Genomic DNA, 256,243 nt, shown 5'->3' with positions numbered 1-256,243 from the left:
CATATGCCTGGAGGGCCTCTTGCCCCTCTGCGGATATAGGATGTCACTCATTCTGTCCACCTCTTGCACCAAGGTCTCCAGTGCATCATCAGAGAACCTTGGTGCACGCTCTCTCGCAGGCATGGTACAAACTCAGATCGGCAGATTGTTGAGGTCTGGCGTGCAGATTGGAGGGTGTGGGGTTTAGTCGTGTGCAGCCTTTATTTAATGATTTAACAGAACTCATCAGTTTGTAAACAAGGACGGGACCGGCCTCTGTGATGTCCGTGTGCGATTTCTGATCTCCGTTCAGACTCTGTGCCGTTAAGAGGTGCAGCCTGCCTTTAAGAGGTGGGAGCAAATCATGCTATTCGGGACATATTCAATTTAACCCCCATTCTCCTTACTTTACATGATTCCGGTGTTCGTTATCCGCACGTGCGCAAACACCTTTATCAAAATGACGTCCAGCGCACATTACACGAGAAACGTGCACGCTCATTCCAGACGCCATTTTGAAGTCTTAGGAGGCCGCATAGCGCCTGAAAAATGGGCGCTGTACGTCCCAATTCCTGGATATCGTATATCTATCGCATGGAATACAGCACGGCACACGTATTGGCAGTTCGGCCCAACTGGGTAACAAGGTTTCCCTGAAATCATAATTGACAACGACAATATCTTAACCAGAGAGGCAGAAATCCTCAACTCATTTAAAAAGTACCTGGATGTGCACCTGAGGTGCTGTAACCTACAGTTCAACGGACCAAGTGCTGGAAAGTGGGATTAAGCTGTACAACTCTCTTTCGGCCAGCACGGACACGATGGGCCTAATGGCCTCCTTCTGTGCGGTGACGTTCTATGATCAATATGTGATTCTTTAATATTATGTATATTTTGCATCGAATTCACAGTACAGCACAGAGGCCATTCGGACCAACTGCTATTTCTATTTTACAACTTCTTGTATGTATAATATACCTTTATATATTGTTACTGATTCCGACCATCGCATAACCTTCCTCATACAACCAACGATAGAGTTTGACTAATTCATACTTCAGACCACGTTTCTGTTAATTCACTCCAAACAAATTTCACACGACAGTCCCTTTGGTGACGCCGAGTACACTTTTCAATACTCCGTAACTTTGGTGACGCCGAGTAAACTTTCCCCAAGACACCGTCCCTTTGGTGACGCCGAGTACACGTTCCCAATGCACCGTCCCTTTGCAATGCCTTGCACACTTAAAAATACACCGTCCCTTTGAAGACGCCGAGTACACTTTGCCAAATACACCGTCAATTTGGCGATGCCGAGTACACTTTTCACCACTCCGTACCCCAGCTACTTGACAGCGTCCTCTCTGGGCTTTGACAGGTGGCTGTCTCTCGGCAACAGCAGCAGCCCTCTTTCTCTTGTTCCTCACTCTTTTAACTCTCACCTGTCTCGGGAAGGTCTCCACCCACTCCAGCCTTAATTACTTCTTCAAGGTGAGGTCCCTTAAAAGAGCCACACATTTCCTCTGAAAGGCGAGGTTCCCTTAAAGGGCTATATCCTTGCTCGGAGATCAGGGCCCTCAGTTACTCTGCTAAATGGGGCATAAACGACAGAGTGGGGAATGAGAGAGGACCTTATTAAGTGGGATAAGGGGCTGTTTGGGAATGCGAGGGGTCCTTATAGAGGGGTATGGGAGCTGTGTGGGGAATGAGAGTGGCCCTTATAGAGGGGTATAAGGGCTCAATGCGTATTGCGAGTGTTCCGTATAGAGGGGTATGAGGGACTGTGTGGGCAATGAGAGGGGTCCTTATAAAAGTGTTTAAGGGACTGAGTGGGAAATGGGACAGGTCCTTATGGAGGGGCATAAGGGACTGAGTGGAGAATGAGAGAGGTCCTTATGGAGGGTTATAAGGGATTGAGTGGAGAATGAGACAGGTCCTCATAAAAGGGTTTAAGTGACTGAGTGGGGAATGAGAGAGGTCCTTATAGAGGGGTATAAAGGATTGAGTGGAGAATGAGACACGTCCTCATAGAGGGTTATAAGGGATTGAGTGGAGAATGAGACAGGTCCTCATAAAAGGGTTTAAGTGACTGAGTGGGGAATGAGAGGGGTCCTTCTAGAGGGGTATAAGGGATTGAGTGGAGAATGAGACAGGTCCTCATAAAAGGGTTTAAGTGACTGATTGGGGAATGAGAGGGGTCCTTCTAGAGGGATATAAGGGATTGAGTGGAGAATGAGACGGGTCCTCATAAAGGGGTTTAAGGGACTGAGTGGGGAATGAGAGGCTTCCTTATTGAGGGGTATAAGAGATTGAGTGGTAATGAGAGGGGTCCTTATAGAGGGGTATAGCGGACTGAGTGGGGAATGAGAGGGGTCCTTATAGAGGGGTAAGAGGTAATGTGTCGGGAATGAGAGATGGCCTTACAAAGTGTTATAAGGGTCTAAACGGGAATGAGAGAGGTCCTTTTGGAGTGGCATAAGAGATTAAGTGGGGAAATTTGAGGGGTTCTCATACAGGCGTATGATGGACTGAGTGAGGAATGAGAGGGGCCCCTTACAAATGCCTGTTCCACCCCTTCCCTGATAGAGACTCACCCCCTCCACCCCTATTTCTCGTGCCCTCCATGAACCCTCCCCCTCTCCTTCCCTCCATGTCCTAGCTTGGGTATTAGTATTAAGTACTGGTGAGATCAGTCTGCTTTCTGTTTTAGTGCGTTTGTGACTGTGTGTGCCTGTCAGTGTGTCTGTCAGTGTGTGAATGTAGCTGTGAGTGTGTAGGTGTGTCTGTCAGTGTGTCTGTCCGTGTGTGAATGTGGCTGTGAGTGTGTAGGTGTGTCTGTGAGTGTGGCTGTGATTGTGTCTGTGAGTGTGGCTGTGTGAGTCCCTGTGTGTCTGAGACTGTGGCAGTGATTGTGTCTGTGAGTATGGCTCTGCGTGTGTCTGCGAGTGTGTCTGTGAGTGTGGCTGTGTGTGTTTGTGAATGTGTCTGTGAGTGTGTCTGTGATTGTGGCTGTGATTTTTCTGTGTGTGTGACTGTGATTCTGTCTGTGAGTGTCGGTGATTGTGTCTATGAGTGTGTTTGTGAGTTTGTCTGTGAGTGTGAATGAGTGTGACTGTGAGTGTGACTGTGAGTTTGTCTTTGAGTGTGTCTGTGAGTGTGTGTGTGTGTGTGTGTGTGTGTGTGTGGCTGTGAGTGTCCCTGTGTGTCTGTGAGTGTCCCTGTGTGTCTGTGAGTCTGGCTGCGTGTGTGGCTGTGAGTATTGCTGTGATTGTGGCTGTGAGTGTCCATGTCTGGGAGTGTGTCTTTGATTGTGTCTGTTTGTGGCTGAGTGTGAATGTGAGTTTATCTGTGAGTTAGTCTGTGAGTGTGTCTGTGAGCGTAGTTGTGTATGCGTGGCTGTGAGCGTGTCTGTGATTGTGTCTGTGAGTTTCCCTGTGCGTGTCTGTGAGTGTTGCAGTGATTGTGTCTGTGTGAGTGTCTGTGTGTGTGTGTCTGAGTGTGTCTGTGAGTGTGGCTGTGTGTGTGTGTGAGTTGCTCTGAATGTGTCTGTGAGTGTGTCTGTGAGTTTGTCTGTGTAAGTGTCTGTGAGTTTGTCTGTGTGAGTGTCTGTAATTGTGTCTGTGAGTGGCTGTGAGTGTGTCTAAGAGTGTGGTAGAGAGAGTGAGGGAGAGACTCGAGACTCATGGATCAACACCTTTATTGTGAGACTCGGTTACAGGTTAGACGTTAATCACGGGCCTGGTCCAAGGTGGAGAATCTGGTGGCGCTCTGCCCCTAGGCCTCTGTTGCCGGCGATCTCTCAGAGGGATAAAAGGCGGGAGGTTTAGAGGGGATTTGAGAAAGAACTTTTTCACCCAGAGGGTGGTTGGAGTCTGGAACTCACTGCCTGAAAGGGTTGTGGAGGCAGGAACCCTCACAACATTCAAGAAGCATTTGGATGAGCACTTGAAATGCCATAGCATACAAGGCTACGGACCAAATGCTGGAATATGGGATTAGAGTAGACAGGGCTTGATGGCCGGCGCGGACACGATGGGCCGAAGGGCCTCGATCCGTGCTGTATAACTCTATGACTCTATGACTCTACGATAGTTCACTGTGCAAAAAAAAAACAGACAATAAAACACGGAATCTGAGCTAAGGGGAACAGTTCGACTGGATGGGCTGAATGGCCTACTCCTGTTCCTATGAATAAACAGGGAATATTTTCGTCTTTAATTGTGGATGAAATGACCACCTTTCCAGATAATGAGACAATAGTTAGAAGGAACCTGTCCGGATTTCAAAAGTAACGATCGTGTGTGACAAACCTCTACGAGTTAATTTGAGGAGGAAACAGAGAGCGTAGGCTGACAATGCAGTGGATGTAGAATACATGGACTTTAGGACAAGGTAGCTCACAGCGTATTAATAGAGAGGATTAAGGGTTATTAAGGGAATCAGGGAGATACAGATGCCGAGAGACAGCGAGAGAGAGACAGAGAGCCAGAGTGACAGGGTGAGAGACGGAGACAGCGACAGACAGAGCGAGCGACAAAGGTAGAGAGGGTGTGAGAGAAACGGAGAGGGTCAGATAGAGAGAGATGGAGGGAGAGACAAAGAGAGAGAGGGACAGTCAGAGACAGGGAGAGAGACAGGTAGAGAGACACAGTAAGACAGACACACGGGAAGATGGAGAGAGAGCAAAAGAGAAAGAGAGAGAGGGAGAGAGACCGACAGACAGACAGATAGACAGACAGACAGAGAGACACAGATGGAGAGAGAGAGATAGGGAGAGGGGGAGAGAGATAGAGAGAGGGAGAGATAAGGAGGGAGGGGGAGAGAAAGAGAGAGAGGCGGAGAGAGAGGGCGAGTGAGAGAGACGGAGAGACTGAACGAGTGAGCGAGAGAGAGCGAGAGAAAGGGCGAGACAGAGAGAGGCAGACATGAGAGAGAGCGACAAAGGAAATAAAGAGGGGAGAGAGAGAAAGTGGGAGAGGCAGGGAGAGAGGGAGTGAGAGTGCATTCTGTGAACAGGGAGAGAGGGAGTGAGAGTGGATTCTGTGGACAGGGAGAGAGAGAATGAGAGTGGATTCTGTGGACAGGGAGAGAGAGAGTGAGAGTGGATTCTGTGGACAGGGAGAGAGAGAGTGAGAGTGGATTCTGTGGACAGGGAGAGAGAGAGTGAGAGTGGATTCTGTGGACAGGGAGAGAGAGAGTGAGAGTGGATTCTGTGGACAGGGAGAGAGAGAGTGAGAGTGGATTCTGTGGCCAGGGTGAGAGGGAGTGAGAGTGGATTCTGCGGACAGGGAGAGAGGGAGTGAGAATGGATTCTGCGGACAGGTCGAAAGGGAATGAACAGATTTTGTGGACAGGAAGAGAGGAAGTGAGAGTGGAACCTATGGACAGAGAGAGGGAGTGAAAGTGGATTCTGTGGACAGGGAGAGAGGGAGTGAGAGTGGATTCTGTGGACAGGGGAGAGAGAGAGTGTGAGTGGATTCTGTGGACAGGGAGAAATGGAGTGAGAGTGAATTCTGTGGACAGGGAGAAAGGGAGTAAGAGTGGATTCTGTGGACAGGGGAGAGAGGAAGTGAGAGTGGAACCTGTGGACAGAGAGAGGGAGTGAAAGTGGATTCTGTGAACAGGGAGAGAGGGAGTGAGAGTGGATTCTATGGACAGGGAGAGAGGGAGTGAGAGTCGATTCTGTGGACAGGGAGAGAGGGAGTGAGAGTGGATTCCGTGGACAGGGAGAGAGGGGGTGAGAGTGGATTCTGTGGACAGGGAGAGAGGGAATGAGAGTGGATTCTGTGGACAGGGAGAGAGGGAGTGAGAGTGGATTCTGTGGACAGGGAGAGAGGAAGTGAGAGTGGATTCCCTGGACAGGGAGAGAGGAAGTGAGAGTGGAACCCGTGGACAGGGAGAGAGGAAGTGAGAGTGGAACCTGTGGACAGGGAGAGAGGAAGTGAGAGTGGAACCTGTGGACAGAGAGAGTCATAGAGTTATACAGCACGGATCGAGGCCCTTCGGCCCATCGTGTCCGCGCCGGCCATCAAGCCCTGTCTACTCTAATCCCATATTCCAGCATTTGGTCCGTAGCCTTGTATGCTATGGCATTTCAAGTGCTCATCCAAATGCTTCTTGAATGTTGTGAGGGTTCCTGCCTCCACAACCCTTTCAGACAGTGAGTTCCAGACTCCTACCACCCTCTGGGTGAAAAAGTTCTTTCTCAAATCCCCTCTAAACCTCCCGTCTTTTACCTTGAATCTATGTCCCCTTGTTATAGAACCCTCAACGAAGGGAATAAGCTCCTTAGTATCCATCCCATCTGTGCCCCTCATAATTTTGTACACCTCAATCATGTCCCCCATCAGCCTCCTCTGCTCCAAGGAAAACAAACCCAGCTTCCCAGTCTCTCGTCATAGCTGAAGCGCTCCAGCCCTGGTAACATCCTGGTGAATCTCCTCTGCACCCTCTCCAAAGCGATCACATCCTTCCTGTAGTGTGGCGACCAGAACTGCACACAGTACTCCAGCTGTGGCCTAACCAGTGTTTTATACAGCTCCATCATAACCTCCTTGCTCTTATATTCTATGCCTCGGCTAATAAAGGCAAGTATCCCATATGCCTTCTTTACCACCTTATCTACCTGTTCCGCCGCCTTCAGGGATCTGTGAACTTGCACACCAAGATCGCTCTGACCCTCTGTCTTGCCTAGGGTCCTCCCATTCATTTGTGTGGATTCTGTGGTCAGGGAGAGAGAAAGTGAGAGTGGAACCTGTGGACAGAGAGAGGGAGTGAGAGTGGATTCTGTGGACAGGGAGAGAGGGGGTGAGAGTGGATTCTGTGGCAAGTGAAAATGCTACAAATTCACTTGAGGTTTTGTCATCTTGTGACAGTGATTCGAGACACACTTTCCGTTCTGTTTGGTCAGCGATGGCCGAGTCACCTGAAAGGGAGAGGAGGAAGGAAATAAAATCTTGTGATTGAACAACCGGGAATAAGCACCCGAGAATAAACACGCATGGAGAGACATCTGGGAATAAACAATTGGGAAATAAAGAAAGGGATAAAATTCTGGTAATGAACACCAGGAAGTAAAAGCGGTGGAATAAACACCCGAGAATTAACGCGATTGAATACACATGAGGGAATAAACTCCTGGGAATATACACCCAGGGATAAATCGGGAATGAAACAGGGAGCGATCACTGGAAATAAACACATGAATTGTACAGGGAGAGGTCAATGGGAATAAATGCCCGGGAATTTGATAGGGAGAGATGAAAGGAATTAAAACTCGTGAATTTGACAGGGAGTGATTGAAGGGAATAAACGACCGGGAAACAGACAGGGAGCGATAAATGGGAATAAACACCCAGAGATTGAACAGGGTAAGATGGAAAGGAATAAACACCCAGGAATTGGACAGGGTGGGATGGAAGGGAGTAAACACCCGGGAATTGGACACGGAGAGATAAAGTGGATTAAACACCCGAGAATTGGACAAGGAGAGATATATGTGATTAAACACTCGGGAATTGGACAAGTGGAGATCCAAGGGACTAACACCCGGGAATTGGAGAAGGAGAGATCTGAGGGATTAAACCCCTGTGGATTGGATGGAGAGAAATCGAAGGGAATAAACACCGATAACTGAAAAGGGAGAAATCGACGGGAATAAACACACGCATATTGTACAGAGAGAGATCGAATGCAACAAACACCCGGGAATTGGACAGGAAGAGATCTCAAGGAAGAAATATCCAGGAATTGGACAGGGAGAGATCGAAGGGAATAAACGCCTGAGAATTGGACAGGGAGTGATCGAAGGGATGAAACATCCAGGAATTGGACATGGAGAGTTTAAAGGGAATAAACAGCATGGGCTTGGATAAAGAGAGATGTGAGGGAATAAACACCGAGGAATTGGACAGTGAGAGATCAAAGGGAATAAACACACGGGAATTGGACAGGGCGAGATCAAAGGGAATAAACACAGGGGAATTGGACATTGAGAGATCAAAGGGAATAAACACAAGGGAATTGGACAGGGAGAGATCAAAGGGAATAAACATACCGGAATTGGACAGGGAGAGATCAAAGGGAATAAACACAGGGGAATTGGACAGTGAGAGATCAAAGGGAATAAACACACGGGAATTGGACAGGGAGAGATCAAAGGGAATAAACACACGGGAATTGGACAGGGAGAGATCAAAGGGAATAAACACAGGGGAATTGGACATTGAGAGATCAAAGGGAATAAACACACGGGAATTGGACAGGGAGAGATTAAAGGGAATAAACACAGGGGAATTGGACAGTGAGAGATCAAAGGGAATAAACACACGGGAATTGGACAGGGAGAGATGAAAGGGAATAAACACGGGGGAATTGGACAGGGGAGAGATCAAAGAGAATAAACACACTGGAATTGGACAGGGAGAGATCAAGTGGAATAAGCACATAGGAATTGGACTGGGAGAAATCAAAGGGAACACACACACTGGAATTGGAAAGGGAGAGATCAAAGAGAATAAACACACTGGAATTGGACAGGGGAGCGATCAAGGGGAATAAACACACGGGAATTGAACAGGGGAGAGATCAAAGGGAATAAACATACGGGAATTGGACAGGGAGAGGTCAATGGGAATAAACTCGCGGAAATTGGACAGTGAGAGGTGTAGTGCAATAAAGACTCAAGGATTGGAGTGGGAGAGCTTGATGGGAAAAATCACCCGGGAATGATCGAAGGGAGTAAATACCCTGGAATTTTGAAAGAGAGAGATGAAAGGGAATAAGGGCCAGCAAATGAAACATGAAGAGATCGAAGGGAATAAACAGCGAAGAATTGGATAGGGAGAGATGGAAGAGATTAAACACCCGGGGATTGGACAGGGAGAGTTCGAAGCGAATCAACACCGGAGGATTGGACAGGGAGAATTCGAAGGGAATAAACATCGGATATTGGACACAGGGAGACCAAAGGGAGAAAAGTGCCAGGAATTGGACAGGGAGACATCGAAGGGAATAAACACCCAGCAAGTTGATTGTGAGAGATAGAAGAGATTAAACACACGGGGATTGGACACAGGGATATCGAAGGAAGGACGCCCGAGAATTGTACAGGGAGCGGTAGAAACGAATATTTACCCAGTGATTGGACACGGAGAGATCAAAGTGAATTAACACCCGGAAATTGGACAGGTAGAGATGGAAGGGAGAAAATACCTGTGAATTGGTCAGACAGACATGGAAGGGATAAAATACCTGGGAATTGGACAGTGAAACATGGAAGGGAGAAAACACCAGGGAGTTGGACAGTGAAACGAAGGCAATATACACAGGAATTGGACAGAGAGAAACAGTAAGGAAAAAACACCCAGCAATTGGACAGGGAGAGGTCGAAGGGAATAAACACCCTGGAATTGTGCAAAGTGAGATCGAAAGGAATAAACACACGGGAAGTGGACAGAGAGAAGTGGCCGGGAATTAAAACCAGGAATTGGATAGCGATTAATGGAAGGGATTAAACACTCGGGAATGGACAGGGAGAGAATGAAGAGAAGAAACATCCCGGCATTGGCAAGGAGAGGTGGAGGGGAATAAACAACTGGGAATTGGACAGAGAGAGATCGAACGGAATAAACACCCAGGGATTGCAGAGAGAGAGATCGAACGGAATAAACACCCAGGGATTGCAGAGAGAGAGATCGAACGGAATAAACACCCAGGGATTGCACAGAGAGCGATCGAACGGAATAAACACCAGGGGATTGCGCAGAGAGAAATCGCCCGAATTGAACACCAAGGGATTGCACGGAGAGAGATCGAACTGAATAAACACACGAGGATTGGACAGGGAGAGATGGAAGGGAAAAAAAATACCCGAGGGTTTGACAGGGAGAGGTGGAAGTGTACTGTTTGAGGGACCCGACCTGTTTCGTAGTAATCATAGACTTTTACATAAGCCGGCTGCAACATCTCCACCACAAAATTATGGCTGTCGTGAAAGGATAATTGTAGGAGACGTTTCGATTCCATCTGAAGAAAGAACTGGGGTAAGTACCGGAGAAAAGATCTATCTGCCCATGAACCTTACCATCCCATGGCCCTGGCCTCAATACACATCTCAACCCCACATCAAAACCCACATCTCAACTGACATCTCAAACGCACATCACAACTTACATCACAAACTCACATCACCACATATCACAACACCACATCTCACTGACATCACGACCCCACATCCGAAACAGCACATCACAAACCCACATCACAAACCAACATCTCTTCTCCAGAAAGGTGCCGAGGCAGCAGGAGCAGTTGTGGAGGCCAAGCCCGTGCACGTCCGGTTAGGACGTGGCACAGGCCAAGGTGGAGCCGCCATATTGATATTTATTCGGAGCTAACCTCACCCCGATTCTCAGGCCTGGTTGTAAAATGGCTCTTGTATTCTGGAGTCTTCACAAGAGGCAACACCTCAACCCGAGTTGTCAGAGCTGCTTTCTCACTTCCCTAAACAAACAAAAAACGGTGCTCTCTCGACAGAGAGAGAGCGAGGGAAGGAAATGAGGGAAGGAGAGAGGGTATCTGACGAAGGAGGGAACAACAACTTGTACAATACAACGCCTTAAATGCGGAAAAAACATCCTGAAGGGCTTCAGGGTGCGGCGACGAAAAAGTTAAGCCAAGGAAGGAGATATTAGGAGGGATGACCAAAAGCTCAGTCAAAGAGATGGGTTTAAGGAGAGTGGGCTTTTTGCTCTCAAGATTGGAGGAGAGGGGAGAGGGAAGGGAAAGGATAAAGGCAAACTACATGACCTGGAAGGAGGGAGATTGACTGACTCATTCTGATTTATCCCAACCTCGATTGCGCGGGGTTGGTTGTATCTATCAACACATCACAGGAGGTGGAAGAAGAGGTCTGCGGTTGGGGCAATTTTCTGTATTTTCTTTTGGACATTTTGCTTCACCTGGAAAAGACAAGATCTAGGAAGAGGTTGAAGAGAGGCAGGAGAAGGAAATAAGACACATTGTCTAAAGGGGGTGGGGATGGTGAATCATATTTAATAAACACCCCCATTGCCTGGCCGTTGTAATAACTAGGTTTCAAGGGATATCTGCAACAGTCGGGTAAATAGAGTTGATGCACAGGTCACCCCTGATCTAATTAAATGGCGCTGCGGGTTCGAGGTGCTGAATAGTCGTCTCCTGTCCCCAATTTTCTACATTTATCAACGTGGAGCTCGAGGAAAAGTTTTTTTCATCAAGTGATCAATGCAGTAAGCGCTCAGAAAGCCCGTTAATTTCCTTCTTGCACAATTCAAAAGCACTGGACCCCGATGACAAAGAGCAAGAAAGCCGGATTTCAATCACGAGCCTCATGATTCAATAATGATGAGTGCACTGTATGGTAACATGGCCGAGCGGTCAAAGCCGCTAGATTTATGCTGCGGGGACGTGGGTTCGAATCCCACTGCTACCTGGATTTTCCGCAATGTATGTTTTGACAAATTCAGAGAAAATCATGGTGGAGTGTGGTCCAGCGGAGGATTTCAAAGAAGCTGCATGTGCAGCAGAGAGAACCATGGGCTTTGACTGCACAAAGGGAGACCATTCGGGCCATCGTGTCCGTTCCGCTTTCAAATTCTTGCAGCGGTGGGATTCCATACCATGTACCCGGAGAGATTGGAGCTTTAATCCAGGATGAGTCCCATCAAGGGGACAAGACACGTTTTCATAGGTAAGGGCCGCTCACGTTTGCATCCGTTTCAGCAGAGTGGGACAGGTGAATATGCGGTATTTATCGGTTAGTTGAGACTCAGGGAATACCATGATTGTAAGTTCGATTCCCACTTGGAACAAGCAATCGTTTTGCTTTTGAACAATTCGAACGGAGATGAAGGTACAGTTGGTGTTTTTCAAACTACATCTCCTTATTGGTGTTGCCATGAGGTTCCTCCGACCTATCGTGTTCCAATAGAAGATGAGAGATTTAAAGTAGCGTTTCAACATTACTTGTTCACAGGAGGGAGGCTGTGGTTTTGGTGCCACAGGCTTTGATTTTGATCCATCTGAAAAATGTGGGATTTAACTGGAGCTTTAAACCAGCGCCTTAGACCACTCAGACACGATACTTTCCATCCTCTACTTCAGGATGTACTGTTACATGAATAGAATTACTGCAAGCAAGAATAGTACCTCTGAAGCACCAATGCTCGCAAGGCGGAAGAGTGTTTTATCCAGTTGGAAACCTGTATGAAAGAACATTCAGTCTGGCAGAGCTGGACGTCCAGCCGATTGCATTTTGCGCGAAGCAGATGATGAAGCTCCATCTTGAGAGTTCTTTGGACTTTAGTGTAACAGCTCCGGGGGTCAGAATGGCCGAACGGGTGGAAGGTGCTGAGTTCAGGTCGCAAATTTCACTGGAGGTGCGGGTTTCAAACCTTTCAATACTTTCTCCCTCATGTGCTTATCTCGCTTCCTCTTCAATGCATCCATACGATTGGCCTCAGTTATTTCTTGTCGTAGCGAGTTCCACATTCAAACCAGTCCCTGAGTAAAGAGGTTTCTGTTCAATTCCCTATTGGAATTAGTGGCGACTATACTTTCTGTACATTTTCATTATCCTGCAGAATATTCGATACTGTTCTCAACATCTTCTACTACCGTTAATATTGGAGGGGTTTAGACGATTGTAATGGTCACTGCGATTATTTCCGATTTCATTAATTTGATGCAAATTGAACAATACTAAACTGGCGAAACATTCCCTGCCGATATTAAACACACCTTGAGTTTCAATCGTAACGTGTCTGACAACAACGTATAAAGCGAAGTATTTGAAACACGTTGGGGTCACAGTTTCTTTTTGCACAGAACAAAACCTAAATCATTTAAGATGGCATTTTTTTTACTGCATCAAAATAAACAATATCTTGTTGTCAGGTTTGGCTGCTTCGTTCTTCAGTGTCAAAGGGAGAATTGTCTGATCTCCTCATTTATTTCACGTAAGAAACAAACACAAACACAAACACATGCATTAGATCAGAATCAACTCACAGATGGACACACAATGAAAATTACAGCGAGAGACACAGACAGCATCGGGAAACACAGAGAAACAGACAAAAGAAATGGATGAGTGCAAAATGGCCCCACACTCCTCAAACTCACCGTCTCTGCTCAAAGGAAGCTGAAAGATATCAGTGAGAAGATGTAATACTGTATCAACGTGACTTGGCGCCGTGGCTTAGCTAGTCAAAGCGCTTGTCTCGTTAACAGGAGATCCTCGGTTCGATTCCCAGCGGTACCTTTTTGTTTCCTTAGTGATATTTACTACTTTGTGAATTTGAGCAACAAAATATCACAGGGCACATTTGATGTCCAGATCACCCATGATCAAATTGAAGAGCGCAGCAGGTTCGAGGAGCTGAATGGTCTTCTCCTGTCCCGATGTTCCCATACTGCTCAACGCGGGGCTGTACGACAAGAAAAAAAAACATCGGACTGACTCCAGATTGAAGATCGGGTGTTCAGAAGGAAGTCCCCTCGGATTGTTGGACAAATTGACGCAATGAAGCAAAACGAATTGCTCCTTTCCTGCCAGAGGAGGCAACAAATGTTGCCAGTGGGCCCGATTATCTCAGTCGTTCAAGCATGAGACTCTTGATTTCAGGGTCGTGGGTTCGAGCCCCACGTTGGGTGGTTCACATTTTATTGCTCACAAAGGGTTCCAAGTGCAACCTCTTATCTTCAATTAATGAAATCCAGTTTTATAAACGGATACAACAATGAGCTGTGTGAAAGAAAACCGTGAGCACTGGCAAACATCCAGTCCCGTCCCGATTCGACCTTTTCATTCCCTGCACGTGGGACACGGCAGATTATCTGTTCAATTCGGATTCATTTTTTGCTGTTATTAAATATTAAGTAATATAATGTTTAGAAGATGATAACTCTGGATCCATGAGCCTCTCTGATCCCTCCAGAACGCCCCTTACCCCCTTTAATTCTCCCTGAGCTCATTGTCTTCTCTGATACGTTCTGTAACTTACCTTCTCCGATCCCCTCAGACAGTCCCTGATCCCCTTTGATACCTTTTCAGCGTCCTTTACGTTCTCTGATACACTGAGTGCCCCTTATTGACTAATATGCACGGAGACCCCTTACATTATCTGATACCCTCTGACAATCCGATTCCCTATCTCAGATCCCCTTGCCCTACCGGATCACCACGAAGAAGCCATTAAACTCCCTGATACCTTCTCAGAAGATTTACAGGTTTATGGTTCAATCTCGGGTTTCGGCAGCTCTCTCTGTTTGGAGAATCCAGAATGAAGGGGCTGAATCTGAAAAATAGAGCAAAACCATTCAGCTGATCAATCAGGAAGCACGTTATCACAGAATGTGTGGCAGAAATCTGGAGGTTTTTTTTGAACAAAAGGCTGAAGATGTTGGGTCTATTCACATTTTGAAGACTGAGATCGATGGATTTTTCCCTGAAAGGGTTTCAAGGGATATCTGTCACAGTCGGGTAAATAGAGTTGATGCGCAGATCCCCCCGGATCTAATGAAATGTCGCAGCAGGTTCGAGGGGCTGAATAGTCTTCTTCTGTCCCCAATTTTCTACATTTATCAACGTGGGGCTCGAGGACAAGTTTTTTTCACCAAGCGATAAATGCAGTCAGCGCTCAGAAAGCCCTTTAATTTCCTTCTTGCACAATTCAAAAGCACTGGACCCCGATGACAAAGAGCAAGAAAGCCGGATTTCAATCACTAGCCTTATAATTCAGTAGTGAAGACCGTGGTGTGTGGTAGCATGGCCGAGTGGTCTAAGGCGCTGGATTTAGGCTCCAGTCTCTGCGGAGACGTGGGTTCGAATCCCACTGCTGCCAGGATTTTATGCAATTTAAGTTTTGACATATTCAGAGAAAATCATGGTGGAGTGTGGTCCAGCGTCGGATTTCAAAGAAACTGCATGTGCAGCACAGAGAATCATGGACTGTTACTGCACAAAGGGAGACCATTCGGGCCATCGTGTCCGTGCCGCTTTCAAATTCTTGCAGCGGTGGGATTCCATACCATGTACCCGAAGAGACTAGAGCTTTAATCCAGAATTAGTTTCATCAAGGGGACAAGACACGTTTTCATCGGTAAGGGCCGCTCACGTTTGCATCCTTTTCAGCAGAGTGGAACAGGTAAATATGCGGTATTTTTTGGTCAGGAAAGGCTCGGGGAATACCGAGATTGTAAGTTCGATTCCCACTTGGGAGAAGCAATCGTTTTGTTTTTGAACAATTCGAACGGAGTTGAAGGTACAATTTGTGTTTTTCAAACTACATCTCCTTACTGGTGATGACATGAGGTTCCTCCGACCTATTGTGTTCCAATCGTGTTCATAAACTTAATTTAATAGGACAAAGTCAGCATGGCTTCACGAAGGGGAAGTCATGTCTGACAAATTTGCTTGAGTTCTTTGAGGACATAACGTACAGGGTGGATAAAGGGGAACCAGTGGACGTAGTGTATTTAGACTTCCAGAAGACATTCGACAAGGTGCCACATAAAAGATTATTGCTCAAGATAAAGAGTCACTGGATTGGGGGTAATATTCTGGCATGGGTGGAGGATTGGTTATTTAACAGGAAGCAGAGAGTTGGGATAAATGGTTCATTCTCGGACTGGCAACCAGTAGTCAGTGGTGTTCCGCAGGGGTCGGTGCTGGATCCCCAACTCTTTACAATCTATATAAACGATTTGGAGGCGGGGACCGTGTAACATATCAAAGTTTGCAGATGATAAAACGATGGGAGGGAAAGTAGAGCGTGAGGAGGACATAACAACCTACAAGGGGATATAGATAGGCTGGGTGACTGGGCGGAGATTTGGCAGATGCAATACAATATTTGAAAATGTGAGGTTATGCACTTTGGCAGGAAAATTTCAGAGAGCAAGTTATGATCTTAATGGTGAGAAACTGGACAGTGCTGCAATACAAATGGATCTGGAGGTCCTAGTGCAAGAAAATCAAAAAGTTATTATGCAGGTGCAGCAGGTGATCAAGAAGGCCAACGGAATGTTAGCTTTTATTGCTCGGGGGATAGAATATAAAAACAGGGAGGAATTGCTGAAGTTATATAAGGTATTGGTGAGACCGCACATGGAATACTGCATACAGTTTTGGTCTCCATACTTAAGAAAATACATACTTGCTCTCGAGGCAGTACAAAGAAGGTTCACTCGGTTAATTCCGGGGATAAGGGGGCGGACGGATGAGGAGAGGTTGAGTAGATTGATACTCTACTCATTGGAGTTCAGAAGAATGAGAGGCGATCTAATTGAAACATATAAGATTGTGATGGGGCTTGATCGGGTGGATGCGGTAAGGATGTTCCCAAGGATGTGTGAAACTGGAACGAGGGGGCATAACCTTAGAATAAGGGGCTGCTTTTTCAAAACTGAGATGAGGAGAAACTTCTTCACTCAGAGGGTATTAGGTCTGTGGAATTTGCTGCCCCAGGAAGCTGTGGAAGCTACATCGTAAAATAAATTTAAAACAGAAATAGACAGTTTCCTAGAAGTAAAGGGAATTAGGGGTTACGGGAAGCGGGCAGGAAATTGGACATGAATTTAGATTTGAGGTTAGGATCAGAACAGCCATGATCTTATTGAATGGCGGAGCAGCCTCGAGGGGCCGATTGGCCTAATCCTCCTCCTATTTCTGATGTTCTTATGTTCCGAGTGGATGAGAGATTTAAAGTAGCGCTTCAGCATTACTTGTTTACAGGAGGGAGGCTGTGGTTTTGGGGCCACAGGCTATGATTTTGATCCACCTCCAAAATGTGGGATTTACTTGGAGCTTTGAAAGACCGCCCCAGACCACTCAGACACGATACATTCCATCCTGCACTTCAGGATCCACTGTTGCAGGAATAGAATTACTGCAAGCAAGAATAGTACCTCTGAAGCACCAAGGCTCGCACGGCAGAAGAGTATTTTGTCCAGTTGGAAACCTGTATGAAAGAACATGCAGTCTGGCAGAGCTGGACGACCAGCCGATTGAATTTTGCGCGAAGCAGATGATGAGGCTCCATCTTGAGAGTTCTTTGGACTTGAGTGTTACAGCTCCGGGGGTCAGAATGGCCGAACGGGTGTAAGGTGCTGAGTTCAGGTCGCAAACTTCCCTAGAGGTGCGGGTTTCAATCGCAATAATTCTCTGATTCTAACGAAGTTGTTTGCTTTCGCATTTAAAAGCGAAAAGTCCAGGGTCCATTTCCCGGTAAAAGCGGGAATTTTTAGTCAAAAATCACCAATTCGTACAAACGTTGAAGAAGACAGAAATATTTTGAATTAATCACTGCCACAAAATCGGATTTACGCTGAATTATTGCTCATGTTTCCAACTAACAGCAACAAGCTTTGTATCAAAATATAAATGAGAGTTTTTACGAAACGCAGTGGAATAAATTCTAGCCGTTTTTCACAGGGAGAGGATTCAAATTCACAGGAGACACTTAGATTGTTGAGAGAATGCGCTGCAAACAAGATAGGAACCTGAGCGGGGAAAACCGCAGTGAGTGTCGAGTCCAAAAGCTTAACCTCCCGCCCACGGTTTCAGCAGTCGGTGGGATGGAAGTCGAGGCTGAGGTTGATGTGCGTCACGTGGGAGCAAAACACCAAATAATATTCATCGAGTTACATCGAAACTACAGCACAGAAACAGGCCATTCGGGCATTTGATCTCTGCCGGCGTTTATGCTCCGCACGAGCCTCCACCCTCCCTACTTTATCGCACCCAATCACGATACCCTTCTATTACTTTCTCCCTCATGTGCTTATCTCGCTTCCTCTTCAATGCATCCATACTGTTGGCCTCAGCTATTCCTTGTGGTAGCGAGTTCCACATTCAAACCAGTCCCTGAGTAAAGAGGATTCTGTTGAATTCCCGATTGGAATTATTGGCGACTATTCTTTCTGTTTATATTTATTATCCTGCAAAATATTCGATACTGTTCTGAACATAATATTGGAGGGGTTTAGAATATTGTAATGGTCACTGCGATTATTTCCGATTTCATTAATTTCATGCGAATTGAACAATACTAAACGAATGAATCATTCCCTGCCGAGATTAAACACACCTTGAATTTCAATCGTAACGTGTCTGAAACAACTTATAAAGCAACGTGTTTGAAAGACGTTGGCGTCACAGTTTATTTTTGCGCATAACTGAACCTAAATCATTTAAGATGGCATTTTATTTGCTGTATCAAAATAAACAATATCTTGCTTTTAAGTTTGGCTGCTTAGTTCCTCAGTGTCAAAGGGAGAATTGTCTGATCTCCTCATTTATTTCACGGAAGAAACAAACACAAACACAAGGACATGCATTAGACCAGAATCAACTCACAGATGGACACACAATGAAAATCACAGCGAGAGACACAGACAGTATCGGGAAACACAGAGAAGCGGACAAAAGAAATGGATGAGTACAAAATGGTCCCACACTCCTCAAACTCACCGTCTCTGCTCAAAGGAAGCTGATAGACATCAGTGAGAAGATGTGATACTGTATTAATGTGATTCGACGCTGTGCTTTCGCTGGTCAAAGCGCCTGTTTAGTCAACAAAAGATCCTAGGTTCGATTTCCAGCGGTGCTTTTTTGTTTCCTTAGTGATATTGACAACTTTTGTGAATTTTAGCAACAAAATATCACAGGGCGCAGTTGAGGGACAGATCGCCCATGATCAAATTGAATCGCGCAGCGTGTCCGATGGGCTGAAACGTGTTCTCCTATCCCGATGTTCCCGTACTGCTCAACGCGGGGCTGTATGACAGGTAAATGAACATCAGACTGACTCCAAATTGAAAATCGGGTGTTCAGAAGGAACCCCCCTGGAATTGATGGAAAACTTGACGCAATAAAGCAAAACCAATTGCTCCCTTCCTGCTTGAAGAGCATGTTGCTCGTGGGCCTGGCGATCTCAGTCGATAAAGCATGAGACTCTGAATTTCAGTGTCGTGGGTTCGAGCCCCACGTTGGGTGGTTTACATTTTATTGTTCACAAAGGATTCCAGGTGCAACCTCTTATCTTCAATTAATTAAATCCAGTTATATAAACGGACACAACAATGAGCTGTGTGAAAGAAAACCGTGAGCACTGGCAAACATCCAGTCTCGTCCCGATTCAACCTTTTCGTTCCCTGCACTTGGGACACGGCAGATTATCTGTTCAATTCGGATTCATTTTTTGCTGTTATTAAATATTAAGAAATGTAATGTTTAGAAGATGGCAACTCTGGATCCATGAGCCTCTTTGATACCTCCTGAACGCCCCACTCCCTCTTTAATTCTCCCTGAGCTCATTGTCTTCTCTGATACGCTCTGTCTCTTACCTTCTCCGATCCCCACAGAGAGTCAATTATCCTCTTTGATACCTTGTCAGCGCCCTTTACGTTCTCTGATACACTGAGTGCCCCTTACACATTGATATACCCGGAGACCCCTAACATTCTCTGACACCCTCTCACAATCCGTTCCCCCGAAATCAGATCCCCTTGCCCGACCGGATCACCACGAAGAAGCCATTAAACTCCCTGATACCTTCTCAGAAGATTGACAGGTTTATAGTTCATAGAATCATAGAATCATAGAAGTTACAACATGGAAACAGGCCCTTCGGCCCATCATGTCCATGTCGCCCAGTTTATACCACTAAGCTAGTCCCAATTGCCTGCACTTGGCCCATATCCCTCGATACCCATCTTCCCCATGTAACTGTCCAAATGCTTTTTAAAAGACAAAATTGTACCCGCCTCGACTACTGCCTCTGGCAGCTCGTTCCAGACACTCACCACCCTTTGAGTGAAAAAATTGCCCCTCTGGATCCTTTTGATTCTCTCCCCTCTCACCTTAAATCTGTGCCCCCTCGTTATAGACTCCCCTACCTTTGGGAAAAGATTTTGACTATCGACCTTATCTATGCCCCTCATTATTTTATAGACTTCTATAAGATCACCCCTTAACCTCCTACTCTCCAGGGAAAAAAGTCCCAGTCTGTCTAACCTCTCCCTGTAAGTCAAACCATCAAGTCCCGGTAGCATCCTAGTAAATCTTTTCTGCACTCTTTCTAGTTTAATAATATCCTTTCTATAATAGGGTGACCAGAACTGTACACAGTACTCCAAGTGTGGCCTCACCAATGCCCTGTACAACTTCAACAAGACATCCCAACTCCTGCATTCAATGTTCTGACCAATGAAACCAAGCATGCTGAATGCCTTCTTCACCACCCTATCCACCTGTGACTCCACTTTCAAGGAGCTATGAATCTGTACTCCTAGATCTCTTTGTTCTATAACTCTCCCCAACGCCCTACCATTAACGGAGTAGGTCCTGGCCCGATTCGATCTACCAAAATGCATCACCTCACATTTATCTAAATTAAACTCCATCTGCCATTCATCGGCCCACTGGCCCAATTTATCAAGATCCCGTTGCAATCCTAGATAACCTTCTTCACTGTCCACAATGCCACCAATCTTGGTGTCATCTGCAAACTTACCAACCATGCCTCCTAAATTCTCATCCAAATCATTAATATAAATAACAAATCAATCTCGGGTTTCGGCAGCTCTCTCTGTTGGGAGAATCCAGAATGAGGGGGCTTAATCTGAAAAGTAGAGCAAAACCATTCAGCTGATAAATCAGGAAGCACTTTATCACAGAAAATATCGTAGAAATCTGGAACTCTTTTCAACAAAAGGCTGTAGATGTTGGATCAATTCACATTTTGAAGACTGAGATCGATGGATTTTTCCCCGAAAGTGTATCAAGGGATATGTGTCACAGTCGGGTAAATAGAGTTGATGCACAGATCACCCCTGATCGAATTAAATGTCGCAGCAGGTTCACGGGGCTGAATAGTCTTCTCCTGTCCTCAATTTTCGACGTTTATCAACGTCGGGCTCGATGACAATTTTTTTTGAACAAGTGTTAAATGCAGTAAGCGCTCAGAAAGCCCTTTAAATTCCTTCTTGCACAATTCAAAAGCACTGGACCCAGATGACAAAGTGCAAGAAAGCCGGATTTCAATCACTAGCCTAATGTTTAATTAAGGATGGGCTTATTTCGTGGTAGCATGGCCGAGCGGTCGAAGGAGCTGGATTTAAGCTGTAGTTTTCTGCGGGGACGTGGGTTCGAATCAGGATCAGCAGCAATATTTATTTCGACGTTATCGCAGAAAATCATGGTGCAGCGGAGAATGCGAAAGAAGCGAAAAGTACAGCAATGAGGATCATGGAGAGTTGTTGCACAAAGGTGGACCATTCGGCCCATCGTGTCGGTGCCGCTTTCAAATTTTTGCAGCGGTGCGATTCTACACCATGTACCCGGAGAAACTTTTGCTCTAATCCAGGATTCGTTTCAACAAGGGGATAAGACACTTTTTCATAGGTAAGTGCGGCTCGTGTGAGTATCCTTTCCAGCAGAATGGGACACGTAAATACGCGGTATTGATAAAGCTCGGGGAATGCCGAGATTGTGAGTTCGATTCCCACTTGGAACAAATAATCGTTTTGCTTGTGAACAATTCGAACGGAGTTGAAGGAACAATTGGTGTTCTTCAAACTGCATCTCCTTATTGGTGTTGCCACGTGGTTCCTCCGGCCTATCGTGTTCCAATACCAGATGAGAGGTTGAAAGCAGCGCTTCAGCATTACTTGTTTCCTGGAGGGAGGCTGCGGTGTTGGAGCCAGAGGCTTTGATTTTGATCCATCGACAAATTGTGGGATTTATCTGGAGCTTTAAACCAGCGCCTGAGACCACTCAGACACGATACTTTCCATCCTGCACTTCAGCATCTACTGTTACAGAAACAGAATTACTACAAGCAAGAATAGTACCTCTGAAGCACCAATGTTCGCACGGCAGAAGAGTGTTTTGTCCAATTGGAAACCTATATGAAAGAACATGCAGCCTGGCAGAACTGGACGTCCAGCAGATTGAATTTTGCGCGAAGCAGATGATGAGGCTCCTTCCTGAGAGTTCTCTGGACTTTAGTGCAACAGCTCCAGGGGTCAAAATGGCCTAACGGGTGTAAGGTGCTGGGTTCAGGTCGCAATCTTCCCTGGAGGCGTGGGCTCCAATCCCAATAATTTAATGATTCTAATAAAGTTGCATGAGTCGCTTGTTCAGGGACTTGCTCTGATTGAAATGCGATAAGTCAATGGTCCAAGTCCCGGATAAAGCGGGCATCTTCAGTCAAAAATCTCCAATTCATATAAACGTTGAAGAAAACAGAAATATTTGTAATTAATAACTGCCACAACATCTGATTTACGCTGAAATATTATTCATGATTCCAACAAACAGCAACAAGCGTTGCATCAAAATATAAATGAGAGATTTTTACGAAACGAAGTAAAATGAAATCAAGCCGTTTTTTGTCTCCTGTTCTTCACAGGGAGAGGATTCAAATTCACAGGAGACACTTAGATTGTTGAGAGAATGCGCTGCAAACAAGGCGGGAACCTGATCGCGGAAAACCGCAGTGAGTGTCGAGTCCAAAGGCTTAACCTCCCGCCCAAAGTTTCAGCAGTCGGTGGGAAGGAAGTGGAGGCTGAGGCTGATCAGCATCACGTGGGAGCAGACCACCAAATAATGTTCATCGAATTACATCGAAACTGCAGCACAGAAACAGGCCATTCGGCCCAACTGGTCTGTGCCGGCGTTTAAGCTCCACCCGAGCATCCACCCTCCCTACTTTATCTCACCCTATCAGGATACCCTTCTGTTACTTTCTCCCTCATGGGCTTATCTGGCTTCCTCTTCAATGTATCTCGACTATTTGCCTCAACTGTTCCTTGTGGTAGCGCATTCCACATTCTAACCAGTCTATTAGCGACTATTCCTTCTGTTTATATTCATTATCCTGCAGAATATTCGATACTGTTCTCAGCATCTTCTGTTACCGTTAATATTGGAGGGTTTATACTATTGTAATGGTCGCAGCGATTATTTCCGATTCATTAATTTCATGCAAATTGAATAATACTAAACTAGCGAAACATTTCCTGCCGAGACACACCTTGAGGTGCAATCGGAACGTGTCTGGCAACAACTTATAAAACGATGTGTTTGAAACACGTTGTGGTCACAGTTGCTTTTTGAACAGAACTGAACCAAAATCATTCAAGATGGCAGCTTTATAATGCTTAAAAATAAACAATATATTGCCATTAAGTTTGGCTGCTTAGTTCCCCAGTGTCAAAGGGAGAATTGTCTGATTTCCTCATTTATTTCACGTAAGAAACAAACACAAACACAAGGACGTGCATTAGATCAGAATCAAGTCACAGATGGACAAACAAAGAAAAACACAGCGAGAGACACAGACAGTATCGGGGAACACAGAGAAACAGACAAAAGAAATGGATGAGTACAAAATGGCCCCACACTCCTCAAACTCACCGTCCTTGCTCAAACGAAGCTGACCGATATCAGTGGGATGTGGTATTTTAGTATTGTGATTTGGCGCCGTGGTTTAGCTCTTCAAAGCACATTATCTACACTATCTAGTAAATAGGTAGATCTTGGGGTCGATTTCCAGCGGTGCCTTTTTGTTTCCTTCGTGATATTTGGCACTTTGTGAATTTAACCAACACAATATCACAGGGCGGAGTTGAGGTACAGATCACCCAAGATCAAATTGAATAGCGCAGCAGGTTCGAGGGGCTGAATGGTCTTCTCCTGTCCCGATGTTCCCATATTGCTCAACGATGGGCTGTATGACAAGTTCAAAAATACAGACAGACTCCAGATTGAAAAATCGGGTCTTCAGAAGGAACTCTCCTCGGATTGTTAGAAAATTTGACCTAATGAAGCAAAACCAATTGCTCCCTTCCTGCCAGAAGAGGCAACCAATGTTGCGAGTGGGCCCGGCGATTTCTTGCCGTTAGCGCATGAGACTCTTAATTTCAGGGTTGTGGGTTCGAGCCCCACGTTGGGTGGTTCACATTTTATTGCTCACAAAGGGTTCCAGGTGCAACCACTTATCTTCAATTAATGAAATCCAGTTATATTAACGGAACAACAATGAGCTGTGTGAAACAAAACCGTGAGCACTGGCAAACATCCAGTCCCGTCCCGATTCTACCTTTTCATTCCCTGCACGTGGGACACGGCAGATTATCTGTTCAATTCGGATTCATTTTTTGCTGTTATTAAATATTAAGAAATGTAATGTTTAGAAGATGACAACTCTGGATCCATGAGCCTCTCTGATACCTCCTGAACGCCCCTCTCCCTCTTTAATTCTCCCTGAGCTCATTGTCTTCTCTGATACGCTCTGTCTCTTACCTTCTCCGATCCCCACAGAGAGTCAATTATCCTCCTTGATACCTTGTCAGCGCCCTTTACGTTCTCTGATACACTGAGTGCCACTTACACACTGATATGCCCGGAGACCCCTTACATTCTCTGACACCCTATCACAATCCGTTCCCCCTATATCAGATCCCCTTGCCCGACCGGATCACCACGAAGAAGCCATTAAACTCCCTGATACCTTCGCAGAAGATTTACAGGTTTATACTTCAATCTCGGGTTTCGGCAGCTTTCTCTGTTGGGAGAATCCAGAATGAGGGGGCTTAATCTGAAAAGTAGAGCAAAACCATTCAGCTGATCAATCAGGAAGCACTTTATCACAGAAAATATCGTAGAAATCTGGAACTCATTTCAACAAAAGGCTGCAGATGTTGGGTCAATTCATATTTTGAAGACTGAGATCGATGGATTTTTCCCCGAAAGTGTGTCAAGGGATATGTGTCACAGTCGGGGAAATAGAGTTGATGCACAGATCACCCCTGATCGAATGAAATGGCGCAGCAGGTTCGAGGAGCTGAATAGTCTTCTCCTGTCCCCAATTTTCGACATTTATCAACGTCGGGCTCGATGACAAGTTTCTTGAACAAGTGTTAAATGCAGGAAGGGCTCAGAAAGCCCTTGAATTTCCTTCTTGCACAATTCAAAAGCACTGGACCCAGATGATAAAGAGCAAGAAAGCCGGATTTCAATCACTAGCCTCATGTTTCATTAATGATAGATTAATTTTGTGGCAGCATGGCGGTGCGGTCTAAGGCGCTGAACTTCGGCTCCAGCTTCTGCGGGGACGTGGGTTCGAATCCCACTGCTGTCAGGGTTAGTTGCAATGTTTATTTTGAAGAATTCACAGAAAATCATGGTGCAGTGTCATCCAGCAGAGAATGCAAAAGAAGCGAAAAGTGCAGCAATGAGGATCATGGAGAGTTGCTGCACAAAGGTGGACCATTCGGCCCATCGTGTCCGTGCCGCTTTCAAATTTTTGCAGCGGTGCGATTCGATACCATGTACCCGGAGAGACTTTAGCTCTAATCCAGGATTCGTTTCAACAAGGGGGCAAGACACGTTTTCATAGGTAAGTGCGGCTCATGTTTGCATCCTTTCCACCAGAGTGGGACAGGTAAATACACGGTATTGGTGTACGAGTTCAGGCTCGGGGAATGTCGAGATTGTGAGTTCGATTCCCACGTGGAACAAATAATCGTTTTGCTTGTGAACAATTCGAACGGAGTTGAAGGAACAATTGGTGTTCTTCAAACTGCATCTCCTTATTGGTGTTGCCATGTGGTTTCTCCGGCCTATCGTGTTCCAATAGCAGATGAGAGGTTGAAAGCAGCGCTTCAGCATTACTTGTTTACTTACTCCCTTAGTGCCTGTGATTTCCCCAAGGTCTGTAAATTCCCACATTAATGGGTTAATCCTTACACGTTGTTCTTCCTTACTCGAAACACCATTGTACAGGACCCTTCTGTTCCGTGCCGAGTAACTCTGAACCATGGAAGAGAGCGGCTGGGACACTTTTCTTACAAGCCTCAAGATTAACCCGCACGGCGACTTTGCTGTCACTGAAGAGAGACGAGAAAGACCAAAGTACCGTTTGTCCCTCTCAGTGTGGCTCTGAAGGGCTGTGTCCAGGCTGAAGTTCTGCTCTACCGGACGATCCTCCCCCGAAATTGTCCTTTCTGAACTCCAGTCAGGTGATGCTAAACATGCAGGTGGGAAAAACCAAAATCTACAACAAGGTGTTCAAAACAAAGTTGATTCATTTATCATGTCCAGAATATTAAACTCAAGCCCTGTTATAGGGGTTATTAACATCAGCAGAAACAAAACCCCAACTGTCAGAATGAACATGGTTCAGTCCTGGATGTGATTAACAGCAGAAATCAACCCTGCAGTCATATGGGGAAAACTCTCCAGTGGCTGGAGTCATATCCAGCACAAAGGAAGATGGTGGTGTATGTTGGAGGCCAATCATCTCAGCCCCAGGATATTGCTGCAGGAGTTCCTCAGGACAGTGTCCTGGGCCCAACCATCTTCAGCTGCTTCATCAATGACCTTCCCTCCATCATAAGGTCAGAAATGGGGATGTTCGCTGAAGATTGCACAATGTTCAGTTCCATTCGCAACCCCTCAAATAATGAAGCAGTCCAAGCCCGCATGCAGCAAGACCTGGACAACATCCAGGCTTGGGCTCATAAGTGGCAAGTAATATTCGCGCCAGACAAGTGCCAGGTAATGACCATCTCCAACAACAGAGAGGCTAACCACCTCCCCTTGACATTCAACTGCATTACCATCGCCGAAACCCTCACCATCAACATCCTGGGGGTCACCATTGACCAGAAACTTAACTGGACCAGCCATATATATATACTGTGGCTACAAGAGCAGGTCAGAGGCTGGGTCTTCTGCGGCAGGTGACTCACCTCCTGACTCCCCAAAGCCTTTCCACCACCTACAAGGCACAAGTCAGGAGTGTGATGGAATACTCTCCACTTGCCTGGATAAGTGCATCTCCAACAACATTCATGAAGCTCGACACCATCCAGTACAAAGCAGCCCGCTTGATTGGCACCCCATCCACCACCCTAAACATTCACTCCCTTCACCACCGGCGCACTGTGGCTGCAGTGTGTACCATCCACAGGATGCACTGCAGCAACTCGCCAAGGCTTCTTCGACAGCACCTCCCAAACCCGCGACCTCTACCACCTAGAAGGACAAGAGCAACAGCTACATGGGAACAACAACATCTGCACGTTCCCCTTCAAGTCACACACCATCCCGACTTGGAAATATATCGCCGTTCCATCATCGTCGCTGTGTCAAAATCCTGGAACTCCCTTTCTAACAGCACTGTGGGAGAACCTTCACCACACAGGCTGCAGCGATTCAAGAAGGCGTCTCACTACCATCTTCTCTGGGGCAATTAGGGATGGGCAATAAATGCCGGCCTCGCCAGCGACACCCACATCCCATGAACGAATTTTTTAAAATGTGAACTCAGTGGTGTCTCAGCACGTGTGATGACTGAGCGAACCCCTTCCCAAACACGGAGCAGGTGAACAGTCTCTCCCCAGTGTGAGTGTGTTGGTGTTTCAGGAGATCATTTGTGCTTTTAAAGCCCTTCTCACAGTCAGAACATTTAAAAAGTCTCTCCCCAGGGTGAGTACGTTGGTGTGTCAGCTGATTCCTGTTGCTTTTATATCTCTTCCCACAGTCAGAACATTTAAGAGGTCTCTCATCACAGTGAACTCGTTGGTGTGTCAGAAGACGTGATGACCGAGTGAATCTCTTCTTACACACGGAGCAGGTGAACGGCCTCTCCCCAGTGTGAGTGCGTTGATGTCTCCACAGTTCATATTTGCTGTTAGAGCTCTTCTCACAGTCAGAACATGTAAAACGTCTCTCCCCAGAGTGAACAAGTTGGTGCATCAGCAGTTCGGATGAAATAGTGAATCCCTTCCCTCACACGGAGCAGGAGAACGGCCTCTCCCCAGTGTGAGTACGTTGGTGTGTCAGCAGATTCCTTTTGCTTTTAAACCTCTTCCCACAGTCAGAACATTTAAAAGGTCTCTTATCAGTGTGAACTTGCTGGTGTCTCAGCAGATGGGATGGCCGAGTAAATCTCTTCTTACACACAGAGCAGGGAAATGGCCTTTCCCCAGTGTGAGTGCATTGGTGTGTCAGCAGATTAATTTTACTTTTAAACCTCTTCTCACAGAGAGAACATTTAAAAGGTCTCTTATCAGAGTGAACTCGCTGGTGTGTCAGCAGGTTGGATGACTGAGTGAATCTCTTCTTGCACACAGAGCAGCAGAACGGTCTCTCCTCTGTGTGAACTTGCTGGTGTATCAGCAGGTGGGATGACCGAGTAAATCTCTTCTTACACACAGAGCAGGTGAACGGCCTCTCCCGAGTGTGAGCGCTTTGATGCCTCAGCAGATTAATTTTGCTTTTAAACCTCTTCTCACAGTCAGAACATTTAAAAGGTCTCTCATTGGAGTGAACTCGTTGGTGTCTCAGCAGGGTGGATGACTGAGTGAATCTCTTCCCACACACAGAGCAGGAGAACTTACTCTTGCCAGTGTGAACTCGCTGGTGTATCAGCAGGGTGGGGGACTGAGTGAATCTCTTCCCACGCAGAGAGCAGGAGAAGGGCCTCTCCCCAGTGTGAACTCGCTGGTGTGCCATCAGGTGGGATGACTGAGTAAATCTCTTCTTACACAAGGAACAGGAGAACGGCCTCTCCCCAGTGTGAGTGCTTTGATGTCTCAGCAGATTAATTTTGCTTTTAAAGCTCCTCTCACATTCAGAACATTTAAAAGGTCTCTCATCAGTGTGAACTCGCTGGTGTCTCAGCAGGTTGGATGACTGAGTGAATCTTTTCTGACACACGAAGCAGGTGAACGGCCTCTCCCCAGTGTGACTGCGTCGATGAGTTTCCAGCTCTGATGGGTAATTGAATCCCTTCCCACAGTCCCCACATTTCCACGGTTTCTCCGTGGTCCGGGTGTCCTTGTGTCTCTCCAGGTTGGACGATCAGTTGAAGCCTCCTCCGCACACACAACACGTGTACCGTTTCTCCCCACTGTGAATGGTCTGATGTTTTTTCAGGCTGTGTAACTGGTTAAAGCTCTTTCCACAGTCAGTGCACTGCAACACTCTCACTCGGGTGTGTGTGTCTCGGTGCTTTTCCACTCACACTGATGTTTGAAATCTTCTCTCACAGACAGAACAGAGAAACATTTCTCCTTCCACATTCAAAGGCCGATGATATTCAGGTCCTGATGAATCGAGTGACTCTGTCAGATCTTGACGTGGTATTTTGGTTTGAGTTTCTCTCTGCAAATCCTCCCCTTCCAATACCCTGTAAAAGGAGTTTATAAAAGTTATCACTGTAAGTACAGGATAGAAATTCGGAACAGACAATTCTAGTTTCTATGGAACATTATTTCCTCTCTCATTCCTCAAAGCTGTAAATCCCCATCCCACACACTCTCCCTCCTCCCTGTGCTGAAATCCAAACCCATCGCATTATCTTTCAATATCCCTAAACCATGAGCAAAACGGTGAGAGAGCGTGAGAGAGTGAACGTGAGAGAGTGGTTGAGGTAGATTGTGAGAAACTGAACATGAGAGAGTGAATGTGATTACAGCAGTGGGCTCGGTGTGTAGAATGAAGTGGGGCAGGTGCAGCATGTTTCATTGGGGCAGCATTAGGTTTAGAATAGTAATGGAAATGGACAAGGGACAATCAAATGTGAATTCTTAACTGGAGGAGGGCTTATTCCGGTGAGTTAAAAAGGGATCTTGACCAGGTGGATTGGAATCAAAAATTGCCATAGCATACAAGGCTACGGACCAAATGCTGGAATATGGGATTAGAGTAGACAGGGCTGATGGCCGGCGCGGACACGATGGGCCGAAGGGCCTCTATCCGTGCTGTATAACTCTATGACTCTATGACTCTAGATCAGTAATTGAATGGGAGGCCTTCAGGGAGGTGTTGGTTTAGGTGCAGAGTAGACAGATTCCCACGAGGAGGAAAGGAACGGCCTCCAAAGCTGGATCTCCCTGGATGACTAAAGGTGTAGAGATCACTATTTCTCCTTCATTTACAAACCTTCCCTGCCCGATCATCATTTCTCCTTCATTTACAGACGCTCCCTGACCGATCACAATTCCTCCTTCATTTACAGGCGCTCCCTCACTTATCACCATTTTTAATCATTTAAAGATGGTCCCTAACCAATCACCATCTCGCCTTCATTTACAGACACTCCCTGTTCGATCACCATGTCTCCTTCATTTACAGACGCTCCCTCATCGATCACTATTTCTCCTTCATTTACAAACAATCCCTGAACAATCACCATTTCTCCTTCATTTACAGACGCTCGCTGACCGATCACCATTTCTCCATCATTTACAGATGGTCCCTGACCGATCACCATTTTATCTTCATTTACATACGCTTCCTGGCCGATCACCATTTCACCTTCATTTATAGACACTCCCTGACCGATCATCATTTCTCCTCCATTTACAGACCCTCCCTGAACGATCACCATTTCTCCTCCATTCACAGACACTCCCTGACCGATCACCATTTCTCCTTCATTTACAGACCCTCCCTGAACGATCATCATTTCTCCTTCATTTACAGACACTCCCTGACCGATCACCATTTCTCCTTCATTTACAGACGCTCCCTGACCGATCACCATTTCTCCTTCATTTACAGACGCTCCCTGAGAAGTCCCAGTTTACACCGCGCATGCGCGGGTCCGCGGCCTTTTGTTGAGAGTTGGTCCGGAGCGAAACGGGAGAAACCGGAAACCGGCGGGTAGTGAGGGGGGATAATGTTCACTGTTTTATATTCGGGTCTGGGGCCGCACTCGGGGTTTGTGAAGCCTGAGCCTGGGCCTGAGCCCGGACCCGGGCCCCGGGGTTTATTGATCCTCTTGCTCCGATCCTCTCACCTGCACCGAACGCGCTCCTCCCGCAGCCTCGACTGACCGCGCATGCTCAGGACTCACTGCCCGATAATGAGTCACTACTGCGCCTGCGCACTGTGCTCCACTGATTCAGATAGGGCACAATCTGTACCGCGCGGCATGCTGGGGGATACCACCGCCATTGATCGTCTTAAACTCAGTACCCACGGACCAGTTGAACCAGGAACACTTCTCACCACGATGGACGTCTCGGCACTATACACCAGTATCCCCCACGATGACGGCATCGCTGCGACAGCATCAATACTCAACACCAACAACAGCCAATCTCCGGAAGCCATCCTACAACTCATCCGCTTCATCCTGGATCACAATGTCTTCACCTTCGATAACCAGTTCTTTACCCAAACACACGGAACAGCCATGGGGACCAAATTCGCACCCCAATACGCCAACATTTTCATGCACAAGTTCGAGCAGGACTTCTTCACTGCACAAGACCTCCAACCAACACTATACACCAGATACATCGAGGACATTTTCTTTCTATGGACCCACGGCAAGGAATCACTGAAGAGACTACACGATAACATCAACAAGTTCCATCCCACCATCAAGCTCACCATGGACTACTCCTCAGAATCAGTTTCTTTCTTGGACACACGAATCTCCATCAAAGACGGGCACCTCAGCACCTCACTCTACCGCAAGCCCACAGACAACCTCACGATGCTCCACTTTTCCAGCTTCCACCCTAACCACGTCAAAGAGGCCATCCCCTATGGACAGGCCCTGCGAATACACAGGGTCTGCTCAGACGAGGAGGAACGTGATGGACACCTACAGACGCTGAAAGACGCTCTAGTAAGAACGGGATATGACGCTCGACTCATCGATCGACAGTTCCGACGGGCCACAGCAAAAAATCGCATAGACCTCCTCAGGAGACTAACACAGGATGCAACCAACAGAGTACCCTTTGTCGTCCAGTACTTCCCCGGAGCGGAGAAACTACGCCATGTTCTCCGCAGCCTTCAACATGTCATCAATGAGGACAAACACCTCGCTATGGCCATCCCCACACCTCCACTACTCGCCTTTAAACAGCCACCCAACCTCAAACAGACCATCGTTCGCAGCAAATTACCCAGCTTTCAAGAGAACAGCGTCCACGACTCCACACAACCCTGCCACGGTAACCTCTGCAAGACATGCCAGATCATCGACACAGATACCACCATCACACGAGAGGACACCACCCACCAGGTGCATGGTTCATACTCCTGTGACTCGGCCAACGTTGTCTACCTCATACGTTGCAGGAAAGGATGCCCCAGAGCATGGTACATTGGCGAGACCATGCAGACGCTGCGACAACGGATGAACGGACACCGCGCAACAATCGCCAAACAGGAGGGTTCCCTCCCAGTCGGGGAACACTTCAGCAATCATGGACATTCATCCACCGACCTTCGGGTAAGCGTACTCCAAGGCGGCCTTCGAGACACACGACAACGCAAAATCGTCGAGCAGAAATTGATAGCCAAGTTCCGCACCCATGAGGACGGCCTCAACCGGGATCTTGGGTTCATGTCACGCTACACGTTACCCCACCAGCGAACAAATGTTATCTGTTTTTAATATAATGGGTCATTTGCTGGCTTTCTCTGCCTTCCGGATGTTTCTGCCTCTCTCTGTTTTTTTTTCCTGTTTGTTTTTTTGTTGAATGTGTATTCGGGGGTTCTGCAGGTGACACCTCTCTGTCTGAACACGGTGATTGCCTTGGCAACGGGCAGTTGCAGGGGCATTCTGTAAACACCATGTATTGTTCTATATGTATAAATGCGTCGGCTTCATGGAGCTCCTGAACATTTACCTGAGGAAGGAGGAAGCCTCCGAAAGCTTGTGAATTTAAAATAAAATTGCTGGACTATAACTTGGTGTTGTAAAATTGTTTACAATTGTCTTAATATCTGGCCGAAAAGCAAAGACATTGGAAGCAGTGAGATCGCGTTTGGACCATGGATAATAAAATAAACTGAAACCCCAGCCCTTCGTGCCATTTAAACCGGAAAAACACATAGCGTAGACGCCCCCCCACCCCCACGTTGCAGAAATCCAGAAAATATTTTGTCGGTAACTTTTATTAATTTCGTTTTATTAAATGTTGCAACTGACGGGTTCAATTAATGTTTATTTTCCAACTGCACCGCAGGACCGCCAGTCTCACCATTAACTCCGTCCTGGTGATTAAGGAGAATTCCGGACCATTTGGAGTTGCGGAAATTTATAGGAATTTCCTGCAACTAGTGGGATGCCGCAGGGATCAATGCTGGGACCTCAACTATTTAAAATATATATCAATAACTTTGATGATGGAACAGAGTGTCTTGTGGCCAAATTAGCTGATGATACAAAGATAGTTGGAAAAGCAACTTGCGATGAGGACACAAAGTGTCTGCAAAGGGATATTGACAGGTTAAGCGAATGAGCAAAAATTTGGCAGATGGAATCTTATGTGGGAAAATGTGAAGTCATCCACATTGGGAGGAAAAATAAAAATGCAAAATATTGTTTGAACGGAGAAATACTAAAAAAATGCTGTGGAACAGAGGGATCTGGTGTCCTCGTACATGAAACACCAAAAGTGAACATACAGTTGCAGCAGGTAGTCCGGAAGGCAAACAGAATATTGGCCTTAATTTCCAGGGGTATGAAGTGTAAAAGCAGGGAAGTCATGCTACAACTGTACAGGATGCTGGTGAGACCACATCTGAGGTACTGCGTACAGTTCTGGTGCCCTTATTTAAGGAATGACAGACTTGCATCGGAGGCAGTTCGGAGAAAGTTCAGTAGGTTGATTCCGGGTATGGAAGGTTTGTGTTATGTGGAAAGATTGAACAGGTTGGGTCTATACTCATTGGAATTTAGAAGAATGAGAGGAGATCTTATTGAAACATGCAAGATTCTGATGGGACTTGATAGGGTAGATGCTGAGAGGATGTTACCCCTCATGGTGGTATCTAAAACGAGGTGGCATAGTATAAGAATAAGGGTTCGCCCGTTTTAGACGGAAATGAGGAGGAATTTCTTCTCCCAGAGAGCCGTGAATCTTTGGAATTCTTCACCCAAAAAGCTGCGGAGGCTGAGTCATTGAAGACATTCAAGGCTGAGTTAGACAATTTTTTGATCAGCAAGGGAGTTAAAGGATATGGGGAAAGGGCGGAAAAGTGGAGATTAAGGTAAAAATCGGATCAGCCATGATCTCATTAAATGGCTGAGCAGGCTCGAGGGGCCGAATGACCTATTCCTGCTCCGATCTCTTATGGTCTTATGGTAAATTGACTGGAGGGATGAGCGGACAGTTGGTCCTCCAACCAATCGGAGTGTGTGAGGGGCGGGAGTTGCGGCACTGAATGGGCGGGTCTCAGCCCAGATGTCCGTTTTTGTCTGAAGCATCATTTAAAAATTAATTTATCTGAAGCTCCAGGAGAAAACTCGACCTTTCTGTTGTGGTTTGAAATAAATGAAACCAGATGAGGTGGAGCAAACATTTCAACATTTGTTGGAAAAACACATTAATTAAGAACAACCAACATGGATTATTTGAGATATCTCAAGTCTACTGATAAAGGGAATGTAGCGGAGGTTGTGTAGATGGATTGTGAAAAGGTGTTTGATACGATGCCGGACAGGAGGCTTGTTGATAAAATTAATACCCACGGTATTAAAATGAATGGGGCAGGGTGGATAGGAAGTTGTGGAAAGGGCAGAAAACAGGGAGTAGTGGTTAATGGATGTTCTTGAAACAGAACAGATGTACACAGTGGTGTCCCCCAGGGTCAGTGTTGGGACCATTGCTCTTCTCAATACAGAGAATGATCTGAGCTTGGGTATGTGGGACACAAGGTGAAAATCTCTAGATGACGCCAAAATTTGCAGCGTGGGGAACTGTGAAGAGGAGTCAGTGACGTCATTGTGACGTCCACAGGTTCGGAATCAGGCGGGTGAAGTTTAATGGAGAGAAATGTGACGTCATACATTCTGAGAGGAAGAAAAATGAGATGAAATGTACACTAAATGGTCAAAGTTTTAAAGTAGAGGAGCAGAGAGACTTAGGGGTGGAAGGTTCTAACTAATACGTTGTCTTATTAATTAACAAGTCTGAGAGTCAGCAATTTTAATACCTTATCAAGAAATATATGAGTAAATTCTCTTTCCTCTACCGTACCAGAGTAAACATGCATGGCCCCCGTGTACACGAGATGATCCCTCTGGATGGAACCTCAGGCGCCCTGAGCTTGATCTCCGGTGTCTCCAGTCCCGACTGCCCTTTACATCAGTATCCCCTCACTTTTATACACTGTAGTGACCTATCCCTGTCACTGGAGCTGGAACTTCCATAGTCTGTGGTTTACAGGGACACATTGCTTGGTTCCCAGCAGTTATTTTTCTTCAGCAGCGTTCTCATGACCCCTGAACTACCCTGCTTACTGTTAATTAGAATCATGGAGTCAAAGGAATTTACGGCACAGAAAGAGACCGTTCGGCCCATCGTGTCTGTGCCAGCCGAAAAAGAGCTGTCCAGCTTAATCCCACTGTCCAGCTCTTGGTCTGTCGCCTTATAGTTGACAGCACTTCAAGTACATACCCACGTACTCTTTAAACGCGATGAGGGTGTCCGCCTCTACCATCCTTTCAGGCAGTGAGTTGCAGACCCCACAACCCTTGGGCGAAAGAATTTCTCCTCAGCTCCCCAATAATCCTCCTACCAATCACTTTAAATCTATGCCCCTGGTTACTATCCTCTCTGTGAAGGGATATGTGTCCTTCCAATCCACACTAGGCCCCTCATAATTTTGTACACCTCAATTAAATCTGCATTCAGCCTCTTCTGTTCCAAAGAAAACATCCCCAGCCTATCCAATCTTTACTCTTAGCTAAAATTCAGCAGTCCAGGCAACATCCTTGTAAATCTTTCATGCCTTGTATAAAATGTCTGCTATTTGAAAGTCGTGACATTGATCAAAGTCTGCGTTCCGTTTTCTTGCCATTTGTGTCAAGATTTGGAAAAGATCTGCTACCTGACACTTTAAATGTTGCCGACTTTAACTGTAGCTCACAGTGTCTGAACAGTTACTGTTAACATTGGCGTTTTATGTATCTTCTTGTGTTCCATCTCCTTAACAAAACAAGCTGATAACAGCAATGTTTTCATCAAATGGAATCCCAGTGTGAAAAAATGCACAATTTCAGAGCGAAGCAACATATGCAAGATTGGTGGGAGATGCGACTGGAGGGAATGGGTCTGGGCAGTGAGAACATCTCTTGAGCATTAAGATATTCAGTATCCGAAGAAGCAGGGAGATGAGGTCGTTGTGTCTATTTATCCAGGTATCTGCAAAATCCATCGTCTCTCAATGCGCAGCATCATTCTTCCCCTCTCCTGCTTTCCAGTGAAGGTTTTTTTCTCGTTAAGTCGCATTATTTGCTTTGAACATCTATTTCACCGGCATCTGGAGGAGCAGAGGAAGCTGGAGATAAATTAGTGGCAGAAACAGAAGGAGATGGCAGGTGATGGCAGAATCTTGTGTGTGTCAATTGCTTCAAGTGAGACATGACAGTCCTGCGTTGTCTTGCACCTTTCCAAGGAGCTGCACTGATTCGGTGCGTGTGTTTTGGAAATGGAAACAGTTCCACCAGCAGCTTGTGGTAATATTTCCCCTCACTGTCCATTTCATGTACCTGCCTACCCGCACTTGGTGCTGTCGTTGTCTGAACAAGTATTTCATGTTCTAACAGCAAATTCCATTTTGTGCGAGCAACTTGTCTGGGGCGAAAGTGACTTGAGTTTCAAAGGGACAAGTCGGAAAGGCAGCGTTGGTCTGCTTGCTTGAATAAAAATTGCAGCGGATTCGCTGGTGGTCTCGTGCTGAGGATTCGGCGCTCTCACCGCCGCGGCACCATGTTTGATGCTCGATCAGGGAACTTGACTTTCCTGGTGTTGTTCAAAGTAGCACCAACCAAATTCCCCCGACTGAGCACAAAGCTCGGTCCTGATCAACATGAGCAATTTCACCGCTCCTGCCTGAACAGTCAACAGCCCATCATCCTTCAATTTTACAACCCATAAGAGCGATACACAATGCACTTTCTTGCCTTCTGTAAAATGCCTCCTGTTCGAAAGTCGTGCCGCTGATCAAAGTCTGCATGATGTTTTCTTGCCATTTCTGTCATGATTTGGAAAAGATCTGCTGCCTGACACTTTAAATGTTGAAGAACCTTTAAAAGTAGATCACAGTGTCCGAACAGTCACTGTTATCATTAGCCTTTTATGTGACTTCTTTTACTCCATTTCCTGAACAACACCAGCTGATCACAGCTTCGTTTTCTTCAAGTTGAATCCCAGTGTGAAAAAATGAACAATTTCAAAGCTAAGCAACGTGTGGAAGATTGGACGGAGAGTGCGAGTGAAGATAATTGGCTTGGATCAGTGATCTCTTGAGCATTCAGACATTCATTATCTGAAAGAAGCACGGAGATGAGATTTTTGTCTCGATTTATCAGTGTAGAAAAGAAGCAGGGAGTTGAGATCCGTTTGTCCATTCATCCTGCAACAGACAAAATCCTTCGCCTCTCAATGCCCAGCATCTTTCTTTCCAACTCGTTGCTCTGCAGGGAAGTCTTGGTTTCATTAATTCTCCGTGTTTGCAGCAAACATTTAATTCACATGGCAGATCTGGCCTTGTCTTCCAGTCATAATACGTGCCATCGTGCTGACATCATGTTAGCAACTCAAGATAAGCTGTTTGATGTTGATGGAATGCATTCGAGCCAGTTTTCTAGATCAATATGTCGAGGAACCAACAAGGGAACAGGCTATTTTAGATCTAGTATTGTGTAATGAGACAGGATTAATTAGCAATCTTATAGTAAATGAACCTCTGGGGAAGAATGATCATAATATGATAGAATTTCAGATTGAGTTTGAGAGTGATGTCGTTAAGTCCGAAACTCGGGTCTCAAATTTAAACAAAACCAATAACGGAGTTATGAGGGATGAGTTGGCTAAGGTGGTTTGGGAAATTAGATTAAAAATATTATGGTAGATGATCAATGGCGAACATTTAAAGAAATAATTCATAATTTCTCAACAAAATTACATTCGCTTGAGGATTAAAAACACCACCGGAAAAGTGGCCCAACCTTGGCTAACTGGAGAAATTAATGATAGAATTAGATTAAAAGAGGCTTACAATGTTGCCAAAAAGAGTAGTAAGCCTGAGGATTAGGAGGGTTTTGGAAATCAGCAAAGGATGACCAAGAAATTGCTAAAATGGGAGAAAATAGAATGATGCTAAACCAGCAAGAAATATAAAAATGAATTTGGAGAGCTTCTACAAGTATGTATAAAGGAAGAGATTAGCGAAAGTAAACATGGGTCCCTTGGAGGCAGAGACAGGAGAATTTATATTGGAGAATAAGGAAATGGCAGAGACGTTAAACAAGTATTTTGTATCTGTCGTTATAGTAAAAGACACAAAAATCATACCAGAACTATTGGGGAACTAAGGTTCTAATGAGAGTGAGGAACCTAAAGCAATTAAGATGAGTAATGAAAAAGTATTGGAGGAATTAATGGGACTAAAAGCTGACAAATTCATTGGCCCTGGTGGCCGACATCCAGGGTTTTAAAAGAGGTGGCTGCAGAGACAGTGGATGCATTGGTTTTATCTTCCAGAGTTCCCATGATTCTAGAAAGGTCCCCATGGATTGGAAGGTACCAAAAGTAACCCCGCTATCCAAGAAAGGAGGCAGAGAGGAAACAGGGAACGACAAGCCATTTAGCCTGAGAATAGTAGGAGGGAAAATGTTAGAATCTATTACTGGGGACTTGATAACAGGACATTAGAAAATCATAACATGATTAGGCACATGCAACACGGTTTTGTGAAAGGGAAATCGTGTTTGACAACTCTGTTAGAGGTTATGAGGGTGTAGATAGCAGGGTAGATAAGGGAGATCCAGTGGATATAGAATATTTGGATTTTCAAAAGGCAATCGATAAGGTGCCACACAAAAGTTTGTTGGACAAGATTTGGGCTCATGGGATAGTGGGTAATATATTAACATGGATTGAGGATTTGTTGATGTATATAAAAGAGAAAGTCGGAATGAACAGGTCATTTTCGGGTTGGCAGGTTGTAACTAGTGGGGTGCCGTAAATATCAGTGCTTGGGACTCAGATATTTACAATCGATATTAATGACTTAGATGTAATGACCGAGTGTAATGTATCCAAGTTTGCTGACGAGATAAAACTAGGTGGGAAAGTAAGCTGTGAGGAGGACGCAAAGAGGATGCAAAGTGATACAGAAAGGTTAAGTGAGTGGGCGAGAATTTGGCAGATGAATTATAACGTGGGGAAATGTGAGGTTATTCACTTTGTTAGGAAGAATAGAAAAGCAGAATATCTTTTTAAAGGTGAGAGACAGAGAAATGTTGGTATTCAGGGGGATTTGTGTGTTCTTGCACACGGATCACAGAAATTTAACATGCAGGTGCAGCAAGCAATTAGGAAAGCAAATGGTATGTCGGCCTTTATTGCGAGGAGTACAAAGATAAGGAAGGCTTGCTGTAATTATATAGGGTTTGGTGAGACCGCATCTGGAGTACTGTGTACAGTTTTGATCCCTTACCTGCGGAACGATACACTTGCCTTAGAGTGCGTGCAACAAAACTTCACTGGATTGATTCCTGGGATGAGAGGGTTGTCTTGTGAGGAGAGATTGAGTAGAATGGGCTATATTATCTGCAGTTTTCAATAATAAGGTGATCTCATTGAAACATATAAAATTCTTCGAGGGCTTGACAGGTTAAATGCTGGGACGCTGTTTCCCCTAGCTGGAGAGTCTAAAACTAAGGGTCATAATCTCAAGATAAGGGGCCGGCCATTTAGTGCAGAGATGAGGAATAATTTCTTCACTGAGAAGGTTGTGAACCATTGGAATTCTCCACCCCAGAGGGCTGTGGATGCTGAGCCATTGAATAGATTCAAAACTGAGATGGATAGAATGTTGGACACGAAGGAACTCAAGGGATATGGGGACAGGTCGGGAAAGTGGAGTTGAGATCGAAGATCAGCGATGACCTTATCAAATTGGCGAAGCAGGCTCGAGGGACTGCATGGCCAACTCTTGCTCCTTTCGGTCCGCTGGAAAAGCAGAACTTGCCAGCTGTTTTAAAGCTTTTAGCCTGAACAGGGACTCGAACCCTGGACCCTCAGATCACTACCTGTTTTAAAAGTCTGATGCTCTGCCGACTGAGCTATCCAGGCTCGCTGCTTATTTAGTTTCCATCATACAGATTCATGGTAGGACTCAGAATTATCCCGGCAGATGTCCAATTCGGGTGAGGATCCCTTTTCTCCAATTTTCAGCAACGTGTTGAGGAGAATCCTTGTTTCTGTTGAACATGATGTCAGAAACATGGACAGTGAACTCGTGATTTTGCAATTCTTCTTGTTTGTACAAAATGTCTTGTCATTCGTTAGCAGCAATTTAAAAAAAAAACACCTTACCCAGTGGCTCAAAAGCCAAACTTTTTCCACATGGGAGCTGGAAAATGCCTCTCGACATTTCAGCCGATCAACAATTGAAAGCTGAATAATTTCACCCGTTGCACCGTGACACCGGGCAGCAGATTTACCTCCCGAATTTTCCCTACACGACACTTCAAACCGATGAATACCTGCTTCACCGAAAGAAGAATTGTGTTTTTGGTTCTTTAGATTTAAAGATGTCGTGCCGGCCGCTTTACCATTTCAGCTGTCGCCAATTGCCCCCTCTCCCTCCCATAAACAAATAAACTCTCACCTGCTGTTGCAAGACGGGAGGCCAGAGGTTCCTCAGTGCCCACATGGGGACATGAAGAAGTCGATGCGTTATGGAACCGGTTGTACCTTGAACTCTGGTCAAAATGTTTGAAAGGTTCAACTATTGACATGGCGCTGGAACTCACAATCTCGGCATTTCTCGAGGGTATAATTATTGTAGAAATATCGCGCGCTGACCGATTGCGCCACTGGAGCCGCGCACGGTCTGTGTCACCAGTGCTCCCATCAAACAGCTTCATCCTCGGTCTCTCAATTATCGCTTCGTGATCTTTCCCACACAGAAGCCTCCAACCAAGAGGCGATTCGTTAAACATCCGCAGCGACATTTAAAAGCCGTGGCATCTGAAACAAAACCCCAGACGATAAGAACTTTTAATTATATTATTATTATCTTAAGGACAATTATTTTCATGCTACTTTAAGGATTTGGGGAAATTGGGAGCTGAAACTAAGAAACTCTCTCTGGGCTGTCGTTGATTGAAGAGATGGGCGTTATTTCATTTAAAAACCGAGACTCTGAACTTTCTGATGGAGAAGTGTGACAGAAGATTGTGGTCAGTGGCAGTTGACGGGGAGATCCAGAGGAGAGGGAGAAATGTCAAAGTCACAGCTGTGACAGCTCAAGTGCTCCGCTTATCTGTAATATTTAGAAAGTCATGTACAGTACAGGACAAACCAGTTTGGTATCGGTTATCAAAAATAATAAAAGTCCGGGGTTCAAAGGTGGATTTGTGAAGAGGGAACGGATTTAACCGCCAGACCGAAATCATTCCCCATGAATCTGAAGCGTCTTGGGGAAAACGGCAGTGCGAACTGTTATGTTCGGGTCATGACTTGAAAGACCCTCCAATTACCGACAGTATCTTTGAACGAGTTGTGCAGCCAAACCGCGATTGAAGCCGCTTTGCATTCGTCAAACGTATACGTGACGATATTGAGAGTGATAAGGGACGTTTTCAATTATTTGAAATCTCACCATGTGACCCGAAGATTGACCGCAGAATCGAGTTTTTCCTGTAAGTCCTGAATTGAAGGGAAAGGCGCTACAAACAAGTCGGAGAAATGAAGAGCAGAAAATGTGGATGAAACTTGCACGAGTGAAAATCCCTGTCTGTTGGAAGACTCAGTCCCCAGTGGTGGAGAGGATTGGGATTTCAAGCTGTTTCACAGCTCACACACACACCATTGGTTCATTTAATCACCTTCAACAACTCGATGACATCATCACTTAATCTTCTATACACAAGGAAATACAAACCTTGTCTGTGCAACTTGTCCGCATAATTTAACTATTTTAGCCCCGGTATCATTCTGGTGAATCTGCGCTGCACCCCCTCCAAGGCCAATATATCCTCCCTGAAATGTGGTGCTCAGAACTGAATGCAGGACTCGAAATGTGGTCTCAGCAGAGTTTATATAACTGGAACATAACTTCCACCCCTTTGAATTCCAGCTCCCTTAAGGTAAAGGCCAACATTCCTTTAGCCTTTTGGGTTATTTTTTGTAAAAGTCCACTGACTTTTAGTGATTTCTGCACTTGGACCCTTAAACATCTTTCCTCCTCCACAGTTCCTCGCTTCTCACCAGTTAGAAAATATTCTAACCTATCTTGCTTAGGTCCAAAGTTCATACTTCCCCATATTGTAAGATTGAACAGACTGGGGCTCTTTTCCATAGGAAAGAGAAGGCTGAGGGCTAAGCTGATATCGGACTTCAAGATTATGCCAGGGTTTGATAGGTCAGATGTAGATAAGGTGTTTGAACTTTTGGTGGTGAGGATTCCAAAACTTGGGGCCATAAATAAAAGATAGTCACTAATTAATCCAATATGGCATTCAAGAGAACCATATTTACCCAGAGACTCGTTAGAATGTGTAACTCGCTACCTCAAGAAGTAGTTAAGACGAATCGCATGGATGCGTTTACGGGGAAGCTAGATAAACACATGGAAGAGAAAGGAATAAAGGAATAAAAGGGTTTGCTCATAAGGTTAGATGAAGAGGGGTTGGAGGAGGCTCGTCTGCAGCATAAACACCAGCATAGTCTAATTGGGCCGAATTGTCCGTTTCTGAGATGTACATTCTATGTAATTCTATGTAAGCTCCATCTGCCACAGTTTTACCAACTCACTCAACCTATCAATTTCTCGTATAAGTTTATGCTCCGACCTGCACTACTCACTGTGCCTCCTAACTTGGTGTCGTCGACAAACTTGGATATGCGGCTCTCATTCATTCATCTACGTCATTTATGAATATAGTAAAAAGCTGATGGCCCGGTACAGATCCCTGGGGGACACCACTAATCACATCCTGTCAATTTGAGCACAGACCCATTATCCCTACTCTCTGTCTCCTACCTCCCAACCAACTCCCTACCCATGTCAATGGGTTGCTTTAATTTCCATGTGCTCCCATTTGTGTTAACAGTCTCTTATGTGGCACCTTATCGAATGCCTCTGGAAGTCAATATACATATAACACCCAGAGACACTCCATTATCTACCACGTTATTATATCTTCAAAAAGTTCAACTAGTTTCGTTGGACTTGACTTCGTCTTTACAAATCCATGCTGGCTCTCTCTGATCAATTCATGTGTATCCAAGTGCTCAGTCATTCTTTCCCTAATAACAGATACTGGTAACTTCCCCACAACAGACGCCAGAATAATAGGTCTGTAATTTTCTACTTTATCTCTCCTCCTCTTCCTAAATAATGGAGTGACATTGCCAATTTTTCAATCCATGGAACAATTCCTGATTCAAGAGAGTTTTGAACGATCATGACGAAAGCATGTACAATTTCCTCACCGATTCCTTTTAATCCCCTGGGATGGTAACCATCAGGTCCTGGAGATTTGTTTATCTTTAGTCCAATTACTTTCACCATTACCATTATTTTACTTACACAGAATCCCCTTGATTTATTTTCAGTTTTCCTCGTGTTTCTGGGATATTACCCTCATCCTTTTCTTTGAGTGTTTAGCAAGTCTGCCATTTCCTGATTTTCAATTACAATATCGCCCCCATCCGTCTTTCAGGGGCCCACATTACTCTAAGTCACCCTTCTTTCTCTTTGTATACTGTAAATACCGTGAGAGTTGTCCGTATTTTCCTTCACAAGTTTTTCTCGTTTTCCCTTTTTGCACCACTTAAGATTTTTTTAAATTTCAGCACCACGATAAACAACACTTCGCTGTGAAATTTGCTTAATTAGTTCTTCAGTGTCAGAGTGAGAATTGTCTGACCTCTAATTTATTTAATGTAACAAACAAACACAAGCAAACATATCCATCCGTGTATCAACGCACTGATGGACACACAAAGATAAACACAGCCTGAAACGCAGTCAGTTTCGGGATTCACAGGGAAACGGGCAAGCGAAACAGACAAAGATGGAACAGTCTGAACCCCCAACAGAACGTGACGTGTGGTTGATAGATATTAATGAGAGGAGGTGAAAACCACAGCCAGAAATTGGCTCCGTGGCCACTCCGTGTGCAGGTTGAAGTTCTGTTCCCACCGGTCGATCCTGTCCCCAGATTGTCCTTTCTGAGCTCCAGTCAGGTGATGCTAAACACTCAGGTGGGAAAGACCAAAATCTACAACAAGATGTTTGAAACAAAGCTGATTCATTCAACAGATATCCAGAAAATGAAGCGTCTGTCTAGTAAACAGGAGATCCTGGGTTCAATTCCCAGCGACGCCTTTATGTCGTTTATAATGTTCAGTGAATCTGACAAGCGAAAATATGCAGTGCGGGGTTTGTCCTTGTTCAGAGAGCTGATCAGAATGTCGCTTCAAAAATGCCCCTTCATTTTTCCGATCGACCTCTCATGGAATGTGACCGCACACGTCAATGGAAGGACACGTTCTTGTCTCTGGGCTGGTTGAGGTCGGGGGATAATTCTCAATTCGAGAGTCATAGCACGGAGAAGCCTGAATTTAACGCCAGACTTTTGATCTTGACCTGCGGTTCAAACTTTTGCAAAGAGGGGAAAGAAGTCCCCAGATCACTCTACCTGAATCTCGAGCACCTTCGGAAGAAGTTCAGTTCAAACAATCAGGACTTTTAAGGCACCTCAATGACCTGCACTTTCATTGAACGAGCTTTGCTTACAATTGCATTCGACCTTGAAACCGCTCTGGGCTTTCATCTCACTGAAGCAGAGTGTGTCCGCTTTGTATCTGTGAGCATGTCGGTGACGAGGTTCGCTTTGATATTGGTCGCTTTCAAATTTTAAAATTTCACCAAGCATCGGGGAAAAGAAACCGAGAATCGAATTGTCCCTGTAAGTGATGAATTGAAGGGATTGGTGCTCCAAGCAGATCTTGAAAATGCGCAGTGCAGTCACTCAGGAGTTCCAAATCCACCCTCTCGCCACTGGGCGATCATATTAACTGAGCTTTACCCTGGCCCAGTGTCACCGCGCTGAAATCGAGTATTTATCCGGCACGTTTCTCTTAACTTCATAGTTACTGATTTAAGAGTGAAGACCGGCTCGTTGGATTTTCACTCCTGCAAGCTTCAATCATTCATTTTGGACTGACAGTAGACAAATGTTATATTGGTGACTGCAACCTCAAAGATGAGCTGAGTGAATTATTGGTTCAGTCGGTAAATTCTTCACCTGTCTCGTGGTGCTATCGGTTAACGCGAAGGTTTGATGGTTTGAGACCTAATTTTATTTTCCCTAAGGATTCATCACCTCAAAGTTCCAGGGTTTCAATGTGTGTTTTGTCTGCAAGAAAATGTACCGTGATCATTGCCGGCTGAGCAGGGCTGATATTCCACCATATCCCCTGCGGTCGGAGAGCAGGCACATGAATCATATAAAGGAATGGAACATTGGCTTCACGGAAATCACAATTCATAACCCCATTTATTTTAAGCGGGTTTATTTTAAATAAGTTAACGCCTGCCTTAAATGGTCGACTCAGGAATAATTACCACAGTCATTTTTAGACTGGATGCCGCACGGCCACTTTGCTATCAGTGAACAGAGCCAAGAAAGACCAAAGTGCCGTTTGCCCCTCTCAGTGTGGCCCTGAAGGACTGTGTCCAGGTTGAAGTTCTGTTCCCATCCGACGATCCTGCCCACAGATTGTCCTTTCTGAGCTCCAGTCAGGTGATGCTAAACACTCAGGTGGGAAAGACCAAAATCTACAACAAGATGTTTAAAACAAAGCTGATTTATTCAACAGATATCCAGAAAATTAAACTCCAGCCCAGTTCTAGGGGTTATTAACATCAGAAGAAACAAACCCGAAATGTCAGAATGAAAATGGTTCAGTTCTGGATGGGATTAACAGCAGAATCCAACTCCTGCAGTCACTTTTGAACTCCCTGGTGTCTCAGCACGTGTGATGACTGAGTGAATCCCTTCCCACACACGGAATCATGGAATCATAGAAAATTACAGAACAGAAGGAAGCCATTCGGCCTATCGTGTCTGTGCCGGCCGAAAAAGAGCTATCCAACTTAATCCTACTTTCCAACACTTGGTCCATAGCCCTGTAGATTACGGCACTTCAAATGCACATCCAAGTACTTTTTAAATGAGTTGAGGTTTTCTGCCTCTACCACCCTTTCAGACAGTGAGTTCCAGACCCCTAACAACCTGTCCGCTTTTGTGTGTCCTGTTACTTTTTCACCGCTATCCGGAAGTCTATAAACAACTCCCACCAAAGTCTTGTATTCTATTCTGTTACTCATTTCTACGCAAAGCCTTTCGACTGCGTGCTCACCTTTACTGATATCTCTTCTTTCCAATGCTACTCCACCGCCTTTTCCAATGTCCCTATCCTTTCCAAACGGCTTATAACTTGAAATATTTATCTCAGTCATGCCCAGTTTGTCGTCAGGTCTCAGTGATGAGCACTACGTCATGCACTATAAGCTTAATTTACGCTTCTAATTCACTTGTTTTATTTCTTATGCTACGTACATTAGTGTATAGAACATTCAATTGGGCATTGGAACTTGTCCGACCTTTATGCCCTGATGTTGTGTTTAACATACTTGGTAAATAAGGTTGGTGAGCTGCAGACACAAGTGGCAACATGGGATTATGTTATAGTGTCAATAATGGAGACCTGGCTCAAACAAGCGGAGGAGTGGCCACTTAGATATTCCAGGCTACAACGTATTCAGGAAAGGCAGGGGAAAAAAAGGAGGGGGGCGGGGCGAGAGGGGAGCAGGTACTATTGATCAAAAATACTGTGACAGCGGTTGAAAGGGTTGACATGCTTAAGGGTTCAAAGACAGAATCTATTTGTTTAGAATTAAGTAACAATTGAGGAGCTATTACGCTGCTGGATGCATTCTATAGGGGACCAAATAGTGGGAAGGAGATAGAGGAGCAAATTGGCAGGTAAATTGGAGAAAGATGCAATAATTTTAGAGTATTGATAAAAGGGAACTTCATTTATCAGAATATAGACTGCGAAATAGCAGTGTAAAAGTCAAAGAGGGCGAGCAATTCCTGAAATGTGTACAAGAGAAATTTCTTAATCCGTATGTTTTCAGCCCAACGAGGAAGGAAGCAGTGTTGGATTTATTTAGGGGAAAGAAGTGGGGCAAGTGGAGCATGATTCTCTGGGGGAGCATTTGCAGCAGGTTTAGTGTAGTTATGGAAAATGCAAGGAAAAATCAGGTACGAAAATACTCAACTGGGAAGAGCGAATTTCAGCGAGTTGAAAAGGGATCGGGTCCAGGTGGATTGGAATCAAAAATTGGCAGGTAAAACAGTAAATGAGCAATGGGAGGCTTTGAGTGAGGAGATAGTTCGGGTACAGACTGGATCCATTCTTACTCGGGGAAAGGTTGGGCATGGAAATCGAGAGCTCCCAGGATGACAACAGAGTATTTGAGACAGCATTTTGTACATTCTGAATACCAATGTCCGGACAGGTGTGCCCGCGGTTATCAACCACAACCTCGTCACCTCCACGCTGACAGATGAAAAGCGGCCACATTCTGCTTCAGTGAGATGAAATCCGAGAGCGGTTTCAAGGTCAATTGCAATTGCAAGCAGAATGCATTCAGAGGACGTGAGATCATTGAGATACCTCCAAACACCCTGCCAGTTTGAACAGCAGCTCAAGATAAAAAGTCTGGGGTAGGGGGGGAAATGAGGGCTCGTCCGGGATTTGAACCCGGGATCTCTCACATATTTTAAACAACAAACCCGAAGCGAGAATCATACCCCGAGACCAACGAGCCCGCTGGGAAAAAAAGCAACAAGTCGTAGTTTCTGAGTATCAGCGGCCATTTTCCCCAAATCTCCCTTAAACGACCGTAAACAAAAATGTGTCCGTCCATTAGTGAAGAATCATAAAGCCAATTTCTTCACTGTTGTGTTTTGTTTAGGGCTCCTGACGCTGATAAAGATGATTGGGGACAGTTGATGAGTTATGGGTGTGAGGGCGCAGAAACTCCGGTGTGAGGGCGCAGAAACTCCGGTGTGAGGGCGCAGAAACTCCGCTGTGAGGGCGCAGAAACTCCGGTGTGAGGGCGCAAATACTCCGGTGTGAGGGCGCAAATACTCCGGTGTGAGGGCGCAAATACTCCGGTGTGAGGGTGCAGATGCTCGGATTTAATGGTGCAGATACTCCGGTGTAATGGTGCAGATATTCCGGTGTAATGGTGCAAATACTCGGATTTAAGGGTGCAAATACTCCGATTTTTGGGTGCTGATACTCGGATGCAGGGATTTGTTGCCGCGACTGAAATGCGGCTTAGAACTGTTTTTGTTATCCAAGGCAGCGCTGCAGGATCCTTTCATGATCTCTCACAAATCAACTGAAACCCATCGGAATGTGAATACAATTTTGCGTTTCCAAAATTAAAGGGAGTGACATTCATTGTGGAAACAGTCTGGTGTCGCTCACTGCAGAAATATCCATGTCAGAGTGAAGCGGCTCTCCTGCAACCTTCGAACCTTGTCTGTCAAGAAGAATTCAGATTTCCGCGAAGCCAATCACAGGTCAAATGGTGGAAGATCGGCCGTGCTCAGCTGGGCATCGAAAGCGGGCATTTGTTTTGCAGCCAAAACAAATATCAGAAACCAGGAAATGCGAGACCATGAAGATAAAAGATACCCTATCGTCCCTGGGTGGGCTCGAGCCACCAACCTTTCGGTTAACAGCCGAACGCGCTAACCGATTGCGCCACAGAGACAGCACACGTTTGTTACTAAACCACTGATTGAACGAGCTAAAAATTCAGTTTGCAGCGATTAATATAACCTCTCTCGACTATCAGTTTACTTTTCCAAAATAAAGTGTGTGAAGTTTGCACGAGTGAAAATCTGTGCTCTATTATTCCTGAACATTAAACTCACCTTGCCATTAAACACCGGTATGTTGGAAGACTCAGTCCCCTCGTGGTCGAGAGGATTGATTTCTCGAGCTGTGATTCGCCATTCTCTATTCCAGTCATGTTCAGGTTTACTGAAAATGAGATGAGATGAAATGAGCAGGACAAACGAGCAGGTCTGTGACACGACTCGTTGTCGACAAAGTTGTCTCTTGCACTTACAGTGAAGCGGACGGCAGTTTTCAATCTTAAACCAGTAACCATGATGTTAAGAAAACGTGAGGTCGAGACATACTCGATTTCAGCGCAGTGACACTGGGTCAGAGTAAAGTTCAGTTCATGCGATTGCCGAGTGGCGAGAAGGTGGATTTGGAACTCCTGTGCGGCTGCACTGCCAGTTGTTCAGATCTGCTTGGAGCGATATTCACTTCAATTCATCACTGACAGGGACAATTTGATTCCAAGTTTCTTTTTCCCTGCTGCTTGGTGAGATATCAAAAGTTGTAAACGACCCACACCGACCCCAAACTCGTCACTTCCACTCTGACAGATGTAACGCGGTCACACTCTTCACTTCAGTGAGATGAAAGCCGGGAGCGATTTCACGGTCGAATGCAATGGCGAACAAAACTCATTCCAAGAAAGTGCAGGTCATTGAGGTGCCTTTAAATTCCTGATTGTTTGAACTGAACTTCTTCCCAAACCGTTTGAGATGCAGGTGGAGCGATTTGGGGACTTCCTTTCCCTCTTTGCAAACGTTTCAACCGCAGGTCAAGATCAAAAGTCGAGGGCAGAATGAGACGCCTTCCTGAAATTTGAGAGCCAGGGAAGCAGACTTTACAGCAAGGTTCTGTTTATTGAGAAAAAGCAGATAAAATATTCATCCCGGAACGATACAGAATCTGATCAGCTCGAAAAGTAACGGTTACCCCGTGATTTGAACACGTAGCCTTCTGGTGACGCAAAATGTCATGAAGATAGAAGCAGGAAGTTGAAAAGTGGGAATTGATGGATTCAGTGAGTGGGCAAAACTGCGGCAAATATAGTTCAATGTGGGGGAGAGCGAGGTCATCCACTTTAAATCTACCAAAGATAAATCAGAATGTTTTCTAAAAGGTGAGAAACTGGGAATTGTGGAGGAGCAGAGAGATTTAGGGGTCCACTCAGAGGGTAGTAGGTCTGTGGAATTTGCTGCCTCAGGAAGCTGTGGAAGCTACATCATTAAATAAATTTAAAACAGAAATAGACAGTTTCCTAGAAGTAAAGGGAATTAGGGGTTACGGGGAGCGGGCAGGAAATTGGACATGAATTTAGATTTGAGGTTAGGATCAGATCAGCCATGATCTTATTGAATGGCGGAGCAGGCTCGAGGGGCCGATTGGCCTGCTCCTGCTACTATTTCTTATGTTCTTATGTGCTTAAGTACAGAAAGCGCGACCAACTAGCGTACAGGTACAGAAATTAATTAAAATGTCTAATGGACCGTCAGCACGGCCGGTTAACTCAGTTGCTTACAGTGTGTTGTAAAGTCTTAATCACGGATTCGATTCTTATAATTTACTTTATTTATTTAGGCTTTTTATAACTTTTAAAATTGAAGCTTTACAAAAAAATAAATGAAGACAGATTCGAGGGCACAATTTTTTGAATAACATCCATTCTCACTTTGCCCCTGGTCCGGAGAAACACGTCTTTCTTTTTTATTCGCTTTTTTTGACAACTGACCCTGTGGTGCAATGGCTAGTGTGTTGGACTTCTACTTGTTTTGTTTGATAAGCCATTCAAAGGTTGTGGATTCGAGTTGCAACGGCGTTGGATTTTAGTTCGGGAGCTGGGAAGTGAAATTTTGCAGCAAAACCGCAGCAGGATCATTAATGTCCGTCAAGGATGTGAAACTGCCCCCGACACTTCATCTTACACAAATGGCTCCAGTCCCACCCGAATTCATGATTCTTAAACCACTCTGAGCTGGATTGGCGAAACTCTCTCAAGAAGGAGACTCAACATCTGCTCAGACCGAAAGTCAATCTGCTGGACTTCCGGCTCTCTCAGACTGCATGTTCCTTCAGACAGGTTTCTAACTGGACACATGCATCCTGCTGCCGTGCGACCATTGGTGCTTCAGGGGTCGAATTCTTGTTTGCAGTAATTCTATTCCTATAAAACTCGCTCCTGAAGTGTAGGATGGAAAGTATCCTGGCTGAGCGGTCGGAGGGGCTGGTTTGAAGCTCCCACGATTTGAAGATTGATCAAAATCATACTTTGTGTCTACAAAACTGCAGCCTCCCTCCTGTGAACAAGTAATACTAAACATCTCATCTGTTATTGCAACAGCGTAGACCGGAGGAATCACATGGCAATTCAGATAAGTAGATGCATTTTGGAAAACATCAATTCTACCTTCAACTCCGGTCGAAATGTTCACAAACAAAAGGATTGTTTGATCTCGGTGAGACTCGAATTAAAAACCCCGGCATTTCCCGAGCCTGTAACTCATATAAGGGTCGATTGCGCCGCTAGAGCCCGGTCACTCTGATCACCTGTCCCACTCTGCTGGAAACAATCTTAAGGTGAGATGTCCTTATCTGTGGAAACGTGTCCTGTCCCCGTGATGAAACTAAAATCTGCACTTTCACTTTCAGCTTCTTTCACGTCCTCTGCTCCATCGCACTGCAATCGGGTTTTCTGTGAACAGGTCGAAATGGACATTTGCAAGACATGCCAGATCATCGACACGGATACCACCATCACACGAGAGGACACCACCCACCAGGTACATGGTTCATACTCCTGTGACTCGGCCAACATTGTCTACCTCATACGTTGCAGGAAAGGATGCCCTGGAGCATGGTACATTGGCGAGACCATGCAGACACTGTGACAACGGATGAACGGACACGGCGCAACAATCGCCAGACAGGAGGGTTCACTCCCAATCGGGGAACACTTTCGCAGTCAAGGACATTCAGCCACCGATCTTCGGGTAAGCGTTCTCCAAGGCGGCCTTCGAGACACACGACAACGCAAAATCGTCGAGCAGAAGTTGATAGCCAAGTTCCGCACCCATGAGGACGGCCTCAGCCGGGATCTTGGGTTCATGTCACGCTACACGTAACCCCACCAGCAAAAAGGGGAAAAAAATATGTTTTTAATATTCCCTCCCTCTCTCTGCCATTTGGGTTTCTTTCCGTCTGTCTGTGTAATTGACACAATGTATATCCAGTGTACTGGGACGTGCTGTTCTCCGTGACTGGCCTGTTTGAATAACAACGACACCTTTTGATTGGTGTGATGCTGTCCCAGCCTAGTATAAGATATGCGATTTGAGAACCTTTTCACTCATTCACCTGACGAAGGGGATAATCTCCGAAAGCTTGTGATTTTAAAATAAATTTGTTGGACTATAACCTGGTGTTGTAAGATTCCTTACATTTGTCCACCCCAGTGCATCACCGGCATCTCCACATCATGGCAGAAATTATGTCAGTGATAAAATTCGAATCGAGAAACGCCCCAGACATTGAAACCAGCGATTCAAACCACCAGCTCACACTTCCACAAAACAAGGCCTGTCTTTAAATGTCTGTTCAATGATCAAATACATTAATTGAAGCTAATTGACCGTATTTGCCGGATGCTGGTTTGTTCCCCTGAGAGCAGAGAAGGTTCAGAGGAGATTTGATAGAAGTGTTCAAAGTCATGAAGGGTTTAGATAAAGTAAATCAAGGGAAGCTGTTTTAATTGGCGGAATGGTCGGAAACCAGAGGTCACTAATTTGAGGTGATTGCAAAAGAACCAAAGGCGATATGAGGAAAAACTTAATTAAGCAGCGAGTAGTTCTGATCTGGAATGCGCTGCTTGAAAGGATGGTGGAAGCAGATTCAATCGTTACTTCAAAAAGGAATTTGAAGGGGAAAAATGCAGAGTAACGGGAAAGGGCTGCGGAATGGGAATAATTGGATTGATCTCACAAAAAGCAGGCATGGGCTCGATGAGCCGAATTGCCTCCTTCTGTGCTGTAACCATTCTATGTTTCGATGGACAGAAGCGGTCTGAATGAATGGGCGATCGGTTGTGGGTAGCAGGGAAATTTTCGACAGGTTGTCCGGTTGTGTTACTGACGGCTCCTTGTTCTCGGATTATGATTGTCATTTTGGGCGTTTCACTGATTGATACGTGAAAGGTCCCCAGTTCAAATCCCAGAACCCTCCTGTTTCACTATTTCCAATGAAGATTCACTTATTTATTTCTCACATCTTTTCAGCGTTGCAGAAAGCAGGATTGATTTAATTCTCGAGCATATTTGAGGACAAGGGGCCGGAAGGCAGCCGGTTTATCGACGCAACACACATGGAGAAAGTAAAATGCCACACGGCGGTGTGCAGATTGAAACTGAAGGTGAATTTATCCCAATTCAGTCGATCTCAGAAGTGCAGAATAAAAATGCGCCTTAATTGGTCGGGAATACGAACCCTGTTCCCTCGCGTGGTAAGTGCAAATTCTACCAGTGAAACAGCAACGTTTTCATGGCATCGGGCTCTCTGTGTCAAGTTGGAAACCTGTTTGAAACAACATATAATGCCACAAATCTCCTCTGAGTACCTTGCGCATTCTGATTTACAGCCCTGCATTACCAGCACTCGCTGCTTGTGATGGCCGAGTGGTTCAGGCGTTAGATCTAAAACTGGACAGGGTCTTTCGGTGAAACATTTGAATCCTGCTCACGGCGCTATTGTTTACAGTTTTGTTCAATGCTCAAATCAGTATGAACTGGAGATAACGGGCCGCATTTCCTTCTCTCAGAGAGATCCTCCACCGCGGCAGAGCCTTTTAATTGGGAGCCCAATGGTCTCTTGCAAAATTTCAAGGTGCGTGAAGGAAACTTCACAATAATCCACACCTGGAGTATTGTGTCCAATTCTGGGTACCGCACTTCAGGAAGGATGTGAAGGCCAGAGAGAGGATGCAGAAAAGATTTACTGGAATGGTTTCAGGGTTGAAGGACTTCAGTTACGTGGATAGACTGGAGAAGCTGGGGTTGTTCTCCTTCGGGCAGGAAGGTTGAGAGGAGATTTGATAGAAGTGTTCATAATCATGACGGGTTTAGATAAAGTAAATAAACAGAAACTGCTCCCGTTGGCGGAAGGGTCGAGAACCAGAGGACACAGATTTACGGTTGTTGACAAAAGAACCAAAGGCGATATGAGGAAAAACGTTTTAAATCAGCGAGTAGTTATAATCCGGAATGCATCGCCTGAAAGGTTGGTGGAAGCAGATTTAATCATGACTTTCCAAAAGGAATTGGATAAGTATTTGAAGGAAAATATTTGCGGGTCTACAGGGAAAGAACGGGGGAATGGGACTAACTGGATTGCTCTTAAAGAGAGCCGGGGCAGGCTCAATGGGCCGGATGGCCTCCTTCTGTGCAGTAACGATTCTATGAGTGTATGATTCCATCTTTCTCAAGCTTCATTTCAAATTCTGCTAACTTGATAATCAAGCTTTTTTTCTACACTTAGATCTCTCTATCTCTCCCTGTCTCTGTCCCTCTCTGTTTTCCCCTGATGGACTTCTCAGGTTTCGTTGAACGGCCAAAGCGCATCGAACCTGCGACACCAGCAGTGAACGGTAAAGATCGAAAGACTGAGACGGTCGGAAAAGAAAAGGACCAACCCAGATGATGAATTCGTAGCCAATGTCCACATATTGATGTCTCTTCGTCCTCATAGTGAAACCATCAGTACTTTTAGCCCAGTATAAAAACAAAGTCTTGTGTTTACAAAGCGCTTTTCACGACCTCAAGACCTCCCAAAGCGCTTTACAACCAATGAAGTATTTTTGAAGTGTGGTCACTGTTATACTTGTGGGAGAGTGGATAATCTGCGGATGCCGAGACAGACAACAATGTAGCTTTAGAGCAATTAATTCTGCAAAGTCTCACTTGATATTACAACTCGCACATTCGAAACGAATGTGGTAAAGAGAGGCTAATATTGTTGATATGAAATAGTTAATGTACGTCTTCACATTGCCGTGCATCGGAATAGAAAAAGTGATAGGATGGACAGAATGGTGGCCGATCGGCTGTGGGTGGCACAGAATTCTGCATTGGTTGCACCCCTCTGTTATCAGTGGCTCGTTGGTCTTGGGGTATGATTCTCGCTTTGGGGATTTGCTGATTGTTATGTGAGAGATCCCGGACGAGCCCTGCGGTGTTACCATTTTTAGTTCAAAATCACTAATTGGCTTCTCACGTCTTGTCAGCGGTGTAGTCGGCAGGATTGTCTTCATTCCAGTGCATGGAGGACAGAATACAGAGGTTCTGTCGACGACAACACACATGGAGAAAGGAAAATGTCACAAGATGGTGTTCAAATTGAAGCTTAATGGAAACGTATCCCAATTCACATGACCACATGAATGGAGAATGAAAAATGCTCCTCGATTGAGCGGTGATCGAACTCGGGCCTCCCGCGCAGACAGCAAAAATTTGATCACTGAAATAACAAAGTCCGCACAGCAGCCGGCGGTCTGCGCTCAGTTCGAAACCTGTCGAAAAGAACATACAGTCTCAGAGTTCTCCTGTCATAACCTTCTTCATTCTCTTCTGCAGCCGTGTCGGATTTGTCGCTTGCAGCAGCGATGACCCAATGATTTAGGCGTTGGACTTGCAATGTGATTTTCCAACCCAGCTTCGACGCAACACACGTGGAGAATGGAAAATGTCTCGAAATGGTGCGCAGATTGAAGCTGAGGGCAAATGTCGCACAATTCACGCGATCTTATGAATGGGGAATGAAAATAATCCGAAACGAACCGGAAATCGAACCCCGGTTTCTCACGTGATAAATGAGAATTCTATCACCGAGACAGCAAAGTCAGCACATTAACAAGCTGGAAGTTTCCAGTTGGAAACCTGTCTGAGAGAACAAAGTGTTACAGATCTCGTGTGATAACCCTACGCATTCTGATTTATAGCTGTGCATCATCTATGTTTGCAGCTGCGATGGCCGAGTGGTTAAGGCGTTGGACTTGAAATCCAATGGGGTTTCCCTGCACAGGTTCGAATCCTGTTCGCAGCGCTACTTTTTAAAGTTTGTTCACTGTTCAAATTAATATGAACTTGAACGAACGGAACTTGTTCGCTCCCTCAGAGAGGTGCTCCATCGCCAACGACGCTTTTAACTCGGAGCCCAATGATCTCTTGCAAAATTGCAAGACACGTGAAGGAATCTCTCCCAAACTCCATTCTAAATTCTGCTCGTTCGCAGAACTTGACATTTATACAATTTATTTCTATGTTTTAATCTCTCCCTGTCTCTGTCTCTTGACTTTGCCTGTTTTCTCCTGATGGACTTCTCAGGCATCGTGAACAGCGAAGAATGATGGAACCTGCAACACCAGCAGAGAAGGGTAAAGATGGAAAGACTGAGACTGTAGGAAAAGAAAAGGTGCAACCCAGCTGATGAATTCGTAATTAATGTCCACACGTTTATGTTTCTTCCCCTCACAATGAAAAAACAGCAATTTGAGTACAGTACACTTATGATAGAGTGTATAATATGCGGATGTTGAGACCGACAATCGAACCTTTGCCGTGGTGATGAAAGCGCCGAATCCTAAACACTAAACCCCAAGGAAACGCTGAAAATTCTTTGCTGCGAACAAGCAGAGCAACGCGGCCTTTCCTACTTGGCCTCTTTGTAATTCAGGTCATTTTCCTGCCAGACAAACTGCTTGCACAAAATGGCATTTTCTGTTCGAAATAATATCGCGACAGAGGTGATTTTCAGGCAATGACATCACCGACTGCAAGTAGGCATGGACATGAAATAGAAAGTGAGGGAAAATACGACCACAAGCCGCTGATGGACATGTTTCCATTTCCAAAATTCACGCAATGAATGCAGCTCCTTGGAAAACTGCAAGGCCACGCAGGTCCATCATGAATCGTTTGAAGCAACTGGCAGTTTAAAGTGGCATCTCCTGCTGCTTCTGTGGGGAGTGAGAGAGAGGCACTGTCGGTATTTGCGTGCAGTTTGATTTTGCACAGAACTGCACAGAGAAACAGCAAATATACCGGGGCTGTGAGATGTTCTATGTTATTGATATTTCACCACAGGAATATCCGCAGTCAGAAGCTGAAAAGAAGGAGAGATAAGAGGCCTGAGAATAAACACAGAGCTGAATGAATCATGAAAGAGCGAAAGAAAAAATAATGTCATCAGTTCCACTTTGTCTCGTGCGCAATCTTGGGAGCTCCCCAATGGCCTGGTGGTGAGAATTCGGTACTCTCACCGCCGCGAGGTTCGATTCCCAGTCAGGGAATTAACTTTAAAAAGAGTTATGAACTTACTAAATTAATTACATGAAGCTAATTAAATCCTGTTCGCAGTTGAATCCCTGTTTTAATCACCATGAATCGATCGATAACTTTCTATTTCAGACTGAAGGCGATGTTGACGTGGTTCCCGAGAGACGGTCAAAACTTTAATTAGACTTTTATGCTTTGAATGTGATGATTTTTTTTCATTTTATAGACTGCATCTTAAGAGTGGGATTAAAAACGCAGTGGAGTCGTTGTTAAATTTAACATTAACTGGCAATTGTCGCTGTTTATCACAGGAACGCCCGAACTGATTCTCCGATCAAGATGAAAGTAACGCAACGAGGAACATCTGATACAACACGAAAGGCATCGGGCTATGACAAAAATCCCCACCGTTTTGCTTTTCCAAAATAAAGGGTGTGAAATTTATTCTCTGAACATAGGAACAGTCTGGTCTCACTCACTGCAGAAATCTCCATGTCACAGCGAACCAGCTCTCCTGCTGCGAGTGCGGCCTCCCTTCGGGCCTTTCGGGGGCTTGTCTGTCAAGGAGAATTGTAATTACCGTGAAGCCAATGTTCCATTCCTTTATATGATTCATGTGCCTGATTTCCGACCGTAGGGTAAATGGTAGAATGTCAGCCCTGCTCAGCTGGCAATGATTCCGGTACATTTTCTTGATTCCAAAACATGCGTTGAAACCCTGGAACTTTGAGACGATGAATCCTGAGGATAAAATAAAATAAGGGCTCGAACAATCAAACTTTCACGCTAACGGATAACACCACCGAGAACAGGTGAAGAGATCACCTGCTAAACCAATAATTCACTGGGCTAAACTTTGAGATTGCAGCGACCAATATAACAACTGTCTGCAGTCAGTGAAAAATGAATGATTAAAGCTTGTAGGAGTTAAAATCCAACCAGCCAGTCTTCACTCTTAAACCAGCAACTATGAAGAAAAACATGCCGGAGAAATACTCGATTTCAGTGCGGCGACACTGGGCCAGAGTAAAGTTCATTCAATATAATTGCCGAGTGGCTGGAGGGTGGATTTGGAATTCCTGACCGATTGCACCACGCATTTTCCAGATCTGCTTGGATCACCAATCCCATCAGTTCATCACTTAGAGGGACAATTCGATTCTCGATTTCTTTTCCCTGACGATTGAATAATTTTATAAATTGGAAGCGATCAATATCAAAGCTAACACGTCACAGACATGTTCACAGATAGAAAGCGGCCACACTCTGCTTCAGTGAGATGAAAGTCAAGAGCGATTTCACGGTAGAACGTAATGGCTAACAAAATTCATTCAACGGAAGTTCAGGTCGTTGAGGTGCCTTTAAAGTCCTGATTGTTTCTATTAAACTTCTTCCCAAAGCGTTTGAGATTCACGTGGGACGATTTGGGTACGTTATTTCTTTTTATGCAAAAGTTTCAACTGCAGTTCAAGATCAAAATTCGTGGGACCACAGCTGTTCACAAATTGTCGGCGCTGGGACCACTGTTGTTCACAATTTATCGGTTCTGGGACCACTGTTGTTTACAATTTATCGGTTCTGGGACCACTGTTGTTCACAATTTATCGGTTCTGGGACCACTGTTGTTCACAATTTATCGGTTCTGGGACCACTGTTGTTTACAATTGATCAGTGGTGGGACCAGTGTTGTTCACAATTTATCAGTGGTGGGACCACTGTTGTTCAAAATTTACATTCATGATTTGGACACGGGAATCGGAAGTACAATTCCAAAATTAGGGATGACACCTAATTGCGAGCTGTAGTGAATACAAAGGAAAAATGAGAAAAATAAGGACGACATTAACAACTTTGCAGAATGGGCGTGTAAATGGCAAATTAATGACAATATTTGTTGTGCACTCCTTTGCCTTTTTGCCCCCCCCCCCCACAACTCACTCACACTTCTTCAGATTGAATTGTATTTGCCACTTTTCTATCCACCGTTCCGCTCTATCTATATCTTCCTGCAGTCGACAGCTTTCCTCCTCACTATCAACCACAGGACCAATTTTTGTATCATCTGCACATTTCTTAATCATGCCCCCTGCATTTAAGTCTAAATCGATGATCTGTACCACGAAAAGCAGGGACCTATTACGAAGCCGCATGGAACCCCACTCGAAACAGCCTTCCAGTCACAAAAGCACCCGTCGATCAAAACTGCTTGCTTCCTGCCACTCAGCCAATTTTGGATTTAACTTGCCAATGTCCCTTGGATGCAATGGGCATTTACATTTTTGACCAATCTGCCCTGTAGAACTTTGTCAAAAGCCTCGCTGAAACCCATGTAGACTTCATCAATCGCGCTGCCCTCATCGATCCTCCTTGATATCTCCTCAAGTAATTCAATTCAAACGACCTTCCCTTAACAAATCCACACTGACTGTCCTTGATTAATCCGTGCCTTTCGAAATGACGATTAATACTTTCCCTCAACATTGTGCTAAATAATTTACCCACCATCGAGTTCAGGCTGACTGGCCTGTATTGACTCGATCTATCCCTTTCTCCCTTTTTAAACAATGGTACAACGTTAGCAATCCTCCAATCCTCCAGCACGACAACTTTTGCCAGGGTGCATTGGAAAATGATGGTTTGAGCCTCCGCTATTTCCTTCCTTGCTTCTGTTAACATCCTGGGATATATTTCATCTGGGCCTGGAGATTCAGGTGGAGCGATTTGAGGACTTATTTTTCCTATTTGCAAACGTTTGTACCGCAGGTCAAGATCACAAGTCGAGGTCCAAATTTGGACGAGTTCCGACTTTGAACCTCAAATCGTGAATTATGCCTAGACCCCAACGAGCCCAGAAACAAGAACGTTTCCTTAAATTAACGTGTGACAGACACATTCCATGAGAGGTCTGTCTGTGGAATGAAAGGGCGTTTTTGAACAGTCATCTTGCTATCCGTTTCCTCCTGAAACCTGAACAAAGACAAATACCACAGTGTTATTTTGTCGCTTAATTCCACAAATTCGGTAAAATAATAAGCTGCACAAGGCACTGCTGGGAGTTGAACCCAGAATCTCCTGTTTATTAAACAGATGCTTTAACCAATTAAGCCACAGCGCCAATTGATGATGCAACAGCCCCACCTCGTCTCACTAATATCTATCAGCGACACTTCACTATTGGGGGTTCAGGCCGTTTTCTCTCTGTCCATTTCGCTTGTCCGTTAACCTGTGCATTCCGACACTGACTGGATTTCTCGCTGTGTTTATCTTTGTGCATCCATCAGTGCGTTGATACATGGATGATTATGTGTGATTGTATTTGTTACGTTAAATAAATTCGGGCTTCAGACAATTCTCGCTCTGACATTGGAGAACTATTGAGCCGAACTTTGCAGCGGAGTGTTGTTTATTGTGGTGCTGAAACTAAAAAATCCCAAGAGAAGCAAAAAGGGAAAAGGAGAAAAACTTGTGAGGGAAAATGAGGACAACTCTCAAGGTTTTTACAAGTATATTAAGAGAAAGAAGGGAGGCTTAGTGTAATGTGGGCCGCTTGAAGACAGATGGAGGTGATATTGTAATTGAAAATCAGGAAATGGCAGAGTTGCTAAATTTTTAATTTGCATCGGTCGTCACAGAAATGGATGAGGCTAACATACCAGAGACACGAGGAAAACTGTTAATAAATCAAGGGGATTCGTATAAGTAAAATAATGGCAATGGAGAAAATAATTAGGCTGAAGATAGACAAATCTCCAGGACCTGATGGTCACCATTCCAGGTGATTAAAAGGAACAGGTGAGGAAATTTAGTCATGATCGATCAAAACTCTCTTGATTTAGGAATTGTTATTTGACGAAGCGCATCTTGATTGGAAGCTTCTGTTTGAGAAAGATCTCGAAGTGATAATTGAGAGACCGAAAATGAAGCTGTTTGGCAGGAGTGCTGATGCCGTCCGTTGTTCGCTGCTCTCGTATTGTACAATTGTTAAGCGTGCGTTACTTATTTATAGCAGTATGGGCTCCAGAAATGACCAGGTTGTGAGTTCGAGCGTCTTCTAAAACAACCAAACCTTTTACGCCGAACATTTTGATCGGAGTTCAAGGTAGAAATGGTATCTTCCATAACGCATCTTGTTAACAACCAGTCGTTTTTACAATACGCTCTTGTGGGACAAACGTATGGAGGTCAACAATCGACTTCTTAGTTTTCCCATGTGGGCATTTGCGTTCCTCTGGCCTACCGTCTTGCAATAGCAGGTGCCAGTTTAGTTGTTCATAGCGGGAGAGGGGGCTTTTAGCGGCAGCTCATATGGCAAAGGGGCCGGTACGAGATCTTTAAATCTAAAGAACCAAACAAACAATTCTTCTTTTCTTTAAGCCGATATTCATCGGTTGGAAGTTTCGTGTGGGGAAAATTTGGAAGAGGAATATGCTGCCTGGTTTCACTGTGTCACGGGTGAAATTATTCAGCTTATAGATGTTAATACGCTGAAAGGTCGAGATGCCTTTTCCAACTCCCGTGTGAGACAAGTTCAGCTTTTGAGCCTCTGGGTAAAGTGTTATTTTAATTGCTGCTAACGAATGACAAGACATTTGGCACAAACAAGAAGAATTGTAAACTCACGAGTTCACTGTCCATGTTTCTTACATCTTGTTCAACAGGAACAAGGATTCTCCTCAACACGTTGCTGAGAATTTTATCAAACGGACCTCACGCTCGTTCGACGGCTGCACGGATAATTCAGAGATCTCCCATGAATATGTACGATGGGAGCTTATGTAGTATCGAGCCTGGGTAGCTCAGTCGGTAGAGTATCAGACTTTTAAAGTGGGCAGTGAGCTGAAGGTCCAACGTTTAACTCCCTGGCCAGGCTCCAGATTTCGGAACAGCTGGCAAGCTGTGACTTTGTAGGGGGATCTGAGATGTGTTGTCAAAGTTTCGATCGTATCTTGTTTCCCAGGGATGGGCAGTAATGCGCTGTCTGAGGCGGTTCCCGATCAGGAATTCAACTTTACTGTATTAGTTCACTGTATTAATTTCGCAAAACTCATTAAACTCTGTAAAAAAGACGAATACTTGTTCAAATCGCCATTGATCAACCAGTAACTTTCTGTTTCCGGCTGAAAGAAATGTTAACTTTTTTATGCGTTAATTCACTAGGCAGAATTTAGGGAGTTCAGAGGGGAAGGAAAAAGGAAATGAGAGGCACAGAGAAATATGACTATTGACTGACAGCCAACATAAAATGGAATCCAAAAGACTTCGACAGGCATGCATACAGCAAACTGGTAGTCAGAGGAGGGGTGAGGCCGATTAGGCACGATAAAGGAGATCTACTCATGGAGGCAGAGGGGATGGCCTTGGTACCAAATGAGTACTTTGCATCTGTCTTTACCAAGAAGACAGAGTATCAGCAAAGGAAGTTATCGTTGAGATACTGGATGGTCTAAAAATTGATAAAGAAGAGGCACTTGAACGGCTGGCTGTACTTAAAGTAGATAAGCAACCACGTCCGGATGGAATGCATGCTCGGTTGCTGAGGGAAGTAAGGGTGGAAATTGCGGAGGGACTGACCATAATCTACCAACATCCTTAGATATGTGGGTGGTGCCAGAGGACTGGAGAATTGCAAAGGTTACACCCTTGTTCAAAAAAGGGTGTACGATTAAACCCAGCAACTATCGGTCAGTCAGTTTAACCTCAGTGGTGGGGAACGTTTAGAAACGATAATCCGGGACAGAATTAACAGTCAGTTGGACGAGGGTGGATTGATTCGGGAAAGGCAGCACGGATTTGTTAAAGGTAAATCGTGCTTAACTGACCTGTTAGAGTTTTTTGATGAGGTAACAGAGAGGATAGATGAGGGCAATTTAGTTGATGTGGTGTATAAGGACTTTCAAAAGGTGTTTGATGAAGTGCCGCATGCGAGGCTGATCATCAAAATTGCGGCCCATGGAATGAAGGGGGCAGGAACAACATGAATGCAGAATTGACGAACAGCAGGAAACAGATTACTGGTGAACTGTTGTTTTTCGAACAGGCGAGAGGTGTACAGTGGCGTTCCCCAGGGATCAGTGCTGGAACCACTGCTTTTCCTGATATATATTAATGACTTGGACTCGAGTGCACAGGGCTCAATTTCAAAATTTGCAGATGAAACAAACCTTGGAAGGGTAGGAAACTATGATAAGGATAGTGATGAACTTCAAAGGATATAGACAGGCTGGTGGCAAGGGCGGAGACGGGGCAGATGAAATTTAACGCAAAAAAATGCGAAGTGATACATTTCGTTCGGAAAATCGAGGAGAGGCAAAATAAACTCCAGGGCACAAATGTAAAAGCGGTAGAGGAACAAAGAAGGGTTTATGTGTACAAATCGTTGAATGTGGCAGGGCAGGTTGAGAAAGCGGTTAAAAAGCATACGGGATCTTGGGCTTTAGAAATAGATGTATAGAGTACAAAAGTACAAAAGTATAGAAGTCAGGATGAAACTTTACAACACACTGGTTCGAACACAACTGGAATTTTGTGTGGGGTTCGGGACACCGCACTTCAGGAAAGATGTGAAGGCCTTCGAGGGGGTTCCGGAAAAAAATACTATAATAATTCCAGGGATGAGGGACTTTACTCACGTGGATAGACCGGAGAATCTGAGGTTGTTCTCCTTGGAACAGAGACGGTTTTGTAGAGATTTGATAGAGGTATTCAAAATCATGAAGGATCGAGGCATGGAAGATGGAGAGAAACTGTTCCCATTGGCGGAAGGGTCAAGAACCAGAGGACATCGATTTAAAGTGATTGGCAAAATAACCAAAGGTGACATGAGGAAAAACTTTTTGCACAGCGAGAGGTTCGGATCTCGAATGCACTGCCCGAGGGTATAATGGAGGCAGATTCAATCATGGCCTTCAAAGGGAAGCTGGATAAGTACTTGAAAGGAAAAAAAATGCAGGGCTTCGGGGAAAGGCGGGGGAGTGGTTCTAGCTCGATTGCTCTTGCAGAGATCTCGCACGGACTCGAAGGCGCGAATGGCCTCTTTCCGTGCTATCAGCTTTCTATGATTCAATTCTATGTGTTTGTTGCAATGCAAAGGGAACAGAGCGTGCCATAAATCGACACGACTCTCAGTATCCTCACAAGCAATGTAGTTTAAGAGCAACTAATTCTGAAACGTCTTACTTGATAACTCAAGTCGTGCACTCGAAAGCAATTTGGTAAAGGGAGACTAATATTGGTGAATGGAAATAGTTAGTGTACAACTTGATATTGCTGTCCACCCGAACAGAAAACGAGATTGGATGGATCGAAGAGGTCTGAAAGGATGGTCGATCGGCTGTGAGAAGCAACCAACTTTTACACTGGCTGCACAACTAAAATAACAGCGGCTCGTTGGTCTAGGGGTATGATTCTCGCTTAGGGAGTTTCATTGAGTGATATGCGAGAGGTCCCGGGTTCAAGTTCCGGACGAGCCCTCATGTGTTTCTCCTTTTAGTGAAAAGTCACCAATTGTCTTCTCACATCTTTTCAGTTTTGCTGTTGGTGGAACTGAATTATATCCAGAGGATGTTTGAGCTCCAGTGGACTGAATGCCGAAGTTTCGTCGACCCAATACACATGAAGCAAATAAAATGTCTCAAGAAGATGAGGAGATTGAAACTGAATTTGGATTTTTCTCAATTCAGGCGGATATTAGATGACGGGATTGAAAGCCACATATCCAAGTTTGCCGATGACACCAAGATGGGCAGCATTGTAAGCAGTGCAGATGAAAGCATAAAATTACAGACAGGCATTAATATAATAAATGAATGTGCAAAATTGTGGCAAATCGATGTGAATTTCGTCAAGTGTGAGGTTATCCACTTTGGACCTAAAAGGATAAATCAGCGTACTTTCGAAATGGTGAAAAGCTCGAAACAGTGGAGGTCCAAAAAGACTTAGGGGTCCATGAAGATACATCATTAAAATGTCATGGACAGGTACAAAAAATAATCAAAAAGGTTAGGGGAATGTTGGTCTTTATATCCAGAGGACTAGAATACAAGGGGATAGGCATTATGATACAGTTATACAAAGCTCTGATTAGACCACACCTGGAGTATTGCCCTCGGTTCTGGGCAACGCACCTTAGGAAGGATATATTGGCTATGAAGGGAGTGCAGCGTCTATTTACTAGAATGTTGCCTGGAGTCCACAGTTTAAATTACGCGGAGAGATTACATAAACTCGGGTTTGCCTCGAATTCAGTAGATGAAGTGCTGATTTGATCGAACATTTCAAAATATTAAGGGGAACTGATGGGGTAAATCGAAAAAAAAAGATTTCCGCCCGTTCGCGTGTCTTGGACTCGGGGACGCAGCCTAAATATTAGGGTCAGGACTTTCAGGAGTGAAGTTGGGAAACACCTCTGCAAGCAAAGGGAGGGAGAAGTTTGGAATTCTCTCCCGCAAACGGCAGTTGATGCGAGCTCAATTGTTAATTTTAAAACTGAAATTGATCGATTTTTGTTAACCAAAGGCATTAAGGGACATGGGGCTAAGGCGATAATATGCAGTTAGGTTACATATCAACCAGGATCTCACTGAATTGCGCAACAGGCTCGAGGGGCGAAATAGTATACTTTTGTTCCTCAGCTCCTCATTGTTACAGAATGATCCTGCATTGTATTGGGAATCGAACCAAGGTCTCCAGCGTAACAAGTAAGAATTCGACCCCAAGCACCATCAATGCGCGCGTTTGTAACAGCAGCAAGTGTCCATTTGGAATCCGATCTGAATGAACATGCCGTTTACAGCTGCGGTGGCCGAGTGTTTAAAGCGTTGGACTCAAAATTCAATTGAGGTTTTCCTGCGCAGGTTTGAATTCTGCTCGCAGAGCTACTGTTCAAAAATCACTTCAGTGCTGAAATAGATTAATTGGCGTTAATTGACCGCATTTATCTCTCTCCCAGAATGAGCGATTCTGCAGCGCAGCCGGTGCTTTTTATTAGTGTCAGATCTTCTCTTGCAAGATTTCACGACCCGAGAAGGAATCTCTCCCAATCTGTAACTTAAATTCTAGTAGTTTGCAAAACTTGACATTTATACTCTTTATTTTCTTTGCATGCATCTCTCTTTCTCTCCCTGTCTCTGTCTCTTGTCTCTCTGTGTTGTCCCCGATGGACTTCTCAGGCTTCCTTGAACGGCGATGGCTGATCGAACCGGCAACAATAGCAGAGAAGGGTAAAGAAAAAAAAGACTGAGGAAGTAGGAAAAGGAAAGGTACAACCCAGCTGATAAATTCATAGCTAATGTATCCACATTCATGGCTGTTCGCTCTCATAGTGAATGAAAGCAGCAATTTGAGTAAAGTATACTTATCGTCGAGTGTAAACTATGACGGTGCCGAGACAGACGAAAATGTCGTTTCAGAGTAATTCATTCTGTAAAGTGTTACTTGATAATACAAGTCGTACATTCAAAACGAATTTGATAAAGAGAGACTAATATTGTTGATTTGAAATAATCAGTGTGGAACCTGAAATTGCTCCACACGGTATATCGTACAAGAAAGCGAGTTTGGATGGCCATGGTGTGCTGAAAGGATGGCGGATCGGCTGCGTGGCAGCGAAATTTTACACTGGCTGCACGGCTCTGTTGCCAGTTGATCTTTGGATCTGATTCTCGCTCAGGGAGTTTTACTGGCTCAAATCTAGGATGACCCCTGTTGTGTCCCCGTTTTTGCTCAAAAATCACCAATTGGCTTCTCAGCGATGCAAAAGGCAGGTTTGACTTGTCTCCAGCAGAGCATGTTTGAACACCAGAGGGCAGAATGCAGAGGGTTTGTTCACGAAAGACACGTGGACGAAATGAAGATAATCTTTCAAGAAGTTGGACAGATTGAAGCCGGCACATGAATTTATCCCAATTCAGGCGATCTCATGGGTACAGATGCAAAAGGTAAAGGAAGCTGCATTGGCCTGGAACCAAACCCCTGGATTCGCCGTCGGCAGGCGAGGGTTCGACCCTGAACCACCAATCCACACACGGCTGCAGGCTGCACGTGTCGCGTTGGATACAAGTCTGGAACATGCAGTCTGGCAGAGTTCCTGTGATAAGCCTGCGCAGTCTCCAACCGCGTGCTACCTGTGGGTGACCAAACGAGTGGGTCAAGCATGGTCTTGAAATTCACTGAGATTCGAAATCACTTCACACCGCCACTGTAAAATGGTCAAATAAATAAGAGCTGTAGTTACCAGGCAGTGTTTACTTCTCTCAGAAATTAAGTTATAATCCAGCCTCACATACACCTCTAAGATTTCACGACATGCGAAGAATTTCCTTTAAGCTGCAGCTTAAATTCTGTTCAATCACACAATTGGAGATTTCTACTATTTTTCTTTTCATGTATCTCTCTATCTCTGCGTTTCTTCACTTTCGGTGTTGCTCCCTAATGGACTTATCAAGCTTCCTTCAACGGCCAGGTCTGGAAACCCCGGATGGGAAAAGGCTGTCGGATCTTCGTCCAATTGTTGGATTTCGACGGAATGAGTTTTGCTATTTTCCGTCTCCGTTTGCGGAAAATATAAACCCAGATGGGATTTCCCCTTCTCGGGTCCCGTCACCTTCGGGTAATGGGAATGAACCCGATCGATCACTCGGTCTTAATATCTGTATTCTCATTGTTTCACAATAAAATTACTGGGTTACAGTTATTTTCAGGACACATTTTAGAAATTAATACATAACAGACATATTCGAAAACTAGAAGCACGTGGGATTAAAGGGTCGGTGGTAACGTGGGCAAGTAATAGGCTGAGGGATAGGAGGCAGAGTTTAGTAGTGAACGGATGTTTTTCTGACTGGGGAGAAATATGCAGTGGAATCCCCCAGGGGTCGGCATCAGGACTATTGCTTTTCATGTTATATTTAAATGACTTGGATGTGGGAATAGGGAGTACAATTTCAAAGTTTGCGGATGATACAAAACTTGGCAACGGAGTGAATAGTGACGACGATAATAGCAGACTTCAGGAGGACACAGACAGACTGGTGAAACGGTCAGTCACGTGACAGATTTAACGCCTATCAGTGTGAAGTGATGCACTTTTGGATGAAGAACATGGAGAGGCAGTACAATCTAAATGGAACAATTTATGGGGGTTCCAAGAGCAGAGGGACCTGGGAGTTCATATTCATAAAACAGGGCAAGTTGATAAGGCGGTTAAGAAAGCGTCTGAGATACTTGGCTTTGCAAATAGGGGCATTGAATATAAAAAAGGAAATCATACTAATCCTTACAAATCAGTGGTTAGGCCTCAGCTGAAGTATATTGTACAGGTCTGGGCACTGCACTTTAGGATAAAAAGGCATTGAAGAGGATTCAGAGCAGGTTGACCTGGATGATACCAGTGATGAGGGACTTCGGTTATATGGAGAGATTGGAGAAGCTGGGATTACTCTCCTTACAGCAGAGATGGTTAACGGGAGACCTAATAGAGATATTCAAAATAATGAGGGGTTTTGAAAGAGCAAGTAGGGAGAAACTGTTTCCGTCTGGCAAGTGGGTCGGTAACCAGAGATCACAGATTTAAAATAATTGGGAAAAGAACGAGAGGGGAATTGAGGAGAATTTTTTTCACACAGAAGGTTGATAAGATCTGGAACGCACTTCCTGAAAGGGTGGTGGAAGCAGATTCCATGGGATCATTCAAAAGGCAATTGGACATAATTGAAGAGGACTAATTTGCAGCATTATTGGGAACAATCTGGGGTGTGGGTGTAATTTGGACAGGTCTTCGAAAAAGCCGACACTGGCACGACGGCCGAATGGCCTCCTTCTGTGCTGTAAGATGCTATGATTCTATGATTACCTTCTGAATCATTGTAATTGATGCTATTCAGCGTTGAGCAACCAAGAAAATTATAACCGTGATATTCGGCTTCTCCATTCCCTTCTGAATATCGCAGCTTATAATGTCCAGGCGGGGGTGGGTCTGAATGGGGGATAGAGTGCGGAGATTGGAATGGAAGTCCAGCAGAATGAACTTGGCCTCATCAGTTCTTGTTACTTTTCCAACCAGTTGCCCGAAGCAGGCGGTGAACCTTCTTCTCGAGAGAGGATCGTCATTTCAGTTCAGAAGGAAAAAGGTATCAAGAAAATCGGGTAAAACGCACACAGAATGATCCGGGGCTTTTTGCACATCCCTTTTGAACAGACACAGACACGGAATAATCCGGAACTTACAGGACGTCCCTTTTTAACAGACACAGACACGGAATGATCCGGGACTTACAGCACATCCCTTTTTAACAGACACAGACACTGAATGATCCGGACATAAATCATCATGATGGTACATACGTTTCTCTTAGGTTGAACATAAGATTTACTCTTTTTACAATGACACCACTGTACAATCTGATACTTCGCGACCTTACAATCTCAACACCTTCCTGGAAGGAACTGTTGCTGATTTCAGCAAATAATGCAAAACCCTCTGTCTGCCGTTTCGAGAAGGATGGGACTTTGACCAGACCTTCTGTGTGGATTGAAGGAGAGAAACAAAACTTAAACACAATAACGACGAGGATGGGACTCAAACCCACGCGTGCATAGCACAACGGATTAACAGTCCATCGCCTTAACCTCTCGGTCACCTCGTCGCACGCAAAAATATGCGAAAGCCCCTTTATTCAAAATTAAAATACTGGCTATGTTGCCAACCTGAAATCCAAACTGTAAATGTGTATATCCTCAGCAGGACAGGCAGAATCTTTAAACATAGAAACAGCGTTAACGTTTCAGGTCGATGGCCATCACATGATTATTCCAACTCACTCAACTTGCGCCTTATAGATGGTTGAACGGCTTTTGGAAATTAGAAGGCGATTCACTCGCCGCATAATATCCAGCCTCTGAACTGCTTTTGTAACCATAGTATTCATGTGGCTGGTCCAGTTAAGTTTCTGGTTAATGGTAACCAATAGTATGTTAATGGTGGGGGATTCGGCGATGTTAATACCGAATCCCCACAGAAGAGATTTACTGTAAAGATTCCAGGGATGAGGGGCATAAGTTTCATGGATAGATTGGAGAAGCTGGGGTTGTTCTGCTTGGAACAGAGACGGTTACGAGGAGATTTAATAGAGGTATTCAAAATCATGAAGAATCTAGACAGAGTAGAAAGAGATAAACTGTTCCTATTGGTGGAAGGTTCAAGGACCAGATAACATCGATTTAAGGTGTTTGGCAAAAGAACCAAAGGTGGCATGAGGAAAAACTTTTCGACACAGCGAGTGTTTAGGGTCTGGAATACACCGCCCGAGGGGGTGGTGGGGGCAGATTCACTCATGGTCTTCAATAAGGAACTGGATAAGTATTTGAAACGAAAGAAAATACAGGGCTGCAGGGAAAGGGTGGGGGAGTGGGTCTATCTGGATTGCACTTGCAGAGAGCCGGCACGGACTCGATGTGCCGAATGGCCTCTTTTCGTGCTGTGACCTTTCTTTGATTCTATTCTATTTGTCGGAGGCGATGCAAAGCGACCGGAGCGTGACCTAAATCGACCTGATCATGTACATTCTCTGATAATAAATCTTAGCGTGATGCAAAGAAGAAATTCATAATTATGGTGCATACCTTTTATATTATACTGACTATAAGAGGTACTCGGTTCACCAGGCCGCCATTGTGCACATTGGTTGAAACTTCACCTCGATCACCCCTTGAAGTCCCAACACCTCCGTGTAAGATACAGTTGGGTGGCAATCCAGACTTTGCTGAATTGTTCAAACACGTGTAAACCAGCAATGCGGAAAAGCACTTCTTACCAATGAAGGGTTTTTGGTGAGGCGGCCAAAATGAAAAGCTCTACAAATTTTGGCAGCAGTGCGATTCGCACCTACATAATTCAGAAATGGAAGTCAGCATCTTAGACAACAAAGCTACTCACACACACGGCAAACCATTCAGTTCGGATGACAAAAGTCATCAAGCAGAAACATTACCTCTGGTTCTTTCGCCACAGGTGCTGCCTGACCTGCTCAGCGTTTTCAGCATTTTCTGTTTTCATTTTTGTGATTTCACAATGGCCGTTTTCCTGAAAACATCCAATTTGACCCAAGGACAAAGCTCCAACTTCACTTTCCCCAGGCGCTTAAAGTCTGCGGTTTCGGAACAAAATCACCTCCGCGACGAACATTCAAAGAACCTTTCGCTCACGGCCAACCTCCTGTAATCGACACTTTTTCACCATTGCCGCTCTTTTCATTTCTCCTCATTCCTTTACAATCGGACATTTCCACAGACCTATTACGATCAAGCGGAACATTTCCGACTTTCCTGCACCGCCCAGATTGCTAAAAGTGCAGCTTTCATCCGTCTTTCGCAGCTATGTCGCGCCGCCCGTCTCTACCGCCGATCAACTGCTCGGGGAAAAGCGCGAACGACCATGGAAACAAAACCCAGTTCTTCAGTTAACATCCCCCGTGTCACAAGATACCCCATGGAAATTTCACGGAAAAGTATGCGCTGTCCTACCGAATGCCAGCCCTGCTTTCTCAGAGCTTGTCTCTGGAGCAGATCGAAATGTATCGACTGGTTTCAAGGCACAAATGAACATTGATGCGAACGGGACATGTGCCCCCGAGAAACAGCGGTCGATGCAGTGCAAACTTAAAGGTGTAAGAATGTGAAAGTGAGTGTTAGAGTAGGCAAGGCCGCAGGAAAGTCTCAATGAAATGGACCATGTTTGTGGAAGGAAGAAAAAGCTGGAGGCAGCGGCGGGTCTGAATTTTGGATCATCCAGCAGAGACATATGAGAGAACAAAAACAGGATACAGACAAAGGTGCTGGGGCAGAAAGAAAAAGCACGAAATAAGAGGAATGAAATGAGAGTGAAAGAAAGAATGGGAGAGAGGGAGGTGAAAGGAAGAAAGAGAGAAAGAAAGATAGAAGGGAGAGACAAAATCAAGCGTGCAATACTCAGCCCGCAAATGGGCGCTGCTCCCAATCGGCTACACTTCGCCCCACAGACCCTCATCCCATTCATACCGTCCTACAATACACTGTCAATGGTGTGCAGTGAAACAGAGAGTTTAAAGGTATAAAGACACTCACACCGTCCGACAATACACTGTCAATGCTGTGCAGAGAGACAGAGAGTTTAAAGGTATAGAGATACTCACCTTTTTTTTTCAAAAGTAGCACATCCCAGGAATAAGAGAGAGCGTGAGTTTGCTCTCCTGGTGTAGCTGAGGCTTGTCAGTCAAGAGTCCCCTCCTCCCAGTATTGGCTGTGGAGGAAGTACAGTGTAGATTTAATGGAATACCTTCAGCCTGACCGAGGTTATTCTGACTGGCCAGTAATTACTCGATCGATCTCTTTCTCCCTTTTAAACAACGGTACATCTTGAGCACTCCTCCAATCCTCCGGCATCACACCTGTATCCAGGGAGGATTGGAAAACGATGGTCAGAGCCTCCGCTATTTCCTTCCTTGCTTCTATTAACAGCCTGGGATATATTTCGTCAGGGCCCGGGGATTCAGGTGGAGTGATTTGGGAACTTTCATTTTCCAGTTTGCAAAAGTTTGCACCGCTGGTCAAGATCACAAGTCTCGGTCAGAATTAGGACTACTTCCGGGTTTAAACTTCAAATCGTGAATTACACCCCGACCCCAACGAGACCAGAAACAAGAACGTGTTACAGACACATTCAATGAGAGGTCTGTCTGAATAATGAAAGTGCGTTTTTGAGCAGTCATCTTGATATCTGTTCCCGCCTGAAACCTGAAAAAATCCAAACACCACAGACTTATTTTGTCGCTTAATTCCACAAATTAGGTGAAAATAATAAGGTGCATAAGGCACTGCTGGGAGTTGAACCCAGGATCCCTTGTTTACTAGACAGATGCTTTAACCAGCTAAGCCACAGCGCCAATTGGTGACAACATGCTCACACCTCCTCTCAATAACATCTATCAGCGACACGTTATTGTCTGTTCGGGGTTCAGACCGTTTGATTTTGTCGATTTCGCTTGTCCGTTCACCTGTGCATCCCGATACTTCCTGCATTTTTTCGCTGTGTTTATCTTTGTGTTTCCATCAGTGCATTGATACACCGATGATTATGTGTGCTTGTGTTTGTTACATTAAATAAATTAGGGGATCAGACAATTCTCTCTCTGACAGTAAAGAACTATTGAGCCGAACTTTATTGCAAAGTATTATTTCTTGCGGTGCTGAAACTAAAAACCGGAAGAGGAACAATCAGGGAAAAGAAGAAAAACCTGTGAGGGAAAATGAGGACAACAATCAAGATTTTTACCAGTACATGAAGAGAAAGAAGGGTGACTAAGAGTAATGTGGGCCCTTTAAAGACAGATGGAGGTGATATTGTAATTGAATATCAGGAAATAGCAGAATTGCTAAATATTTACTTCACAGAAAAGGATGAGGATAACATACCAGAGACACGAGGACAACTGTAAATAAATCATGGGGATTCAGTACAAGTAAAATAATGGCAATGGAGAAAATAATTAGATTAAAGATAGACAAATCTCCAGGACCTGATCGTTACCACCCGAGGGGACTAAGAGGAATAGGCGAGGAAATTGTACATGATTTAGTCATGATCGTTCAAAATATCTTGATTCAGGAATTGGTCCTTTGATTGAAACATTGTCAATGTCACTCCATTATTTAGGATGGGTAGCAGAGATGAAGTTGGAAATTATAGACCCATTAGTCTGACGTCCGTGGTGGGGACGTTACCAGTATTCGTTATTAAGGAAGGAATGCCTGAGCACTTGGATAAATATGAAGTAATCAGAGAGAACCAGCATGGATTTATAAAGGGTAAGTCAAGTCCAACAAAGCTAGTTGAACTTTTTGAAGATATATCTAACGTGGTAGATAATGGAGTGTCTATGGATGTTATATAATATTGAATTCCAGAAGGATTCGATAAGGTACCACAGAAGATACTGTTAACATAAATGGGAGCGCGTAGAATTTAAAGCAACCTATCGAAACGGGTTGGGAGTTGGTTAGAAGGTGGGAGGAAGAGACCCGGTGTATAAATGACGTAGACGACGGAATAGACTGCCGCATATTCTGGCGATTTGGAGGAGGGGACCGAGTGTAACGTATCAAAGTTTGCAGATGATACAAAGATGGGAGGGAAAGTAGAGAGTGAGGAGGACATAAAAAACCTACAAGGGGATATCGACAGGCTGGGTGAGTGGGCGGAGATTTGGCAGATGCAATGCAATATTGGAAAATGTGAGGTCATGCACTTTGGCAGAAAAAATCAGAAAGCAAGTTATTATCTTAATGGCGAGAAACTGGAAAGTACTGCAGGACAAAGAGTTCTGGGAGTCCTCGTGCAAGAAAGTCAAAAAGTTAGTATGCAGGTGCAGCAGGTGATCAAGAAGGCCAACGGAATGTTGGCTTTTATTGCTAGGGGGATTGAATATAAAAACAGATAGGTATTGCTGCAGTTATATAAGGTATTGGTGAGACCGCACCTGGAATACTGCATCCAGTTTTGGTCTCCATACTTAAGAAAATACATACTTGCTCTCGAGGCAGTACAAAGAAGGTTCACTCGGTTAATCCCGGGGATGAGGGGTGGACATATGAGGAAAGGTTGAGTAGATTAGGACTCTACTCATTGGAGTTCAGAAGAATGAGAGGCGATCTTATTGAAACATATAAGATTGTGAAGGGGCTTGTTCTGGTGGATGCGGTAAGGATGTTCCCAAGGATGGGTGAAACTAGAACTAGGGGGCATAATCTTAGAATAAGGGGCTGCTCTTTCAAAACTGAGAGGAGGAGAAACTTCTTCACTCAGAGGGTAGTAGGTCTGTGGAATTTGCTGCCCCAGGAAGCTGTGGAAGCTGCATCATTAAATAAATTTAAAGCAGAAATAGACGGTTTCCTAGAAGTAAAGGGAATTAGGGGTTACGGTGAGCGGGCAGGAAATTGGACATGAATTTAGATTTGAGGTTAGGATCAGATCAGCCATGATCTTATTGAATGGCGGAGCAGGCTGGAGGGGCCGATTGGCCTACTCCTGCTCCTATTTCTTATGTTCTTATGTTCTTATATCCACGTTTGTCGCTGACACCAAGTTAGGTGTCACAGTGAATATTGTAAATGGAAGCATAAAGTTGCAAAGGGAAACTGAAAGATTAAGTGAGTTGGCAAAATTGTGGCAGATGGAGTTACATAGAATTACAAAGAATGTACATCACGGAAACAGGCAATTCGGCCCAACTAGATTATGCCGGTGTTTATGCTGCAGACAAGCCTCCGCCAACCCCTCTTCATCTAACCGTATGTGCAGACCCTTATATTCCTTTCTCCTCCATGTGTTTATCTAGCTTCAACGTCAACGAATCCATGCTATTCGCCTAAACTACTCCTTGTGGGAGCGAATTGCACATTCTAACCACTCTCTGGGTGAATGTGTTCCTCTTGAATGCCATATTGAATTAAATAGTGACTACCTTATAATCATGGCCCCAATGATTTGGAGTCCCCGCATTCACAAGTGCAAACACCTTATCTACGTCTAAACTATCAAACCCTTGCATAATCTTAAAGTCCGATATCAGGTCACCCCCCAGCATTCTCATTTCTATACAGAAGAGCCCCAGTCTGTTCAAACTTTCAAAATGGGCAAGTGTGAGCTCATCTACTTTAGACTGAAGTAAGATAGATCAGAGTATTTTCTAAATGGTGAGAATCTAGGAACTGTGGAGGAGCAGAGAGATTTAGGGGTCCAAGTACAGAAATCGCTAAAAGCCAGTGGAATGTTAGAAAAATGAATTTAAATGTCTCATGGCATGTTGGCCTTTATTTCAGGGAAACCGGTATTCAAAGGGGGGAAGTATGTTCAGATAGAAATCCCTGCTGAGACCCCATTTAAAGTATTGCATTCAGTTCTGGGCACCACCTCTCAGGAATGAAATATTGGCCTTGGAGGGGGTGCAACGCAGATTCACCAGAATGATACCGGGGCTAAAATGGTTAAATTATGAGGACAGGTTATGCGGAGGTCGGTCCTCATTTTTCTCTTATGGATCCGGCCCCATCCGTTTACTGTTGACTGGAGCGCGTCTGATACGAAGTCAGTCAGAATCGGATGCAAATCACATCACGGTCACAGCGGCTCTGGGACTGGCGACTGGTTTTACATTGAGTCTTTTTTAAGGGATAGGCTGTACATTGTTTGTATAATAATAATAATAAGTTTGATACAATTAAGGTTTTTTTCGGTTATTTCCCATTTCCACCCTCACCAGTTTTATATAGTAACACGTAACAATGTTTAAGGGATGTGATGTGCAGTGTTGGTGGCATCAGTGTAATTTAACTTGATACATTGAAGAATCTCTTATCTATCCCAGGCGCTTACCTTATGTTTAGACCCTCACCTAGTTTAAAATCGGTCACTCACTGATATAAATAAACCAATAACAACACCGAAACCTCAGCGGGTATATTTGTTCCGATAATTAGTGACGGTCGCAATTTCCATTGAAATTACAATCGGCAAATCCCAGAGGCTGTTTCGGGTTTGACAAACTGTGAAACAGATTGTTTTAAAAGCCGAAAAAAGGGAAAACCTGGTGGTAGATATAAATTTTTATACATTATCTCTTTCTGTTTCAGATTTACAATTTCTCTTTGTGTGTTGCTGACAGGAGCGGCTATAATGGAGCCCAGTGACTGGGTCATGAGCTGCACTGAGACATTGGCCTGTGTTACAGACTGGCTCGTTGGACCTGCTCATTTCGACTCATCTCATTGACAGCAACGGGAAATTATTGAAATTGAGGCTGGTGAATAACTGCTCGAAATACCAATCCTCTCCACCACTGGGGACTGAATCTTCCGACAAACAGGGATTTTCAATCGTGCAAGTTTCATTCACCAATTCTGCTCTTCGTTTCCCTGATCTGATTGGTGCGCCTTTCCCTTCAATTCAGGACTGACAGGAAAAACTCGATTTTACAGTCGATTTTCGGGTCATGACGTATAGTGATATTTCAAATAATTGAAATCGACCTTTATCAATCCCAATATCGTCACCTACACGTTTGACAAACGCAAAGCGGCTTCAATCACGGTTTTGCTGACACAACTCGTTCAAAGATACTGTCGGTAATTGGTGGGTCTTTCAAGTCATGACACGAACGTAACGGTTCGCACTGCCGTTTTCCCCAAGACACTTCAGATTCATGTGGAATGATTTCGCTTTGGGGGTTAAAACCATTCCCTCTTCACAAATCCGCGTTTGACCCCGTGTCTTTTAATATTTTTGATAAGCGATACCAATTCGGTTTGCCCCGTAGTGTACATTACTTTTTAAATATTACAGATAAGCAGGGCACTTGAGATGCCACAGCTGTGACTTTGACTTTTCTCCGTCTCCTCTCGATCTCACCGGCAACTGTCACGAACCACAATCTTCTGTCACACTTCTCCATCAGAAAGTTCCGAGCCTCGGTTTTCAAATGAAATAACGCCCATCTCTTCAATCAACGACAGCCCAGAGAGAGTTTCCCAGTTTCGTCTCACACTTTCCCCAAATCCTCCTTAAAGTACCATCAAAAATTGTCCCTAAGTTAATAATAATATAATTAAAAGTTCTTATCTTCTGGGGTTTTGTTTCAGATTCCATGGCTTTTAAAGGTCACTGCGGATATTTATCGAAGTGCATCTTGATTGGAGGCTTCTTGGAGAAATCGGAGAAAGATCTCGAAGCTCTTGTCGCGCAAGCGGTCAGCGTGCGGCACTTTTATCAGCTTCAGAAATGCCCAGGTTGTGAGTTTCAGCCTCACCGAGAACAGTCGAACATTTTACTCCGAACATTTTGACCGGAGATCAAGGTACAACTGGTATGTTCCGTCACGCATCTGCTTCTTAGTGTTCCCATGTGGGCACTTGGGTTCCTCTGGCCTACCGTCTTACAACAGTAGGTGCGAGTTTCCTTGTTTACAGGGGGAGAGGGGGCGATTAGCGTCAGCTGATATGGCAAAGGCGCCGGTACGAAATCTTTAAATCTGAAGAACCAAACACACAATTCTTTTTTTCGTTAAGCGGATATTCATCGGGTGGAAGTTTCGTGTGGGGAAAATTTGGAAGGGAAATCTGCTGCCTGGTGTCACTGTGTAACGGATGAAATTATTCAGCTTACAGATGTTAATACATGAAAGGTCGAGAGGCCTTTTCCAACTCCCGTGTGGGGAAAGTTTAGCTTTTGAGCCACTGGATAAAGTGTTATTTTAATTGGTGCTAACGAATGAGAAGACATTTGGCACAAACAAGAAGAATTGTAAACTCAAGAGTTCACTGTCCATGTTTCTTACATCATGTTCAACAGAAACAAGGATTCTCCTCAACACGTTACTGAGAATTTTATAAAAGGGATCTTCAACTCAGTTCGACGTTCACGAAGGATAATTCAGAGTCCTACCATAAATTTGTACAATGGATCTTTTTCGGAAATTGAGCCTGGGTCGCTCAGTCGGTGGACTCTGAGATTTCTATAAGCGGCTCGTGATTTGAGTGTGCAGAAATCAAATCCTTGTTCAGGCAATAAACTTTGAAACAGCTGGCAAGTATCTATGTTTGCGGGACAAATGATGCCTGCGATGTGTTGTCAAAGCTTCGGTGGTATATTGTTTCCCAGGGATCGGCAGTATTGCGCTGTCTGAGGCGGTATTTGCGGCCTTCCGCCAGCAACCTGTGATTGGAGGGAGCGGGGCCGGACAGGCGGCCTGAATGTCGTTGCTGTCGTGGCCGCACTCAATCCGGGAGCTGGGGAACATCGAACTTCGAAAAACGGATGTGTTTGTTGCCGCGGTTGCCATGCTGTTTAGAACTATAGTTATTAACCGAGGCAGCTCTTCAGGGTCCTTTAAAAATCTCTCACAAATCAACAAAAACCAGTCGCAATGAGTCGCTTTGAGAGGAGATTTCTGCACAGGCAGGGCAGGAAACTGAAGTGAGGGAGATATATTTTCGGTATCTGTGTAATGTTTGAGTGTGTGCAGAACTGGACAGAGAAAGGAAAATATACCGGTTCTGTATTTTATTCATATTTCACTGCAGAGTGAAATCTTGCGTGTTTTCATATTTATTGATTTTTAGTGGATGACGTTTTGAAAATGTTTCCGCCCGGTTTCGAACCGGGGACCTTTCGCGTGTGAGGCGAACGTGATAACCACTACACTACGGAAACTCTGCTGTGCAAACGGTTATACGAAATGCTCGGAAGATAGTTGCCGTCTTCAAATGTTCTCAGTGCTGGGAGACGGGGCCGGGTCCCATTCAGGGGATTAAGTTTTACAAAATAGTTTGTTGTATTAATTTCGCAAAACTCATTAAACTCAGTAAAAAGACGAATAGTTGTTCAAATCGCCATTAATCAACCAATAACTTTCGGTTTCAGACTGACGGAAATCCAGCATGTTTTTCATTCATTCATTCACCAGGCTGAATATGGAAAGTTCAGAGGGGAAGTGAAAAAGGAAATGACGGGCAAGGAGAGAGTGTGAGAATAAACTGGCGGCCAACATAAACTGGCATGTAAACATTAAACGGGCAGTAGGAGCCGTACTCTGATAAGGGACCATAAAGGAGAGCTATTCATGGAGGCAGAGAGGATGGCAGAGATATTATATGAATACATTGTATACGTCTTTACCAAGGAAGAAGATGCTGCCAGAGTCTCGGTAAAGGTAAATACAGTTGAGATCCTGAATGGGCTAAACATTGATAAAGAAGTGGTACTCGGAAGGCTAGCTGTACTTAAAGTAGATAAGTCACCCGGTCCGGATGGGATGCATCGTAGGCTGCTGAGGGAAGGAAGGATGGAAATAGCAGGAGGTACTGACCATAATCTTACAAACATCCACAGATACGGGGGTGGTGCTAGAGGACTGGAGAATTGCAAACGTTACATCCTTGTTCAAAAAAGGTTGTAAGGATAAAGCCAGCATTTATATGCCAGTCAGTTTAACCTCAATGGTGGGGGAACTTTTAGAAACGATAATCCGGGACAGAATTAACAGACGCTTGGACGACTGTGGATTGATTAGGGAAAGCCGGCATGGGTTTGTTGAAGGCAAATCGTGTTTAACTAACATGATAGAGTTTTTTCTTGAGTTAACAGAGAGGGTACATGAAGGCAACACAGTTGATGCGGTGCATATGGACTTTCAAAAGGTGTTTGATAAAGTGCCGCACGGTAGGCTTATCAGTAAGATTGAGGTCCATGGATTAAAGGGGGCAGTAGAAACATGGATGCAGAATTGGCAAAGGGACAGGAAGCAGAGAGTAGTGGTGATTGGTTGTTTTTTGGACTGGAGGGAGGTGTACAATGGTGATCCCCATGTGTCATTGCTGGGACCACTGCTTTTCTTGATTTATATTAATGACTTGGACTTGCTTGTACAGGGCACAATTTCAAAATTTGCAGATGACACAAAACTTGGAAGGGTAGTGAACAGTGTGAAGGATGGTGACAGACTTCAAGAGGTTATATATTGGCCTGTGTCATGGGCGGACAAGTGGCAGATGAAATTTAACACAAAAAATGCGACATGATACATTTCGGTAGGAAGAACCAGGAGAGGCAATATAAACTAAAGGGCGCAACTCCAAAATGGGTATAGGCCCAGAGAGATCTGGTGGTTTATGTGCACAAATCGTTGAAGGCTTCAGAGCAGGTTGAGAATGCGGTTGAAAAGGTATACGGGATCCTGGACTTCATAAATAGAGGCATCGAGTAAAAAAGTATGGAAGTCACGATGAACCTTTATAAAACACTGTTTCGGCCACAACTATGGTCTTGTGTCCGGTTCTGTGCACCGCAGTTCAGGAAAGATGTGAAGGCCTTACAGAGGGTGCAGGAGAGATTTACTAGAATGATTGCAGGGATGAGGGAATTTAGTTACTTGGACAGACTGGAGAAGCTGGGGTTGTTCTCGTTGGAACAGAGAAGGTTGCGGGGAGATTTGATAGAGGAATTCAAAATCATGATGGGTCTAGACAGAATAGATAGAGAGAAACTGTTCCCAATGGTAGAAGGGTCGAGAACCAGAGGACATGGATCTCAGGTGATTGGCAAAAGAACCAAAGATGACATGAGGAAAAACGTTTTTAAATAGCGAATGGTTAGGATCTGGAATGCACTGCCCGAGGGGGTAGTGAAGGCAGATTCAAAGGCAACTGGATAAGTGCTTGAAAGGAAAAAAATGCAGGGCTACAGGGAAAGGGCGGGAGAGTGAGACTAGCTGGATTACGATTGCGTGGAGCCGAATGGCCTCCTTCCGTGCTGTAAACATTCTACGATTCTATGAGATTTGAGCGTCGCTGGCAAGGCCAGCATTTATTGGCCATCCCTAATTGTGCTTGAGAAGGTGGTGGTGATCCAGCTCCTTGAACCGCTAAAGTCCGTGCGGTGAAGGTTCTCCCACAGTGCTGTTAGGAAGGGAGTTCCAGGATTTTGACCCAGCGACAATGAAGGTACGGCGATATATTTCCTAGGCAGGATGGTGTGTGACTTGGAGGGGAACATGCAGGTGGTGTTGTTCCTATGTGCCATATACCCTTGACTTTCTAGGTGATAGAGGTCGCGGGTTTGGGAGGTGCTGTCGATGAAGCCTTGGCGAATTGCTGCAGTGCATCCTGTAGATGGTACACACTGCAGCCACGGTGCGCTGGTGGTGAATGGGGTGAATGTTTCGGGTGGTGGATGGGGTGCCAATCAAGCGGGCTGCTTTGTCCTGGATGATGTCGAGCTTCTTGATTGAAGCTGGAGCTGCACACATCCAGGCAAGTGAAGGGTATTCCGTCACACTCCTGACTTGTACATTGTAGATAGTAGAAAGATTTTGGGGAGTCAGGAGGTGAGTCACTCGCCGCACAATACCCATCCTCTGACCTGCTCTTGTCGCCACAGTATTTATGCAGCTGGTCCAGTTAATTTTCTGGTCAATGGTGACCCCCAGGCTGTTGATGGCGGTGAATTCGGCGATGGTAATGCCGTTGAATGTCAAGGGGAGTTGGTTAGGTTTTCTCTTGTTAGAGTTGGTCATTGCCTGGCACTTGAATGTTACTTGCCACTCATCAGCCCAAGGCTGAATGTTGTCCAGGTTTTGCTGCACGCGGGCACGTACTGCTTCATTAGTAGAGGGATTGCGAATGGAACTGAACACTGTGCAATCATCAGCGAACATCCCCATTTCTGACCTTATGATGGAGGAAAGGCTATTGATAAAGCAGCTGACGATGGTTGGACGTCGGACACTGCACTGAGGAACTCCTGCAGTGATGTCCTGGGGCGGAGATGATTTGCCTCCAACAACCACGACCATCTTACTTGGCGCCAGGTAAGATTCCAGCCACTGGAGAGTTTTCCCCCTGATTCCCGTTGACTTCAAATTTCCTAGGGCTCCTTGAAGACACATCGGTCAAAGGCTGCCTTGATGTCAAGGGCAGTTACTCTCACCTCACCTCCGGAATTTAGCTCTTTTGTCCAGGTTTGGACCAAGGCTGTAATGAGGTCTGTCGCCGAGTGGTCCTGGAGAAACCCAAACTGAGCATCGGTGAGCAGGTTATTGGTGAGTAAGTGCCGCTTGATAGCACTGTCGACGACACCTTCCATCACTTTGCTGATGATTGAGTGCAGACTGATGGGGTAATAATTTGCCGGATTGGCTTTTTCCAGCCTATTATGAACAGGACATCCCTGAACAATGCTCCACTTTGTTGGCTTTCCAACTTGGTTAACAAGTGACAGTCTAAACTTAAATGAGTTTGCTGTGTTTTCCCTGTGTTGAATTGTCACCCGTTCTCATTTTACAGGCGGTATTTTAGGCCTTGGTTAAAAATGTTCCGTGCTTGTGATAAAAGTAGTCTGGATTCCCACCTTAGTAATACAGAAGGGCAACGGCTGCTCCACTCTATCATACAACCCCAACTCGTGCCGCCTCAGTTAAAGTACATTAACTAGTGCCCCCCACTCTTGTACAACCTCAAGTGAGTCGATACAAAGAGTGTGTGTTTGTTTGACTGTGATGTTTATGCAACAGCAGCCGCCATTCTTTCCGTTGCTATGGAAATTTTGTTAGAGACGAAAATCGAATCCCACCCTGACAGTCCTGAAGCATCAATGTCCGGACTCAGTGCACTCGGCCATGCTCTATGTCAGTGTTGTCCAAGAGAAATTGCTGACTAGCCGCAGGTGTGGCTATGGTGGCATTGTTTAAGTCACATGAACGAACTTTAGCAGAAAACATCTTGCACGCGCACAATATACAGTGAGATGTACTTCATATGTGTATGTTTCATAACAAACATCTCCCACCATTCAGTAACCGAGGAAGTAAAGGACTCACAACGATCAAAAACATTCGCACTCTGCTTTTCACCATTTTATCAACAACACACAAAAAGTTTAAAGTCCACATGCGAATATGAGTATTGAGACCATAGGCCTAAAGGCCGTGTCCATGACTCATTTTTATTTAATAATCGCAATTGCAATGAGCCACATCTGGATTTCCATTTCGCCAGATGAGTCTCGTGGCAAAGGAATTGGAACAACTGGTCAATGCCACAATGGATTGATTCCACGGGCCGTGTTCTGCTGACCCCAAACACTACACATTCTTACAACAAATAAAAACAAACCTGCCGGGGACGGATGTCGGGTTGGTTTTCTGGAAGTAGCAAATCAACTGTGCAGAAAAAAAAACACATCCAGCCTAAGGCACAAGAAAGAATTTCGTACAAGCAAAGGACTGATTGTGAAGATTGAGGATTCAAAACCACAACACCAGGGAAACTGCGATCTGAATACAGCGACCTCAACCGCTGGCTCATCCTGACTCCAGAATCTCTAATTTACTGACCCCGATTTTCTCAGTGAGGCCCAATGGCAGTTTCACTCTCTCTGATTCTCGCTAAATCCTGCTGGAAGGCCGAGTGATCAGTATATATACTCCCTGGAGTTTCCTCTGCCTGTGCTCGGTGTATGGGGACGTTTGGTCGGGCCGTGGTATCCAGTTTCCCAGGGAAGGGCAATAATGCTCGGTCTGAGACCGCATTCGCTGCTTTCCATCGGCAGCCGGTGATTGGAGAGGGCAGGGCCGGACAGGCGGCCTGAATGGTGCTGCTGTCACGGTCTCGCTCACTCCGGGAGCTGGGGAACAGCAAAAAACTGATGGGATTGTTGCTGCTTCTGAGATGCGGCTCAGAACTGCTGTTGTTAACGGAGGCAGCGCTGCAGGATCCTTTAATGATCCCTCACAAATCAACTGAAACCTGTCGGAATGTGAATACCATTTTACTTTTCCAAAGTAAGGGGAGTGACATTCATCACGGAAAAATGGGAAACAGTTTGCCTCTCGCTCACTGCAGAAATATCCACGTCACAGCGAGACAGCTTTCCGGCAAACCGTGAGCATTCTCTTCGGATCTGGTCTGTCACGAAGAATTCTGATTACCTTGAACCTATCTCGGTTGTTTATTTATTGTTCGTGTGCCTGCTCTCCGACCGCAGGCGAAATGTTGGAATATCAGCAGTGCTCAGCTGACAGCAGCACTTTAGAAACCCGGCAATGCGAGACAATGAATGTTAAGGTAACAGTCACCCTCTGTGAGTGGAATTGAACCACCAACCATTATTAATTAACAGGAACCAATTGCGCTATAGAAACACGACGTCTTGCGCACTGAACCATTAATTCACCGAGCGAAAGCTTCAGCTTGTAGTGATCAATGTAACAGCGGTCATACCATCAGTTTACTTTTCCAAAATAAAGGGTGTGCAGCTTGCACGGGTGAAAATCTGTGTTGTGTTATTTCTGAACTTCAAACTCCCCTTGCCCCGAAATGTCTGTATGTCTGTATGTTGGAAGACTCAGTCACCCAATGATAGACAACATTGATTTTTCGAGCTGTTATTCACCATCCTCTATTTCAGTAACGTTCTGGTTTGCTGAAAATGAGATGAGTTGAAATGAGAAGGTCCAACGAGCCGGTGTCTACAAAGTTGTCTCTTGCACTTCCAGTGAAACGGACGGCAGTTTTCTCTTTTAAACCAGTGGTTATGATGTTAATGTGCCCGAGAAAGACTGGATTACAGCGGGTGACTCTGGGCCAGAGTAAAGTTCAATTAAAATTTATGATTGCCGAGTGGCTGGACGGTGGATTTATCCCAGTTTGAACTCGGTGAAGTTACAAATCTAACGACAAGAGTTTGGGCTGGAGACGGAATAGACTAAATAAGCAAATTTAATTACGCTGATTCCATAAACATTGCACACCACAGCCCTTAAAAATTGAGACCTGTTTCTATATAAAACTGGAGAGGGTCTCAATAGAAAGTAACAGAAAAAGCCATTCATTGTATTACACTGAATTATGCTGATTACACAAACTTTGCACACCACACCCTCCAAACATTGATACCTGTTTCTATGTAAAACTGGAGAAGGTGTAAATAGAAAGTTACAGAAAAAACAACATTGAGTTATCAAATTTAATTACACTGATTCCACAAACATTGCTCAGCACATCCCTTAAATACTGATATCTGTTTCTATATAAAACTGGAAAGGGTCTAAACAGAAAGTAACAGAAAAAAAACATTGATGTATGAAATGTAATTTTGCTTTACTGCGCAAATGCTGAACAGCCAATCCCTCAAACACTGTCCCGACATAAAATCAGTCGCAGAGCCCTGAGCCGCAGTGAAAATGCTGCGACCCAACGTAATTCAAACACTTAGTCTTCGGATCTGAAGTCAGATGCTGCAGTTCTGCCACCAGCTCCACAGGAAACTTGTGGATCCGAAATCCATATGGATGGAGATCGGTACTGACCACTACCGCGCTTCTGGGAGTGCAGGGGACGAAAGCAGCAGCCAACCACACTTCCTCACCAAAAGCGCAGGAATCCTACTCCTGAGAGATTCACTTCTTTAAACGTTGTTCAGATTCAGTGAATTGCGATATAATTCAATCTTTAATTGCCCTCCGCTCTGTCAGTTCAGGATTTTATTTAAACCGATAATTGGAGTTCTGTTTTACAGAGTGCCGGTTGTTTAAGCATTTCTCAGTCCCACTATTACCATTAATAACACTTTTTGCTGCTAACTTCTGTTTGATACAAAGCACCGGTCCTGTGAAATTGATCAGCGGTTGCACCAGGTTACTGGTGTGATAAACACTGAGCATTTTTAAAAATACTTACCGTGTTGCGGTTTCTGTATTATCGCGATTATCACGTTTGCCTCACACGCAAAAAGCCCCCGATTCGATCCCGGGCAGAATTTTTTCATTATATTGGAACTTGCTCCAGATGTACCTCCAGGGGCGAGTTTCTTCTCCTGTGTTGATAGGTCGACAATTGGCTGTTCCTGTTCAATTTAACAACGGCTGCACCAAACTCCTGGTCTCATACACACTGAACATTTCCAAACAGTCTCCTAAAATGCAGTTGGAAAAGCGTTTCAAATACAAAACAAATCATTATTAAACTGGTGAGTGTCATTCGGTAACCATGTTAGGGTTTCTTTCAGTCTGCAACAAAATGTTATAGGTTGGTTAATGGTGTTTACAGAAATATTCCTCTGTTCGTAGAGTTTATTTGGTTTCATGTAATTAATTATATCAGTGTAAGCGCCGAATCATAACCACGAGCCCACCAGGCACCTGTACGGACAGTTCACCCAATCCGGTTACTTTGATCATCTGCCCTACTGTGCTTGAAAAACAATAGGATGAATATCCCTTGCCTGTGAAAAGGTGTCCTCTCCCCTTGATCAAACTAATATCTGCAATTGATGGACTGGAGCGAATTGCGCTCGAAGCAGTTCTGGAAAATGCGCAATGCAGCCGCACAGGAATTCCAAATGAACTCTCCGTGGAGGAAACGGAGTGACAGAAGCAGAAGGAGATGCCACGTGAAAGATTTGGGCCCAGAACTGCTGCATGAGACTTTAAATGTTGTCAGCCTTTAACTGTAGCTCACAGTGTGAGAACAGTCATTATTATCATTAGCCTTTTATGTAACTTCTTGCACTGCATCTCCTCAATAGCCCCGGGTTATCACAGCATCGCTTTCTGCAAATTAAATCCCAGTGTGAAAACATATACGATTTCAAACCTAAGCAAAGTGTTTGAGATTGGAAGGAGAGTGCGATTGGGGATCATGGGCCTGGGGGGCAGTGAGATCATCTCTGAATGCTAAGATATTCCGCAAAGCAAAGAAGCAGGGAGATGAGACCTTTGCGTCTATTTTTCCCGGTATGTGCAAAATCCATCCCTTCTCAATGGCCAGCACCATCCTTTCCCTATCCCTGCTGACCAGGTCAAGATGGGTTTCATGTATTCGCTGTGTTTGCATAAAGCATCTAATTCAACTGGCAGCTGGAGGTGCAGAGGAAGCAGGAAGGAAAGAAGATTCAGAAACAGGAGATTCCACGTGAAACGGGCCGAATCTTGTGTGTGCCAGTTGCTTCAAATGATCCACGGCAGCCCTGCGTCGCCTCACAGATTTCCCAGGAGCTGCATCGATTCGGCCCGTGCGTGCGTGTATTTTGGAAATGGAAACAGAGACACCCGCTGCTTGTGGGAGTATTTCACCTCAATTTTCCATTTCACGCGCAGGCCTATCCGCACTCGGTACTGTCATGGCCTGAACACGTCTTTCGTGTTCTCACAGAAAATGCCACTTTTGCGAGCAGCTTGTCTGGACTGGACTGCACTGAGCTGGGACACTGGGAGCATTCAATGAATGAAATCAGCACTTCAAACAGAAAACATTCTTCACTCACTCATCCTGATACATTCGGGTCTCCATACTTGAATTATTCTTTCATTTATTGGAACATAGGAACATGAGTAGGCCATTCAGCCCCTCGAACATCCAGGTTCATACATCCTTCCTGAGGTGGGGTGCCCAGAATTGAATGCTGTCCTCCAGATGGGGTCTTGCCAGAGCTCTGTGCAGCTTTAACATAACTTCCACCCCTTGGTATTCCAGCGCTCATGAGATAAACGGGGAGAGTGAGAGCTCAAGATGGAAAGCGAGAGTGAGCAAATGGGAGAGAGAGAGAGGACTATGCATTGCACAAACCGTCGCTGTGTCGCTTTCTCAGGAGCTGCTTTGAATCTCCACTGAGCTTTTGAACCACTTACTGCACCGCAGCAAAAGTTCCAAAGCAGCATATGGGTAACGTGAAATAACCTAATCGATAGCCGATTTGTGGCGCCATGGGTAGCACGTGGGACTTCTTCTAATCACTGCAAAAGTTGTGTGTCCAAATCTCACCATCGTTGAATTTTAGCTCAGGGTTCAGTGATTTCGGCGCTGGGTAGTGAAATTTTGCATCAAAACCTCAACAGGATCATTAATGCCCTTCAAGGAAGGGAAACAACCCCCTACACTTCCTCTTATCCAAGTGGCTCCAGTCCCACCCGAATTTATAATGCTTAATCCACTCTCAGTTGGATTGGCGAAACACTCTCAAGAAGGAGGCTCATCATCTGCTCACCGCAAAAGTCAATCTGCTGGACTTCCGGTTCTATCAGACTGCATGTTCCATCAGACAGGTTTCCAACTGGACAAATGCATCCGGCTGCCGTGCAAGCATTGGTGCTTCAGGGGTAGAATTCTTGCTTGCAGTAATTCTATGCTGTAGAAGTAGCTCCTGAAGATCGCAAGATGGAAATTATCGTGGCTGAGCGGTCTAACGCGCTGGTTTAAAGCTCAAGCTAAATCCCATAATTTACAGATGGATCAAAATCATAGTGCGTGGCTCCAATTCCGCAGTCCACCTCCTGTAAACTGATAACACTAAATATCACATCTGCTATTGCAACAAGAGGAACCACGTGACGATACAAATAATTGATGCATTTTGGAACACCTCAATTATTCCTTTTGCTCCGTTCGAAATGTTCAAAAGGAAAAAGATTCGTTTATCTCGGTGAGACTCAACTAACAACCTCGCCATTTCCCGACCCTGTACAGTAATATAAGGACGACGCACTGACTGATTGCGCCGCTGGAGCCCGGTCACTCTGATCAACTGTCCCACTCTGCTGGAAAGAATCTTAAGGTGAGAGACGCTTACCTGTGGAAACGTGTCCTGTCCCCTTGATGAAAATAATATCTGCATTTCACTTTCAGCTTCTTTCACATCCTCTGCTCCATCGCACGACAATTGGGTTTTCTGTGAACAGATCAAAATAAACATTGCCAGAAATTCTAGCATCAGTGGGATTCAAACCCACGCCTCCATAGAAATTTGATGGAACACTTTAGACCGCGAGGCCACGCTACCATAATGTCACAGTAACGTTTAAAGAGCTGTTTAATGCTCAAATTAATGAATTGAAGCTGATTGATCGCATTTACCCCGTGCTGGGCTTGTTCTCCTTCGAGCAGAGAACGTTAAGAGGAGATTTGATAGAAGTGTTCAAAGTCATGAAGGGTTCAGATAAAGTAAATAAAGAGAACCTGTTCCCATTGGCGGAAGGATCGAGAACCAGAGGACACAGATTTACGGTGATTGGCAAAAGAACCAAAGGCGACATGAGGAAACACTTTTTTACCCAGCGAGTAGTTATAATCTGGAATGCGCTGCCTGAAAGGATGGTGGAAGCAGATTGAATCGTGGGTTTTAAAAAGGAATTCGATAAATACTTGAAGGCATAAAAATATAGAGCGACCGGAAGGAGCGGGGGAATGGGACTAACTGGATTGCTCTTGAAATGACCCGGCACGGACTCGATGGGCCGAATAGCCTCCTTCTGTTCTGTAACCATTTTATGATTGTATGATTCTATTGAAAACCTTTATTTTCTTTGCATGCATTTCTCTTTCTCTCCCTATCTCTGTCTCTTGTGTTGTTGCCTGATGGGCTTTTTAGGCTTCTAATGAGACCCTAATGTATCAGGATGAGTGAGTGAAGATTTTTTTCTGTTTGAAGTACTGATTTCATTAATTGAATACTCCCAGTGACCCAGCTCAGTGCAGTCCAGTCCAGACAAGCTGCTCGCAAAAGTGGCATTTTCTGTGAGAACACGAAAGACGTGTTCAGGCCATGACAGTACCGAGTGCGGGTAGGCCTGAGCGTGAAATGGAACGGCGACGGCTGATCGAACCTGCAACACCAGCAGAGAAGATTAAAGAAAGACTGAGACGGTCGGAAAAGTAAAGGTGCAACCCAGCTGCTGCAGCCAATGTCCACACATTTATGTATCGTCGCTCTCACAGTGAATCAAATCACCAATTTTGATTAAAGTATTCTTATGGTAGAGTGTATGTTATCACCATGCAGAGACAGACGGCAATCATATCAGAGAATCAGACAATCTGAAAAATTTACGCCAGTGGAGGCCATTCCGCCGATCGTGTTTGTACCGGCCGGAAAAGAGGTATCCAGCATCGCCCGACTTACCAGCGTTTGGTCCGTAGTCTTGTCGGTTATGGCTCTTCAAGTGCATATTGAAGTGCTTTTTAAATCCGATGAGGGTTTTTGCTTCTCCCACCCTCTCAGGCAGTGAGTTCCAGACCCCCACCACCCGCTGGGTGGAACAAAATCCCCTCTGCTCCACTCTAATCCTCGACCAATTACCCTAAATCTATGCGCCCTTTTTATTGACCTCCCTGCTAAGTGAAACAGATCCTTCCTTTCCACTCTATCCAGGCCCGTCATAATTTTGTACACCTCAATTAAATCTCCCCTCAGCCTCCTCGGTTCCAGAGAAAACACCCTCAGCCTATCCAATCTATTCTCATAGCTAAAATTCTCCAGTCCTCTAAACATCGTCGTAAATCACATCTGTACCATTTCTCGTGCAGTCGCATCTTTCCTGTAATGTGGTGACCACAACTGTAGGCAATACTCCAGCTGTGGCCTAACTAGTGTTATATTCATTTCAAGAACAACCTCACTGCTCTTACATTCAATGCCTGGGCAACACATGTAAAGTAAATAAAATGTCTCAAGATGATGAAGAGATTGATGCTGAATGTGAATTTCCCCAAGGTCAGGCGGTCTAATTCATATTGGATAACGGGATAGAGAACGACATATCGAAGTTTGCCGATGGACCCAAAATGGGAAGCGATGTAAGCAGTGTAGATGAAAGCCTAACATTCCAGAGAGACATTAATATAATAAATGAATGGACAAAACCGTGGCAAATGGATTTCAATTTTGGCAAGTGTGAGGTCATCCACTTTGGACATCACAAAGATAGATCAGAATACTTTACAAAAGGTGAAAAATTGGAAACTGTGGCGTTCCATAGGAACTTAGGTTTTCCCTGCACACAGATCAATAATGTGTCATGGACAGGTACAGGAAATAATCAAAAAGGATAATGGAATGGTGGCCTATATATTTAGAGGACGAGAATACAAGGGAATAGACATTATTCGACAGCTACAAAAAGCTCTGGTTGGACCACACCTGGAGTACTGTGTTCAGTTCTGGGCACCGCACCTTCGGAAGGATATTCTGTCCTTGGAGGGAGTGCAGTGTCGATTTAGTAGAATGATGCCTGGGCCCGAAGCGTTAAATTACGAGGAGGGATGACACAAACTATGGTTGTATTCACTGCAATTTAGTAGATTAAAGGCTGATGTGATCGAAATTATCAAGATATTATTAGGAACTGATGGGGTATTTACAAAGAAACTATTTCCGCTCGTTGGGGTGTCGAGGACTTGGGGGCATAGCCGAAACATTAGAGTCAGGACTTTCAGGAGTGAAGTTAGGACACACTTCGACAAGCAAAGGGAGGGAGAAGTGTGGAAGTCTCTTCCACAAACGGCAGTTGATGCGAGCTCAATTGTTAATTTCAAACCCGTGATTGATAGATTTTTGTTAACCAAAGGTATTTAGAGATATGGGAGGAAAGCGGGGACAGGGAGTTCGGTCACAACTCATTGAGTTGCGGAACAGGCTGGAAGGATCAAAGACCAAACTCCTGTTCCGAAGTTCCTCCTTGGTGCAGAATGCAAAACGATCATGCATTGGCCGGGAATCGAACCCGGGTCTCCCGCGTGGCAGGCGAGAATTCTACTCCTGAACCACCAATGCTGGCTTATGAAGAATTTGCATGTTTCTAAATGGAATCCTGTCTGAACGAACATGCCGTTTCCAGCTGCGATGGACGAGTGGTTCAAGCTGTTGTCTCAAAACCCCAATGGAGTTTTCCTGCCTTGGTTTGAATTCGGCTCGCAGTGCTCCGGTTTAAAGATCTCTTCAATGCTCAAATACATAAATTGGAATTAACTGACCGCATTTACCTCTGTCCCAGCATGAGAGATACTTCAACGTGGCCGGTACTTTTATTTGGGCGTCCAATCTTCTCTTCCAAGATTTCAAGACCGAGAAGCAATATTTCCCAATCTGTAACTTAAATTCCGCTAGTTTTCAAAACCTGACATTTATACTCTTTATTTTCTTTGCATGCATCTCTCTATCTTTCCCTGTCTCTGTCTCTTGTCTCTCTGTGTGACCCCTGATGGACTTCTCAGGCTTCCTTGAACGGCAAAGGCTGACCGAACCTGCAACACCAGCAGAGGAGGGTAAAAAAATGGACTGAGACGGTAGGAAAATAAAGGTGCAACAACTCAGCCATGATCTCATTGAGTTGCGGAACAGGCTGGAAGGACCAAAAACCACAATCCTGTTCCGAAGTTCCTCCTTGGTGCAGAATGCAAAATAATCGTGCATTGGCCGGGAATCGAACCCGGGTCTCCCGCGTGGCAGGCGAGAATTCTACCCCTGAACCACCAATGCTAACTTGTGCAGAAATTGCATGTTTCTGAATGGAATCCTGTTTGAACGAACATGCCGTTTGCAGCTGGGATGGCCGAGAGGTTGAAGCGGTGGTCTCAAAACTCCGATGTGGTTTTCCTGCCGAGGTTTGAATTCTGCTCGAAGCGCTCCTCTTCAAAGATCTCTTCAATGCTCAAATACATTAAATGGAATTAATTGACCACATTTACCTCTCTCCCAGATGCTTCAACGTGGCCGGTGCTTTTAATCGGGCGTCCAATCTTCTCTTCTAAGATTTCAAGACCCGAGAAGGAATCTCTCCCAATTTGTAACTTAAATTCTTCTAGTTTGCAAAACCTGACATTTATACTCTTTATTTGATTTGCATGCATATCTCTATCTTTCCCTGTCTCTGTCTCATGTCTCTCTGTGTGTCCCTTGATGGACTTCTCAGGCTTCCTTGAACGGCGAAGGCTGATCTAACCTGCAACACCAGCAGAGAAGGCTGGAGAAGAGGACTGAGACGGTAGGAAAAGTAAAGGTGCAACCGAGTTGCAGCAGCCAATGTCTACACACTTATGTCTCTTCGCTCTCACAGTGAAACAAAGCACCAATTTGATTAAAGTATACTTATGGTAGAGTGTATATTATCGCGATGCCGAGACAGACGGCAATCATATCATCGAATCATAGAAAGTTCGGCCACTGAAGGAAGCCATTCTGCACATCTTGCCTGTGCTTACCGAAAAATCGGTACCGAGCCTCATCTCACTTTCCAGCGTTTGGTCACTAATCTTGTAGGTTACGGATCTTCACGTGCATGTTGAAGTTTTTATTTTTCAATGCGATGAGGGTTTTCTCCTCTCCCACCCATTCAGGCAGTGAATTCCCGACACCCACCGCCCTCTGGCTGGGAATTAAATCTTCCGCTCCCCTCTAATCTTTCGACCAATTATCTTAGATCTATGTACCCTGATTATTGACCTCCCTGCTAAGGGAAATAGGTTCTTGCTATCCACTCTATCTAGGCCCGTCATAATTTTATACACCTTAATTAAATCTCCCAAAAGCCTCATCAGTTCCAAAGCAAACAACCCCAGCCTATCCAATCTATCCTCATCGTTCAAATTCTCCAGTTCTGGCAACGTTGTCGTAAAGTTCCTCTGTACCCTCTCTAGTGCAATCACACCTATCCTGTAATGTGTGACCACAACTGTACGCAGTATTCTGGCTGTGGCCTAACTATTGTTTCATACATTTCTTCCATAACCCCCCTGCTCTTATATTCTATGCCTCGCAAATAAAGGAGAGTATCCTTTGTGACTTCACAACCACTTTATCTACCTGTTCTGCTACCTTCTGTGATCTGTGGACATACACTCCAACGTTCCGCCGTTCATCTGCATCTCTCAGTCTCCTCCCAAGCAATGTGGTTTCAGAGCACCTAATTCTGAAACTTCTTACTTCATAATTCTAATCGTACAGTCGAAACCAATTTGGTAAAGGGAGACTAATATTGGTCACTGGAAGTCGTTAATGTACAACTTGATATTGCTGTGCACCAGAATAGAAAACGAGATTGGATGGACAGAAGAGGTCTGAAAGGATGGCCGATCGGCAGTGGGAGGCAGCGCACATTTTAACTGGTGTACGATTTCAATGTCAGCGGTTCGTGGGTCTCGGGGTATGATTCTCGCTTAGAGCTTTTGCGTTAAATGATATACGTGACATCTCAGTTTCAAATTCCGCACGATCTTTCCCATCTCAGTGCTTTTCGTGAAAAGTCAGCAATTAGCTTCCGACATCATTTCGGTGTTGCTGTTGGGAGAATTGATTTTTTTCCAGAGAATATTTGAGCTCCAGAGGACAGGGTGTGGAAGTTTCCAAGGCGCAACACACGTGAAGGAGCGGGGGAGTGGGACGAACTGGATCGCTCTTACAATGAGCCGGCACGGGCTCAATGGACCGAATAGCCTCCTTCTGTGTTGTTTCCATTTTATGACTGTATGATTCTATGTATTCTCTTTATTTTCTTTGCATGCATTTCTTTATCTCTCCCTGTCTCTGTCTCTTGTATTGTCCCCTGATGGACTTCTCAGGCTTCCTGAAACGGCGATGCCTGATCGAATCTGCAACACCAGCAGAGAAGGTCAATAAGAAATAGGAGCAGGAGTCGGCCAATCGGCCCCTCGAGCCTGCTCCGCCATTCAATATGATCATGGCTGATCTGATCCTAACCTCAAATCTAAATTCGTGTCCAATTTCCTGCCCGCTCCCCGTAACCCCTAATTCCCTTTACTTCTAGTAAACTGTCGATTTCCGTTTTAAATTTATTTAATGATGTAGCTTCCACAGCTTCCTGGGGCAGCAAATTCCACAGACCTACTACCCTCTGAGTGAAGAAGTTTCTCCTCATATCAGTTTTGAAAAAGCAGCCCCTTATTCAAAGATTATGCCCCCCAGTTCTAGTTTCACCGATCCTTGGGAACATCCTTACCGCATCCACCCGATCAAGCCCCTTCACAATCTTATATGTTTCAATAAGATCGCCTCTCATTCTTCTGAACTCCAATGAGTAGAGTCCCAATCTACTCAACCTCTCCTCATATGTCCACCCCCTCATCCCCGCGATTAACCGAGTGAACCTTCGTTGTACCGCCTCGAGAGCAAGTATGTATTTTCTTAAGTATGGAGACCAAAACGGTATGCAGTATTCCAGGTGCGGTCTCATCAATACCTTATATAATTGCAGCAATACCTCCCTGTTTTTATATTCTATCCCCAGAGCAATAAAAGCCAACATTCCGTTGGCCTTCTTGATCACCTGCTGCACCTGCATACTAACTTTTTGATTTTCTTGCACGAGGACCCCCAGATCCCTTTGTACTGCAGTACTTTCCAGTTTCTCGCCTTTAAGATAATAACTTGCTCTCTGATTTTTCCTGCCAAAGTGCATAACCTCACATTTTCCAATATTGTATTGCATCTGCCAAATCTCCGCCTGCTCACCCAGCCTGTCTGTATCCCCCTGTCGGTTTTTTATGTCTTCCTCCCTCTCCACTTTCCCTCCCATCTTTGTATCATCTGCAAACTTTGATATGTTACACTTGGTCCCCTCCTCCAAATCGTTAATATAGATTGTAAAGAGTTGGGGACCCAGCACCGACCCCTGCGGAACACTACTGGCTACTGGTTGCCAGTCCGAGAATGAACTGTTTATCCCAACTCTCTGCTTCCTTTTGGATAACCAATCCTCCACCCATGCCAGAATATTACCCCCAATCCAGTGATTCTTTATCTTAAGCAATAATCTTTTATGTGGCACCTTGTCGAATGCCTTCTGGAAGTCTAAATACACTACGTCCACTGGTTCCCCTTTATCCACCCTGCACGTTATGTCCTCAAAGAACTCAAGCAAATTTGTCAGACATGACTTCCCCGTCGTAAAGCCATGCTGACTTTGTCCTATTAAATTATGTTTATCCAAATGTTCCGCTACTGTCTCCTTATTAATAGATTCCAAAATTTTACCCACCACAGATGTTAGGCTAACTGGTCTATAATTTCCAGCCTTCTGCCGACTACCCTTTTTAAATAAGGGTGTTGCATTTGCAGTTTTCCAATCTGCCGGGACCTTTGCCGAGTCCAGAGAATTTTGGAAAATTATTACCAAAGCATCCACAAATCCAACTGCCAGTTCCCTCAAGACCCTCGGATGTAAGCCATCAAGTCCAGGGGATTTATCCGCCTTCAGTCCCATTATTTTACTGAGTACCAATTCCTTAGTGATTTTAATCGTATTTAGCTCCTCCCCCCCTCGAGCCCCCTGTTTGTCCAGTGTTGGGATATTCTTAGTGTCCTCTACCGTAAAGATTGAAACAAAATATTTGTTCAGCATTTTTGCCGTTTCCATGTTTCCCACCATTAATTTCCCGTTCTCATCCTCGAAAGGGACCGACGTTTACCTTTGCCACCCTTTTTTCTTTTTAAATAACTATAGAAACTCTTGCTATCTGCTTTTATATATTTTGCTAATTTATTTTCATAATCTATCTTCCCTTTCATAATCAATCCTTTAGTTACTTTTTGCTGTCTTTTGAAGTCTTCCCAATCTTCTATCCTCCCACGAAGTTTGGCTACCTTATATGTCCTTGTTTTTAGTCGGATACTGTCCTTAATTTCTTTTACACCCTTTTTTCCTCAGTGGAATATTTTTTTTTGAAAGTTGTAAAATAACTCCTAGAATGAACACCATTGCTCATGTACCGTCTTACCCTTCAATCTATTTTCCCAGTCCACTTTAATCAATTCCGCTCTCATAGTCTCCTTTATTCAAGCTCAGTACGCTTGTTTGAGAACCAATCTTCTCACCCTCGAATTCGATATGGAATGTCACCATGTTGTGGTCACTCATTCCAAGGCGATCCTTAACTAGGACATTAATAATTAATCCTGGCTCATTACACAGGACCAGGTCCAAGGTTGCTTGGCCCCTTGTTGGATCAGTTACATACTGCTCAAGAAATCCATCCCTAATGCACTCAATAAACTCTTCCTCAAGGCTGCCCTGCCCAATTTGATTTGTCCAGTTAATAAAGAAAGATTGAGACAGTAGGAAAATAAAAAGTGCAACCCCGCTGCTGCAGCCAATGTCTTCACATTAATGTTTTCTTCGTTCACTGGATGTGGGCGTCGCTGGCGAGGCCGGCATTTATTGCCCATCCCCAATTGCCCCTTGAGAATGTGGTGGTGAGCCGACTTCTTGAACCGCTGCAGTCCGTGTGGTGAAGGTTCTCCCAAAGTGCTGTTAGGAATGGAAATCCAGGATTTTGACCAAGCGACGATAAACGAACGGCGATATATTTCCAAGTCGGGATGGTGTGTGACTTGGAGGGGAACGTGCAGGTGGTTTTGTTCCCACGTGCCTGCTGCTCTTGTCCTTCTCGATGGTAGAGGTCGTCGGTTTAGGAGGTGCTGTCGAAGAAGCCTTGGCGAGTTGCTGCAGTGTATCCCGTGGATGGTACACACTGCAGCCACTGTGCGCAGGTGGTGAAGGGAGTGAATGTTTAGGGTGGTGGCTAGGGTGCCATTCAAGGGGGCTGCTTTGTCCTGGATGGTGTCGAGCTTCTTGAGTGTTGTTGGAGCTGCACTCATCCAGGCAAGGGGAGAGTATTCCATTATACTCCAGACCTTAGCCTTGTAGACGGCGGAAAGGCTTTGGGGAGTCAGGAGGTGAGTCACTCTCCGCAGAATACCCAGCATCTCGTCGCCACAGCATTTACATGGCTGGTCCAGTAAATTTTCTGGTCAATAGTGACCGCCAGGATGTTAATGGTGGGGGATTCGGCGATGGTAATGCCGTTGAACGTCAATGGGAGGTGGCTGGACTCTCTCTTGTTGCAGATGGTCATTGCCAGGCACTTGTCTGGAGCGAATGTTACTTGCCACTTGTCATCCCAAGCCTGGATGTTGTCCAGGTCTTGCTGCATGCGGGCTCGGACTGCTTCGTTATTTGAGGGGTTGCGAATGGAACTGAACACTGTGCAATCATCAGCGAACATCCCCATTTCTGACCTTATGATGGCGGGAAGGTCATTGATGAAGCAGCTGAAGATGGTTGGGCCTGGGACACTGCCCTGAGGAACTCCTGCAGCAATGACCTGGGGCTGAGATGATTGGCCTCCAACAACCACTACCATCTTCCTTTGTGTTAGCCACTGGAGAGTTTTCCCCTGATTGCCATTGACTTCAATTTTACTAGGGCTTCTTCGTGTCACTCTCGGTCAAATGCTGCCTTGATGTCAAGGGCAGTCACTCTCACCTCACCTCTGGAATTCAGCTCTTTTGTCCATGTTTGGACCAAGACTGTAATGAGGTCTGGGGCCGAATGGTCCTAGCGGAATCAAACTGAGCATCGTTGAACAGGTTATTGGTGAGTAAGTGCCGATTGATAGCACTGTCAACGACACCTTCCATCACTTTGCTGATGATTGAGAGTCGACTGATGGGGCAGTAATTGGCCAGATTGGATTTGTCCTGCTTTTTGTTGACAGGACATACCTGGGCAATTTTCCACATTGTCGGGTCGGTGCCAGTGTTGTCGCTGTACTGAAACAGCTTGGCGAGAGGCGCAGCTAGTTCTGGAGCACAAGACCTCAGTACTACCGCCGGAATGTTGTCGGGGCCCATAGCCTTTGATGTATCCAGTGCATTTCGCCGTTTCTTGATATCACGTGGAGTGAATCGAATTTGTTGATGAATGGCTGCGATGAATATTGGGAGGAGGCCGTGATGGATTCATCGTCTTGGCACTTCTGGCTGCAAACGCTCACAGCCTTGTCTTTTGCACTCACGTGCTGGACTCGTCCATCACTTAAGGATGGGGATGTCTACAGAGTTCACAGAGCCTCCTCCTCCCGTTAGTTGTTTAATTTTCCACCACCATTCACGATTGGCTGTGGCAGGACTGCAGAGCTTTGATCTGATCCGTTGGTTGTGGATTCGCTTTGCTCTAATCTACAGCATGTTTAGCCCTGAGTTGTCGCTTCACCAGGTCGGCACCTCATTTTTAGGTACGCCTGGTGCTGCTTCTGGCATGCTCTTCCACATTCCTCATTGCACCCGGATTGATTCCCTGGCTTGTTGGCAGAGTGAGGAATATGCCGGGCGAAGAAGTTACAGATTGTGCTGGAATACAATTATGCTGCTGCAGGAAGGCCACACAGCACCTCATGGAATGCCCAGTTTTGAGCTGCTGGATCTGTTCTGAATCTATCCCATTAAGCACGGTGGTAGTGCCACACAACACGTTGGATGGTATCCTCAGTGCAAAGACAGGACTTCGTCTCCACGAGGACTGTGCAGTGGTCAATCCTACCAATACTGTCATGAACAGATGCATTTGCGACACGTCGATTGGTGAGGACGAGGTCAAGTTGGTTTTTCCCTCGTGTTGATTCATTCACCATCTACAGTCGGCCCAATCTTGCAGCAATGCCCTTCAGGCCTCGGCGAGTAGTGGTGCTACCGAGCCACCTTTGGTGATGAGCATTGAAGACTTCCAGCTACCCTCAGTGCTTCCTTCAAGTGGTGTTCAACATGGAGGAGGACTGATATCAGCTGCTGAGGGCTTGTCAGTAGGTGGTTTCACTTGCCCATGTTTGACCTGATGCCATGAGGTCCACAGTCAATGTTGAGCACTCCCATCCTGACTGCATATCACTGTACCGCCACTGTCTGGTCCGTCTGTCCTCCCAGTGGGACAGGACATACCCAGGGATGGTGATGGAAGAGTCTGCGGATTTTGGCTGAATGGTATGATTCTGTGAGTATGGCTATGTCAGGCTGTTGCTTGATAAGTCTGTGGGACAGCTCTCCCAATTTTGGCACAAGTCCCCAGATGTTCGTGAGGAGGACTTTGCAGACTCGACTGGGCTTGGTTTGAGCCTTTGTCGTGTGCGGTGCCTGGTGGCCCGTCCGGTTTTATTAAGACTTTTTTGTTAATCGAGATTTTACAACTGAGTTGTTTGCCAGGCCATTTTAGAGGGCAATTAGGAATGAACCACATTGGTCGCTGTGGGTCTGGAGTCACATAGAGGCCAGACTGGGTAAGGAAGGCAGGTTTCCTTCCCTGAAGGGCATGAGTAAACCAGATGGGTTTTTACAACAATCCGGTTGTTTCATGGCCACCATTACTGATACTGGTATTTTAATTCCAACTTTTATTTTTCATGAATTGAATTTCTCCAGCTGTCATGGCGGGATTATGAACTCGTGACCCCGGATTCTGAGTCCAGGTCTCTGGCTTATTAGCCACTTAACATAACTACTATACTACTTTATCTCTTCGCGCTCCACTAAGTTACTCTTTTCATTCCTCTTATTTCGTGCTTTTTCTTTCTGCCTCCAGCACCTTTGTCTGTATCCTGTTTTTGTTCTCTCATGTGTCTCTGCTGGATGATCCAAAATTCAGACCTGTCGCTTCTTCCAGCATTTTCTTCCTTCCACAATCATCGTCCATTTCATGGAGACTTTCCTGCGGCCTTGTCAACTGTAACATTCACTTTCACATTCTTACGCCTTTAAGTTTGCTCCACATCGACCGCTGTTTCTCGGGGGCACATGTCCCGCTCGCACCAATGTTCATTTGTGCCTTGAAACCAATCGATACATTTCGATCTGCGTGACTGTTCCAGAGACAAGCACTAAGAAAGCAGGGCAGGCATTCGGAAGGACAGCGGCATACTTTTCCGTGAAATTTCCATGGGGTATCTTGTGACACGGGGGATGTTAACTGAAGAACTGGGTTTTGTTTTCATGGTCGTTGGCGCTTTTGCCCGAGCAGTTGATGTGCGGGAGAGACGGGCGGCGCGACAGAGCTGCGAATTACGGCTGAAAGGTGCACTTTTGTCAGTCTGGGCGGTACAGTAAGACCGGAAATGTTCCGCTTGATCTTAATCGGTCTGTGGAAATGTCCGATTGAAAAGGAATGAGGAGAAATGAGAAGCGCGGGAATGGTGAAAAAGTGTCGATGACAGGAGGTTGGCCGTGAGCGAAAGGTCCTTTGAATGTCCGGCGCGGAGGGGATTTTGTTCAGAAACGACAGACTTTAAAGCGTGTGGGGAAAGTGAAGTGCGAGCTTTGTCCTTGGGTCAAACTGGGTGTTTTCAGGAAAACAGCCATTGTGAATTCACAAAAATGAAAACAGAAAATGCTGGAAACACTCAGCAGGTCAGGCAGCACCTGTGGAGAAAGAACCAGAGGTAAGCTTTCAGCCCTCTGAACTTTTATATCAGAAATGGACAGACTGGTATGGAGGAGAGCAATGCAGTTGTCCAAGATGGTGGAGTCAATCTTTCGATTATGTGGGTTCGGATCCCCCTCTGCTACAATTAGTCGAGCTGTTCATTTTGGCCGCGTCACCCAAAAATCTTCTTTCCGAAGAAGTGCGTTTCCGCATTGCTGGCTTACATCTGTTTGCACAAATCAGCAAAGTCTGAATTGCCACCCAAAATGTTTCTTGCACGGAGGTGTTGGGAGTGTAAGGGGTGATCCAGGTGAAGTTTCAATCAAAGTGCGCAATGGCCCACTGGTAAACGAAGTATCTCTCGTGGTGAGCATAAGATGAAAGATATGTACCATAATTATGTATTTCTTCTTTGCATCACACTCGGATTTATTATCAGGGAATGGACATGAGCAGGTCGATTTACGTCACGCTCCGGTCGCTTTGCATCGCCCCCGACACATAGAATAGAATCATGGAAAGGTTACAGCATGGAAAAAGGCCATTCGGCACATCGAGTCCGTACCGTCTCTCTGCAAGAGCAATCCAGCTAGACACCACCGCCCCACACCGCCCTTTCCCTCTCGCCCTGTATTTATTTTTCGTTTCAATTACTTATTCAGTTCCCTGTTGATGGCCATGATTGAATCTGCCTCCACCACCCCCTCGGGCGGTGCATTCCAGATCCTAAACACTCGCTGTGTAACCAGGTTTTTCCTCATGTCACCTTTGGCACTTTTGCCAAACTCCTTAAATTTATGTCCTCTGGTCATTGACCCTTCCGCCAATGGGAACAGTTTCTCTCTATCTACTCTGTCCAGGCCCTTCATTATTTTGAATACCTCGATTAAATCTCCTCGCAACCGTCTCTATTCCACGGAGAACAACCCCAGCTTCTCCAGTCTACCCATGAAACTAAAGCCCCTCATTCCTGGAATCTTTCTAGGAATCACCCACCATCAACATCCTGGTGGTCACCATGAACCAGAAAGTTAACTGAACCAGCCAGCTGAATGCTGTGGCAACAAGAGCAGGTCAGAGGCTGGATATTCTGCGCCGAGTAACTCACCTCCTGACACCCCAAAGCCGTCCCACCATCTGCAAGGCGCAAGTCAGGATTGTAATAGAACACTCATGTGATGGTCATCTACATGAAATGTTAACTCTGTATCTCAAGATTCTGCCTGACCTGCTGAGGATGTCCGGCATTTACTGTTTTATTTCAGTTTGGCAACATCGGCAGTATTTTCATTTTGAATAAAGGAGCTTTCGCAAATTTGTGCATGCGACGAGGTGGCCGAGTGGTTAAGGCGATGGACTGCTAATCCATTGTGCTCTGCACGCGTGGGTTCAAGTTTCACACTCGTCGACGTTGTGTTTAATCTTGTTTCTTTCATTCAGTCCATCCAGAAGGTCGGCAAACGGCAGAAGGAATTTTTTGCATTGTTTGCTGAAATCAGCAACAGTTCCAACCAAGAAGGTATTGAGATTGCAAGGTCGCGAATAATAAAAGTGGACAGTGATGTCGTTGTAAAACGAGTAAATCTTGTAGTCAACGTAAGAGAAATTTATGTACCATGATTATGATTTATGTCGGGATCATTCCGTGTCTCTGTCGGTGAAAAAGGGATGTGCTGTCAGTCACGGATCATTCCGTGTCTGTGTCAGTTTAAAAGGGATGTGCTGTCAGTCCCGGAATTTTTCCGTGTCTGTGTCAGTTTAAAAGGGATGTGCTGTAAGTCTTGGATCATTCCGTGTCTGTGTCTGTTTAAAAGGGATGTGCTGTCAGTCCCGGATCATTCCCTGTCTATTTCACCCGATTTTCTTGATACCTTTTTCCTTCTGAACTGAAATGACGATCCTCTCTGGAGAAGAAGGTTCACCGCCTGCTGTTGACATCAAGTTCATTCTGCTGGGCTTCCATCCCAATCTCCGCACTCTATCCACCATTCAGTCCCACCCCGCCTGGACATTATAATCTGCGATATTCATAAGGGAATGGAGAAGCCGAATATCATGGTTATAATTTTCTTGGCTCCACAACACTAAATATTATCAATTCCAACGATTCAGAAGGTAATCATAGAATCATAGAATCTTACAGCATAGAAGGAGGCCATTCGGCCATCGTACCTGTGCCGGCTATTTTTCGAAGACCTGTCCAAATTAGACCCACACCCCAGATTTTCCCCATAACCCTGCAAATTAGTCCTCCTCAAGTACATGTCCAATTGCCTTTTGAATGATCCTGTGATATCTGCTTCCACCACCCTTTCAGGAAGTGTGTTCCTGATCTTAACAAACCCTCTGTGTGAAAAAAAATCTCTTAAATTCCTCTCTGGTTATTTTGCCAATTATTTTAAATCTATGATCTTTGGTTACCGACCCAGTTGCCAGAGGAAACAATTTCTCCCTACTTGCTATTTCAAAACCCCTCATTATTTTGAATACCTCTCTTTGGTCTCCCGTTAACCATCTCTGCTGTCAGGAGAATAATCCCAGCTTCTCCTATCTCTCCAAATAACTGAAGTCCCTCATCCCTGGTATCATCCAGGTCAACCTGCTCTGAATCCCCTTCAATCCTTTTTCATCCTTCGTATAGTATGGTGCCCAGAAGTGTACAATATATTCCAGCTGAGGCCTAACCAGTGACTTGTAAAGGTTTTGTGTGACTTCCTTGTAATTAAATTCAATGCCCCCATTTACAAAGCCAAATATCCCATACGCTTTTTAACTACCTTATTAACTTGCCCTGTTTTGTGAATATGCTCCCCCAGGTCCCCCTGCTCTTGCAACCCCCCATAAATTGTTCCATTTAGATTATACTTCTTGTTCTGCTTCCAAAAGTGCATGACTTCACACTGATCGGCGTTAAATCTGTCACGTGACTGCCCATTTCACCAGTCTGTCCATGTTCTCCTGAAGTCTGCTACTATCTTCCTCACTATGCTCTAAGTTGCCAAGTTTTGTATCATCCGCAAATTTCCAAACTGTACTCCCTATTCCTACATCCAAGTCATGTATTTATAACAAGAAAAGCAATAGTCCTCATACCGACCCCTGGGTGATCCCACTGCATATTTCTCTCCAGTCAGAAAAACATCCGTTCACCACGACTCTATGCCTCCTATCCTTTAGCTAATTACGTGCTTCTAGTTTTCGAATAAGTCTGTTATGTGTTAATTTCCAAAATGTGTCCTCAAAATAACTGTAACCCCGTAATTTTATTCTTAAGCAATGAGAATACAGATATTAAGACCGAATGATAGATTGGGTTCATTCCCATTACCCGAAGGTGACGGGACCCGAGGAGATGAAATCCCATCTGGGCTTATATTTTCTGAATACGGAGACGGAAAAATAGCAAAGATCATCCTGTCGAAATACAATAAATGGACTGAAGATTCTACAGTCTGGAAACCTGGGCGTTCCAGAAACCCGTCTGGCCGTTCAAAGAAGCTGTATAAGTCCATCAGGGGGAAAGGCAGAGAGGGAAGAAACGCAGACAGAGATATCGAGATGCATGCAAAGAAAAATAGTATAAATCTCCAAATTCTGTGATTGAGCAGATTTTAAGGTGCAGCTTGAAGGCAATTCTTGAAATTTTTGAGGTGGACAAACCGGAACTCTGCCAGTCTGCATGTTCCAGACATGTATCCAACGTTACACGTGCAGTCTGCAGCCGTGGTGTGCATTGGTGGCTCAGTGTGAAACCCTTGCCTGCCGGCGGTAAACCATGAGTTTCTTTCCAGGACAATGCAGCATCCTTTACCTTTTGTATTCTGCACCCATGAGATCGCCTGAATTGGGATAAATTCATGTGACGGCTTCAATCTGTCCAACTTCTTGAAAGATTATCTTCATTTCGTCTCCGTGTGTTGCGTGGACAAACCCTTTGCATTCTGTCCTCTGGTGCTCAAACATGTTCTGCTGGAGATAAGTCAAACCTGCCTTCTGCACCGCTGAAAAGATGTGAGAAGCCAATTGGTGATTTTTGACTAAAAATGGGGACACAACGGGGCTTATCCTGGATTTGAACCAATGAAACTCCCTGAGCGAGAATCAGACCCAAAGACCAACTGGCAACAGAGCCGTGCAACCACTGTAAAATTTCGCTGCCACGCAGCCGATCCGCCATCCTTTCAGAAGGCTCTGTCGATAGAATCCCGCTTTCTTGTACAATGTCAAGTTCTGCACTAATTATATCACATCAAAAATATCAAATTTGTTTTGAATGTACGACTTGTATTATCAAGTAACACTTTACAGAATGAATTACTCTGAAACGACATTGTCGTCTGTCTCGGCATCGTCATAGTTTACACTCCACCATAAGTACACTTTAGTCAAATTGCTGCTTTCATTCACTATGAGAGTGAAGATCCATGAATGTGGATACATTAGCTACCAATTTATCAGCTGGGTTGCACCTTTCCTTTTCCTACTGTCTCAGTCTTTTTTTTCCTTTCACATTCTCTGCTATTGTTGCTGGTGAGATCAGCTGTCGCCGTTCAAGGAAGCCTGAGAAGTCCATCGGGACAAAACAGAGAGACAAGAGACAGAGACAGGGAGAGAGAGAGAGATGCAGACAAAGAAAATAAAGAGTAAAAATGTCAGGTTTTGCAAACTAGCAGAATTTAAGTTACAGATTGGGAGAGATTCCTTCTCGGGTCTTGAAATCTTGCAAGAGAAGATTTGACACTAATTAAAAGCACCGGCCACGCTGTAAAATCTCTCATTCTGGGAGAGAGATAAATGCGGTCAATAAACTCCAAGTTAATCTATTTCAGCACTGAAGTGATCTTGAAACAGAAGCTCTGCGAGCAGAATTCAAACCTGCGCAGGAAAACCTCAATTGAATTTTGAGTCCAACGCTTTAAACACTCGGCCACCGCAGCTGTAAACGGCATGTTCGTTCAGATAGGATTCCAAATGGACACTTGCCGCTATTAAGAACGCGCGCATTGGTTGTGCAGGGGTCGAATTCTCACCTCTTATGCGGGAGACTTTGGTTCGTTTTCCGGCCAATGCAGAATCATTCTCACCAATGAGGAGCTGAGGAATAGAAGTATGCCATTTCACCCCTCGAGCCTGTTCCGCAATTCAAACAGATCATGGCTGATATGTGACCGAACTCCATATAATCACTTTAGCCCCGTATCGCTTAATAACTTCAGTTAACAAAAATCGATCAATCTCAGGTATAAAATTAACAATTCAGCTCGCATCAACTGCCGTTTGTGGAAGAGAGTTCCAAACTTCTCCCTCCCTTTGCTTGCAGAGGTGTTTCCCAACTTCACTCCTGAAAGTCCTGACCCTAATGTTTAGGCTATGTCCCCAAGTCTTAGAGATCCCAGCCGGCGGAAATAGTTTTTCTCGATCTACTCCATCAGTTCCCCTTAATATTTTGAAAAGTTCGATCAAATCAGCCCTTAATCGACTAAATTCGAGGTAAACCCCAGTTTGTGTAAACTTTCCGCCTAATTTAACCCTTGGTGTCCAGGTAACATTCTAGTAAATCGACGCTGCACTCACTCCACAGCCAATATATCCTTCCGAAGGTGCGTTGCCCAGAACTGAATACAATACTTCTGGTGTGGTCCAACCAGAGCTTTGTATAACTGTATCATAATGCCTATCCCCTTGTATTCTAGTCGTCTAGATATAAAGACCAACATTGCATTAACCTTTTTGATTATTTTTTTTACCTGTCCATGACATTTTAATGATTTATGTAAATGGACCCCGAAGTCTTTTTGGACCTTCACTTTTTCGAGCTTTTCACCATTTCGAAAATACTTTGATTTATCCTTCCAGGTCCAAAGTGGATGACCTCACACTTGACTAAACAGATATCGATTTGACACAATTTTACCCAGTCATTCATTGTATTAATGCATCTCTGTAATTTTATGCTTTCATCTGCACTGCTAACAATGCTGCCCATCTTGGCGTCATCGGCAAACTTGGATACGTGGCATTCTATCCCGCCATCGAATATCCGCCTGAATTGGGAAAAATGCAAATTCAGTTTCAATCTCCTCATCATCTTGAGACATTTTATTTGCTTTCTGTGTGTTGCGCCGATGAATCTTCGGCATTCAGTCCACTGGAGCTCAAACATGGTCTGGAAAGAATTCAGTTCCACCAACAGCAACACTGAAAAGATGTCAGAAGCCAATTGGTGACTTTTCACTAAAAGGAGCAACACAGGAGGGCTCATCCGGGATGTGAACCCGGGACCTCTTGCATATTATTCAATGAAACGCCCTAAGCAAGAATCATACCCCGAGACCAACGAGCCGCTGTTCGCTCAATTGTGCAGCCAGTGTAACAGTTCATGGCGTCCCACTGCCGATCGGCCATCCTTTCAGACCACTTCTGTCCATCCAATCTCGTTTTCTATTCCAGTGTACAGCAATATCAAGTTGTACACTAACTATTTCCAGTCCCCAATATTAGTCTTCCTTTACCAAATTGGTTTCGAGTGTACGACTTGAGTTATCAAGTAAGACGTTTCAGGATTAATTGCTCTTAAACTACATTGCTTGCGAGGATACTGAGAGGTGTGTTGATTTACGGCACGCTCTGTTACCTTTGAATCGCCTCCAACACATAAAGTTGAATCATCGAAAGGTTACAGCACGGAAAGAGGCCATTTGGCCCATCGAGTCCGTGCTGGCTCTCTGCAAGAGCGATCCAGCTAGAAACACTCCCTTGCCTTTCCCCGAAGCCCTGCATTTTTTTTTCCTTTCAAGTACTTATCCAGCTCCCCTTTCAAGGCCATGATTGAATCTGCCTCCATCACATCCTCGGGCAGTGCATTCCAAATCCGAACCTCTCACTGCGTGAAAAAGTTTTTCCTCATGTCACCTTTGGTTATTTTGCCAATCACCTTAAATCTATGTCGTCTGGTTCTTAACCCTTCCGCCAATGTGAACAGTTTCTCTCCTTCTTCCATGTCGAGATCCTTCATGATTTGAATACCTCTATCAAAACTCGACAAAACCGTCTCTGTTCCAAGGAGAGCAACACCATATTCTCCAGTCGATCCATGTAACTAAAGTCCCTCATTCCTGGAATTATGCTAGTAATTTTTTTCTGCACCCCCTCTCAGGGCTTCACCTTTGTAAAACACTGGTTTGGCCTCAACTGGAGTATTGTGTCAAATTCTGGGCACCACGCTTTGGGAAGGATGTGAAGGCCTTAGAGAGGGTGCAGAAAATATTTACTGGAATGATTTCAGGGATGTGGGACTTCAGTTACGTGCATAGACTGGAGAAGCTGAGGTTGTTCTCCTCAGAGCAGAGAAGGTTGAGACGAAATTTGATGGAGGTCTTCAAAACCATGAGGTTTCTTGCAGAGCAGATAGAGAGAAACTGTTTTACGCATTGAGTTGTTAGAATCTGGAATGCATTGCCCGAGGAGGTCGTGGAGGCAGATTCAATAATGGCCTTCAAAAGGGAACTGGATAAGTACTTGAAGGGAAAAAATTGCAGGGCTACGGGGATAGGATGGGGGAGTGTCACTGGGTTGCACTTGCAGGGAGCCGGCCCGCGCCCGATTGGCCGAATGGTCTCCTTCTGTGCTGTAACCTTTCTATGATTCTATATGTTAAGTCAATACATCCAATTGCTGGTTACGGAACAGAAATGGGTCTTTACGAATGGAAAACTTTGTAAATTACAGAATTTACATCCTGGCCATGAAATAAGAGGCTGTGAGTGCCCAAAGTGTGTAATTTCCGGGAAACAAAAGTGGAAAATTCTCCATAAACTACTTTTGGCCGTCAAATGCAGTCAGAAAGTGCAGGCGACAGAACTGTGACCGTCTTTCGCAATGATATTTATAAACCTTATTATGTTGTGATCGCTCGTGCCTAGATGTTCCCCAACGTTAACTTCTCTTATCTGTTCCATTTCACTTCCCATTACGAGATCCAGCAGTGATTCCTCTCTTGTCTGCCTGTCTCCCTTTTGTCATTTCATCGCTCCTGTCTTCTCTCCCTGCTTCCCTCTCGCAATCACTCATTCATCCACTCACTCACTTATTCACTCACTCACTCACCCATTCACTCACTCAATCACTCACTCACTCACTTACTCACGCACTCATTCGCTCACTCACTCAATCACTCACTCACTCATTCACTCACTCACTCACTTACTCACGCACTCATTCGCTCACTCACTCAATCACTCAATCACTCACTCACTCACTCATTCACTCACTCATTCACTCATTCGTCCACTCTCCTTTGTATCCTCTCCAGTACAATTACATTGTTTCCTATAATATGGTGATCAGAACTGTATGCAGTACTTAAGCTGTGATATAACCAGTGTTTTATACCGCTCGAGCATAACGTCCCTGCTCTTATATTCTATGCCTCGGCGAAGAAAGCAAATGCACTCCAAGGTCCCTCACGTCCTCTACCTCTCAGTATCATTCCATTTATTTTGTATTCCATTGCCTTTTTTGCCCTCCCCAAATGCATCACCTCACACCTGTCCGGATTGAATTCAATTTGTCAATTTTCTGCCCACCTGATCAGTCCGTTGATATCTTCCTGCAGTCTACAGGTTTCCTCCTCACTATATATTCATGATTTTAACTTAAATTTAGGAGGCATGATAAAGAAGCTGGCAGAGAATACAAAAGTTGACCGTCAATTTTTGTATCCTCAGCAAACTTCTTTATCATGCCCGTACATTTAAGTTAAAATCATTAATATATACCAGGAAAAGCAAGGGACCTAATAGTGAGCCATGCGGAACCCGACTGGAAATAGCCTTCCAGTCATAAAAACTCCCGTCGACCATTGCTAGAATCCTTGTGGACGACATCAAATGCACTGCCGTCATTGACAATCCTTGTTACCTCCTCAAAAAATTCAATCAAGTCAGTCAGTCACGACCTTCCCTTATAAATCCATCTTGACTATCCTTCATTAACCCGTTACTTTCTACGTGATGGTTTAACGTGTCACTCAGAATTGATTCCAATAATTTGCCCACCACCGAGGTAAAACTGATTGGCCGATAATAACTCGGTCTATCCTTATCTCCCTTTTTAAATAACGGTAAGACACTAGCAGTCCTCCAATTCTCCAGCACCACGCCTTATCCAGGGAGGATTGGAAAACGATGTTCAGAGTCTCCGTTATTTCCTCCCTTGCTTCTTTTAACAGCCTGGGATACATTTCATCCGGCCCTGGGGATTTATCTACATTCAAAGATGCTAATCTCCTTAATACTTCTTCTCTCAACATGTTTATTCCATCCAATGTTTCACACTCCTCCTCCTTAACTGCAATTTCACTACAAAACATAAAAGATAATTGATAAACTAATCAAACTTAGAGAGGAAAGGACCCCCAGTCAGGATCGATTGCAGCCGCGCATGTTAATAGACATTAGGGAAGAGACAGCAGAGATATTCTTTCATATGTGTAAACATTCATTAGAAAAGGGAATATTGTTAGAGGTCTGATGGACAGCAATCCTATTCCTAAAATAAAACAAGGGAGATAGAACAAGCCCAGGGAGCAACAAAACAGTGAGTTTATAATCGGTGTTAGTGTAGATAATGGAATGATTACTCTATGATGCAACAGAAAAAATATCTAGAAAACTAAATTATAATAAATAATAGACAGCACGGATTTCAGAAAGGAAGGTCATGCTTGAGCAATCTTATTGAATTATTTGAAGAAGTAACAGAAAGAATAGACATGGCTGATGTAGCAGTCGTAATAAATTTGGATTTTCAAAAAGCCTTCGATAAGGTTCAGCATTTTCAACTCATATCTGAGGTCTGAGGATGTGGAGTCAGTGGACAAGTATCAGAATGGATAGCAAGCTGGCTACAAAACAGAAAACAGAGAGTAAGGGTAAGGGTAGTTCTTCAGACTGACAAAAGATGAGAAGTGGTATTCCACAGGGATCCGGGCTGAGACCACTAAGGGATACAATTGAAAACCAGATGATAAGCAGGAATAGAACCTTGGTTGGACCAAACTTGAAGTAATGTGAAAAGTTCTGGTCTCCAGATTATAAGAAGATTAGAGAGGAATTGGCAAAGCAGCAAAAAAGATTCACAAGGATGATAATAGAACTCGGACTTATCAGGAAATACTTATCAGGAAAGGCTCAACAGGTTGGAGCTCTTTTCTCTCGAAAAGAGAAGACTGGGGGATGACCTGATAGAGATCTTTAAGATAATTAAAGGGTTTGGTAGGGGAGACGTCGTCAGAATGTTTCCATTTGTGAGGGAGACCAAAACGAGAGGTCATAAATATGAGCTAGTCACGAATAAATCCAATCGGAATTGAAGAGAAACATCTTTACTGAAAGTTTGGTAAGAATGTGAAACTCCCAACAAAAGGAATAGTTCAGGCGAATGGCATAGATGCTTTAAAGGGGAAGCAAGATAAGCAGATGAAGTAAAGGGCAGGGTGATCGGGTGAGATGAAGTAGGGAGGGAGGAGGCTCATGTGGAGCGGAAATATCAGGATGGAACAATCGAGATGAGTGGACTTCTCAACTGCTGTCGGCATAACGTAACAGAACATAAGCAACAATCCTGCTTCTGCAGGGAGGGTACACTTACCCTACGCATCCCAAGATAAGCATTTACAATGCAAAGGGGTACCTGGATTTGAACCAAATACCTCATAATCTGAAGTCAAATGGTCTGCCACTGAACTACACCCCCACAACCAGCCCCGCTTCTTACACACACAAGGTAACGGAGCTCAGTACTTGGCAGTGATCAATGTTGAAAAACCAACATGAAAATAAGCTTTATCAGTTATTCAGGGAGATAAATCACTCGGGAAATCAGTAATGTTTCATGAATAGAGTGAGTGACACTATTGTGTACAGATGCGATGCACAACCCAATATGGAAAGCATTGTCACTAAGCTTCAGTGAACACATCCTTACCAGAGAACACGGAACATGAAGCTCCAGACAAACGACACCTGAATTTCAACCAGACTTTTCGCCAGCTGCAGTCAAATGCTCTCTCACTCTGCTCTGACCCCGCTCTTTACATCGTTACAGTCAACACAAGAAACACCAGGTTCAATGTGCAGTTTCACAAGATCATGCTATCAGTGCCATATATGTAAGTGTACAGAATATCGAATCAATGTAATAAATAAACATCCAGCAGGCATTTGGCACGAGCAGACAGCAGGAGATAGTGTGTGAAGTGACTGTAATATTTGTTAAGTCAATAGATTCATTTACAGGTTACGGAACAGAAGTGGGACTTAACGAAAGGGAAAGTGTGTAAATTGCATCCTGGCCATGAAATAAGAAGCTGTGAGTGTCGAAAGTGTGACGTCGCCAGGAAATAAAAGTGGAAAATGCTGAAAGCTTCTATTTGGCCCGCGGATGCTCGCAGAGTGCTGTCAATAGGCTTGTGGCAGTCTTTCTCAATTATTATTTTAAACCTTATCACTTGTGCCTCGATATTCGCCTACACTTACTTCTATCTCCTCCGTTTCATTTCCCATTACTAGATCCAGCAGTGATTCCTCTCTTGTCTGCCTGTCTCTCTTTTGTAATTTTATCACTCCTGCCTGCTCTCCATACCTCCCTCTCGCTCTCACTCATTCAGTCACTCGCACACTCACGAACACGCTAATTCACTCACTCGATCCATCCCTCATTCCATCCTTCCCTCACTCCCTCCATCCCTCCCTCACTCACTCACAAACTAACTCCCTACCTCAATCCCTCCACCGTAAAAGATTGAGAGAGACATAAGTAAGACAAAGACCAAATTAATAGATTGGAAACAAATTATTTTTGATGGGGTGAGATTGGAACCTCGGAAGGTGAACTTGGAAAAAATCTTGACACAGATGGAGAACAGGTTTTGGGAAATATTTGAAACGGTGATCAATAGAGTTCAAGAGAACTATATTCATCTGAAGAAAACAACAAATAGTCAATAATGAAACATTGTGGATGAATAAAGAGATAAGGGTAAAATTGAAATTAAACAAAGGCATCTTCGAATCACATGGACAATAAAGGAAAGGATGATAAAGGGGAAATGAAGATGTTAGGAAGGATGTCAAAAAGCAATCAGGAAAGCAGAAAGAAAATACAAGATTAAATTATCAAGAAATAGTCAATTATTCCACTGAAACGTCAATAACATCAGGATAGGGAAAGGGCCAACAAGCGATACACAAGATATACGAACAGGTAATTAAAGTGAAATGGCTGGAATATTGAATAGTTACTTTGCCTCAGTATTTATCAGGGAGACTATAGATGCTTAACATAACTTCTCCGCTTTTCAATTCTATCCCCCTGGAAATGAACCCCAGTGCTTGGCTTGTTTTTATTTATGTCGTCGCCACTTTTAGTGGTTTGTGTACCTGTAGTCCGAGATCCTTGGTTAAACCACACTTGGAGCACTGTGAACATTTCTGGTCTCCCTATTATAAAAAGGATATCGAGAAATTGGCGAAGGTGAAAATAATGATGATGCCAGAACTGAAAGATAATACCTTTCAGGATAAATTTAACAGGCTGATGGCTGACATGATGGAGGTCTTTGGATAATGAAAGGGTTTGATTGGGTCGACGGAGAGAAAATGTTTCCAATCGTAGGGGACTCTAAAACTATTGGTTATCAATATAAGATAGTCACTAATAAATCCAATAGAGAATTCATGGGAAACTTCTTTGCCAAAGAGTTGCAAGTTTGTGGAATTCGCTACCGTAAGGAGTCGTTGAGGCAAATAACATCGATACATGAAATGGCAAACGAGACAAACACACGGGGGCGAAAGGAATGGAAGAGTGTGCGGATGTGGGCAAGTGAAGGAGGAAGGGAGGAGTCTTGTGTGAAGCCGAAAGGCTGGCACAGACCCGTTGGGTCAAAAGGCCTGGATCTGTGCGGCAAACTCAATTTCAACAACGACAGCGACAGATTACTGATTTTCTGACTCCCCAAAAGAAGCACTGGGAATGTGCAAGGGGGCGCCTGGATTCGAACCACGGACCTCTTGATCTGCAGTCAAATGCTCTACCACTGAGCTACACCCCCACATCTGTTGAACATTCTTGCACGCACAATGTAATGGAGCTCAGTAGCTGGCAGTCACCATGTTGATATGACCAACATGAAAATAAGCTTCATCAGTTATTCTGGAAGACAGGTAAATTCAGCAATCAGAAATGAATCATGAACGGAGTGAGTCACACTATTGTATACAGATGCGATGCACAACCCAACATGGAAAGCCTTGTCACTAAACTTCAATGAACACATCCTCACCACAGAACGCGGAACTGGAAGCACCAGACAAACGACACCTGAATTTCAACCAGATGTTTCTCCAGCAGCTGTCAAGTGCTCTCTCACTGTGCTCTGCCCCTAGTTCTGTAGATCGTTACAGTCAACACAAGAAACAACAGGTTCAATGTGCAGTTTCACAAGATCATGCTCCCAGTGCCATATATGTAAGTGTACAGAATATCGAATCAATGTAATAAATAAACATCCAGCAGGCATTTGGCAAGAGTGGACAGGAGGAGATAGTGTGTGAAGTGACTGTAATATTTGTTAAGTCAACAGATTCATTTACAGGTTACGGAACAGAAGTGGGACTTAACGCAAGGGAAAGTGTGTAAATTGCATCCTGGCCATGAAATAAGAAGCTGTGAGTGTCGAAAGTGTGACGTCGCCAGGAAATAAAAGTGGAAAATGCTGAAAGCCTCTATTTGGCCCTCGGATGCTCGCAGAGAGTGCTGGCAATAGGCGTGTGGCCGTCTTTCTCAATTATTATTTTAAACCTTATCACTGGTGCCTCGATATTCGCCAACACTTACTTCTCCGATCTCCTCCGTTTCATTCCCCATTACTAGATCCAGCAGTGATTCCTCTCTTGTCTGCCTGTCTCGCATTTGTAATTTTATCGCTCATGACTGCTCTCCCTGCCTCCCTCTCGCTCTCACTCATTCAGTCACTCGCACACTCACGAACACGCTAATTCACTCACTCTATCCATCCCTCATTCCCTCCTTCCCTCACTCCCTCCCTCACTCATTCACACATCACTCCCTACCTCAATCCCTCCACCGTAAAGATTGAGAGAGACATCAGTAAGACAAAGACCAAATTAATAGATTGGAAAAAACTATTTTTGAGGGTGTGAGATTGGAACCTGGGAAGGTGAACTCGTAAAAATCTTGACAAAGATATAGAACAGGTTTTGGGAAATATTTGAAACGGTGATCAATAGATTTCAAGAGAAATTCATTCCTCTAAAAAAAAAGCAACAAATATTCAATAATGAAACATTGTGGATGAATAAAGAGATAGAGATAAGGTAAAATAGAAATTGAACAAATGCATATTCTAACTGCATGGACAATAAAGTAAAGGATGATAAAGGGGAACATGAAGACGTTAGGAAGGATGTCAACAAGCAATCAGGAAAGCAGAAAGGAAATACAAAATTAAATTATCAAGAAATAGGCAATTATTGCACTGAAACGTCAATAACATCAGGATAGGGATAGGGCCAACAAGGGATACACAAGATATACTCAGAGGTAATAACAGTGAAATGGCTGGTATATTGAACAGTTACTTTGCCTCAGTATTTATCAGGGAGACTCTTGATGCTGAACATAACTTCTCCGCTTTTGAATTCTATCCCCCTGGAAATGAACCCCAGTGCTTGGCTTGTTTTTATTTATGTCGTCGCCACTTTTAGTGATTTGTGTACCTGTCGTCCGAGATCCTTGGTTAAACCACACTTGGAGCACTGTGAACACTTCTGGTCTCCCTATTATCAAAAGGATATCGAGGAATTGGCGAAGGTGAAAATAATGATGATGCCAGAACTGAAAGATAATACCTGTCAGGATAGATTTAACAGGCTGATGGCTGACATGATAGAGGTCTTTGGATAATGAAAGGGTTTGATTGGGTAGACGTAGAGAAAATGTTTCCACTCGTCCGGGACTCTAAAACTATCGGTTATAAGATAGTCACTAATAAATCCAATAGAGAATTCATGGGAAACTTCTTTACCAAAGAGTTGCAAGAATGTGGAATTCGCTACCTTAAGGAGCAGTTGAGGCAAATAACATCGATACATGAAATGGCAAACAAGATCAACACACGGGGCCAAAGGAATGGAAGAGTGTGCGGATGGGGGCAAATGAAGTCGGGAGGGAGGTGTCTTGTGTGAAGCATGAAGGCTGGCACAGACCCGTTGGGTCAAAAGGCCTGGATCTGTGCGGCAAACTCAATGGAAACAACGACAGCGACAGATTGCTGATTTTCTGAGTCCCCAAATGAAGCACTCAGAATGTGCAAGGGGGCACCTGGATTCGAACCAGAGACCTCTTGATCTGCAGTCAAATGCTCTACCACTGAGCTACACCCCCACATCTGTTCACCATTCTTGCACGCACAATGTAATGGAGTTCAGTAGCTGGCAGTCACCAATGTTGATATTACCAGGATGAAAAGAAGCTTCATGAGTTATTCTGGGAGACAAATAATTACGGCAATCAGAAATGTTTCATGAATGGAGTGAGTCACATTTTTGTGCACAGATGCGATGCACAACCCAACTTGGAACGCCTTGTCTCTCGGCTTCAGTGAATACATCCTCACCACAGAACGCGGAACTCGAAGCACCAGCCAAACAACATCAGAATTTCAAGCAGAGGTCTTCAGCTTCTTTAAATCCTCTGTCAATGTGCTCTGCCCCCATCGCTTTGGATACTTGCAGCCAACAAATACAGTGCCAGGTTCAATGCGTGGTTTTCCAAGATCATGCTATCAGTGCCATATATGTAAGTGCACAGAATATAATAAAGATGCATCCAACAGGCATGTGGCAAGTGTGGCAGGAGGAGCTAGTGTGTGAAGCAACTGTAGTTAGGAGGCAATGATGGATCTGGTTCTAGGGAATGAGATAGTTAATGTGGAGCAAGTGTCCCTGGGGGAGCATTTAGGGAATAGCGAACAGAGTATCATGAGGTTTAGAATAGCAATGGAAAAGGAGAAGGAGTAATCTGGAGAAAAAACACTTAATTGTAAGAGGGTCAATTACAGAGGGTTGAGAACTGATCCGGCCCTGGTAAAATGGAATCAAAACTGTAATCGAGCAATGGGCGGCTTTTGAAGAGGAGGTTTTTCGGGTACAGTCTGTGTCCATTCCCACAAGAAGCAACGAAAGCCAGAGCTCTCTGGATGACGTAGGAGATAGAGAATAAAATGAAGCAGAGGAAGTGGACGTATGGCAGATGTCAGGTTGATAATACAAGTCAGAACCAGGCTGAGAATGGAAAGTTCAGAGGTGAAGTGAAAAAGGAAACCACACTTGGAGTAACGTGAAGAATTCTGGTCGACAGATTATAAGAAGAATAAAGAGGAATTGGCAAAGCTGAAAAAAAGATTCACAAGGATGATAATAGAACTCGGAGCATATACTTCTCAGGAGGATTAAACAGGTTGGAACTCTTTTCTCTAGAAAAGGGAAGACTGAGTGGTGACCTGATAGAGGTCTTTAAGATTTTGAAAGGATTCGATTGGGTGGCCAAGAAAAAAACGGTTCCGTTTGTGAGGGAATTCAAGAGAATCTTCTTTACCCAAAGGGCGGTAAGAATGTGGAACTCGCCACCAAAAGGAATAATTGAGGCAAATGGCATAGATGCTTTAAACGGGAAGCTCGATGAAGAGATGAAAGAGAAAGGAATGTATGGCTGATAGAACGAGATGAAATAGGGCAGGAGGAGACTCATGTGGTGCATAAATACCGGTAGTGACCAATCGAGATAGCAAACCTGTTTCTCTGCGGAAGCTTCAATGTAAACAACAATCCTGCTGCTACAGGGAATTCAGACTCACTGTATGAATCACAAAATCATTTAGAAAGAAGAGGGAGTATCGTGATTTAAACCAGTGATCGCTTGATTTATAATTAAACACTGCAATTAAGCAATGCACCCACTGACATCGTCCACAGACAAGGGAATGCAACAGAGTTCAGTACCTGGCAGTCATCACTGTTGAAAGAACCAATCTGAAAAGAAGCTTCATCAGTTATTCTGGGAGACAAATAATTACAGCAATCAGAAATGATTCATGAACGGATTGAGTCACACTATTGCACACAGATGCGATGCACAACCCAACATGGAAAGCCTTGTCACTAAACTTCAGTGAACACATCCTAACCACAGAACGTGCAACTGGAAGCACCAGACAAACGACACCTGAATTTCAACCAGATGTTTCTCCAGCAGCGATCAAGTGCTCTCTCATTGTGCTCTGCCCCGAGGTCTGTAGATCGTTACAGTTAACATAAGAAACAACAGGTTCAATGTGCAGATTCACAAGATCATGCTCTCAGTGCCATATATGTAAGTGTACAGAATATCGAATCAATGTAATAAATAAACATCCAGCAGGAATTTGGCAAGAGCGGACAGCAGGAGATAGTGTGTGAAGTGACTGTAATATTTGTTAAGTCAACAGATTCATTTACAGGTTACGGAACTGAAGAGGGACTTAACGAAAGGGAAAGTGTGTAAATTGCATCCTGGCCATGAAATAAGAAGCTGTGAGTGTCGAAATTGTGACGTCGCCAGGAAATAAAAGTGGAAAATGCTGAAAGCCTCTATTTGACCCGCGGATGCTCGCAGAGAGTGCTGGCAATAGGCGTGTGGCCGTCTTTCTCAATTATTATTTTAAACCTTATCACTGGTGCCTCGATATTCGCCTACACTTCGTTCTCCTATCTCCTCCGTTTCATTTCCCATTACTAGATCCAGCAGTGATTCCTCTCTTGTCTGCCTGTCTCTCATTTGTAATTTTATCGCTCCTGCCTGCTCTCCCTGCCTCCCTCTCGCTCTCACTCATTCAGTCACTCGCACACTCACGAACACGCTAATTCACTCACTCTATCCATCCCTCATTCCCTCCTTCCCTCACTCCCTCCCTCACTCACTCACACATCACTCCCTAACTCAATCCCTCCACCGTAAAGATTGAGAGGGACATCAGTAAGACAAAGAACAAATTAATAGATTGGAATCAAACTATTTTTGAGGGGGTGAGATTGGAACCTGGGAAGGTGAACTTGGAAAAAATCTTGACAAAGATATAGAACAGGTTTTGGGAAATATTTGAAACGGTGATCAATAGAGTTCAAGAGAAATACATTCCTCTAAAAAAAACAACAAATTGTCAATAATGAAACATTGTGGATGAATAAAGAGATAAGGGTAAAATTGAAATTGAACAAATGCATATTCTAACTGCATGGACAATAAAGGAAAGGATGAAAAAGGGGAAAATGAAGACGTTAGGAAGGATGTCAACAAGCAATCAGGAAAGCAGAAAGGAAATACAAAATTAAATTATCAAGAAATAGTCAATTATTGCACTGAAATGTCAATAACATCAGGATAGGGATAGGGCCAACAAGGGATACACAAGATATACTCAGAGGTAATAACAGTGAAATGGCTGGAATATTGAATAGTTACTTTGTCTCATTATTTATCAGGAGACGATACATGCTTAACATAACTTCTCCGCTTTTCAATTCTATCCCACTGGAAATGAACCCCATTGCTTGGCTTGTTTTTTTTAATGTCGTCACCACTTTTAGTGATTTGTGTCCCTGTTGTCCGAGATCCTTGGTTAAACCACACTTGGCGCACTGTGAACACTTCTGGTCTCCCTATTATCAAAAGGATATCGAGGAATTGGCGAAGGTGAAAATAATGATGATGCCAGAACTGAAAGATAATAGCTGTCAGGATAGATTTAACAGGCGGATGGCTGACATGATGGAGGTCTTTGGATAATGAAAGGGTTTGATTGGGTCGACGGAGAGAAAATGTTTCCACTCGTAGGGGACTCTAAAACTATTGGTTATCAATATAAGATAGTCACTAATAAATCCAATAGAGAATTCATGGGAAACTTCTTTGCCAAAGAGTTGCAAGATTGTGGAATTCGCTACCGTAAGGAGTCGTTGAGGCAAATAACATCGATACATGAAATGGGAAACTGGATGAACACACGGGGGCGAAAGGAATGGAAGAGTGTGCGGATGTGGGCAAGTGAAGGAGGAAGGGAGGAGTCTTGTGTGAAGCCGAAAGGCTGGCACAGACCCGTTGGGTCAAAAGGCCTGGATCTGTGCGGCAAACTCAATTTCAACAACGACAGCGACAGATTACTGATTTTCTGACTCCCCAAAAGAAGCACTGGGAATGTGCAAGGGGGCGCCTGGATTCGAACCAGGGACCTCTTGATCTGCAGTCAAATGCTCTACCACTGAGCTACACCCCCACATCTGTTGAACATTCTTGCACGCACAATGTAATGGAGCTCAGTAGCTGGCAGTCACCATGTTGATATGACCAACATGAAAATAAGCTTCATCAGTTATTCTGGAAGACAGGTAAATTCAGCAATCAGAAATGAATCATGAACGGAGTGAGTCACACTATTGTGTACAGATGCGATGCACAACCCAACATGGAAAGCCTTGTCACTAAACTTCAATGAACACATCCTCACCACAGAACGCGGAACTGGAAGCACCAGACAAACGTCACCTGAATTTCAACCAGATGTTTCTCCAGCAGCTGTCAAGTGCTCTCTCACTGTGCTCTGCCCCTAGTTCTGTAGATCGTTACAGTCAACACAAGAAACAACAGGTTCAATGTGCAGTTTCACAAGATCATGCTCCCAGTGCCATATATGTAAGTGTACAGAATATCGAATCAATGTAATAAATAAACATCCAGCAGGCATTTGGCAAGAGTGGACAGGAGGAGATAGTCTGTGAAGTGACTAATATTTGTTAAGTCAACAGATTCATTTACAGGTTACGGAACAGAAGTGGGACTTAACGCAAGGGAAAGTGTGTAAATTGCATCCTGGTCATGAAATAAGAAGCTGTGAGTGTCGAAATTGTGACGTCGCCAGGAAATAAAAGTGGAAAATGCTGAAAGCCTCTATTTGGCCCTCGGATGCTCGCAGAGAGTGCTGGCAATAGGCGTGTGGCCGTCTTTCTCAATTATTATTTTAAACCTTATCACTAGTGCCTCGATATTCGCCTGCACTGACTTCTCCTATCTCCTCCGTTTCATTCCCCATTACTAGATCCAGCAGTGATTCCTCTCTTGTCTGCCTGTCTCTCATTTGTAATTTTATCGCTCATGACTGCTCTCCCTGCCTCCCTCTCGCTCTCACTCATTCAGTCACTCGCAAACTCACGAACACGCTAATTCACTCAATCCATCCATCCCTCATTCCCTCCTTCCCTCACTCCCTCCCTCACTCACTCACACATCACTCCCTACCTCAATCCATCCACCGTAAAGATTGAGAGAGACATCAGTAAGACAAAGACCAAATTAATAGATTGGAAAAAAACTATTTTTGAGGGTGTGAGATTGGAACCTGGGAAGGTGAACTCGGAAAAATCTTGACAAAGATATAGAACAGGTTTTGGGAAATATTTGAAACGGTGATCAATAGATTTCAAGAGAAATTCATTCCTCTAAAAAAAAAAGCAACAAATATTCAATAATGAAACATTGTGGATGAATAAAGAGATAGAGATAAGGTAAAATAGAAATTGAACAAATGCATATTCTAACTGCATGGACAATAAAGGAAAGGATGATAAAGGGGAACATGAAGACGTTAGGAAGGATGTCAACAAGCAATCAGGAAAGCAGAAAGGAAATACAAAATTAAATTATCAAGAAATAGTCAATTATTGCACTGAAACGTCAATAACATCAGGATAGGGATAGGGCCAACAAGGGACACACAAGATATACTCAGAGGTAATAACAGTGAAATGGCTGGAATATTGAATAGTTACTTTGTCTCAGTATTTATCAGGGAGACTATAGATGCTTAACATAACTTCTCCGCTTTTCAATTCTATCCCCCTGGAAATGAACCCCAGTGCTTGGCTTGTTTTTATTTATGTCGTCGCCACTTTTAGTGATTTGTGTACCTGTAGTCCGAGATCCTTGGTTAAACCACACTTGGAGCACTGTGAACACTTCTGGTCTCCCTATTATCAAAAGGATATCGAGGAATTGGCGAAGGTGAAAATAATGATGATGCCAGAACTGAAAGATAATACCTGTCAGGATAGATTTAACAGGCTGATGGCTGACATGATGGAGGTCTTTGGATAATGAAAGGGTTTGATTGGGTAGACGTGGAGAAAATGTTTCCACTCGTAGGGGACTCTAAAACTATCGGTTATAAGATAGTCACTAATAAATCCAATAGAGAATTCATGGGAAACTTCTTTACCAAAGAGTTGCAAGAATGTGGAATTCGCTACCTTAAGGAGCAGTTGAGGCAAATAAGATCGATACATGAAATGGCAAACGAGATAAACACACGGGGCGAAAGGAATGGAAGAGTGTGCGGATGGGGGCAAATGAAGTCGGGAGGGAGGTGTCTTGTGTGAAGCATGAAGGCTGGCACAGACCCGTTGGGTCAAAAGGCCTGGATCTGTGCGGCAAACTCAATCGAAACAACGACAGCGACAGATTGCTGATTTTCTGAGTCCCCAAAAGAAGCACTTAGAATGTGCAAGGGGGCGCCTGGATTCGAACCAGAGACCTCTTGATCTGCAGTCAAATGCTCTACCACTGAGCTACACCCCCACATCTGTTAACCATCCTTGCACGCATAATGTAATGGAGCTCAGTAGCTGGCAGTCACCAATGTTGATATTACCAATATGAAAAGAAGCTTCATGAGTTATTCTGGGAGACAAATAATTACGGCAATCAGAAATGTTTCATGAATGGAGTGAGTCACATTTTTGTGTACAGATGCGATGCACAACCCAACTTGGAACGCCTTGTCTCTCGGCTTCAGTGAATACATCCTCACCACAGAACGAGGAACTCGAAGCACCAGCCAAACAACATCAGAATTTTAAGCAGAGGTCTTCAGCTTCTTTAAATCCTCTGTCAATGTGCTCTGCCCCCATCGCTTTGGATACTTGCAGCCAACAAATGCAGTGCCAGGTTCAATGCGTGGTTTTCCAAGATCATGCTATCAGTGCCATATATGTAAGTGCACAGAATATATTAAAGATGCATCCAGCAGGCATGTGGCAAGTGTGGCAGGAGGAGCTAGTGTGGGAAGCAACTGTAGTTAGGAGGCAATGATGGATCTGGTTCTAGGGAATGAGATAGTTAATGTGGAGCAAGTGTCCTTGGGGGAACATTTGGGGAATATCGAACAGAGTATCATGAGGTTTAGAATAGCAATGGAAAATGAGAAGGAGTAATCTGGAGTAAAAACACTGAATTGGAAGAGGGTCAATTACAGAGGGTTGAGAACTGATCCGGCCCTGGTAAAATGGAATCAAAACTGTAATCGAGCAATGGGCGGCTTTTGAAGAGGAGGTTGTTCGGGTACAGTCTGTGTCCATTCCCACAAGAAGCAACGAAAGCCAGAGCTCTCTGGATGACGTAGGAGATAGAGAATAAAATGAAGCAGAGGAAGTGGACGTATGGCAGATGTCAGGTTGATAATACAAGTCAGAACCAGGCTGAGAATGGAAAGTTCAGAGGTGAAGTGAAAAAGGAAACCACACTTGGAGTAACGTGAACAATTCTGGTCGACAGATTATAAGAAGAATAAAGAGGAATTGGCAAAGCTGAAAACAAGATTCACAAGGATGATTATAGAACTCGGAGCATATACTTCTCAGGAGGACTAAACAGGTTGAAGCTCTTTTCTCTAGAAAAGTGAAGACTGAGGGGTGACCTGATAGAGGTCTTTAAGATTTTGAAAGGATTCAATTGGGTGGCCAAGAAAAAAACGGTTCCATTTGTGAGGGAATTCAAGAGAATCTTCTTGACCCAAAGGGCGGTAAGAATGTGGAACTCGCCACCAAAAGGAATCGTTGAGGCAAATGGCATAGATGCTTTAAAGGGGAAGCTCGATGAAGAGATGAAAGAGAAAGGAATGTATGGCTGATAGAACCGAGATGAAATAGGGCAGGAGGTGACTCATGTGGTGCATAAATACCGGTAGTGACCAATCGAGATAGCTAACCTGTTTCTCTGCCGAAGCTTCAATGTAAACAACAATCCTGCTGCTACAGGGTATTCAGACTTACTGTATGAATCACAAAATCATTTAGAAAGAAGAGGGAGTATCGGGATTTAAACCAGTGATCGCTTGATTTATAATTAAACACTGCAATTAAGCAATGCACCCACTGACATCGTCCACAGACAAGGGAATGCAACAGAATTCAGTACCTGGCAGTCATCACTGTTGAAAGAACCAACCTGAAAAGAAGCTTCATCAGTTATTCTGGGAGACAAATAATTACAGCAATCAGAAATGATTCATGAACGGATTGAGTCACATTATTGTGTACAGATGCGTTGCACAAGCCAACATGGAAAGCCTTGTCACTAAACTTCAGTGAACACATCCTTACCACAGAACGTGGAACTGCAAGCACCAGACAAACGACACCTGAATTTCAACCAGATGTTTCTCCAGCAGCTATCAAGTGCTCTCTCACTGTGCTCTGCCCCTAGGTCTGTAGATCGTTACAGTTAACATAAGAAACAACAGGTTCAATGTGCAGTTTCACAAGATCATGCTCTCAGTGCCATATATGTAAGTGTACAGAATATCGAATCAATGTAATAAATAAACATCCAGCAGGCATTTGGCACGAGCGGACAGCAGGAGGTAGTGTGTGAAGTGACTAATATTTGTTAAGTCAACAGATTCATTTACAGGTTACGGAACAGAAGTGGGACTTAACGAAAGGGAATGTGTGTAAATTGCATCCTGGCCATGAAATAAGAAGCTGTGAGTGTCGAAAGTGTGACGTCGCCAGGAAATAAAAGTGGAAAATGCTGAAAGCCTCTATTTGGCCCGCGGATGCTCGCAGAGAGTGCTGGCAATAGGCGTGTGGCCGTCTTTCTCAATTATTATTTTAAACCTTATCATTAGTGCCTCGATATTCGCCTGCACTGACTTCTCCTATCTCCTCCGTTTCATTCCCCATTACTAGATCCAGCAGTGATTCCTCTCTTGTCTGCCTGTCTCTCATTTGTAATTTTATCACTGCTGCCTGCTCTCCATACCTCCCTCTCGCTCTCACTCATTCAGTCACTCGCACACTCACGAACACGCTAATTCACTCACTCTATCCATCCCTCATTCCCTCCTTCCCTTACTCCCACCATCACTCCCTCACTCACTCACACACAAACTCCCTACCTCAATCCCTCCACGGTAAAAGATTGAGAGAGACATAAGTAAGACAAAGGCCAAATTAATAGATTGGAAACAAACTATTTTTGAGGGGGTGAGATTGGAACCTGGGAAGGTGAACTTGGAAAAAATCTTGACAAAGATGGAGAACAGGTTTTGGGAAATATTCGAAACGGTGATCAATAGAGTTCAAGAGACCTATATTCCTCTTAAGAAAACAACAAATAGTCAATAATGAAACATTGTGGATGAATAAAGAGATAAGGGTAAAATAGAAATTGAACAAATGCATATTCTAACCACATGGACAATAAAGGAAAGGATGATGAAGGGGAAAATGAAGATGTCAACAAGCAATCAGGAAAGCAGAAAGGAAATACAAAATTAAATTATCAAGAAATAGTCAATTATTCCACTGAAACGTCAATAACATCAGGATAGGGAAAGGGCCAACAAGCGATACACAAGATATACTCACAGGTAATGACAGTGAAATGGCTGGAATATTGAATAGTTACTTTGCCTCAGTATTTATCAGGGAGACTATAGATGCTTAACATAACTTCTCCGCTTTTCAATTCTATCCCCCTGGAAATGAACCCCAGTGCTTGGCTTGTTTTTATTTATGTCGTCGCCACTTTTAGTGGTTTGTGTACCTGTTGTCCGAGATCCTTGGTTAAACCACACTTGGAGCACTGTGAACATTTCTGGCCTCCCTATTATCAAAAGGATATCGAGGAATTGGCGAAGGTGAAAATAATGATGATGCCAGAACTGAAAGATAATACCTGTCAGGATAGATTTAACAGGCTGATGGCTGACATGATGGAGGTCTTTGGATAATGAAAGGGTTTGATTGGGTCGACGTGGAGAAAATGTTTCCACTCGTAGGGGACTCTAAAACTATCGGTTATGAGATAGTCACTAATAAATCCAATAGAAAATTCATGGGAAACTTCTTTACCAAAGAGTTGCAAGAATGTGGAATTCGCTACCTTAAGGAGTAGTTGAGGCAAATAACATCGATACATGAAATGGCAAACTAGATAAACACACGGGGGCGAAAGGAATGGAAGAGTGTGCGGATGGGGGCAAATGAAGTAGAGAGAGGAGGTGTCTTGTGTGAAGCATAAAGTCTGGCACAGACCCGTTGTGTCAAAAGGCCTGGATCTGTGCGGCAAACTCAATAGAAACAACGACAGCGACAGATTACTGATTTTTTGAGTCCCCAAAAGAAGCACTTCGAATGTGCAAGGGGGCGCCTGGATTCGAACCAGAGACCTCTTGATCTGCAGTCAAATGCTCTACCACTGAGCTACACCCCCACATCTGTTGACCATTCTTGCACGGACAATGTAATGGAGCTCAGTAGCTGGCAGTCACCAATGTTGATCTTACCAACATGAAAAGAAGCTTATCAGTTATTGTGGGAGACAAATAAATACAGCAATCAGAAATGAATCATGAACGGAGTGAGTCGCACTATTGTGTACAGATGCGATGCACAACCCGACATGGAAAGCCTTGTCACTAAACTTCAGTGAGCACATCCTTACCACAGAACGCGGAACTGGAAGCACCAGACAAACGACACCTGAATTTCAACCAGATGTTTCTCCAGCAGCTGTCAAGTGCTCTCTCACTGTGCTCTGCCCCAATTCTGGAGATCGTTACAGTCAACACAAGAAACAACAGGTTCAATGTGCAGTTTCACAAGATCATGCTCTCAGTGCCATATATGTAAGTGTACAGAATATCGAATCAATGTAATAAATAAACATCCAGCGGGCATTTGGCAAGAGCGGACAGGAGGAGATAGTGTGTGAAGTGACTGTAATATTTGTTAAGTCAATAGATTCATTTACAGTTTACGGAACTGAAGTGGGACTTAACGAAAGGGAATGTGTGTAAATTGCATCCTGGCCATGAAATAAGAAGCTGTGAGTGTCGAAATTGTGACGTCGCCAGGAAATAAAAGTGGAAAATGCTGAAAGCCTCTATTTGGCCCGCGGATGCTCGCAGAGAGTGCTGGCAAAAGACGTGTGGCCGTCTTTCTCAATTATTATTTTAAACCTTATCACTCGTGCCTCGATATTCGCCGACACTTACTTCTGCGATCTCCTCCGTTTCATTCCCCATGACTAGATCCAGCAGTGATTCCTCTCTTGTCTGCCTGTCTCTCATTTGTAATTTTATCGCTCCTGCCTGCTCTCCCTGCTTCCCTCTCGCTCTCACTCATTCAGTCACTCGCACACTCACGAACACGCTAATTCACTCACTCTATCCATCCCTCATTCCCTCCTTCCCTCACTCCCTCCATCCCTCACTCACTCACTCACACACTAACTCCCTACCTCAATCCCACCACCGTAAAAGATGGAGAGAGACATAAGTAAGACAAGGACCAAATTAATAGATTGGAAACTAATTATTTTTGAGGGGGTGAGATTGGAACCTGGGAAGGTGAACTTGGAAAAAATCTTGACAAAGATATGAAACAGGTTTTGGGAAATATTTGAAACGGTGATGAATAGAGTTCAAGAGAAATATATTCCTCCAAAAAAAACAACAAATAGTCAATAATGAAACATTGTGGATGAATAAAGGGATAAGGGTAAAATTAAAATTGAACAAATGCATATTCTAACGACATGGACAATAAAGGAAAGGATGATAAAGGGGAAATGAAGACGTTAGGAAGGATGTCAATAAGCAATCAGGAAAGCCGAAAGGAAACATAAAATTAAATTATCAAGAAATAGTCAATTATTCCACTGAAATGTCAATAACATCAGGATAGGGATAGGTCCAACAAGGGATACACAAGATACACTCAGAGGTAATAATAGTGAAATGGCTGGAATATTGAATAGTTACTTTGTCTCAGTATTTATCAGGGAGACTATACATGCTTAACATAACTTCTCCGCTTTTCAATTCTATCCCCCTGGAAATGAACCCCAGTGCTTGGCTTGTTTTTTTTTTATGTCGTCACCACTTTTAGTGATTTGTGTACCTGTAGTCCGAGATCCTTGGTTAAACCACACTTGGAACACTGTGAACACTTCTGGTCTCCCTGTTATCAAAAGGATATCGAGGAATTGGCGAAGGTGAAAATAATGATGATGCCAGAACTGAAAGATAATACCTGTCAGGATAGATTTAACAGGCTGATGGCTGACATGATGGAGGTCTTTGGATAATGAAAGGGTTTGATTGGGTTGACGTAGAGAAAATGTTTCCACTCGTAGGGGACTCTAAAACTATCGGTTATCAATATAAGATAGTCACTAATGAATCCAATAGAGAATTCATGGGAAACTTCTTTACCAAAGAGTTGCAAGAATGTGGAATTCGCTACCTTAAGGAGTAGTTGAGGCAATTAACATCGATACATGAAATGGCAAACTAGATAAACACACGGGGGCGAAAGGAATGGAAGAGTGTGCGGATGGGGGCAAATGAAGTAGGGAGGGAGGTGTCTTGTGTGAAGCATAAAGTCTGGCACAGACCCGTTGGGTCAAAAGGCCTGGATCTGTGCGGTCAACTCAATTTTAACAACGACAGCGACAGATTACTGATTTTCTGAGTCCCCAAAAGAAGCACTTAGAATGTGCAAGGGGGCGCGTGGATTTGAACCAGAGACCTCTTGATCTGCAGTCAAATGCTCTACCACTGAGCTACACCCCCACATCTGTTGACCATTCTTGCACGCACTATGTAATGGAGCTCAGTAGCTTGCAGTCACCATTGTTGATATTACCAACATGAGAAGAAGCTTCATCAGTTATTCTGGGAGACAAATAAATACAGCAATCAGAAATGAATCATGAACGGAGTGAGTCACACTATTGTGTACAGATGCGATGCACAACCCGACATGGAAAGCCTTGTCACTAAACTTCAGTGAACACATCCTTACCACAGAACGCGGAACTGGAAGCACCAGACAAACGACACCTGAATTTCAACCAGATGTTTCTCCAGCAGCTGTCAAGTGCTCTCTCACTGTGCTCTGCCCCTAGCTCTGTAGATCGTTACAGTCAACACAAGAAACAACAGGTTCAATGTGCAGTTTCACAAGATGATGCTCTCAGTGCCATATATGTAAGTGTACAGAATATCGCATCAGTGTAATAAATAAGCTTCCAGCAGGTATTAGGCAAGTGTGGACAGGAGGAGATAGTGTGTGAAGCGACTGTAACATGTGTTAAGTCAAAATATTCAGTTACAGGTTACGGAAGAGAAGTTGGTTTATCAAATGGAAAAGTGTCTAAATTGCAGAATTCACATCCTAACCATGAAATAAGAGACCGTGAATGTCCAAAGTGGACAATGCTCAAAAGCCTCTGTTTGACCCTCCGGATTCGAATAGAAATTGCTGGCCACAGGCTTGTGGCCGTGTTTCTCAATCATTATTTTAAATCTTGCCGCGAGTGCCTGGCTATTCTCCTACACTTACTTCTCTTACCTGCACCGTTTCATTTTCCATTATTGGATCAAGCAGTGATTCCTCTCTTGCCCACCTGTCTCCCTTTTATCATTACATCTTTCCTGCCTGCTCTATCCGTCACCCTCTCGCTTTCACTCATTCATTCACTCAAACGCTCACGAACTCACTCACTCCCTCCCTCCCTCGCTCACTTCCTCCCTCCCTCACTCACTCACACACTCACTCCCTCCCTCAATCCCTCCTCAGTAAAATATTTAGAAATACTTAAGTAAGACAAATAACAAAGTAATTGATTTGAAACAAACTAATTTTGAACGGATTAGAATAGAACTGGGGAAGTTGAAAAAAATTGACAAAGAGATAGAACAGGAGTGGGAAATATTTAAGACGGTGATTAATCTCTCTCTGGCACTCCCTCAAAGTGGAGAGGGGACGGGAATGGAAGGGTTCGATGAACGAGGGAGGAAGAGGGCCTGTGTGGAGAATGGACGCTGGCATCGAACAAGTGGGCAAAATGGCCGACTGTGGACTCAATGTGAACAACAATCCTGCAGCTGCAGGAACAGACTGACTGCATGACTTCCGACAGGGAACAATTAAAAGATAGAGGGGGCGCTTGGATTTGAACCAAAGACCTCTTAATCTGCAGTCAAATGCTCTACCGCTGAGCTACACCCCCACATCTGCATGAAGGGTTAGCACACACAAGTCAATGGAGTCTAGCACCTGGCCATCATCAACATTGATCGCACCATTCTGAAAAGAACCTTCATGAGTTATTCTGATAGGCAAGAATATGACTCCACCTCCAGAGCCTGACCCGTCCCTCAGAATCTAACTCTTCCCTTCGAGTCTGCCTCCGCCCTCAGAATCTGACACGGCACTCAGTGTCGGATCCCCTCCCCCAGCCTTTGACCTCTGCCCCAGAGTCTGACCCTTCCCCCAGAGTCTGACCCTACCTCCAGAGTCGGACTCCTCCCCCAGAGTCTGAACCTTGCCCCAGAATCTGTCACCTCCCCCAGAGTCTGACCCGACACCGAGTCTGACCACTGTCCCAGAGCCTGACTCCTCCCCCAATGACTGACTCCTCCCCCAATGACTGACTCCGACCTCAATGACTGACTCCGCCCTAAGAGCCGGACACCTCCACAGCGTCTGAGTCCTCCCTCAGAGCCTTACTCCTCCCTCAGAGTCTAACTCCTCCCCAGAGCCTTACTCCTCCCTCAGAGTCGGCCCCCTCCCCCGAGTCTGACTCTCCCCCCAGAGCCTGATTCCGACTCCAGAGACTGACTCCTCCCCCAGAGCCTGACTCTTCCCCAGAGCTTTCATCCTGCCTCAGAGCCAGTCACCCACCCCGACCCGATAATCTGACTCTTCCCCCAGAAAGTGAACCCGCCCCTGTATCTGACTCCGCCCTCAGGGCCTGACCCTGAAGAGGAGAGATTGGGTTGACTCGGCCTGTATTCACTCGAATTTAGAAGATTGAGAGCTGATCTCATTGAAAGAAAAAAATTCTGACAGGACGAGACAGATTGGATACTGGGAGGATGTTTCCGCTGGCCGGGGGGTCCAGAACAAGGGGTCATAGGTACGGGGTAGGACATTTAGGACTGAGATGAGGAGAAATTTCTTCACTCAGACGGTGGTGAACCTATGGAATTCTCTACCACAGAAGGCTGTGGAGGCCAAATCACTGAATATATTGAAGAATGAGAGAGATCGATTTCAAGATACTGAAGGCATCAAGGGGTATGTGGAGAGAGCGGGAATATGGTATTGAGATAGAGGATCAGCCATGGTCATATTGAATGGCAGAGCAGGCTCGAAGGGCCGAATATGCTCCTATTTTCTATGTTTCTTCGCTGGAGCAGCAGACGAGGGAGAAAAGAACGGAAGGGGAGGGAGATCGCGTGAGATGAAGTCGGGTGGGAGGATGCTTGTGTGGAGCATCAACGATGGCAGAAACCAAACGAGTCGGCCTGTTTCCCTGCTGTCGACTCGATGTAAACAACAATTTTACTGCTGCAGTGAAGGCAGACTGAGTGCACGATTCCCAAGGTAAGAAGTTAAACGTGCAAGGAGGCGTTTGGATTTGAAACAAAAATCTGCAGTTGTATGCTTTAACACTGAGCCACACCTTGACATCTGTGATGATTTCGTGCAAATACAACCTGATGAAGCTTCTTTTCAGGTTGGTTATATTAACATTGCTGACTGCCAGGTACTGAGCTCCGTTACGTTTTGTGTGCAAGAAATCATCACAGATGTGGGGGTGTAGCTCAGTGGTAGAGCATTTAACTACAAATCATGATGTCGTTGGTGCAAATCCAGATATCCGCTCTCCCTTTTTTAACTGCATCCTGTTGGCAGTCATTCCGTCGGTCTATCTTCCCTGCAGCTGCAGGATTGTTGTATTTGTTGATTAAAATTGAGTCGACAGCAGAGAAACAGGCCACTCGGCCTAACTGGTCTATGCTGGCATTGATGCTCCACAAGAGCCTCCTCACTCCCTACTTCATCTGACCCTATCATCCTATCCTTCTATTACTTTCTCCCCCATATGTTAATCCAGCTTCCACTAAAATGCATCAACACTATTCCCCTCAACTATTCCTTGTTGTAGCGAGTTCCACATTCTCACCGATCGCTGGGAAAAGAAGTTTCTCCTGAATTCCCTGTTGGATTTATCAGTGACGATCTTATATTGATGACCTATGGTTTTGGACTCCCAACAAGTGGAAACATTTTCTCTGTGACTAAAATGTTCATAATCTTAAAGACCTCTATCAGGTCACCCCTAAGCCTTCTCTTTTCTAGAGAAAGGAGCCGCAGCCTGTTCAATCTTTCCTGATAGATGTCTCATCTCAGTTCTGGTATCATCCCAGTAAATCTTTTATGCACCTTCTCCAATGCCTCGATATCCTTTTTATAATATTGTGTGATTTTATTATTTTATGTATTGTCTACAGATGGGGATGGGCAACCCAATGGTGTTTCAATATTGACTAATTTGTTTTTTGAGGAATATATTTCTCCTAAACTCTATTGATCTCAGTTTTGAATATTTGCCTCTGCTGTTCTATCTCTTTGTCTGTCAAAATGTTTTACAGTTTATTTAACGTAGTTCAAATCTCATCCTCTGAAAATTAGCTTTGTTCCAATCTATTATTTTGTCTTACTAATAACTTTCTCAATCTCTTCGGGTGGAGGGATTGTGGCAGTGAGTGAGTGGATGCGTTAGTGTGTGAATGAGTGAGTGTTTGCGTGATTGACTGCGAGAGGGAGGCAGGGAGAGCAGGCTGAAGCGATGAAATGATAAAACAGAGACAGGCAGACAAGAGAGGAATCACTGCTGCATCTAGTAATGGGAAGTGAAACGGAGGAGCTAAGAAATGTCAATTTCGGGGAACATCGAGGCAATAGCGATCATAACATAACAAAGTTTTGAATAATGATTGAGAATGACGGCCACAAGCCTGTCGCCACCAATTTTTGCCTCCATCTGACGGACAAAATGAGACCTTTCAGCATTTTCCACTTTCTTTTCCTGGAGGATTCACATGTTGGACACTCACAGCCTCTCATTTCGTGGCCAGGTTGTGAATTCTGCATGTTACACACTTTTCCATTCATTAAGGCCCACTTCTGTTCCGCAACCTGCAAACGAATGTATTGACTTAAAACAACTTACAGTCACTTCACACACTGTCTCCTCCTCTCCACACTTGCCTAATGCCTGCTAGACGATTATTTATTACATTGATGCGATATTCAGTACACTTCCATATATGGCAGACAGAACATGATGCTGTGAAACTGCACATTGAACCTGGTGTATTTTGCGTTGACTGCAACGATCTTAAGTGTTGGGGCAGAGCACAGTGAGAGAGCATTTGACTGCAGCTGGAGAAACATCTGGCTGAAATTCAGGTTTAGTTTGGCTGGTGCTTCTAGTTCCGCAATCTGTGGTAAGGATGTGTTCACTGAAGCTTAGTCACAAGGCTTTCCATGTTGGGTTGTGCATCGCACCTGGACACATTAGTGTGACTCACTGCATTCAGGAAACATTTCTGATTGTCATAGTTATTTGTCTCCCAGAACAACTTATGAAGCTTCTGTTCAGGTTGGTTATATCAACATTGGTGACTGCCAGATACTGAGCTCCGTTACCTTGTGTGTGCACGAAATCATCACCGAGCATTTAACTGCAGATAAAGAGGTCTCTGGTTCAAATCCAGTTTCCTCCTTTTAAATTCTTAGCTCGGGAATCAGACACTCAGTCCGTCCTTCCCTGCAACAACAGGATTGATGTTTATCTCGAGTCGACAGCAGGGAAACAGGTCACTCATCTCCTTTGGTCCATGCCGCTGTTGATGCTCCACACGAGCATCCTCCCTCCCCACTTCATCTCACCCAATCACACTCCCCTTCCGTCCCTGTCCCCCAACCTGTGCTCATCCATCTTCCCCTTTCACCCATCTGTCTTGTTTGCTCCGACTTCTCCTCCTGGTGGCGACTTCCACATTCTCACCACACTGGTGACCATCCGAGAGCGATGACCTCTCATTCTGGTCTTCCCCACATGATGGAAACATTTCCTCTCTCCCAGTCCACCTTATTAAAGCCATTATTTATTTTAAGGAAAGTGTTTATGATCTGGAATGCGCTGCCTGATCGGACAGTGGAGGCACATTCAATTGCAGCTTTCAAAAAGGTAATTGGATAAACACTTGAAGGGATTAAAATTGCAGGGCTACGGGGAAAGAGCGGGGGAATGGGACTAACTGGATTGCCCTTACAAAGAGCTGGCACGGGTGCGATGGGCCAAATGGCTTCCTTCTGTGTTGTAACCAATCGATGATTCTATAATTCTACGTCTTCACAGTGACTGATCAAAGTCAAAGAAACTGAGGCATTGGGAGAAGTCAGACTCTGGGGGAGGATTCAGCCTCTGGGGGAGGAGTCAGTGTCTGGAGGAGGAGTCAGGCTCAGGATGAGTTATCAGGCTCTGGTGGCGGATTAAGACTCTGTGGGTGGAATCAGACTCTATGGAGGGGTGAGACTCTGGGGCAGGCGTGAGACGCTAGGAGCGGGGTCCGACTCTGGGGTAGCAGTCCAGTCTCTGGGTTAGGAGTCAGACGCCGAGAGCGGGGTCAGAATCTGGAGGTTTGGTCAGGCAAAAGGGAATAGGAAGAGGCTTGGAAGGATGTAAAAAACAATTCAGAAAACGATGAGAAACTCGGAAATTAATTCTTAAGGAATATAAAAAGAAATAGTAAATTATTCTAAAGACACATCAATAACAAAAGTACACTTGCAAGATTATTAGGACCACTAGGGGATACATTAGATCGGGTAAAGGGAGAGAAAATGTTTCCACTTGTGGGGAGTCCATTACTGGAGGTTATCAATATCAGATAATCACTAATAAATCCAATAAGGTATTCAGGAGAAACTTCCTGAAGCAAAAGGTTGTAAGAATGTTGAACTGGCTACCACATGGAATAGTTGAGTTAAATAACTTCGATGCATTTAAGGGGAAACTAACTTCGCACACGAAGGAGAAAGGAATGGAAGGGTCGATGGAGAGTTTTAGATGAACGAGTCTGGATGTTGGCACAGAACACTTGAGCCAAATGGTCTGCTGTGAACTCAATGCAACTCAACGTAAATAACAAACCTGCAGCTGCAGGAAAAGACTTACTGTATGACTCTCTAGAGAAAACATTTTAAAGATCGAGGGGGCGCCTGAAGTTGAATCAAAGACCGCTTGATCGCCAATCCAATGCTATACTATCGAGCTAAACCCCCACACCTAGGCGGTTTTTTTGCACACACAAGGTAATGGAGCTCAGTACCTGGTCATCATCAATATTGATATCGCTATGCTGAAATGAAACGCCATCAGTTATTGTGGAAGACAAATAACTACGGCAATCAAAAATGTTTCATGAATGAAAAGAGTCACAATATTGTGTACAGATGCGATGCACAACCCAACATGGAAAGCCTTGTCACTAAGCTTCAGTGAACGCATCCTGACCACAGAACGTGGAAATAGAAGCAGCAGACAAACGGAACCTGAATTTGAACCAGAGTTTTCTCCAGCTGCGGTTAAATGCTCTCTCACTGTTCTCTGTCCCAAGCTCTTTAGATCGTTGCAGTCAACACAAGAAACACTAGGTTCAATGGGCCGTTTCTCAGTGCCATATATGTAACTGTACAGAATATCGCATCAATGTAATAAATACGCATCCAGCAGGCATTAGGCAAGTGTGGACAGGAGGAGATAGTGCGTGAAGTGACTGTAATACGTGTCAAGTCAATATATTCAGTTACAGGTTACGGAACAGAAGTGTGTCTTAATGAATGGAAAGCGTGCAAATTGCAGAATTCATATCCTGGCCATGAAATAAGAAGCTGTGAGTGTTCAAAGTGTGAATTGTCCATGAAATAAAAGTGGAAAATGCTGAAAGGCTATCTTTGACCGTAAAATGGAGCCAGCAAGTGCTGATGACAAACTTCTGGCCCTCTTCCTCCATCATTCTTATAATCCCTATTATGTTATGATCGCTAGTGCCGACATGTTCCCCTACGATTACTTTTCTTTTCTCATCGGTTTTATTTGCCATGACTAGATCCAGAAACGATGCCTCTCTTGTCTGCCTGTCTCCATTTCGTGATTTCGTTGATCCTGCCAGCCGTCCCAGCCCCTATCTCACACTCACTCAATCACTCACTCACTCATTCACAGACTCACTCACATTCACACTCTCTCACTTTCAGACTCATTCACTAATTAACTCACTCATTCACATCCTCACACAGTCACTCCCTCCCTCAATTCCTCCACCGTAAAAGATTGAGAAAGACAGAAGTAAGACAAGGACCAAAGTGATAGATGAGAACAAAGCTCATTTTGAGCGTATGAGAATGGAACTAGGGAAGATAAACTGCAATAAATGTTGACGGACAAAGAGATAGAACAGGAGAGGCAAATATTTAAAACGGAGACCAATAGAGTTCAGTAGCAATATATTCCTCTAAACAGAAGAACAATCGGGCCAATAATGAAAGAACAATTGTTTGTGGATCCTCGTCGGTACATAATACATGAGGACACTTTTTTACACAGCGAGTGGTTAGGATCTGGAATGCACTGCACTCGGGGCTGATGGAGGCAGATTCAACCATGGCCTTCAAAAGGGAACTGGATAAGTACTTGAAACGAAAAAAATGTGCAGGGCTATCGGGATTGGGCGGGGGAGTGGGACGAGCTGGATTCCTCTTGCATAGAGCTGGCACGGACTTGATGGGTTGAATGTCCCCCTTCCGTGATGTAACATTTCTATGATTATATTCCAAGTTAGTTCAACACGATGTGCCTTCAAAAAATCCGTGCTGGCTTTCCTTTATTAATCCACATTTGTCCAAGTGACTATTAATTCTGTCCTGGATTATTCTTTATAAAACCTTCCTCACCACTGCGGTTGAGCTCACTGTCCTGTCGGTGCCGGGTTTATCCATACACCCTTTTTTGAACCAGGGTGCAACATTGCATATTATCCTGTGTGGGTTTAGTTCAGCAATAGAACACTTAACCATAAATCACGTAAGAGTGCTTGGTTGAAATCCATCAAAACACCTTACGATTGGGTCATTTTAGCCTCTTGTGGTGAAGTTGATTTATTACTTTCCCCACTACGCACATTGTTTGGTGACTTTAGTTCAGACCCATTTCTGTTCCGAAACCTGCAACTGAATGTATTGACTTAACATGTGCCACCATTGCTTTGCACACGAGCTCCTCCTCTCCGCACTTGCCGAATCCCTGCCGAATGCTTATTTATTAGGCAATTAGGAAAGCAAGTCGCATGTTGGCCTTTATTGCAAGTGGGTTGGAGTAAATCAGTAAGGAAGTCTTGTTGCAATAGTACAGAGCTTTAGTGAGACCTCACCTGGAGTACTGTGTACAGTATTGGTCTCCTTATCTAAGGAAGGATATACTTGCCTTAGAGGCGGTGCAACGAAGGTTCACAAGATTAATTCCTGGGATGAGAGGGTTGTCCTATGAGGAGAGATTGAGTAGAATGGGCCGATACTCTCTGGAGTTTAGAAGACTGAGGGGTGATCTCATTGAAACATACAAGATTATTGGGGGACTTAACAGTGTAGTTACTGAGAGGATGTTTCTGGAGAGTCTAGAAGTAGAGGGCATAGTCTGAGGATAAGGGGTCGGTCATTTAAGACTGAGATGAGGAGGAATTTCTTCGCTCAGAGGATTGTGAATCTTTGGAATTCTCTACCACAGAGGGCTGTGGATGCTCAGTCGCTGATTATATTCAAGGCTGAGATGGAGAGATTTTTGGACTCTCGGGGAATCAAGGGATTTGGGGATAGAAAGCGAAAGTGGAGTTGAGGTCGAAGATCAGCCATGATCTGATTGAATGGCAGAGCAGGCTCGAGGGGTTGTATGGCCTACTCCTGCTCCTATTTCTTACGTTCTTATCTTATGTTCTTATTACATTGATGCGATATGCTGTACACTTACATATATGGCACTGATAGCATGATCTTGTGAAACTGCACATTGAACCTGATGTTGCTTGTGTAGACGTCAACGATCGAAAGAGCTGGGGTCAGAGCAAAGTGAGAGAGATTTGACTGCAGTTGGAGAAACATTTGGATGCAATTCAGGTGTCATTTATCTGATGCTTCTAGTTCCGCGTTCTGTGGTAAGGATGTGTTCACTGAAGCTCAGTGACAAGAGTTTCCATGTGCGGTTGTGCATCGCATCTGTGCGCAATAGTGTGAATCACTCCATTCATGAAACATTTCTGATTGCCGTAGTTGTTTGTCTCCCAGAATAACTGATGACGCGTCTGTTCCGGTTGGTTATATCAACATTTGTGACGGACAGATACTGAGCTCCGTTACCTTGTGTCAGCCTCTGGGGGAGGAGACAGGGTCTGAGGGAGGGCTCAGCCTCTGGGGGCGGAGTCAGACTCTGGGGGAGGTGTCAGACTATGGAGGAGGAGTGAGACATTGGGGAGGTATCAGAAACTGTGCGGGGGAGTCAGGTCTCTGGGGGCGGAGTCCGGTCTCTGGGTGCGAAGTCAGACTCTGAGGGTGGAGTCAGGCTCTGGGGGAGCGGTCAGACTCTGGAGGAGGAGTCAGGCTCTGGGGGAGGAGTCAGACTCTGGGGGAGCCTTCAGACTTTCAGGGAGGTGTCAGGCTCTGGAGCAAAAGGCAATAGGAAGAGGTTAGGAAGGGTGTCAAAAAACAATTCAGAAAGCGATGAGAAACTAGGAAATTAATTCTCAAGGAATATAAAAAGAAATAATAAATTATTCTACAGACACATCAATAACAAAAGGGTACTTACCAAATAAATTGAGCCACTAAGGGATACACAAGATAAACTCACAGATAATGACAGTGAAATGGCAGAAATATTGAATACTTACTTTGCCTCAGTATTTACCAGAGGAGACTAACAAGGTGGGCAGGACATTAGAAGAAGAGATCAGAAAAGGTGTAAAGACATTTAAGAAAAAAAGGGGGAGTTAATTGATAAACTAATCAAACTTAGAGAGGATAAAACCTCCGGTCTGGTGAAAGTGGATCAGTACATTTCAAAAGTAGTTCGGGAAGAGATAGCAGAGGCACTATTGCAAATATAAATACATTGACTAGAAAAGGGAATAGTGTCAGAGGACTGGCGGACAGGTAATGTTATTCCTAAAACAAAAAGGGGAGATCGAACAAGCCCAGGGGACTATCAACCAGTTAGTTCAACGTTGGTGGGAATAAAAGATAATTGAATCTTTACTCAAAGATGAAAGAGAAAAATATCTAGAAAACTGAAACATAATAAAGAGTAGTGAGCAGGGATATCAAAAGGGAACGTCATGCTTGACCAAACTTATTGAATCCTTTGACGAAGTAACAGAAAGAGTAGACAAGTGTGAAGCAGTAGATGTAATATATTTGGATTTACAAAAGGCCTTCAATAAGTTACCACATTGTAGACGCATGATTAAGATCAGGGCGTGTGGAGTCAGGGGACAGGTAGAAGAATGCATAGCAAGCTGGCTACAAAACAGAAAACAGAGAGTAGGGGTTGAAGGTAGTTATTCAGACAAGCAAAACGTGGGAAGTGATGTTCCACAGGGATCGGTGCTGGGACCACTGTTCTTCGACTCGGAAATCAATAGTACAATTTCAAAATTTGCAGGCATTGCGATATTGGGGAGTGCAGTTAATGCAAAGGAAGGATGGGTTAAATTGCAAGAAGACATTAATAAACTTGCAGAATGGGCGTGAAATTGGCAATTGAATTCCAATGTAAATAAAGGTGAGGTGGTGCATTTTGCTCGGAAGAATAAGGAGGCCACATATTGCTTGGTTAATAAGAGTGTAAATGGGGTGGAGGAGTAAAGGGATCTGGGGCTATAGATTCTCAAATTAATAAAAGCAGCAACAAAGGTTAAAATGGCCTTAAAAATGCAAACCAAGCACTGGGGTTCATTTCTCGAGTGATAGATTGAAAATTAGGCAAGTTACGTTAAACTTGTATAGAACGTTGTTAAGACCACACTGTGTATCGATCTATTCTACATATTATACAAAGGATATAGAGGCATTGGAGAAGGTGCAAAAAATATTCACTAGGATGATACCAAAACTAAGAACATATATCGATCAGGAAAGTTTAAACAGGCTGCGGCACTTTTCTCTGGAAAAGAGACGATCGATGGGTGACCTGACAGAGGTCTTTCAGATAATGAAAGGGTTTGACAGGGTAAAAATAGAGAAAATGTTTCCATTTGTGGGGAGTCCAAAACTGGAGGTTATCAATGTCAGATAGTCACGAATAAATCCAATAAGGAATTCATGAGAAACTTCCTTACTCAAACAGTTGTAAGAATGTGGAACTCGCTACCACACGGAACAGTTGAGGCAGATAACATGGATGCATTTAAGTGGAAACTAGATAAGTACATGAGGGAGAAAGGAATGGAAGGGTATGTGGATAGGGTTAGATGAACGAGGGAGTGAAGAGGCTCGTGTGGAGCATGAACGCTGGCAAAGAACAATTGGGCCAAATGGCCGACTGCAGACTCAATATAAATGACAATCCTGAAGCTGCACGAAGGGGGACTGACAGTGCGACTCCCAACAGGAAACACTTAAAAGGTGGAGGGGGCGCCTCGATATGAACCAAAATCCTCTTAATGTACAGTTAAATGCTTTACCACTGAGCTACACCCCCACAGCTATAACGATGTTTGACACACACAGGGTAATGGAGCTCAGTACCTTGTGTGTGATATCGCCATGCTGAAAAGAAGCGTCATCAGTTATTCTTGGAGAAAAATAACTATGTCAATCTGAAATGTTTCATGAGTGGAGTGAGTCACACGACTGTGTACAGATGCGGTGCACAATCCAACACGGAAAGTCTTGTCACTAAGCTTCAGTGAGCACTTCCTTACCACGGAACACGAACGAGAAGCACCAACCAAACCGACACCTGAATTTCAACCAGAGGCTTCTCCAGCTCCAATCAAATGCTCTCTCACTGTGCTCTGACCCAAGCTCTTTAGATCATGCAGTCAACACAAGAAACACGAGGTTCAATGTGCATTTTCACAAGATCATGCTTTCAGTGCCATATATGTAACAGTACAGAATATCACATCAATAGAATAAATAATCATCTAGGACGCATTGGGCAAGTGTGGACAGGAGGAGACAGTGTGAGAAGTGACTGTAACATGTGTTAAGTCAATACATTCAGTTATAGGTTGCGGAACAGAAGTGGGTCTTACCGAATGGAAAAGTGTGTAAAATGCAGAATTCACATTCTGGCCATGCAATAAGAGGCTGTGAGTGTCCAAAGTCATCTTAATTGCTTTAGGTTCCTCACTCTCATTAGAACCTTGGTTCCCCAATAGTTCTGGTATGATTTTTGTGTCTTCTACTATAACGACAGATACAAAATACTTGTTTAACGTCTCTGCCATTTCCTTATTCTCCAATATAAATTCTCCTGTCTCTGCCTCCAAGGGACCCATGTTTACTTTCGCTAATCTCTTCCTTTATACATACTTGTAGAAGCTCTCCAAATCCATTTTTATATTTCTTGCTGGTTTAACATCATTCTATTTTCTCCCATTTTAGCAATTTCTTGGTCATCCTTTGCTGATTTCCAAAACCCTCCTAATCCTCAGGCTTACTACTCTTTTTGGCAACATTGTAAGCCTCTTTTAATCTAATTCTATCATTAATTTCTCCAGTTAGCCAAGGTTGGGCCACTTTTCCGGTGGTGTTTTTAATCCTCAAGCGAATGTAATTTTGTTGAGAAATTATGAATTATTTCTTTAAATGTTCGCCATTGATCATCTACCACAATATTTTAATCTAATTTCCCAAACCACCTTAACCAACTCATCCCTCATAACTCCGTTATTGGCTTTGTTTAAATTTGAGACCCTAGTTTCGGACTTAACGACATCACTCTCAAACTCAATCTGAAATTCTATCATATTATAATCATTCTTCCCCAGAGGATCATTTACTTTCAGATTACTAATTAACCCTGTCTCATTACACAATACTAGATCTAAAATAGCCTGTTCCCTTGTTGGTTCCTCGACATATTGATCTAGAAAACTGTCTCGAATGCATTCCATCAACATAAAACAGCTTATCTTGAGTTGCTAACATGATGTCAGCACGATGGGACGTATTATGACTGGAAGACACGGCCAGATCTGCCAGGTGAATTAGATGTTTGCTGAAAACAAGGAGAATTAACGAAACCAAGACTTCCCTGCAGAGCAAGGAGTTGGAAAGAAAGATGCTGGGCATTGAGAGGCGAAGGATTTTGTCTGTTGCAGGATGAATGGACAAACGGATCTCAACTCCCTGCTTCTTTTCTACACTGATAAATCGAGACAAAAATCTCATCTCCGTGCTTCTTTCAGATAATGAATGTCTGAATGCTCAAGAGATCGTTGATCAAAGCCAATTATCTCCACTCGCACTCTCCTTCCAATCTTGCACACGTTGCTTAGCTTTGAAATTGTTCATTTTTTCACACTGGGATTCAACTTGAAGAAAACGAAGCTGTGATCAGCTGGTGTTGTTCAGGAAATGGAGTAAAAGAAGACACATCAAAGGCTAATGATAACAGTGACTGTTCGGACACTGTGAGCTACATTTAAAGGTTCTTCATCATTTAAAGTGTCAGGCAGCAGATCTTTTCCAAATCATGACAGAAATGGCAAGAAAACATCATGCAGACTTTGATCAGCGGCACGACTTTCGAACAGGAGGCATTTTACAGAAGGCAAGAAAGTGCAGGAGCGGTGAAATTGCTCATGTTGATCAGGACCGAGCTTTGTTCTCAGTCGGGGGAATTTGGTTGGTGCTATTTTGAACAACACCAGGAAAGTCAAGTTCCCTGATCGGGAATCAAACATGGTGCCGCGGCGGCGAGAGCTCCGAATCCTCAGCACTGGACCACCAGCGAATCCGCTGCAATTTTTATTCAAGCAAGCAGACCAACGCTGCCTTTCCGACTTGTCCCTTTGAAACTCAAGTCACTTTCGCCCAGACAAGTTGCTCGCACAAAATGGAATTTACTGTTAGAACATGAAAGACTTATTCAGACAACGACAGCACCAAGTGCGGGTCGGCAGGTACATGAAATAGAGAGTGAGGGGAAATATTACCACAAGCTGCTGGTGTAACTGTTTCCATTTCCAAAACGCACGCACCGAATCAGTGCAGCTCCTGGGAAAGGTGCAAGACAACGCAGGACTGTCATGTCTCACTTGAAGCAATTGACACACACAAGATTCTGCCATCACCTTCCATCTCCTTCTATTTCTGTCACTAATTTATCTCCAGCTTCCTCTGCTCCTCCAGATGCCGGTGAAATAGATGTTCAAAGCAAATAATGCGACTTAACGAGAAAAAAACCTTCACTGGAAAGCAGGAGAGGGGAAGAATGATGCTGCGCATTGAGAGACGATGGATTTTGCAGATACCTGGATAAATAGACACAACGACCTCATCTCCCTGCTTCTTCGGATACTGAATATCTTAATGCTCAAGAGATGTTCTCACTGCCCAGACCCATTCCCTCCAGTCTCATCTCCCACCAATCTTGCATATGTTGCTTCGCTCTGAAATTGTGCATTTTTTCACACTGGGATTCCATTTGATGAAAACATTGCTGTGATCAGCTTGTTTTGTTAAGGAGATGGAACACAAGAAGATACATAAAACGCCAATGTTAACAGTAACTGTTCAGACACTGTGAGCTACAGTTAAAGTCGGCAACATTTAAAGTGTCAGGTAGCAGATCTTTTCCAAATCTTGACACAAATGGCAAGAAAACGGAACGCAGACTTTGATCAATGTCACGACTTTCAAATAACAGACATTTTATACAAGGCATGAAAGATTTACAAGGATGTTGCCTGGACTGCTGAATTTTAGCTAAGAGTAAAGATTGGATAGGCTGGGGATGTTTTCTTTGGAACAGAAGAGGCTGAATGCAGATTTAATTGAGGTGTACAAAATTATGAGGGGCCTAGTGTGGATTGGAAGGACACATATCCCTTCACAGAGAGGATAGTAACCAGGGGCATAGATTTAAAGTGATTGGTAGGAGGATTAGTGGGGAGCTGAGGAGAAATTCTTTCGCCCAAGGGTTGTGGGGTCTGCAACTCACTGCCTGACAGGATGGTAGAGGCGGACACCCTCATCGCGTTTAAAGAGTACGTGGGAATGTACTTGAAGTGCTGTAAACTATAAGGCGACAGACCAAGAGCTGGAAAGTGGGATTAAGCTGGACAGCTCTTTTTCGGCTGGCACAGACACGATGGGCCGAACGGTCTCTTTCTGTGCCGTAAATTCCTTTGACTCCATGATTCTAATTAACAGTAAGCATGATAGTTTAGGGGTCATGAGAACGCTGCTGAAGAAAAATAACTGCTGGGAACCAAGCAATGTGTCCCTGTGAACCACAGACTATGGAAGTTCCAGCTCCAGTGACAGGGATGGGTCACTACAGTGTATAAAAGTGAGGGGATACTGATGTAAAGGGCAGTCGGGACTGGAGACACTGGAGATCAAGCTCAGGGCGCCTGAGGTTCCATCCAGAGGGATCATCTCGTGTACACGGGGGCCATGCATGTTTACTCTGGTACGGTAGAGGAAAGAGAATTTACTCATATATTTCTTGATAAGGTATTAAAGTTGCTGACTCTCAGACTTGTTAATTAATAAGACAATGCATTAGTTAGAACCTTCCTCCCTTAAGTCTCTCTGCTCCTCTACTTTAAAACTTTGACCATTTAGTTTACATTTCGTCTCATTTTTCTTCCTCTCAAAATGTATCACGTCACATTTCTCTCCATTAAACTTCACCTGCCTGTTTCCGAACCTGTGGACGTCACAATGACGTCACTGACTCCTCTTCACAGTTCCCCACGCTGCAAATTTTGGCGTCATCTGGAGATTTTCACCTTGTGTCCCACATACCCAAGCTGAGATCATTCTCTGTATTGAGAAGAGCAATGGTCCCAACACTGACCCTGGGGGACACCACTGTGTACATCTGTTCTGTTTCAAGAACATCCATTAACCACTACTCCCTGTTTTCTGCCCTTTCCACAACTTCCTATCCACCCTGCCCCATTCATTTTAATACCGTGGGTATTAATTTTATCAACAAGCCTCCTGTCCGGCATCGTATCAAACACCTTTTCACAATCCATCTACACAACCTCCGCTACATTCCCTTTATCAGTAGACTTGAGATATCTCAAATAATCCATGTTGGTTGTTCTTAATTAATGTGTTTTTCCAACAAATGTTGAAATGTTTGCTCCACCTCATCTGGTTTCATTTATTTCAAACCACAACAGAAAGGTCGAGTTTTCTCTTGGAGCTTCAGATAAATTAATTTTTAAAAATGATGCTTCAGACAAAAACGGACATCTGGGCTTAGACCCGCCCATTCAGTGCCGCAACTCCCGCCCCTCACACACTCCGATTGGTTGGAGGACCAACTGTCCGCTCATCCCTCCAGTCAATTTACCATAAGACCATAAGAGATAGGAGCAGGAACAGGTCATTCGGCCCCTCGAGCCTGCTCAGCCATTTAATGTGATCATGGCTGATCTGATTTTTACCTTAATCTCCACTTTTCCGCCCTTTCCCCATATCCTTTAACTCCCTTGCTGATCAAAAATTTGTCGAACTCAGCGTTGAATGTGTTCAATGACTCAGCCTCCGCAGCTTTTTGGGTGAAGAATTCCAAAGATTCACGGCCCTCTGGGAGAAGAAATTCCTCCTAATTTCCGTCTAAAACGGGCGACCCCTTATTCTTATACTATGCCCCCTCGTTTTAGATACCCCCATGAGGGGTAACATCCTCTCAGCATCTACCCTATCAAGTCCCATCAGAATCTTGCATGTTTCAATAAGATCTCCTCTCATTCTTCTAAATTCCAATGAGTATAGACCCACCCTGTTCAATCTTTCCACGTAAGACAAACCTTCCATACCCGGAATCAACCTACTGAACTTTCTCCGAACTGCCTCCGATGCAAGTCTGTCATTCCTGAAATAAGGGCACCAGAACTGTACGCAGTACCTCAGATGTGGTCTCACCAGCATCCTGTACAGTTGTAGCATGACTTCCCTGATTTTACACTTCATACCCCTGGAAATTAAGGCTAATATTCTGTTTGCCTTCTGGACTACCTGCTGCAACTGCATGTTCACTTTTGGTGTTTCGTGTACAAGGACACCCAGATCCCTCTGTTCCACAGCATTTTTTAGTATTTCTCCATTCAAACAATATTTTGCTTTTTTATTTTTCCTCCCAATGTGGATGACTTCACATTTTCCCACATAAGATTCCATCTGCCAAATTTTTGCTCATTCGCTTAACCAGTCAACATCCCTTTGCTGACACTTTGTGTCCTCATCGCATGTTGCTTTTCCACCTATCTTTGTATCATTAGCTAATTTGGCCACAAGACACTCTGTTCCATTATCAAAGTTATTGATATATATTGTAAATAGTTGAGGTCCCAGCATTGATCCGTGCGGCACCCCACTAGTTGCAGGAAATTCCTATAAATTTCCGCTCCCCCTAATGGTCCGGAATTCTCCTTAATCACCAGGACGGAGTTAATAGTGAGACTGGCGGTCCTGCGGTGCAGTTGGAAAATAAACATTAATTGAACCCGTCAGTTGCAACATTTAATAAAACGAAATTAATATAAGTTACCGACAAAATATTTTCTGGATTTCTGCAAAGTGGGGGGGGGCGTCTACGCTATGTGTTTTTCCGGTTTAAATGGCACGAAGGGCTGGGGTTTCAGTTTATTTTATTATCCATGGTCCAAACGCGATCTCACTGCTTCATTGTCTTTGCTTTTCGGCTAGATATTAAGACCATCAATGGCGGCGGGATCCCCCAGCATGCCGGGCGGTACAGATTGTGCCCTATCTGAATCAGTGGTGCACAGTGCGCAGGCGCAGTAGTGACTCATTATCGTTCACTGTGTCCTGAGCATGCGCGGTCAGTCGAGGCTGCGGGAGGAGCGCGTTCGGTGCAGGTGAGAGGATCGGAGCAAGAGGCTCAATAAACCCCGGGGCCCGGGTCCGGGCTCAGGCCCAGGCTCAGGCTTCACAAACCCCGAGTGCGGCCCCAGACCCGAATATAAAACAGTGAACATTATCCCCCCTCACTACCCGCCGGTTTCCGGTTTCTCCCGTTTCGCTCCGGACCAACTCTCAACAAAAGGCCGCGGCCCCGCGCCTGCGCGGTGTAAACTGGGACTTCTCAGGGAGCGTCTGTAAATGAAGTAGAAATGGTGATTAGTCAGGGAGCGTCTGTAAATGAAGGAGAAATGGTGATCGGTCAGGGAGCGTCTGTAAATGAAGGAGAAATGGTGATCGGTCAGGGAGCGTGTGTAAATGAAGATAAAATGGTGATATTTCAGGGACCATCTGTAAATGATGGAGGAATGGTGATCGGTCAGCGAGCGTCTGTAAATGAAGGAGAAATGGTGATTGTTCAGGGATTGTTTGTGAATGAAGGAGACATGGTGATCGAACAGGGAGTGTCTGTAAATGAAGGCGAGATGGTGATTGGTTAGGGACCATCTTTAAATGATTAAAAATGGTGATGAGTGAGGGAGCACCTGTAAATGAAGGAGGAATTGTGATCGGTCAGGGAGCGTCTGTAAATCATGGAGAAATGGTGATCGATCAGGGGATATCTGTAAATGAAGGAGAATGATGATCGGGCAGGGAAGGTTTGTAAATGAAGGAGAAATAGTGATCTCTATACCTTTAGTCATCAAGGGAGATCCAGCTTTGGAGGCCGTTCCTTTCCTCCTCGTGGGAATCTGTCTGCTCTGTACCCAAACCAACTCCTCCCTGAAGGCCTCCCATTCAATTACTGATCTGCCTGCCAATTTTTGATTCCAATCCACCTGGACAAGATCCCCTTTAAGCCCTCCTCCAGTTAAGAATTTTCACATTTGATTGTCCCTTGTCCTTTTCCATTACTATTCTAAACCTAATGCTGCCCCACTGAAACATGCTCCACCTGCCCCACTTCATTCTACACACCGAGCCCACTGCTGTACTCACATTCACTCTCTCATGTTCAGTTTCTCACACTCTACCTCAACCACTCTCTCACATTCACCCTCTCCCGCTCTCTCTCATTCAATCCCTCATGCTCTCTCACCGTTTTGCTCATGGTTTTGGGATATTGAAAGTTAATGCGATGGGTTTGGATTTCAGCACAGGGAGGAAGGAGAGTGTGTGGGACGGGGATTTACAGCTTTGAGGAATGAGAGAGGAAATAATGTTCCATAGAAACTAGAATTGTCTGTTCCGAATTTCTATCCTGTATTTACAGTGATAACTTTTGTAAACTCCTTTTACAGGGTATTAGAAGGGGAGGATTTGCAGACAGGAAACTCAAACCAAAGATCACGTCAAGATCTAACAGAGTCACACGATTCATCAGGACCTGAATATCATCAGCCTTTGAATGTGGAAGGAGAAATGATTGTCTGTTCTGTCTGTGAGAGAAGATTTCAAACATCAGTGTGAGTGGAAAAGCACCGAGACACACACACCCGAGTGAGAGTGTTCCAGTGCACTGACTGTGGAAAGAGCTTTAATCAGATACACAGTCTGCAAAAACATCAGACCATTCACAGTGGGGAGAAACGGTACACGTGTTGTGTGTGTGGACGAGGCTTCAATTAATCGTCCAACCTGGAGAGACACAAGGACACCTGGACCACGGAGAAACCATGGAAATGTGGGGACTGTGGGAAGGGATTCAATTACCCTTCAGAGCTGGAAACTCATCGACGCAGTCACACTGGGGAGAGGCCGTTCACCTGCTCCGTGTGTAAGAAAAGATTCACTCAGTCATCCAACCTGCTGAGACACCAGCGAATTCACACTGATGAGAGACCTTTTAAATGTTCTGAATGTGAGAGGAGCTTTAAAAGCAAAATTAATCTGCTGAGACATCAAAGCGCTCACACTGGGGAGAGGCCGTTCTCCTGTTCCTTGTGTAAGAAGAGATTTACTCAGTCATCCCACCTGATGGCACACCAGCGAGTTCACACTGGGGAGAGGCCCTTCTCCTGCTCTCTGCGTGGGAAGAGATTCACTCAGTCCCCCACCCTGCTGATACACCAGCGAGTTCACACTGGCAAGAGTAAGTTCTCCTGCTCTGTGTGTGGGAAGAGATTCACTCAGTTATCCACCCTGCTGAGACACCAGCGAGTTCACTCCAATGAGAGACCTTTTCAATGTTCTGACTGTGAGAAGAGGTTTAAAAGCAAAATTAATCTGCTGAGGCATCAAAGCGCTCACACTGGGGAGAGGCCGTTCACCTGCTCTGTGTGTAAGAAGAGATTTACTCGGTCATCCCACCTGCTGATACACCAGCAAGTTCACACTGAGGAGAGACCGTTCTGCTGCTCTGTGTGTGGGAAGGGATTCACTCAGTCATCCAACCTGCTGACACACCAGCGAGTTCACTCTGATAAGAGACCTTTTAAATGTTCTCTCTGTGAAAAGAGGTTTAAAAGTAAAATTAATCTGCTGACACACCAATGCACTCACACTGGGGAAAGGCCATTTCCCTGCTCTGTGTGTAAGAAGAGATTTACTCGGCCATCCCATCTGCTGAGACACCAGCGAGTTCACACTGATGAGAGACCTTTTAAATGTTCTGACTGTGGGAAGAGGTTTAAAAGCAAAAGGAATCTGCTGACACACCAACGTACTCACACTGGGGAGAGGCCGTTCACCTGCTCTGTGTGAGGGAAGGGATTCACTATTTCATCCGAACTGCTGATGCACCAACTTGTTCACTCTGGGGAGAAACGTTTTACAAGTTCTGTCTGTGAGAAGAGCTCTAACAGCAAATATGAACTGTGGAGACATCAACGCACTCACACTGGGGAGAGGCCGTTCACCTGCTCTGTGTGTAAGAAGAGATTCACTCGGTCTTCCCACCTTCTGACACACCAACGAGTTCACTGTGATGAGAGACCTCTTAAATGTTCTGACTGTGGGAAGAGATATAAAAGCAACAGGAATCAGCTGACACACCAACGTACTCACCCTGGGGAGAGACTATTTAAATGTTCTGACTGTGAGAAGGGCTTTAAAAGCACAAATGATCTCCTGAAACACCAACACACTCACACTGGGGAGAGACTGTTCACCTGCTCCGTGTGTGGGAAGGGGTTCGCTCAGTCATCACACGTGCTGAGACACCACTGAGTTCACATTTTTTAAAATTCGTTCATGGGATGTGGGCGTCGCTGGCGATGCTGGCATTTATTGCCCATCCCTAATTGCCCCAGAGAAGATGGTAGTGAGACGCCTTCTTGAATCGCTGCAGCCTGTGTGGTGAAGGTTCTCCCACAGTGCTGTTAGGAAGGGAGTTCCAGGATTTTGACCCAGCGACAATGATGGAACGGCGATATATTTCCAACTCGGGATGGTGTGTGACTTGGAGGGGAACGTGCAGATGTTGTTGTTCCCATGTGCTTGCTGCTCTTGTCCTTCTAGGTGGTAGAGGTCGCGGGTTTGGGAGGTGCTGTCGACGATGCCTTGGCGAGTTGCTGCAGTGCATCCTGTGGATGGTACACACTGCAGCCACAGTGCGACTGCAGTGAAGGGAGAGAATGTTTAGGGTGGTGGATGGGTTGCCAATCAAGCGGGCTGCTTTCTCCTGGATGGTGTCGAGCTTCATGAATGTTGTTGGAGATGCACTTATCCAGGCAAGTGGAGAGTATTCCATCACACTCCTGACTTGTGCCTTGTAGGTGGTGGAAAGGCTTTGGGGAGTCAGGAGGTGAGTCACCTGCCGCAGAAGACCCAGCCTCTGACCTGCTCTTGTAGCCACAGTATATATATGGCTGGTCCAGTTAAGTTTCTGGTCAATGGTGACCCCCAGGATGTTGATGGTGAGGGTTTCGGCGATGGTAATGCAGTTGAATGTCAAGGGGAGGTGGTTAGACTCTGTCTTGTTGGAGATGGTCATTGCCTGGCACTTGTCTGGCGCGAATGTTACTTGCCACTTATGAGCCCAAGCCTGGATGTTGTCCAGGTCTTGCTGCCTGCGGGCTTGGACTGCTTCATTATTTGAGGGGTTGCAAATGGAACTGAACATTGTGCAATCTTCAGCGAACATCCCCATTTCTGACCTTATGATGGAGGGAAGGTCATTGATGAAGCAGCTGAAGATGGTTGGGCCCAGGACACTGTCCTGAGGAACTCCTGCAGCAATGTCCTGGGGCTGAGATGATTGGCCTCCAACAACCACCTTTGTGCTAGATATGACTCCAGCCACTGGAGAGTTTTCCCCATATGACTGCAGGGTTGGATTCTGCTGTTAATCACATCCAGGACTGAACCATGTTCATTCTGACAGTTGGGGTTTTGTTTCTGCTGATGTTAATAACCCCTATAACCGGGCTTGAGTTTAATATTCTGGACACGATAAATGAATCAACTTTGTTTTGAACACCTTGTTGTAGATTTTGGTTTTTCCCACCTGCATGTTTAGCATCACCTGACTGGAGTTCAGAAAGGACAATTTCGGGGGAGGATCGTCCGGTAGAGCAGAACTTCAGCCTGGACACAGTCCTTCAGAGCCACACTGAGAGGGACAAACAGTACTTTGGTCTTTATCGTCTCTCTTCAGTGACAGCAAAGTCGCCGTGCGGGTTAATCTTGAGGCGTGTAAGAAATGTGTCCCAGCCGCTCTCTTCCATGGTTCAGAGTTATAGGCACGGAACAGAAGGCTCCTTTACAATGGTGTTTAGAGTCAGGAAGAACAATGTGTAAGGATTAACCCATTAATGTGGGAATTAACAGACCTTGGGGAAATCACAGGCACTAAGGGAGGATGTGCTGGAATAGCATAATGTCTAAAAGACATGTAGATAACTGGGACTGAAGGTTAATTAAATCAAGGTGTCACACAGGCTTAGGCCTCTCTATCTCGAGCCTCCACAAGCTCGTGAATAGAAGTCTGTTTATACAAACGGTTCTGTGAAGGCTGGCAATGTAAACTCTAAGATAAGGTTCTTTTCCATCTGTAACAACAAGGCACGGATGGTACCAGGAGTTATGCTTGGAATGTAACTTCTGAAGGTTGAGAGACATGAATAATGGTCAGGCTGAGAGATGTGGATGTGATAGTGAACTGCTCATAAACTGAAAAAGGGAATAAGAAGAGACCTCAAAAGCTGAGGAAGGCACGCAAGATTCTGGCAAGGAAGAAGAGAACTCTTCAGTCAACAGAACCCAGCGAGAGAGAGAGAGACCGCACCACAGTCACATGGAGGGATACTTCCGAGGTTTCAAGGAACAGACTGTGACTATTCCCCTTTGTTAAGTATCACCTTTTTGTACTAATTGTGATGTGCTTAATAAATCTGTTTTGCCTTTAACCATAATACCAGTACCGTGGTTATCTTGTTGTTGTCAGGAACCAGTTCTTAGATGGATTAGATAATGATCCTGAAAGTAGTGGTTTAAGTCCTACAATTGGCGACCACGAAGGGACTATTTCTGACAACAGCCAAAACCTGGTATTACTGGATATAGGGTAACGGACGCGAGGGTTATCACTTGATCACCAGTCAATCCTTGTGGGGGATTAGTAATAACAAACGGATAGTGGCTCTCTAAAGTACACGAAGATGCCGAACGGGGATCTTTGGAAGGAGTATAGTACCCGGATCAAGAAAAACTGTAGTGGGACCGATGGACAGGTCTTATTGTTAGAATGGTTGGGTAAAGGCCCGGAAGTTACATTGAAGGACGCCGTGGCGTAAAAAATGGAGGCGGGATCGGGCGATCCGCTTGATCACTTCTGCACCCTCGTATTGCACGGGACAAGATCGGCACATTATCCTGGTACAGAATGAACAGTTAAAACGGCAGCAGAAAGAACTTGCTGAGAAAGATAGTCAGATTGATAACCAGTTAAAATGGCAGCAGAAAGAACATGCCGAGAAAGATAGTCAGGTTGATGGTCTAAAATACCAAATTGCATCGGCAGCTGCAATCATGCAACATCAAAGTGTTAAGGCTGTAAATGCTGGATCAGCATTACATAATTTAGAAGAAATACGATGTCAGCTAGAAACTGTAATGAAAGACAATACTCGCCTCACTAAAAACTTTGAGGATGCAAGAGATGCTTTGAGAGAAGCTCTCAAGCGCCCCCAGAGAGAGGTGGATCATCGTCAATGCCATACCAGAGTTAGCCAGTTAGAAAAACAACTGAGCGTGTAACATACAGTGGTAGCGGCAATGACCCCGGGGGACCCTGACGTGGATTATGGTCAAGAAAGAAATGAGTATAGTGAGAACTTATATCCCCCTCTGCCACCCCTCCCTGCACCAGATCCCCCGCCCCATGTGAACCGTGAGGAGAAACCGGTTTCCGTCGCCAAATTGAGGGAAAAGCCCCTGGCGAAGACAAGGCCCACTTGATTCCCCAAGTGCAGAAAACCCGGTGAGTGTTATTATCAGAACTCGGGTAGTTCCCAATGCACCAGGTGCAGCACCAGCAGAGGGAGGAGCAAATTCTCCACCTGGGGTCCCCTGGGCAGGTGCATCCCAACGGTCTCAGCCCTTAGATTATTCCGAATTACAAGCATGTGGCCATCAATTAGGACCAATTAGTCCACAAACGTGCCCCCTGGAATTAAGACAGTGTCGACAGACGTTTCGGAATTACCACCCCAATTTTGAAGACAGTGATATGAAGAATGTTATTTTATCCGCTCTCACTTCGGACTTGGGAGGTGGCCTTCCGTTTATTGTCTTTAACCAAGCTGCTGCCCGAAACAAGAAAGCTTTTCAACATGGGAGTAAAAACAAGCCTGGTAAAAAGGGCTTTCAACATGAGATTTTAAATCAGTTTAGAATTAAGTTAAGTAGGAAAAATTAGAGATTGAAAATGGAGTGCAGAGATGAAGGATAAATGATTTAAAAAGGCAGGGATAATAACTACAGAATGTGTTCTTTTGTTTTCAGTGTACTGTCTCTTTAAAAAGCCTGTCCTTATTGTGAGTGTTTTCTGTTGGTGTTGTGGGCCACGCCCCCTTCTTACTGCGTCTTACGTGTTTTCCTCTTTTGTGTAATGTATCTGTTTTGTCTTGTGTTTAATTCTGATATTGCTGAATTAAAATTGGAGTTATTAAGGTTAAGTGACCGATTAAATTCTGGTTCTTATAAAATGTGAGTGTGTCAAATTCCAGACATGGGATCTTCACAGAAAAATTGGCATTTTGAATTTCTTAAATTCAAGTGATTTGAAGTTTAAGTTGTGTTGAGTATTGGTGAGTGTGAATTGGTGTAAGTAATTAATGTTGTGTAACTGTAAATCGAAGAACGACATCTTGTTATCCAGCACAGGGCATCAATTTTGATAATTTTGGGATTAATCTTGGTTGTACTAAAATGTGATAGCTGTTAGAACTGACAGTGACGATCCGGATTCTTTCCCCTCAGTCTGGTTCAGTAAAAACTGAAGTCGAATACATTTTAAAGTTCAGCACAACTTTAATAGCAGGGTTCTTAGTCTGCAGCATTGATTTGGACTCCTGATAGAGTCCCTCCATGCTGGCAGAGCAAGAACAAAAACATACAGAAATCCACACGTTTTTATACAATCAATAGGGGTTGGAACATACTTAACGAGGGTCAACACCAATCATAAGCCGGGCACAGGTTGCCATGCGAGGTTACATTATTTCCGGCCAATCATAGATAATCATGTGCTGACCATGTTGCTGTTAGACATCAAAGGGTATACTTCCTCACCTTCCAACTTGGAATGTTCTTCCCTGTTCCTTCTGTTCCTTATCTCCCAACCTGGAATGTCTTTCAACTTTGGCTAAGCTCGTTCCCTCTATTGATCTGCCATAAACATGGAGACATTCAGACCAGTCCTTGACTCACATCAAAGACCTATCATTGATAAGACAATGCAGGCCTGCTGACTAAGCAAACATATGGCCCAGCAGGAGGCCAGGCCACCTGTACCAATCTCAGTTACTAACTAATTAACCCTTTCTAACCATTTTACATTCTGCTTCTTTGCCACGTAGACATTTTAATATTTTACCGAAAACTGACCACGTAGGGATTCTCAACAGCACACCCCTTTTTATCTTGTGATTGGCTGTGGTTTGAAAAAAAAGTGACCCAAAAACGGAACAGATAAAAAAGGATATCTGATATCACCTTGATAGGAAAAGCAGGAAACCTAGAACAGCTCGGAGAGTTGGTTACAATCATACCCACGAAAGTATGTGAAAAAACAATGAATTGGAAAGCTATAGTTGTATTATGGCGATGATAGCAAATTATAAAACTTAAGAAACAATTAGAAATTGAGGGGGACCTCAACAAAACTTTGATCACAACAGTCTGGAAATACTGGACTAACTAAAAACTAAAATGTACGAACAGAGATGCTATTTCCCTGTACGAATGTTTTTTTTTAAATAGTTTACGTGAAAGCTGTGTTGACATAAGCTGAGAACACTGCGTGCATCTGATATCTGGCTCCGTCGTTTTGTTTCTGCAAAAAATAAAGTTAACCCCTTCCAAGGACACTGACATCTGTTTTCAATTCACCAAGCAACAACCTTTGCATTGATATAAAATAATTGACAAAATGAGATTTAATTGTAAAAGAAAAGATAAAGTGCAGCTTTAAAGAATTACACGTTACAGTTGCAGGATGGTCTCTGGTTATAAATTAATTTGAACTTCTTCGAAGCATTTTGTGCGATTGTGATTGATTCCTCCCCCACACCTTAAGGTTTTGACATGCAAGAAGTAACTAACCCGTACTTCTGTATTGCTGAAGTTAAGTATTTGGACTGCACTAGTTTTTTTAAGATGTTGATCTGACACCTTTGGAGTCACAGCATTCTGAAAGTGGAAAGAGCAGGTACTGTAAACAGTTTTATTGTCTCTTGATAAAAACAATTATTTTTGTGAATTTCGAAGGAAGTCACCCCCTTTCTTCAGGAGTGCATGGTGAGGATCCTTGAACCCTCCTCCCCTAAGGGAATAAATGAAATCAAAAACACAAAACATTTTTCTTAATGTGGTTACATCTTGAAAACACAGAGAGAAGGACTTGGAGTTGGAAATTCCAGTTGGCAGTCCTACGGACATCTGTGTGTGGGAGAGACAGACTTTATTACAGACAGGCTGCCAACTCCAGAGAGAGAGAGGGAGGGGGGCTGCGCAGTCCCTCTCTCTCCTGTTTTGTTTTCTGGATTTGTTTCGGGTAAAGGGATTATTCCTTTGGACAAAAGAAATAATAAATGATGATTTGACAAATTAACCCCTTGTGCTCTCTGGAAGCACCACAATGGATTTTCTGTGTTTCGTTTAAAACAGGTGACCCTGGTTTTCAGAACCACATGAGTGTTGATGGTGCAGGATTACCAAGAGTCGTTCTTTTACATGAAATGGCTTTACAAAGTAACGGTGCAATCTTTGCTGGAGGAATTTGGGGCAGGAAGCGATCCAGTGGTGTTAAAAATTTAAGACCTTAGCTGCAGATATCGGCAGATATCAAATGTCACAGCATGGTGATTTTGTTTCAATAATTTAAAATGAAATAGAGAAGGAAAAGCAATCATCAGCCTTGATCCAATCTGCTTTTCTTCTTTTGAAAACATTTTGATTTGTTTTGTTTTAAGGCTACGGGTTACGGTGAAAATTGACCCAGAGTGGTTTCATTCAGATTCAAAATGGAGATGCAAGAATATGGTTTAAATCTGAATCTTGTCAATGGAGATGCAGATTTATGTAAAATCAGAAAATTCATCAAATTTTGTCCGATCAAGCATGAATGCCACGAGGTAGGGAGCCAGAAGTTGTTGGTACTAGGAGTAGGAATTCCCATGTAGTATGAATCGAACGATACCCAATACCCTGTTCAGAGTGTGTAACATAAGGGTGAACTGTATGACATATCACAAGTGTTGTCAGCAGCTAAACGTGTTTACATCGCGCAAGACGCCTCAAGGCCACCAGCTGTTTGAGCTGCCCGTCCGCCGCAAGTCCACTTGTTTATGCCCCAGTATAACTATTGGGGACTTCCCAGACTCGGAGGACTGGGAGTGCATCCGGTGCCTGGGAAAACTACAGGCTCAATGACCAGCCGTCGACTTCAGGGGTCCCCGACGGGCAGACGGACGTGAGCTTGTGATTGATTGTTTGTCTGTTACAGTACTTGTATGTTATAAGTGTGACAATATAGTAGCACCTTTTACTTTCCCCTGTGTACTATATTGTCTCAGATCCAGAACCTGTGTTTAAAACAATACACTACAGAGTGCAAAATATAGGAGTTGTGAAAGGAGCTACTGTTAGCCGATTTTGGACCCCACCCCAATGGTTGGTCCAATTAAGAGAGTTAACTTGGATAGAACCGAACCGACAGGAATGCTATTCCAGTGAAGATGCCCTCATTTGCCCCGATGATTTATATGACCACTCAGTAGACACGTGTGGTTTTGATTGGAATCAGAAAGGCTTAAATTGCACCATGGAAGTGACAGGATCATCAGATATAAGAACCCAAGACCTAATAGAGAGGAGCAAAAAATGGGAACCTAAAATATATTCGCATGCAGTATGAGGGATCGGCATAAATGCCTCACCCTCAAGATAGGGAATTGTAAGGATTAGCCCAATAACAGGTCTAATCTGGTGGGCCGAGATGGAAGCATGATGGTTATTATAGTCAAGTTTGCAGTTAAAACTAAAAGGATGCTGACAACAGTAAAGTGGGAATGAACAGACGTTGGGGAAATCACAGACACTAAGGGAGGAATTTGCTGTAATAGCATAATGTCAAAAAGACATGAAGATAACTGGGACTGAAGTTTAATTAAATCAAGGAGTCACGCGGCCTTAAGCCTCTCTATCTCGAGGATTTTTGTACGAATTGTGATGTGCTGAATAAATCTGTTTTGCTTTTAACCATAATACCAGTACCGTGGTGATCTTGTTGTTGTCACGAACTAATCCTTAGATTTGATTAAATTATAATCCTGAAAGTAGCGGTTTAAATCCTACACTGTTCTGTATGGTCTGTGAGTGTTTGATGGGACAGTGTCGTGGGAGCTCTGCTCTGTACTTAACTGGAGCTGTACCTGCTCTGGGAGGGTTTGATAGTACAGTGTGGAGGGAGCTTTACTCTGTATCTAAACTGTGCTGTCGTGCCTTGGGACTGTTTGATGGGACAAGAAGAGGGACCTTTTGTCTGTATCTATCCCGTGATGTACCTACCATGGAAGTGTTTGTTGGGACAGTTTAGAGGGAGCATTTCTCTGTGTCTCACCCATGCTGTGGTTGCCCTGGGAGTGTTGGATAGGGTAGTGCTGATGGAGCTTTACTCTGTATCTAACCTGTGCTGTACCTGCCCTGGGAGTGTTTGATGGGACAGTGCTGAGGGAGATTTTGTCTCGATTGAAGCGATGCTGTACCTGCCCTGGGAGTGTTTGATGGTACAGTGTAGAGGGTCTTTACTCTGTATCTAAACCATGCTGTACCTGACTGGAGAGTGTTGACACTGGGTGCTCACCTCGATGAGAACAACATTTAAACCGATGATGATAAGATAAACCCATCTGCTCCTCCCCTGTACACAGACCTTAGGAGACATTGAGTGTCCCTAACACATTTAGACAATGCCCATGATCAAAATTTGAACACCGCCCTCAGATCCCACTTACCGTTCTTTGTTCTGATGAAAAGAGTCCCAGTTTCTCTTGTCTCTCCTCATAACTAAAGTCTCTCGTCACTGATATTTCACATTTCAGTGAATCTCTTCTGCACCCTCTCCATGGCCTTGACATCTTTCCCAGTGTAAGATCCCCAAAACTTGACACAATATTCTAACCGCAGCCTAACCAATAACTTGTACAGGTTTACATGGCCTCTGTCCTTTTGTGCTCTGTACCTCTATTTGTAAAACCGAGGATCACATGTATTTTTTCTACCACTTTATCAACTTGAGCTCCCACTTTTAAAGGTTTGTGTATCTCAACACTTTGCAGGTTTATAGATATTAACATAACATGGCTAAAATACATTGACATCAAATGTATGATATAATGTGTATTATGGGGAGGAGAGGTTTAGTCTGAATTAGAAACTCAAACAGGCACTTGGCTGCAGGCAGGTCGCCATGGCAACACTGATCAGACATTCCATTCCATAGAATCGGCTAGTTGGAATCTTTAATCAGATAAGGAGAAAGAAAAGACTTTGTCTGTTATCAACCATAATATAAACTTAAACCAGAGTGAGTAATATAGTAGATTAGATTGTAATGTGTGATGTTTGGATCAATGAGTAGGAAATTATATCCCTTGATGTCAAGGGGCATACAGGGTAAGATAGGTAGAAAAGAAATGCTTATGTCAGACATGGAGAGCTCAATACTACAGAAAGCCTAGAGGAGTATAAAAAATGCAGGGGTGAAATTAAAAAGGAATTAGGAAAGCAAAGGGAGAGCATCAAACAGTATTGGCAAGTAAAATCAAGGAAAATCCAAAGATGTTTTATAAATACATTAAGAGCAAGAGGTTAACTAAGGAAAGAGTGGGGCCTATTAGAGACTAAAAAGGTAACCTGTGTGTGGAGGTGGAAGATGTAGGTGTGGTTCTTAATGAATGCTTTGTGTCTGTCTTCACAAAAGAGGACGATGCAGAAGTTGCAGTTAAGGAGGAGGAGTGTGAAAAATTGGATGGGATAACCTTAGTGAGAGAGGAAGTTTTAAAGTGTTTAGCATCTTTGAAGGTAGATAAATCACAAGGATCGGATGAAATGTATCTCAGGCTGTTAAAAAAGCAAGGAAGGAAATAACGGAGGCTCTGACCATCATTTTCCAATCCTCACTTCATGCAGGTATGGTGCCGATGATTGGAGGACTGGGAACGTTGTACCATTGTTTAAAAAGGGAGCGAGTGATCGACTGAGTAATTACAGGCCAGTCAGCCTAACCTCGGTGGTGGGCAAATTATTGGAATCAATTCTGAGGGACAGTATAAACCATCACTTAGAAAGTCATGGAGTAATCAAGGCCAGTCAGCATGGATTTGTTAAGGGGAGGTCATGTCTGACTAACTTGATTGAATTTATTGAGGAGATAACAAGGAGAGTCAATAAGGGAAGTGCATTTGTACATGGATTTGTACACGGTGTACATGGATTTTAGCAAGTCTTTCGAGACGATCCCACATGACAGATTGGTGGAAAAAGTACAAGCCCATGGGATTGAAGGGAGAGTGGCAAGTTGGATCCAAAATTGGCACAGTAGCAGGAAGTAAAGAGAAATGGTCGATGGGTGTTTTTGTGCCTGGAAGGTTGTTTCCAGTGGGGTTCCGCAGGGCTCTGTACTAGGTCCCATGCTTTTTGTGATATACATTAATTATTTGGACTTAAATGTAGGGGGCTTGATCAAGAAGTTTGCAGATGAGACAAAATTGGCCGTATGGTTGATAGTGAGGAGGAAAGCTGTAGGCTGCAGGAAGATATCAATGGACTGGTTGAGTGGGCAGAAAAGTGGCAAATGGAATTCAATCCGGAGAAGTGTGAGATAATGCATTTGGGAACGGCAAATAAGGCAAGGGAGTACACAATAAATGGTAGGATACTGAAAGGTGTAGAAGAAGTCAGGGACCTTTGAGTGCATGTCCACAGATCCCTGAAGGTAGCAGGACAGGTAGATAAGGTGGTTAAGAAGGCATATGGAATACTTTCCTTTATTAGACACAGCATAGAATGTCAGAGCAGGGAGGTTATGCTGGAACTCGATAAAACACTGGTTAGGCCACAGCTCGGATATTGCATACAGTTCTGGTCACCAAAATACAGGAAGGGTGTAATTGCAATAGAGAGAGTGCAGAGGAGATTTACGAGGATGTGCCAGGACTGGAGAATTTTAGCTATGAGGAAAGATTGGATAGGCTGGGGCTGTTTTCTTTGGATCAGAGGAGGCTGAGGGGCGATTTAATTGGGGTGTATAAAATTACGAGAGACCTAGATCGAGTGGATAAGAATGACCTATTTCCCTTAGCCGAGAAGTCAATAGATGGAGGGCATGGATTTTCACCTTGTGTCCCACATACCCAAGCTGAGTTTATTCTCTACATTGAGAAGAGCAATGGTCACAACACTGACCCTGGGGGACACCACTGTTTACATCCTTTCAGTCTGAAGAACGTCCATTAACCACTACTCTCTGTTTTCTGCCCTTGACACAACTTTCTATCCACACTGCCGCATTCATTTTAATACCGTGAGTATTAATTTTATCAACAAGTCTCCTGTCCGGCATCTTATCAAACACCTTTTCACAATGCATCTACACAACATCCACTACATTCCATTTATCAGTAGACTTGAATTATCTCAAATAATCCATGTTGGCTGTTCTTAATTAACGTGTTTTTCTAACAAATGTTGAAATGTTTGCTCCACCTCATCGGGTTTCATCTGTTTCAAGACGCAACTGAAAGATCGAGTTTTCTCCTGGAGTTTATGAAAAAATAATTTTTAAAAATGATGCTTCAGACAGTGACGGACATCTGGGCTTCGACCCGCCCATTCGGTGCCGCAACTCCCGCCCCTTGCACACTCCGATGAGTTGGAGGACCAACTGTGCGGTATCCATCCAACCAATTTCCGCTCCTGCAATTGGTCCGGAACTCCCCTTAATCATCAGGACGGAGTTAATGGTGAGACTGGTGGTCCTGAGCTGCAGTTCGAAAATAAACATTTATTGGACCCGTCAGTTGCAACGTGTAGCACAACGAAATTTTTTTGGACTTCACGAAAGTGGGGGGCGCGTCTGCGCTGTGTGTTTGTGCCGGTTTAAATGGCACGAGGAGCTGGGGTTTCAATTTATTTTATTATCTTTGGTCGAAACGCACTATCCCTGCTTCCAATGTCATTGATTTTTGGCCTGAAATTAAGATAATCAATGGCGGCTGCATCACCCAGCATGCAGCGCGGTACAGATTGTGCCCGATCTGAATCAGTGCTGCACAGCGCGCAGGCGCAGTCTGACTCATTATCGGGCTGTGTGTCCTGAGCATGCGCGGTCAGTCGAGGCTGCGGGAGGAGCGCGTTCGCTGCAGGTCAGAGGATCGGAGCAAGAGGATCAATAAACCCCGGGGCCCGGGTCCGGGCTCAGGCCCAGGCTCAGGCTTCACAAACCCCGAGTGCGGCCCCAGACCCGAATATAAAACAGTGAACATTATCCCCCCTCACTACCCGCCGGTTTCCGGTTTCTCCCGTTTCGCTCCGGACCAACTCTCAACAAAAGGCCGCGGCCCCGCGCATGCGCGGTGTAAACTGGGAATTCTCAGGGAGCGTCTGTAAATGAAGGAGAAATGGTGGTCGGTCAGGGAGCGTCTCTAAATGATGGAGAAATGGTGATCGGTCAGGGAGCGTCTGTAAATGAAGGAGAATTGGTGGTCGGTCAGGGAGCGTCTGTAAATGAAGGAGAATTGGTGGTCGGTCAGGGAGCGTCTGTAAATGAAGGAGAAATGGTGATTGGTCAGGGAGCTTTAATAAATGAAGGAGAAATGGTGATCAGCCAGTGAGCGTCTGTAAATGTAGGAGAAATGGTGATCAGTCAGCGACATTTCACAAATGAAGGAGAAATGGTGATTGGTCAGGGAGTGTCTGTAAATGAAGTAGAAATGTTGATCAGGCAGGTAACGTCTGTAAATGAAGGAGAAATGGTAATCGGTCAGGGAATGTCTGTAAATAGAATCATAGAATCATAGAGGTTTACAACATGGAAACAGGCCCTTCGGCACAACATGTCCATGTCGCCCAGTTTATACCACTAAGCTAGTCCCAATTTCCTGCACTTGGCCCATATCCCTCTGTACCCATCTTACCCATGTAACTGTCCAAATGCTTTTTAAAAGACAAAATTGTACCCGCCTCTACTACTGCCTCTGGCAGCTCGTTCCAGACACTCACCACCCTTTGAGTGAAAAAATTGCCCCTCTGGACCCTTTTGTATCTCTCCCCTCTCACCTTAAATCTATGTCCCCTCGTTATAGACTCCCCTATCTTTGGGAAAAGATTTTGACTATCGACCTTATCTATGCCCCTCATTATTTTATAGACTTCTATAAGATCACCCCGAAACCTCCTACTCTCCAGGGGAAAAAGTCTCTGTCTATCCAACCTCTCCCAAAAAGTCAAACCATCAAGTCCTGGTAGCATCCTAGTAAATCTTTTCTGCACTCTTTCTAGTTTAATAATATCCTTTCTATAATAGGGTGACCAGAACTGTACACAGTATTCCAAGTGTGGCCTTACTAATGTCTTGTACAACTTCAACAAGACATCCCAACTCCTGTATTCAATGTTCTGACCAATGAAACCAAGCATGCTGAATGCCTTCTTCACCACCCTATCCACCTGTGACTCCACTTTCAAGGAGCTGTGAACCTGTACTCCTAGATCTCTTTGATCTATAACTCTCCCCAACGCCCTACCATTAACGGAGAAGGTCCTGGCCCGATTCGATCTTCCAAAATGCATCACCTCACATTTATCTAAATTAAACTCTATCTGCCATTCATTGGCCCAATTTATCAAGATCCCGTTGCAATCCCAGATAACCTTCTTCACTGTCCACAATGCCACCAATCTTAGTGTCATCTGCAAACTTACTAACCATGCCTCCTAAATTCTCATCCAAATCATTAATATAAATAACAAATAACAGCAGACCCAGCACTGATCACTGAGGCACACCGCTGGTCACAGGCCTCCAGTTTGAAAAACCACCCTCTGTCTTCTGTCGTCAATCCAATTTTGTATCCAATTGGCTACCTCACCTTGGATCCCGTGGGAATTAACCTTATGTAACAAACTACCATGCGGTACCTTGTCAAAGGCTTTGCTAAAGTCCATGTAGACCACGTCTACTGCACAGCCCTCATCTATCTTCTTGGTTCCCCCTTCAAAAAACTCAATCAAATTCGTAAGACATGATTTTCCTCTCACAAAACCATGCTGACTGTTCCTAATCAGTCCCTGCCTCTCCAAATGCCTGTAGATCCTGTCTCTCAGAATACCCTCCAACAACTTACCCACTACAGATGTCAGGCTCACCGGTCTGTAGTTCCCAGGCTTTTCCATGCCACCCTTCTTAAACAAAGGCACAACATTTGCTACCCTCCAATCTCCAGGCACCTCACCTGTAGCTGTCGATGATTCAAATATCTCTGCTAGGGGACCCGCAATTTCCTCCCTAACCTCCCATAACGTCCTGGGATACATTTCATCAGGTCCCGGAGATTTATCTACCTTGATGCGCATTAAGACTTCCAGCACCTCCCTCTCTGTAATATGTACACTCCTCAAGACATCACTATTTATTTCCCCAAGTTCCCTAACATCCATGCCTTTCTCAACCGTAAATACCGATGCGAAATATTCATTTTGGATCTCACCCATCTCTTCTGGTTCCGCACATAGACAACCTTGTTGATCCTTAAGAGGCCCTACTCTCTCGCTAGTTACTCTTTTGCCATTTATGTATTTGTAGAATCTCTTTGGATTCTCCTTTGCCTTATCTGCCAAAGCAATCTCATGTCCCCTTTTTGCCCTCCTGATTTCTCTCTCAACTCTACTCCAGCAATCTCTATACTCTTCAAGGGATCCACTTGATCCCAGCTGCCTATGCATGTCAAATGCCTCCTTCTTCTTTTTGACTAGGGCCTCAATCTCCCGAGTCATCCAAGGTTCCCTACTTCTACCGGCCTTGCCCTTCACTTTATAAGGAATGTGCTTACCCTGAACCCTGGTTAACACACTTTTGAAAGCCTCCCACTTACCAGACGTCCCTTTGCCTGCCAACAGACTCTCCCAATCAACTTCTGAAAGTTCCTGCCTAATACCATCAAAATTGGCCTTTCCTCAATTTAGAATTTTAACTTTTGGGCCAGACCTACCCTTCTCCATAGCTATCTTAAAACTAATGGAATTATGATCACTGGTCCCAAAGTGATCCCTCACTAACACTTCTGTCACCTGCATGAAGGAGAAGTGATGATAAGTCAGGAAACGTCTGTGAATGAAGGAGAAATGATGATCGGTCAGCGATCGTCTGTAAATGAAGGAGCAATGGTGATCTCTATATCTTTATTCATCCAGGGAGCTCCAGCTTCGGAAGCCGTTCCTTTCCTCCTCGTTGGAATCTGTCTGCTCAGTACCCGAGCCGTCTCCTCAATGAAGGCCTCCCACTGTTCAATTACTGTTTTGTTGCCAATTTTTGATTCCAATCCACGCGGACAAGATCCCTTTTTAACTCACTGAAATGAGCCCTCCTCCAGTTAAGAATTTTCACATTTGACTGTCCCTTTTCCTTTTCCATAACTATTCTAAACCTAATGAGATTATGATCACTGCTGCCCCACTGAAACATGCTCCACCTGCCCCACTTCATTCTCCACACCGAGCCCACTGCTGTCCTCACATTCACTCTCTCACATTCCCTCTCTCACATTCACTCTCTCACACTTTCACTCTCTCACACTTTCACTCTCTCACACTTTCACTCTCTCACACTTTCACTCTCTCACACTTTCACTCATGGTTTAGGGCCACTGAAAGATGATGCGATGAGTTTGGATTTCAGCTCAGGGACGAGGGAGTGTGTATGGGATAGGGATTGACAGCTTTGAGGCAAAAGAGAGGAAAGAATGTTCCGTAGAAACTAGAATTGTCTGTTCTGAATTTCTATCCTGTACTTACAGTGATGACTTTTGTAAACTCCTTTTACAGGTTATTACAAGGGGAGGATTTGCAGAGGGAAACTCAAACCAAACATCACACAAAATCTGACAGAGTCACTCGATTCATCAGGACCTGAATATCATCGGCCTTTGAATGTGGAAGGAGAAATGTTTGTCTGTTCTATCTCTGGGAAAAGATTTCAAACATCAGTGTGAGTGGAAAAGCACCGAGACACACACACCCGAGTGAGAGTGTCCCAGTGCACTGACTGTGGAAAGAGCTTTAACCAGTTACACAGCCTGAAAAAACATCACACCATTCACAGCGGGGAGAAACCGTACACGTGTTCTGTGTGTGGACGAGGCTTCAACTGATCGTCAATCCTGGAGAGACACAAGGACACCCGGACCACGGAGAAACCGTGGAAATGTGGGGACTGTGGGAAGGGATTCAATTCCCCGTCTGAGCTGGAAATTCATCAACGCACTCACACTGGGGAGAGGCCGTTCACCTGCTCCGTGTGTGGGAAGAGATTCGCTCAGTCATCCACCCTGGTGACACACCAGCGAGTTCACACTGGGGAGAGGCCGTTCTCCTGCTCTGTGTGTGGGAAGACATTCACTCAGTCATGCAACCTGCTGATACACCAGCGAGTTCACTCCGATGAGAGACCGTTTAAATGCTCTGACTGTGGGAAAAGTTTTAAAAGCAGAAAAGAACTTCTGAGACATCAATACAGTGGCACTGAGGAGAGACCGTTCTCCTGCTCTGTGTGTGGGAAGAGATTCACTCGGTCATCCAACCTGCTGACACACCATCGAGTTCACTCCGATGAGAGACCTTTTGAATGCTCTGACTGTGGGAAATGTTTTAAAAGCAGAAACGAACTTCTGAGACATGAACGCAGTGGCACTGGGGAGAGGCTGTTCATCTGCTCTGTGTGTGGGAAGAGATTCACTCGCTCATCCACCCTGCTGACACACCAGCAAGTTCACTCCGATGAGAGACCTTTTGAATGCTCTGACTGTGGGAAGAGCTTTAAAAGCAGAAAGGAACTGCTGAGACATCAACGCAGTGAAACTGGGGAGAGGCCGTTCACCTGCTCCGTGTGTAAGAAGAGATTTACTCAGTCAACCCACCTGCAGAGACACCAGCGAGTTCACACTGATAAGAGACCTCTTAAATGTTCTGAGTGTGGGAAGAGATATAAAAGCAACAGGAATCTACTGCGACACCAATGTACTCACACTGGGGAGAGACTGTTCACCTGCTCCGTGTGTGGGAAGGGATTCACTAATTCATCCCACCTTCTGAGACATCAACTTGTTCACACTATTGAGTGACCTTTTAATGCACTGACTGTGAGAAGAGCTTTAAAATCAGAAATGAACTGCTGACACATCAACTCGCGCCCATTTGGGAGAGACTGTTCACCTGCTCCATGTGTGGGAAGGGATTCACTCAGTCATCACACGTGCTGAGACACCAGCGAGTTCAATTGTGACTGCAGGGGTCGGATTCTGCAGTTAATCACATCCAGGACTGAACTCTGGTGTTCAGAGTCAGGAAGAACAATGTGTAATGATTAACCCAATAACAGTTATAATTTAGTATAATTATAATCAATAGTAGAAGTAGAATGAAATGTACTATGAATCTACGTATCTCTAAATGTAAACTGTACTGTGTATTAATATAGTATGAACCATGTAACGTGTATTCAATAAGAAAGTGCTGGTGGGCCGAGAAGGATACATGATGGTTATTATAGTCAAGTTTGCAGTTAAAACTAAAAGGATGCTGACAACATTAAAGTGGGAATGAACAGACCTTGGGGAAATCACAGGCACTAAGGTAGGAATGTGCTGGAATAGCACAATGTCTAAACAACATGTAGATAAAGTGACTGAAGTTTAATTAAATCAAGGAGTCACGCCGGCTTAGGCCTCTCTATCTCGAGCCTCCGCAAGCTAGCGAATAGAAGTCTTTTTATACAAACGGTTCTGTGAAGGCTGGCAATGCTCTAAGGTAAGGTACCGTTAAATCTGTAACAACAAGGCACAGATGGTACCAGGAGTTATGCTTGGAATGTAACTTCCGACGGTTGAGAGACATGAATAATGGTAAGGCTGAGAGATGTGAATGTGATCGTGAACTGCTCATAAAGTGAAAAAGGGGATAAGAAGAGACCTCAAAGGCTGAGGAAGGCGCTCAACATTCTGGCAAGGAAGAGAACTTTTCAGTCAACAGATCACAGCAAGAGAGAGAGAGAGAGACCGCGCCGCAGTCACTTGGAGGGATACTTCCGAGGTTTCAAGGAACACTGACCATTTTTCCATGTTAAATATCACCTTTTTGTACTAATTGTGATGTGTTTAATAAATCTGTTTTGCCATTAACCATAATACCAGTACCGTGGTGATCTTGTTGTCAGGAACCAGTCCTTAGATTGGATTAGATTATAATCCTGAATATAGTGGTTTAAATCCTACAATTGGCGACCACGAAGGGACTATTCCTGACAACAGCTAAAACCTGGTATTACTGGATATAAGGTAACCATGGAAAAGATACAGCACAGAAGGAGGCCATTCGGCCCATCATATCCGCGCCGGCTCAAAGACCAACCAGGTGCCCATTCGTATGCCTTCTTCACAACCTTATCTACCTGTAATGCCACCTTCAGGGACCAGTGCACATGCACTCCATGTGCTCTCACTTCCTCTACCCCTCTCAGTATATTCCTGTTTACTGCGTATTCCCTTTTACTGTTTGCCCTCCCGAAGTGCATTACCTCACACTTCTCCGGGTTGAATTCCATTTGCCATTTTCCGCCCATTCCACTAACCCATTGATATCTTCTTGGAGTCTACAGCTATCCTCTTCACTATCAACTACACAGCCAATTTCTGCAATTTGCCAATCGTACCCCCTACATTCATTAATATATACCACAAACAGCAAGGGACCCAACACTGAGTCCTGTGGCACACCACTGGAAATGGATTTACATTCGCAAAGACATTCATCGACTTTTACCCTTTCCTGTTACTGTGCCAATTTTGCATCCAATTCACCACATTTCCCTGTATCCCATGGGCTTTAACCTTTCTGACCAGTCTGCCACGTGGGACCTTGTCAAATGCCTTACTACAATCCATGGAGACAACATCCAACAGCACGACCATCATCAATCCTCATTGTCACTTTCTCAAAGAATTCAATCAGATTTGTGAGGCATAACCTTCCCTGAACAAATCCATGCTGACTATCCCTGATTAAACTATGCCTTTCCAAGTGACAGTTTATCCTATCTCTCAGCATTGATTCTAATAGTTTGCCCACCACTGAGGTAAGACTGACCGGCCTATAATTGTTCAGCCTTTCCCTCGTACCCTTTTTAAACAATGGTACTACGTTTGCAGTCTTCCAGTCCTCCGGTACCTCCCCTGTCTCTAATGAGGATTGGAAAATGATCCTCAGAGCATCTGCTATTTCCTCCCTGGCTTCCTTCAATAACCCAGGAAACAATCCATCTGGACATGATGACTTATCAACTCTCAAGGATTCCAGTCCCTCAAGTACTTCCTCTCTCGTTATGTTTACCTTATCCAATATTTCACACCTCTCCTCTTCAACTCCTACCTCCGGATCATCCCATTCCTTTGTGAATACGGAGACTAAATATTCATTTAAAACCCTACCCACATCCCCTGCTTCTACACACAAGTTACCCTTATCATCCCTGATAGGTCCCACCTTTTCCTTCGCTATCCTCTTGTTCTTAATGTACTGATAAAACATGTTTGGGTTTTCTTTAATCTTACCAGCTAATATTTTTTCATGCGCTCCCTTTGCTTTACTTATTTTCTTTTTTACATCATCCCTGTACTTTCCATACTCCCCTAGGCTTTCTGCAGTATTTAGTTTTCTGTGACAGTCATAAGCTTTCTTTTTCTGCTTTATCTTGCCCCGTATACTTCTAGACAACCAGGGGGCTCTAAATTTGGCAGTGCCACCCTTTTCTTTGAGGGGACGTGTCTGCATCGTACCCGTCGAATTCCACTTTTTAGTGCCTCCCACTGGCTTGCCACTGATTTCTCCTCAAGTAGTTGTGTCCAGTCCACTTCTGCCAAATCACCTCTTAGTGCTGTAAAATTTTCCTTCCCCCAATTTGAAATGTTTGCTCCTGATTTAACTCTGTCCTTTTCCATAATAATACTAATACTAACTGAATTGTGGTCACCCACTGTCACTTCACCCACTTGCCCATCTTCATTTCCCAGCACTAAATCTAGAATTGCATCCCATCTTGTTGAGCTTGTCATGTACTGGCAAAAAAAGTTCTCCTGGACACCGATCAAGAATTTTGCACCCTCTGTGCCCCTCACACTGTTTGAATCCCAGTTGATGTTAGGGTAGTTGAAGTCCCCTACTATTATTGCCCCCTTATTGTTGCACTCAGAAATTTGCCTACTTATTTGTTCTTCTATCTCCCTTTCCTTATTCAGGGGTCTATAGTACACTCCTAGTGGTGTGACTGCCCCTTTTTTATTTCTTAGCTCAACCCATATGGCCTCGATTAATGATCCATTTAGCATATCATCCCTCCTCACAACTGTAATTGATTCTTTAACCAATAATGCTACCACCCTCCATTTTATCACCCACTCTATCCTGCCTGAAAACTCAATAGCCTGCGAAACAATCCAATATTGAGCTGCCAATTATCCCCCTCTTTAACCCAGGTTTCCATTATAGCAATGGTATCATGCTGCCATGTGTCTATCTGTGCCCTCAGCTCATAGAACCATAGAATAAATACAGCACAGAAGAGGGCCATTCGGCCCATTGTGTCCGCGCCGGCTCGAAGAACAATGAGGTGCCCATTCTAATCCCACCTTCCAGCACCCAGTCCTTAGCCCTGCAGCTTACAGCACTTTAGGTGCAGGTCCAGGTACTTTTTAAATGAGTTGAGGGTCCCTGCCTCTTCCACCAATTCGGGCAGCGAATTCCATACACCCACCACCCTCTGGGTAAAAAAGTTTTCCCTCATATCCTCTGTAATCCTTCCGCCAATCAGTTTAAATCTATGTCCTCTAGTTCTTGAACTCTCCGCTCGGGGAAACAGGTATTTCCTGTCTACTCTATCTGTGCCCCTCATAATTTTGTACACTGTTGATATCACCCCATCCGCTTTGTTTGTAATACTCCTTCCATTGAAGTATATACCCTATAACCCCGTCAAATTCCTGTGCTGAACACTATTTAATCTTTGCTTCTTTTGCCTTTCTGAGTCGCTAACTACGTCACTAACTGCTTTTCTACTTCCCGTTTCCTGGTCTGAATTTGTTCGATCTGTACCTGCCCTCTGGTTCCCATCTCTCTGCGATACTAGTTTAAACCCTCCCCAACAGAACTAGCAAATGCCCCCGCGAGGATATTGGTCCCGGTTCTGCTTGCGTGCAACCCGTCTCAGAAGGTGGGATGAAATAGTGAATCCCTTCCCACAGGGAGCAGGTGAACAGTCTCTCCCCAGCGTGAGTGCGTTGGTGTTTCAGCAGATCATTTGTGCTTTTAAAGCCCTCTCACAGTCAAAACATTTAAAGGTCTCTCCCCAGTGTGAACTCGCTGAAGTGACAAAAGGTGGGATGACCGAGTAAATCTCTTCTGACACATGGAGTAGGTGAACGGCCTCTCCCCAGTGTGAGTGCGTTGGTGTCTCAGCAGTTCGTTTCTGCTTTTAAACCTCTTCTCACAGTCAGAACATTTAAAAGGTCTCTCATCAGAGTGAACTCGCTGGTGTGACAGAAGGTGGGATGATCGAGTGAATCTTTTCTTACACACGGAGCAGGTGAACGGCCTCTCCCCAGTGTGAATGGGTTAGTGTGTCAGCAGATTCCTTTTACGTTTAAACCTCTTCCCAAAGTCGGAACATTTAAGAGGTCTCATCAGAGTGAACTCGCTGGTGTGTCAGCAGGTGGGATGACCGAGTGAATCCCTTAATACACACGGAGCAGATGAACGGCCTCTCCCCAGTGTGAGTGCGTTGATGTTCCAACAATTCGTTTGTGCTTTTAAATCTCTTCTCAGAGTCAGAATATTTAAAAGGTCTCTGACCAGAGTGAACTCTCTGGTGCGTCAGAAGGTGGGATGAACAAGTGAATCCCTTCCAATACACGGAGCAGGTAAATGGCCTCTCCCCAGTGTGAGTGCGTTGGTGTGTCAGCAGTTTGTTTGTGCTTTTAAAGCTGTTTCCACAGTCAGAGCATTTGAAAGGTCTCTCATCAGAGTAAACTCGCTGGTTTGTCAACAGGGTGGATGACTGAGTGAATCTCTTCCCACACACGGCGTAGATGAACGGCCTCTCCCCAGTGTGGGTGCGTTGGTGTTCTAGCAAATTACATTTGCTTTTAAACCTCTTCTCACAGTCAGAACATTTAAAAGGTCTATTATCAGAATGAACTCGCTGGTGTCTCAGCAGGTTGGATGACCAAATGAATAACTTCTCACACACAGAGCAGGAGAATGGTCTCTCCCCAGTGAGAGTGCGCTGGTGTATCAGGAAGTCGTATGACTGAGTGAATCCCTTCCCACACACGGAGCAGGTGAACGGCCTCCCCCCGGTGTGAATGCGTCGATGAATTTCCAGCTCTGAAGGGTAATTGAATCCCTTCCCACAGTCCCCACATTTCCACGGTTTCTCCATGGTCCGGGTGTCCTGAGTCTAACCTGGAGAGACACATCAGTTGAAGCCTCGTCCACACACATAACACGTGTACGGTTTCTCCCCGCTGTGAATGGTGTGATGTTTTTTCAGGCTGTGTAACTGGTTAAAGCTCTTTCCACAGTCAGTGCACTGGAACACTCTCACTCGGGTGTGTGTGTCTCGGTGCTTTTCCACTCACACTGATGTTTGAAATCTTCTCCCAGAGACAGAACAGACGAACATTTCTCCTTCCACATTCAAAGGCCGATGATATTCAAGTCCTGATGAATCAAATGACTCTGTCAGATCTTGACGTGATCTTTGGTTTGAATCTCCCTCTGCAAATCCTCCCCTTCTAATACCCTGTAAAAGGAGTTTATAAAAGTTATCACTGTAAATACAGGATAGAAATTCAGAACAGACAATTCTAGATGCTATGGAACATTCTTTCCTCTCTTGTTCCCCAAAGCTGTAAATCCCCGCCCCACACACTCTCCCTCCTCCCTGTGCTGAAATCCAAACACATCGCATCATCTTTCAGTGGTCCTAAACCATGAGTGAATGAGAGAGTGAATGTGAGAAAATGATTGTGAGAGATTGAATGTGAGTGAGTGAAAGTGAGAGAGTGTGAAACTGAGAGAGTGTGAAACTGAGAGAGTGTGAAACTGAGAAAGTGAATGTGAGAGATTGTGAATGTGAGAGATTGTGAATGTGAGAGATTGTGAATGTGAGAGATTGTGAATGTGAGAGATTGTGAATGTGAGAGATTGTGAATGTGAGAGAGTGTGAATGTGAGAGTGCATGAGAGAGTGAATGTGAGGGAATAATTGTGAGAGAGAGTAAATGTGAGAGTGCGTGAGAGAGTGAATGTGAGAGAATGAATGTGAGAGAGTGAATGTGAGAGAGTGAATGTGAGAGAGTGAATGTGAGAGAGTGAATGTGAGAGAGTGAATGTGAGAGAGTGAATGTGAGAGAGTGAATGTGAGAGAGTGAATGTGAGAGAGTGAATGTGAGAGAGTGAATGTGAGAGAGTGAATGTGAGAGAGTGAATGTGAGAGAGTGAATGTGAGAGAGTGAATGTGAGAGCGTGAATGTGAGAGAGTGAATGTGAGAGAGTGAATGTGAGAGAGTGAATGTGAGAGAGTGAATGTGAGAGAGTGAATGTGAGAGAGTGAATGTGAGAGAGTGAATGTGAGAGAGTGAATGTGAGAGAGTGAATGTGAGAGAGTGAATGTGAGAGAGTGAATGTGAGAGAGTGAATGTGAGAGAGTGAATGTGAGAGAGTGAATGTGAGAGAGTGAATGTGAGAGAGTGAATGTGAGAGAGTGAATGTGAGAGAGTGAATGTGAGAGAGTGAATGTGAGAGAGTGAATGTGAGAGAGTGAATGTGAGAGAGTGAATGTGAGAGAGTGAATGTGAGAGAGTGAATGTGAGAGAGTGAATGTGAGAGAGTGAATGTGAGAGAGTGAATGTGAGAGAGTGAATGTGAGAGAATGATTGTGAGAGATTGAAAGTGAGAGTGAATGAGAGAGTGAATGTGAGAGATTGAAAGTGAGAGAGTGAATGTGAGAGAGTGAATGTGAGAGGGTGAATGTGAGAGGGTGAATGTGAGAGAGCGAATGTGAGAGGGCGAATGTGAGAGGGCGAATGTGAGAGGGCGAATGTGAGAGGGCGAATGTGAGAGAGCGAATGTGAGAGAGCGAATGTGAGAGAGTGAATGTGAGAGGGTGAATGTGAGAGAGTGTATGTGAGAGGGCGAATGTGAGAGAGGGAATGTGAGAGGGCGAATGTGAGAGGGCGAATGTGAGAGAGCGAATGTGAGAGGGCGAATGTGAGAGGGCGAATGTGAGAGGGCGAATGTGAGAGGGCGAATGTGAGAGGGCGAATGTGAGAGAGGGAATGTGAGAGGGCGAATGTGAGAGAGCGAATGTGAGAGGGCGAATGTGAGAGAGCGAATGTGAGAGGGCGAATGTGAGAGGGCGAATGTGAGAGAGCGAATGTGAGAGAGCGAATGTGAGAGAGCGAATGTGAGAGGGCGAATGTGAGAGGGTGAATGTGAGAGGGCGAATGTGAGAGGGTGAATGTGAGAGAGTGAATGTGAGAGAGTGAATGTGAGAGGGCGAATGTGAGAGGGCGAATGTGAGAGGGTGAATGTGAGAGAGTGAATGTGAGAGGGCGAATGTGAGAGGGTGAATGTGAGAGAGTGAATGTGAGAGAGCGAATGTGAGAGGGCGAATGTGAGAGGGCGAATGTGAGAGGGTGAATGTGAGAGGGTGAATGTGAGAGGGCGAATGTGAGAGGGTGAATGTGAGAGGGCGAATGTGAGAGAGTGAATGTGAGAGAGTGAATGAGAGAGTGAATGTGAGAGAGTGAATGTGAGAGAGTGAATGTGAGAGGGTGAATGTGAGAGAGTGAATGTGAGTACAGCAGTGGGCTCGGTGTGGAGAATGAAGTGGTGCAGGTGGACCATGTTTCAGTGGGGCAGCAGTGATCATAATCTCATTAGGTTTAGAATAGTTATGGAAAAGGACAAGGAACAAACAAATGTGAAAATGGGCTAATTCCAGTGAGTTAAAAAGGGATCTTGTCCAGGTGGATTGGAATCAAAAATTGGCAACAAAACAGTAATTGAACAATGGGAGGCCTTGAAGGAGGAGTTGGTTCAGGTACAGAGCAGACAGATCCCCACGGGGGAGAAAGGAAGGGCATCCAAAGCTGGAGCTCCTTGGATGGCTAACGAGATAGAGATTAAAATGAAACAGAAAAAGGAGGCTTGTGATGAATGTCAGGTTCATAATACAGTAGTGAACCAGGCTGAACAAAGAAAGTACACAGGAGATCTAAAAAAGGGAATAAGAGGTGCAAAGAGAGAGTATGAGAATAGATTGGTGGTTAACATAAAAGGGAATCCAAAAGTCTTTTATAAACATACAAATAGTAAAAGGGGAGTCAGAGGAAGGGTGGGGTCGATTAGGGACAAAAAAGGAGATCTTCTTGTGGAGGCAGAGGGCATGGCTGAGGCACTAAATGAGTACTTTACATCCGTCTTCACCAGAGAAGAGGATTCTGCCATTGTAGCAGTAAAGGAGGAGGTAGTAGTGATATTGGAGACGATAAAAATAGATAAAGAGGAGGTACTTAAAAGATTGGCAGTGCTCAAAGTAAAAACGTCTTTCGATCCAGATGGGATGCCTCCTGGATTACTGAGGGAAGTAAGGGTGTAGATATCGGAGGCTCTGACCACAATCTTCCAATCCTCCTTGGATATGGGAGTGGTGTCTGAGGACTGGAGGATTGCAAGTGTCACACCCCTGTTCAAAAATGTGGGAGAGGGATAAACCGAACAATTACAGGCCAGTCAGCCTAACGTCGGTGGTGGGAAACTTCCAGAGACCAGAATCCAGGACAAAATTAATTCTCACTTGGAAGAACGTGGGTTAATAAATGACAGTCAATATCGATTTGTTAAAAGTAAAATCATGTCTGACGAATTTGACTGAGTTCTTCAATGAAATAACGGAGAGGGTGATGAGGGTAGTGAGTCGATGTTGTGTACACGGACATTTAAAAGGCGTTTGGTAAAGTACCACCGAATGGACCTGTTGGTAAAACTGAAGCCGATGGCAGCATGGATACAAAATTGGCAGAATGTGGAGATCAGTGGTGAACCATTGTTTCACAGACTGGAAGGTAGTGTACAGTGATGATCCGCAGGGGATGGTATTGGGACCATGACTCTTTTTGAGATATATTAATGACTTAGACGTGTAACCAGTGGGGTGCCACAAGGATGTATCCAAGTTTGCTCACGATACAAAGCTAGGTGGGAAAATAAGCTGTGAGGAGAACACAAAGAGTCAGCAAAGGGATATAGACAGGTTAAGTGAGTGGGCAAGAAGGTTGTTGATAGAGTATTATGTGGGGAAATGTGAGGTTATTCACTTTGGTGGGAAAAACAGAAAAACAGAATACTTTTTAAATGGTGAGAAAGTATGAAATTTTGGCGTTGAGAGAGATTTGGGTGTCCTCGTACAAGAAACACTGAAAGTTAACTTGCAGGTCCAGCGAGCAATCAGGAAGGCAAATGGAATGTTGGAATTTATTGCAAGGGGGTTGGAGTAACTCCCTGACCGATCACCATTTGCCCTTTATTTACAGACGATCCCTGACTGATCACCATTTGTGCTTCATTTACAGACTCTCCCTGACCCATCACTGAAAAATAAGAAGGGAGAGATCACTTTGATAGGATTGTACTACAGACCCCCAAATAGTCAACGGGAAATTGAGGAGCAAATATGTAAGGAGATTACAGACAGCTGCAAGAAAAATAGGGTGGTAATAGCAGGGGAGTTTAACTTTCCCAACATTGACTGGGACAGCCATAGCATTAGGGGCTTGGATGGATAGAAATTTGTTGAGTGTATTCAGGAGGAATTTCTCATTCAGCATGTGGATGGCCCGACTAGAGAGGGGGCAAAACTTGACCTCCTCTTGGGAAATAAGGAAGGGCAGGTGACAGAAGTGTTAGTGAGGGATCACTTTGGGACCAGTGATCATAATTCCATTAGTTTTAAGATAGCTATGGAGAATGATAGGTCTGGCCCAAAAGTTAAAATTCTAAATTGAGGAAAGGCCAATTTTGATGGTATTAGACAGGAACTTTCAGAAGTTGATTGGGAGAGTCTGTTGGCAGGCAAAGGGACGTCTGGTAAGTGGGAGGCTTTCAAAAGTATGTTAACCAGGGTTCAGGGTAAGCACATTCCTTATAAAGTGAAGGGCAAGGCTGGTGGAAGTAGGGAACCTTGGATGACTCGGGAGATTGTGGCCCTAGTCAGAAAGAAGAAGGAGGCATATGACATGCATAGGCAGCTGGGATCAAGTGGATACCTTGAAGATTATAGAGATTGCCGGAGTAGAGTTAAAAGAGAAATCAGGAGGGCAAAAAGGGGACATGAGATTGCTTTGGCAGATAAGGCAAAGGAGAATCCAAAGAGCTTCTATAAATACATAAAGGGCAAAAGAGTAACTAGGGAGAGAGTAGGGCCTCTTAAGGATCAACAAGGTCATCTATGTGCGGAACCACAAGAGATGGGTGAGATCCTAAATGAATATTTCACATCGGTATTTACGGTTGAGAAAGGCATGGATGTTAGGGAACTTGGGGAAATAAATAGTGATGTCTTGAGGAGTGTACATATTACAGAGAGGGAGGTGCTAGAAGTCTTAACGCGCATCAAGGTAGATAAATCTCCGGGACCTGATGAAATGTATCCCAGGACGTTATGGGAGGTTAGGGAGGAAATTGCGGGTCCCCTAGCAGAGATATTTGAATCATCGACAGCTACAAGTGAGGTGCCTGAAGATTGGAGGTTAGCAAATGTTGTGCCTTTGTTTAAGAAGGGCGGCAGGGAAAAGCCTGGGAACGACAGACCGGTGAGCCTGACATCTGTAGTGGGTAAGTTGTTAGAGGGTATTCTGAGAGACAGGATCTACAGGCATTTGGAGAGGCAGGGACTGATTAGGAACAGTCAGCATGGTTTTGTGAGAGGAAAATCACGTCTCATGAATTTGATTGAGTTTTTTGAAGGGGTAACCAAGAAGATAGATGAGGGCTGTGCAGTCGTACCCAATTGGATACAAAATTGGATTGACGACAGAAGACAGAGGGTGGTTGGAGAGGGTTGTTTTTCAAACTGGAGGCCTGTCACCAGCAGTGTGCCTCAGGGATCGGTGCTGGGTCCGCTGTTATTTGTTATTTATATTAATGATTTGGATGAGAATTTAGGAGGCATGGTTAGTAAGTTTGCAGATGACACCAAGATTGGTGGCATTGTGGACAGTGAAGAAGGATTGCAACGGGATCTTGATAAATTGGGCCAGTGGGCAGATGAATGGCAGATGGAGTTTAATTTAGATAAATGTGAGGTGATGCATTTTGGTAGATCGAATCGGGCCAGGACCTACTCCGTTAATGGTAGGGCGTTGGGGAGAGTTATCGAACAAAGAGATCTAGGAGTACAGGTTCATAGCTCCTTGAAAGTGGAGTCACAGGTGGATAGGGTGGTGAAGAAGGCATTCAGCATGCTTGGTTTCATTGGTCAGAACATTGAATACAGGAGATGGGATGTCTTGTTGAAGTTGTACAAGACATTAGTAAGGCCACACTTGGAATACTGTGTACAGTTCTGGTCACCCTATTATAGAAAGGATATTATTAAACTAGAAAGAGTGCAGAAAAGATTTACTAGGATGCTACCAGGACTTGATGGTTTGACTTTTTGGGAGAGGTTGGATAGACTGAGACTTTTTTCCCTGGAGAGTAGGAGGTTTCGGGGTGATCTTATAGAAGTCTATAAAATAATGAGGGGCATAGATAAGATAGATAGTCAAAATCTTTTCCCAAAGGTAGGGGAGTCTATAACGAGGGGGCATAGATTTAAGGTGAGAGGGGAGAGATACAAAAGGGTCCAGAGGGGCAATTTTTTTCACTCAAAGGGTGGTGAGTGTCTGGAACGAGCTGCCAGAGGCAGTAGTAGAGGCGGGTACAATTTTGTCTTTTAAAAAGCATTTGGACAGTTACATGGGTAAGATGGGTATAGAGGGATATGGGCCAAGTGCAGGCAATTGGGACTAGCTTAGTGGTATAAACTGGGCGACATGGACATGTTGGGCCGAAGGGCCTGTTTCCATGTTGTAAACTTCTATGATTCTATGATTCTATGACCATTTATCCTTCATTTACAGATGCTCCCAGACGGATCACAATTTTTCGTTCATTCAAATATGCTCCCGGACTGATCACATTTCTCATTCATTTACACACACTCCATGACTGATCACCAGTTCTCTTCAGTTACAGACGCTCCCTGACCGATCACCATTTCTCCTTCATCTGCAGACGCTCCCTGACCGATCACCATTTCCCCTTCATTTACAGACGCTCCCTGACCGTTCACCATTTCCCCTTCATTTACAGACGCTCCCTGACCGATCACCATTTCTCCTTCATTTACAGACGCTCCCTGACCGATCACCATTTCCCCTTCATTTACAGACGCTCCCCATTTCTCCTTCATTTACAGACGCTCCCTGACCGATCACCATTTCTCCTTCATTTACAGACGCTCCCTGATTCGATGAGTCACGAGGTTTGACGCTGACTCTGCGCATGCTCGGAGGCCGCGGGCCGTTTGTTGAGTTTCGGGTCTGATCTCAACCGGAGCCCCCGGAGTGTAGAGAGAGAGAGGAGAATGTTCACTGTTTGATATTCGGGCCCGGGGCCGCACTCGGGGTTTGTGAAGCCCCCGCCCCCTCCCCCGGGGTTTATTAACCCGCTCCCCCCGCCCATCTCTCACCTGTTGCGGACTCGATCTCGGCCTCACTCCCCGCCCGCCGCGCATGCTCAGCTCACACTGCCCGGGTGATTGACGGGAGCTCCGGACCAATAGGAAGAGCGGAGAGGGACTGGAGGACCGAGCGGGCGGTTGGTCCTCCAACCAATGGGAGTGTGTGAGGGGCGGGACTTGCGGCACCGAGTGGGCGGGGCTGAGCCCGGATCTCCCTCATTGGCTGAAACTCTGCCTCATTTTGAAAGCTGATTGGTGTGAAACTCTTGGGGAAAACTGGCCCTTTGTGTTGTGGAGAAAAACCGATGGAACCGAGTGGGTGGAGCAAAGATTTCAACATTGGGAATGAAATGGATTAATTCAGGACAGACAGCAGGGATTATTGGAGGGAATAACACAGTGTAGGGATAAAATGCAATGGAGGTTGTGAAGATGGATTGTTAAAAAGTGTTTGAGAAGATGCCGGACAGGAGGCTTGTTGATCAGATTCAAGCTCCAGATCCCTTTCAACCCTCACACAACACAAACCCATCAATCTCAATATTGAACATTTCAATCGAGCCCCAGCATCCACAGCCTTTCGGGGAAGTGAGTTTATGATTTCCACCACCATTTGTGTGAAAAATTACTGTCTTATTTTGCTCATAAATGACCTCGCTCTAATGTTAAGATCATCAAGAAGTTGGCAGATGGAGTATCATGTGGGGAAATGTGAAATTATTCACTTTGGTGGGAAGAATAGAAAAGCAGAATATTTTTTTAAAAGGTGAGAGACTAAGAAATGCTGTTGTTCAGAGGGTTTTGGGTGTCCTTGTACACGGATCACATGAAGTTAATACGCAGGTACAGCAAACAATTAGGAAAGCAAATGGTATGTTGGCCTTTATTGCAAGGGGGTTGGAGTATAAGAGTAAGGAAGTCTTGCTGCAATTATATGGGGCTTTGGTGAGACCACACCTGGAGTACTGTGTACAGTTTTGGTCTGGATATACTTGCCTTCGAGGGGGTGCCACAAAGGTTCACTGGATTGATTCCTGGGATGAGATGGTTGTTGTATGAGGAGAGATTGAACAGAATGGCCCTATAATCTCTGGAATTTAGAAGAATGAGAGGTGATCTAATTGACACGTCTAAAATTCTTAGAAGGCTTGACAGGGTAGATGCTGAGAGGCTGTTTCCCCTGGCTGGAGAGTCTCGAACTAGGAGGCATAGTCTCAGGATAAGGGATCTGCCATTTAGGACAGAGATAAGGAAACATTTCTTCACTCAGAAGGTGGTGAATTTTTGGAATTCTCCACCCCAGAGGGCTGTGGACGCTCAGACGTTGAATATATACAAGAATGAGATCGAGAGATTTTTGGACACAGAAGGACTCAAGGAATCAGGCAGGAAAGTGGAGTTAAGGTAGAAGATCAGCCATGTACTTACTGAATGGCAGAGCAGGCTCGAGGGGCCGTATGGCCCACTCATGCTCCTATTTCTTATGCCCTCTTGTTCTGGATTCCCCCTCCAGATTAAAACATTTCTCTGTATCTACCTTATTGAATCCCTTTATTATTTTAAACATCTCGATGAGATCACATCTCAATGTTTTAAACTCATTGGAATAAAAACCAAGTTTATGCAACCCGTCCTCATAATTTAATCCTTTTAACCCCTGCGTCATTCTGGTGAATCTGCACTGTATCTTTCCCAAGGCCGATTTATCCCTCCTTAGGTTCGGTGCCCTGTTCTCCAGATGGGGTCTGACCAAGGTTCTTTACAACTGAAGCATCACTTCTGTATTCCAACCCCACTCAAGATAAAGATCAACATTAAATTAGACTTGTTGATTATTGTCAAGATTTGAAAGGTATTTGCAAAGGATTCGAGGGGATCTTCGAGTTGGGATTTTTCTTTATTCTGTCCACTCAAGGAGTTTGATAACAGACTTACTCCTTTGAATTTAGTGTTGGATTATTGGGCCGTGATGTGTTTACTTGTTTGTATTTTGTTAAATACATTTGCAGAGTGGATTTAAATTGAAGACGAGATTTCCAGGCCTGATGCTCTATTCACGCATCGAAGGTGAGAGAGATGCTGTGGGACACACGATAAGTCCAGTAGCTGAAAGTGATTCACAGACTGGGTTTTGTGTTTAGTGATCCCGGGTACATTACCGATACCTTCCCTGGATCCCAAGGCTGGGAGAGGCACTCGGGAAGGACCGGGGAACTGGGACTTGGCCATGAGAGTAATTGAAGGTATGAGAACTGAATTAATCTACAGTGAGAAAGGAGAAAAGGCATAATAATCGGTAATTAGGACATCAATTAGTCTCTTACCTTGAATTCATCAAGTAATTGACCCATTCTGTTTGAAATAAAGTTGATTTATTTGACATAGATCCAGAATATTGAATTTCAGCCCACTTATAGCGGTTATTAACATCAGCAGAAACAAATCTCAACTGCCAGATTGACGTTCTGCTGCTGAAACCCTCATCCGTGCCTTTGTTTATCTCTAGACTCGACTATTCCAATGCTCTCCAGGCCCGGCCTTCCACTTTACACCCTCCGTAAACTTGAACCCACAATATCCAGATCAATAATCAGTCACATTATTCATTGTGTCACTGGCCCAGGCTGTGGAGAACACGGAGCAGCTCACACTCCCACAGCGCTGCGGTATGAGCAGGTACCGAGTCAGCCTCAGTCATGAGCACTGGAATCCACGAGTCCGGTTGTGTCAAAGGTGCACGGTGAACAATCACCAAAGTGAAACATTTTTGCTGCTTCCCATTGATATCTCAGCTGGCAGAGTGACAAGACTGTCGCGGAAAATAAGACAAAGGCACCCTTACATCATTTGTTCAATTCCTGCTCGAAGGAGTACGCGTGATTTTGCAATAAGCAGCAATTAGTTCAAGGTCGCTCTCTTAACTTTACAGGCACCTTACAGATTAACATGTTGCCATGAAGGCACAGGACGCCTCTTTTCCTTTCTCAAACTTTAAAACTTTCTGTGTCTGCCCAAACAAGGCTGTTTTGCCTCTGCTCACCAGCAGGGAGTGCTTTTGAGCAGCAATACTTCAAAACACTCAGCTCTCACTTTCAGGCAAAAGAAGTCTTCGATCAGCACCGGACTCCACGAGTCTGAACATGTCAACAGGCGCACGGTGAACAATCACCAAAGACAATTTTTTGTATCACTTCCCTTGGATAGCTCAGCTGGTAGAGCGGAGAACTGTAGTGAATTAAACAATTGAAGTAATCCTTAGGTCGCTGGTTCAATTCCGGCTCGAAGGAGTGAGTGTGCTTTTGGAATAAGCAGCAATTACCTCAAGGTCGCTCTCTGAACTTTAACGGCAGTTTACAGATTAACATGTTGCCACTGAGTCACAGGACACCACTTTTCCTTTCTCAAACCTGAAAGCTTTCTGTTTCTGCCCGAGCACGGCTGTTTCACTCGAGCATTTCCCTCTGCTCACCAGCAGGGAGTGCCTTTGAGCAGCAACACTTCAAATCGCCCTCAATTTCAGGCAAAAAGGTCTTCGATCAAACAGGGCTGACGCTGCTCCCTCAAGCTCGGGCGGCCGTTGCTTTCCGGTGACCTCGTCTTCCTTCCGAAGGCTCGGGCTCTTCTCAGCATCATTCATGATTACTGTGGCTTCCCGTTCTGCTGTTCCTCACTTGCTGATGCTCGATACCGCCGATTGGAGCAAAGTATTTAATATATTCAAGGAGCGGCAACCCAAATCAAGATTTCTCTGCTGGTCGTGGAGCAGCTTGGAGGCGAGTGCGAGGCGGGAACTGTGAAGGACGATTTACAAACAGCAAACGAGGAATTAGCTCAACTGGTCGAGCGCTCACTTGGCATGTGAGAAGTAGTGGGATCATTGATTATATTCTCCACTCACCGATTGTCTTGGTGCAATTATACAGAAAGAAGAGTGTTGTCAGCGAGTCCATAGCCCATGTACTTCCTAAACTTTACTGTGTGTTTGAGTACAGAGAGGTCAAGGGGCAGAACATCTTTTGATGGGCTGCAGTCAGCAAAAGTTCTTGATTTTGCTCTGCAGCAAAGATGGAAAGATGAGGTGAGAGATGGAAAAAAAGCTTTGTAATCCCTGATGCCTTCTCTGAAGATTGAATTCAGGACCTTCAGATTATGACACTGATGCACTGCTTGCTGCACTGAGAAGGCACTTACCAGGTCTGGAGCCAGGCAGCACCACCAAGTTGGACAGTTTGCAAGGTATTGAAAGCAATAAAATAATGTACAGTTTGCAAAAAAATTCCCAAACCAAGTAGGAATCGAACCTCTTGCTTTCTAATCCATAATCATATGCGTTATCCATTGCACCACGAGTCACAATTATAGTGAGGAAGTAGCATTGTGAGGCAGTGAGCATGGCAGAGGTACTAAATAAATACTTTCCATCTGTCTTCACCATGGAAGAAGATGCTGCCAGAATGTCAGTAAAGGAAGATGTAGTTGAGATACTGGATTGGCTAAAAATTCATAAAGAGGAGGTACTTGAAAGGCTGGCTGGACTTAAAGTAGAAACGTCACCTGGTCCGGATGAGATGCATCCTCAGTTGCTGAGGGAAGTAACGGTGGAAATTGCAGAGGTACTGGCCATAATCTTCCAAACATCCTTAGATATGGGGGTGATGCCAGAGGACTGGAGAATTGCAAATGTTACACCCTTGTTCAAGAAAGGGTGAAATATAAAACCCAGCATCCACAGACCAGTCAGTTTAACCTCGGTCGTGGGGAAGGTTCTAGCAACGATAATCCGGGATAGAATTAGCAGTAACTTGGACAAGTATTAGGGAAAGCTAGCATGGATTTGTGAAAGGCAAATTGTGTTTAACTAACTTGATAGAGTTTTTTGATAAGGAGCAGAGAGGGTCGATGAGGGCAATGCAGTTGATGTGGTGTGTTTGGACTTTCAAAAGGCGTTAGATAAAGTGCCGCGTAATGGGCTTGTCATCAATATTAAAGCCCATGGAATAAAAGGGGCAGTAGCAGCATTGATACAGAATTGGCTCAATAACAGGAAACAGAGAGTCGTGGTGAACAGTTGTTTTTCAGAATGGAGGAAGGTGTACAGTGGTGTTCCCCAGGGGTCGGTGCTGGGACCACTGCTTTTCTTGATATATATTAATGACTTGGACCTGAGTATACAGGGCACAATTTCCAAACTTGAAAGTGCAGTGAACAGTGAGGATAATAAACTGTGAGGAGGAGAGTGATTTACTTCAAGAGGTTCCCAATTCGATTCAGAAATGCAGTGGATCCGTGGCTCTAAAGCAGGCGGACACCCTAAATGGGAAGATATGGAGGAAAAATTCGGATAAATGAGATGGTGGCCGGGTATGAGACGGGATATTAAAGATCTTGTGGTGGGATGTGTGATTGGTGCTCGGTGGATGGGATGCCAATCAACCGGGCTGCTTTGTCCTGGATGGTGTCGAGCTTCTTGAGTGTTGTTGGAGCTGCACTCATCCTGGCAAGTGGAGAGTATTCCATCATACTCCTGACTTGTGCATTGTAGATGGTGGAAAGGCTTTGGGGAGTCAGGAGGTGAGTCACTTGCTGCAGAATACCCAGCTTCTGACCTGCTCTTGTAGCCACAGTATTTATATGGCTGGTCCAGTTAAGTTTCTGGTCAATGTTGACCCCCAGGATGTTGATGGTGGGGGATTCGGTGATGGTAATGCCGTTGAATGTCAAGGGGAGATGGTTAGACTCTCTCTTGTTGGAGATGGTCATTGCCTGGCACTTGTCTGGCGCGAATGTTGCTTGCCACTTATCTGACCAAGCCTGGATGTTGACCAGGTCTTGCTGCATGCAGGCACGGACTGCTTCATTATCTGAGGGGTTGGGAATGGAACTGAACCCTGTGCAATCATCAGTGAACATCCCCATTCCTGACCTTATGATGGAGGGAAGGTCATTGAAGAAGCAGCTGAAGATGGTTGGACCCAGGAGCTCTTGCAGCAATGTCCTGGGGCTGAGATGATTGGCCTCCAACAACCACTACCATCTTCCTTTGTGCCAGGTATGACTCCAGCCACTGGAGAGTATTCCCCCGATTCCCATTGACTTCAATTTTGCTGTTCAATTTTGTCCCCCATAATGAAAATTGGAACTATGTGAGCTACCTTCTAATCTCAGGGGACTATCGCTGACTCTATTGAGCTGTTGAGGATACAGGCAAGGGGCTCACAGAGCACCCGTCCCATCTCTTTAAACACCCGGGGGTGAATATCATCTGGACCTGGAGCTAAACCTATTTTAAGATTTCATATTTTATCCAAGATCACGTCCCTTTCTATTTTAATATTTATGATGTTATTGTTGACAGCACATCCCACAGCTGGAATCTGAGCATCATCTACAGGAGTGTAGACTGATGAGAAATAGTCATTTAACAGCTCTGCCATAGCCTGGGAATCTGTACTGAACTGTCTCTCAGTGGCCCTAAACCATCTTTAATGGTCTTCTGAATCCTGACGTAGCTGGAAAGGCGTTTGCTATTATTAGCACATTTGTGCACCATCTTCTTTTCAAAGATCTCTTAGCTTCTCTAATGGCTGCTTGTGTCTCCCTCGATTGTGGGTGATATTTGTCCCAATTCTCCTGTCAACTGAATTCATCCTGATCTGACTGTAAGACAGTTCGGGGAGTCAAGAATCATTCACCGCTAGACCCACACTGACAAGTAAAACCCCAGACGGTTCCTTAGTAAGGATTCCTCTGGTACCTCAGCATATATTTGTCAGCTATCTTGCAGTCCTCTCCTGGAGGCCCCACTCCCTGAGCCTGCAACCTTCAGCAGGGTCAGAGGTGGAGTTCCGCAGTGGGAGTGATCCCAGAGTAACTGTCGGGATCGCCCCCACCCTGTGGATGGTCCGGGTCGTCTATTTTTAGTGATCCTGGTGTCGAACACGCACACAGCAATAAAACCATGAATTCTGGAAACACACTGCAGGTCCTTCTTTATCTGGAGATCGAATGACTGTTGTATAATTGTCCCAGCAGTTAACAGGCTCCTGTGAACTCCTCCTACTGCTATTTTGATGCAGACTTTAAATCATTTATTTTTAACGGGTTTATTTTAAATGAGTTAACGCCTGCCTTAAATGGTAGACTCAGGACTGTCACACAAACAGGTGAAATCTTCATAGAATAATTACCACAGTCATTTTTAGACTGGACTCCGCACGGCGACTTTGCTGTCAGAGAAGAGAGATGAGAAAGACCAAAGTGCCGTTTGCCCCTCTCAATGTGGCCCTGAAGGACTGTGTCCAGGCTGAAGTTCTGCTCCCCCCAGATTGTCCTTTCTGAGCTCCAGTCAGGTGATGCTAAACACTCAGGTGGGAAAGACTAAAATCTACAACAAGGTGTTTAAAACAAATCTGATTTATTTAATAGATATCCAGAATATTAAACTCCAGCCCAGTTATAGGGGTTATTGACATCAGAAGAAACAAACCCTAACTGTCAGAATGAACATGGTTCAGTCCTGGATGTGATTAACAGCAGAATCCAACCCCTGCAGTCAAATGTGAACTCGCTGGTGTCTCAGCACGTGTGATGACTGAGTGAATCCCTTCCCACACACGGAGCAGGTGAACAGTCTCTCCCCAATGGGCATGTGTTGATGTGTCAGCAGTTCATTTCTGCTTTTAAAGCTCTTCTCAGTCAGTGCATTAACAGGTCACTCAATAGTGTGAACAAGTTAATGTTTCAGAAGGTGGGATGATCGAGTGAATCCCTTCCCACACACGGAGCAGGTGAACGGTCTCTCCCCAATGGGCATGTGTTGATGTCTCAGCAGTTCGTTTCTGATTTTAAATCTCTTCCCAAAGTCAGAACATTTAAAGGTCTTTCATCAGTGTGAACTCGCTGGTGTCTCAGCAGGGTGGATGACCGAGTGAATCCCTTCCCACACACGGAGCAGGTGAACGGCCTCTCCCCATTGTGAGTGCGCTGGTGTGTCAGCAGATAAATTTTGCTTTTAAATCTCTTCTCACACTCAGAACATTTAAAAGGTCTCTCATCGGAGTGAACTCGCTGGTGTGACAGAAGGTGTGATGACTGAGTGAATCTATTCTTACTCACGAAGCAGGTGAATGGGCTGTCCCCAGTGTGAACTCGCTGGTGTGATAGAAGCTGAGATGACCGAGTGAATCCCTTCCCACACACGGTGCAGATGAACGGTCTCTCCCCAGTGTGAATGCGTTGGTGTGTCAGCAGATTACTTTTGCTTTTAAACCTCTTCTCACAGTCCGAACATTTAAAAGGTCGCTTATCAGAGTGAAATCGCTGGTGCATCAGGAGGCTGTCTGACTGAGTGAATCCCTTCCCACACACGGAACAGGTGAACGGCCTCTCCCCAGTGTGATTGCGTCGATGAATTTCCAGCAGTGAAGGGTAATTGAATCCCTTCCCACAGTCCCCACATTTCCACGGTTTCTCCGTGGTCCGGGTGTCCTTGTGTCTCTCCAGGTTGGACGATCAGTTGAAGCCTCGTCCACACACACAACACGTATACAGTTTCTCCCCGCTGTGAATGGTGTGATGTTTTTTCAGGCTATGTAACTGGTTAAAGCTCTTTCCACAGTCAGTGCACTGGAACACTCTCACTCGGGTGTGTGTGTCTTGGTGCTTTTCCACTCACACTGATGTTTGAAATCTTCTCCCAGAGATAGAACAGACAAACATTTCTCCTTCCACATTCAAAGGCCGATGATATTCAGGTCCTGATGAATCGAGTGACTCTGTCAGATCTTGACGTGGTCTTTGGTTTGAGTTTCCTGTCTGCAAATCCTCCCCTTCTAATAACCTGTGAAAGGAGATTATAAAAGTTATCACTGTAAGTACAGGATAAAAATTCAGATCAGATAACTCGTCGTTCTATGGAACATTCTTTCCTCTCTTATTCCTCAAAGCTGTAAATCCCCGTCCCACTAACTCTCCCTCCTCGCTGTGCTGAAATCCAAACCCATCAAATCATCTTTCAGTGGTACTAAACCATGAGTGAAAGGGTGAGAGAGTGAATGTGAGAGAGTGAATGTGAGAGAGTGTGAGATAGTGAGTGTGAGAGAGTGAGTGTGAGAGAGTGACTGTGAGAGAGTGACTGTGAGAGAGTGACTGTGAGAGAGTGAATGTGAGAGAGTGAATGTGAGAGAGTGAATGTGAGAGAGTGAATGTGAGAGAGTGAATGTGAGAGAGTGAATGTGAGAGAGTGAATGTGAGAGAGTGAATGTGAGAGAGTGAATGTGAGAGAGTGAATGTGAGAGAGTGAATGCGAGTACAGCAGTGGGCTCGGTGTGGAGAATTTGTGGGGCAGGTGGAGCATGTTTCAGTGGGGCAGCAGTGATCATAATCTCATTCGGTTTAGAACAGTTATGGAAAAGGACGAGGGACAGTCAAATGTGAAAATTCTTAACTGGAGGAGGGCTAATTTCATGAGTTAAAAAGGGATCTTGTCCAGGTGAATTGGTATCAAAAATTGGCAACAAAACAGTAATTGAACAATGGGAGGCCTTCGAGGAGGAGTGGGTTTGGTAGAGAGTAGACAGATTCCCACGAGGAGGAAAGGAATAGCATCCAAAGCTAGAGCTCCCTGGATGACGAAAGAAAAAGAGATCACCATTTCTTCTTCATTTACCGATGCTCCCTGACTGATCACCATTTCTCCTTCATTTACAGACACCCCCTGACTGATCACCATTTCTCCTTCATTTACCGATGCTCCCTGAATGATCACCATTTCTCCTTCATTTACAGACTCCCCCTGACTGATCACCATTTCTCCTTCATTTACCGATGCTCCCTGAATGATCACCATTTCTCCTTCATTTACAGACGCCCCCTGACTGATCACCATTTCTCCTTCATTTACCGATGCTCCCTGAATGATCACCATTTCTCCTTCATTTACAAACGCTCGTTGACCGATCACAATTTCCCCCTCATTTGCATATGTTCCCTTATCGATCACGATTTCTCCTTCATTTACAGACGCTCCCTGACCGAATACCATTTCTCCTTCATTTACAGACCCTCCCTGACCGATTACCATTTCTCCTTCATTTACAGACACTCCCTGACCGATCACGATTTCTCCTTCATTTACAGACGCTCCGTGACCGATCACCATTTCTCCTTCATTTACAGACACTCCCTGACCGATCACCATTTCTCCTTCATTTACAGATACTCCCTGACCGATCACCATTTCTCCTTCATTTACAGACGCTCCCTGACCGATCACCATTTCTCCTTCATTTACAGATACTCCCTGACCGATCACCATTTCTCCTTCATTTACAGACGCTCCCTGACTGATCACCATTTCTCCTTCATTTACAGACGCTCCCTGACTGATCACCATTTCTCCTTCATTTACAGACGCTCCCTGACCGATCACCATTTCTCCTTCATTTACAGACACTCCCTGACCGATCACCATTTCTCCTTCATTTACAGATACTCCCTGACCGATCACCATTTCTCCTTCATTTACAGACGCTCCCTGACCGATCACCATTTCTCCTTCATTTGCAGATACTCCCTGACCGATCACCATTTCTCCTTCATTTACAGACCCTCCCTGACGGATCACCATTTCTCCTTCATTTACAGACGCTCCCTGACCGATCACCATTTCTCCTTCATTTACAGACGCTCCCTGAGAATTCCCAGTTTACACCGCGCATGCGCGGGGCCGCGGCCTTTAGTTCAGAGTTGGTCCGGAGCGAAACGGGAGAAACCGGAAACCGGCGGGTAGTGAGGGGGGGATAATGTTCACTGTTTTATATTCGGGTCTGGGGCCGCACTCGGGGTTTGTGAAGCCTGAGCCTGGGCCTGAGCCCGGACCCGGGCCCCGGGGTTTATTGATCCTCTTGCTCCGATCCTCTCACCTGCACCGAACGCGCTCCTCCCGCAGCCTCGACTGACCGCGCATGCTCAGGACACACTGCCCGATAATGAGTCAGACTGCGCCTGCGCCCGGTGCTCCACTGATTCAGATAGGGCACAATCTGTACCGCGCTGCATGCTGGGTGATGCAGCCGCCATTAATGATCTTAATATCAGGCCGAAAAGCAAAGACATTGGATGCAGAGAGAGCGCGTATGAATCAAGAATAATAAAATAAACTGAAACCCCAGCTCTTTGTGCCATTTAAACCGGCACAAACACACAGTGTAGACGCACCACCACTTTGGTGAACTCCAGAAAATATTTTTAAAGGTAACTTTTATTAATTTCGTGTTATTAAATGTTGCAACTGACGGGTTCAATTAATGTTTATTTTCGAACTGCACCTGAGGATGTCAGTCTCAACACTAATCCCGCCCTGGTGATTAAGGAGAGTTCCAGACCAAAAGGAGGAGCGGAAATTGACTGGAGGGGTGAGGGGTGAGTTGATCCTCCAACCAATCGGAGTGTGTGAGGGGTGGGAGTTGCGGCACCGAATGGGCGGTCTCAGCCCAGACGTCCCTCATTGTCTGAAACATAATTTTTAAAACCTAATTTATCTTAAACTCCAGGAGACAACTCGACCTTTCTGTTGCATCTTGAAACAGATGAAACCAGATGAGGTGGAGCAAACATTTCAACATTTGTTAGAAAAACATATTAATTAAGAACAGCCAACATGGATCATTTGAGATAACTCAAGTCTGCTGATAAAGGAAATGCAGTGAATGTTGTGCCCATTGATTGCGAAAGGGTGTTTGGTGAGATGACGGACAGGAGGCTTGTTGATAAAATTACTACTTACCGTATTAAAGGGAATGAGGCAATTTGGATCGGAAGTTGTGTAAAGGACAGAAAACAGAGAGTAGTGGTTAATGGATGTTCTTCAGACTGGTGGGATGTAAACAGTGCTGTCCCCCAGGGTTAGTGTTGGGACCATTGCTCTTCTCAATATAGAGAATGTTCTGAGCTTGGGTATGTGGGACACAAGGTGACAACTTCCAGATGACGCCAAAATTGGGGCAACTGTGAAGGAGTGTCAGTGACTTCATTGTGACGTCCACGGGATAGTGAATGGGCCAGGTGGAATGTAATGCAGAGAAATGTGACGTTATGCGTTTTGAGAGGAAGAAAAATGAGATGAAATGTGCACTAAATGGTCAAAGTTTAAAAGTAGAGGAGCGGGGAGACTGAGGGTGGAAGGTTCAAACTAATGCATTGTCTTATTAATTAACAAGTCTGAGAGTCAGCAACATTAAAGCCTCATTAAGAAATATATGAGCAAACTCTCTTCCCTCGACCATACCAGAGAAAACATGCAAATCCCCCGTGGAGACGAGATCAGTCCTCTGGATGGAACCACGGACGCCATGAGCTTGATCTCCGGTGTCTCCAGTCCCAACTGCCCCTTACATCAGTATCCCCTCACTTTTACACCCTGTTGTGATCCATCTCTGTCAGTGAAGCTGGAACTTCCCTAATCTGTGGTTTACAAAGACACATTGCTTGGTTCCCAGCAGTTACTTTTCTTCAGTCGTGTTCTCATGAACCCTAAACTACCCTGTTTACTGTTAATTAGAATCATAGAATCATAGAAAATTTATGGCACAGAACGAGGCCATTTGGCCTTACGTGTCTGCGCCAGCCGAAAATGAGCCACCCAGCCGAATCCCACTTTCCAGCACTTGGTCCATAACCTTGTCGGTCACGGCACGTCAGGTGCATATCCGGGTACCTTTTAAATGAGTTGAGGATTTCTGCCTCGACCACCCTTTCAGGCAGTGACTTCCAGACACCAACCACCCTCTGGGTGAAAAATGTTTTCATCAGCTCCTCAATAATCCTTCTACCAATCATTTTAAATCTATGCCCTGCCCCTTGTTTACTGACCTCTCTGCTAAGGGAAATCAATCCTTCTTATCCACTCTATCTCGGCCATACATAAATTTGTACACCTCAATTAAATCACTCCTCAGCCTCCTCTGTTTCAAAGAGAACAATCGCAGCCTATAAATCTTTCTTCATAGCTAAAATTATCCAGTCCTGGCAACCTCCTCGTAAATCTCCCCTGTACCCTCTCCAGTGAAATTAAACCCTTCCTGTATTGTGGTGACCAGAACTCTACACAGTACTCAAGTTGTGGACTAAACATTGTTTAATACAGTTCCAGCATAACCTCCCTGGTCTTATATTCTCTGCCGTGGCTAATAAAGGAACGTATTCCACATGCCTTCTTAACCACCATATCTACCTGTCATGCTACCTTCAGGGATCTGTGCACATGCATTCCAAGGTCCCTCACGTCTTCTACACCGTTCAGTATCCTCCCATTTATTTGTGCTCCCTTGCCTTATTTGCCGGCCCCAAATGCATTACCTCACACTTCTCCGGATTGAATTCCATTTACCACTTTTCCGCCTCCCTGACCAGTCCATTGATATCTTCCTTCACTTTCCTCCTCACTATCAACCATCCGGCCAATTTTGTATCATCTGCAAACTTCTTGATCAAGCCCCCTACATTTAAGTCCAAATCATTAATAAACATCACAAAAAGCAAGGGACCGAGTACTGAGCTCTGCGGAACCCCACTGGAAACAGCCTTCCAGTCATAAAAACACCAGTCGATCATCACCCTTTTCTTCCTGCCACTGAGACAATTTTGGATCCAACTTGCAACTTTGCCTTGGATCCCATGAGATTGTACTTTTTTGACCAGTCTGCCATGTGCAATCTTGTAAAACTCTTGCTAAAATCCATGTAGACTATATCAAATACATTACCCTCATCGACTCTCCTTGTTACCTCCTCAAAAAATTCAATCAAGTTAGTCAGTCACGACCTTCCCACAACAAATCCACGCTGACTGTCCTTGATTACTCCGTGCCTTTCGAAGTGATGGTTTATCATGTCCCTCAGAATTGATTCTTAAACTTGCCCACCAACGAAGTTAGACTGACTGGCCTGTAATTACTCGATCTGTCCCTCGGTCTCTTTTTAAACAATAGTACAACATTAGCAGTCATCCAATCCTCCAGCACCACGCCTGTATCCACTGAGAATTGGAAAATGATGGTTAGAGCCTCCGTTATTTCCTCCCTTGCTTCTTTTAACACTCTGCGATACATTTCATCCCTCTCTGATGATTTATCTACTTTCAAAGATGCTGAACCCCTCAATGCTGCTTCTCTCACTAAGTTTATCGCATCCAATATTTCACACTCCTTCTCCTTAACTACAACGTCTGCACCATCCCTCTCTTTTGTGAAGACGGAAGCAAAGTGTTCATTAAGAACCATACCTACATCATCCGCCTCCACACATAGGTTCCTTTCTTGGTCTCTAAAAGTCCCTACTCTTCCCTTCATTATCCTCTTGTTCTTAATGTATTTATTAAACATCTTTGGATTTTCCTTGATTTAATTTGCCAATATTTTTTGATTCCCTCTCTTTGGTTTCCTAATTTCCTTTTTAATTTCACCCCTGCACTTTTTATACTCCTCTAGGCTTTCTGTATTATTGAGCTCTCGGTGTCTGACATGAGCTTTCCTTTTCTGCCTTATCTTACCCTGTATGATGCTTGACATCAGGAGATAAAATTTTATATTCATTAAATAAGCATCACACATTACAATCTGATCTATTATATTGCTCACTCTGGTTTAGGTTTACATTATGGCTAATAACAGAAAAAGTCCTGTTCCTTCCCCTTATCGGATTAGAGATTCCAACCAGCCGATTGTGTGGAATGGAATGGCTGATTATTGTTGCCATGGCGACCTGCCTGCAGTCAAGCGCCTGTTTGAGTTTCTAACTCAGATTAAACTTCTCTTTCCCATAATACACATTATATCAGACATTTAATGTCAATGTATTTTAGCCATGTTATGTTAATATTTCTAAAGCCTGCGAAGTGTTCAGATACACAAACCTTTAAAAGTGGGAGGTCAAGTTGATCAAGTGGTTGAAAAAATTCATGTGATCCTCGGTTTTACAAATAGGGGTACAGAGCACAAAAGGACAGAGGCCATGTAAACCTGTACAAGTTATTGGTTAGGCTGCGGTTAGAATATTGTGTCAAGTTTTGGGGATCTTACACGAGGGAAAATGTCAAGGCCATGGAGAGGGTGCAGAAGAGATTCACTGAAATGTGAAATACCAGTGACGAGAGACTTAAGTTATGAGGAGAGACTGGAGAAACTGGGACTCTTTTCATAGATCAAAGAACGGTAAGGGGAGATCTCAGGGTAGTGTTCAAAATTTGATTATGGGCATTGTCTAAATGTGTTAGGGACACTCAATGTCTCCTAATGTCTGTGTACAGGCGAGGAGCAGATGGGTTTATCTTATCATCTTCTGGTTAAATGTTGTTCTCATCGAGGTGAGCACCCAGTGTCAACACTCTCCACTCAGGTACAGCATGGGTTAGATAAAGACTAAAGATCCTCTACACTGTACCATCAAACACTCCCAGGACAGGTACAGCACGGGTTACATACAGAGTAAAGCTCCCTCTACACCGTACCATCAAACCCTCCCAGGACAGGTACAGCACTAGTTAGATACAAAGTTGAGATCCTCTCTACTTTGCCTACTTTGCCATTAAACACTCCGAGGGCAGGTACAGCAGGGGTTACATATAATGTACCACAAAACCCTCATAGGGCAAGTACAGCACGGGTTAGATACAAAATAAAGCTCCCTCTACTTTGTCCCATCAAACACTCCTGGGGCAGGTACAGCACGGGTAAGATACAGAGTAAAGCTCCCTCAGCACTGCCCTATCAAACACACCCAGGATAACGACAGCACAGGTTAGACACAGAGTAATGCTCCCTCTACACTGTCGCATCAAACTCTCCCAAGGCAGGGACAGCGCGGGTTAGATACAGAGTAAAGCTCTCTCCACACCCTCTACACTGTCCCATCCAACACTCACAGACCTTACTGAGCAGGGTTTCTAGGCACTGCAGTGATGTCTTAAACCAGTGCCATTCAGCCCATCTGGTCCTGTCCGTGTCCCTTTTAAGGTGGAGAGCTGGGACATCCTTTCTCAAAACAAATCCCACCGGTTCAGAGTGAGAATCCCAGGGGAAGGGTCAAGGTCCAGAGTGTGGAATGCCTGTACAAAATGCCGGCTTTTTTAAAGTCATGACGCTGATCAAAGTCTGCGTGAAGTTTTCTTGCCATTTGTGTCAAGATTTGGAAAAGACCTGCTGCCTGACACTTTAAATATTGCACAGCTTTAAAAGTAGCTCACAGTGTCCGAAGAGGCAGTGATATCATTAGGTTTTTATGTATCTCCTTGTGCTCCATCTCCTTAACAACACTAGCTGATCACAGCAATGTTTTCATCAAATGGAATCCCAGTGTGAAAAATTGCACAATTTCACAGCGAAGCAACATAGGCAAGATTGGTGGGAGATGCGACTGGAGATAATGGGCCTGGGGCAGTGAGAACATCTCTTTGCTTTAAGATATTCAGTATCCGAAGATGCAGGGAGATGAGGCCGTTGTGTCTATTTATCCAGGTATCTGCAAAATCCATCGTCTCTCAATGCCCAGCATCATTCTCCCCCTTTCCTGCTTTCCAGTTAAGGTTTTTTTCTCGTTAAGTCGCTGTATTTGCTTTGAACATCTAATGCACCGGCATCTGGAGGAGCAGAGGAAGCTGGAGATAAAGTAATGACAGAAACAGAAGGAGATGGCTCGTGATGGCAGAATCTTGTGTGTGTCAATTGCTACAAGTGAGACATGACAGTCCTGCGTTGCCTTGCACCTTTCCAAGGAGCTGCACTGATTCGGTGCGTGCGTTTTGGAAATGGAAACAGTTACACCAGCAGCTTGTGGTAATATTTCCCCTCACTGTCCATTTCATGTACCTGCCTACCCGCACATGGTGCTGTCGTTGTCTGAACAAGTCTTTCATGTTCTAACAGCAAATTCCATTTTGTGCGAGCAACTTGTCTGGGACGAAAGTGACGTGAGTTTCAAAGGTACAAGTCGGAAAGGCAGCGTTGGTCTGCTTGCTTGAATGAAAATTGCAGCAGATTCGCTGGTGGTCCAGTGCTGAGGATTCGGCGCTCTCGCCGCCGCGGCACCATGTTTGATTCTCGATCAGGGAACTTGACTTTCCTGGTGTGGTTCAAAATAGCACCAACCAAATTCCCCCGACTGAGCACAAAGCTCGCTCCTGATCAACATGAGCAATTTCACCGCTCCTGCCTGAACAGCCAGCAGCCCATCATTCTTCAATTTTACAACTCAGAAGAGCGATACACAATGCACTTTCTTGCCTTCTGTAAAATGCCTCCTGTTCGAAAGTCGTGCCGCTCATCAAAGTGTGCATGTAGTTTTCTTGCCATTTCTGTCATGATTTGGAAAAGATCTGCTGCCTGACACTTTAAATGTTGAAGAACCTTTAAATGTAGCTCACAGTGTTCGAACAGTCACTGTTATCATTAGCCTTTTATGTATCTTCTTTTACTCCATTTCCTGAACAACACCAGCTGATCACAGCTTCGTTTTCTTCAAGTTGAATCCCAGTGTGAAAAAATGAACAATTTCAAAGCTAAGCAACGTGTGCAAGATTGGAAGCAGATTGCGAGGGGAGATAATTGGCTTGGATCAGCGATCTCTTGAGCATTCAGACATTCATTACCTGTAAGAAGCACGGAGATGATATTTTTGTCTCGATTTATCAGTGCAGAAAAGAAGCAGGGAGTTGAGATCCTTTTGTCCATTCATCCTGCTATCTACAAAATCCTTCGCCTCTCAATGCCCAGCATCTTTCTTTCCAACTCCTTGCTCTGCAGGGAAGTCTTGGTTTCATTAATTCTCCGTGTTTACAGCAAACATCTAATTCACCTGGCAGATCTGGCCTTGTCTTCCAGTCATAATACGTCCCATCGTGCTGACATCATGTTAGCAACTCAAGATAAGCTGTTTTATGTTGATGGAATGCATTCGAGACAGTTTTCTAGATCAATACGTCGAGGAACCAACAAGGGAACAGGCTATTTTAGATCCAATATTGTGTAATGAGACAGGGTTAATTAGTAATCTTATAGTAAATGATCCTCTGGGGAAGAATGATCATAATATGATAGAATTTCAGATTGAGTTTGAGAATGATGTCGTTAAGTCCGAAACTAGGGTCTTAAATTTAAACAAAACCAATAACGGAGTTATGAGGGGTGAGTTGGCTGAGACGGTTTGTGAAATTAGATTAAAAATATGATGGTAGATAATCAATGGCGAACATTTAAAGAAATAATTCATAATTTCTCAACAAAGTTACATTCGCTTGAGGATTAAAAACACCACCGGAAAAGTAGAGAAATTAATGATAGAATTCGGGTAAAAGAGGCTCATATTTTCCCCAAAAAGAGTAGTAAGCCTGAGGATTAGGAGGGTTTTGGAAATCAGCAAAGGATGACCAAGAAATTGCTAAAATGGGAGAATATAGAAAGAGGATAAATCAGCAGGAAATGTAAACATGAATTGTAAGAGCTTCTTCAAGGGAATTCGGGGTTACGGGGAGCGGGCAGGAAATTGGACATGAATTTGGATTTGAGGTTAGGATCAGATAAGCCATGATCTTATTGAATGGCGGAGCAGGCTCGAGGGGCCGATTGGCCTACTCCTGCTCCTATTTCTTATGTTATTATGTTCTTAAGAATGTTTAAAGGAAGAGATTAGCGTATGTAAACATGGGTCCTTGGAGACAGAGACAGGAGAATTTATATTGGAGAATAAGGAAATGGCAGAGACGTTAAACAAGTATTTTGTATCTGTCGTCATAGTAGAAGACACAAAAATCATACCAGAACTATTGGGGAACCAAAGTTCTAATGAGAGTGAGGAACCTAAAGCAATTAAGATTAGTAATGAAAAAGTACTGGAGGAATTAATGGGACTAAAAGCTGCCAAATTCATTGGCCTTGGTGGCCTACATCCTAGGGTTTTAAAAGAGGTGGCTGCAGAGATAGTGGATGCATTGGTTTTATCTTCCAGAGTTCCCATGATTCTAGAAAGGTCCCCATGGATTGGAAGGTACCAAAAGTAACCCCGCTATTCAAGAAAGGAGGGAGAGAGGAAACAGGGAACGACAAGCCATTTAGCCTGACAATAGTAGGAGGGAAAATGTTAGAATCTATTACTAGGGACTTGATAACAGGACACTTAGATAATCATAACATGATTAGGCACATGCAACACGGTTTTGTGAAAGGGAAATCGTGTTTGACAACTCTGTTAGAGGTTATGAGGGTGTAGATAGCAGGGTAGATAAGGGAGAACCAGTGGATATAGAATATTTGGATTTTCAAAAGGTAATCGATAAGGTGCCACACAAAAGTTTGTTAGACAAGATTAGGGCTCATGGGATAGTGGGTAATATATCAACATGGATTGAGGATTTGTTGATGTACATAAAATAGAAAGTCGGAATAAACAGGTCATTTTCGGGTTGGCAGGTTGTAACTAGTGGGGTGCCGTGAATATCAGTGCTTGGGCCTCAGATATTTACAATCGATATTAATGACTTAGATGAGGGGACCGAGTGTAATGTATCCAAGTTTGCTGACGATACAAAACTAGGTTGGAAAGTAAGCTGTGAGGAGGACGCAAAGAGGATGCAAAGTGATACAGACAGGTTAAGTGAGTGGGCGAGAAGTTGGCAGATGAATTATAACGTGGGGAAATGTGAGGTTATTCACTTTGGTGGGAAGAATTGAAAAGCAGAATATCTTTTCAAAGGTGAGAGACTGCGAAATGTTGGTATTCAGAGGGATTTGTGTGCTCTTGCACACGGATCACAGAAAGTTAACATGCAGATGCAGCAAGCAATTAGAAAAGCAAATGGTATGTTGCCCTTTATTGCGAGGTGGTTGGAGTACAAAGATAAGGAAGCCTTGCTGTAATTATATAGGGTTTGGTAAGACCACATCTGCAGTACTGTGTACAGTTTTGATCTCCTTACCTGCGGAACGATACACTTGCCTTAGAGTGGATGCAACAAAGGTTCACTCGATTGATTCCTGGGATGAGAGGGTTGTCTTGTGAGGAGAGATTGAGTAGAATGGGCCTATATTCTCTGCAGTTTTCAATAATCAGGTGATCTCATTGAAACATATAAAATTCTTAGAGGGCTTGACAGGGTAGATGCTGGGATGCTGTTTCCCCTTGCTGGAGAGTCTAGAGCTAATGGTGATAATCTCAAGATAAGGGGCCGGCCATTCAGTACAGAGATGAGGAATAATTTCTTCACTGAGAAGGTTGTGAACTATTGGAATTCTCGACCCCAGAGGGCTGTGGATGCTGAGCCATTGAATAGATTCAAAACTGAGATAGATAGAATGCTGGACACGAAGGAACTCAAAGGATATGGGGACAGGTCAGGAAAGTGGAGTTGAGGTCGAAAATCAGCGATGACCTTATCAAATTGGCGAAGTCGGATCGAGGGACTGGATGGCCAACTCTTGCTCCTTTCGCTGATTTTGCTCCGCTGGAAAAGCAGAACTTGCCAGCTATTTTAAAAGTTTTCGCCTGAACAGGGACTTGAACCCTGGACCCTCAGATCACTACCCGTTCTTAAAAGTCTGATGCTCTACCGACTGAGCTATCCAGGCTCGTTGTTGGATTAGCTTCCATCATACAGATTCATGGTCGGACTCTGAATTATCCCTGTCGATGTCGAATTCGGGAGAGTGTCCCTTTGAAACAATTTTCAGCAACGTGTTGAGGAGAATCCTTGTTTCTGTTGAACATGATGAAAGAAACATGGACAGCGAACTCGTGATTTTGCAATTCTTCTTGTTTGTACAAAATGTCTTGTCATTCGTTAGCAGCAATTAAAAACAACACTTTACACATTGGCTCAAAAGCTAAACTTGTTCCACACGGGAGCTGGAAAAGGCCTCTCGACATTTCAGCCGATCAACAATTGAAAGCTGAATAATTTCACCCGTCACACCGTGACACCAGGCAGCAGACTTACTTCCCGAATTTTCCCGACACGACACTTCAAACCGATGAATACCTGCTTCACGGACAGAAGAATTGTGTTTTTGGTTCTTTCGATTTAAAGATGTCGTGCCGGCCGCTTTCCCATTTCAGTTGTCGCCAATTGCCCCCTCTCCCTCCTTTTAACAAATAAACTCTCACCTGCTATTGCAAGACGGTCGGCCAGAGGTGCCTCAGTGCCCACATGGGGACATGAAGAAGTCGATGTGTTCTGGAACCGGTTTTACATTGAACTCCAGTCAAAATGTTGAGAAGTTTCAACGACCTTCGACGGCGCTGGAGCTCACAACTCCAGCATTTCTCGAGCGTATAATTATTGTGGAAGTAACGCGCGCTGACCGATTGCACCACTGGAACCGCGCACGGTCTGTGTCCCCAGTGCTCCCATCAAACAGCTTCATCCTCGGTCTCTCAATTATCGCTTCGTGATCTTTCCCACGCAGAAGCCTCCAACCAAGAGGCGATTCGTTAAACATCCGCAGTGACCGTTAAAAGCCGTGGAATCTGAAACAAAACCCCAGACCATAAGAACTTTTAATTATATTGTTATTATTATTAACTTAAGTACAATTATTTTGATGCTACTTTGAGGATTTGGGGAAAGTGGGAGCTGAAACTAAGAAACTCTCTCTGAGCTGTCGGTGATTGAAGAGATGGGCGTTATTTCATTTGAAAACCGAGACTCGGAACTTTCTGATGCAGAAGTGTGACAGAAGATTGTGGTTAGTGGCAGTTGTCGGGGAGATCGAGAGGAGACGAAGAAAAGTCAAAGTCACAGCTGTGACAGCTCAAGTGATCCGCTTATCTGTAATATTTTAAAAGTAATGTACAGTACAGGACAAACCGATTTAGTATCGGTTATAAAAATATTAAAGTCCAAGGTTCAAAGGCGGATTCGTAAAAAGGGAACGGATTTAACCGCCAGACCGAAATCATTCCACATGAATCTGAAGCGTCTTGGGGAAAACGGCAGTGCGAACTGTTATGTTCGTGTCATGACTTGAAAGACCCTCCAATTACCGACAGTATCTTTGATCGAGTTGTGCAGCAAAACCGCGATTGAAGCCGCTTTGCATTCGTCAAACGTGTCGGTGACGATATTGAGGTTGAAAAGGGTCGATTTCAATTATTTGAAATCTCACCATGTGACCCGAAGATTGATGGCAGAATCGAGTATTTCCTGTAAGTTCTGAATTGAAGGAAAAGGCGCAACAAGCAGGTCGGAGAAATGAAGAGCAGAAAATGTGGATGAAAGTTGCACGAGTGAAAATCCCTGGATGCTGGAAGACTCAGTCCCCAGTGGTGGAGAGGATTGGGATTTCAAGCTGTTTCACAGCTCACACACACACCATTGGCTCATTCAATCACCTTCAACAACTCGATTACATCATCACTTAATCTTCAATACACAAGGAAATACAAACATTTTCTATTCAACTTGTCCGCATAATTTAACCATTTTAGCTCCGGTATAATTCTGGTGAATCTGCGCTGCACCCGCTCCAAGGCCATTATATCCTCCCTGAGGTGTGGTGCCTAGAACTGAATGCAGGACTCGAACTGTGGTCTCATCAGAGTTTATATAACTGTAACATAACTTCCACCCCTTTGAATTCCAGCTCCCTGAAGATAATGGCCAAATTTCCATTAGCCTTTTTAATTATTTTTTTGTAACTGTCCACTGACTTTTCATGATTTCTGCACTTGGACCCGTAAACATCTTTCCTCCTCCACAGTTCCTAGTTTCTCACCAGTTAGAAAATATTCTCATCTATCTTGCTTAGGTCCAAAGTGGATGAACTCACACTTCCCCATATTGAAAGATTGAAGAGCCTACGGCTCTTTCCATAGAAAATAGAAGGCTGAGGGTGACATGAAATAGGACTTTAAGATTATGCAAGGGTTTGAGAAGTCAGAGGTGTTTGCAATTTTGTGGGGTGGAGTCCAAAATTGGGGCCATAAATATAAGATCGTCACATTTAATCCAAAATGGCATTCAAGTGAACCATATTTACAATGAGGCTCGCTACAATGTGCAACTCACTACCACAAGGAATAATTAAGGCGAAAAGCATGGATGCATTTACAGGGAAGCGAGATAAACACAGGGAGGAGAAAGGAATATTCGAGTTTGCTCATTGGGTTAGATGAAGAGGGGTTGAAGGAGGCGCGTCTGCAGAATTAACACCGGCATAGTCTAGTTGGTCCGAATTGTCTGTTTCTGTGATGTACATTCTATGTAATTCTATGTAAGCTCCATCTGACACAGTTTTACCACTCACTTCATCTATTAATTTCGCTTTGCAACTTTATGCTCCCATCTACATTACTCACTGTGTCACCTAACTTGGTGTCGTCGACAAACTTGGATATATGGCTCTCTATTTCTTCATTTGCCTCATTTATACATATAGTAAAAAGCTGATGCCCCGGTACAGATCCCTGGGGGACACCATTAATCACATCCTGTCAATTTGAGCACAGATCCATTATCCCGACTCTCAGTCTCCTACCTCCAAACCAACTCCCTACCCATGTCAATAGGTTGCTTTAATTTCCATGTGATCTCATTTCTGTTAACAGTCTCTTATGTGTTCCCTTATCGATTGCCTCTGGAAGTCAATATACATATAATACCCATAGACACTGCATTATCTACCACATTATTACATCTTCAAGAAGTTCAGCTCGTTTTGTTACACTTGACTTACCCTTTACCAATCCATGCCGGCTTCTCTGATCAATTCATATTTATCCAAGTGCTCAGTCACTCTTCCCTAATAGCAGATACTGGTAACTGCCCGACAATAGACGTCAGACTAATAGGTCTATAATTTCCTACTTTATCTCTCCTCCCATTCCTAAATAATGGAATGACATTGGCAATTTTTCAATCCATGGAACAATTCCTGACACAAGAGAGTTTGAACGATCATGACTGAAACATGTACAATTTCCTCACCTACTCCTTTTAATCCCCTGGGATGGTCACCATCAGGTCCTGGAGATTTGTCTATCTTTAATCTAATTATTTTCTCCAATACCATTATTTTACTTGGATTGAATCCCCTTGATTTATTTCTGGGTTCGATGAGGTCGGGGTATAATTCTCGATTCGAGCTTCAGACCCCGGAGAAACCCAAATTTAGCCCTGGAATTTTGATCTTGACGTGTGATTCAAACTTTTGTAAAGAGGGAAAAGAAGTCCACAAATTACTCCACCTGAATCTCAAGCGCTTTCGGAAGAAGTTCAGTTCAAACAATCTGGACTTTAAAGGCACCTCAATGACCTACACTTTCATTGAACGAGCTTTCTTTGCAATTGCATTCCGCCTTGAAACCGCTCTGGGCTTTCATCTCACTGAAGCAGAGTGTGTCCGCTTTGTATCTGTGAGCATGTCGGTGACGAGGTTCGCTTTGATTTTGGTCGCTTATAATTTTGAAGATCTCGTCAAGTTCAGGGAAAAGAAACCGAGAATCGAATTGTCCCTGTCAGTGATGAATTGAAGGGATTGGTGCTCGAAGCAGATCTGGAAAATGCGCAGTGCGGTCGATCAGGAGTTCCAAATCCACCCTCTCGCCACTCGGCGATCATATTAACTGAGCTTTATTCTGGCCCAGTGTCACCGCGCTGAAATCGAATATTTCACGGCACGTTTCTCTTAACTTCACAGTTGCTGGTTTAAGAGTGAAGACCGGCTCGTTGGATTTTCACTTCCGCAAGCTTCAACCATTCATTGTGGAAAAGTAAACTGACGGTGGACAGCTGTTATATTAGTCACTGCAGCCTCAAGGTTTAGCTCAGTGAATTACTGGTTTAGCAGGTGGACTCTTCACTTGTCTCGATGGTGCTATTGGTTGGATTGATTCGAGCCCTTATTTTATTTTTCCTGAGGATTCATCGCCTCAAAGTTCCAGGGTTTAATGTGTGTTTTGTCTGCAAGAAAATGTACCTTGATCATTGCCGGTTGAGCAGAGCTAATATTCCACCATTTACCCTGTGGACTAAAAAAAAACCTTGTGATCGCAAAGCAGGCACATTAAACCTATAAAGGAATGGAACATTGGCTTCACGGAAATCACAATTCATCTTGACAGACAAGGTCCCGAAAGGCGAATTCGCTGTGACATGGAGATTTCTGTAGTGAGCGAGACCACACTGTTCCTATATTCAGAGAATAAATGTCGCACCCTTTATGTTGGAAAAGCAAAACGGTGGGGATTTTTGTCATAGCCCGATGCCTTTCGTGTTGTATCAATTGTCCATCTTTGCGTTATTTTCATCTTGATCGCATACCTGGTTAGGGCGTTCTTGTGATAAACGGCGACAATTGTCTGTTATTGATAAATTTAACAACGGCTGCACCAGATTCCTGGTGTCATAAACACTGAGCATTTAATCCCACTCTTAAGATACAGTCTGTAAAATGATGACATTTCATCACATGCAAAGCACAAAAATCAAAGCTTCCTACCACTCGCTGTGTAAAGAAGTTTTCACTCATGTCACCTTTGGTTCTTTTGCCAATCACCTTAAATCTATGCCCTTTGGTTCATGTACCTTCCGCCAATGGGAACAGTTTCACTCTATCTACCCTGTCTCGGCCCTTCATGATTTTGAATATCTCTGTCAAATCTCCTCTCAGCCTTCTCAGTTCCAAGGTGAACAATCCCAGCTTCTTCAGTCTATCCATGTAATTTAAGTCCCTCATCGCTGGAATCATTCTCGTAAATCTCCTTTGCTTTCACATCCTTCCAAAAGTGCACTGCCCAGAACTGGACCCAATACTCCATTTGTGGCCGAAAAAGTATTTTATAAAGATTCATCATGACTTCCTCTTTATAAAGCCCAGGACCCCGACTGCTTTTTAAAACGCTTTCTCAACCTGCCCTGCCACTTTCAACGATTTGCGCACATGTACCCCCAGATCCCTCTGTTCCTCTCACCCTTTTAGAATTCTGCTCTCTAGTTTATATTGCCTTTCCTCTTTTTTCACACCGAAATGCATCATCTCGCATTTTTCCGCGTTAAACTTCATCTGCCACGTGTCCGTCCATGTCACCAGCGTGTCCATATCCTATTCATGTCTATCCACCTCACTGTTCTCTACCCGTCCACGTTTTGTGTCATCTGCAAATATTGATATTGTACCATTTACTCCCAAGCCCAAGTAAATAATATATATCAAGAAAAGACGTTATCGCAGCACCGACCCCTATGGAACACCATTGCCCACCTCCCTCCAGTCCGAAAAACAACCGTTCACCACAACTCTCTGTTTCCTGTCATTTAGCCAGTTCTGTAACCATATTGTTTTTGCCCCCTGTGTTCCATGGGCTGCAATCTTGATCAATAGCCTACCACGTGACACTTGATCAAACGCTTTTTGAAAGTCCATATACACCGCGTCAACTGCATTGACCTCATCTACCCTCTCTGTTACCTCATCAAACAACTTTATCAAGTTGGTAAAACACGATTTGCTTTTAACAAATCCGTGCTGGCATTCCCTAATCAATCCACACTCGTCCAAGTGACTGTTCATTCTGTCCCGGTTTATCATTTCCAAAACTTTCCCCATCACCGAGGTTAAACTGACTGACCTATAGTTGCTGGGTTTATCTTTACACCCTTTTTTTGAACAAGGTTGTAACCTTTGCAATTCTCCAGTCCTCTGGCACCATCCTCATATATAAGGATGTCTGGAAGATTATGGCCAGTACCTCTGCAATTTTCCCCTTTACTTCCCTCAGCATCCTAGGTTGCATCCCATCCGGACCAGTTGACTTATCTATTTTAAGTACAGCAAGCCTTTCTAGTACCTCTTCTTTCTAATTTTTTAGCCCATCCAGTATCTTAACTATATCTTACTTTACCTAGAATCTGGCAGCATCTTCTTCCTTGGTAAAGACCAATGCAAAGTAATCATTTAGTACCTCTGCCATGCCCACTGCCTCCATGAGTAGATCTCCTTGATGGTCCCGAATCGTCCCCAACCCTCCTCTTACTACCCGTTTACTGTTAACTTGTCTGTAGAAGACTTTTTGATTCCCTTTTATGTTTTCCGCTTTCTTATGCTCTCTCTTTGCCCCTCTTATTTCCTTTTTCACTTCCCCTCTGATCTTTCTCTATTGTCTCTGGTTGGCACCTGTGTTATCAACCTGACACCTGTCATACGCCACTTTTTCCCCCTTCATCTTACTCTCTGTCTCTCTTATTATCCATGGAGCTCTGGCTTTAGTTCCCCTACCTTTCTACCTCGTTGGAATGTACCTTCTCTCTACCCGAATCATCTTTTTAAAAGCCGCCCACTGTCCAATTATAGTTTTGTCAGACAATGTTGGATTCCAATTTACCGGGGCGAGATCTGTTCTCATCCCACTGAAATTGGCCCTCCTCCAATTGAGTATTTTTACTTTAAAGTTGACAGAGTCCATCTCCATAGCTATTCTAATCCTTATGAAACTGATCGCTGCTCCCTAAATGCTCCCCCACTTACACTTGCTCCACTTGGCCCGCCTCATTCCTTTGAACCAAGTCCAGCAATGCCTCCTTCCTCAGTGGGCCAGAAACGTACTGGTCGAGAATGTTATCCTGAACACATTTCAAAAATTCTTCCCCTTCTTTGTGCCTTGTATTATTGTTATCTCAGTCTACATGAGGATATTGGAAATCCCCGGTTATTAATACTCTATGGCTTTTGCACCACTCTGTAATTTCCCTGCAAATTTGCTCCTCTATATCCGTCCCACCAGCTGTTGGCCAATAGAATACACCAAGTAGTGTAATCGCACCTCTATTGTTCCTTAACTCGAACTCAGTACCCAGGAGAAATTCCCTCGTTCCTGAGCACTTTGTATTAAGCAGAAGTTAGCAGCAATCAGTGTTTGTAGTGGGACTGAGAAATGCATGAAGAGGCGGCACCCTGTAAAACAGAGCTCCAAGTATCGGTTTAAATAAAGTCCTGAACTGACAGAGCGGAGGGCAGATGAGGATTGAATTAAATCCCAATTCACTGAATCTAAACAAGGTTTAAATAAGTGAATCTGTCAGGAGTGGGATTCCTGAGTTTGTTTGTGAGCTGAAACTGGATCGGTCCCGTTCTGCAAAGAAAAAATGGCAGGCGGCTCCCAGACAGGGCTCAGGCCGGGACTGGCAGCTCTCCGCTGGTAACGGCTGGATTGGAGAGCGGGGCTCCTGCGCTGTTGTTGCTGCTGCTTCCGCCTCTTCGAGTCACTGTGGCGGTCGGTACCGATCTTCCTCCAATGGATCCGGCTCCAACTACTCACTGTCGACCTCGTGGCGCAACGGTAGCGCGTCTGACTCCCGATCAGAAGGATGCGTGTTTGAATCACGTCGGGGTCATCGCATTTTTGCAACCTTTCAGTGTCACTCTGTTTTATCGCGGGGCAGTCTTTCAGGGATTGTCTGTTCACTGTGTGTAAAATAATATTGATCATAGAACGAACACACCACAGAAGGAGGTCATTCGACCCATCAATTCCTTACCTGCCTTTTGTAAGAACAATCCCATTGGTCCCATTCCCCGTCCCTTTCCCAGTGGCCCTGCATTTTCCCCTTCAAGTATTTATCAAATTCCTTTTTGAAAGCCACGATTGAATCTGCTTCCACCAGCCTTTCAGGAAGCGCATTCCAGATCATAGCCATTCGCTGCGTAAAAAAGATTTTCCTTATGTCGCCTTTGGTTCTTTTGCCAATCACCTCAAATCTGTGTCATCTGGTTCTCGACGCTTCGGCCAATTGGAACAGCTTCTCTTTATTAACTTTATCTGAACCCTTCATGACTTTGAACACTTCCATCAAATCTCCTCTGAACATTCTCTGCTCGAAGGAGAACAATCCCAGCACGGCGTAAATGCGGTCAATTAGCTCCAATTGATTTATTTGGTAATTAAACAAAACGTGAAAGACTGGCAAGGCGTTGTGCGAACAGAGTTCACTGCTGTCAGACAATAAATCCAATCGCTACATGGGCACTGGGTTCAAATCTTACGACTGATAGAATTTCTTGCAATGTTCATTTTGACCTGTTCGCAGAAAACCCGATTGTCGTGCGATGGAGCAGAGAATGTGAAAGAAACTGAAACTGAAAGTGCAGATATTTGTTTCATCAAAGTGACTGGACACGTTTCCACAGGTGAGGGCCTCTCACCTTAAGATTCTTGCCAGCAGAGCAGGACAGATGATCAGAGTGACCGGGCTCCAGCGGCGCAATCGATCAGTGCGCGATCTTTATATGACAGGACAGGATCGGGAAATGCTCGGGTTGTTAATTCGAGTCTCAGCTAAGTCAAACGATCATTTTGCTCGTGAACATTTCGACCGGAGTTGAAGGTACAATTGGTTTGTTCCAAAATGCATCTACTTATTTGAATTGCCATATGGTTCCTCCGGTCTGCGCTGTTGCAATAGCAGATGAAATGTTTAGTATTGCTTGTTTTCCGGAGGGAGGCTGCGGAATTGGAACCAAAAACTATGGTTTTGATCCATCTAAATTTAAGGAATTTAACTGGAGTTTTAAACCAGTCGCGTCAGACCGCTCAGCCAGGATACTTTCCATCTTGCGATCTTCAGGAGCCACTTTTACAGGAATAGAATGACTGCAAGCAAGAATTCTACCCCTCAAGCACCAATGCTCGCACGGCAGCAGGATGAATGTGTCCAGTTAGAAACCTGTCTGAAGGAGCATGAAGTCTGACAGAACCGGAAGTCCAGCAGATTGACTTTCGGTCTGAGCAGATGATGAATCTCCTTCTTGAGAGCGTTTCGCCAATCCAGTTCAGAGTGGATTTAGAATCATAAATTCGGGTGTGACTGGAGCCACTTGTGTAAAATGAAGTGTCGGGTGCAGTTTCCCGTCCTTGATGGACACTAATGATCCTGTTGCGGTTTTGCTGCAAAATTTCACTTCCCAGCTCCCGATCCCTGAACTAAAATCCAACTCTGGTGGGATTCGATCCCACAACCTTTGGATGACTCCTCTAACCCTTAAGTAGAAGTCCAACACGCTGTCCATTGCGCCACAGAGTCAGTTATACGATATGAGGCAGAGCGGGGATCCTCTGCTGTGGTTGAGGCGGTCAGGCTGCTCCTGCTTCCGCCTCTCACATTCCGATAGCCGCGGTGGCGGTCTGCACCGATCGCCCTCCAATGGATCCGGCTCCAGCCGCTTGTTGTGGGCCTGGTGCAAGAACAGTCGCGTCTGACTCCAAATCAGAAGGCTGTGTGTTTTGAACCAGGTTGAAATCACAACATTTTCACTGTGGCTCAGGATCCTGCCGACTGATTTTAGATCGGGACAGTGTTTTAGGGATGGTCTGTTCAGTGTTTGTGCAACAATATAAAAATTCAATTTGATACATTAATGAGCTTTTTTTCTGTTACTTTCTGTTTACACCCTCACCCGTTTTATGTCGAAACAGTTCACAATGTTTAAAGGATGTGGTGTACAGTGTTTGTGGAATCAGAGTAATTAAATTTGATACTTTCATCTGTTCCTTCTCCAACCCAGACTCTTATAATCAGATGTGTAGCTTCACCCTGTGTAAAATAGGTTACTCAGTGATACAAATAAATCAGTAACAACCCCGAAACCTCAGCGGGTATATTTGTTCCAATGCTTTGTGATGGTCGCGATTTCCATGCAAATTTTCAATCAGCAAATCCCAAAGGGTGTTTTGGGTTTGACAAACTAATTTAAGTACTTGACTGGTTCCTGGAAATGATCAAATGGGGATTTCCTTACCCGTACAGATATAGAAATAAATATATTCCATCATTTCATAAATGACAGTTGTGTAAATAAATATATCGCGATATCCAACATGGAAAATCAGCTCTTCATATTCTTAAACAAATGTTCTCATTTTATTTTATTAATCCACTTCCGTTTCAATATAGAACATATGTTCAGAGCATCCCTCTAAACTTAAAGAATGGTAAAACAATTGCAGATTTTACAAACACATAACACGCTATCGTATAAGTAAGATTAAGGCCTGCTTTGTGAAATGTTTATTCTAATTGTCTTTATGATGTTACGAAAAGTATTTCTCGATGTTCGTCCCCAACTTAACGGAGAAACTACGATGAAAACCGAAAGGATTTTTCAAAAACTATTTGGAGCGATTTGATCGGTTCCCCTTCTCCTTTCTTTAATTATTACCTTTTGCTAATTGTTCTTCTTGATCCGTTTGCTTCATTTTTTCCTCAGTTATTTATAGTGAATTTTCTATCCGTTAACGTTCTTAAATATTTGATTTGTTTGTTCCCTTCCTCTTGACTTGCGATTTGTTGACCTTCAGGTCAAAGTCTGAAACAGAAATGTGCTTATATTCAGGCGTGACTCTGAAGTGTGAGACCGAGAGGTGATGCCGGATGTGTGACCGAGAGAACAACTGTTGGAGGCAGAACTGTCCGTAACCTAACATACCCACTGTGGCATTGCTCATGGTAAGTCGGATGACAAAGTATAATCAACATAAATGACCAAAGTCTCAGATCAGTTAGAATTGAATTACTGTTGGTGAGGCGAGTTTGTACATTTGAAGGAGTTTTTACATTTACAGCTCCAGGTAAACCTGCAAACCTCTCTCGCCTGTAGGTTACTCACCATGAGGTGTCTGCCTTTCTTTGCCCTTCTGGACTTCTGAAGTGTGATTGAACCTTACCAAAAGTTTCCTATAATTAGTAAGGAAGGAAGGTATCAGTGTAAATGTGAGATAAAAACGTGGTTGTTTCACTGGGTACCATGGGAACCAGATACACTGCTCATTTCAGTTATTTGTCCAGCAGGAAACAGAAATCATTCTCTTCAACTGTACTCGCCCGAAGGAAAAGGAAACAAACAAAACTACTCAGTACTTTGTTTTAGCTTCTTCTGCTGGTTTACGTTCACTCATCGAGAAAGTGACAGAGAGAGAGACTGAGAGATTGGATTGGCTTTTTCACTTTATAATCTATTACACTTTGTAATTATTATCAGAGACGGTTCCATCCCAACTGTCCCGTGCCTGACATTCTCATTGATACTAAGATGTGCTTTAAATGAGTTTCTACTAATTACACATTGCGGACAAAAGCTGAACGCCGAAAACTGCTCTGAAACCAGCTTTGCTTCGCAACCTTTCATGGAGATTGGTTGCTGGTTGTCGTTAAAGGAGTTTGTAAAATAAGCCCACGAGTGCATTATCCTGAAAACGTGTTTTGGACACATTCGCAGCTCAAATATCTTACATTAAATGTAACAAATATACAAATACGTCACAGGTGTTAATATTAACACATAATGATACGAGGAAGGAGGCATTGGTGGATCTGGTTCTGGAGAAAGAGGTGGGTCAATTTGAGCAAGTGTCAGTGTCATATTTAGTGAACGGTGATCATAGTATCATAAGATTTAGATGAGTTATGGAAAAGGAGAAGGAGCTATCTCGAGTAAAGTACTTAACAGGAGAAGGGCCAATTTTAATGGGTTGAGAACGTACCTGGCCCGTGTAAATTGGAATCAAAGATTTGCAGGCTAAAATATAATCGAACAATGGGTGGAGGAGATGTTTCGGGTACAGATTAGGTAGATTCCCAAGAGGGGGGAAGGTAGGGCCTGAGATCGCTGGATGACGAAAGAGATAGGGGGTAAAATGAAGCAGATAAAGGGGGTTTATGATAGATATCAGTTTGACAATGCAAGTGAGTACCGTGTACCGTGAAAAAGTAAATAAGAGGGGCAAAGAGAGAGTATGAACATAGTTTGACGGCTAACATAAAAGGTAATCCAAATGTTTTCGACAGGCATTTAAATAATGAAAGGTTCATAAGAGGAGGGGTGTGGCCGATTCGGTACCAAAAAGGAGATCTACGCATGGAGGCAGAAAGCGTGACTGAGGCACTAAAAGAGTACTTTGCATCTGTCTCTACCAAGGAAGAAGATGCTGCCAAAGTCACAGTAAAAAGGAAGGTAGTTGAGACACTGGATGGGGTGAAAATTGATGCAGAGGAGGCACTTGAAAGGCTAGCCATGCTTAAAGTTGATAAGTCACCCGGTCCGGATGGGATGCTTTCAAGGTTGCTGAGGGAGTGGAAGGGTGGAAATTTCAGAGGTCCTGGTCATAATCTTCCAATCCTCCTTAGATGCGGGGGTGATGCCAGAGGACTGGATGATTACAAATGTTAGATCCTTGTTCAGAAAGGGTGTAAGGATAAACCCAACAACTACAGGCCAGTAAAATTAAACTCGGTGGTGGGGAAGCTTTTATAAACGATGATCCGGGCCAAAATGAACAGTCACTTGGGCAAGTGTGGATTAATAAAGGAAAGCCAGCATGGATTTATTAAAGGCAAATCATGTTTAACTAACTTGATTAAGTTTTTTGGTGAGGTAATAGAGAGGGTTTATGAGGGCAATGCGTTTGATGACGACGACGACGACAACAAGAAGAACAACAACAACAACTTTATTTCGGGCCTTTAACGGAGTGAAACGACCCAAGGCGACTCACAGGTGAGATTATCAAACAAAATTTCACACTGAGCCACATAAGGAGGTATGAGGACAGATGAACAAAAGCTTGGTTAAAGAGGTAGGTTTTAAGGAGCATCTTAAACGAGGAGAGAGAGGTAAAGAGGTGGAGAGGTTTCGGGAGGGAATTCCAGAGCTTAGGGCCGAGGGAGCTGAAGGCACGGCCGCCAATGGTGGAGCAATTAAAATCGGGGATGCAAAAGAAGGAAGAATTGGAGGAGCGCTAAGATCTCGGAGGGTTGTAGGGCTGGAGGAGTTTACAGAGACAGGGAGGGGCGAGGCCATCGAGGCATTTGAAAAGAAGGATGAGAATTGTAGGGCTGGAGGAGGTTGCAGAGATAGGGACAGGTGAAGAGATGGAGGGATTTGAAAACATGGATGAGCATTTTAAAATCGAGGCTTTCCCGGACTGGGAGCCAATGTAGGTTAGTGATCACAGAGGAGGTGGGAGAACGGAACTTGTTGAGCGTTAGGATACGGGCAGCAGAGTTTTGGATGAGCTCAGTTTTATGGAGGGTGGAAGATGGGAGACGAGCCAGGAGACCATTGGAATAGTCCAGTAATCAGCTTGTCAGCAAAATTGAAGCCAATGGAACAAACAGGGGCAGTGGCAGCATGGATGCGAATTGGCTAACTGGCGGGAAACGGAGCGTAGTGGTAAACGGTTGGAAGGTATACAGTGGTGTTCCCCAGGGGTCGGTACTAGGATGGCTGCTTTTTTTGATATATATTAATGAATTGGACTTGGGTGTGCAGGGCACAATTTCAAATTGCAGATAACACAAAACTTAGAAGCGCAGTAAACAGTGAGGAGGACAGTAATAGACTCCTAGATGACATAGACAGTCTGGTGGAATGGACGGACACATAGCAGATAACATTTAATGCAGAGAAATGCAAAATGATACATTTTGGAAGGAAGAACGAGGAGATGCAAAATAAACTAAGTGGTACAATTCTAAAGGGGGTGCAGGAAAAGCGACCTGATGGTATCTGTGCACAAATCTTTGAAGGTGGCAGGAGAGATTGAGAAAGCGGTTAAAAAGGATACGGAATCTGGGGCTTTATAGATAGAGGCATAGAGCACAAAAGCAAGGAAGTTATATTAAACCTTTATAAAACACTGGTTCAGCTACAACTTGAGCATTATGTCCAATTCGGGGCACCGCAGTTTCGGAAGGATGTGAAGGCCTTAGAGAGGGTGCAGAAAAGATGCAGAAAAGAAGGTGCAGAAATGGTTCCAGGGATGAGGGACTTCAGTTCCGCGAATAGACTGGAGAAGCTCGGGTTGTTCTCCTGAGAACAGAAAAGTTTGAGAGGAGATTTGATGGAAGTGTTCAAAATCATGATGGGTTTAGATAAAGTAAATAGAAAGAAACTGTTCCCATTGGCGGAAGGATCGGGAACCAGAGAGCACAGATTTAAGGTGATTGGCAAAAAAACAAAGGCGACATCAGGAAAAAAAAAAGCAGCGAGAAGTTCTGATCTGGAAGGCACTGCCTGAAAGGATGGCGGAAACAGATTCGATCGTGGCTTTCAAAAGGGAATTGGATAAATAGTAGAAGGGAAGAAAATGCAGGGCTACGGGGAAAGAGAGAGGGAATGGGACTAACTGGATTGCTCTTACAAAGAGACGGCAAAGACTCGATGGGCCGAATGGCATCCTTCCAAACTCCAACGATTCTATGATTTGTCAAGCTCAAAGTGCTTGCTACTTCAGTGAGAGGTCCGTCTGTACAAAGAACGAGCACTTCCGCGTTACAGTTCAGCAGTCCTTTCCTTGTTGGCTCCGGAATTAATACAAATACGGCTTGTGTTACTTTGTTGTTTAATTCAGAAATGGGGTAAATATCAGATAGAATAAAAAGGCACTGCTGGGAATGGAACCGAGGACCTCTTGTGAAGAAAATGGCAATTTGCCCAGCTTTTGCAAATTGATGATACAAATTAAGCTGCAACGACCCCACCTCCTCTTCCTGATATCTACCTCTCACTGTCTGTTAGCGTTTGAGGCAGTTTGTATTTTTCTATTTCTCTTGTCTATTTCGCTGTGTTTACCGATACTCTGTATCTCTCGCTGTGTTTACCGATACTTTGTATCTCTCGCTGTGTTTACCGATACTCTGTATCTCTCGCTGTGTTTACCGATACTCTGTATCTCTCGCTGTGTTTACCGATACTCTGTATCTTTTGCTGTGTTTACCGATACTCTGTATCTCTCGGTGTGTTTATCTCTCTGTGTCAATCGTGGGCTGATTCTGAATAAACAATGAATTAAATGAGGAGTTTTGGACACTGAGGAACCAATGAGCGAAACTTTATTATAATATATTGTTTATTGTGAAACAGCAAAGAAAACATTGCATTTTGAACGATTGAGGTTCAGTTCTGTGCAAAAAGAAACTGAGACCACAAGGTGTTTGCAACAAGCTGCCTTTTAAGTTGATCAGGCTCGCTAACATTGCAGCACGAGGTGTCGACTCCGCGCTGATGATCTTCATGTGCATCCGGGCCTTTCAGACACTTCGTGTGGCACAGGAGCTTTCCAATCCCCTGGACACCGACACATCCGTCGAAGTAGCAGGACCGACATCTCGCCCCCTTTGCCAGACTTCAGCAAATTTAACGCTGAAAATACAAAACAGGACGTGTCGTGAGAGTGCGCTGTTGTTTTATAAAGTGTGGGAGTCCATATATGAGTGCGATGTTTATATATGAACTGTGTGTGTATATATGAGTGTGATGTTTAAATATGAACAATGGGTGTGTATATATGAGTGTGATATTTATATATGAACTATGTATGGGTATATATGAGTGTGATGTTTATATATGAACTGTGGGTGTGTATATATGAGTGTAATATTTATATATGAACTGTGGGAGTCTATATATGAGTGCGATGTTTATATATGAACTGTGGGTGTGTATATATGAGGGTGATATTTATACATGAACACTGGGAGTGTATATTTGAGTGCGATGTTTATATATGAACTGTGTGTGAAAATATGAGTGTGATGTTTAAATATGAACAATGGGTGTGTAAATATGAGTGTGATATTTATATATGAACTGTGGGTGTGTATATATGAGGGTGATATTTATACATGAACAGTTGGAGTGTATATATGAGTGTGATATTCATATATGAACTGTGGGTGTATATATATGAGGGTGATATTTACACATGAAGAGTGGGAGTGTATATGTGAGTGTGATATTTATATATGAACTGTGTGTGTATATATTAGTGCGATGTTTATATATGAACTGTGGGTGTATATATATGAGTGTGATGTTTGTTTATGAACTGTGGGTGTGTATATATTAGTGCGATGTTTATATATGAACTGTGGGTGTGTATATATGAGCGTGATGTTTGCAAATGAAGTATAGGTGTATATATATATGAGTGTGATGTTTTTATATGAATTGTGGGTGTGGAAACATGAGTGCGATGTTTATATATGAATTGTGGGTGTTTCTATATGAGTGTGATGTTTATATCTGAATTGCGGGTGTGTATATATGAGTGCGATCTTTATATATGAACTGCGGGTGCGTATATATGAGTGCGATGTTTATATACGAACGGGGGGTGTGCACAGATGAGTGCGATGTTTTTATTTGAATTGCGGAATGAACAGGAGCTGCAATTCCTCCTGGGGTTATGTTTTCTTCCAAGACAATGATGTAAAGGAGCACTTTAGCAAGCGGCCAAAATAGCTCAGTTGGGAGAGCGTGAGACTGAAGATCGAAAGGTCCTTGGTTCAATCTCGAGTTTCGGCAGTTTTTGGTTGTTGAGTTTCTTCATCCTTGCTTCGATTTTCGCATTTCATTGCAGTGAAATTTGATACCAGCCACTGAAGGATTGGGGATGAAATAGAGAGGCATCAAGGATGGGAAATATTTTTTCGTCTTGATTTAGTTTTTATTTCTCTGTTACCTTCTGCCTTTTTCTCTTGTTTTTTCTCTCTCGGTGCCGGGGGACAATTTCATTTGATGCATTTGTCCTAAACCGATGCCTTTTCCACATCTCGGGGCGGTCAGACCCTCTCTGTCTGTCTGTTGCTGCTAATGATTATTAATGGGGACAGGCCGCGAGTTAAACGTTTCTCTGCAAACCGGAGAAAGAAAAATAAAAAAGAAAGACGTGTTTCTCCGGCCCATGGGCAAAGTTGCAATGGATGTTATTCAATAACACTGTCCCCGTGAATTTGTCTGTGGACCTGTTTGTAAGGCTTGCATTTTAAAAGTTACAAAAACCCGAAATAAATAAAGCAAATTGGAAGAATGGAATTCATGATCATGACATTACCGCATATTCTTTGCAAATGAGCTAACCGGCGGTCCGAACGGCTGTTTCATTAATTGTTGTACCTGTATGCTGGTTGGTTACGATTTCTGTACTTGGACCCCGAAATCTCCCTGCTCCTCCACAGTTCCTTTTTTCTCACCATTTAGAAAATAGCCTGATTTATCTTTATTAGATTTAAAGTGGATCACCTCGCTCTCCCCCACATTGAACTCTATTTGCCGCAGTTTTGCCCAATCACTTAATCGATTTATTCCCTCTTTTCAACGTCCTGCTTCCATCCACATGACTTATTGCGCCACCAGATGGCTGCGTGTTCAAAACACGGGGTCACCGTTACTTCTCGAGCTGATCGGATTCTGGATCGTTCCGGATTGAATATTTTATCTGCTTTTTCTCAATAAACAGAATCTTGCTCTAAAGTCTGCTTCCCTGGTTCCCAAATTTCAGGAAGGCGTCTCATTCTGCCCTTGACTTTTGATCTTGACCTGCAGTTGAAACTTTTGCAAAGAGGGAAATAAGTCGCCAAATCGCTCCACGTGAATCGGAAACGCTTTGGGAAGAAGTTCAGTTCAAACAATCAGGACTTTAAAGGCACCTCAATGACCTGCACTTTCATTGAATGAGTTTTGTTCGCCTCTCGGCTTTCATCTCACTGAAGTGAAGAGTGTGACCGCCTTGTATCTGTCAGCGTGCAAGTGACGAGTTTGGGGTGAGCACGGGTCGTCTTTATTTTTGAAATCTCACCAAGCAACAGGGAAAAGAAACTTCGAATCAAACTGTCCCTGTCAGTGATGAATTGAAGTGAATATCGCTCCAAGCAGATCTGGACAATGAGCAGCGCAGCCGCACAGGAGTCCCAAATCCACCCTCTCGCCACTCGGCAATCACAACTTTACTCCGGCCCAGTATCGCCACGCTGAAATCAAGTATTTCTCGAACACATTTTTTTTAACATCATAGTTACTGGTGTTAAAGTGAAGACTACCGTCCGCTTCACTGTAAGTGCAAGAGACAACTTTGTAGACACCGTGTCGTGTCACAGAGCTGCTCCTTGGACCTGCTCATTTCATCTCATCTCATTTTCAGCAAACCTGAATATTACTGGAACATAGAATGGCGAATCACAGCTCAAAAGGTCAATCCTCTCTACCACGAGGGGACTGAGTCTTCCAACATACGGTGGTTAATGACAAGGTTGGCTTCATGTGCAGAAATAATACAGCACAGATTTTCACTCATGCAAGCTGCACACCCTTTATTTTGGAAAAGTAAACTGATAGTCAGACAGCGGATATATTAATCGCGGCAAGCTGAAGCTTTAGCTCGGTGAATTAGTCCTTCAGCAACTACAAAGTTGTGTTTCTGTGGCGCAATTGTTGGTTCAAGCTCCACCCGGTGAACGCTGGGTAGTAACTTTCACCTGAACATTCAATGTCTCGCGTTTCCAGCATTCGAATGTGTGTCCTGTCTGAACGAAAATATACAGGTGAGGTGCCTGAGGATTGGAGGGTAGCAAATGTTGTGCCTTTGTTTAAGAAGGGCGGCAGGGAAAAGCCTGGGAACTACAGAACGGTGAGCCTGACATCTGTAGTGGGTAAGTTGTTAGAGGGTATTCTGAGAGACAGGATCGACAGGCATTTGGAGAGGCAGGGACTGATTAGGAACAGTCAGCATGGTTTTGCGAGTGGAAAATCATGTCTCACGAATTTGATTGAGTTTTTTGAAGGGGTAACCAAGAAGATAGATGAGGGCTGTGCAGTAGACGTGGTCTGCATGGACTTTAGCAAAGCCTTTGACAAGGTACCGCATGGTAGGTTGTTACATAAGGTTAAATCTCACGGGATCCAAGGTGAGGTAGCCAATTGGATACAAAATTGGATTGACGACAGAAGACAAAGGGTGGTTGAAGAGGGTTGTTTTTCAAACTGGAGGCCTGTGACCAGCGGTGTGACTCAGGGATCGGTGCTGGGTCCGTTGTTATTTATATTAATGATTTGGATGAGAATTTAGGAGGCATGGTTCGTAAGTTTGCTGATGACACCAAGATTGGTGGAATTGTGGACAGTGAAGAAGGTTATCTAGGATTGCAACGGGGTCTTGATAAATTGGGCCAGTGGGCCGATGAATGGCAGATGGAGTTTAATTTAGATAAATGTGAGGTGATGCATTTTTGGTAGATCGAATCGGGCCAGGACCTACTCCGTTTATGGTAGGGCGTTGGGGAGAGTTATAGAACAAAGAGATCTAGGAGTAAAGGTTCATAGCTCCTTGAAAGTGGAGTCACAGGTGGAGAGGGTGGTGAAGAAGGCATTCAGCATGCTTGGTTTCATTGGTCAGAACACTGAATACAGGAGTTGGGATGTCTTGTTGAAGTTGTACAAGACATTAGTAAGGCCACACTTGGAATACTGTGTACAGTTCTGGTCACCCTATTATAGAAAGGATATTTTTCAACTCGAAAGAGTGCAGAAAAGATTTACTAGGATGCTGCCGGGACTTGATGGTTTGACTTATAGGGAGAGGTTGGATAGACTGAGACTTTTTTCCCTGGAGATTAGGAGGTTTAGGGGTAATCTTAAAGAATTCTATAAAATAATGAGGGGCATAGATAAGGTAGATAGTCAAAATATTTTCCCAAAGGTAGGGGAGTCTATGACGAGGGGGCATAGATTTAAGGTGAGAGGGGAGAGATACAAAAGGATCCAGAGGGGCAATATTTTCACTCAAAGGGTGGTGAGTGTCTGGAACGAGCTGCCAGAGGCAGTCGTCGAGGCGGGTACAATTTTGTCTTTTAAAAAGCATTTGGACAGTTACACGGGTAAGATGGGTATAGAGGGATATGGGCCAAGTGCAGGCAATTTGGACTAGCTTCGTGGTATAAACTGGGCGACATGGACATGTTGGGCCGAAGGGCCTGTTTCCATGTTGTAAACTTCTGTGATTCTACACCGTGAACATTGCCAGCTGAGTGCGTCTAATTTTCCACCATTTAATCTGCTGTCTGAAAAATATTCAAAAAAAACGAGATTGGCTTGAAATAATTCGGATTACTTGTTGTTTCCACAATGAATGACACTCCCTTTATTTTGGAAAAGTAAAATGGTATTCACATTCCGACAGGTTTCAGCTGATTTGTGAGAGATCTTTCAAGGATCAATCTCTGGTTAAGGCGGCCTTTTTATCTCTCTCTCTCTCTGTTGGCAGAATCCAAAATGAAATTGGAGTTGGACTAATCAAGCAAGAAATCAGGAATCACTTTCGCAAACAAAATACGGCCGGAAGCTGGAACTCTCTCATCCCAAAGGATGTGGATTGAGGCTCAGTTCAAATTTTCAAGTCTGATATTGATAGATCATTTTCTGGTTCGGTTACCAAGGGATATGAGTCCAAGGCGGGGAAACAGAGATGAATTACTGATCACCTCATGATCTAATTGAATGGGCAAGCAGGCTCGAGGGGCTGAATGTTCTTCTCCTGTGCCGATGTTACACTCCTGCTCAGTGCGGGGCTGGGCGACTGGTAAAAGTCATCAGACTTGACTCCAGAATGATACTCGGGTGTTCAGATTCAGCCACCTTGGGATTGTCGGACAAACTGAACCCCGACAGCAGCGTCACCACCTGCCTCTCTGCAATGATAGGATGAGAAGGAGCCCTGCCGCTGGCCAGGCGAGCTCAGTCGGTGAAGCACGAAATTCCGAACCTCGGGGTCTTGGGTCTAAAGCAAATATTGGGGGTTTTGAGTTCTATTTTTCACAGTGGGTGAAAAAGGTTCAAAGTGCAACCTCTGATCTCCAGTTCATGAAATCCAGTTATTTTAACAGACACAACACTGAGCTGTGTGAAAGGAAACCGTGAGCGTTGCCAAATATCCAGTCCGTCCCGATACTATCTTCTCATTCCTTCCACATGGGACACGGCAGATACCGTTTCAATAGGTTTCATTTCTGCTGTTATTAAAAATGTTGATAGTTAGGATGTGTAATATTAAGAAGATGCCAACTCTGGATCCATTCGCCTCTCTGATACCTCCTGATACCCACTTACCCTCCTTGATTCTCCCTGATCTCCTCATCTTCTCTTATACCCTCAGTGAGTCCATTATCCTCTTTCAACCTTGTCAGCGCCCTTTACACTCTCTGATACCCGCAGTCCTCACACACTGATACGCCCTGAGAGTCCTTACACTCTCTGATACCCTCTGGCAGTCCTTCCCCTCTGTGAGATCTCAATATACTCTCTGATCCCCTCTGACTGCCCGCTCCCCTCTTTGAGCCCCGTTACACACTCTGATGCCCTCTGATAGTACCTTCTCCAATGGATCGCCACTCAGAAGCGATAAGACGCCCTGAGGCCTTCTCAGAACCCATTACCGTCCCTGCTATCCAAGTGCGGTGTAACTTCACAGGTGAATCGACCGGTCTGTGTTCAGGATGAGATCCAGACTTTGATCGGTCGCTGCTGCTTCCGCCTCTGAGAGCTCCATCGGCGGTCGGTACCGATCTTCCTCCTATAAACTGGGTGTGGATGTGTGAGTGCGCTGTTGATTTATAAACTTTGGTAGTTTACGTATGACAGCGATGTTCATATATGAACTGTGGGTGTATCTCTATGAGTACGATGTTTGCATATGAACTGTGGGTGTATCTCTATGAGTGCGATGTTTGTATATGAACTGTGGGTGTATCTCTATGAGTGCGATGTTTATATCTGAACTGTGGAATGAACAGGAGGGGCAATTCCTCCTGGGGTTATATTTTCTTCCACGACAATAACCCAAAGTAAGTATAAGATGTAGAGCCTAAATAGCTCAGTTGGGAGAGCGTTAGACTGAAGATCTGAAGGTCCTTGGTTCAATCCCGAGTTTCGGCAGTTTTTGGTTGTTTACTTTCTTCTTCCTTGCTTCGATTCTCGGATTTATTTGCAGTGAAATTTAATTCCCGCCACTGAAGGTTTGGGCATTGAACAGAGAGACATCAAGGATGAGAAATATTTATATCGTTTGTATTTGGCTGTTATTTCTCTGTTACCTTCTGCCTTTGTCTCTTGGTTTTGTCTCTCTCGGTGCCAGGTGACTATTTGATTTGTCAGAAACTGATGCATTTTCCACATCTCGGGGCGGTCAGACCAGCTCTGTCTGTCTGTTGCTGCTGATGATCATTAATGGGAACAGGCCGCGAGTTAAACGTTTATCTGCAAATTGGAGAAAGACAAATCAAAAGAAAGACGTGTTTATCCTGTCCAGGGGCAAAGTAACAACGGATGTAATTCAAAAAACGGTCCCCGTGAATTTTTCTGTCGATTTTCTTTGTAAAGCTTCGATTTCAAAAGTTACAAAAACGCGAAATACATAAAGTAAATTACAAGAATCGTGTCCGTGATGATTATGTTACAGTATACTCTTTGCAAACGAGTTAACCGGCCGTACCAACGGCACATTAGGCTGTTTTACTAATTTTTGTACCTGCAGCGATTTCTGTACTTGGACCCATAAATCTCTCTGCTCCTCCACAGCACCGAGTTTCTCACCATTTAGAAAATACTCTGATTTATCTTTCTTAGATTTAAAGTGTATGACCTCGGTCTCCCCCACATTGAACTCTATTTGCCACAGTTTTGACCACACACTTAATCTATCAATTCCCACTTTTCAATTTCCGGCTACCATTTGCATTACATCCTGCGTCACCAGAAGGCTGCGTGTTCAAAACACGGGGTATCCGTTGCCTTGAGAGCTGATAGGATTCTGTATCGTTCCGGAAAGAATGTTTCAGCTGCTTTTTCTCAACAAACAGAACCTTGCTCTAAATTCTGGTTCTCTGGATCTCAAATTTGAGCAAATCGTTTCATTTTGCCCTCGACTTTTGATCTTGTGCTGCGGATGAAACTTTTGCAAAGAGGGAGAAGAAGTCCCCAAATCGCCCCACGTGTATCTCAAACGCTTTGGGAAGAAGTTCTGTGGAAACAATCAGGAATTTAAAGGCACCTCAATGACCTGCACTTTAATTGAATGAGTTTTTTTCGCCATTGGAATCGACGTGAAATCGCTGTCGGCTTTCATCTCACTGAAGTGGAGAGTGTGGCCGCCTTGTATCGGTCAACGTGTTAGTGACGAGTTTGGGTTAAGCACGGGTCGCGTTTATTTCTGAAATCTCACCAAGCACCGGGGAAAATAAACTTAGAATCAAACTGTCCCTGTAAGTGATGAATTGAAGGGAATATCGCTCCAAACAGATCTAAACAATGCGCAGCGCAAACGCACAGGAGTTCCAAATCCACCCTCTCGCCACTCGGCAATCGCATTAACTGAACTTTACTCTGGCCCAGTGTCACCGCGCTGAAATCGAGTCTTTCTCGGCCACATTTTTTCTTAACATAATAATTACTGGTTTAAGAGTGAAAATTGTCGTCCACTTCAATGTAAGTGCAAGAGACAACTTTGTTGACATCGTGTAGTGTCACAGACCTGCTGGTTTGTCCCGCTCATTTCATCTCATCTCATGTTCAGCAAACCTGAATATTACTGGAACAGAGAATGGCGAATCACAGCTCAAAAATCAATCCTCACTTCCACGAGCGGACTGAGTCTCTCAACATACAGGTGTTTAATCGCAAGGTGAGTTTAATTTTCAGAAATAATACAGCACAGATTTTGACTCGTGCAAGCTGCACACATTTTATTTTGGAAAAGTAAACTGATTGGAAGAAAGCTGTTACATTGAGTGCGGCAACCTGAAGCGTCAGCTCGATGAATTAGTCCTTGAACATTTGCAAGTTCTGTTTCTGTGGCGCAATTGGTTAGCGCGTTTCGCTGCGAACTGAAAAGTTGGTCGTTAGAGGACACGAAGGCAACCTTTTACCTTAACATTCATTGTCTCGCAAATTCTTGGGTTCGAATGTGTGTCTTGTCTGCCAGAAAATATACCGCAAGCATTGCCAGCTGAGTGCGTCTGATTTTCCACCATTTATTCTGCGGTTGGATAACAGGCATATGAAAAATATCCAAAAAAACGAGGTTGGCTTGAACGAAGTCGGAATACTTCTTGACAGAGAAGTTTCGAAGGTTGCAAGCGAGCTCCTTCACACTGACATGGATATTTCTGCAGTGAGCGACATCAGACTGTTTCCACAATGAATGTCACTCCCTTTATTTTGGAAAAGTGAAATGGTATTCACATTCCGACTGGTTTCAGTTGATTTGTGAGAGATCGCTAAAGGATCAATCTCCGGTGAAGACGGCCTTTTTCTCTCTCTCTGTTGGCCGAATCCAAAATGAAATTGGAGCTGGACTAATCATGCAAGAAATCAGGAATCACTTTAGCAAACAAAATACGGCCGAAAGCTGGAACTCTCTCATCCCAAAGGATGTGGATTGTGGTTCAATTCATAATTTGAAGTCTGATATTGACAGATCGTTTTTCGATTCGGGTACCAAGGAATATGAGTCCAAGACGGAGAAACAGAGATGAATTGCAGATCAACTCATGATCCAATTGAATGGGGCAGCAGGTTCGAGGGGCTGAATGGCCTTCTCTTGTCCCGATGTTCCGATACTGCTCAGCGCGGAGCTGGACGAATGGTAAAAGACATCAGACTAACTCCAGAATGAAAAAACGGGTGTTCAGAAGTCGATACCCTGAGATTGTGGAACGAACTGAACTCCTGCAGCAAAGCCAACAGTTGTCTCTCTGCAATGATAAGATGGGAAGAAATTCAGCCGACGGCCCGGCTAGCTCAGTCGGTAGCGCATGAGCCTCTTGATCTCAGGGTCGTGGGTTCGAGCCCCACGTTGGGCGATTTGTGTTGTACTTTTCACACTCGGTGATAAAATTTTTAAAGTGCAACCTCTTGTCTCCAGATTCGAAACAGGCACCACCCTGAGCTGTGTGAAAGGAAACCGTGAGCGTTGCCAAATATCCACTCCCTATCGATTCTACCTTCTCGTTCCCTCCGCATGGGACACGGACAGGTTATCGGTTCAATTGGATTCACTTTTTGTTGTTATTAAAAATGTTGAAGGTCAGAAAATGTAATATTTAGGAGATGCCAACGCTGGAACAATTCGCCTCTCTGATACCTCCTGATCCCCCCTTACCCGATTTGATTCTCCCTGTGCTCCTTATCATCGCTGATACGCTCTGTCTCTTACCTTCTCCGATACCCTCAGAGAGTCCATGATTCACTTTGAACCTTGTCACCGCCATTCACCTGCTCTGATACCCATTGATTGCCCCTTGCACAGATGCGCCCTGAGCCGCCATACACTCTCCCATACTCGGCAGTCCTTCCCCTCTCTCAGATCTTAATACACTCTCTGATGCCATCTGACTGCCCGCTCTCCTCTTTGAGCCCCCTTACACTCTCTGATGCCCTCTGATAGTAACTCCCCTCTCTGAGATGCCCTTGCCACAATGGATCGCCACTAAGAAGCGATTCGACGCCCTGAGGCCTTCTCAGAAGCAATTACCGTCCCTGCTATCAAAGTGCGGTGTAACTTCACAGGTGGATCTACCGGTCTGTGTTAAGGATGAGATCAAGAGTTTGATCGGTCGCTGCTGCTTCCGCCTCTGAGAGCTCGATCGGCGGTCGGTACCGATCTTCCTCCCACAAACTGGGTGTGGATGTGTGAGTGCGCTGTTGATTTATAAACTTTGGTAGTTTACGTATGACAACGATGTTTATATATGAACTGTGGGTGTATCTCTACGAGTACGATGTTTATATATGAATTGTGGAATGAACAGGAGGGGCAATTCCTCCTGGGGTTATATTTTCTTCCACGACAATAACACAAAGTAATCGTTGGGTACAGAGCCGAAGTAGCTCAGTTGGGAGAGCGTTAGACTGAAGATCTGAAGGTCCTTGGTTCAATCCCGAGTTTCGGCAGTTTTTGTTTGTTTACTTTCTTCTTCCTTGCTTCGATTCTCGGATTTATTTGCAGTGAAATTTAATTCCCGCCACTGTCGGATTGGGGATTGAATAGAGAGACATCAAGGATGGGAAATATTTATATCGTTTGTATTTGGCTGTTATTTCACTGTTACCTTCTGCCTTTTTCTCTTGGTTTTGTCTCTCTCGGTGCCAGGTGACTATTTGATTTGTCCGAAACTGTTCTATTTTCCACATCTCGGGGCGGTCAGATCCGCTCTGTCTGTCTGTTGCTGCTGATGATCATTAATGGGAACAGGCCGCGAGTTAAACGTTTATCTGCAAATTGGAGAAAGACAAATCAAAAGAAAGACGTGTTTATCCTGCCCAGGGGCAAAGTTACAACGGATGTAATTCAAAAACGGTCCCCGTGAATTTTTCTGTTGATTTTCTTTTTAAAGCTTCGATTTCAAAAGTTACAAAAACGCGAAATAAATAAAGTAAATTACAAGAATCGAGTCCGTGATCATTATGTTACAGTATACTCTTTGCAAACGAGTTAACCGGCCGTACCAACGGCACATTAGGCTGTTTAATTAATTTTTGTACCTGCAGCGATTTCTGTACTTGGACCCCTAAATCTCTCTGCTCCTCCACAGCACCGAGTTTCTCACCATTTAGAAAATACTCTGATTTATCTTTCTTAGATTTAAAGTGTATGACCTCGGTCTCCCCCACATTGAACACTATTTGCCACAGTTTTGTCCACACACTTAATCTATCAATTCCCACTTTTCAATTTCCTGCTACCATCTGCGTTTCTTCCTGCGTCACCAGAAGGCTGCGTGTTCAAAACACGGGGGAACCGTTGCCTTTAGAGCTGATAGGATTCTGTATCGTTCCGGAATGAATGTTTCATCTGCTTTTTCTCAATAAACAGAACCTTGCTCTAAATTCTGGTTCTCTGGATCTCAAATTTGAGCAAATCGTTTCATTTTGCCCTCGACTTTTGATCTTGTGCTGCGAATGAAACTTTTGCAAAGAGGGAGAAGAAGTCCCCAAATCGCCCCACGTGTATCTCAAACGCTTTGGGAAGAAGTTCTGTGGAAACAATCAGGAATTTAAAGGCACCTCAATGACCTGCACTTTCATTGAATGACTTTTTTTCGCCATTGGAATCGACGAGAAATCGCTGTCGGCTTTCATCTCACTGAAGTGCAGAGTGTGGCCGCCTTGTATCAGTCAATGTGTTAGTGACGAGTTTGGGTTAAGCACGGGTCGCATTTATTTCTGAAATCACACCAAGCACCGGGAAAAAGAAACTTAGAATCAAACTGTCCCTGTAAGTGATGAATTGAAGGGAATATCGCTCCAAACAGATCTGGACAATGTGCAGCGCAGCCGCACAGGAGTTACAAATCCACCCTCTCGCCACTCGGCAATCGCATGAACTGAACTTTACTCTGGCCCGTGTCACCGCGCTGAAATCGAGTCTTTCACGGCCACATTTTTTCTTAACATAATAATTACTGGTTTAAGAGTGAAAATTGTCGTCCACTTCACTGTAAGTGCAAGAGACAACTTTGTAGACACCGTGTAGTTTCACAGACCTGCTGGTTTGTCCTGCTCATTTCATCTCATCTCATTTTCCGCAAACCTGAATATTACTGGTACAGAGAATGGCGAATCACAGCTCAAAAATCAATCCTCTCTTCCACGAGCGGACTGAGTCTTTCAACATACAGGTGTTTAATGGCAAGGTGAGTTTAATTTTCAGAAATAATACAGCACAGATTTTGACTCCTGCAAGCTGCACACATTTTATTTTGGAAAAGTAAACTGATTGGAAGAAAGCTGTTGCATTGAGTGCGGTAACCTGAAGCGTCAGCTCGATGAATTAGTCCTTGAACATTTGCAAGTTCTGTTTCTGTGGCGCAATTGGTTAGCGCGATTCGCTGCGAACTGTAAAGTTGGTCGTTGGAGGACACGAAGGCAACCTTTTACCTTAACATTCATTGTCTCGCAAATTCTTGGGTTCGAATGTGTGTCTTGTCTGCCAGAAAATATACCTCAAGCATTGCCAGCTGAGTGCGTCTGATTTTCCACCATTTATTCTGCGGTTGGATAACAGGCATATGAAAAATATCCAAAAAAACGAGGTTGGCTTGAACGAAGTCGGAATACTTCTTGACAGAGAAGGTTCGAAGGTTGCAAGCGAGCTCCTTCACACTGACATGGATATTTCTGCAGTGAGCGACATCAGACTGTTTCCACAATGAATGTCACTCCCTTTATTTTGGAAAAGTGAAATGGTATTCACATTCCGACTGGTTTCAGTTGATTTGTGAGAGATCGCTAAAGGATCAATCTCCGGTGAAGACGGCCTTTTGCTCTCTCTCTGTTGGCCGAATCCAAAATGAAATTGGAGCTGGACTAATCATGCAAGAAATCAGGAATCACTTTAGCAAACAAAATACGGCCGAAAGCTGGAACTCTCTCATCCCAAAGGATGTGGATTGTGGTTCAATTCATAATTTGAAGTCTGATATTGACAGATCGTTTTTCGATTCGGGTACCAAGGAATATGAGTCCAAGACGGAGAAACAGAGATGAATTGCAGATCAACTCATGATCCAATTGAATGGGGCAGCAGGTTCGAGGGGCTGAATGGCCTTCTCTTGTCCCGATGTTCCGATACTGCTCAGCGCGGAGCTGGACGAATGGTAAAAGACATCAGACTAACTCCAGAATGAAAAAAACGGGTGTTCAGAAGTCGATACCCTGAGATTGTGGAACGAACTGAACTCCTGCAGCAAAGCCAACAGTTGTCTCTCTGCAATGATAAGATGGGAAGAATTTCAGCAGTCGGCCCGGCTAGCTCAGTCGGTAGAGCATGAGACTCTTAATCTCAGGGTCGTGGGTTCGACCCCCACGTTGGGCGATTTGTGTTCCACTTTTCACAATCGGTGATAAAATTTTTAAAGTGCAACCTCTTGTCTCCAGATTCGAAATGGGCACAACCCTGAGCTGTGTGAAAGGAAACCGTGAGCGTTGCCAAATATCCACTCCCTATCGATTCTACCTTCTCGTTCCCTCCACATGGGACACGGACAGGTTATCGGTTCAATTGGATTCACTTTTTGTTGTTATTAAAAATGTTGAAGGTCAGAAAATGTAATATTTAGGAGATGCCAACGCTGGAACAATTCGCCTCTCTGATACCTCCTGATCCCCCCTTACCCCATTTGATTCTCCCTGTGCTCCTTATCATCGCTGATACGCTCTGTCTCTGACCTTCTCCGATACCCTCAGAGAGTCCATGATTCACTTTGAACCTTGTCAGCGCCATTCACCTGCTCTGACACCTGTTGATTGCCCCTTACACGGATGCGCCCTGAGCCGCCTAACACTCTCCCATACTCGGCAGTCCTTCCCCTCTCTCAGATCTTAATACACTCTCTGATGCCATCTGACTTCCCGCTCTCCTCTTTGAGCCCCCTTGCACTCTCTGATGCCCTCTGATAGTACCTTCCCCTCTCTGAGATGCCCTTGCCACAATGGATCGCCACTAAGAAGCGATTAGACGCCCTGAGGCCTTCTCAGAAGCAATTACCGTCCCTGCTATCAAAGTGCGGTGTAACTTCACAGGTGGATCTACCGGTCTGTGTTAAGGATGAGATCAAGAGTTTGATCGATCGCTGCTGCTTCCGCCTCTGAGAGCTCTATCGGCGGTCGGTACCGATCCTCCTCCCACAAACTGGGTGTGGATGTATGAGTGCGCTGTTGATTTATAAACTTTGGTAGTTTACGTATGACAACGATGTTTATATATGAACTGTGGGTGTATCTCTACGAGTACGATGTTTATATATGAATTGTGGAATGAACAGGAGGTGCAATTCCTCCTGGGGTTATATTTTCTTCCACGACAATAACACAAAGTAATTGTTGGGTACAGAGCCGAAATAGCTCAGTTGGGAGAGCGTTAGACTGAAGATCTGAAGGTCCTTGGTTCAATCCCGAGTTTCGGCAGTTTTTGTTTGTTTCCTTTCTTCTTCCTTGCTTCGATTCTCGGATTTGTTTGCAGTGAAATTTAATTCCCGCCACTGAAGGATTGGGGATTGAATAGAGAGACATCAAGGATGGGAATTATTTATATCGTTTGTATTTGGCTGTTATTTCACTGTTACCTTCTGCCTTTTTCTCTTGGTTTTGTCTCTCTCGGTGCCAGGTGACTATTTGATTTGTCCGAAACTGTTCCATTTTCCACATCTCGGGGCGGTCAGACCCGCTCTGTCTGTCTGTTGCTGCTGATGATCATTAATGGGAACAGGCCGCGAGTTAAACGTTTATCTGCAAATTGGAGAAAGACAAATCAAAAGAAAGACGTGTTTATCCTGCCCAGGGGCAAAGTTACAACGGATGTAATTCAAAAACGGTCCCCGTGAATTTTTCTGTTGATTTTCTTTTTAAAGCTTCGATTTCAAAAGTTACAAAAACGCGAAATAAATAAAGTAAATTACAAGAATCGAGTCCGTGATCATTATGTTACAGTATACTCTTTGCAAACGAGTTAACCGGCCGTACCAACGGCACATTAGGCTGTTTAATTAATTTTTGTACCTGCAGCGATTTCTGTACTTGGACCCCTAAATCTCTCTGCTCCTCCACAGCACCGAGTTTCTCACCATTTAGAAAATACTCTGATTTATCTTTCTTAGATTTAACGTGTATGACCTCGGTCTCCACCACATTGAACACTATTTGCCACAGTTTTGTCCACACACTTAATCTATCAATTCCCACTTTTCAATTTCCTGCTACCATCTCCGTTACTTCCTGCGTCACCAGAAGGCTGCGTGTTCAAAACACGGGGTAACCGTTGCCTTTAGAGCTGATAGGGTTCTGTATCGTTCCGGAATGAATGTTTCATCTGCTTTTTCTCAATAAACAGAACCTTGCTCTATATTCTGGTTCTCTGGATCTCAAATTTCAGCAAATCGTTTCATTTTGCCCTCGACTTTTGATCTCGTGCTGCGGATGAAACTTTTGCAAAGAGGGAGAAGAAGTCCCCAAATCGCCCCACGTGTATCTCAAACGCTTTGGGAAGAAGTTCTGTGTAAACAATCAGGAATTTAAAGGCACCTCAATGACCTGCACTTTCATTGAATGACTTTTTTTCGCCATTGGAATCGACGTGAAATCGCTGTCGGCTTTCATCTCACTGAAGTGGAGAGTGTGGCCGCCTTGTGTCGGTCAACGTGTTAGTGACGAGTTTGGGTTAAGCACGGGTCGCGTTTATTTCTGAAATCTCACCAAGCACCGGGGAAAATAAACTTAGAATCAAACTGTCCCTGTAAGTGATGAATTGAAGTGAATATCGCTCCAAACAGATCTGGACAATGTGCAGCGCAGCCGCACAGGAGTTCCAAATCCACCCTCTCACCACTCGGCAATCGCATGAACTGAATTTTACCCTGGCCCGTGTCACCGCGCTGAAATCGAGTCTTTCTCGGCCACATTTTTTCTTAACATAATAATTACTGGTTTAAGAGTGAAAATTGTCGTCCACTTCACTGCAAGTGCAAGAGACAACTTTGTAGACACCGTGTAGTGTCACAGACCTGCTGGTTTGTCCTGCTCATTTCATCTCATCTCATTTTCAGCAAACCTGAATATTACTGGAACAGAGAATGGCGAATCACAGCTCACAAATCGATCCTCTCTTCCACGAGCGGACTGAGTCTTTCAACATACAGGTGTTTAATGGCAAGGTGAGTTTAATTTTCAGAAATAATACAGCACAGATTTTCACTCGTGCAAACTGCACACCCTTTATTTGGAAAAGTGAACTGATTGGATGAAAGCTGTTACATTGAGTGCGGCAACCTGAAGCTTCAGCTCGATGAATTCGTCCTTGAAACGTTGCAAGCTCTGTTTCTGTGGCGCAATTTGTTTGCGCGTTCGGCTGCGAACTGAAAAGTTGGTGGTTCGAACCCACTAGAGAACGCTGGAGAAACCTTTCATCTCAACATTCATTGTCTCGTATTTCTTGGGTTCGAATGTGTGTCTTCTCTGCCTGAAAATGTACCGCAAACATTGCCAGCTGAGTCCGTCTGATTTTACACCATTTATTCTGCGGTTGGATAACAGGCATCTGAAAAATATCCAAAAAAAAACGAGATTGGCTTGAACGAAGTCGGAATACTTCTTGACAGAGAAGGTTCGAAGGTTGCAGGCGAGCTCCTTCAGACTGAATCACACTGACATGGATATTTCTGCAGTGAGCGACATCAGACTGTTTTCACAATGAATGTCACTCCCTTTATTTTGGAAAAGTGAAATGGTATTCACATTCCGACTGGTTTCAGTTGATTTGTGAGAGATCGTTAAAGGATCAATCTCCGGTTAAGACGGCCTTTTTCTCTCTCTCTGTTGGCCGAATCCAAAATAAAATTGGAGCTGGACTTTTCATGCAAGAAATCAGGAATCACTTTCGCAAATAAAATACGGCCGAAAGCTGGAACTCTCTCATCCCAAAGGATGTGGATTAGTGGCTCAATTCATAATTTGAAGTCTGATATTGACAGATCGTTTTTCGATTCGGGTACCAAGGAATATGAGTCCAAGGCGGAGAAACAGAGATGAATTGCAGATCAACTCATGATCTAATTGAATTGGGCAGCAGGTTCGAGGGGCTGAATGGCCTTCTCTTGTCCCGATGTTCCAATACTGCTCAGCGCGGGGCTGGACGAATGGTAAAAGACATCAGACTAACTCCAGAATGAAAAAAACGGGTGTTTGGAAGGAGACACCCTGAGATTGTGGAACGAACTGAACTCCTGCAGCAAAGCCAACAGCTGTCTCTCTGCAATATTTGGATGGGAAGAATTTGGGCAGCCGGCCCGGCTCGCTCAATCGGTCAAGCATGAGACTCTTAATCTCATGGGACGTGGGTTCGAACCCCACGTTGGGCGGTTTGTGTTCCACTTTTCACACTGCGTGATAAAAGTTTCAAAATGCAACCTCTCATCTCCAGATTCAAACCAAGCACAACCCTGAGCTGTGTGAATGAAACCGTGAGCGTTGGCAAATATCCAGTCCCTCCCGAATCTCCCTCCTCGTTCCCTCCACATGGCACACGGACAGGTTATCGGTTCAATCGGATTCATTTTTTGCTGTTATTAAAAATGTTGAAGGTCAGAAAATATAATATTTAGGAGATGCCAACTCTGGAACAATTCGCCTCTCTGATACCTCCTGAATCCCCCTTACCCTATTTGATTCTCCCTGTGCTCCTTATCATCGCTGATACGCTCTGTCTCTTACCTTCGCCGATACCCTCAGATAGTCCATGATTCACTTTGAACCTTGTCAGCGCCATTCTCCTGCTCTGATACCCACTGTGTGCCCCTTACACAGATGCGCCTTGAACCCCCTTACACTCTCCCATACTCGGCAGTCCTTCCCCTCTCTCAGATCTTAATACACTCTCTGATGGCATGTGACTGCCCCTTCCTCTCTCTGAGCCCCCTTACACTCTCTGATGCCCTCTGATAGTACCTTCCCCTCTCTGAGATGCCCTTGCCCCAATGGATCGCCACTAAGAAGCGATAAGACGCCCTGAGGCCTTCTCAGAAACCAATTACCGTCCCTGCTATCAAAGTGCGGTGTAACTTCACAGGTCGATCTACCGCTCTGTGTTAAGGATGACATCCAGTGTTTGATCGGGCGCTGCTGCTTCCGCCTCTGAGAGCTCTATCGGCGGTCGGTACCGATCTTCCTCCGATAAACTGGGTGTGGATGTATGAGTGCGCTGTTGATTTGTAAACTTTGGTAGTTTCCGTATGACAGCGGTGTTTATATATGAACTGTGGGTGTATCTCTATGAGTGTGATGTTTATATATGAACTCTGGGTGAATCTCTATGAGTACGATGTTTATAGAATCATAGAATCATAGAAGTTACAACATGGAAACAGGCCCTTCGGCCCAACATGTCCATGTCGCCCAGTTTATACCACGAAGCTAGTCCCAATTGCCTGCACTTGGCCCATATCCCTCGATACCCATCTTCCCCATGTAACTGTCCAAATGCTTTTTAAAAGACAAAATTGTACCCGCCTCTACTACTGCCTCTGGCAGCTCGTTCCAGACACTCACCACCCTTTGAGTGAAAAAATTGCCCCTCTGGACCCTTTTGTATCTCTCCCCTCTCACCTTAAATCTGTGCCCCCTCGTTATAGACTCCCCTACCTTTGGGAAAAGATTTTGACTATCGACCTTATCTATGCCCCTCATTATTTTATAGACTTCTATAAGATCACCCCTTAACCTCCTACTCTCCAGGGAATAAAGTCCCAGTCTGTCTAACCTCTCCCTGTAAGTCAAACCATCAAGTCCCGGTAGCATCCTAGTAAATCTTTTCTGCACTCTTTCTAGTTTAATAATATCCTTTCTATAATAGGGTGACCAGAACTGTACACAGTACTCCAAGTGTGGCCTCACCAATGCCCTGTACAACTTCAACAAGACATCCCAACTCCTGCATTCAATGTTCTGACCAATGAAACCAAGCATGCTGAATGCCTTCTTCACCACCCTATCCACCTGTGACTCCACTTTCAAGGAGCTATGAATCTGTACTCCTAGATCTCTTTGTTCTATAACTCTCCCCAACGCCCTACCATTAACGGAGTAGGTCCTGGCCCGATTCGATCTACCAAAATGCATCACCTCACATTTATCTAAATTAAACTCCATCTGCCATTCATCGGCCCACTGGCCCAATTTATCAAGATCCCGTTGCAATCCTAGATAACCTTCTTCACTGTCCACAATGCCACCAATCTTGGTGTCATCTGCAAACTTACTAACCATGCCTCCTAAATTCTCATCCAAATCATTAATATAAATAACAAATAACAGCGGACCCAGCACCGATCCCTGAGGCACACCGCTGGACACAGGCATCCAGTTTGAAAAACAACCCTCGACAACCACCCTCTGTCTTCTGTCGTCAAGCCAATTTTGTATCCAATTGGCTACCTCACGTTGGATCCCATGAGATTTAACCTTATGTAACAACCTACCATGCGGTACCTTGTCAAATGCTTTGCTGAAGTCCATGTAGACCACGTCTACTGCACAGCCCTCATCTATCTTCTTGGTTACCCCTTCAAAAAACTCAATCAAATTCGTGAGACATGATTTTCCTCTCACAAAACCATGCTGACTGTTCCTAATTAGTCCCTGCCTCTCCAAATGCCTGTAGATTCTGTCCCTCAGAATACCCTCTAACAACTTACCCACTACAGATGTCAGGCTCACTGGTCTGTAGTTCCCAGGCTTTTCCCTGCCGCCCTTCTTAAACAAAGGCACAACATTTGCTACCCTCCAATCTTCAGGCACCTCACCTGTAGCGGTGGATGATTCAAATATCTCTGCTAGGGGACCCGCAATTTCCTCCCTAACCTCCCATAACGTCCTGGGATACATTTCATCAGGTCCCGGAGATTTATCTACCTTGATGCGCGTTAAGACTTCCAGCACCTCCCTCTCTGTAATATGTACACTCCTCAAGACATCACTATTTATTTCCCCAAGTTCCCTAACATCCATGCCTTTCTCAACCGTAAATACCGATGTGAAATATTCATTCAGGATCTCACCCATCTCTTGTGGTTCCGCACATAGATGACCTTGTTGATCCTTAAGAGGCCCTACTCTCTCCCTAGTTACCCTTTTGCCCTTTATGTATTTGTAGAAGCTCTTTGGATTCACCTTTGCCTGATCTGCCAAAGCAATCTCATATCCCCTTTTTGCCCTCCTGATTTCTCTCTTAACTCTACTCCGGCAATCTCTATACTCTTCAAGGGATCCACTTGATCCCAGCTGCCTATGCATGTCATATGCCTCCTTCTTATTTTTGACTAGTGCCTCAATCTCCCGAGTCATCCAAGGTTCCCTACTTCTACCAGCCTTGCCCTTCACTTTATAAGGAATGTGCTTACCCTGAACCCTGGTTAACACACTTTTGAAAGCCTCCCACTTACCAGACGTCCCTTTGCCTGCCAACAGACTCTCCCAATCAACTTCTGAAAGTTCCTGTCTAATACCATCAAAATTGGCCTTTCCCCAATTTAGAATTTTAACTTTTGGGCCAGACCTATCCTTCTCCATAGCTATCTTAAAACTAATGGAATTATGATCACTGGTCCCAAAGTGATCCCTCACTAACACTTCTGTCACCTGCCCTTCCTTATTTCCCAAGAGGAGGTCAAGTTTTGCCCCCTCTCTAGTCGGGCCATCCACATACTGAATGAGAAATTCCTCCTGAATACACTCAACAAATTTCTCTCCATCCAAGCCCCTAATGCTATGGCTGTCCCAGTCAATGTTGGGAAAGTTAAAGTCCCCTACTATTACCACCCTATTTTTCTTGCAGCTGTCTGTAATCTCCTTACATATTTGCTCCTCAATTTCCCGTTGACTATTTGGGGGTCTGTATTACAATCCTATCAAAGTGATCTCTCCCTTCTTATTTTTCAGTTCTACCCATATGGACTCAGTGGGCGAACCCTCGGATATATCCCCTCTCACTACTGCCGTGATGTTCTCCCTAATCAAGAACGCAACTCCCCCTCCTCTCTTACCTCCTGCTCTATCTTTCCTTTAGCATCTGTACCCTGGAACATTGAGCTGCCAGTCCTGCCCCTCCCTTAGCCATGTTTCAGTAATAGCTATAACATCCCAGTCCCATGTACCCATCCATGCCCTGAGTTCATCTGCCTTGCCCATCAGACTTCTTGCATTGAAATAAATGCAGTTTAATCTAGACTTCCCTTGGTCTTTGCCCTGCTTTCTCAGAACATCTGTCCGGTCATGTTCTGTACACTCTCCCTTACTGCCTTTTGTTTCTGTCACCACTTTATTTCCCACTGACTTCCTGCATCGGTTCCCATCCCCCTGCCACATTAGTTTAAACCCTCCCCAACAGCACTGGCAAACACTCCCCCTAGGACATTGGTTCCAGTCCTGCCCAGATGCAGACCGTCCAATTTGTACTGGTCCCACCTCCCCCAGAACCGGTTCCAATGGCCCAGGAATTTGAATCCCTCCAGCTTGCACCATCTCTCAAGCCACGTATTCATCTTAGCGATCCTGTCATTCCTACTCTGACTAACCCGTGGCACTGGTAGCAATCCTGAGATTACTACCTTTGAGGTCCTACTCTTTAGTTTAACTCCTAACTCCCTAAATTCAGCTTGTAGGACCTCATCCTGTTTTTTACCTATATCGTTGGTGCCTATATGCACCACGACAACTGGCTGTTCACCCTCCCCCTCCAGAATGTCCTGCAGCCGCTCCGAGACATCCTTGACCCTTGCACCAGGGAGGCAACATACCATCCTGGAGTCTCGGTTGCGTCCGCAGAAACGCCTGTCTATTCCCCTTACAATCGAGTCCCCTATCACTATAGCTCTGCCACTCTTTTTCCTGCCCTCCTGTGCAGCAGAGCCAGCCACGGTGCCATGAACCTGGCCACTGCCACCTTCCCCTGGTGAGCCATCTCTGCCAACAGTATCCAAAACGGTATACCTGTTTTGGAGGGAGATGACCGCAGGGGACCCCTGCACTGCCTTCCTACTCTTCCTCTGTCTGTTGGTCACCCATTCACTATCTCCCTCAGTAATTTTTATCTGCGGTGTGACCAACTCACTGAACGTGCTATCCACGACTTTCTCAGCATCGCGGATGCTCCAAAGTGAGTCCATCCGCAGCTCCAGAGCCGTCAAGCGGTCAAACAATAGCTGCAGCTGGACACACTTCCCGCAGGTGAAGGAATCAGGGATACAGGAAGGAGCCCTGAATTCCCACATCCCACAAGAGGAACATGACACGGCGCTGGGATCTCCTGCCATGACTTAACCCTTAAATTAGCTTAAGAACAACTACAATGTCAAGAGAAAAAAAAAGGAAAGAAAAACTACTTACCACTCCCTTTAAGGAGTTTACTCCTTTAAATTGTTCTCAATTTAGAGAATGTTAACTACACTAGGGACCTTGATTCACTAAAAAATAAATGCTACTTCCTATAAGACCTGCAGACCTTCCCTTTCCTTTTACTTCAGTTACTGGAGATAAGGAGAAATACTCACCTGAACCTACTCACCAATCAGGTGCCTCCCCTGTGTCGCGTCCCGATCTGATTCCTGACGTCACTTCGAAACTCGGTCGCAGCTCCGCTCGGCTCCTCTCAGCTGTTCTCAGCGCTCTGAAATCCCGCCTTTTATCGGACGCTCCCTCCGCTCCGCTCGGCTCCCCTCAGCTGTTCTCAGCGCTCTGAAATCCCGCCTTTTATCGGACGCTCCCTCCGCTCGGCTCGGCTCCTCTCAGCTGTTCTCAGCGCTCTGAAATCCCGCCTTTTATCGGACACTCCCTCCGCTCGGCTCGGCTCCTCTCAGCTGTTCTCAGCGCTCTGAAATCCCGCCTTTTATCGGACACTCCCTCCGCTCGGCTCGGCTCCTCTCAGCTGTTCTCAGCGCTCTGAAATCCCGCCTTTTATCGGACGCTCCCTCCGCTCCGCTCGGCTCCCCTCAGCTGTTCTCAGCGCTCTGAAATCCCGCCTTTTATCGGACGCTCCCTCCGCTCGGCTCGGCTCCTCTCAGCTGTTCTCAGCGCTCTGAAATCCCGCCTTTTATCGGACACTCCCTCCGCTCGGCTCGGCTCCTCTCAGCTGTTCTCAGCGCTCTGAAATCCCGCCTTTTATCGGACACTCCCTCCGCTCGGCTCGGCTCCTCTCAGCTGTTCTCAGCGCTCTGAAATCCCGCCTTTTATCGGACGCTCCCTCCGCTCGGCTCGGCTCCTCTCAGCTGTTCTCAGCGCTCTGAAATCCCGCCTTTTATCGGACGCTCCCTCCGCTCGGCTCGGCTCCTCTCAGCTGTTCTCAGCGCTCTGAAATCCCGCCTTTTATCGGACGCTCCCTCCGCTCGGCTCCGCTCCTCTCAGCTGTTCTCAGCGCTCTGAAATCCCGCCTTTTATCGGACGCTCCCTCCGCTCCGCTCGGCTCCCCTCAGCTGTTCTCAGCGCTCTGTATGAACTGTGGGTGTATCTCTATGAGTGCGATGTTTATATATGAACTGTGAGTGTATCTCTATGAGTGCGATGTTTATATATGAACTGTGGGTGTGTCTCTATGAGTGCGATTTTTATGTATGAATTGTGGAATGAACAGGAAGGACAATTCCTCCTGGGGTTATATTTTCTTCCACGACAATAAAACAAAGTAGCGGTTGGATGTCGAGCCGAAGTAGCTCAGTTGGGAGAGCGTTAGACTGAAAATCTGAAGGTCCTTGATTCAATCTGGAGTTTCGGCAGTTTTTGGTTGTTTACTTTCTTCTTCCTTGCTTCGATTCTCGGATTCATTGACAGTGAAATTTAATTCCGGCCACTGAAGGATTGGGGATTGAATGGAGAGGTATCAAGGATGGGAAATATTTATATCGTTTGTATTTGGCTTTTATTTCTCTGTTACCTTCTGCCTTTTTCTCTTGGTTTTGTCTCTCTCGGTGCCAGGTGACTATTTGATTTGTCCGAAACTGTTCCATTTTCCACATCTCGGGGCGGTCAGACCCGCTCTGTCTGTCTGTTGCTGCTGATGATCATTAATGGGAACAGGCCGCGAGTTAAACGTTTATCTGCAAATTGGAGAAAGACAAATCAAAAGAAAGACGTGTTTATCCTGCCCAGGGGCAAAGTTACAACGGATGTAATTCAAAAACGGTCCCCGTGAATTTTTCTGTTGATTTTCTTTTTAAAGCTTAGATTTCAAAAGTTACAAAAACGCGAAATAAATAAAGTAAATTACAAGAATCGTGTCCGTGATCATTATGTTACAGTATACTCTTTGCAAACGAGTTAACCGGCCGGACCAACGGCACATTAGGCTGTTTAATTAATTTTTGTACCTGCAGCGATTTCTGTACTTGGACCCCTAAATCTCTCTGCTGCTCCACAGCACCGAGTTTCTCACCATTTAGAAAATACTCTGATTTATCTTTCTTAGATTTAAAGTGTATGACCTCGGTCTCCCCCACATTGAACTCTATTTGCCACAGTTTTGTCCACACACTTAATCTATCAATTCGCACTTTTCAATTTCCTGCTACCATCTGCGTTTCTTCCTGTGTCACCAGAAGGCTGCGTGTTCAAAACACGGGGTAACCGTTGCCTTTAGAGCTGATAGGATTCTGTATCGTTCCGGAAGGAATGTTTCATCTGCTTTTTCTCAATAAACAGAACCTTGCTCTAAATTCTGGTTCTCTGGATCTCAAATTTCAGCAAATCGTTTCATTTTGCCCTCGACTTTTGATCTTGTGCTGCGGATGAAACTTTTGCAAAGAGGGAGAAGAAGTCCCCAAATCGCCCCACGTGTATCTCAAACGCTTTGGGAAGAAGTTCTGTGTAAACAATCAGGAATTTAAAGGCACCTCAATGACCTGCACTTTCATTGAATGAGTTTTTTTCGCCATTGGAATCGACGTGAAATCGCTGTCGGCTTTCATCTCACGGAAGTGGAGAGTGTGGCCGCCTTGTATCGGTCAATGTGTTAGTGACGAGTTTGGGTTAAGCACGGGTCGCATTTATTTCTGAAATCACACCAAGCACCGGGGAAAAGAAACTTAGAATCAAACTGTCCCTGTAAGTGATGAATTGAAGGGAATATCGTTACAAACAGATCTGGACAATGCGCAGCGCAGCCGCACAGGAGTTCCAAATCCAACCTCTCACCACTCGGCAATCGCATGAACTGAACTTTGCTCCGGCCCAGTGTCACCGCGCTGAAATCGAGTCTTTCTCGGCCACATTTTTTCTTAACATAATAATTACTGGTTTAAGAGTGAAAATTGTCGTCCACTTCACTGTAAGTGCAAGAGACAACTTTGTAGACACCGTGTAGTGTCACAGACCTGCTGGTTTGTCCTGCTCAATTCATCTCATCTCATTTTCCGCAAACCTGAATATTACTGGAACAGAGAATGGCGAATCACAGCTCAAAAATCAATCCTCTCTTCCACGAGCGGACTGAGTCTTTCAACATACAGGTGTTTAATGGCAAGGTGAGTTTAATTTTCAGAAATAATACAGCACAGATTTTGACTCGTGCAAGCTGCACACATTTTATTTTGGAAAAGTAAACTGATTGGAAGAAAGCTGTTACATTGAGTGCGGAAACCTGAAGCGTCAGCTCGATGAATTAGTCCTTGAACATTTGCAAGTTCTGTTTCTGTGGCGGAATTGGTTAGCGCGTTTCGCTGCGAACTGAAAAGTTGGTCGTTAGAGGACACGAAGGCAACCTTTTACCTTAACATTCATTGTCTCGCAAATTCTTGGGTTCGAATGTGTGTCTTGTCTGCCAGAAAATGTACCGCAAGCATTGCCAGCTGAGTGCGTCTGATTTTCCACCATTTATTCTGCGGTTGGATAACAGGCATATGAAAAATATCCAAAAAAACGAGGTTGGCTTGAACGAAGTCGGAATACTTCTTGACAGAGAAGGTTCGAAGGTTGCAAGCGAGCTCCTTCACACTGACATGGATATTTCTGCAGTGAGCGACATCAGACTGTTTCCACAATGAATGTCACTCCCTTTATTTTGGAAAAGTGAAATGGTATTCACATTCCGACTGGTTTCAGTTGATTTGTGAGAGATCGCTAAAGGATCAATCTCCGGTGAAGACGGCCTTTTTCTCTCTCTCTGTTGGCCGAATCCAAAATGAAATTGGAGCTGGACTAATCATGCAAGAAATCAGGAATCACTTTAGCAAACAAAATACGGCCGAAAGCTGGAACTCTCTCATCCCAAAGGATGTGGATTGTGGTTCAATTCATAATTTGAAGTCTGATATTGACAGATCGTTTTTCGATTCGGGTACCAAGGAATATGAGTCCAAGACGGAGAAACAGAGATGAATTGCAGATCAACTCATGATCCAATTGAATGGGGCAGCAGGTTCGAGGGGCTGAATGGCCTTCTCTTGTCCCGATGTTCCAATACTGCTCAGCGCGGAGCTGGACGAATGGTAAAAGACATCAGACTAACTCCAGAATGAAAAAACGGGTGTTCAGAAGTCGATACCCTGAGATTGAGGAACGAACTGAACTCCTGCAGCAAAGCCAACAGTTGTCTCTCTGCAATGATAAGATGGGAAGAATTTCAGCAGTCGGCCCGGCTAGCTCAGTCGGGAGAGCATGAGACTCTTAATCTCAGGGTCGTGGGTTCGAGCCCCATGTTGGGCGATTTGTGTTCTACTTTTCACACTCGGTGATAAATTTTTTAAAGTGCAACCTCTTGTCTCCAGATTCGAAACAGGCACAACCCTGAGCTGTGTGAAAGGAAACCGTGAGCGTTGCCAAATATCCACTCCCTATCGATTCTACCTTCTCGTTCCCTCCACATGGGACACGGACAGGTTATCGGTTCAATTGGATTCACTTTTTGTTGTTATTAAAAATGTTGAAGGTCAGAAAATGTAATATTTAGGAGATGCCAACGCTGGAACAATTCGCCTCTCTGATACCTCCTGAACCCCCTTACCCCATTTGATTCTCCCTGTGCTCCTTATCATCGCTGATACGCTCTGTGTCTTACCTTCTCCGATACCCTCAGAGAGTCCATGATTCAATTTGAACCTTGTCAGCGCCATTCACCTGCTCTGATACCTATTGAATGCCCCTTGCACAGATGCTCCCTGAGCCGCCTTACACTCTCCCATACTCGGCAGTCCTTCCCCTCTCTCAGATCTTAAAAACACTCTCTGATGCCATCTGACTGCCCGCTCTCCTCTTTGAGCCCCCTTACACTCTCTGATGCCCTCTGATAGTACCTTCCCCTCTCTGAGATGCCCTTGCCACAATGGATCGCCACTAAGAAGCGATTAGACGCCCTGAGGCCTTCTCAGAAGCAATTACCGTCCCTGCTATCAAAGTGCGGTGTAACTTCACAGGTGGATCTCCCGGTCTGTGTTCAGGATGAGATCAAGAGTTTGATCGGTTGCTGCTGCTTCCGCCTCTGAGAGCTCTATCGGCGGTCGGTACCGATCTTCCTCCCACAAACTGGGTGTGGATGTATGAGTGCGCTGTTGATTTATAAACTTTGGTAGTTTACGTATGACAACGATGTTTATATATGAACTGTGGGTGTGTATATATCAGTTCGATGTTTAAAAATGAATTGTGGAATGAACAGGAGGGGCAATTCCTCCTGGGGTTATATTTTCTTCCACGACAATGACACAAAGCAAAGGTTGGATGTGTCGTCGAAATATTTCAGTTTGGAGAGCGTTGGACGAAAGATCTGAAGTTCCTTGGTTCAATCCCGAGTTTCGGCAGTTTATGGTTATTTCGTTTCTTCTACCTTGATTCGATTCTTGCACTTATTTACAGCAAAATTTGACACCCGCCACTGAAGAATTGGGGAGGGAATAGAAAGGCATCAAGGATGGGAAATATTCATATCGTCTGTATTTGGCTTTTATTTCTCTGTGACATTCTGCCTTTTTCTCTTGGTTTTTTCTCTCTCGGTGCTGGGTGACTTTTTGATTTGATGCATTTGTTCGAAATTGATGCCTTTTCCACATCTCGGGCGGTCAGACCCGCTCAGTCTGTCTGTTGCTGCTGATGATCATTAATGGGAAAAGGCCGCGAGTTAAACGTTTATCTGCAAACCGGAGAAAGGCAAAAAAAAAGACGTGTTTCTCCGGCCCCGGGGCAAAGTTACAATGGATGTTATTCAAAAAACTGTCCCCTTGAATTTGTCTGTTGTTTTTTGTGTGAAGCTTCCATTTTAAAAGTTACAAAAATCCGAAATAAATAAATTAAATTACAAGAATCGAATCCGTGATCAAGACATTACGGTATACTATATGCAAATGAGCAAACCGGCCCGACTCATGGCACATTCGTCTGTTTAATTAATTTTTTACCTGTACGCTGGCTGGTAGCGGTTTCTGTACATGGGTCCCGAAATCTCTCTGCTCCTCCACAGTTTCTGGATTCTGACCATTTAGAAAATACTCTGATTTATCTTTCTCAGATTTAAAGTGGATGACCTCGCCCTCCCACACATTGAACTCTATTTGCCGCAGTTTTGCCCACTCGCTTAATCTATCAATTCCCACTTTTCAACTTCCTGCTTATTGCTACATTACTTATTGCGTCACCAGAAGGCTGCGTGCACAAATCACGGGTAACCATTGCTTTTAGAGCTGATCGGATTCTCGCTCGTTCCGGAATGAATGTTTTATTTGCTTTTTCACAATAAACAGAACCTTGCTCTAAAGTCTGCTTCCCGAGTTCTCAAAATTTCAGGAAGGCGTCTCATTCTGCCCTCGACTTTTGATCTTGACCTGCGGTTGAAACTTTTGCAAAGAGGGAAAAGAAGTCCCTAAATCGCTCCACGTGAATCTCAAACGCTTTGGGAAGAAGTTCAGTGCAAACAATCAGGACTTTAAAGGCCCCTCAATGACCTGCACTTTCATTGAATGTGTTTTGTTCGCCATTGCATTCGACCGTGAAATCGCTGTCGGCTTTCATCTCACTGAAGTGAAGAGTGTGACGGCCTTGTATCGGTCAGCGTGTAAGTGACGAGTTTGGGGTAAGCACGGGTCGCGTTTATTTCTGAAATCTCACCAAGCACCGGGGAAAAGAAACTTCGAATCAAACTGTCCCTGTAAGTGATGAATTGAAGGGAATATCGCTCCAAACAGATCTGGACAATGTGCAGCGCAGCCGCACAGGAGTTCCAAATCCACCCTCTCGCCACTCGGCAATCGCATTAACTGAACTTTACTCTGGCCCTTGTCATCGCGCCGAAATCGAGTCTTACTCGGCCACATTTTTTCTTAACATAATAATTACTGGTTTAAGAGTGAAAATTGTCGTCCACTTCACTGTAAGTGCAAGAGACAACTTTGTAGACACCGTGTAGTGTCACAGACCTGCTGGTTTGTCCTGCTCATTTCATCTCATCTCATTTTCCGCAAACCTGAATATTACTGGAACAGAGAATGGCGAATCACAGCTCAAAAATCAATCCTCTCTTTCACGAGCGGACTGAGTCTTTCAACAGACAGGTGTTTAATGGCAAGGTGAGTTTAATTTTCAGAAATAATACAGCACAGATTTTGACTCGTGCAAGCTGCACACATTTTATTTTGGAAAAGTAAACTGATTGGAAGAAAGCTGTTACATTGAGTGCGGCAACCTGAAGCTTTAGCTCGATGAATTAGTCCTTGAACATTTACAAGCTCTGTTTCTGTGTCGCAATTGGTTCGCGCGTTCTGCTGCTAACTGAAAAGTTGGTGGTTTGAACCCACTAGAGGACGCAAAAGCAACCTTTTACCTTCACATTCATTGTCTCGCATTTCTTGTGTTCGAATGTGTGTCTTGTCTGGCAGAAAATGTACCGCAAACATTGCCAGCTGAGTGCGTCTGATTTTCCACCATTTATTCTGCGGTTGGATAACAGGCATCTGAAAAATATCCAAAAAAAACGAGATTGGCTTGAACGAAGTCGGAATACTTCTTGACAGAGAAGGTTCGAAGGTTGCAGGCGAGCTCCTTCAGTCTGAATCACACTGACATGGATATTTCTGCAGTGAGCGACATCAGACTGTTTCCACAATGAATGTCACTCCCTTTATTTTGGAAAAGTGAAATGGTATTCGCATTCCGACTGGTTTCAGTTGATTTGTGAGAGATCTTTAAAGGATCAATCTCCGGTTAAGACGGCCTTTTTCTCTCTCTCTGTTGGCCGAATCCAAAATGAAATTGGAGCTGGAATAATCATGCAAGAAATCAGGAATCACTTTCGCATACAAAATACGGCCGAAAGCTGGAACTCTCTCATCCCAAAGGATGTGGATTGTGGCTCAATTCATAATTTGAAGTCTGATAGTGATAGATCGTTTTTCGGTTCGGGTACCAAGGAATATGATTCCAAGGCGGAGAAACAGAGATGAATTGCAGATCAACTCATGATCTAATTGAATGGGGCAGCAGGTTCGAGGGGCTGAATGGCCTTCCCTTGTCCTGATATTCCTATACTGCTCAGCGCGGGGCTGCACGAATGTTAAAAGACATCAGACTAACTCCAGAATGAAAAAAACGGGTGTTCAGAAGTAGATACCCTGAGATTGTGGAACGAACTGAACTCCTGCAGCAAAGCCAACAGCTGTCTCTCTGCAATAATAGGATGGGAAGAGTTTTGGCAATCGGTCCGGCTCGCTCAGTCGGGAAAGCATGATATTCTTCATCTCAGGGTCGTGGGCTCGAGCCCCACGTTGGGCGATTTGTGTTCTACTTTTCACACTTGCTGATGAAAGTTTCAAAGTGCAACCTCTTATCTCCAGATTCCAACCAGACACAACCCTGAGCTGTGTGAAAGGAAACCGTGAGGGTTGCCAATTTTCCACTCCCTCCCGATTCTACCTTCTCGTTCCCTCCACATGGGACACGGACAAGTTATCGGTTCAATCTGATTCATTTTTTGCTGTTATTAAAAATGTTGAAGGTCAGAAAATGTAATATTTAGGAGATGCCAACTCTGGAACAATTCGCCTCTGATACCTCCTGATCCCCCCTTACCCTATTTGATTCTCCATGTGCTCCTTATCATCGCTGATACGCTCTGTCTCTTACCTTCTCCGATACCCTCAGAGAGTCCATTGAGATGGTTGCGGTGTGTGCGAGAGGTCCAAAGGCAGATTCTCTCAGCGTAGTCTGTGTTGTATATCGACTTGAGTGGGTTCGTGATCTGTAGTCCTTTCGGGATCTTGTCTGCTTTCTTTCAGCTCTGTAGAAACTTATGCGTGATCTTCTTGGAGATTCTCTCCACTTTTAGCCGGCAGTTTGTGGTGTCGATAGTGGCCACGATGTGGAGATGCCGGTGATGGACTGGGGTGGACAAATGTAAGGAGATGCACAACACCCGGTTATAGTCCAACGAAGAAAGTCAAGGCTAAACCTTTACCAATTACTCGTTAGGCCTCAGCTGGAGTACGTTGTTCAATTCTAGGCACCACCATTGAGGAAGGATGAAAATACTTTGGAGACGGTGCAAAGGCAGTTTACCAGGATGATACCAGGGATGAGGGACTTCAGTTATGTGGAGAGATCGGAGAAGCTGTGATTGTTCTCCTTGGAGCAGAGAAGGTTAAGTGGAGACCTAATAGAGGCATTCAATATCATGAGGGGTTGTGATAGAGCAAGGAGGGCGAGACTGTTTCCTCTGGCAAGCGGGCCGGTAACCAGAGGTCTTAGATTGAAAATAGTTGTCAAAAGGGGAATTGAGGAGAATTTCTTTCCACACAGAGGGTTCTTAAGAGATGGGATGCACCACCTGATAGGGCGGTGGAAGCAGATTGCACATGATCTTTCAAACGGGAATTGAACATTTATGTGAAGAGGACTAAATTGCAGAGCTATCGGGGTAAAGTGGGACTAAACTGGACTGAACTTTCGAAGAGCCGGCACAGGCACGACGTGCCGAAAGGCCTCCTTCTGTGCTGTAAAATTCTATGATTCTATCGTTCCACAAACCTAAAACTTCTCTCATCTAGAAGATGTCACCAGGCGGTGGCTATATTTTTCGTGTTTCTGTCCTTCTGAAGTGTGATCGAACCGTACCAAACGTTTCCTACAATTAGTAAGGAAGGAAGGTGTCTGTGTAAATATCAGATATACACGTGGATGGTACCGTGGGAACCAGATACAATGCTCATTCCAGTTACTTGTTTAGCAGGAAACAGCGATCATTCTCTTCATCTGTCCTTGCCTGAAGGAAAATGAAACAAACTAAACTACTCAGTTCTTTGTTATCGCTTCTTCTACTGGTTTACGTCCACTCACCGAGAATGTGACGGAGAGATTGAGAGATTGGATTGGCTTTTTACTTTGTAATCTATTATCCTTTGTAATTATTGCAAGAGACGGATCCAACCCAAATGTCTTGTGCCCGACATTATCATTGATACTAAGATGTGCTATAAATGAGTTTCTCCGAATTGCACATTGCGGACAAAAGCTGAACACCGAAACTTGCTCTCATACCAGTTTCGCATCGCATCTTTGGGTGGGAGGTGGGTTGCTGTTTGAAAGTAAAGAATCTTGTAAAATCAGCCCTCCAGAACAGTAACCGCGAAATGTATTCAGGACACTTTCTGTGAGAGGCCTGTCTGCAGAACGAAAGAGGACTTCCGCACTGCAATTCTGGAATCCTTTCCTTGTTGGCTTCTCAACCGATACAAATACTGAGCAGTGATATTTTGTTGCTGAAATTCACAAAGTGCGAAATATCACTCAGGAAACAAAAAGACACGACTGGGAGTCGAACGCACGATCGCCTGTTGAAAAAACAAGCGCTTTGACCAGCTGAACCACGGCGCAGAACCACGTTGCTAAACAAACACATCTTCGGACTGATACCTGTGAGCTGCCGAAGAGCAGAGGAGGTTAATTTGAGGAATGCGGGTCCATTTTGAAGTCATCCATTTCTTTTGTCGATTTCTCTGTGTTTCCCGATACTGTCTGTGTCTCTCGCTGTGTTTTTCTTTGTGAGTCCATCTGTGAGTTGATTCTGATCTAATGCATGTGTTTGTGTTTGTGTTTGTTTATTACGTGAAATAAATGAGGAGATCAAACAGTGCTCCCTTTAAGACTTGTAAAAAATTTTACAACACCAAGTTATAGTCCAGCAATTTTATTTTAAATTCACAAGCTTTCGGAGGCTTCCTCCTTCCTCAGGTGAACGTTGTTGGAAATGGGGAATTTAAGACTGAGGAACTAAGAAACCAAACTTAATCGCAAGATATTGTTTGTTTTGTAGCAGTAAATGAAATATGACACCTTGAATGATTTCGGTTCAGTTATGTGCAAAAAGAAACTGTGACCCGAAGATATTTAGAACTTGTAAGTTGTTGCCAGAAACGTTACGTTTGCAACTCAAGGTGTGTTTAATTTCGACAGGGCATGTTTCGCTAGTTTCGTATTATTTAATTTGCGTTAAATGAATGAAATCGAAAATAATCGCAGCGACCATTACAACAGTCTAAACCATTCTAATATTAAAGGTAACAGAAGATGTTGAGAACAGTATCGAATATTCTGCAGGATAATGAATATAAACAGAAGGAATAGTCGCCAATAATTCCAATAGGGAATTCAACAGAAACCTCTTTACCCAGAGAGTGGTTAGAATGTGGGACGTGCTAAGAAAAGGAATAGATGAAGAAAATAATATTGATGCATTGAAGAGGAAGCGAGATAAGCCCATGAGGGAGACAGGAATAGAGGGGTATCCTGATATGTTTAGATGAAGTAGGGAGGGAGGAGGCTCGTGTGGAGCATAAACGCCGGCAGACACCAGTTGGGCCGAATGGCCTGCTTCTGTGTTCTTGTTTCGATGAAACTCGATGAATATTTTTTGGTGTTCTGCTCCCACGTGACGCTGAGAGCCACAGTCACTACTTCCTTCCCGCCCAGTGCAGAAACCTTGGGCGGGAGGTTTGGCCGTTGGACTCGACACTCACTGCGGTTTTCCTCGCTCAGGTTGTCGCCTTGATTGCAGAGCATTCTCTCAATAATCTAAGTTTCTGCTTTGAATTTGAATCCTCTCCCTGTGAAGAACAGGATTCAAAAAACGGCTAGAATTCGTTCGGCTGCGTTTGGTTAAAAAATCCCGTTTATATGTTGATGCACAAGCTTGTTGCAGTTAATTGGAAACATGAATAATATTTCAGCGTAAATCGGATTTCGTGGCAGTTATTAATTAGAAATATTTCTGTCTTCTTCAATGTTTTTTTATGAATTGGAGATTTTTGATTAAAACTGTCCGCTTTATGTGGGACTTGGACACTGGGCTTCTCGCATTTCAATCAGTGCAAGTCCCTATGCTGGCGACTCATGCAACTTTATTAGAATCATTCAATTGTTGGGATTGGAACCCACGCCTGCAGGGAAGATTGCGACATGAGCTCAGCACCTTACACCCTGTAGGCCATTCTGATCCCTGGAGCTGTTACACTGAAGCCCAGAGAACACGCAAAAAGGAGCCTCATCATCTGCTTCACACAAAATTCAATCTGCTGGACGTCCAGCTCTGCCAGGCTGCATGTTCTTTCATACAGGTTTCCAACTGGACAAAACACTCTTCTGCCGTGCGAGCATTGGTGCTTCAAATGTACTATTCTTGCTTGTAGTATTTCTATTCCTGTAACAGTAGATCCTGAAGTGCAGGGTGGAAAGTATCGTGTCTGAGTCGTCTCAGGCGCTGTTTTAAAGCTCCAGATAAATCCCACATTTTGTAGATGGATCAAAATCATAGCCTATGGCTCCAAAACCACAGCCTCCCTCCTGTAAACAAGTAATGCTGAAGCGCTGCTTTTAACCTCTCATCTGCTATTGGAACACGATAGGCCGGAGGAACCACATGGCAACACCAATAAGGAGATGTCGTTGGAAGAAGACCAATTGTTCCTTCAACTCCGTTCGAATTGTTCACAAGCAAAACGATTGTTTGTTCCAAGTGGGAATCGAACTCACAATCTCGGCATTCCCCGAACCTTTACTGACATACAAATACCGCGTATTTCCATGTCCCACTCTGCTGGAAAAGATGCGGACATGAGCCGCACTTACCTCTGAAAACGTGTCTTGTCCCCTTGATGAAACGAATCCTGGATTAGAGCTAAAGTCTCTCTGGGTACATGATATAGAATCGCAACGCTACAATCATTTGAAAGCGGCACGGACACGATGGGCCGAATGGTCCACCTTTGTGCAGCAACTGTCCATGATTCTCATTGCTGCACTTTTCGCTTCTTTTGCATTCTCCGCTGGACCACACTCCACCATGATTTTCTGTGAATACGTCAAAACAAACATTGCGACTAACCCTGACAGCAGTGGGATTCGAACCCACGTCCCCGCAGAGACTGGAGCCTAAATCCAGCGCCTTAGACCGCTCGGCCATGCTGCCACGAACGAAGCTCATCATTACTGAAACATGAGGCTAGTGATTGAAATCAGGCTTTCTTGCTCTTTATCATCTGGGTCCAGTGCTTTTGAATTGTGCAGGAAGGAAATTAAAGGGCTTTCTGAGCCCTTCCTGCATTTAACACTTGATCAAAAAACTTGTCATCGAGCTCCACGTTGATAAACATAGAAAATTGAGGACAGGAGAAGACTATTCAGCCCCTCGAACCTGCTGCGCTATTGAATTAGATCAGGGGTTATCTGTGTACCAACTCTATTAACCCGACTGTGACACATATCCCTTGATACACTTTCGTGGAAAAATCCATCGATGTCAGTCTTCAATATGTGAATTGACCCAACATCTTCAGCCTTTTGTTGAAAAGAGTTCCAGATTTCTAAGACACTTTCTGTGATAAAGTGCTTCCTGATTTATCAGATGAATGGTTTTGCTCTACGTTTCAGATTAAGCCCCCTCATTCTGGATTCTCCCAACAGAGAGAGCTGCCGAAACCCGAGATTGTACAATAAACCTGTAAATCTTCTGAGAAGGTATCAGGGAGTTTAATGGCTTCTTCGTGGTGATCCGGTCGGGCAAGGGGATCTGAGATAGGGGATCGGATTGTCAGAGGGTGTCAGATAATGTAAGGGGTCTCCGTGCATATTAGTCAATAAGGGGCACTCAGTGTATCAGAGAACGTAAAGGACGCTGAAAAGGTATCAAAGGGGATCAGGGACTCTCTGAGGGGATCGGAGAAGGTAAGTTACAGAACGTATCGGAGAAGACAATGAGCTCAGGGAGAATTAAAGGGGGTAAGGGGCGGTCTGGAGGGATCAGAGAGGCTCATGGATCCAGAGTTATCATCTTCTAAACATTATATTACTTAATATTTAATAACAGCAAAAAATGAATCCGAATTGAACAGATAATCTGCCGTGTCCCACGTGCAGGGAATCAAAAGGTCGAATCGGGACGGGACTGGATGTTTGCCAGTGCTCACCGTTTTCTTTCACACAGCTCATTGTTGTATCCGTTTATAAAACTGGATTTCATGAATTGAAGATAAGAGGTTGCACCTGTAACCCTTTGTGAGCAATAAAATGTGAACCACCCAACGTGGGGCTCGAACCCTCGACCCTGAAATCAAGAGTCACATGCTCGAACGACTGCGATAACCGGGCCCACTGACAACATTTGTTGCCTCTTCTGGCAGGGAAGGAGCAATTGGTTTTGCTTCATTGCGTCAATTTGTCCAACAATCTGAGGAAACTTCCTTCTGAACACCCGATCTTCAATCTGGAGTCAGTCTGATGATTTTTTTTTACTTGTCGTACAGCCCCGCGTTGAGCAGTATGGGAACATCGGGACAGGAGAATACAATTCAGCTCCTCGAACCTGCTGCGCTCTTCAATTTGATCATGGGTGATCTGGACATCAAATGTGCCCTGTGATATTTTGTTGCTCAAATTCACAAAGTCGTAAATATCACTAAGGAAACAAAAAGGTACCGCTGGGAATCGAACCCAGGATCTCCTGTTAACGAGACAAGCGCTTTGACGAGCTAAGCCACGGCGCCAAGTCACGTTGGTACAGTATTACATCTTCTCACTGATATCTGTCAGCTTCCTTTGAGCACAGACGGTGAGTTTGAGGAGTGTGGGGCCATTTTGCACTCATCCATTTCTTTTGTCTGTTTCTCTGTGTTTCCCGATGCTGTCTGTGTCTCTCGCTGTAATTTTCATTGTGAGTCCATCTGTGAGTTGATTCTGATCTAATGCATGTGTTTGTGTTTGTGTTTGTTTCTTACGTGAAATAAATGAGGAGATCAGACAATTCTCCCTTTGACACTGAAGAACGAAGCAGCCAAACCTGACAACAAGATATTGTTTATTTTGATGCAGTAAAAAAAATGCCATCTTAAATGATTTAGGTTTTGTTCTGTGCAAAAAGAAACTGTGACCCCAACGTGTTTCAAATACTTCGCTTTATAAGTTGTTGTCAGACACGTTACGATTGAAACTCAAGGTGTGTTTAATATCGGCAGGGAATGTTTCGCCAGTTTAGTATTGTTCAATTTGCATCAAATTAATGAAATCGGAAATAATCGCAGTGATCATTACCATAGTCTAAATCCCTCCAATATTAACGGTAGTAGAAGATGTTGAGAACAGTATCGAATATTCTGCAGGATAATGAAAATGTACAGAAAGTATAGTCGCCAATAATTCCAATAGGGAATTGAACAGAAACCTCTTTACTCAGGGACTGGTTTGAATGTGGAACTCGCTACGACAAGAAATAACTGAGGCCAATCGTATGGATGCATTGAAGAGGAAGCGAGATAAGCACATGAGGGAGAAAGTATTGAAAGGTTTGAAACCCGCACCTCCAGTGAAATTTGCGACCTGAACTCAGCACCTTCCACCCGTTCGGCCATTCTGACCCCCGGAGCTGTTACACTAAAGTCCAAAGAACTCTCAAGATGGAGCCTCATCATCTGCTTCGCGCAAAATTCAATCGGCTGGACGTCCAGCTCTGCCAGACTGCATGTTCTTTCATACAGGTTTCCAACTGGATAAAACACTCTTCCGCCTTGCGAGCATTGGTGCTTCAGAGGTACTATTCTTGCTTGCAGTAATTCTATTCCTGTAACAGTAAATCCTGAAGTAGAGGATGGAAAGTATCGTGTCTGAGTGGTCTAAGGCGCTGGTTTAAAGCTCCAGTTAAATCCCACATTTTTCAGATGGATCAAAATCAAAGCCTGTGGCACCAAAACCACAGCCTCCCTCCTGTGAACAAGTAATGTTGAAACGCTACTTTAAATCTTTCATCTTCTATTGGAACACGATAGGTCGGAGGAACCTCATGGCAACACCAATAAGGAGATGTAGTTTGAAAAACACCAACTGTACCTTCATCTCCTTTCGAATTGTTCAAAAGCAAAACGATTGCTTGTTCCAAGTGGGAATCGAACTTACAATCATGGTATTCCCTGAGTCTCAACTAACCGATAAATACCGCATATTCACCTGTCCCACTCTGCTGAAACGGATGCAAACGTGAGCGGCCCTTACCTATGCAAACGTGTCTTGTCCCCTTGATGGGACTCATCCTGGATTAAAGCTCCAATCTCTCCGGGTACATGGTATGGAATCCCACCGCTGCAAGAATTTGAAAGCGGAACGGACACGATGGCCCGAATGGTCTCCCTTTGTGCAGTCAAAGTCCATGGTTCTCTCTGCTGCACATGCAGCTTCTTTGAAATCCTCCGCTGGACCACACTCCACCATGATTTTCTCTGAATTTGTCAAAAC

The 256,243-nt window shown here is 44.5% G+C and overlaps 1 protein-coding gene, 32 non-coding genes and 2 pseudogenes across 33 annotated transcripts; 16 read left to right on the top strand and 19 right to left on the bottom strand.

The window, feature by feature from the left end:
- Window positions 1-14,785: 14,785 nt before the first annotated feature.
- Window positions 14,786-14,867, top strand: trnal-uag (transfer RNA leucine (anticodon UAG)). Its single transcript has one exon. It is a non-coding gene; the product is annotated as a tRNA-Leu (tRNA).
- Window positions 14,868-27,354: 12,487 nt separating this feature from the next.
- On the bottom strand, window positions 27,355-28,855 carry LOC137336059 (zinc finger protein 271-like; annotated as a pseudogene).
- An 11,215-nt stretch (window positions 28,856-40,070) lies between these two features.
- trnak-uuu (transfer RNA lysine (anticodon UUU)) lies at window positions 40,071-40,155 on the bottom strand. Its single transcript is given in 2 exon segments — window positions 40,071-40,106; window positions 40,119-40,155. It is a non-coding gene; the product is annotated as a tRNA-Lys (tRNA).
- Window positions 40,156-48,821: 8,666 nt separating this feature from the next.
- Window positions 48,822-48,895, bottom strand: trnan-guu (transfer RNA asparagine (anticodon GUU)). Its single transcript has one exon. It is a non-coding gene; the product is annotated as a tRNA-Asn (tRNA).
- Window positions 48,896-56,033: 7,138 nt separating this feature from the next.
- trnas-uga (transfer RNA serine (anticodon UGA)) lies at window positions 56,034-56,115 on the top strand. Its single transcript has one exon. It is a non-coding gene; the product is annotated as a tRNA-Ser (tRNA).
- Window positions 56,116-60,388: 4,273 nt separating this feature from the next.
- Window positions 60,389-60,462, bottom strand: trnai-aau (transfer RNA isoleucine (anticodon AAU)). The gene has a single exon. It is a non-coding gene; the product is annotated as a tRNA-Ile (tRNA).
- Window positions 60,463-69,906: 9,444 nt separating this feature from the next.
- On the bottom strand, window positions 69,907-69,988 carry trnan-guu (transfer RNA asparagine (anticodon GUU)). The gene has a single exon. It is a non-coding gene; the product is annotated as a tRNA-Asn (tRNA).
- Window positions 69,989-73,187: 3,199 nt separating this feature from the next.
- On the bottom strand, window positions 73,188-73,261 carry trnat-agu (transfer RNA threonine (anticodon AGU)). The gene has a single exon. It is a non-coding gene; the product is annotated as a tRNA-Thr (tRNA).
- A 6,247-nt stretch (window positions 73,262-79,508) lies between these two features.
- On the bottom strand, window positions 79,509-79,581 carry trnav-cac (transfer RNA valine (anticodon CAC)). The gene has a single exon. It is a non-coding gene; the product is annotated as a tRNA-Val (tRNA).
- Window positions 79,582-79,990: 409 nt separating this feature from the next.
- LOC137335567 (zinc finger protein 271-like) lies at window positions 79,991-153,842 on the top strand (annotated as a pseudogene).
- Window positions 92,399-92,469, bottom strand: trnag-gcc (transfer RNA glycine (anticodon GCC)). Its single transcript has one exon. It is a non-coding gene; the product is annotated as a tRNA-Gly (tRNA).
- trnag-gcc (transfer RNA glycine (anticodon GCC)) lies at window positions 93,104-93,174 on the bottom strand. Its single transcript has one exon. It is a non-coding gene; the product is annotated as a tRNA-Gly (tRNA).
- trnas-gcu (transfer RNA serine (anticodon GCU)) lies at window positions 103,226-103,307 on the top strand. The gene has a single exon. It is a non-coding gene; the product is annotated as a tRNA-Ser (tRNA).
- trnac-gca (transfer RNA cysteine (anticodon GCA)) lies at window positions 114,942-115,013 on the bottom strand. The gene has a single exon. It is a non-coding gene; the product is annotated as a tRNA-Cys (tRNA).
- Window positions 117,296-117,367, bottom strand: trnac-gca (transfer RNA cysteine (anticodon GCA)). The gene has a single exon. It is a non-coding gene; the product is annotated as a tRNA-Cys (tRNA).
- On the bottom strand, window positions 121,221-121,292 carry trnac-gca (transfer RNA cysteine (anticodon GCA)). Its single transcript has one exon. It is a non-coding gene; the product is annotated as a tRNA-Cys (tRNA).
- On the bottom strand, window positions 123,575-123,646 carry trnac-gca (transfer RNA cysteine (anticodon GCA)). Its single transcript has one exon. It is a non-coding gene; the product is annotated as a tRNA-Cys (tRNA).
- On the bottom strand, window positions 127,493-127,564 carry trnac-gca (transfer RNA cysteine (anticodon GCA)). The gene has a single exon. It is a non-coding gene; the product is annotated as a tRNA-Cys (tRNA).
- On the bottom strand, window positions 129,858-129,929 carry trnac-gca (transfer RNA cysteine (anticodon GCA)). Its single transcript has one exon. It is a non-coding gene; the product is annotated as a tRNA-Cys (tRNA).
- On the bottom strand, window positions 131,300-131,371 carry trnac-gca (transfer RNA cysteine (anticodon GCA)). The gene has a single exon. It is a non-coding gene; the product is annotated as a tRNA-Cys (tRNA).
- Window positions 153,843-163,964: 10,122 nt separating the features above from the next.
- LOC137335566 (zinc finger protein 180-like) lies at window positions 163,965-169,508 on the top strand. Its single transcript, XM_068000882.1, has 2 exons — window positions 163,965-164,013; window positions 167,485-169,508. Exons 1-2 carry the CDS (start codon window positions 163,965-163,967, stop codon window positions 168,444-168,446), a joined length of 1,011 nt encoding a protein of 336 aa, XP_067856983.1. The 3' UTR covers window positions 168,447-169,508.
- A 14,847-nt stretch (window positions 169,509-184,355) lies between these two features.
- trnay-gua (transfer RNA tyrosine (anticodon GUA)) lies at window positions 184,356-184,448 on the top strand. Its single transcript has 2 exons — window positions 184,356-184,392; window positions 184,413-184,448. It is a non-coding gene; the product is annotated as a tRNA-Tyr (tRNA).
- Window positions 184,449-201,686: 17,238 nt separating this feature from the next.
- On the bottom strand, window positions 201,687-201,772 carry trnak-uuu (transfer RNA lysine (anticodon UUU)). The gene is given in 2 exon segments: window positions 201,687-201,722; window positions 201,736-201,772. It is a non-coding gene; the product is annotated as a tRNA-Lys (tRNA).
- A 7,688-nt stretch (window positions 201,773-209,460) lies between these two features.
- trnag-ccc (transfer RNA glycine (anticodon CCC)) lies at window positions 209,461-209,532 on the top strand. The gene has a single exon. It is a non-coding gene; the product is annotated as a tRNA-Gly (tRNA).
- Window positions 209,533-211,126: 1,594 nt separating this feature from the next.
- Window positions 211,127-211,218, bottom strand: trnar-ucu (transfer RNA arginine (anticodon UCU)). Its single transcript is given in 2 exon segments — window positions 211,127-211,162; window positions 211,182-211,218. It is a non-coding gene; the product is annotated as a tRNA-Arg (tRNA).
- Window positions 211,219-218,424: 7,206 nt separating this feature from the next.
- Window positions 218,425-218,497, top strand: trnaf-gaa (transfer RNA phenylalanine (anticodon GAA)). Its single transcript has one exon. It is a non-coding gene; the product is annotated as a tRNA-Phe (tRNA).
- Window positions 218,498-223,824: 5,327 nt separating this feature from the next.
- trnaf-gaa (transfer RNA phenylalanine (anticodon GAA)) lies at window positions 223,825-223,897 on the top strand. The gene has a single exon. It is a non-coding gene; the product is annotated as a tRNA-Phe (tRNA).
- Window positions 223,898-226,748: 2,851 nt separating this feature from the next.
- On the top strand, window positions 226,749-226,821 carry trnak-cuu (transfer RNA lysine (anticodon CUU)). Its single transcript has one exon. It is a non-coding gene; the product is annotated as a tRNA-Lys (tRNA).
- A 1,017-nt stretch (window positions 226,822-227,838) lies between these two features.
- Window positions 227,839-227,911, top strand: trnaf-gaa (transfer RNA phenylalanine (anticodon GAA)). Its single transcript has one exon. It is a non-coding gene; the product is annotated as a tRNA-Phe (tRNA).
- A 2,850-nt stretch (window positions 227,912-230,761) lies between these two features.
- On the top strand, window positions 230,762-230,834 carry trnak-cuu (transfer RNA lysine (anticodon CUU)). The gene has a single exon. It is a non-coding gene; the product is annotated as a tRNA-Lys (tRNA).
- Window positions 230,835-231,852: 1,018 nt separating this feature from the next.
- trnaf-gaa (transfer RNA phenylalanine (anticodon GAA)) lies at window positions 231,853-231,925 on the top strand. The gene has a single exon. It is a non-coding gene; the product is annotated as a tRNA-Phe (tRNA).
- Window positions 231,926-234,796: 2,871 nt separating this feature from the next.
- Window positions 234,797-234,870, top strand: trnak-cuu (transfer RNA lysine (anticodon CUU)). The gene has a single exon. It is a non-coding gene; the product is annotated as a tRNA-Lys (tRNA).
- Window positions 234,871-241,199: 6,329 nt separating this feature from the next.
- On the top strand, window positions 241,200-241,272 carry trnaf-gaa (transfer RNA phenylalanine (anticodon GAA)). Its single transcript has one exon. It is a non-coding gene; the product is annotated as a tRNA-Phe (tRNA).
- Window positions 241,273-244,122: 2,850 nt separating this feature from the next.
- Window positions 244,123-244,195, top strand: trnak-cuu (transfer RNA lysine (anticodon CUU)). The gene has a single exon. It is a non-coding gene; the product is annotated as a tRNA-Lys (tRNA).
- Window positions 244,196-252,850: 8,655 nt separating this feature from the next.
- trnal-uag (transfer RNA leucine (anticodon UAG)) lies at window positions 252,851-252,932 on the bottom strand. Its single transcript has one exon. It is a non-coding gene; the product is annotated as a tRNA-Leu (tRNA).
- Between the last annotated feature and the right edge of the window lie 3,311 nt (window positions 252,933-256,243).

The sequence above is a fragment of the Heptranchias perlo genome, chromosome 20 (genome assembly GCF_035084215.1).
Source record: "Heptranchias perlo isolate sHepPer1 chromosome 20, sHepPer1.hap1, whole genome shotgun sequence".
Lineage (NCBI taxonomy): Eukaryota > Metazoa > Chordata > Chondrichthyes > Hexanchiformes > Hexanchidae > Heptranchias > Heptranchias perlo.
Note: the sequence above shows the minus strand (reverse complement) of the source record. Positions and strands in the feature narration are given on the sequence as shown.

Excerpts from the sequence above, each read along its gene's own strand:
- LOC137335566 (XM_068000882.1), top strand. The coding sequence starts at position 163,965 with ATGGTGATCAGTCAGCGACATTTCACAAATGAAGGAGAAATGGTGATT. Across the intron at positions 164,014-167,484 it reads TGAAGGAGAAATGGTGATTG|TCCTGGAGAGACACAAGGAC; the intron begins GTCAGGGAGTGT and ends ACTGATCGTCAA.